The following is a 286,602-nucleotide window of genomic DNA, read 5'->3' as shown; positions in this document are numbered from 1 at the left end:
GAGGGAGAAGGGGGGTGAATTTTCCACTGCCAGGGAAAGAACGGCTAAATCAAATTAATTAGCTTCTTCATCTCCAGGCAGCTACTCAGGCATGCTGTACTGGCAAAGAGAGGGAGAAGGAGAGTGTACACAAGAGAGAGAGTGTAGAGAACTTGGTGGAGGAGTGAAGAGCCTGTTATATGTGCTCGATTCAGGAGAGCTGGGAGGGTGGGGGCAGTGGGGCCTGGGTATTGGTGAGGGAGGAGTGGGGCATAATTCTCATATAATCAGGAGAGGGTTGTTTTGCTGGTGTTCAGCGGCGAGTAGGAAGTAGCTGTGCGTTGACTGTGTGGCGGGCGGGCCTTTAGTGCTGCAATCCGGGTTTATGATACTTCCTGTTCATAAAACGGCATACTTTTTCAGAGCGCTGTCAACACCCCAGCTCTTCCGCAATGCCTCTTTAAATAGCAGGCACACCTCAATTTGACACCGAGAAAAGAGAATGGATGTGAAGAACAGCAAAAGAAAGAGAAAGGGAGTGTGAGGGAGAGCGGGGAGTGACTAAATCAAATCATTCCCCAGTGATAAAAAAAAGAGGACAAACACTATGATAATACCGTTGACATCGGGAGAAAGAGAGCGAGAAAGAAAGAGGCAGATGGTCAGAGGCGGTGGCACCAAGCCAGAGAAAACATAAGAGGCAGAGCAAAAAAACAGAGAGAGAGAGAAAACAGTGGTTGGGGCAAGGGGAGAGTCCGTGCAGCCAGCATCTGGTAGTCTCTACAGCTCAGTATGAGAGAGGGAGGGGGAGGCAGAGAAGAGATGGAGAGAGAATATGGGTGAAGCGAGGTGGTATGGGAGAGAGTGACAGAGGGAGGAAGAACATAAGAGAGAGGGAGAAGAGAGAATAAAGGACAGGGGAGGCGGTGCGGGTGTGAGCCAAGGCAGCAAAAAGGGGGAGAGGTAAATAGAATTAGGGAAAGGGCAGGGCGTGAAGGATAGACAGACCAAGAGAGGGAAGGGGAGATGGCCGGAGTCAGGGGCAGTCCTCTGGGGGAGGATAGGAGGACTCAACCGTGCTGCTTGTGCCAGACTTTGTCGCACCGCACGGAGCCCAGATTAACACTAAACCGATTGTGACGGGAGGTGGGATCAAGTGCAATTAATTTAGCACCTCAGATAGTTCCGGAAAAGAAAGAGACTCTAAAAGCCTTCACACAATGGAACATCACGTGTGTGAATCTCCTCCAAAAGCACTCCGTGCCTCCTGCAAGAAGACAAAGTGTTCCCTCAGACTTGGATCTTTAAATATCAAAGCATCTTAAATTACTAGCATGTTTGCCAGACGACTCAAGAATGACAATAAAAAATGCCTACGTGAGACATTAAGGTTGGATCTGATGGGTGGATGATTAGGGATGTCTAAAAGAGAGCCACTTGGTGACATCAACACAAACAGTAAAGGAGACAGGACATTCCCTGGGCTCCCTGTGAAGGTCTGGGATGCCTTTCAAGAGAACAGCTCGCTTGTTCCGTTTAGATTTGTTAAACAAGCAAGAGCGTGCCTCTTACTAAATGTCATGATCCATTTTATTACGAAACAGCGGGCCAGTGTATATAAACTGAAACGTAATTTGTTTTTATGGAGTTGGAAGATAAACATTTATGCTTGACCAATTAGTCTGTTAGATACTAATATTATCAGAATGGGCTGAATCCAAACATAAATGTATCTTTTGATCATGTGATTAGACACGGGGTGTAATTCAATAATTGCGGATACTGGATTTCCACAAGGCGCCTTCAGAAGTGATTTGCACAGCAACATGTCCTGAATGGAAGGAATTCACAATTGATTAAGAAACCGCAGTCCCATGTTGTGACCCGGTCAGGTGGCCTACTGATGGCAAACCTGGCTGAGAAATCATCAGGCACATGTAACAGGGCTGACTATTTCTAAATCAAGTGCGAATAAACAATGAGTATGATAGAACCACATTTACCTATGGTATTACATAGTATGTCATCTCATGTGTTTAGTTAAGACACTTTGTGCGTACCTTTAAAGTGTGGCAGACAAAGACAAGTATACACACACATAGTAAACCAAGCCCAATAGTTAGTAGTAGGCCTGCACTACAGGTGCATGTGTACCTGGGACATCGGTGGTAAAGGCAGGAATAAAAAGCTACATAATCTAACACTCCATACCCACTTTTTCCTCCGGCTCTTAGCCTACCTTCCGTCGGAGACGTTTAAACAGGGGTCCAGAATCTCAGAGTCAAAATGGAGTCACTTCTATCTCCTCCCCTGCTGTTCCTGGGTCCCTCCCTATCTCTGAACGTCCCTCCCTTCCTCACTGTGCTACAGAGGACTCCCTCGCTTACTCACCCAGCTGTCGCTGGCTCGCACACTGCCAGGCAAACACTGAAAACGAGAACTCCTTCTGGGCAAGGGTAATTTTAAGCCCTTCAATGAATATAACACGCAAAAACAAGCACACTCATGTACGTCACCCATCCCACTGAGGACACTAGTCTCAAATTTGAAGTGTTACACACACCCACAAATGACATACTCACAGATCAGTATTCACATGGTAGATTAGTCACCCTCTCTAGGAAAATAAGTCACAATTTACAACTCAAAGTTACTGAGTGATAAGGTCCATAATCTGGGCCTATGTGGCTCAACATAAAATGTGAACTAAGATAGGCCTATATCATATGATAAAGACAGAATCCATTGACAACTTTAGGACCATGCAAGAGGGGTAGTGCTAATAAACCAACATTAACTGAGTATTTTGGACCAGGTTACCTGTTTTGAATAAGCATTATATACATATACTAAGCTGTTGGCATAATACAGTATATTGGACCAGGTTACCTGTTTTGAATGTAGGCAGCACCAGTAGGAGGCTGAGAGCAAGGCAGGGGACATTTCCGCATATGAACTGTTGTTGCGCAATTTCATTACCAAGCATGCCATTGGCATCATAGACCATAAGGGGGAGCCAAAATACTGATAATGGTTTGTTTGTATAACAGCACAGTGGTATCCTTTTACAGGCCTTCAGAAAGTATTCACAACCCTTTACTTTTTTCCCCACATGTTGTTACAGCCTGAATTTAAAATTGATTAGAGATGTCACTGGCCTACATACAATACCCCATAATGTCAAAGTGGAATTGTTTTATCAACATTTTTTCTCATGAATTAAAAATGAGTATTCAACCCCTTCGTTATGGAACATTCAGGAGTAAAGATGTACTTAACAAGTCACAAAGTAAGTTGCATGGACTCACTGTGTACAATCAGTGTTTAACATGACTACTACCTCATCCTCTGTACCCCACACATTCCACAAAGACCAGAGAAAAAGCAGACATTGAATATCCCTTTGAGCATGGTGAAGTTGTTCATTACACTTATGGTGTATTAATACAGCCAGTCACTACAAAGATACAGGCGTCCTTCCTAAATCGGAGAGCTCAGGGATTTCACCATGAGACCTATTGTGCCTTTAAAACAGCTAGAGTTTAATGGCTGTGATAGGAGAAAACTGAGGATGGATCAACACTGTAGGGGCTCCACAATACTAACCTAATTGACAGAGTGAAAAGGAAGCCGGTACAGAATAAAAACATGCATCCTGTTTGCAACAAGGCACTAAAGTAATACAGCAAAATATGTCAAATCCAATACCACACATTAGTGAGTACCTCCCCATATTTTCAAGCATAGTGGTGGCCACATCATAGTATGGGTATGCTTGTAATCGAAAGGGCTGGGGATTTTTTCAGGATTAAAAAAAAGAAACGGAATGGTGCTAAGCACAGGCAAAATCCTCAACCTTTCAGCAGGACAATAACCTAAAACACAAGGCCAAATATGCCCTGGAGTTGCTTATAAAGGAGACAGGTTATGTTCCAGTGGCCGAGTTAGATTTTCAAATAGATTTGTCAAAACTATGGCAAGACCCGAAAAAGGTTTTCTAGCAATGATCATCAACCAATTTGGCAGAGCATGAAGAACTTTTAATTTTTTTTAAATGGGAAAATGTTGCACAATCCAGGTGTGGAAAGCTTAGACTTACCCAGAAAGACTCACAGCGGACGCAGGGGTGTGAATACTTATGTAAATGAGATGCATTTCAATTTTAATAAAATACCAAACATTTCTAAAAACATGTTATCAATATGGGGTAGTGTGTAAGAGAAAAAAAAAACATTTAAAATATATTTTGAAATCAGGCTGTACATTTTTTTTTTTATCAAAGCACTTGGAAATAATAAGGATACAGCTGATCTGACTACTACAACAGCTTGAGGGTGGGAACTTGACAACTGTCATATACAGAGTCTGCCAAATAAATGAGAGCAAAGTGACATGTTCATGCTGTCAACAGTCAAACACCCTTCAATTCCCAAACACATAAACAGAGTCAATAAGTAACTTTGATTTCTTTATTACTTTAAAACAAAATAGTTACTACAATCATTTCATTTAAATGGCTCAACAAATCGGGGTGTACATTTGCAACTACCATTCTATACTTTAAAAAAGGAGCAGCATACAGAAGAGCCTAGCCACTAAGAAAAGTATTTGCAAATCGGTAATGCAAACTGATTGGTTTATGGACATGCCGTTTAAAAATCAACAGATGCAGTGCAATCAATGTGATCATATATCTGTAACAACTTCCCTGTTAAACCTACTTGCTCTAGTCTTTAAAAAGTCCTCCTGGCTACACACTCATGCAAGAACAAACAAAAAAGTTGTTAAAGGGGGACAACATTCTACAATATGTCACATCAGCTTTTAGGTGTACATTTTTAGTTGAAGACCTCTTGGTCTTGTGGTAATGTTCTGTAGCAAGAGTTTTGTGAACAATGTCTACAGTGGCTGGTCCACTCCTGAGCCAGTCAGTGGCAACAACCACGTCCTTCCATGGTGAAAACACTTCTGGTACCTAGTGACACAGGAAATTCGTGAAACGGAGAAATAGCTCGCTACCTAGTTAGTACAATCCCTGAACCCAATTTAGATGGTACCTGAATATGTAAGCTGTCAACGTTATACAACACATCTACTATTTAAAAGTATATCAAACAACTGGTCTGCTTGAACGCTAACTTTCAGTTTCTCTGGTAGCTAACAGGACTCCATTTTTCTTGCCAACAAGAAGCACAAGCCACAACACCGCCATGTTGAGACGAGATTTCAACGTTGAATGTACAACGTTAAGTTAGTTGGTAGTAGCTAGCAATTAAGACGGGAAACAAAATGGTCCCAAAAAAAACAAAACATTAATTGACATTCAAGTATCAAACAAAATACATGTATAGCAACGATATTGAAAAAAAAAAAAAAAAAAGACGACCAGAGAATGTCATGAGCTGCTAGTTAACTACTCCGTCCGAGAGACAGACAACCAGCAGTGTTTTGACCATGTTGTATAGATTAAAGTTAGCATGCCAACTCTGCTAACTAGCAAGATTACGCAACACGTATAACTTAAGCAATTCGGTAGCCAACTATTGTAACTATATCAAAACTAACAAACTCCATGCCCACCTTTTTCCTATGAATTTACAGACGTAGCTAACATATTTATACAACTGACCAACAGGGTAGCTAGTGACTGGGGTTGGCTAGTTAACGTTACCTGGTCGCTCCGGATGCCATTTTGCTTGCAACTAGCTAGGTATATTAGCTAGATGTTTTCCTATTTAAAAATTAAACACTAAATAGCAAGCCATTGCGTCTCTATTGTACTCGGTGATATTTAAACAAAACCAGCGCTAAAATAGTATAAAACATTTGTTGCTAATTTTCCATCGTTAGTTAGCCTATTCAATCGCGGGTTTTAACAGTGCCTACAAAGGGGTACCGAGGTTAGCTAGGTGGCAACTAACATGAGCTACATCGTGCTAACTACTTAGCCAGGGGTAGGCAACCCTGGTCCTGGAGTGAAAAGGGAAAGTGTGTTGAATTTGGGCAATCGCCGAAATGACCAATTAGTTGGTCAGGTTTGGTGCCTAATTGGAACAAACTCTTGTTTTCTGCGGCACCAAATATTCTAGTACTATGTAGAAATCAGATTTTACATAAGACTTTGGCTTGCCATCTAGACACTTACCGCCAAAGCCAAGCTGGGTCACTTCGTTTTAGACGTGGCCTTCCAATCGCGTCCCTATTTCAGAATATAAATGTACATAACATTAACGAAATTTACTCTAAACACTAGTATTTCAAGCTTTCCCGTTATAATTACGGTAAAGTCTTTCACCGTTAATGTATTAAACACCGCAGGCTTTGTCGGATTTTCCCAGTTGGAATACTTCAAATAACACTGATCACGCCGGCATGGTTTCCACTTGAGACCGAGGATTCTCGCGTAGTCCCGTAAAAAAACAAAATGTTGTTGTAAAGCAATAGTAACTTCGACATCTTCTTAAAAAATAAAGAAAAATAACTAGTTTTAACTGGTTTAAAAATAATAATACTAAGCGAAAAAACACTTGAAATATGTCTTTGATTTCCGAAAGGTCGAGGTAGGCCTCGTGAACGAGCTTCTTTTCCAAGAGTTGTAGCCGATCCAGAGCGAGACGAACGAGACAACACAGATTAAAAAAAAATAAAAAAATTGCTTAGAGAGGAAAAATAAGAATCGGTGAAGTTCGGCAAAAATCGGAAATAAGGCGGGTTTTTCCAACGCCATCGTATCTCTATAGCCATTGGCTAATCTTTGCTTATTAATGTATATTAATGATGTAATTGACCAACCACACTGCATTTTATTGAATATTTAGAGTACCACAACCATATTTACATTGTAGCCCCGCCTCTGCTCTGTTCTGACCAATGGTGAGCATTTCAATCAATGTAGTGCCTGCTTTATGTTTCAATTGGCTAAAGAAGAAAACGTAAGCTACAATTGGTCATGCGTCTTATGAAATGTATTATTCATGTTATGATCTTGTGTAGCCAATTAACGTTTTACTACAAAGATCCATAACCCGCCTCCTGACTGTTCAGCCCCTGCTTCGTAGAGTGTGTCAACCTGTACCAAAGTATCCAGTCTATATAAACACGCGTTGGCTACTTTCAAACTCAGATGCGCGTAGAGCGCACTGGAGTGTAGATCAGAAAAAGGGAAGGGGACAGCTGGTAGCCATAGTGGATAGGAGTAAAACGTAAATAAATAGACTCCAAGGGCAATAACCAACGTGGGTCTTCGTGATATCGCCTTCGGAGACATTCCGGTCACCGTTGGCGGCTTGGCCAGAGTCCTGGTGGCATTTAAAGCTGTTCTTTCTTACAAAAGCGGCGTGCCGAGGGAGGACGCTTCTCTTTGAATAGACAGGATGCACGGACCGCCCTCCGGCGACAGCGCATGCCCATTGCGCCTCATCAAGAGAGTGCAATTCGGCATCATCAGCCCAGATGAGCTTGTAGGTTTTGCTTTGGGGTGGGGGGATTCGTTTACTTTATGAACGTTCTCACATTGATCTTACCTGTACATGATAATACCTAGAATGTATTATGACAATGAAATGGATGTAGCAATTCGTTTGCAGATAGCCTAGCTAGCTAAGCCATGTTGGAGCTTGAGCTAGCAACAGCATGTTGTAGGAAGTTCGACCAACTTTCAGCACACACAGTATTTTTCATCTGAGCTAAGCCATATCATGAATCAAACTCCCTTTTTATATGGAAAGTTCTACATGTAAACAAAGACAACTTTTAGCTACTTTTACTGAACTTGGCTATTTTGCTCTGCTATATTGGTGTTCCCTAAAAGTTAAATGCACAAACATTAGCAAGTCTAGATGTTCCCTCTTGTTATGACCTACTATATATATGTGGGAGCTACATCGTAATAAAAGGTCACGTCAATAAAGTCAAAGTTATGCATGTTTCTTTACTTTGTTTTATTATTAGTTTTGTATAATAGAATACGTTGTTTACACAGTCCTTAATCATTGCATTGTCAATTCCCCGCCTCCAATTGATGTTCATCTAATGAGTTGGTCCTCACACAAGTGATTTGTCAGATAGTACCAATATTGGTTTAGAAATGCAACTGATCGAAGTGTACCACCATGTTTTAATTGAAGTGTAGGTACTGTCATATCTTGATTCAGTTACTGATTTTGTAGCAGTTATTTATTTGAATTAGTTTCCTGAATGTGGCCTGAAAGAGGTTGGTTTGAGAAATATGTAAGCCATTTTCCAATGTTGTCGTAAACTTGTGACAGCTTTATTGTTTTGTGTATGTACTTGGGCTATTCATATTTTGGAACCGGATTTGATGTTGACCATGGATGTGTCACTGTAGAAACGGATGTCGGTCACAGAAGGGGGAATCAAGTACCCCGAGACCACAGAAGGAGGACGTCCTAAACTTGGTGGGCTGATGGACCCCAGACAAGGGGTCATCGAACGATCCGGAAGGTGTCAAACATGTGCAGGTACCCAAAGTTACCAGGCAATCAATTTTCATCTCAATGATAATAAAACACTTGTTTTGAATTTGCTAGTCTTTTTTTTTTAAATTCTCAAACCAAAACAGTTGTGGTTAAGGTTAGGTCACCACTACTGTATTGGAATGTTGTCAACAAAGCATTGTTGTTTTTGCTATTCAGGCAACATGACAGAATGCCCGGGCCACTTCGGCCACATAGAGCTGGCGAAGCCTGTCTTCCACGTGGGTTTCGTCAACAAGATCATGAAGGTCCTCCGATGTGTCTGCTACTCGTGCTCCAAGCTTCTGGTCGACACGGTCAGTAACCCTCCATTCCCAACTCATATCACTACCTACAGTGCAGCTACGCAACCTACAGTGCCTTGCGAAAGTATTCGGCCCCCTTGAACTTTGCGACCTTTTGCCACATTTCAGGCTTCAAACATAAAGATATAAAACTTTTATTTTTTGTGAAGAGTCAACAACAAGTGAGTCACAATCATGAAGTGGAACGACATTTATTGGATATTTCAAACTTTTTTAACAAATCAAAAACGGAAAAATTGGGCGTGCAAAATTATTCAGCCCCCTTAAGTTAATACTTTGTAGCGCCACCTTTTGCTGCGATTACAGCTGTAAGTCGACATTTCGACAAGTCTGACATTTTTTCCCATTCCTCCTTGCAAAACAGCTCGAGCTCAGTGAGGTTGGATGGAGAGCATTTGTGAACAGCAGTTTTCAGTTCTTTCCACAGATTCTCGATTGGATTCAGGTCTGGACTTTGACTTGGCCATTCTAACACCTGGATATGTTTCTTTTTGAACCATTCCATTGTAGATTTAGCTTTGTTTTGGATCATTGTCTTGTTGGAAGACAAATCTCCGTCCCAGTCTCAGGTCTTTTGCAGACTCCATCAGGTTTTCTTCCAGAATGGTCCTGTATTTGGCTCCATCCATCTTCCCATCAATTTTAACCATCTTCCCTGTCCCTGCTGAAGAAAAGCAGGCCCAAACCATGATGCTGCCACCACCATGTTTGACAGTGGGGATGGTGTGTTCAGCTGTGTTGCTTTTACGCCAAACATAACGTTTTGCATTGTTGCCAAAAAGTTCAATTTTGGTTTCATCTGACCAGAGCACCTTCTTCCACATGTTTGGTGTGTCTCCCAGGTGGCTTGTGGCAAACTTTAAACAACACTTTTTATGGATATCTTTAAGAAATGGCTTTCTTCTTGCCACTCTTCCATAAATACCAGATTTGTGCAATATACGACTGATTGTTGTCCTATGGACAGAGTCTCCCACCTCAGATCTCTGCAGTTCATCCAGAGTGATCATGGGCCTCTTGGCTGCATCTCTGATCAGTCTTCTCCTTGTATGAGCTGAAAGTTTAGAGGGACGGCCAGGTCTTGGTAGATTTGCAGTGGTCTGATACTCCTTCAATTTCAATATTATCGCTTGCACAGTGCTCCTTGGGATGTTTAAAGCTTGGGAAATCTTTTTGTATCCAAATCCGGCTTTAAACTTCTTCACAACAGTATCTCGGACCTGCCTGGTGTGTTCCTTGTTCTTCATGATGCTCTCTGCGCTTTTAACAGACCTCTGAGACTATCACAGTGCAGGTGCATTTATACGGAGACTTGATTACACACAAGTGGATTGTATTTATCATCATTAGTCATTTAGGTCAACATTGGATCATTTAGAGATCCTCACTGAACTTCTGGAGAGAGTTTGATGCACTGAAAGTAAAGGGGCTGAATAATTTTGCACGCCCAATTTTTCAGTTTTTGATTTGTTAAAAAAGTTTGAAATATCCAATAAATGTCGTTCCACTTCATGATTGTGTCCCACTTGTTGTTGATTCTTCACAAAAAAATACAGTTTTATATCTTTATGTTTGAAGCCTGAAATGTGGCAAAAGGTTGCAAAGTTCAAGGGGGCCGAATACTTTCGCAAGGCACTGTAAATGTAACATTTACTCATCCGCTCCAGCATTCGATTCTCTTGTGAGGCTAATGGAAATTGACCAGCACTATACCTCTAAACATCTGCGCTGCACAGTATACACACAGAATATATAGCACTACATTAACTCCTGATATGTGTAATTGATTGTCATTTTATGGGTATAAGCACTATTGAATAAATCATGCTAATGATTGCATATTAGTCCTGGGAATTGTGTTACACATATTCCAATGACTTGTTGATTTTATTTATTTTTTTATTTAACCTTTATTTAACTAGGCAAGTCAGTTAAAAACAAATTCTTATTTTCAATGACGGCCTAGGAACAGTGGGTTAACTGCCTTGTTCAGGGCCCTAACAACATATTTTTACCTTGTCAGCTCGGGGATTCGATCTAGCAATCTTTCAGTTACTGGCCCCAACGGTCTAACCACTAGGCTACCTGCTGCCCCATAAATTATGTTATGTTGTGATGTGATGGTCTTTCCTTCCTTCTAGAATAACCCAAAGATCAAAGACATCCTGCAGAAGTCCAAGGGGCAGCCCAGGAAGCGTCTGACCCACGTGTACGACCTGTGTAAAGGCAAGAACATCTGCGAGGGCGGAGAGGAGATGGACAACAAGTTTGGAGTGGACCAGCAGGAGCACGACAGTGAGGACATCACTAAGGAGAAGGTACTTTCACCGGCGATGCTTGTCGACATGTCATTTATAGGCCATCGATACTTAAAACATGCATTTTTTTTTGTTCTCTTTGTCTGCTTCATCTCCCTTAGTCACATGTGTCTGATTCTGTTTCCTCTTGTAACACACACCCTCTCACTCTCTCCCATGCACACACACTCTCTTCCTGACACTCCCAGGGGCACGGTGGCTGTGGGCGCTACCAGCCGCGTATCCGCCGGTCGGGCCTGGAGTTGTACGCTGAGTGGAAGCACGTGAACGAGGACTCGCAGGAGAAGAAGATCCTGCTGAGCCCAGAGCGCGTCTACGAGATCTTCAAGCGTATCTCGGACGAGGAGGATGTCATCCTGGGCTTGGACCCCAAGTTCTCCCGGCCCGAGTGGATGATCGTCACAGTACTCCCCGTGCCACCACTGGCTGTCCGGCCCGCCGTCGTCATGCAGGGCTCTGCTCGTAACCAGGTGGGCCTGGAAAGACTAACTGTTAAAGAGAAAGTTTGAGATTGTTTAGGTTTTTACCTCTGTCGTTTACCTCTGTTTAACCACATCGTATCCTTTTTGTTTCTTTCGCCCAGGACGACTTGACACACAAGCTGGCCGACATCGTCAAGATCAACAACCAGCTGCGGCGGAACGAGCAGAGCGGCGCGGCGGCCCACGTCATCGCCGAGGACGTGAAGCTGCTGCAGTTCCACGTGGCCACCATGGTGGACAATGAACTGCCAGGCCTGCCCAGGGTACGCACGGCTGCAGTGACACTTGGGAGGGCACCAATTGGCACAACATTACTGTACTATTTACCCTTGCCGATGTGTAGTGTTACTATAAAGATTTACTCTTACTGTTTTTGTTTGAATTGAAGACTGTTAAATTAAATTAGAAGTAACACCAAATAAAATTTCCGAATACATTGAAAAATACATTCACAGACTATTGGATGCTTTAAAAGTGTTATTTTGTTAAGCTGATAAGACGGACAACTATTCAACCCAAAGCTGGGTTTATTTAGTTTTCAATGATTACTGATAGTTGTAAAGGATCATCTGTTCTGAATATGCCTGTGCTGATCTCTGACTTAATCTCAACTCCCAGGCGATGCAAAAATCGGGCCGCCCACTTAAATCCCTCAAACAGCGTCTGAAGGGGAAGGAGGGGCGAGTCCGAGGTAACTTGATGGGGAAACGTGTGGACTTCTCCGCCCGAACCGTCATCACCCCCGACCCCAACCTCCAGATCGACCAAGTGGGTGTCCCGCGCTCCATCGCAGCCAACATGACCTTCCCAGAAATCGTCACACCCTTTAACATTGACAGGTACACCCTTTAAAGTTGACAGGCACACCCTGAAACGTTGACAGGCACACCCTGAAACGTTGACGGGCACACCCTGAAACGTTGACGGGCACACCCTGAAACGTTGACGGGCACACCCTGAAACGTTGACGGGCACACCCTGAAACGTTGACGGGCACACCCTGAAACGTTGACGGGAACACCCTGAAACGTTGACGGGCACACCCTGAAACGTTGACATCTACCTATATTTCATTGTGATAAAGTAATTGATTAAACTGACAGAATTGTGTATTGGTTCTAATGCTGGCTGTCCTATATGTCTCCAGGTTACAGGAGTTGGTGCGCAGAGGCAACAGCCAGTACCCCGGAGCCAAATATATCATCCGCGACAACGGGGACAGAATCGACCTGCGGTTTCACCCCAAACCAAGTGACCTTCACCTGCAGATCGGCTACAAGGTAACCCTCAAAAGACCAGATGGTCGTAATTTATCATGTAATGTTTTCTAAGGAATATGATTGACTTGAACTTGATGTAATGCAATGTCACTTTTACAAACTCATTTTTGCCTCCATCAGGTGGAAAGACATATGTGCGACGGTGACATCATCATCTTCAACAGACAGCCCACGCTACATAAAATGTCTATGATGGGGCACAGAGTCCGAATCTTGCCCTGGTCCACCTTTCGAATGAACCTCAGGTACTACTATCAAGTCCTGAATGATCCATTCAAGTCTGTCAGCCAGTTACAGGCCACGCCCAGTTACAGGCCACTCCCAGTAACAGGCCACGCCCAGTTGGGATACCTGAGGAGTTATTGTTTGTTGGTGTAAACACTGACAAGAGTGTTGGTTAGAAAATAGATATAGAAGGTATTGTCATCAAATATAATTTCTCAACTTAAATTTTCTCAAATTGAAAGCAAATGTTAACGCATAAGACACACTACATATCATTGAACATATGACATCAAACAGATCCTGGATGGTGACATTAACCACTTTGGATCCCTCCTCCCTCTTGCTCCACAGTGTAACCACCCCGTACAATGCTGACTTTGACGGGGACGAGATGAACCTGCATCTACCCCAGTCCCTGGAGACGAGAGCTGAGATCCAGGAGCTTGCCATGGTGCCTCGGATGATCGTCACCCCCCAGTCCAACAGGCCCGTCATGGGCATCGTGCAGGATACCCTCACCGCGGTGCGCAAGTTCACCAAGAGGGATGTCTTCCTAGAGCGGGTAAGGAGGGCCGCATTAGGGATCGATCAGCCCAAAGTCAATGTTTGTCGGGAATTTTAGACATCTATACACTGCACTATGTTGTACATGTTAAACAAAAATGGAACACTTGTAAAAGTTGGAGTAAGATTGTTGAAGACCATCACAAAAAACACACACACACACTTCGGAAAAACACTCATCTTCTTACACTCATTCTGGAACATGATCTGTCCCCAAGGGCGATGTGATGAACCTCCTGATGTTCCTGTCCACGTGGGACGGCAAGGTGCCCCAGCCAGCCATCCTGAAGCCCCGGCCACTCTGGACGGGCAAGCAGATCTTCAGCCTCATCATCCCGGGCCACATCAACGCCATCCGAACACACAGCACCCATCCAGACGAGGAGGACAGTGGGCCATACAAACACATCTCCCCTGGGGACACCAAGGTAAAATACTGAACACTCAGCTGGCTAAACACCCTGAGATGCTCATGTGGTAATGAGGATTTGTAGAAAAAAATCCTCTTGTATTGTTAGTGTGTGCAGAATACAGGGTCTTATTTCTGTCATTGTGTACATCCCAGGTGATCGTGGAGAATGGAGAGCTGATCATGGGCATCCTGTGTAAGAAGTCCCTGGGTACCTCTGCTGGCTCCCTGGTCCACATCTGTTTCCTGGAGATGGGCCACGACGTCACCCGCCTCTTCTACTCCAACATCCAGACGGTGGTCAATAACTGGCTGCTCATTGAGGGTAAGGACCTGAGTTGGGCTGGGCTGGGTGGGTACTGGAGGAGGGCATCAGTGGGTGGAATGGTCAGATTAGGAAAAGGCAACTCATTTGAAATCCACTTGAAGTAAACTGGTTCCATTTTGTGTATAAGATAATCTAAATGCAGATATTTTAGTCAATATTACCTCCATTTGTTCTTAATTATCATATACTCTCTCTAGGTGCCTCTATTGGTATTGGTGATTCTATTGCTGACGCAAAGACTTACCTTGACATTCAGAACACCATCAAGAAGGCCAAGCAGGATGTAATAGAGGTAAGTCCCTTCTCTCATCGGGAGCTGTCTTCAAAGTTCCAGAATATTCCTTGAAAAATAATTCCTCTTGTACTCACGATGGGGAAATCCCCTGAAAATTCCTTAGAAAAAATATAGAATGGAGTAGAATAGATGTGATCCCTAGCCAAGCTCCACTCTCTAACTCTGTCACATTTTCTTCCTGCATTTCTCTCCAGGTCATTGAGAAGGCCCACAACAACGAGTTGGAGCCCACCCCTGGTAACACGCTGAGGCAGACCTTTGAGAACCAGGTGAATCGCATCCTGAATGACGCCCGTGACAAAACGGGTTCCTCCGCCCAGAAGTCCCTGTCTGAGTACAACAACTTCAAGTCCATGGTGGTGGCTGGCTCCAAAGGCTCCAAGATTAACATCTCTCAGGTACGCCCAGGGGTCTTTAAAAAACAGGTCTGTGTTCAGAAAGGTGAACATTTTTTGAAACAGGCAGGGACTACTTCAACCTATCCAATAAGAAATGCACATTTTTGTTTCCCATTAAAAATGCTTTAAAATGTTTCACTAGGGTGTGCTCTACCGAGCACGACCCAGGGTTGTTTCAGACATCGATGGGTCACTATGGCACAAAATCATTGGCACTTTATTCCTATATGGATGACGGCAGAAAACGGTCCTCAATTTACACCCACTAACTTCAATTGTCTTCTTTGTCTCACCATCTCTGTCTCTGTGGCCCTCAGGTTATTGCTGTGGTGGGGCAGCAGAATGTGGAGGGTAAACGTATCCCCTTCGGCTTCAAGCACCGCACGCTCCCCCACTTCATCAAGGATGACTACGGCCCTGAGAGCAGAGGCTTCGTGGAGAACTCGTACCTGGCTGGCCTCACGCCCACGGAGTTCTTTTTCCACGCCATGGGAGGCAGAGAGGGGCTTATTGACACGGCCGTGAAGACCGCCGAAACTGGTGAGTGAAGGGGCTGAGGCATGAGAGATGTTAGGGACAGAGACTGGAAGGGGTAGGAGTTCAGGGTTTAAGCTGGTTAGAAGCACTGGTTAATGAAGGGTAAGAAGGGGTGAAGGTTACGACCCCGGCACGATTAGGGAGAGGGGACTACAGACGTGATCGCATAGCTAGTTGACTCGGTGGTTGAAATGCTCTTCGAACCTCTTTCCTCATCTGGTTCCTTCAGGTTACATCCAGCGTCGTCTGATCAAGTCCATGGAGTCTGTGATGGTGAAGTACGACGCCACCGTGAGGAACTCCATCAACCAGGTGGTGCAGCTGCGCTACGGAGAGGACGGCCTGGCCGGAGAGGCTGTGGAGTTCCAGAACATGGCCACGCTCAAACCCTCCAACAAGGCCTTCGAGAAGAAGTGAGTGGTGAAAGGAAGTGGGATTGCCGGGGAGGACAATGACGGCTAGAGTTTTGGGTGTGGTGTAATTCGGCTCACCTACCCCGGTACCAGATTTGTTTGAGCTGTCTTGCCAACGCCTAAGGTCATGGTAACAAGCATAGGAGTTAGCTGTATGGGAAAGACAGATCTGGGACCAGACTGGGGCTCTCACTGAATTCTGTGTTAATGTCATATTGCATCTTAGTCATTCGAGGATAAACTAAGGTTCTTGAACTAGTACAAGTCCTTCTCTTCTCGTAATGATTGACAGTGTAACGACAACCCCAAACACTGGATTTCATATTCTCCACCTCTCCACGACCATCTTATTTATCACATAGACTCTAATGCCAACACTCTTAAGGACAGCAGCTCACTGTCCACAGGCCACACATTCAGGGTCAACTGGCTTAGGGTCTCCCCTCTTATCTCATCCCTCCCTTAACCTCTTCCCCTCTTATCCCGTCCCTCCCTAAACCTCTTCCCCTCTTATCCCGTCCCTCCCTAAACCTCTTCCCCTCTTATCCCGTCCCTCCCTACTAAACCTCTTTCCCTCTTATCCCGTCCCTCCCTAAACCTCTTCCCCTCTTATCCCGTCCCTCCCTAAACTTCTTCCCCTCTTATCCCGTCCCTCCCTAAACCTCTTCCCCTCTTATCCCGTCCCTCCCTACTAAACCTCTTTCCCTCTTATCCCGTCCCTCCCTAAACCTCTTCCCCTCTTATCCCGTCCCTCCCTAAACCTCTTCCCCTCTTATCCCGTCCCTCCCTAAACCTCTTTCCCTCTTATCTCGTCCCTCCCTAAACCTCTTCCCCTCTTATCTTATCCCGTCCCTCCCTAAACCTCTTCCCCTCTTATCTTATCCCGTCCCTCCCTAAACCTCTTCCCCTCTTATCTTATCCCGTCCCTCCCTAAACCTCTTCCCCTCTTATCTTATCTCGTCCCTCCCTAAACCTCTTTCCCTCTTATCTCGTCCCTCCCTAAACCTCTTCCCCTCTTATCTTATCTCGTCCCTCCCTAAACCTCTTCCCCTCTTATCTCGTCCCTCCCTAAACCTCTTCCCCTCTTATCTTATCCCGTCCCTCCCTAAACCTCTTCCCCTCTTATCTTATCTCGTCCCTCCCTAAACCTCCTCCCTTGACCACTAGGTTCAGGTTTGACTGCACCAATGAGCGGGCGCTGCGGCGCACCCTGCAGGAGGACGTTGTGAAGGACGTGATGACCAATGCCCAGGTGCAGAGTGCCCTGGAGAGAGAGTATGAGAAGATGAAGGAGGACAGAGAGATTCTGAGGGCCATCTTCCCCACTGGGGACAGCAAGGTGAGAGGGAGACTGAGACACACGCGCACACAAGCATATGAACACACTTGGGCCTCCCGGGTGGCGCAGTGGTTAAGGGCGCTGTACTGCAGCACCAGCTGTGCCATCAGAGTCCCTAGGTTCGCGCCCAGGCTCTGCCGTAACTGGCCGCGACCGGGAGGTCCGTGGGGCGACGCACAATTGGCCTAGCGTCGTCCGGGTTAGGGAGGGGTTGGCCGGGTTAGGGAGGGGTTGTCTCATCGCACACCAGCGACTCCTGTGGCGGGCCGGGCGCAGTACACGCTAACCAAGGTTGCCAGGTGAACGGTGTTTCCTCCAACATATTGGTGCGGCTGGCATCCGGGTTGGATGCGCGCTGTGTTAAGAAGCAGTGCGGCTGGCTGGGTTGTGTATCGGAGGACGCATGACTTTCAACCTTTGTCTCTCCCGAGCCCGTACGGGAGTTGTAGCGATGAGATAAGATAGTAGCTACTAAACAATTGGATACCACGAAATTGGGGAGAAAATGGGGTAAAAAAAAAAGCATAGAACACACACGTGTTATTTGCGCATCTCCTTATTTGCGCATATCTCCACACATGTACATATCTCCACACACGTACATATGCAACACATGCACAGTCGCTTCCATGTCTTCCCAGGAACTCTCCCACTCCCACATGTCACCACTACAAACATATCCCACTGATTCAGCCCAACTTCTTTAGTATTGTAAAGACCGATGTCCCTGCTCCCCACTAGGTGGTGCTTCCATGCAACCTGGCCAGGATGATCTGGAACGCCCAGAAGATCTTCAGGATCAACCCCCGCACCCCCACAGACCTCAACCCCCTTCGAGTGGTAGAGGGTGGGTACCACAGTCATACACTCTGCATTCACCATAGACCCATATTCTAGACCGTCTAAAGATGTGCCATGTAGTCAGAGCCAGAACACTTCTGTTTCTAACCCAGGGACTGATTCAGACCTGGGACACCAGGCGAGTGCAATTATAACTATAGTTAGAAACACTAAGCAGACCGGTACTGATTAGCCCTGGTGTGTTGTAAAAGGTTGATGCCATTCATTTTCTATGGCCACTTGGATTGTGAATAGGCCTCTGAGCTATCACACCATCACATGAAGTGACCTTGATAGGTGAAAGTTGATCACACCCATTGTCAACCATGTCATTCATTGGAATGATTCACAAATCATGTGGACAAAGTGATTCTAGTCTGGCCTGTGGCCTACCCCCAAGCTGCACTCCTTACAGACATCTTCTGGTGCCCGACCATAGTCCCAACACTATGAAGACTAGGGTGCTGAGAGAGGTGGTGTGATCCTTTACTCAGTACTGCACTACACGGTGTACAGTATTGTGCTTCAAGGGCCCTATTCAGACTTGGAAGTAAGTTGACTTGATATGTACTGAAGTCAGAAAATGTTGGACTTAAGTCCATGTTTTATTAACTTAAATCCACATTAATTCTACGTATCTCAAGCCTGAATTGGGCACCAAGTGCCTCGGTCACAGTAACGTTTGTTGTCATGAAGACAAAGACGTGTTGTGTTTAGAAGACCATAGCACTTGATATGCTACAGTAAGAGGTTACCCGATTCATTTTGTCATCTATCTAGATTTTTAAAAATAAGGACTTGCTGCACTTCGTTCAGTAACTAAGTAAATGTTGTTGACATATCTGCCATCTTGGTACCAAATTTCTCTCGCATAAAGCAATTTTAACTCGGCCACTAAGCCAGGCTAAATAATCCTAAAATAAAATGACACGGTCTGACATTCTAAAACGTCTCCCCGCTCTTTTACACGCCGCAGGTGTCCAGGAGCTGAGTAAGAAGCTGGTGATTGTGAACGGCGAGGACCACCTGAGCAGACAGGCCCAGCAGAACGCCACGCTGCTTTTCAACATCCACCTGCGCTCCACGCTCAGCTCTCGACGCATGACAGACGAGTTCCGACTGAGCACTGAGGCTTACGACTGGCTACTGGGGGAGATCGAGAGCAAGTTCAACCAGTCTATTGTGAGTAGAGCTATACACGCACAGCATGCTGGGAGAGACTGGAAGGGGGAGGGTCAACACCAAAACTGGTTGCTATGAACTAAAGATGTTATTAGATTGAAATGGACCGTGTAAATGGATAGTGTGAAGGAGTAGAAAACCAAGCCTAGAGCTTGATGGGATATTTTTTTATTACACTAATCTAATTAAATCATAATCATTTAATGTAATTACTTCTCTACCTCCCTCTCTGTCCTCTAGGCCCACCCGGGTGAGATGGTGGGGGCGTTAGCAGCCCAGTCGCTGGGAGAACCCGCCACCCAGATGACCCTGAACACCTTCCACTACGCCGGCGTGTCGGCCAAGAACGTCACTCTGGGCGTGCCGCGTCTCAAGGAGTTGATCAACATCTCCAAGCGGCCCAAGACCCCCTCCCTAACCGTGTTCCTGCTGGGCCAGGCGGCCCGCGACGCCGAGAGGGCCAAGGATATCCTCTGTCGGCTGGAACACACCACCCTCAGAAAGGTGAACAGTGGAGAATGTGATGTGGTAGACCACAGTCAACAACTTTAGGCCAACTATCTCCTTTCTTAGGTTGTTCCTTTTCTTTGCTTACTGATTTATACAATTATCAACCTCTCTCTTTCTCTCCTCCTCTCCAGGTGACGGCCAACACAGCCATCTACTACGACCCTAACCCCCAGAGCACGGTGGTGACGGAGGACCAGGAGTGGGTCAACGTCTACTATGAGATGCCCGACTTTGACGTGACTCGCATCTCCCCCTGGCTCCTCCGCATCGAGCTTGACCGCAAACACATGACTGACCGCAAGCTGACCATGGAGCAGATCGCAGAGAAGATCAATGCAGGTGGGGATGAGTGAACACAAGCAAACACCGATTGATGGATCTATAAGGAAGTGTTGTAAGTAAAAGGGACCATATAATCCCTACACAACCTATTGCAAAATGCAACCTTTTTTCTCCCTGAAGGTTTCGGAGATGATCTGAACTGTATCTTCAATGACGACAACGCCGAGAAGCTGGTCTTGCGAATTCGCATCATGAACAGCGACGAGAACAAGTTCCATGAGGATGAGGAAGTGGTGGACAAGATGGACGACGACGTGTTCCTGAGGTGCATCGAGTCCAACATGCTGACGGACATGACACTGCAGGGCATCGAGCAGATCAGCAAGGTCACCGAGGGGTCACGTGCACACACACACACAAAATACACCATAATGTCTGATGTCTTAACTTCACTAGGGCACCATTTTACATCTCAGCCCCTAGTACTCCTCAATTCTTTTGGATGAATCCCGGAACATATTCCAGTCTGTGCTAGTAAAACAGTCCTGTAGCATCCGCGTCATCTGACCACTTCTGTATAGAGCGAGTCACTGGTACTTCCTGCTGTAGTTTTTGGATAAAATTATGGTCAGATTTGCCAAATGGAGGGCGAACTTAAGTTTCTGTGTGTGGAGTAAAGGTGGTCTAGAGTTTTTTTTCCTCTGGTTGCACATCTACCATGGCTGGTAGAAATGAGGTAAAACTGATTTAAGTTTGCCTGCATTAAAGTCCCCGGCCACCAGGAGCGCCACTTCTGGATGAGCATTTTCTTGTTTGCTTATAGGCTTTTGCACTCAACGAGCTGTATAAAGCCATAAGCAGTCAGCATCGTTTGTGGCGGTAAATAGACGGATACAAAAAATATAGATAGTGTGGTCTACCTCGAGACTTACTTAATATTAGACATTGCACACCGGCTGTTATTGACAAATAGACACCCACCCCCACCCCTTGTCTTACCAGACGTACCTCACTTATCTACCTCTTCGCTACCTCTCTTATCCTTTACTACATTACCATCTAATACTCTAAGATACCTACCTCCCTTATCTGTTACTACATTATCACTGACCTAACACACACTGGTTGACCTTAACAATATGGCTGAAACCTATCCAGATCGTTAACCCATCAGCTATTGATCTTCGTCCTGTCTGTCTCCTCTCCCTAGGTGTACATGCACTTGCCCCAGACCGACAACAAGAAGAAGATCATCATTACAGAGGAGGGAGAGTTCAAGGCCCTGCAGGAGTGGATCCTGGAGACAGATGGCGTGGGACTGATGAGGGTCCTCAGTGAGAAGGACGTGGACCCTGTCAGGACCACCTCCAACGATATTGTAGAGATCTTCACGGTACGGATAGATTCCATAGTTACCGATAGCTACGCTAGTTGTGATAGTTACCAATAGCTATGATGGCAACCGATTGCTACGGTAGTTATGGTGTTACGAAACCTATTAACTAACCTGCTAATATTGTAGCACCCGCTAAGACTAGGGGTCGTAGGCCTACCTAGGTACATGGTCTGTAACCAAAATGTGTGCATTAATGTGAGAAATCAGCATTTTTAGGACCGTGTTGGATGCACGTGTGCCCAGGGAGACAACAACCTTCCGTTGTGTCCAGGGCCAGCTCTGTCTTGACTCCTTTGGGTCGGTGAGCTCTAGTGAATTATGTTAGGATGGTGACAGAAACCAATAGATACAGAAAGGAAAACGACAAACAGGCATGCCTAAAAAATCTCACAAAAGGTCTAATGGCCACCAAACTCACAGCTTGCAAGCTGGGACATTGACTCACAATCTTAAATGATAACAAATAAAGTTTTTTTTTAAATTATATATATATATATACAGTGCGGCAAAAAAGTATTTAGTCAGCCACCAGTTGTGCAAGTTCTCCCACTTTAAAATATGAGAGAGGCCTGTAATTTTCATCATAGGTACGCTTCAACTATGACAGACAAAATGAGGGGAAAAAAGAATGGGCCAAAATACCAGCAACAGTGTGTGAAAACCTTGTGAAGACTTACAGAAAACGTTTGACCTCTGTCGTTGCCAACAAAGGGTATATAACAAAGTATTGAGAAACTTTTGTTATTGACTTATACATATTTTGTTATTGACTAATACTTATTTTCCACCATAATTTGCAAATTAATTCATTAAAAATCCTACAATGTGATTTTCTGGATTTTTTTTCCCCATTTTGTCTGTCATAGTTGAAGTGTACCTATGATGAAAATTACAGTCCTCATCTTTTTAAGTGGGAGAACTTGGTGGCTGACTAAATACTTTTTTGCCCCACTGTATATACACACACACACAGTGCCTTCGGAAAGTATTCAGAACCCTTGAATTTTTCCACATTTTGTTAGGTTACAGACTTATTCTAAAATTGATCGTATTGTTTTTTTCCCTCATCAATCTGCATACAATACCCAATAATGACAAAGCAAAAACAGGTTTTAGAAGGGGAAAAAAACAGAAATATCACATTTACATAAGTATTCAGACCTTTTACTCAGGACTTTGTTGAAGCACCTTTGACAGCGATTACAGGTCGGGTCCAAGTCCGTTCTCTGGCTTGGCCACTTCAAGGACATTCAGAGACTTTGCCCAAAGCCACTCCTGCATTGTCTTGGTTGTGTGCTTAGGGTCGTTGTCCTGTTGAAAGTTCACCCCATCTGAGGTCCTGGGTGCTCTGGCGCAGGTTTTCATCAAGGATCTCTGTATTTTGCTCTGTTCATCTTTGCCTCGATCCTGACTAGTCTCCCAGTCCCTGCCACTGAAAAACATCCCCACAGTATGATTCTGCCACCACCATGGTTCACCGTAGGGATGGTGCCAGGTCTCCTCCAGACGTGACACTTGGCATTCAGGCCAAAGAGTTCAATCTTGCTTTCATCATAGCAGATAATCTTGTTTCTCAAGGTCTTTAGGTGCCTTTTGGCAAACTAAGCGGGCTGTCATGTGCCTTGGTCACTCGACCACAAAGGCCTGATTGGTGGAGTGCTGCAGAGATGGTTGTCCTTCTGGAAGGTTCTCGCATCTCAACAGAGGAACTCTAGCGCTCTGTCAGTCACCATTGGGTTCTTGGTCACCGCCCTGACCAAGGCCCTTCTTCCCCGATTGCTCAGTTTGGATGGGCGGCCACCTCTAGGAAGAGTCTTGGTTGTTCCAAATTTCTTCCATTTAAGAATGATGGAGGCCACTGTGTTCTTGGGGACCTTCAATTCTGCAGAACCTTTTTGGTACCCTTCTCTAGATCTGTACCTTGACACAATCCTGTCTCGATGCTCAACGGACAACTCCTTTGACCTAATGGTTTGGTTTTTGCTCTCATAGCAAAGGGTCTGAATACTTATGTAAATAAGGTATTTCTGTTTTAATAAATGAGCAAACATTTAAAAAAATCTCTTTTCACTTTGTCATTATGGTGTATTGTGTGTAGATTGCTGAGGTTTTTAATTTATTTAATACATTTTAGAACAAGGCTCTAACGTAACGAAATGTGGGAAAAGTCTACTGAGTACTCTCCGAAGGCACTGTATATATAATGTTGCTCCACTGCTAAATGTTGCTCCACTGCTAAACCTGAAAAGTACATGAATTGCCACATAGCCCAAACATGTCAGTCAGTATTTTTTGCGATATTCATAACTCATTCCCCTCCTTTCTAGGTACTGGGTATTGAGGCTGTACGTAAGGCGCTGGAGAGGGAGTTGAACCACGTCATCTCCTTTGACGGTTCCTACGTCAACTACCGCCACTTGTCGTTGCTTTGCGACACCATGACGTGCCGCGGTCACCTGATGGCTATCACACGTCATGGCATCAACAGACAGGACACGGGACCTCTCATGAAGTGCTCCTTTGAGGAGACGGTAAGAGTCACGTGAGGGGACAGGGAAAAGTGGAAGGGCGGGGGGAGGATGTTGCAGAGGTATTGGTATAAGTTTGTTTGTTTCATTAGAACATATTTACGACTTGCGTAACAATTCTAGTCACCGTCCTTAATAGTAGGATTACTCAAATGTCCAGTACCTAACCTGGGGGTCCAGGTGTCACTGATTGGCCAGAGATTCCACTCACCTTGTTCCCAAGTTTGGATCGGACCCTAGTGGGAAACAATGAAAATCAGCATTAAGCTACTTTTGACCTCGAGGTCTGGATTTGAGAAAAGGGGGCCTCCTGTTCTTATACTCCCTCCCTGTCCCAGGTGGATGTGCTGATGGAGGCGTCATCCCACGGGGAGAGTGACCCTATGAAGGGTGTGTCTGAGAACATCATGCTGGGCCAGCTGGCCCCCTGCGGGACGGGCTGCTTTGACCTGCTGCTAGATGCTGAGAAGTGCAAATACGGCATGGAGATCCCCACCAACATCCCCGGGATCAGTGTGGCTGGACGTGAGTGGCTACAAATATTCCACACAGTGAATAATAAAATGAAGCAAGAATTGAAATGGAATTGTTCACCCTATGGACATTTTCAATCACCAGATTTACATTTTCGATTGTATGTTGAAATGTATTGGTGTGGACTCAACATAGGAAATGTGTACACGTATGTTCTCAGAATGTCTGTTTGACTTCAAAGTATCCATGCATTTATCAACTCATGTTTATGGATACATCTCAATGAAGATAGATTATAAAGTATGCGCATATGAAATGTGGTCTAAAATGTGTCTTCATTTCCACAGCCACCGGAATGTTCTTTGGCTCGGCGCCTAGCCCCATGAGTGGCATGTCCCCTGCCATGACCCCCTGGAACACTGGAGCCACCCCCGCCTATGGTGCCTGGTCCCCCAGCATTGGTAAGGCTCAACCTGGGTGGACTTTGACAATATCCCGGGGGTACAGCATGGTCCATCCCACCTGACTCTACTGTTCCATTGACTCATGCCCTGACTCTCTACTGTTCCATTGACTCGTGCCCTGACTCTCTCTACTGTTCCGTTGACTCGTGCCCTGACTCTCTACTGTTCCGTTGACTCGTGCCCTGACTCTCTCTACTGTTCCGTTGACTCGTGCCCTGACTCTCTCTACTGTTCCGTTGACTCGTGCCCTGACTCTCTCTACTGTTCCGTTGACTCGTGCCCTGACTCTCTCTACTGTTCCGTTGACTCGTGCCCTGACTCTCTCTACTGTTCCGTTGACTCGTGCCCTGACTCTCTCTACTGTTCCGTTGACTCGTGCCCTGACTCTCTCTACTGTTCCGTTGACTCGTGCCCTGACTCTCTCTACTGTTCCGTTGACTCGTGCCCTGACTCTCTCTACTGTTCCGTTGACTCGTGCCCTGACTCTCTCTACTGTTCCGTTGACTCGTGCCCTGACTCTCTCTACTGTTCCGTTGACTCGTGCCCTGACTCTCTCTACTGTTCCGTTGACTCGTGCCCTGACTCTCTCTACTGTTCTGTTGACTCGTGCCCTGACTCTCTCTACTGTTCCGTTGACTCGTGCCCTGACTCTCTCTACTGTTCCGTTGACTCGTGCCCTGACTCTCTCTACTGTTCCGTTGACTCGTGCCCTGACTCTCTCTACTGTTCCGTTGACTCGTGCCCTGACTCTCTCTACTGTTCCGTTGACTCGTGCCCTGACTCTCTCTACTGTTCCGTTGACTCGTGCCCTGACTCTCTCTACTGTTCCGTTGACTCGTGCCCTGACTCTCTCTACTGTTCCGTTGACTCGTGCCCTGACTCTCTCTACTGTTCCGTTGACTCGTGCCCTGACTCTCTCTACTGTTCCGTTGACTCGTGCCCTGACTCTCTCTACTGTTCCGTTGACTCGTGCCCTGACTCTCTCTACTGTTCCGTTGACTCGTGCCCTGACTCTCTCTACTGTTCCGTTGACTCGTGCCCTGACTCTCTCTACTGTTCCGTTGACTCGTGCCCTGACTCTCTCTACTGTTCCGTTGACTCGTGCCCTGACTCTCTCTACTGTTCCGTTGACTCGTGCCCTGACTCTCTCTACTGTTCCGTTGACTCGTGCCCTGACTCTCTCTACTGTTCCGTTGACTCGTGCCCTGACTCTCTCTACTGTTCCGTTGACTCGTGCCCTGACTCTCTCTACTGTTCCGTTGACTCGTGCCCTGACTCTCTCTACTGTTCCGTTGACTCGTGCCCTGACTCTCTCTACTGTTCCGTTGACTCGTGCCCTGACTCTCTCTAATGTTCCGTTGACTCGTGCCCTGACTCTCTCTACTGTTCCGTTGACTCGTGCCCTGACTCTCTCTACTGTTCCGTTGACTCGTGCCCTGACTCTCTCTACTGTTCCGTTGACTCGTGCCCTGACTCTCTCTACTGTTCCGTTGACTCGTGCCCTGACTCTCTCTACTGTTCCGTTGACTCGTGCCCTGACTCTCTCTACTGTTCCGTTGACTCGTGCCCTGACTCTCTCTACTGTTCCGTTGACTCGTGCCCTGACTCTCTCTACTGTTCCGTTGACTCGTGCCCTGACTCTCTCTACTGTTCCGTTGACTCGTGCCCTGACTCTCTCTACTGTTCCGTTGACTCGTGCCCTGACTCTCTCTACTGTTCCGTTGACTCGTGCCCTGACTCGCTCTACTGTTCCGTTGACTCGTGCCCTGACTCGCTCTACTGTTCCGTTGACTCGTGCCCTGACTCGCTCTACTGTTCCGTTGACTCGTGCCCTGACTCTTTCTGACCTCCAGGTAGCGGGATGACTCCTGGAGCAGCAGGCTTCTCTCCCAGCGCAGCGTCCGACGCCAGTGGCTTCTCTCCGGGCTACTCCCCGGCCTGGTCCCCTACCCCTGGATCTCCTGGGTCCCCGGGGCCAGCCAGCCCCTACATCCCCTCTCCAGGTTGGTCACCATACAAAACAACCAGTTTGGTTTGAAATACCAACTGACACAGGAGTGACTGCATTACCTTTTTCCATGTTATAGGAATAACACTGAAGCTTGATGTTCTGTGTACAAGTTTTCTTTATTTCTCATGTCTCTACATTTCTACTTTTCCAGGAGGTGCGATGTCTCCCAACTACTCGCCCACCTCCCCGGCCTACGAGCCCCGCTCTCCTGGGGGATACACCCCCCAAAGCCCGGGCTACTCCCCAACCTCTCCCTCGTACTCCCCAACCTCCCCCTCGTACTCCCCCACCAGCCCCAACTACAGCCCCACCTCCCCCTCGTACTCCCCAACCTCCCCCTCCTACTCCCCAACCTCCCCCTCATACTCCCCAACCTCCCCTAGTTACTCCCCCACGTCCCCCTCCTACTCCCCAACCTCCCCCTCGTACTCTCCAACCTCCCCTAGTTACTCCCCCACCTCCCCCTCTTACAGCCCTACATCCCCAAGCTACAGCCCTACGTCCCCAAGCTACTCCCCCACCTCGCCTAGCTATTCCCCCACCTCACCCTCCTACTCCCCTACCTCACCCTCCTACTCCCCTACCTCACCCTCCTACTCCCCCACCTCACCCTCCTACTCCCCCACCTCACCCTCTTACTCCCCCACCTCTCCAAGTTACAGCCCCTCTTCACCCAACTACACCCCCACCTCCCCCTCCTACTCCCCCACCTCCCCCTCCTACTCCCCCACCTCCCCAAACTACACCCCCACCAGCCCCAACTACTCCCCGACCTCCCCCTCTTATTCCCCCACCTCCCCGTCCTACTCTCCCTCCAGCCCGCGCTTCACCCCCCAGTCGCCCACCTACACCCCCAGTTCTCCCTCTTACAGCCCCAGCTCGCCCTCCTACTCACCCACCTCACCCAAATACACCCCTACGTCCCCCTCATACTCCCCCAGCTCTCCAGAGTACACCCCCACCTCCCCCAAATACTCCCCCACCTCGCCCAAGTACTCTCCGACCTCTCCCAAATACTCACCCACCTCCCCAACTTACTCACCGACGACGCCCAAGTACAGCCCCACTTCGCCCACCTACTCGCCCACCTCGCCCACCTACACCCCCACCAGCCCCAAGTACTCCCCTACCTCCCCAACATACTCTCCAACCTCACCCAAATACTCTCCCACCTCCCCCACCTACTCACCAACTAGCCCCAAAGGGTCCACCTACAGCCCCCTGTCTCCGGGCTACAGCAACCCCTCGCCCAGCTTCACCCTCACCAGCCCGGCCATCAGCCCAGATGACAGTGACGAGGAGAACAACTGAGGGAGCCAGGAGAAGAGGGGGCTGACTGCCCCAGTCCAAGCTCCTGAGCTGGATAACTGAAGGATCGCCTTTCTGCTGGAGGTGTCGCTGGTTTGGATGGACAAAGAAAAAAACTAAACCCTGGGCATCCCACTTGTGAATTTTATATTTTGGGGACCATTGTACCCCCAGCCTTGTCCAACTTGGGGGGTGGGGGGTCCCTAAAAATATTTCCTACTATTGTATTTGATAGACTTGAACAGTTTAGCCAGGAGAAATGGCTGCCTTTTGAACTAGACGTTTTGTTTCTGTTATTAATTTTCATGCAGGGGGCTGAAGCAGAGTTCTAAGTACCCAGAGGAAAGCAGAGGGGAGGGAGATGTGGTTACCACATTGACAAAAACCTCCCTCCTTTTCACCCCCCTGTTTCCCAGCACCCAGTCTCTCTCTCTGAACTTCACTGTTGGATGTGTAGTTGTAGGGGAGAGTATTGCCAAAAGCCTTGAAAAATCTACCAGTGGATTGTATTTCTCTCCTTAAAAAGCATTTAAAAAGACAGAGTAGAAGAGTTGAGGTGATCTTTATTGCATATTTTACTAAAACGTATCTTTTAGTTTTTCTAAATCTACAGTTGCTGTTTTGGTTGGAAGAAAAAAATTGAGCTAATGTTTCTCATTTTATTTGTCACATGCACCGAATACAACAGGTGTAGTAGACCTTACGGTGAAATGCTTAGTTACTACAATCCCTTAACCCACAATGCAGTTCAAGAGTTAAGAAAATATTTACTAAATAAACTAAAGAAGGCTGGCCAGTGTTGAGGTGAACAGCATAAAATATTACAAATGTGCAGTTCAGAACAGTGGCAGTAGAGTAGTGGAAAGGGTTGCCATGATACTGCAGGTGATAATGAATAGGTGTATTTATTCCTTGCAGCACATAGTCCAGGGCTGAAGACTGCCTAGGACGACAGATGGTCAGGTCATGGATGCAGAAACCCGAAAGGGGGATGGTGACGTATTGTCACCTCTCTATGACATTCCAAATAAACCCCTTTACCCTCACTCCAAAGACAAGCCTGAAAGATGTCAAAAACAGCCACCAGCATCCCTGTGCTCTTTACCATTAGATGAGACTTGTGTACAACAGCAAAAAGCTGATTTTTCCAGCAAACCACTTCTTTCTTAAAATACTGGGAAGTGTGAGGTTTATGAAAGACTTAGAAAGGAATAATGAGATAATATTATTACTATTTGATTCTGTTTGGTTTCAGGAGAGAATGGGACGTTTCTAGGTGGAAGAGGGATACTAGTTGGTCGGTGTTGTTGCTTCTGTCATTGTTTAGGAATGAGTAGCAACCTGCTAATACATTTTAATTATCCAGATTTAGGTTGAAGCGCTCTTATTTGAAATCCCTCCCACCTTTCAATAATGCGTGTTCCATAATTCTAATTAGGAAATGTAAATGAGTTCTCAATACTTTGTTCAATACTCGTTCAATTTATTTAAGAAAGAAAAGAGAAACGTACTACTTGTGTGAATCAGTATAGAGGATAAATTGAGAATCCAATGATTTTTTTTTTACGTTTTTTTTTCTCATTTGCTTCTGACTTGGTAAGAGCTGTTTGCAAAGAGGGTCTGTGTTCAGGTACTTTGGATGAAGGGGCAGGGAACGGAGGGGGGTATGTTCGATTTCTCCCCCTTAAGGTCTCTCTTCCATTCTGTTTCCCAATCGCCCTGTTCAGTTTCTGCCATTCCGGCTCCAATTTGGGCCAAGATGGCCGCCGCGTTCTCGTTCAGTTGTAGAAAGGCAAATTTTGCATGCAGTCCATTCATGAGGCTTCCGCTAAGTGGCTCTACTACAGTTAAGGAAGAGAATTCAATGTTCAGCTTAGTGTTTTCAGTTGCGCTCTTGACCACTGGAGGGCGACATAGGCCCTCAGTTGAGTTGACAAAACTTCTCTAGAAGCGTCAGTTTCAGTTCAGTGATTTTTAACAAAGGAGACCAGCCATTTCGGAGCACTTTTGGCCTCTACATCCCCCTACCCACTACATTAGTGCGTCAGTGAATCCTTGAAATTTATGAAAACCACGGACCAAGCATAGACCAGCTTAACATTCACTTCCGGGTGCTCTTTACACTTTACTAGGCCTAGTTTGATTGATGAAGTGGACAAGTGTTTGATTCTCTTGCCTGTATGACTATGGAACACAGATTGTGTTTCCTCTGGTGTTCCCTCCAAGCAATAGGACAGGCTTTTGATTGGACTAGCTGGCTTTCCCTCCCCCCCTCTTCATCCACAAGTGATACTGATTATTTTCTGAAATCGGTGTTTGTCCTTTTTTCTACCAGTGTATGTACCTGTGATTGGTAATCTTGGCGTGGGTGGGAGGGAAGGGGGTGGAGTACTTTATGGAACTCATCCATGATGGGACTGGTACTCTGATGCAGTCTGAATTTGTCGGGATCTTAATCTGAATCATGGTCGGGAACGTATGCGTTTCAACAGGGGTGATTTTGTATTGACTGGACTGTACCACCTGCATTGGATACAGGTGTTGGCAATACACTGTTGAAATCCATGCAGTTGGTCTCTCCCATCATCGCCTCATGACATGGTGACTTTGTCCACTACCATCATATCCCATTGATTTACCTGTCGTCCAGTCAATTCAAACATACCAGGACTCCTGGGAGTGTGTGTGGGAGTGTGTATGTGTGTGTGTGTGGGAGTGTGTGTGTGTGTGTTGTAGGAGAGACAGAGTTTTCTTGAGTTGGAGAAAAGACTGGACAGGGTGTCTGGGGAAAAGGAAGGATTAAAATTGCCACTGTATTGAAATCAATCCAATATGTCATTCTCTGTATGTTTTGTTTTTTTGACTTGAGAAAAAAATAAAGTTTTACTACAGGTTGTGTGTCTTATTTGTACGAGTTGTCAGCACTACCAGTAAGCTGAGTGATTTAACAAATCCCTTTTATATAAGTGGATATGTGTAAGAGGAAGTAATCCATAGATCTTACCTTCTACTGGGTAAACCTAGAATTTGGGGTTAGGGTGAACGCATTCTGGATCTGAGGTTTTGATCAATAGGCCCCATATGACTATACAATAAAACCGCTATAAGGGGCTATTGGTTTCTTTTTCAGGGCACATCACTATAGATATCATATCTACTGCTATACAAGTCATCTCCTAGTTAACAACCCTGCATGACAGGAGAGCTTGCTTCATTTCCTTACACATCTTCTCCTTGGTTTGTGGTTTAGTGACATAGAGCCAGCTGTCGCCATGGCTACAGATGTTAGGGCCTAGTTCCATTTCAAACATTATCCGCTAACCCTAGCCCCTAAACGTTCCGTGTCAAAAGATCTGGAAAATATGAATAGGTGAAAGGAACATGGTAGACACTCCATTAAGCCTATGAGACGGTTTGGTGGGACAATTGGTTATTGTTTTTTTTTTTTTTTTTAATAAAATAAAATTTGAGATCTGTGAACACAAAGTGTAGGGGCTGAAATGGAACTGGAGCCTAATACTGATTGAATGCCAAAGATTACTATTTTCCAGTCACCTGATATAGTACACTGAATCACACACTTGTCTATTTAGAATGTGGACTTCTCTTTTTCCATCTTGGTTGGTGTATTTGGTCATCAAAATGGGATGTTCCAGGGAAATACTGAGGATGTAGACGGGCCTCAAAATGTGCCAGTTTAGGTTGCCTTGATTAAATCAATACATATCAATATAACAGTCTGAAATATTGACCAAATGAGAGAAACTACAGATGTTCACATTTAGCAGACACCATTGTCTGGACTAACCTTACAAAAAAATGTACTATGTGGAACAAGGTTCAAGTTATGGAGTTTGCTGGACACCACTCCTGAAAATCAGTGCCCCACATAAGTAAAAAATGTAAGTGTTAAGAAATAGTAATGTCAACCCAGCCCACTATCATCATTAAGGAATCCCCAAGGGTCAACGTGTAATTAGGTCCCTGTAGAACCACATAAGAATGTCCTGGCTGGTGATTGTGCAGTGTGTCACTGTGTAGGAGGTCATATCACTATATATTGGGCACTCAGTCAGGTAAGTGTTCCCCATACAAGGTGTGTCTATGGGAGAGGCCATATGAATACTGGTTAGTTTGGTTATGTTGCTATGGTGAAGGAATAGTGGCTGAATCATTAAGATAAACAAATTCTCATGCCACATAGTCAGTCATTCACAACTCTTTCTTATTCTATTCTGCTAATTTTGTCTCACTAATGCCACACTCTCACACCCTGTTCTTACTATTTTCAGCCCTTCTCTCACTTTCTGCTTCCTTAGCTTTTCTCTCTCTCTCATTACTTTTTCTGCAGTTTATTTTTTCTGTAAACCAGGGGGCTGGGCTATGACTGTTTGAGACAGAGACAGGAAGAATGTGTGGTTGAGATTGTTTGTGTGTGTGTGTGTGTGTGTAGACCGTTCCCTTTGCATGACTACATTTCATCTCTCTCTCTCTCTCTCTCCAAAGACGTGTCCTAATCCACTACCTCCTCAACTAAAGTTACAAGGTAAGATCTACGAAATAACTTTTTTCTTCACATTTCACTTGTCTTTTGTCTTTTTCTTTTCTCCCCAACTTGTCCTGAAACAGGATGCATCCATCTTGCGTTCTTTCTTCAAATTAGCTGAGGAATCTGAGGGAACACTGAAACTAGTTACACTTCACTTACCTCCCTTTTCCACCCCTGACTTTAACACCTTCCATCCTCTCTCGATATCTCTATCAATCATATTGTTAGCCATCTCTTCATTCTCCTCTCTGTTTCTCTCTCTCTCTCTCTCTCTGTTTTACAGATTGTTTATGGACTCTGCTCTGCACGTATTCCTTTATCACTTGTTATCTCAATGTAATTATTTCTCCATTGAATTTCATCCCTCGCTATCTACCTCACACACACACACCTTGCACACACCACAGGAGGTTGGTGGCACCTTAATTGGGGAGGATGGGCTCGTGGTAATGACTGGAGCGGAATTGGTGGAATGGTATCAACTACATGGAAACCATGTGTTTGATTCCATTCCATTTGCTCTGTTCCGGACATTATTATTAGCCGTTTTTCTCCTCAGCAGCCTCCACTGGCATGCAGACTCACATATACACACACACACACACACACACACACACACTGTCATTTGGCAAATTGGGCTCCCGAGTGGTGCAGCGGTCTTAGGCACTGCATCTCAGTGCAAGAGGCGTCACTACAGTCACTACACTACAGGGGCGGCAGGTAGCTTAATGGTTAGTGTTGGAGGTTGCTGGATCGAATCTCTAAGTTAACAAGGTAAAAATCTGTTGTTCTGCCCCTGAACAAGGCAGTTAACCCACTGTTCCCCGATTGCTGTCATTATAAATAATAATTTATTCTTAACTCACTTGCCTAGTTAAATAAAGGCAAAAAAATAATCATTACACTCATATCTCCCTATGTCTGTCTGTGTATTGTCACTCCCTCTGATTAAGAACGCATGAATGATCTGATTGGCTCAGTGACCCCAGCACCCTATCTCTGACCCCGTCTCTCTCTTTAACCTGAAGCCAAATGCCCTCTGCTGCCCAGGGCCAAAGGCCTAGCCCAGCAGACACATAATGTTCTGAGAACCATATTGGTGAGAGCGTGGTTGTTCCTATGGTTATTTTGCATACAAACTACCCACAATATTCTGGGAATGGTACAGGATACCCAGATAGCTCATAAAGTTCTAAACGCAGCTAGCACATAATGTTCTGAGAACCATATCTTTCTTAAGTGAGAATTTCAGTACTTCAGTATAACGTTTCCTACAGTTTCTCATATCGTTAAGAAAACTTTCCAGAAAAAACACAAGAAAGCATTAGTATTGTTCAAAGAAGGTTCTACGGATGTTATTTAAAAACATACACATTCTGTTCTCGGCATCAACAAAACTCTCTCTATCCTCTATCTTGTTAAGTGTGTTCACACCTGATCTCAATGGGTGTTTTTTCTTTGCAACAAGGCCTGTTAGAATAGACTAAAATGAACAGCTTGCATGAGTTTAAAAAAACTGGCATGCTAGCTCTATCCTGGTGGTGCAATGGATTGATTCCATGGATAGAGAACAGAAGACCATAGGTTTGAATCCCACTGATGCTATTCCAAAATAAAAATGAATTGTGTTTGCATGATTAATGCCTAAGCGAATGCATTTCTGTGTGTCTTACGAGTGCTTGGAGTACAAAACAGTTCAACTAAGCTAGCAGTGTTATTAAAAGTCACAGTGAAACATTCTAAAAACTTTATTTAATTACCTTCTCAGAGCGTTAATAACACCTCACAGGAAAACTTTAAGAAACCATAGCAAAATGTTCTCAGAACCTCCCTGCAACCTAAATATGTATGTTCCCAGAAGAAACTAAATGTTCACTTCCATTCCCAGAACCTTTAAAAAATGTCCAGTTTTACAGGTCAGGAAGCATATGGCTTTGTTTCCAGAAATAATGGGAAACCAAAAATGTACGTTCCCACAACTTCCAAGGAACCAAATGTGCTAGCTGGGAGGTTCCTGTCTCTTGGGTTACATCCCAATTATCTTACATGGTCTCCTTTGCTTGTAACCTTGTTTATTTTTGTTTATCACTGATCTGGTTGGGAGATGCAATGGAGACTAAGGACCAATCAGATCAGCTCTGAAAAAGATCTGATGTGAAAAGATCTGATGTGATTGGTCAAAAGACCAATTAGTGGAAAAAATATCATAATTGGACTTGTGTATATGCACCCCAATTGTACTGTCCTGTCCTGTCCAATCAATGCTCATGAGAGACATGAGATGAGGAAAGGAGGGTGTTCATTTGTTAGGAACTGTGTACAAATTGCCTGTCGCACCAGTTAGACATCTGTCAGTGTCAAGACTCATCTTCTTTTCCCCTCTCTCATTACTCTGCTCTGGCCCATGGAAAGTGGTTAGGCATTGAAGATGGGGGAGCCAGCCCAGCAGTCATCATTGTCACCGTGGTGTTTAGCGTTTGTCAGGAACCCGACTCTTCCCCCATAGGGCGCCCTTGCCAAGGCTGCTCAGATCACTCTCCGGGCTCACGTTGCCTTCCTCATATAATCTAACCAGGCCAGTTGAGAAGCAACGATACACTCTGCCTCGCCCAGGCCTCCTCTGTCCACTTACAGTCACAAACACTCGAGCAGCCATCAGGCAGAATGGAGCTGGAGTCAGGTGCGGTGCCGGAGCTAGCCGAGGGGATCATGCAGTTAAGTTTCTCTCGTCTTAACCTCCTCTTCACCACGCTGTCTAAGCGTTGTAACCCTAAACCCCACCGCCGGACACCTGCAGCCCTATGTGCAGTGGTTGGTGTCCCATTGGCTATGTGTCCTACATAGGCTAGCATGTGTGTTCAAATATTTACTTTTTCTATCTTTGTATCTATCAATCTTTCTCTGACTGGTTACTTTTACCAGCTTGTTTTTGTTCTGTTTATTGATTACTTGGAGCTGGCCAATACATGTAATCTGTTTTGCTAATTGGAATTAGGGCGCTTCTGTTTTTTTACGAGGGCATGGCCTTGCTGATAGATAGCATGAAGGATAGGCTCTATTTTCACTGGGTTGTTGCTACTTGCATGAACTTCCGTATACCTACATCCTTACCTGTGATGTAGATACATTTTATTTGGGTTAGGTCAATATGTTAAAGTTTTAGTGTGATTGACTCCGCTATAGTAGTATAGGGAAAGAGGTTGTGCTTATGGTATCCTGTGATGTGACTACCTGTAGGTGGGGAAATACCTGAGAAGGTAACGAATTATTCAAGTAAAAGTATTTGGTTTTAAATATACAATACTTCAGTATCAAAAGTAAATGCAATTGTGGAAATATACTTATGTATCAAATGGCACAATTCAATTATTTTAATTTCCTTATAGCCAGGGACACTCCAACACTCAGACATAATTTACAAACAAAACATATGTGCTTAGTGAGTCTGCCAGATCAGAGGCAGTAGGGATGACCATGATTTGGTTATCTTGATAAGTGCTTGAATTGGACTTTTCCTGTCCTACTAAACATTCAAAATGTAACAAGTACTTTTGGGTGTCAGGAAAAACGCTTGGAGTAAAAAGTACATTTTCTTCAGGAATGTAGTGGTAAAGTACATATACCCCCAACAACTACTCAAGTAGTACTTTAGTAAAAAATAATTTTACGTACTTTACACCACTGTGGCTCACCAACACTGAAATACAATCGATCAAGTGTATTTATAAAACCTTTTTTACATCAGCAGTTGTCACAAGTGCTTATACAGAAACTGAGCCTGAAACTCCAGAGAGCAGACAATGCAGATGTAGAAGCATGGTGGCTAGGAGAAACTGTCTGGACACAAGTGAAATGTCTCCTTTTTAAGTAAGCATTTCTGAACCTGGTAACCATGCATTTTAATGCCTTGTGATGAAATATGCAATTGTGAAAGATTGCTATTGAGAAATTGCTCAACTGGATACATTTCATCTAAAGATTGAGGATAGGGAGGAGGACTTCAGCTTGTTGGCACCTCTATCGTTCTCAGTAAGAACCATTGTTAAAGACACAGTGGAGTTTTAAGCTCTAGGTGAGTGTTTGGAGGGAGAGTGTGAGTCAGATTAGCAGTTTCCATAGAAGCTGATCAAACGGCCACAATCTCTGTTAATGGGGGTGAAGCTTTATCTAAAAAAGCTGCAGATTGAAGTTTTATTGTCTGAAGCTACTCCCTGTAGCCATCATCTTGCCTCACAATACAATATGTCGTTGTGCCAATCAAACTTTATCAGTACTGGGTTTTTCACTGGCCCCTGTGAGTGCAAAATTGAAATGAATTGAGTGCATTTTCATTTCTTTGGGGGGAACATTTTACAGAACGTTTCCATTTCAGACAGGCTTCTTTCACGGTTACCCAATACCCAGGCCATTTCCCTTTATGCTGTTATTAGAAGTACATACATTCACATCATTTAGCAGACTTTCTAATCCAGAGCGACTAATGGGAGCAATTAGGGTGAAGTGCCTTTGATATCAACAGTCGGCTCTGGGATTTGAACCAGCCTCCTTTCCATTACTAACCCAACAATCTTGTTTCAAATATTTTTTATTAAACACACACAAGAATGGTGTATAAGGTATACAAGACAGGTATACAATTCTTATCTAAACATAAAAGAGCGTAAAGGAACAACAAGACCCAGAGTCCTGGGTGCAGAACAAATAATACAAAACACGACCTACAGAACAAGGACACGTAGAAAGAAAGAGGGAAGATGTCCCCCCTATCCCCCCCCCCCCGGGTGGCGGGGACAGCACATGCTGCCCAAAGGTAGATTAAAATATTACAATTGTGAGTGCGTTAATAAGTACAAATTCACAGCGCCGACTCGTCCAAGTAGGAGAGGAAAGGCTGCCAGATTTGATCAAATGTTGATAATTTATTGTTCAGAATATATCTAATTCTTTCTAAGTGTACAGTGTTTGCCAATTCACTGAGCCATAATTTGGTAGAGGGCGCTTCCCTCCTCTTCCAAAACAACAAGATTCGTTTTTTTGCCGAGATGAGACCGTACGAGATTAGTTGTTTTTGGGGGTTGGTTAATCCGTTTAGGGACTCAGATACTCCCAGGATTATCAGAAGCGGGTCTGGATCTATTGAAGTCTCCAAAACTTCAGAGAGGATCCCAAAAATTCCACTCCAATAACCATGCAAGCTAGAGCATAGGGCAAAGCAGTGGAGTAGTGTACCCTGCGCAGCCTGACATTTATCACATGTAGGGGATGTCTCAGGAAATATCCTATGCAGTTTAGTTTTGGAATAGTGTAATCTGTGTAATACCTTGAATTGTATGAGACGATGTCTGGAATTAATGGAGCATGTGTGGATATACTCCAAGCTCTCTTCCCAGTCTGCCACCGAGATGTCAGTCCCTAGTTCTTCCTCCCATTTTGCCTTGATGGCATCAGTGGAAGGTGTGCTAACAGATTGAAAAGCATCATATAGACGCGATATCAGTTTATCGGAGGTGGGGCATATTTTTATGCATCCGTCAAACATGGAAGGTTTAGCATTCCCAAATGTTGGGAGGTGTTTTCTAACGTAGTCTAACCCAACAATCTTAACCACCAGGCTACCTGCCACCGATGACAAGTCTTTGCCAGTCTGGCTCCCATTTTGCATGCTGGTTACCTATAGTGTTAGTGTTAGCCTAGTGTTAGGGTTAGCCTAGTGTTAGGGTTAACCTAGTGTTAGGGTTAGCCTAGTGTTAGGGTTAGCCTAGTGTTAGGGTTAGCCTAGTGTTAGGGTTAGCCTAGTGTTAGGGTTAGCCTACAGTGTAATTATAGTGCAGCACCACATGTTCTGTGAGAGTTGGGTGTTCCCTTTGGTGAGTGTCACATAGCTGGCCAAAAGGTTTCCGGAATGAACTAACTCCAAATGTTGTAGTTTTGTTTGTTCTAAATAGTTTATAGGACACTAAAATGTCAGTCTGCATGCCATGTGTGTGTATATACAGTACAGGTGGATCTCAAACCTTTTATTTCATTGTGATCCCCCTTAAAGACTTTTTGTGTTTTTATAGTTGTTCTGTTTTCCATAGACTACTCCATTTCAAGTGTCTAACAGTGCACTCACTACAAGTGTAATACACCACATAGTAGGCAGAACCTGCATGCTTATTGACCCATCTACACCTTACACTTGTTTGTTTGGCGTATAATGTGACAGGATATCCCATTGAATGTGGCTAGACCATAGAAACAATCAACATGGTGCTGTGATTCAGGGGGAATTATTTCTAATGGACAACATCAATACTTCCTGTCAAATGATTCCACCTGCCTTCTGTTTCATAGAAAAACAAATGCCTGGCAAGGGACACTGTGCACCTTCAGTATAGACAAAATCAGCGTTTAAGGCTTGGTGACTTGAGTTTATCAAATGTTTCAACATTGATTTATCTTTGAATGTGACTCATTTATTGAATCCGATTGTTACAGGGAAGTAACATTGACAGAGGTGATCGGAGGAATCATAAGTGATTGTTTTTGTCTGAGTAACATCAGGAATGCTTAAACATGGAGAGGGAGAGAGAACTTAGTTTTCAGTGTCGGCATGTGAGACGTGATAAGACCTGCTCTATAGGCACACCCTCTTTTGTACAATGAATGACTAGTGCATTATGGGTTGGTATGCCTGCTATGGTGTTGTATTACACAACAATGATGTAGCCCCATCTACCCTTATGCACACACTGCACACTGTATATAGACTTTATATTGTGATATTGACCGTACGCTTGTTTAGTCCATGTTTAACTCTGTGTTTGTCGCACTGCTTTGCTTTATCTTGGCCAGGTCGCAGTTGTAAATGAGAACTTTTTGTCAACTAGCCTACCTGGTTAAATAAAGCTGAAATAAAAATAACTTGACCCCTCATTTGGGGTCATCTCCTATTCATTTCTACCTTTTTTTTTTCTTTCCTGTTTCTGAGTTCCTGCAGAAATAGTTATTCATGTCATGACATGATTATGAGTTCTCACCCATCCTCCACTGCCGCTTTCTGTGTGTTTTGTCTGGACTCCAACATGGAAATAAGTATTCTTGCCACGACAAGTAAAAGCAACTTTCTGCCACCTCTAGCGGCAACAACTCCCCATGTCTATTTGTCTCACTCATTTCATAGCAAAGAAATACACCCCCTTCCCCACCCCAAAAAATAAAACACTCTACTTCTTTATTATCTATTGCATCTTAGCCGCTTTCACTGCTCATCCATATATTTTAGACTTATATATTGTGTGTATTAGGTTTTGTTCTGGAATTGTTAGTTACTGCTGCACTGTCGGCTCTAGAAGCATAAGCATTTCGCTACTCGCAATAACACCTGCTAACCATGTATGTGACCAATAACATTTGATTTGACTTACACCCTCGCTCTTCCAACTCTTCCCTCCCCAATCTACCATTTGTTTATCCTCCCCTGACCCGCTCTCCCTCTACCCAGTGCAGAATGCTCCCTATCCAGGCAGCCCCCTCCCCATACTCCTACATCCATCCTCCACTGACCCACTCTCTCCTCTCCTTCTCCCTGTACAGAATGTTCCCCAACATGGCAGCACCCGGACAGTTTGGGCCAGAGACGCAGGAGCCGGGGCTGAAGGTGTGGCGGGTGGAGAAGATGAAGGCGGTGCTGCTGAAGCAAGCTGAGGTTGGAGCCTTCTTCAACGGCGACTCCTACCTGGTGTTGGAGCACAGGGGGGACCAGGGGGCCGACCTACACATGTGGATAGGTGAGATGTAGGAAAATGGATGCATGTTGTGTGTCAAATAAGTAGGGTCAAGAGTTTTACTTGACCAGGGTCTGTATTGACAGAGTAGGAGTACTGATTTAGGATCAAGTTCCTCTGTCTTATTCATTATGATCTAAAAGGCAAGACTGATCCTAGATCAGCACTCCTTCTCTGATAGAGACTCACGTGGCCATGATAAACTTTGTGCCCCACTAAGGTATAAAAAGCTGTAGAACTTTGTAATAGAATGCTCCACCATTTACCTTTATGGAAGTGCAAAACAATGTTTTGATCCATACTGATATTTGCTAGAACTTCATTAGAAACCGCTATAGGAGCCTTTGAGTGTGCTACTCCTCGATCTGTTATTAAATGGGTTGTGGTCATCATGGGGGATGGGGAGGACGGGGATATCTGTGTACATTAGTAAGTGTGTACATGAGTGGAATGAAACTGTCTGTCTCTTGGGATAAGAGTATTTTATTATCATTTATGGATGGTGTTTCCTACACTCTTAGAAAAAGGTTTCAAGAGTTCTTCGGCTGTCCCCATAGGAGAACCCTTTTTTGGTTCCGGGTAAAATCCTTATTGGGTCCCAATTGGTGCAGCGGTGTAAAGCACTTCATCACTACAGACCTAAGTTCAAACCTAGGCTGCGTCTCAGGCGGCTGCAACTGGGACACCCATGAGGCGGGGCATAATTGGCCCAGCATCGTTAGGGGAGGGTTTGGCCAGGCGGGATGTCCTTATCCCATCGCGCTCTAGCGACTCCTTGTGGTGGGGCGGGTGCATGCACGCTCGCTTTGGTCGCAAGTTGTACAGTGTTTACTCCCAACAAATTGGTGCGGCTGGCTTTCGGGTTAAGCAAGTAGTGTGTCAAGAAGCAATGCAGCTTGGCAGGGTTGTGTTTCGGAGGATGCATGGATCTCAACATTCTCCTCTCCTGAGTCCATACGGGAGTTGCAGCGATGGGACAAGACTAACTACCAGATTACGAGGTGCAAAAAAAAACGTTTTGGTTCCAAGTAAAACCCTTTCCCCTGAACTCAAAACAGTTCTACTTGGAACCAAAAGGGTTTTCCTATGGGAACAGCCAAAGTACCCTTTTAGGTTCTAGTTAGAAAATAATTTCCTAAGAGTGTAAGCTTGTATCCAGTATTGGATACAGTATTGGATACACTACTCCCCGCTATGTGTCAGTCACCACTCCCCTACTCCCCGCTATGTGTCCGTCACCACACCTCTACTCCCCGCTATGTGTCAGTCACCACACCCCTACTCCCCGCTATGTGTCAGTCACCACACCCCTACTCCCCGCTATGTGTCCGTCACCACTCCCCTACTCCCCGCTATGTGTCCGTCACCACTCCCCTACTCCCCGCTATGTGTCCGTCACCACACCCCTACTCCCCGCTATGTGTCCGTCACCACTCCCCTACTCCCCGCTATGTGTCCGTCACCACACCCCTACTCCCCGCTATGTGTCCGTCACCACTCCCCTACTCCCCGCTATGTGTCCGTCACCACACCCCTACTCCCCGCTATGTGTCCGTCACCACACCCCTACTCCCTGCTATGTGTCCGTCACCACTCCCCTACTCCCCGCTATGTGTCCGTCACCACACCCCTACTCCCTGCTATGTGTCCGTCACCACACCCCTACTCCCCGCTATGTGTCCGTCACCACTCCCCTACTCCCCGCTATGTGTCCGTCACCACACCCCTACTCCCTGCTATGTGTCCGTCACCACACCCCACCTAAGACTCACACAACTCACCCCTCCCCTCTCTTCCTTTCTCTCCAGGTGAGAAGTCATCTCGCGATGAGCAGGTAGCGTGTGCCATGCTGGCCACCCAGCTGGACAGCTTCCTGGGTGGTGACCCCATCCAGCACCGGCAGGTCCAGGGCTACGAGTCTCCGGCGTTCATGAACCTCTTCCCCAGGGGGGTCAGCTACAAGGTGAGCAGGAGAATAGCCCTGGTTCATACTTACTGACAACACAGGGCCCATCTGTTTAAGAAATGTACTTGCATGGGAATTTGTGCGCAAACTTTTGTTTCTCTTGGACATCAATGTGTGATTTCCTGTAATCCATTAGTTTCCCACATTAGATTTGGGCCCACTGAGTCATGGGTGTGTATCTAAAGTATTAGGATTGAGTCCTCTACGGATAGCTAATGTATTTTTATTTTATTTTTCAAATCCATGATTGATGAAATTACTTTACAAGCACTACTTTTCATGACCTCATCACATGCTTCTGATTTGTCATATCAGTCCACATACAGTGGGGCAAAAAAGTATTTAGTCAGCCACCAATTGTGCAAGTTCTCCCACTTAAAAAGATGAGAGGCCTGTAATTTATCATAGGTACGCTTCAACTATGACAGACAAAATGAGAAGAAAAAAAATCCAGAAAATCACATTGTAGGATTTTTAATGAATTTATTTGCAAATTATGGTGGAAAATAAGTATTTGGTCAATAAACAAAAGTTTATCTCAATACTTTGTTATATACCCTTTGTTGGCAATGACAGAGGTCAAACGTTTTCTGTAAGTCTTCACAAGGTTTTCACACACTGTTGCTGGTATTTTGGCCCATTCCTCCATGCAGATCTCCTCTAGAGCAGTGATGTTTTGGGGCTGTTGCTGGGCAACACGGACTTTCAACTCCCTCCAAAGATTTTCTATGGGGTTGAGATCTGGAGACTGGCTAGGCCACTCCAGGACCTTGAAATGTTTCTTACGAAACCACTCCTTCGTTGCCCGGACGCTGTGTTAGGGATCATTGTCATGCTGAAAGACCCAGCCACGTTTCATCTTCAATGCCCTTGCTGATGGAAGGAGGTTTTCACTCAAAATCTCACGATACATGGCCCCATTCATTCTTTCCTTTACACGGATCAGTCGTTAACTTTTTATTTTTCCTTTTATTCACTCTCTCCCTCAATCACACGTGTAGGAGGGTGGTGTGGAGTCTGGCTTCAGGCGGCCCCAGGGCGGGTCAGGGCCCGTTCACAGGCTGTACCAGATCAAAGGGAAGAAGAACATCCGTGCCAAGGAGGTGGAGCTGAGCTGGGAGAACTTCAACAAGGGAGACTGTTTCATCCTGGACCTGGGAGAGGTGAGCGGGGGGAGGGAGGTGAGAGTGCGTGTTACTAATTCCCTGCGGGAGGCTCTTAGCAGTGAGGGCTTGGAGAACTATATTACATTGCCTTGAATGGCACATTCCTTAATTAGTGATCAGTAAAGTAGGCCTACTAAATCGTACTGTGCATTTGGAAAGTATTCAGACCTTGACTTTTCCCACATTTTGTAACAGCCTTAATCTAAAATTGATTTAATGTTTTTTTTTCGCCCCTCAATATCCCCTCAACACAATATCCCATAATTACAAAGCAAAAACAGGTTTAGAAATTGTTTACAAATGTATACATTTTTTTAAAACAATTACATTTACATAAGTATTCAGACATCTTTACTCTACTGTGCTGAAGGACTTTTGGCAGCGATTACGTGTCTTGGGTAAGACACTACATGCTTGGCACACCTGTATTTGGGGAGTTTCTCCCATTCTCTGCAGAGCCTCTCAAGCTCTGTCAGTTTGGATGGGGAGCATTGCTGCAGAGCTATTTTCCTGTCTCTCCAGAGATGTTCAATTCCGGAATCTGACTGGGCCACTCGGACATTTAGAGACTTTTCCCAAAGCCACTCCTGCAATGCCTTGGCTGTGTGCTTAGGGTTGTTGTCCTGTTGGAAGGTGAACCGTCATCCCAGTCTGAGGTCCGGAGCACTCTGGAGCAGGTTTTCATCAAGGATCTCTGTACTTTGCTCCGTTCATCTTTCCCCCGATCCTGACTAGTCTCCCAGTCCCTCCTGCTGAAAAACATCCCCACAGCATGATTCTGCTACCACAATGCTTCACTGTAGGGATGGTGCCAGGTTTCCTCCAGACATGACGCTTGGCATTCAGGCCAACGAGTTCAATCTTGCTTTCATCAGACTAGAGAATCTTGTTTCTCATGGTCTGAAAGTCCTTTAGGTACTTTTTGGTCAATTCCAAGTGGGCTGTCATGTGTCTTACTGAGTGGCTTCAGTCTGGCCACTCTATCATAAAGGCCTGATTGGTGGAGTGCTGCAGAGATGGTTGTCCTTCTGGAAGGTTCTCCCATCTATACAGAGGATCTCTTGTGCAAATTATACTGTTTTCAGGTATAATATAATCATGATGCTATCAGTTGCTGACGCTATGTTGCTGGGTGGACTTAATGGCTGGACAATGAGGAAATAATATCTGGGTTTTTGCCATTTGTGAGATCATGCTTGACTCACCTGTGTTTTCAGCCTGGGGTAGTTCATCTGTTGGATGAAGTGATCTGCCATTTTCAGGGGGATAATGGTCTCACCATGTCTTACCTCAGTCTGACCCATAGAGGTCTCTGTAAAGTCTCGACACCATAATGTATATTCACTGTATTCCATACAAACCCTGATTTTAAATTAATATTTCATTAGACAAGGCCCTCCCCCCCCCCCCCGATTGCTCAATTTGGCCAGGCGGCCAGCTCTAGGAAGTGTCTTGGTGGTTCCAAACTAATTCCATTTAAGAATGGAATCCACTGTGTTCTTGGACCTTCAATGCTGCAGAATTCTTTTGGTACCCTTCCCCAGATCTGTACCTCGACACAATCCTGAATCGACGCTCTACGGACAATTCCTTCCACCTCGTGGCTTGGTTTTTGCTCTGACATGCACTGTCAACCGGGGGACCTTATATAGACAGGTGTGTGCCTTTTCTAAATCCTGTCCAATCAATTGAATTTACCACAGGTGGACTCCAATCAAGTTGTAAAAACATCAAGGATGATCAATGGAAACAGGATGCAGCTGAGCTCAATTGAGTCTCATAGTAAAGGGTCTGAATAATTATGTAAATAAGGTGTTTCTGTTTTAATATATAAAATGTTCTAAACCTGTTCTCTTTGTCATTATGGGGTATTTAGTGTAGCTCGATGAGGGAAAAACCATGTGTTTAATACATTTTAGAATAAGGCTGTAACGTTAGTTAATGTGGTAAAAGTCGAGGGGTCTGAATACTTTCTGAATGCACTGTATATTATTAACTTCAGATGAGACAATAAAAAAACGTCTTATGTCTTTAGACCATATTTTCCTGGATCGGCTCGCAGGCCAACATGTTTGAGAAGCAGAAGTCGCGTGAGATCGCTAGCCTGATCCGTGACACTGAGAGACATGGCAAAGCACGCATCACTGACGTCAATGAGGGGGAGGAGACACCGGAGATGCTCAAGGTACAATCGCCGGCTTAGTCCTTTAAGCTAAGCAAATGAAAACAGTCAGACCTAATGCACAGGATGCTTCTGAGGGGAGGACAGCACATAATAATTGGCGGAAAGAAGCGAATGGAATGGCAAACGCATGCAAGCTACAGTGTGTGTGATCTATTTGATATCATTCTGCGCCATCCATTGCCATGAGACTCCTCCCCAATTAAGGTGCCAACAACCTCCTGTGACCTTGAGACCTGTCAATCCTGTAATATCTAAGCATATTTAGAGACTTTGTAATCGAGTATAGGAAGGTAATGAGTCGATAGTCATGTTTTGTGATCGGAGGTTGCTGATAGGATTAATGAAGATCTAACTTTTAAAATATATACAAACCAGTGGAGCCTGCAGCGGGGAGAACGGCTGGAATGGAGTGAATGGTATCAAAAACATGGTTTGAATTTGTTTACCACTCCATTCCAGCCATTTATGTTGAGCCATCCTCCCCTCAGCAGCCTCCACTGATAGAAACCTCACCACAATCCATGTTCCACTCTGCCCTGTGATTGACAGGTGCTGGGACCAATGCGAGAGCTGGCAGAGAGCACTCCAGAGGAGGACAGTCGCGCAGACATCTCCAACTCCGCCTCCCTCTACAAGGTAGCTGGACATTACAATTCCGTTGGTAAACAGTTCTCTCCAGAACTGTTCTATTGCATCACATAATTACTGTTGGATCGTTCACCTCAATAACAGAATTTGAGATATTTTGGATTCTAGACTGCACAGCTATACTTTGGAGATCTTTTTTTCCAAGATAATCATAAGATTTTTGGGGGGCAAACTAGTTCACAAAGGAACTAAAAGTCATGGCCTGTGTTGCTGTCTTCCACAGGTGTCCGATGCAACAGGTCAGATGAAACTGACCAATGTCTCGGAAAAGAGCCCATTTGCCAAGGACCTTCTGGTGCGCGACGACTGCTTTATTTTGGATAACGGGGCCAACGGAAAGATCTTTGTTTGGAAAGGTGAGGAAAGCACATGAACCTCGACTAACATTTCTGCTCTGTGAAATGTATCCCTAGAATGTCTGAGATATCCAATGTCTAATGAAATACTAATTTAATCAGGGTTTGTATTGAATAAAGTGAATATACATTATCGTTTCGAGGCCTTACTGAGACCTCTATGGGTTAGACTGAGGTAAAACATGGTGAGGCCATTATCCCACTGATTGACAGGTATGGGAGCAAATGCAGAGGAGAAGAGGGAGGCCCTGAAAATGGCAGATCACTTCATCCAACAGATGAACTACCCCAGGATGAAAACGCAAGTGAGTCAAGCAGGACCTCACAAATGGCAAAAACCCAGACATTATTTCCTCATTGTCCAGGCATTAAGTCCACCCAGCAACATAACGTCAGCAAATGATAGCATCATGATTATATTATACCTGAAAACAGTATAATTTTGCGCGTTTTGAATTCCATTTAGTCAAACCGAATCCCGTGTATGTCTTCTTCCATTGTCACACTGCAATGTCTGTTGTGTAACCACTAACTAGCAGGTCATGAACCCAGTATCATAAATGTTTTATGCATATACAATGGGGTGGTTTATGTGTATGACGCAGTAGATACAGTCATGCCTGGGTAGTCAAATCTCTGTTCTCTCTTACAGGTGGAGATACTACCACAAGGGAGGGAGACAATCATCTTCAAGCAGTTCTTCAAAAACTGGAACTGAACTACAATGGCTCTCAGAAAATGGTCTCAATGACGCCCTCGTAAAATATTATGAAATTGAGACCTGGAAAATGAAACATTTCAATGTTTTGGTCTTCTCAGGAGTGACAGCATCTCAAAGTCAAAAACTAAAAATAAAAAAAAGTGTTTAGTTATATGTACATATTTGTAAGGTACTATACTCATAGAAAACAATTCTTTAGTCATGCTGAGAGCAAAAAAACTCCAGATAATAAGAGCATTTATGATTTCACACCAAATGGAACCCGAAGTCACTACTTCTGCTTCTGACTGGGAAGGAAAACGTGTACTCATTTAAAGCCAAGATGATATTCCACAAATCCTATAAGTTGAATTTGTTTGGTTTAGTCTTTTTTACTTTTTTTTTTTACATTTGTTTAAGAATAACAGGACATATTCTACTAATACATGTAGTAGGCTGCAGATTATGAAAATAAATGGAAACTGAAACAACACGTACAGTGTGGCTTCGTGCTTTGGTTCCTGACAACTTTATGGCATGTCATTGTCTGTGTCCCAAACAGTACCCTATATAGTGCACTACTTTAGACCAGGACCCTAGGGCAGTAGTGCACTAAAAAAGGAATAGGGTACCATTTGGGACACCACAATGACTAAGTTGTAATTACTTGTGTCAATTCTCTCCTGCTTGTTTTCATTACTGAAATAATCAATGTGTTTCACCTTTCACCCGGTGAGATGACGTTGCTTCGGTTGTTACACCTCTTCCCATAGTTCCCTGGATAAACACTTAACAGGTTAAACCTGCCTACACCTAAGGGAACTACCAGTAGACTCAACAGTTTATTTAAGTAACCTTCTGTAAAACATTGGTTGTCAGAGAGCCTATGTTAATGTCATGTTCTAAAGCTGTATCCAATGCCTTCAGAAAGTAATCACACCCTTGACTGTAACACTACAAAATGTGTGTGGGGGGGTGGATTTAATTGTACATTTTGGTCAACGATCTACACAAAATACTGCCCCACCTGGATTGTACCACATTTGCCTTTTATTTTTTTATTTTGTTTATTATTCAAGCTCTGAAGTTGACCATTGCTTGGCTAGAATGGCTAGAATGGCTAGAAAGCCATTTTCAAGCAAAAACTGTAACTAGGCCACTCAGGAACATTCAATCAAGTCTTGGTAAGCAACTGATGTGTTTCAAGTTATTGTCCTGATTTTAATTTTCTTGTGATTTAGCAGACGCTTATCCAGAGCAACTTACAGTAGTGATTGGATATATTTTCATTATTTTTCCTGTACTGGTCCCAAGTGGGGATCAAACCCACAACCCTGGCGTTGCAAGTGCCATGCTCTACCAACTGAGCCACACAGGTGAATCTCCCAGTGTCTGTTGGAAAGAAGACTGATCCAGGTTTTCCTCCAGGATTTTGCGTGTCCTTAGCTGTATTACGTTTCTCCCTCCCGCCAAAACTAGTCCTTGCTGATGACAAGCATACCCATAACGTGATGCATCCACCACTATGCTTGAGAATAAATAGTAATCAGTGATGTGTTGGGTTTTCCCCAAACACAACGCTTTGCATTCTGGAGAAAAAGTTCATTTCTTTGCCACATTTTTTGCAGTATTACTTTAGTGCCTTGTTGCAAACAGGATGCATGTTTTGGAATATTTTTATTCTGTGCAGGCTTCCTTTTCACACCCTGATCTTTGGTTGAATCTGTGCTTGAAATTCATGACTCAATTAAGGGACCTTGCAATTACCTGTATGTGTGGGGTACAGAGATTGGGTAGTCAATCTAAAAAATGTGGGCTGTAACACAGCTAAATGTGGAAACTAAAGGGGTGTGAATACTTTCATAATGACTTTCTTTGACTGGGGACTGAGTTTTTGTCCTGAAGTGGAGGTGACCGTTGGTCTCAGTTGGAACATTGGACTCTGGAGATAATTAGGATAATAATGACCTTAATTCCATTGACGTATGAGCGACACGCACTGCCGCTCTCTCAGATGGATAGATCTCACACACACAGAGCCGCCCGCTGGGTGCTGACGCTGCTGCAGCACCCCCTGGAAAATCGTATTTTTTAAAGATTTCTATTAATTTTTTCATCACAAAGTAGTGCTTTTCCTAGTCCTACCCACGGCTATGCGCTCACACACACACACACACACACACACACACAATTTTCACTTATGGAAAAACATATCCACAAGACCTTGATCAATTTCTGGCCTATTCCTGACACTTCGCCTGGCAACAGTAAAATATTCAGGTGTGTGATGATTGGTCAGTATGATGCGAAGAGCCAAAGCTAATTCTCAACTGTGATCCATATTATTTCAAATGTATTGCCTTTAGGTCTTAGTAACAGTAGGGCAATTATTTAGCAGTTCAGATCAGGAAATGCCAACGTGGCAGTTCTATGATTGTTTATTCAACAGAGAGAGACCCATCATAAAGCAACATTAAACCTTACTCTATCATAGGTAGCTTATAGTTTGCGTCACAATGCGGTACCGATGATGTAAAGATGCGTGTAAGGTCTATTAAATGAATGGCCTGTGATAAGCCTATTAATGTGTGAGCTGGCAGGAGTGTTTGTTTGTGTGGCTCTCCCTCGTTTCTAAGCAACCGTAATACTGTTGCTGAAATGGATGGCTGAATGGAGAAAGCAGCCACATCATGGGAGAATCAAGTATGAGTGTACACAAGATAAGGGACCCTCTTTTCCAATACCAGAATATGACTCAAATCCTAAATGTATATGCCATCACTAAATGAAACTATGTTAGGGATAGAGCAGAGATTCATACAAAATACAATCCTTTAAAACCTCTTGGCGCACAGATCCCTTTGGCGGAATCATTTTCGTCAACATCCGGTGAATTGCAGAGCGCCAAATTCAAATTAAATTACTAAAAATATTACATTTTCATAATCACAAGTGCAATTTACCAAAACACAACTTAACTTGTTAATCCACCTGGCGTGTCAGATTTAAAAAAGGCTTTACGGTGAAAGCAAACCATGCGATTATTTGAGGACAGCTCTCAGCAGACAAAACATTACAAACAGCTAGCAGCAAAGTAGATTGGTCACGAAAGTCAGAAAAGCAATCAAATTAATCGTTTACCTTTGATATTCGTATGTTTGCACTCACGAGACTCCCAGTTACACAACAAATGTTTTGTTTTGTTTGATAAAGATTCTCTTTATATCCAAAAACCTCCATTTGGTTGGTGCGTTTTGTTCAGAAATCCACAGGCTCGTGCGGTCACGAAGGGCAGACGAAAATTCCAAATAGTACCCGTAAAGTTCGTAGAAACATGTCAAACGTTTTTTAGAATCAATCGTCAGGTTGTTTTTACAATAAATAATCGATAATATTTCAACCGGACGGTAGCCTTTTCAATAGAAAAGAGAAAGAAAAGGTCTCGCTCCAGGCGCGGGCGCATGCACACATTTGAGGACACTTACGCGGTGTGATCATTCTCTCCCATTTTTTCAGAATAAAAGCCTGAAACTATGTCTAAAGACTGTTCACACCTTGTGGAAGACATAGGGAAATAAATCTGGTTGATATCCCTTTAAATGGAGGATAAGCTTGCAATGGAAACGTGTAGTTTCAGAAAAACAGCACTTCCTGGATGGATTTTCCTCAGGTTTTCGCCTGCAATATCAGTTCTGCTATACTCAGACAATATTTTGATAGTTTTGGAAACTTTAGAGTGTTTTCTATCCGAATCTGCCAATTATATGCATATTCTATTTTCTGTGCCTGAGAAATAGACAGTTTACTTTGGGCATGTTTTCATCCAAACATCAAAATACTGCCCCCTCAAGAGCCTCAAGAGGTTTTAAATTAGACATGAAAATTGGGATACTGTTCTGTACAGGCATAAGTGTATAGTTGCTAATGATTGATCCACTAAAATAGCATCAAAGATGGTGAATCCGCGTCACATCAACATGTGACCTACGTGACCCCTTATCGCTATAATATCTTGCGCTCTCTCTTTGGTAAAGCCAACAGTGATTGCTAGGAAGGTAGACTGATTATACTTTATATCCTTGCAGAAAAGTCCCCCCCTCCATCTCAGTGCCAAGGACCATAAAAAAGTCCAAAGATCAAACTGCAAGCACTGTAACAAAAACAGCAGACTTGGGAGGGTTTGCTGTACAAACTACCAAGAACACGCACCAGACCGACCTTCCCACATAGGGTAGGATTTTGGTTTCTTTTTCTATTGTATCTTAAATGTGTTATTCTTTGTCATTTGATCTAATATAATGATAAACCCATTGTCATGTTTCGTTTTAATTGTGATAAAGATTATATTTATGATATTTCCTTATCTACTGAAGTTTTTTTTCATAGCTTCAACAATGTCACCTGTCATTGTTTTTAGTTCTGCATTTAGAATTTTGTGTATGTGTATTTCATTTCAATGTATATTCAAAGCTTGGTAGTAGATTTTCAGTTTTAAGTTAAGCATATTTGACATGTGACCGTCGAATTTGCCATTTTGTACAATTCAACGTGGATATGGATAAATAAGTTCAATCTTTGGTGGCCTCAACTGTCATATGGAATATTTTGTAAGGAGTCAATTTATGTTCATGCAGGATTAAGGATGGCAACTTTCGAAATGAAGAGCATTCTGAAGGTGTCGAGTAAGTATTTGTCCCCTTTCCTTACTGAGATATCTATATACATACAGTGGGGAGAACAAGTATTTGATACACTGCCGATTTTTAAGGTTTTCCTACTTACAAAGCATGTAGAGGTCTGTAATTTTTAATCATAGGGGCACTTCAACTGTGAGACGGAATCTAAAACAAAAATCCTGAAAATCATATTATGTATTTATTATTATTATTATTATTATTATTATTATTATTATCATCATATTATTTTAAGTAATTCATTTGGATTTTATTGCATGACATAAGTATTTGATCACCTACTAACCAGAAAGAATTCCGGCTCTCACAGACCTGTTAGTTTTTGTTTAAGAAGCCCTCCTGTTCTCCACTCATTACCTGTATTAACTGCACCTGTTTGAACTCGTTACCTGTATAAAAGACACCTGTCCACAAACTCGAGTGGAGTTTAGACCAAAAAGCTCTATTTGTGTCTCATCAAACCACATGACCTTCTCCCATTCCTCCTCTGGATCATCCAGATGGTCATTGGCAAACTCCAGACGGGCCTGGACATGCTCTGGCTTGAGCAGGGGGACCTTGCGTGCGCTGCAGGATTTTAATCCATGATGGCGTAGTGTGTTACTAATGGTTTTCTTAAAGACTGTGGTCCCAACTCTCTTCAGGTCATTTACCAGGTCCTGCTGTGTAGTTCTTGGCTGATCCCTCACCTTCTTCATGATCATTGATGCCCCACGAGGTGAGATCTTGCATGGAGACCGAGAGTGATTGACCATCATCTTGAACTTTCTAATAATTGCGCCAACAGTTGTTGCCTTCTCACCAAGCTGCTTGACTATTGTCCTGTAGCCCATCCCAGCCTTGTGCAGGTCTACAATTTGATTGACTGATGTCCTTACACAGCTGTCTGGTCTTGGCCATTGTGGAGAGGTTGGAGTCTGTTTGATTGAGTGTGTGGACAGGTGTCTTTTATACAGGTAACGAGTTCAAACGGGTGCAGTTAATACAGGTAATGAGAACAGGAGGGCTTCTTAACGAAAAACTAACAGGTCTGTGAGAGCCGGAATTCTTACTGGTTGGTAGGTGATCAAATACTTATTTCATGCAATAAAATGCAAATTAATTACTTTAAAAAATCATACAATGTGATTTTCAGGATTTTTGTTTTAGATTCCGTCTCTCACAGTTGAAGTGTACCTATGATAACAATTACAGACCTCTACATGCTTTGTAAGTAGGAAAACCTGCAAAATCGGCAGTGTATCAAATACTTGTTCTCCCCACTGTATGTGTATACACACGTGTGTTTATATATGTACATATATATATATATATATATATACACATGTATATACTACCGTTCAAAAGTTTGTGGTCACTTAGAATGTCCTTGTTTTTGAAAGAAGAGGATTTTTTTTGGTCCATTCAAGTAACATCAAATTGATCAGAAAACCAGTGTAGACATTGTTAATGTTGTAAATGACTATTGTAGCTGGAAACGGCAGATGTTTTATGGAATATCTACATAGGCCCATTATCAGCAACCATTACTCCTGTGTTCCAATGGCACGTTGTGTTAGCTAATCCAAGTTTTTCATTTTAAAAGGCTAATTGATTATTAGAAAACCCCTTTGTAAGGATGTTAGCACAGCTGAAAACTGTTGTCCTGATTAAAGAAGCAATAAAACGGTCACTCTTTAGACTAGTTGAGTATCTAGATCATCAGCATTTGTGGGTTCGATTACAGGGTCAAAATGGCCAGAGACAAAGACCTTTGTTCTGAAAATCTAATTCTTGTTCTGAGAAACCAAAGGCTATTCCATGTGAGAAATTGCCAAGAAACTGAAGATCTTGTACAATGCTGTGTACTGCTCCCTTCACATAACAGAACAAACTTGCTCCAACCAGAATAGAAAGAGGAGTAGGAGGCCCGGTGCACAACTGAGCAAAAGGACAAGTACATTAGTGTCTAGTTTGAGAAACAGACACCTCGCAAGTCCTCAACTGGCAGCTTCATTAAATAGTACCCGCAAAACACCAGTCTCGACGTCAACAGTGAAGAGGCGACTCCGGGATGCTGGCCTTCTAGGCTGACTTGCAAAGAAAAAAACATCCCAGACTGTCTGATTAAAAATAAAAGTTTAAGATAGGCAAAAGAACACAGACACTGGACTGAGGAAGATTGGAAAAAAGTGTTCTGCCTAGAAGGCCAGCCACTTCCCTGTTGACGTTGAGACTGGTGTTTTGAGGGTACTATTTAATGAAGCTGCCAGTTGAGCAGTGTTGCCAACTAATTTTCAGGGTAAATTGCTAGAGGCAGGTTGACTTGTTGCTTAAAGTTGCTAAATGACGTTGATGTCATTACGTAGAATACACAATAACGTTACTCAAATATGATTTGACATTTGTTCAGGTACAGACTCCCACTCTTTTCTGTACAATTTTGATTGAGACATATTGATTGTTGTAAGTTCTGTTCAAGATCAAACATTCGTGACCAACTATATTCATTGGGTTTGGCTCATCGAACCGTACCTCTGCTGCTGTCAGCAAACAATGATTTGCAATTTGCTGAAATTGCTGGTCTGCTGCTGCCTGTGCATGAGCTGAGCACCTGCTGCTGACGTCACTCACAATGCACTTTTGCAGCATGGCACGTGTTACTGAGTGTGACAGAGAAAATAGTTTTTGTGTCATTTAGAAGGAAAATGCGTGCATTTTAGCATTTGAGTCACTTTTCAAAAGTTGCTAAAAGTTCAAAATCCATTTTTAAAAGTAGCTAAATTTGTTGCTATGGTGCTGTTTGAAAAAAAAGTTGCCAGGGTAGTCTGAAAAGTTGCTAAATCTAGCAACAAAATTGTTAAATTGGCAACGATTTTCATCTGGAGAAGGGGACCAAAACGCAGCGTGGTAAATGTTCGTCATACTTTTAATTAAAACTGAACACTACACAAAACGAAACAGTTCTGTGTGGGAAAACAATCACCCACAACCAAAATGGGGAAAACAGGCTACCTAAGTATGATTCTCAATCAGAGACAACGATTGACAGCTGCCTCTGATTGAAAACCATACCAGGCCAAACACAGAAATACAACATAGAAAAAAGAACAGACTACCCACCCCAACTCACGCCCTGACCAAACTAACACAAAGACATAATAAAGGAACTAAGGTCAGAACGTGACATCATTTGAGGATGTGTGTGTGTGTATGTGTATATATATATATTTTTTTATGTGACTTTTTTAGTTGACCACAAATCAAGTAATCGTTATTTAGAACTATTTTGAATTGCCTGTCATCCTATTAAACATGACTACATTGGTAGTTATTTATTGTTGTAATATGAATCTAGAATTGATTCCAAACTGGTATTCAGTCTTTATCAGAACACATCACAACCGTCCAATAGTGAGGCAATCATTAAAAACAAGCATAGATCAATGCATTTTAGAACACTACTATCTATCTACTACTTTCTGTGTACTATATAGCACTGCCAGTGTAGGGAAGACCAGAGACTTTTACTCTAAATAACTAGGTCAATTTGACTCCTAATCATTCATACCATTCACAGGTCTGTACATAAAACGGTCGGTTCACAATGTTTTAATCCGAAAATGTTTTAATGCCAGGGGCACTTGAAATTAACTCTGAAATGTATCTGTGTGTCCCCACCCCTCTAATCTCATTTTATCACTGTTTCACCTCCAGAGCTGAAGTTGGAGAGCTCTACCCAGAGTCACTCCATCGGGGCGGTGCGATGGAACCTTCCTGAAGAAGACCTCCAGGCCCACAGCTCAGCCCCTACCAGCCCCTCCAAGAGCTGCGCCCCCTCCACATGCCGCTTACGGGTAAGTTACACACAAACCTCCATCCACTCACAGCATCACATTTGATTTGTTTATTTAACCAGGCAAGTCAGTTAAGAACAAATTCTTATTTACAATGACGGCCTACCCCGGACTACGCTGGGACAATTGAGCGCTGCCCTATGGGACTCCCAATCACAGCCGGTTGTGATACAGCCTGGATTCGAACCAGGGTGTCTGTAGTGATGCCTCCAGCACTGAGACGCAGTGCCTTAGACCACTGCGCCACTCGGGAGCATCCAGTCTATTTAAAAGTCGTTCTATTCATTTGTGTACTCTTCTACCTGTATGTGCTTGTTTGTACTGGTTTTCTACATTTGCCTGCTCATCCTGTATATATGTGTCTCTTGTAGCAACATCGTCGTCAAAACGGCCTGAAGAACCTGCGCAGCCTGCAGGAGTGTGTCCGCTTCATCAACCACTGGAAGGAGCAGGTGGCCGAAGTCTGTAAGGTAAGTAGACCCCTGAGAGGGAAAGAGAGCGAGAAAGAGATTGGGGGACAGGGGAGACATACATTTATAGAAAGAACAAGGGGAGAGGGATGTGGTAAGAGGATGAGGAAACAAAAGCCCCGACAGACCAGGGATGCATATTGATTTCCAACGTTGGTACGATAGTTTTAGCGATATTTTTGGCGATTGTATTAACGATACTATTAGCGGTAGTATTAATTTGACCCATATTTTGTATTGCAAAATGCCTCTGGAATTATGGATTGTGAGGGAAAAGGACAAGTAAATGCACAGGGAAGTTTGATGTGCGATGAAGGAGAAACAGTAGGCCTGGTTTAGTGGGGATGGCGTCAATCATTGGGGAACTATGAGACAGGTGTTTAATGAAGCCTAGATAGTGAATAAGGCCTGTCTGTCGGTCAGGGATTGTTCACAAAAATGATGCAACATTTAATTTAGTGACTTTACAGAGAAAGGAATAAAAAATATATATATATATATATATATATATATATATATATATATATAAGGGGTTTGTTGTCCCCAAGGGGACTTTAGAATTGTCTCTTGAGTAAAACAGGGTGAAATGACCCATTTGGGTTGATCACCATGTTATTATAGCTTGAACACCTGGGTCGACACCTGGGTTGACTGTCCTCTAGTTAGTCAACATGTTGACATTTGGACCGTTTAATACTTAGAAGAAAAAGTATTGATTCTCATAACCAAATTGTTCTTAGCGGGACAAACTTAGCTTGTTTATTACCTTTACATTTGACATGTTAGTCATTTAGCAGACACACTTATCCAGAGTGACTTACAGTTAGTGCATTAATCTTAAGATAGCTAGGTGGGACAACCACATATCACAGGGATATAAAATAAATTATTCCTCAATAAAGTAGCTATCAGCAAAGTCCGAGCTAGAAGGGGAAGGGAGGAAGTCAAGTGCAAGTGTTGGTTCACCGATATTGGATACGCGTTGCTAAGCAAGACAGATGACAGTTAAATGAGGTGATGGGTAAAGAGGGTACTGATACAGGGGTTCTTATCAGCCTTTACAGCTCTGTTAACCCATCCCAATGCCCCGTGGGGCTGAGCTGGAACAAACAGGTTATAGTCAAACTATGTAACTTAGGCAGATACCCCTCCAGGGTGGGAGAGGAGGTTACAGGATTACATGGAGAGTGGATTTTTACAATTGGGCCAGGTGGGGGTTGGAGGTAAGGCGCGGTCGGGAGTGCTGAGCTGGCCTCTGGCGTATAACTGCCAGGTGGGAACAGGGTTACTTAAACGAAAAACACACTCAACCATCCCATTTTGCATTTATTTGATCTAGTTTTGCAACGCATGGCTAGATGTTCGCCTTGTGCCTATTTTCTTTGTGAATCAAGCTACATTACACGCACAATCACATGCTGTACTATCAATGGACAACACAGTATTGCTACGACAATAGTGAGATGGTTGACATGACATAGCTATACATGCTATTGAGAATGTACAGCATGATATTGACCTTGTTGCTGTTTTGTGTTGTTGCAGAGTGGCAGTGATGCAAGGGAAGGCACCAGTAAAGGAGAGACCCCTGAGGAACTGAAAGACCCAAGAACAGAACGCAGTCTGGAGGAGAGCAGGAAACTCATTCTCCTGTGGGCCAATGAGCTCACAAGTGTCGACAAGGAGTTGAAGAAAAGCCCCTGGGTGCAGGAGAGAAGTGGGAAGGTGGAGGAGGAGGAAGAAAACAGGGATGGAGAGGAGGATCCTAACGAGGAAGTGCAGCAGAGGATCATGGAATGGGCCAAGGAGCTGCAGAGCGCCTCAGAGGTGAGAGATCAGGGGTCAAGGATACAAATGTATATAAAGAGTTAAAGGAACACCACTGAGAAAAGAAATGGAGGAAATACGTGTTCCCTAATGATAGTCATTTCTATAAACTAAACAGCCTTGGGCCAGGTGGGGGTTGGAGGTAAGGCTGGGTCGGGAGTGCTGAGCTTGCCTCTGGCGTATGACTGCCAGGTGGGAACAAATCTGCTATTTGCAGATTTTCTAGCAAAAACTGAACACTTATCATAAGGGGTAAAATATCAAAAAAAGTGTCATTTATGTTTTACATTTATTTCACCAGGCAAGTCAGTTAAGAACAAATTCTTATTTACAATGACGGCCTACATCGAACCAGGATGTCTGTAGTCATGCCTCTTGCACTGAAATGTAGTGCCTTAGACCGCTGCACCACTCGGGAGCCCAATAGGAGACCCATAGAGATGACTTGGTAGTAACGTCCACGTGTCTGTGTCTACACAGAGCTGTGGGGTGCAAAGCGATGAGCTCGGCAAGGTTCTGCGTCTGCTGGGCCTGAGGAAGAAGAGACTGGTCAACCTCCTGCCCTTACTGGAGTTCATTACCTGGTCACTGCTAAAGGAGGACTGCAAGGTGAGCTCCAGACACCGACGCACGCAGGCGCACAAACAACAAAAAAGAAGGGGAGAAAAAAGAGGTCAACATTATATATTGGAGAACTAGTTTAATAGTTTATTCATTGAATAGTTTATTAGTGGTCTTCTCATTAAACATAATGTTATGTTATGTTTACAGCGTTTTATTTTCTGAAGTCGTACCCTCACCTGAATCCATTATAATTAGTTAGCAATGTTCCCTCTTAAACATTCACGTTTCTGTTGATTGAGGATCAGCAATACAATTATATAGTCTATACATGCTCAAATATGCATGCCTCCACCAGGTTAAAAACCTAGGTGTTATTTTAGATTCTGTACTAAATTTCGAGTCACACATTAGGAATGTGACCAAAATAGGTTTTTACCACCTGAAGTACATTGCCAAGGTGTGGCCTTTTCTCTCTCAGGCTGAGACAGAGAGACTCATCCATGCTTTTATTACAAGCAGGCTTAAATACTGTGATGCTCTCCTGTCTGATCTACCCAAGAAAGCCATTGGTCAACTACAAAACATACAGAATGCTGCAGCATGGGTACTGACCAAGACCAGACAGAGAGCACACATTACACTGGTTTTAAAATCTCTGACTGGCTGTCTGTGAGTTTTTAGAATTAATTTTACAATTATTCTATTGGTTTTTAAATCAATCTACGATTGTGCACCCCAATACATGTCAGACATGCTTTTAAGTTATGTACCCAGTAGGTCCCTCAGGTCCTCTGGCACTGGCCTTTTAACTATCCCAAAGCCTAGAACCAAGGGTATCAGACCTCAGGATAAGACCCAGATGCAGACAGTTCGAAGTAACACAGGTTTATTACAAAAACAGGGGGCAGACAAACAGGTCAAGGGAAGGTAGAGGTCATTAATCTAGAGCAGTGTCACAAGGTACAGAACGGCAGGCAGGCTCAGGGTCAGGGCAGGCAGAGGTCATTAATCCAGGGCAGTGTCACAATGTACAGAACGGCAGGCAGGGTCAGGGCAGGCAGAGGTCATTAATCCAGGGCAGTGTCACAATGTACAGAACGGCAGGCAGGCTCAGGGTCAGGGCAGGCAGAGGTCATTAATCCAGGGCAGTGTCACAATGTACAGAACGGCAGGCAGGCTCAGGGTCAGGGCAGGCAGAGGTCATTAATCCAGGGCAGTGTCACAATGTACAGAACGTCAGGCAGGATCAGGGTCAGGGCAGGCAGAGGTCATTAATCCAGGGCAGTGTCACAATGTACAGAACGGCAGGCAGGCTCAGGGTCAGGGCAGGCAGAGGCCATTAATCCAGGGCAGTGTCACAATGTACAGAACGGCAGGCAGGCTCAGGGTCAGGGCAGGCAAAATGGTCAAAACTGGGAAAACAAGAAAATGGGGTAAGGTCAAACACTGGTAGGTTTGACGAGACAAGACGAACTGGCAGCAGACAAACAGAAGGCAGGTATAATACACATGGGATAATGGGGCAAATGGGCGACGCCTGGAGGGAGTTGGAAACAAGCACAAAAACAGGTGAAAAATCAGGGTGTGACAGAGGTATGGAGAGGCAGCCTTTAGTTATTATGCCTCCAGCCTCTGGAATAGTCTGCCAGAGAACCCGAGGGGGGCTGGAACTGTGGACAAAGTTAAGAGATCTTAAGACAAAAAAAAACTAAATGACAAATGGAACAACTAAAAACCACATCCTAAGGAAAAGCAAAGCTAAAAATGTTCGTGTCATAAATATTTCCGCTTTTATTTTCATTGTTTATTTATTTTTTTCGGATAAAGACATTCCATGTCTGAAATGCGCTGTATAAATAAAGCTTGGTTTGATTTCTACCCACCTACTTACCTAAAGTGTTATGAAAGCAGCTTACATAACCAGTGATATACCGCTCCACTAATAAAGCTGTAAAATCATAACTGGGTGGGCTACAGAGTGTTAGAGGTGTGCAAATGGTGACAAGGTTTGTGGTGGAAGCATGACACAGATCAATGCTCCACCAGAATCTGTAGGGCTTATCACATAGAACTGATTAGCTACCTACCTGGTCCACAGGAAATCTAGGACTCAACCAATCATAATCTATTTAATCTATGTTTCTGTTTCATAATATTTGCTCAAGGTACTATTTCTTTATTCATAATGGTAGGGAAATGAGGAGCAAAAGTAAAGTTCTTTGGCAAGATCATGATGGATTAGATAAGAGGTACTTTTTTAAATGACATTTAAACCACCATATCAAAGTGTTTGTTTTTTTTCCAATTAAATATCAAATCAAATTTTATTTGTCACATACACATGGTTAGCAGATGTTAGTGCGAGTGTAGCGAAATGCTTGTGATAATCTAGTAATAATATTGGGATATGTTACAATACAAAACATTTTAAATGAACATCACAAGACAGCCATCCCAAAACCAAACTCCATACAGCCCTATCTGTCTCATCACCCATACAGTGAATGATTTGACCGTTGTCTTGTCTAAACTTCACGTCCGTCGGACCTTCGCCTTGTTGTGATAAGGCCCCAGGTCATTTGATATAGTGCACTAAAACATAATGTCGAGAGAACTGCCAGTCTAGCATGTCATTTACGTCCTACTTCTCCTCTGTATCAGCATAGTGTATTCTGTTGGTGTGATCTGCCTTGTTGGTCAGGGTTGACCGGAACATGTATACATTTTAATCTGTTGATCTGGTCTGTGCCACTTTGATCAGTACATTTCAAGTCACAGTAAAAAGGTGAAAATGAAACTCTTAATGCCAATTGTGTTCCTGTGTTCCTATTTTCAGGGTGTTATTGCTCATCTGTGGCTGTCAGCCAAGCAGCGCACCTGGAAGGCAGGCACTGCAAGATACATCCCTAACTCGGTGTGGAACTGGATGGTCAGTGCATCAGGTAACTATCCTCCTATTTGGAAATGTACTTTAATTTAACATATTAATAAAAAAAATAATAAAAAGCACTGAAAATAAGAATGAATAGAATATTCAATATAAAGCATTTTCCAAACATTTTGCCCAAACCTTGAACTACAGCTTACATAATGGTAATAGCTACTAGCATAGAAAAGTAGAATAGAAAACAGATGACGATGTCATTTAAAATTATGAAAGTAAAAAATTGTGCGGCACATTTCAGAAAGCTACCAACTCAACCAACTCTCTCCCCCCTCCTCCCTAAAGCTGACGTGACCCTTGACCCCATGACCAACCACTCATGGCTTCAGCTCTCCGACGACCACCGAAAGGTCCAGGAGGGCATATCCGAGTCCAACCTGCCCTTTAGTCCCCAGCGCTTTGACGCCTGGCCTGGCGTGTTGGGCTGGGAGGGATACGCCTCTGGACGCCACTACTGGGAGGTCGAAATAGCCAACAACGGCTACTGGCGGGTGGGCCTGACCACGGCGGGCGCCAAACGCCACGGCCGCTTCCCCATGAGCCCCCAGGTGGGCTATTGGACCCTGTGGCGCAGCACCCACCAATTCTACGCCTGCACCAAGCCTGAGACGCCTCTGCCCCTGGGTCTGGTGGCCCACCGGATGGGGATCTATCTGGACTATGAGGAAGGACAGATTTCCTTCTACAACGCGGAGACCAAGTCACACATCTATACATTTACAGACACCTTCAAGGAGAAGCTGTACCCAGTGTTTTCCCCTCTGGACGGGCGCACACTCATCACCGTCATCTCGCCGCATAAGGTCTCTACATTTTGAAGACATCAGGTTCCTTTGGTTTGTAGGTTCTCCCCAAACATCAGCTCTGTTAGCTTATTTTCCTTTGACTTTCAATCACTGTCTGATTTGGACATGGAAAACCAAGTGTGTCATCATGTGCGTCTAGGTGCACGTGTGTGTGTGTGTGTGTGTGTGTGTGTGTAATGAGCAGCTTGCTCCAGTAACATTCTGTCTGAACTGCACCGTCTGCAGAAACTTACTTCAACAACTTTCTCCCTCCACGGTTTTCTCCTAAATTATTACTTTCCTTCCTCTCTCTCGCTCTCTCTCACTCACTCTCTCTCTGTCAGCATCAAACTAACTGCCCGTCCAATCAATAACATGAATTAATCAAGGAAGTGTCAAGAAGAAGAGAAAACAATAGGAGAAGCAGTTGACACTGACCATCACAGACTTGGGTTGCGCATGGGCCCCGTTCCCACATCAATCCCTAGCCTTGGCCTAGACACTTCTGGACGGCCCCTTATAGATCTGAAATAACTGAATGGATAGAATCAAAAAGGAAGGAACTTCACACTCTAATAAAAAAGTGTCTGTTAACATGGACATTTGACAAGTTAGATTTAAACATCAAATGTTTGAACAGCCCCACATTTTTATAACCTGTTTGTAAAATACTGTATGTATATAAATTGCATTATGACACTAAAACAGCTAGCTAAATGGAAAATGTACAATGAGGAGAACTAGTTGTTTTAAATCCAGTGGTGTGAAGTACTTAAGTAAATATACTTTAAAGTATTACTTAAGTTGTTTTTTGGGGTATCTGTACTTTACTTTGCTATTTATTTTTGTTGACATTTACTTTTACTTCACTACGTTCATAAATAAAATACTATATTTTTTACTCCAGACATTTTCCCTGACACCCAAAAGTACTCGTTACATTTTGACAGGAATATGGTCCAATTCACACACTTATCAAAAGAACATCCCTGGTCATCCCTACTGCCTCTGATCTGGTGGACTCACTAAGCACAAATGCTTCATTTGTAAATGAATGTCTGAGTGTTGGAGTGTGCCCCCGGCTATCCGTAAATAAAAAATTTAATAAAAATTGTGCTGTCTGATTTGCATAATATAAGGAATTTTAAATTATTAATACTTCAACTTTTCATAGTTAAGTATATTTTAGCAATTCCATGTACTTTTGATACTTAAGTATATTTTAAACCAAATAATTTCAGACTTTAACTCAAGTACTATTTTACTGGGTAACTTTTACCTGAGTCATTTTCTATTAAGGTATCTTTACTTTTACTCAAGTATGACATTTGAGTACTTTTTCCACCACTGTTTAAATCAACCTATATATTACTGTGTATCTGTTTAAATCAACCTATATATTACTGTGTATCTACCTATATAAATATGTATTTCTATATTTATTAACTTTATAATGCACTGGCATAATCTGTAAATACAAAATTGTCACCAAGTACGAATATTTTTGTCTACAAAACATGGATTTATTTGTGTGCATCACATTTCCTCTCTGACTCAAGTAGGGCAGACCCTAATTAGTCGACTGGTCGATTGTTTAGTCATTAGGCTGTTGGTAAACCAAGATTGTTTTAGTCTAGCAGTAACAAATATATTTTTATTTGCGCCCATCTCAGTGAACTAATCCATTGGTTCTCAAACCTGGTCCTGGGACCCAAAGGGGGGCACATTTTTGTTTTTGCCCTAACACTACACAGCTTATTCAAATGATCAACTCAAAAGGCTTTGATGATTTGATTCAGGTGTGTAGGGCTAGGGCAAAAACTAAAATGTGCCCCCTTTTGGGTCCCAGGACCAGGATTGAGAACCACTGATTAATCCATTGCGGAGGCCTAGACTAAAAACCAATTTATGCTTGATCCGAAAATGTGTTCGGAGGCTCCATATGGAGGGTGTGATGCAATTGCGGAGCCTCCAGAGGCAGACATAGGCCACATCGAGCTCCGTGCCACATCGGCACATTTTGCAACAATGCGGAGGGCTCTGTATAGGGCGGTACATCCTGTAGAAAACAAACTCACTTCCTTGACGACAGCTCGGCACTGCTCCGCAAAGCTCAAGAAGTATGAATGAATGCCCTGACTTCTGTTGAGGCCGTATCACCCACCGTAAGTGCTGCATGGCCAATGCAGACCTCGATTGACCATGCCCAGATGCACAATGGACTTCTCTTTCCAGAATGCGCTTTCTCCCGCCAACTTAATTGTGTAAATTGTTTGCGTTTGATTGTAAGTGTATATCAATGACTCATTACATAGAAATTCCTATAATTTCCTGGGAATTTGTTAATGTATTCAATATTATTATTCCAGTCTTCCCGTTTTCATTGTCGGAGTAAGGATGCACATGCATAGAAGTAGGCTTATAGGCTTCCTGGCCTGCGCGCAAATGTATGCATATGAAACCGAGGTAAAGACAGTTTAAGTTGGATATTCGCGCTTTCAAACCACTTGAACCACAGACTCCTAATAAGTGTCATGATGTTGGAAAAATTGCGCACAACATTGCACGTCTTATTTTCACGATTTGGACATAAATTCGCTTTCCAAAGCTAATAAACGTGGAAATGTGAGCAGCATTTTGTATTCCTAGTTGAATTAGTTAGGGAGCATAAACAAAGTACAACTTTTTTACATTCAAATGTCAATAGCTCCTTGATCATGTGACCTACTGACTTCAAACAAGGTCCAGAATGTCCACTAACTACCCTTCTATATTGCACAACCTTTAGTTTGTTAATTTCCATCTCACAAGATTTTACATGAATTTTTCAAAATGTAAAGTTTCAATAGCTCCTTGGTCGTGTGACCTAGTGACTTCAAACAGGTCCAGAATGTCCACTGAGTGGGCTTACATATTGCACACCCTTTAGTTTGTCCATTTTCATCTCACATGGTGTTACATGAATTTCAATGGTCACCCCCAAAGCCAATTCCTACTTTGGCCGCCTTTCCTTCCAGTTCTCTGCTGCCAGTGACTGGAACGAATTGCAGAAATCACTGAAGCTGGAGACTCATATCTCCCTCACTATCTTTAAGCATCAGCAATCAGAGCAGAGCAGAGCACCTGTACGTAGCCCATCTGTAAATAGCCCATCCAACTACCTCATCCACATATTGTTATTTATTTTATTTATATATATTTTTTTCTCCTTTGCACCACAGTATCTCTACTTGCACATTCATCTTCTGCACACCTCACTCCAGTGTTTATTTGCGAAATTGTAATTATTTCACCACTACGGCCTATTTATTGCCTTACCTCCTTAATCTTACTTCATTTGCACACACTGTATATAGACTTTTCTATTGTGTTATTGACTGTACGTTTGTTTACTCCATGTGTAACTCTGTGTTGTTGTTTGTGTCACACTGCTTTGCTTTATCTTGGCCAGGTCACAGTTGTAAATGAGAACTTGTTCTCAACTGGCTCACCTGGTTGAATAAAGGTTAAAATAAAAAATACTGTATATGGGAATGTCTTATGTCTGTCCTACATGTAGTGTTGGTACATGGAATATTCCTCAACTGCATATATCATAAATTGCTATTGCAAATAGAAGTATTATATTCAACTGACATTTTCAGATATTATTTTGACAAACACTTTGGTGCTTACAATTCATTCTCTATTATCATAGATTTGGTGGGCACTGTCATCTGTGATCTTTGTGATAGCACGTACTGATGAAACTGTCACTTAATATTTTTTTCTTAAAGTCTACAAACTATACATTTATTCACTCTGTGATATTGTTAGATCCAAAATGCTACTTTTATTATTGTCCTGTAAATGGTTTAGTGCTTATAATTTAGGCTGTGTGTAGAATGGGGCATAAAGGACATTACCTCTACTAATAAATTACTACTAGATTATAAGGAATATAAGGAAAACAGCATACAAATTTGGCTTGTGTATTAATTTGCCTATAACTAATCAGAATTCCATTATGTTTACATAAAAAAGAGAATACTTCAAAATGAGAAGATCCTTCCATGGAAAAGATGACTGGGTGGACATAAAGTGGAAAGGAGGGTAAATAACTCCCACCATGCAGCAGGACACCTTCAGCTGCGGGGTCTTTGTAATGCAAGTTTGATAGTTATATTTTCAATAATGAATGGTGTCATGACATTGGCCTGTTGGGGGAGGTTTATGACCCCCATAAATACCTTTCCCTTTTCTCTCTCTACTTTATAGAGTTGACTCTTGGAAAACCTTTGTTAACATAGAGTCTGGTAACATCAAAAGGTGGGAAATGGAACCATATTTCGGTAATCCAACCAGTTGAAAACATGCATTGGTACTAAATTAATATGATGTCAGATCAGTTGTTGTCTGAGACATTACTACTAATGATGGTATGACATAAATTGTATCTTGGAAAGTCTACACATTCTAGTTATCAGATTCATATGGAATTGTTGTGCAGTTTAAATGTAATTTTAGCTTCTAAAATGAGATAATTGGTTTGTCATAGAGTAAACTCTGCTCACTCAGAGGCCCCGCCCAAGTGAACAGACATCGGTTGTAAACTATGAAACACGCCCTTCTCTTCACCACTATATAAACCCGTTGACGGAAATTCAATATTCTGTTCCAAGGACGTGGGGACTTGCCGTCCCTGCGTTAAAAGGGCAAGATCACCTACAGAACTAAGCCAACCTCAGCGTGAGCTCTGGTTGAACGACAAGAACCTAAAGAATTTAGAATCAAATTTCAATATGAAGATGCCGATCAACACGCCGAAAGGATGAATTTCGACTATACCAGCCAGAATATAGCATGAGCTTAAAGTATGGCAACTTGGTAGGAACTTTGAACTCTTATTCACTAAAGAAGTGATACCTTCTAGCCGATTGAGTTAGCCGCAAAAACTGTAAACATGGGCTAGGAAAGGACGGACAACGTATCCAGTCTAACACACAACAACGATACTATAATATATCCAGTTTACCACCAGAGACATTCTTCAGGGGACAAGGAAGATCTCTGTTGAGCAACACGGCCTTCCATCTACGACCAACCTATTGAAGCCGCAGCTCAGAGTAAATATCCCTTGCATTTTTTTTCTCCAAATGGGTAGTTATTTAGAATGCATAAGATTCTCTATTTACGATAGCATAGCTTCTCCCTTTGTTACTCAGTCTTCCCGCTCTTTCATTCAAAACCCAAAACCCTTTCTTTGTGTAACCAGCCATCATACAGTGCCTTGCGAAAGTATTCGGCCCCCTTGAACTTTGCGACCTTTTGCCACATTTCAGGCTTCAAACATAAAGATATAAAACTGTATTTTTTTGTGAAGAATCAACAACAAGTGGGACACAATCATGAAGTGGAATGACATTTATTGGATATTTCAAACTTTTTTAACAAATCAAAAACGGAAAAATTGGGCGTGCAAAATTATTCAGCCCCTTTACTTTCAGTGCAGCAAACTCTCTCCAGAAGTTCAGTGAGGATCTCTGAATGATCCAATGTTGACCTAAATGACTAATGATGATAAATACAATCCACCTGTGTGTAATCAAGTCTCTGTATAAATGCACCTGCACTGTAATAGTCTCAGAGGTCGGTTAAAAGCGCAGAGAGCATCATGAAGAACAAGGAACACACCAGGCAGGTCCGAGATACTGTTGTGAAGAAGTTTAAAGCCGGATTTGGATACAAAAAGATTTCCCAAGCTTTAAACATACCAAGGAGCACTGTGCAAGCGATAATATTGAAATGGAAGGAGTATCAGACCACTGCAAATCTACCAAGACCTGGCCGTCCCTCTAAACTTTCAGCTCATACAAGGAGAAGACTGATCAGAGATGCAGCCAAGAGGCCCATGATCACTCTGGATGAACTGCAGAGATCTACAGCTGAGGTGGGAGACTGTCCATAGGACAACAATCAGTCGTATATTGCACAAATCTGGCCTTTATGGAAGAGTGGCAAGAAGAAAGCCATTTCTTAAAGATATCCATAAAAAGTGTCGTTTAAAGTTTGCCACAAGCCACCTGGGAGACACACCAAACATGTGGAAGAAGGTGCTCTGGTCAGATGAAACCAAAATTGAACTTTTTGGCAACAATGCAAAACGTTATGTTTGGCGTAAAAGCAACACAGCTGAACACACCATCCCCACTGTCAAACATGGTGGTGGCAGCATCATGGTTTGGGCCTGCTTTTCTTCAGCAGGGACAGGGAAGATGGTTAAAATTGATGGGAAGATGGATGGAGCCAAATACAGGACCATTCTGGAAGAAAACCTGATGGAGTCTGCAAAAGACCTGAGACTGGGACGGAGATTTGTCTTCCAATAAGACAATGATCCAAAACATAAAGCAAAATCTACAATGGAATGGTTCAAAAATAAACATATCCAGGTGTTAGAATGGCCAAGTCAAAGTCCAGACCTGAATCCAATCGAGAATCTGTGGAAAGAACTGAAAACTGCTGTTCACAAATGCTCTCCATCCAACCTCACTGAGCTCGAGCTGTTTTGCAAGGAGGAATGGGAAAGAATTTCAGTCTCTCGATGTGCAAAACTGATAGAGACATACCCCAAGCGACTTACAGCTGTAATCGCAGCAAAAGGTGGCGCTACATAGTATTAACTTAAAGGGGCTGAATAATTTTGCACTGTTGGATCTGTTGGAAAAGATTAAAGGTCTACAATTTCTGTTTCATTTGTCAATATTAAATTTTTAGTCATTGATTTACTGGCCACCATTACTGTGGTTACATGTTCAGTATATGTATTGACCAGTCTACCTCACTAGCTCACTCTCCATCCCTGCTTTGGATAATTAATAGCATGACTCTCGTACTTTGCCCTTTTCCTTTATGGTTGATATTAACGACGAAAGGAGATATTATGTGTCTCTCTCCTATTGTGTACCACTGTTAAATACCGTGGAGAAAAAAAAAAAAAACAGGGGAAATAAGTACTTAGAACTACCAATTATTAAAGATAAATATTAAAGAAAAGGGGAAACACAACACTGGACTGAACCCCTTAATTGTCAAACTAATATTAATGTACAACAATATAGAAGATACATGACATTTTACTTGCTATATTGTATTTACCTTGCCACCAAGGCCTTTTTTGCCTTTACCTCCCTTCTCACCTCATTTGCTCACATTGTATATAGACTTGTTTATACTTTATTATTGACTGTATGTTTGTTTTACTCCATGTGTAACTCTGTGTTGTTGTATCTGTCGAACTGCTTTGCTTTATCTTGGCCAGGTCGCAATTGTAAATGAGAACTTGTTCTCAACTTGCCTACCTGGTTAAATAAAGGTAAAATAAATAAAATAAAAATAAACAAGAGGTTATGCAATATGGGTGTATATCCTCTGCATGCTTCTGGGGTGTGTAATTGACATGACCAAGGAGCTACTGCAAATTTGAAACTAATTTGAAACTAATGTCAGCGGACATTAGGTCACATGACCAATGAGCTATTGAAATTTTACATTTTGAAAAATGTATGTAAAACCATGTGAGATGAAAATGGAGGTGGGGGTGACCAGTGAAATTCATGTAACACCATGTGAGATGAAAATGGACAAACTAAAGGGTGTGCAATGTGTAGGCCCACTGAGTGGACATTCTGAACCTGGTTTGAAGTCATTAGGTGACATGACCAAGGAGCTATTGAAATTCGAAATGTAGAAATATTCATGTAAAACCATGTGAGATGAAAATGGACAAACTAAAGGGTATGCAATGTGTGTCTATGCCATCGGGTTAGCTACAACCTGTTTTGAAAGTGTCAGGAGTAATGGTTAAAAAGCTATTGAAATTTGAAATGTTTGATTTGTCACGATGTTGATGGTCCCTAACTGCTGTTGGTGGATGTAAGGAAAACTACAGGCAAATATCCAACCTAAAACTGTCTTTACCTTGGTGCATATAAATGTGTCCATTTGGGGGTCTGATTGTGTTTTTGATTGGCTTAATACACCACCGCTAATGACCTGTGGAGCTTCTCAAAGTAATGTTTTCTTCAGCTCAAACAGCAAGCAAACAAAGTCTATTTTTACATCCATTGAAAATTACAACAGTTCCTCAATGCATTAGAAAAACTTTCCAGCTATCTCCCTTTCCATAACAACTCAGCGTGAAAGGGAAACATGTCATGCCCTGATGACAGGAGCTCAAGCAGTAGAACGTTTGAGGTGAGGTTACTCAGCTCCGGTGAGCTCCTGCCAAAGTCAAGCACTGCTTCTTATCCCTTGTGCAAATAGCAATGTTTTTATTTTTTGGCTCTTTGCAGGCTATTTTTGCATATTTGGCAAAGGTTTATAATTTTTATTTAGAATTGGATAAAATGTTGATTAAACACATTGCAATGATTTTGAGATATGAAGACGTTATTATAAATTAAATTAAACTGTTTAATGAAAATGTGCATATAAAAACCATAACTGGCAAGCAGATTGGTAGAAATGGTCAAATAAATTGTCATTCCACATGAGAAAGTTGGCCGACTACACGCGTAGCCTACCACCGGCAACTTCTGGAGAGTAACATCAGAATCTGTGAAAGCCAGCATGAGAACAGTTAAGGTTTTTTCTTCTTTTTATCTATATCTCGTGGCGCACTCTCGATGCATTTGTCTTATTTCATCAAACCGTAAGCTTTAAGCATCAGACAAGCTCAATTAATAAAGTTGATTTTATTCAAACACATAGGGTGTGTCTATATACGGAAAAATACAAGTTTAAAAATGTTCAATAAATTGGTCGAAAGAACTTTCGGTTCAACAATATATTTTTTTAGTCAGGGACAGCCATAGACTCATGTATTTGTCCTTTCGCTTATCTTTATCCAACCATTTATTGACAGTTTATAGTGGTGATGGTCACGGTGCATACCAAGGTCACATTACATGTAGTTACAGTGCCTTGCGAAAGTATTCGGCCCCCTTAAACTTTGCGACCTTTTGCCACATTTCAGGCTTCAAACATAAAGATATAAAACTGTATTTTTTTGTGAAGAATCAACAACAAGTGGGACACAATCATGAAGTGGAACGACATTTATTGGATATTTCAAACTTTTTTAACAAATCAAAACTGAAAAATTGGGCGTGCAAAATTATTCAGCCCCTTTAAGTTAATACTTTGTAGCGCCACCTTTTGCTGCGATTACAGCTGTAAGTCGCTTGGGGTATGTCTATCAGTTTTGCACATCGAGAGACTGAATTTTTTTTCCCATTCCTCCTTGCAAAACAGCTCGAGCTCAGTGAGGTTGGATGGAGAGCATTTGTGAACAGCAGTTTTCAGTTCTTTCCACAGATTCTCGATTGGATTCAGGTCTGGACTTTGACTTGGCCATTCTAACACCTGGATATGTTTATTTTTGAACCATTCCATTGTAGATTTTGCTTTGTTTTGGATCATTGTCTTGTTGGAAGACAAATCTCCGTCCCAGTCTCAGGTCTTTTGCAGACTCCATCAGGTGTTCTTCCAGAATGGTCCTGTATTTGGCTCCATCCATCTTCCCATCAATTTTAACCATCTTCCCTGTCCCTGCTGAAGAAAAGCAGGCCCAAACCATGATGCTGCCACCACCATGTTTGACAGTGGGGATGGTGTGTTCAGCTGTGTTGCTTTTACGCCAAACATAACGTTTTGTATTGTTGCCAAAAAGTTCAATTTTGGTTTCATCTGACCAGAGCACCTTCTTCCACATGTTTGGTGTGTCTCCCAGGTGGCTTGTGGCAAACTTTAAACGACACTTTTTATGGATATCTTTAAGAAATGGCTTTCTTCTTGCCACTCTTCCATAAAGGCCAGATTTGTGCAATATACGACTGATTGTTGTCCTATGGACAGAGTCTCCCACCTCAGCTGTAGATCTCTGCAGTTCATCCAGAGTGATCATGGGCCTCTTGGCTGCATCTCTGATCAGTCTTCTCCTTGTATTTGCTGAAAGTTTAGAGGGACGGCCAGGTCTTGGTAGATTTGCAGTGGTCTGATACTCCTTCCATTTCAATATTATCGCTTGCACAGTGCTCCTTGGGATGTTTAAAGCTTGGGAAATCTTTTTGTATCCAAATCCGGCTTTAAACTTCTTCACAACAGTATCTCGGACCTGCCTGGTGTGTTCCTTGTTCTTCATGATGCTCTCTGCGCTTTTAACGGACCTCTGAGACTATCACAGTGCAGGTGCATTTATACGGAGACTTGATTACACACAGGTGGATTGTATTTATCATCATTAGTCATTTAGGTCAACATTGGATCATTCAGAGATCCTCACTGAACTTCTGGAGAGAGTTTGATGCACTGAAAGTAAAGGGGCTGAATAATTTTGCACGCCCAATTTTTCAGTTTTTGATTTGTTAAAAAAGTTTGAAATATCCAATAAATGTCATTCCACTTCATGATTGTGTCCCACTTGTTGTTGATTCTTCACAAAAAAATACAGTTTTATATCTTTATGTTTGAAGCCTGAAATGTGGCAAAAGGTCGCAAAGTTCAAGGGGGCCGAATACCTTCGCAAGGCACTGTATATATATATATATAATGTATTGATTCCTTCGGGAAGTATTCATACACCTTGACTTATTCCACATTTTGCTAGAGCTTGAATTCAAAATGGATTAAATAGAATTTCTCACCCATTTTTATTTTTATGAATTACAGAAATATCTCATTAACAAAAGTATTCACAACCCCTGAGTCAATACATGTTAGAATTACTTTGGCATCAATTACAGCTGTGAGTCTTTCTGGGTAAGTCTCTAAGAGCTTTGCACACCTAGATTGTACAATATTTACACATTATTCATTTGAAAATTCTTCAAACTCTGTCATGTTGGTTGTCGATCATTGTTAAACGGCAATTTTAGATTACTATAGATTGTTTAGCCGATTTAAATAAAAACTGGAACATTCAATGTCATCTTGGTAAGCAACGTTGGTGTATATTTAGCCTTGTGTTTTGGAGTATTGTGCTGATGAAAGGTGAATGTCTCCCTGTCTCTGTTGGAAAGCAGACTGAACCAGACAGCACAACCTGTGACACAGTGTGAAGGATTACCTGTCCCTTGCCCTCTTCTCCTTTGCTATCCTCCCAACTTTTTTTGGTGTCCTCTCCTATTCTCGTCCTCTATGAAATGGGACAGACACAGATATGTGCACCAGTGTTTAGTACCTTTTGAACAACCCTGTTCAACAAATTAGGTTATGCAAAAACAATTTTTGAAAGCCTTATCTTCTTTGACATATGTATTTGCCAAAAGTGTCTACTATCTAGACTATCTGACTGGACCCTATGCTTAGCCGTTCCAACCTCTTCCTTCTTACAGTCGACTCCCAATCACGGCCTGATGTGATACAGCCTCTTCTCTGCTGTTATGTTTGTGTATCACGTTTATCACATTTCTTCCCGTTTCTTTCCGGTTTTAGACTATTCCCATCACCGCGCATTATGTCAAATACTCTGGAGGTTGCCTTGTCTCTCAAACAGGAGATAGGTGTCAGCAAGCCACAGGCCAGCTTATTCTGAAGGTTCTACCTCGCACTATAGCCGTTTTACTATAGCTGTCCATTACAATAGATACAAAGCTATATTAATAGACAGCTATAGTAATTAACAACTACAACAACTACCTATAGGAAGGACATCAACGGATCTGAGTGGATACAATTACATTTTCAACATTGAGCAACCATACAATAGTAATCCACTGCCCCGCCTAACATGGCCGACCAATTAAATAAAAAATACATGTAAAAAACTATTGTCACATGCTTGCTGGGGGTCCAACATCCAGCAAAGATGTTGAATTGAATAACCAACTTCCAACACATATTCATCCTTAACATCAGGTGCCTTCTTGATCGAGATGCAAAAACCTAGTTTTAACGAAAACACTAGTAAGAAAAAAAAGATATATATACTGTATATAATGCACACCAAGACAGTCAGCTTTTTATTCAGTAATTTGGTCAGAGAAAATACCTTACTAAAATGCATTTGTAAAACATACATCACATCCTGAAAACAAGGAAAACAAGGATAGACAAGAAATTCAAAACACATACATTCTTGGCACACATCCAACTTTTCATTTATCTATTGTTAGAATTTATTATTATCAAAATACAATTCATCTTAATCTTGACTAAGAAATTATATTGAATAGATTGTGATTGTGTGTGGTGTGTGGTGTGTGGTGTGTGTGTGTGTGTGTGTGTGTGTGTGTGTGTGTAATTATGCCCCTCGCCACTCCAGTTCCCAGAACACCTTATCAACCAAAGTTTCATTTTCCATCTTGCTGAACCACTTGCGGAAATGGCTAATCAACTGTAACAAAAAAAGTACAGACATAAAAATACAGAACAAAAACTTGTTTTGTATTCAACGTGTAAGACAATATATTCCTTTTGATTTATTCGGTATGTGATGGAGGAAAACATCTGACTGAACTTCTGTACCTATTTTTCTCTATATTCTCACTAACTACTGTTGCTCATTGCAGCTTTTTACAAAAATATTTTTCGTGCAATTATCCTGCTATGTGGTTGTTTTACCAATTCATTGTATGTGGCTCTGGATAGGAGCAGCTGCTAAAAATGACTACACTATACATGTCATGTGATTGGAGGATGTGGTGATGAATGTAACGTGATTGGAGGATCTGGTGATGAATGTACTGTGATTGGAGGATGTTGTGAGGACCTCACATTTTGCAGGACCTCTGTCCGTGTGCCGCTATCCTCACAGATGGAAGGTTCGCTGGAGGAACACGCCATAGTCATAGTTCGAACTCTCACCGTAGCACCTGGCAGAGAGGGGGGAAGAGAAGGGAAAGAGAGAGCGAGCGAGAGAGAGATCCATGTGAGTTAAGATGTAATGTAAGGGAGTGATGAAGAAAGGTCACCCACAACAAACATTGTCACCGATCATTATGAGATATGTAAGCAAGATATTTCAACAACATGTACATATGTCTGATGTGGTGAGTAATTTACTTGTGGTCTGTGATGTTTGGACGGGCTGGCTTTCCTGGGTTCCCGCCTTCACTCGTACTTCGAAGGTGTAATTGGTCCCAGCATGCAACTCATGAAATGTATAGTTGGTTGCGTGTGTCTCGTACGTCTGCGTATCATTCCAGAATTCAGTTATGTATTTCACCAGGTACATTATTTGTACACCTTGGGATGCCACGGGGGCTTTCCATGACAGGGTGACATGACTCTTATTGAAGGAATTGATTTGGGCTGATTGCGGTGGGAGAGGAACTAAGGGAAGGAGACAGGGAAGAACGATAGAGAGAGGAGTGACTTAAAAGTAGAAGGGAAAATCATACATTTCAAAGTGAAAAACCTCTCAAAGGTCAAAAGCTTTTGAAATTCACATCAGCTGTTGCCCTTTGACACTGTACATTGTAGGAAGAATATTGACTAGATGTCAACAATAAAAAGTCTAAATGTCTTTCTTGTATTTTTATACTACTGCTATGTATCAATATTGATGGAATGTGTTCATCTATTCAAAGAGAGAAAGATTAACTAGTAACTCACGAGTGAAATTTGCAGTGGAAATTGGGTAACTCTTGAGATACCCATTCAGAGTGGTGACTGTCACTAAATATTCAGCTCCTGCCTTTAGCTTGGTGAATGAGAGTTGACTGTTAGTTGTATTCTCTGTTTCCACTTCCTTGTTAGAAGCGTTTAGCTTGAGCTGAACACTGAATGTCTCGTAGTTTCCCTGAGGAGGTGTCCAGGACACTCTGATGGTGTCCTCAGTAATGTCCAGCAGTAAGTTTGTAACTTCACCTGGAGCTATGGGGGAGAAAGGGAAAGAGGGAGAGAAGGATGAATGTGAGACAACAGAAAGATATAAAAGTGACAAATTGAGAATAATAATGGTAGTGTGAAATGATTAGGCTATTGCTATAATAATATTCAGTTATTATACACCATTCACAAAAATACTATCCACCTTACCAATCAACCACCAAATAAATCCACTACCCAATCAACCACCCTCTCAATGAACTAATGCCTCATTATCGTCACTCCGGCAAGAAGTTTCCCCCAGGTACGGGTCTAGGATCAGCTTCGCCTCCCCAACCTTAACCATTAGTGGGGGAAATGCAAAACTGACCCCCGATCAGTGTGTCCAGGGGTAATTTCACCTTACACCATTATCATCTGTCCATACTCACTGGTGCGGCCAATCACTTTGCTGGGTTCTCCCTCAACCGATCCGTCGGGCACCAGTGCCACAACGCTCAGCCAGATCTTGGCACCTGGCGACTGGTTCCCCACCATCAGAGTCGTGTATGTCCGTTCCAGCCTGAATATGTCAACCGTTCTATACTCAAAATAAACAATGGCCTTGTGTCAATCCTGTTCACATGCGTCTTTGTCATACACTGTAGTTCAGAGTCTGTTCTCTGTTCCATAAAGCAGGGTAATGGAGTGTGTTCTATACATTACATTTCTATGTGAATTTGCATGCCATTTTTACATGCATGTTCTGACTGTTCCCATGATGCAACAGTTGGGTCTGTTTATTTATGAAAGAATTAGCAGTAGAAAGTCAAATGGCAAAGCTGGGACCGAGAGACTGAAAAACAGCTTCTATCTCAAGGCCATCAGACTGTTAAACAGCCATAACTAAATCAGAGAGGCTGCTGCCTACATACAGACTTAAATCTTTAGCCACTTTAATAAATGGATCACTAGTCACTTTAATGTTTACATATCTTGCATTACTCATCTAATATATATATATATATTTATTTATACACACTGTATTTTATACCATCTATTGCATCTTGCCTATGCCGCTCTGTCATTGCTCATCAATTTATTTCTGTACTCAGCAAAAAATGAAAGGTCCTTTTTTCCAAGACCCTGTCTTTCAAAAGATAATTCGTAAAAATCCAAATAACTTCACAGATCTTCATTGTAAAGGGTTTAAACTCTGTTTCCCATGCTTGTTCAATGAATCATAAACTATTAATGAACTTCTTGACGCTACCCATCCCGTTAGCGGGATCATTTTCTGAATAGCATAGCGCCACAGTCAAATAATATTACAAAAAAATATTCATATTCATGAAATCACAAGTGCAATATTGCAAAACACAGCTGAGCCTTTTGTTAATCACCTGTCGTCTCAGATTTTGAAATTATGCTTTACAGCAAAAGCAATCCAAGCGTTTGTGTAAGTTTATCGATAGCATAACATAACATTATGTACACTAAGCATTAAGTATCTAGGTCACGAAAATCATAAAAGCAATCAAATGAATCGTTTACTTTTGATGATCTTCGGATGTTTTCACTCACGAGACTCCCAGTTACACAACAAATGTTCCTTTTGTTCCATAAAGATTATTTTTATACCCAAAATAACTCCGTTTGTTTGTTTGTCGCGTTATGTTCAGAAATCCAGAGGAAAGATAGGTCACGACAACGCAGACGTATATTCCAAATAATATCCATAATGTCCACAGAAACATGTCAAACGTTTTTTTATAATCAATCCTCAGGTTGTTTTTAAAATATATATTCGATAATATATCAACCGGGTGTGTAGGTTTTTCAATAACACCGGGAGAAACAATGGCCGCTTTACTCTGTAGCGCAAAACTCACTCTGAAAGCCCCCACCTATCCACTTACGCAATGTGATCTTTCACGCTCATTTTTAAAAATAAAAGCCTGAAACTATGTCTAGACTGTTGACACCTTAGGGAAGCCACAGAAAAATGAATCTGGTTGATATCCCTTTAAATGGAGGATAGGCATGCATAGGAACAGAGAGGTTTCAAAATAAGAGACACTTCCTGATTGGATTTTCCTCAGGTTTTCGCCTGCAATATCAGTTCTGTTATACTCACAGACAATATTTTTTACAGTTTTGGAAACTTTAGAATGTTTTCTATCCTAATCTGACAATATATGCATATTCTAGTTCCTGGTGCTGAGAAATAGGCATTTTCAAATGGGTATGTATTTTAGCCAAAAATGAAAATACTGCCCCCTACACGCATTAATGAACATGCACCTGGGGAACGGTCGTTAAGACACTAACAGCTTACAGACGGTAGGCAATTAAGGTCACAGTTATGAAAACTTAGGACACTAAAGAGGCCTTTCTACTGACTCTGAAAAACACCAAAAGAAAGATGTCCAGGTTCCCTGCTTATCTGTGTGAATGTGCCTTAGGCATACTGCAAGGAGGCATGAGGACTGGAGATGTAGCCAGGGCAATACATTTCAATATCCGTACTGTGAGACGCCTAAGACAGAGCTACAGGGAGACAGGATGGACAGCTGACCGTCCTCGCTGTGGCAGACCACGTGTAACAACACCTGCACAGGATCGGTACATCCGAACATCACACCTGCGAGACAGGTACAGGATCGCAACAACTGCCAGAGTTACTTCAAGAACGCACTATCCCTCCATCAGTGCTCAGACTGTCCATCAATAGGCTGAGAGAAGCTGGACTCAGGTCTTGTAGGCCGGTTGTTAGGCAGGTCCTCACCAGACATCACCGGCAACAACGTCGCCTATGGGCACAAACCCACCGTCACTGGACCAGACAGAACTGGCAAAATGTGCTCTTCACTGACAAGTTGCGGTTTTGTCTCACCAGGGGTGATGGGTCAGATTCGCGTTTATCGTCGAAAGAATGAGCGTTACACCGAGGCCTGTACTCTGGAGCGGGATTGATTTGGAGGTGGCGGGTCCATTATGGTCTGGGGCGATGTGTCACAGCATCATTGGACTGAGCTTGTTGTGCGCGTTAACGTGCTCAATGGACTGAGCTTGTTGCTGTGCGTTACAGGGAAGACTTCCTCCTCCCTCATGTGGTACCCTTCCTGCAGGCTCATCCTGACATGACACTCCAGTATGACAATGCCATCAGCCATACTGCTCGTTCTGTGCGTGATTTCCTGCATGACAGGAATGTCAGTGTTCTGCCAAGGCCAGCGAAGAGCCCCAGATCTCAATCCCATTGAGCACGTCTGGGACCTGTTGGATCGGAGGGTGAGGGCTGGGGCCATTCCCCCCAGAAATGTCCGGGAACTTGCAGGTGCCTTGGTGGAAGAGTGGGGTAACATCTCACAGCAAGAACTGGCAAATCTGTTACTTTTGATTTTGACCCCCCCTTCTTCAGGGACACATTATTCAATTTCTGTTAGTCACATTGTAGAAAAGGCCCATGGAGTTGGTGGAAGAATCATTTAATTCATGGCCACTTGCTCAGCTGGGCTAGGGGCGCTTTAATTAGGTCAGGTGGAAATGTCAGACAGATCTCAACTCCATAAAAGGAGGAAACCGCCATGGCCTGATCTCGCTGCTTTCTCTTCCTTAACTCCATCTGATCCAGAAGTTATGTGCATCCATGAATCCACACTACGCAGTAAATATACCACTTTATGGTTAAAGGAATTCCTGCCTCAGTCTCACCCATTCCTCTGTCACCTGACCCGTGACCACCTGTTCACCTTCACCGTCAGTCATCCTTTCTGTCCAGCTACTCAGATTCCACTAATCTTTCACACGTCTGTGGAACTTGTTTAGTTTATGTCTCAGTTGTTGAATCTTATGTTCATACAAATATTTACATGTGAAGTTTGCTGAAAATAAAACGCAGTCGACATTTCTTGTTTTGCTGAGTTTATGTGTGTATACTTATTATATTCCTTTACTTAGAGTTGTGTGTATTAGGTAGTTGTTGTGGAATTTTTAGATGACATGTTATTTATTGGTGCACTGTCGGGAACTAGAAGCACTAGAAGCATTTTGCTACACGCAATAACATCTGCTAACCATGTGCATGTGACCAAACATTTTATTTGCCGTTTGTTTTGAGCTACGACTTGTTAACGTTCTATAGCGGCCAAAAATACTGGATACAGTTTCTATAGTCTCCTCATTCATTCATTTTATTTAGTTAGCCAGGATACTGCACCCAGTAACAATTGCCACTGTTTTCAAGGGAGTCCTGACTTCCAGTCTATATACTTGATAACATGTCTATAGTAAACAACATACCGTAATTTCCGGACTATAAACCGCTACTTTATTCCCACACTTTGAACCTCGCGGTTTATACAATGACGCGGCTAATTTATGGATTTTTCCCGCTTTCACAAGATTCATGCCGCCAAAAAAACTGAGCACCGTCACATAATGTGACGTAAATCGAGCGCGCTTAAACTTCCCATCATTCTGATTACGGTAGTAATTTTGTCACCCTCATCATGGCAAAGACACTGAGAAATGCATATGATGCAGCTTTCAAGTTGAAGGCGATAAATCTGGCTGTTGGAAAAGGAAATAGAGCTGCTGCATGGGAGCTTGGCCTTAATGAGTCGATGATAAGACGTTGGAAACAGCAGCGTGAGGAACTGACTCAGTGCAAAAAGACAACAAAAGCATTCAGAGGGAAGAAAAGCAGATGGCCCAAAGTATTTGCAGCCACTCATCATCAGTGTAAATCGTGCATTTAAGGTGGCGCTCCTTGTTCAGTGGGAGGCTTGGATGACAAGTGGGGAGAAATCATTCACTAAAACGGGCCGCAGGCGAAGAGCATCTTATGGTCAAGTCTGCCAGTGGGTCCTGACAGCGTGGAGCATTGTCAAAAAATCCACTATCATCAATGTGTTTCGAAAGGCTGGACTGCTGCGTGTTGAAGGGGCAGCATGAGCTCAGCGGGGTATTTGCCTCCGGATGAAAGTGACGAGAGCGACAATGAAAACGACCCAACATCGGATGAAGCAATTCTGAGGTTATTCAACTCCGACACCGAAGGAGATGACTTCAGTGGTTTCAGTGAACAGGAGGAGGAAGATAGTGACCAATGACTTTCTTGGTAGGCTACTGTTTTAATTTTTGTTACAAGCCGTGTTTCGTTAAAGCCTATTTATTTTTGTTACAAGCCGTGTTTCGTTTAAAGGCTGTGTAAAGTTAATTTGTTTCAATGTACCAGTAGGCACCTGCGGTTTATAGACATGTGCAGCTTATTTATGTACAAAATACATATTTTTTAATAATTCAGTGGGTGCGGTTTATATTCAGGTGCGCTTAATAGTCCAGCAATTACGGTACTTGGTAACGTTCTATAGTAGCCCACATACTTGTTAACGTTCTATAGCAGCCTACATACTTGATAACGTTTCTATAGCAGCCTACATACTTGATAACGTTTCTATAGCAGCCTATATACTTGATAACGTTTCTATAGCAGCCTATATACTTGATAACATTTCTATAGCAGCCAAAATACTTGATAACGTTTCTATAGCATTCTACATACTTGATAACGTTTCTATAGCAGCCTACATACTTGATAACGTTTCTATAGCAGCCTATATACTTGATGTTTCTATAGCAGCCTACATACTTGATGTTTCTATAGCAGCCTACATACTTGATAACGTTTCTATAGCAGCCTACATACTTGATAACGTTTCTATAGCAGCCTACATACTTGATAACGTTTCTATAGCAGCCTACATACTTGATAACGTTTCTATAGCAGCCTACATACTTGATAACGTTTCTATAGCAGCCTACATACTTGATAACGTTTCTATAGCAGCCTACACACTTGATAACGTTTCTATAGCAGCCTACATACTTGATGTTTCTATAGCAGCCTACATACTTGATGACGTTTCTATAGCAGCCTACATACCCGTTGTTTCCTTCTCTCCAGGCGTACGCTCTGTACCCAGAGGTGTTACCTGTCGGCGGTTCCCATTGGAATTGGACACTGTCATTAGTAAGAGCCGTCGGCTTTAAGTTTGACACCATTCCTGGTTCTGAAGGGGAAAGGACAGATCAGTGTGTGTGAGCTGCACTGAACATTTTTATTTTATTTAACTTGGCAAGTCAGTTAAGAACAAATTCTTAACTGCAAATATAAATGTATAAAACTGAACTTTTCAAATCAAATTACATTAACTTTCTCAATGGAATGAAATTCAAATGGAACTTGAAACAGAAAGTCTTATTATTTACAGTTTCCCCTATGGAAATGGTCCTCTAGGAAAACAAGTTAAACATTTGCATAGGAAAAACAACAACAGTGCTCTGACTCACTGGTGTAGGAGGGGATATGCAGCCGATCTCCCTCGATGGACTTGTCCTCCACCTCGGCATTGACCTCAAACGTGTAAAGCCCTCCTGGTATCAGGCCTTTGACCAGGGCGCTCTCTGTGCGTGTGGTCATTTTCAGGTCGGGTTCACCCCTCACCTGAATGTTGTACAAGTCATGGTTGCCCTCAGGAGCGAACCAGGTCAGGAAGATGCTTGTTTCTGAGACATTGGCGACATTGAGTTTTTGGATCACGCCAGGCTCTGAGAGAGAATTCATGATCAGTAGTTAGCATAATCGTCATCATTGATATCGATGTCTTCATATTGTTACAGTAATATCATAATAAATATCTACCGGTAAACAAATATATCTGTCTAGGATCTCTACAACTACTAGTATTAGAAGTAGTGGAACAGTAGCAACAACAGCAGCTGTAGTGGCCCTATTCAACATTAACATTTGCTACTAGTGGTATTCCCCATATTCACTGGTGTAGAAGGAGACGTTCTGTGGGTTGAGGTCTCTTCCACACTTAATGGGGAACACCTGGACTCTGTACTGGGTTCCGGCGGTGAGGTTAGAAAGGTCATAGGTCTGGTTCAGACTGCTGTGGTTTAGGGTCAGGTTGTAGTCAGTGGACTTGACCTCCATCCTGTATCCGCTGATGTCACCAGGCCCACGGGTCCAGCTCAGAGTCGCGCTGTGTAGTGTCTTGTTGGTCATGGTGGCATTACCGTAGAAACGGTCTACATACACAGGTGAGATGCGGTTGTTGATTGGGGTGGGTTGGGGTGAGGGGGAAAGAGAAAGAGGGGGAAAGGGGTGCAAGTCAAAGAAAACACATCAATATGTTTATCAGTAAGTTATGCACCCCAAACATCAACATCTCAGTCCACTTCAAGGGAACATCTCAGTAAATTAGAAACATTTGTATTTTTTTAAAAACCACCCCCCTACCTTCATAGCAGATATAAGGAAGAAGCTCTGAGCAGATTTTATCGAACCAAAGTCCAAAACTGAGCATGGCTATGCAAGGCTCCTCAATGTACACGTCTGTCTCAGTTTCATTCGTCCCATTGTTCCCACTAGTCATATTGGTGCCATTGATGCCACCAGTAACTCCAGTAAAGAACGTTGATCCCGTCATGACAGACGTCATCTTTGTCACGGCTGGTGTCTTCGTTGACGATGCAGTCATGTTTACCTTTCCTGTGAAAAGGTCATCTGTAGAGTTACCGAAGTCAGTACCATGGTAGCTACTATTAACAGTAGTTACCGGGGGAACGCTGGTAGAGTTGCTGTTATTGGTGCAGCAACACCCACAGTAATTGGGGCGGATGGAATAGTAGTTGTTAAAGATGTTCACAGGATTCTTGGGCTTGGAGAGTATGGGGCGACCGGGGTACCAGTTCTGGAAGGCGAGGGGGTTTCCGTTGGACCAGCGGGACCAGGGGAAGGAGCCGTTGTTCATGGTTTTGCGGAGGCCGATCCAGTAAGAAGAGGTCAGGTTCTGGGCAAGTTGCTGGATGTTTTCAGGGGTCAGGCTCACCATCTCCTTGTAGCACACCTAATAGGACAAGGATAATATCAGGTTATATTGGGTCAGTACTGGTCCTAGACGGCCACAATGTGTGCCAGCTTCTGTTCCAGTCCAGCAATAATATTTGATAACATCATCATCTAATCATTGTCCTCAATCGAGTCACTGGTTTAACCAGGCGTTTTAAAGCTAGGTTGAGGTTGACAAAAGCCTGCACACATTGGACACTTCTGTTTTACATTGCGTACAAGAAGTCTGTGTGTCCAGGAAAAGTGTCCCATGGGGACAATAAAGATGTTTCCATATTTTAGTGTTCTACCTGGCAGTGTAGCCTGGCCTGTTCCCAAGTGGAGGAGTTGGACTGGAAGAAGTACTGTCTCTCAGCTACACAACACACCACCAACACAGCTGGAAGGAGGGAACGAGGAAGACTTCTGAATATGATTTTGAGTTAACATTCATATACAGCTTACAGTCATTTTCAGTTTCAGTATGATAATCAATGATCCTATTCAGCAAACTTTATAATGCAAGGCTAAAAGTCATGTTAAAATTTGACTGATTTGATTTTTAGCACCTGTGTATCATTCACGGCCATACTCATAATGCATATCAGAATATAAATGCTGATATAGGATTAATTTAGCCTTTTACATCATATTGATTATAATTACATGGACACGGGGGACCTGAGCCTAGATCAGGGGCCATATCAAGTGTCTCAGTGTAGGAGTGCTGATCTAGGATCAGGTTCCCCCTGCCCATATAATCATGTTCATTGTGATCTAGAAGGCAAAACTGTTCCAAAATCAGCACTATTGATTCAAAAGGTAAGTAAACTGACACCACTGTTATTCCATGTCTACAACTGGGTGCCATTAGATTTGTTTGATGGGATGTTTTTGCATGAGTTTGCATATGAGGGAATGCTAGTCCAGGAAGTTTGGGATATATTTTTTCCAAACAGAATATCCATTGTAAATGTCACTTGAACATTTTTTATTAAAAAGAATGAAACAATTCTCACTCTTGCGCCTTTCTTTCTGGTTTAATAACCTGCCAAATACAATATCTGCTTTCCTTGTTAGTTTTGCTTCCCTTGTTGGTAGAACTTACTTAATGATTGTTTGTTTTTTAGACCCTAAAAAGGTTCACCTTTCTGTAGACCTTTAATCAACACATGAAAAACAATACATTTGTGAAACGCAAGACTTGAGCTCACCCCATAATATCAGGTGTTGAATCCTGCCCATCCTTCGACTGGAACGATTCAGACTTCTTTGTTCTGGTCACCGTTTTAGATGTTCACACGGGAATACATTTAAATCAGACAAACAGCTGTTGAAATCCACTAAATGTATCCAAGATGAACTGAAGAGGTTAATCAATATCCCAAAACTTACCAAAAGGAGTGAGAACAAACCAACTGCGGACGCAGCATTTGATCTTTACACCTGTGTAGGCAACGTCTCGCTCTCATTTGAATATGGACACACGGACTGCATTCAGAATGAGAGGATGAGAGAGAAGACTCACAGGGAGTGTCATTGGAGTATTCAGAGTATTATTGGAAAACACATTGATGTGAACAAGTTGAGTCCCCCTAACATGTCAAATTATATTTGATTCCTAGAGCATTTAATATCCCATGCTTATTTGTATGGCTTATTCAAAACTGTCCATGAATGGCTGCAAAAATACATAGCCTCATATAATTAATTTACAAAGACAAGTAGTCACATCAGATTTCAAATATGTGATAACACTGGCAACATTGGGAAGTGGAACTATAAAATAAGTGTGGGGAATAACAGTAGTGTTCTTGATGACAAGCACAGGAATGACCCTATATTGTTGCTCATTGTTAAGAATGACAATTATTCCACTGATCAGACTAAATATAGCAAATATCCCAAAGACAAGATGACAAATCTGCCCCTACACACTAAACTAAATTATGTTTCTATTTATTGTCCACCCTCTAGAATAAAATGTACACTTTTGGGTTCATAACCTGTTTGACTAAATTCTTTTTCATAGTTCCAAATCAGGTCACTGTACCAAACGTCCCTGCTAAAACACTCTGGGTCTGTCACAGCCTAAATGCCAATCACCAAAATCACTTTTGCTAGTGTGGATTAAATATGCTGTCAAAAGGCTGCATTCTGCAATTAGGGGCGGGAGTAACAGCAACCTAATTTTGTTGACAACATTGTACATACGTTTTTTTAAACTCAGTGATAGAACCTTTATCGCCATTAATTTCCACTCTAATCTTGAGGGTTGTTTCTTTAAAACATGCATCCAATCCCCTTGATCCGTAACATAACTTCACCAATTATATGCTTCAATGTTCCGCATTTCACCGTTGTAGCAAGACAGGATAGAGGTTCGCTCGTGATGTTCAATTGCAGTCGCAGATGCTCCGATTTCAAAACGATTTGGAGCACAGTTGAAAAGTTAATGCACTGACTATAATGGACTAATTAGAAGAATAAAAGCAGTACTTTTCAATGCGCGTTAGATAAGGTGTGCAGTGATTAGTGTTTCACGGCCTGAGAGTTGGCAAAAATGTAAAACAGAAACATAGACCTATTTTTGAAATCCTGGCCATTTTTTTCCCCCGCATTCTGTAGGCTACTGCGCATTTTCCATATTTGAGGTTTTGGGTCCAGTGCGGGCTTCAGATTTTCACTTTATCGCATAGTGTGTCGGGTGGTTGCGGATGGATCTTTAGCTACTGCAGGTGGGTGCGGGTGAACAAACCGCTCACCCGCGAATTACTAGTGCTCAGCCCATTTCTGTGCTACTTGTACACCCATGACTCCAACACCATTTAAGTTTGCTGACGATACTATAGTGGTGGGCCTTACCGCAGACGTAACAGCCTACAGGGAGGTGGTCAAGAGTCCTGGCAGAGAGGTGCGAGGAAAACAGCCTCGGTCTCAATGACAGTAAAACCAAGGAGTTGATGGTGGACTACAGGAAACGGGGTGAAGGGGCGACGGGCTGCAGCGGAGAGGTTCAAAGGCTTCAAGTTCCTTGGTGTGCACGTCACAGATGACCGGGTATGGTCCAGTCACACCACCACCGCAGTGTTGAAGGTAACAGCGCCCCTAAAACCTCAGGCGACTGAAGAAGGGTTCTCAAGAAGTCCAACAGCATACAATTTAACATTATTCCACTGCGTGACCAAGACACTACCCACTTTATATTTGTAAATACTAATAGTCCATTATTACTATGAATACTACCTCTTCTATGACTTGTTATTTATAACTTGACTGTTTTTGTCGTCATTAACTGATAATGTCCTGAACTGCTGAGGGAGCTCCCAAAAGCATTTCACAGCACCTTTTATACCTGCAGTAATCTGTATGTGAAGTATAAAATGTGATTCGGAGCCAAAACCACTAATAGATTTCTTGCCACAGGAGGCTGCTGAGGGGAGGATGGCTCATAATAAAGGCTGGAATAGAGGGAATGGTATCAAACACATAGAAACCATGTTTGCCGTTTTCGATACCATTCCAGTCATTACTATGAGCCCGTCCTCCTCAATTAAAGGTGCCACGCCGCCTGTGGTTCTTGCATAACCCACAGTTGTACCACAAAGGTTCTTTTGAAATCAACGACCGCTCGATTACAGATGGTAGTCATCTATCAAATACCAGAAACTATCTCCCTCCCATTTAGGAACTTATCTACTGGATCAACATGGCTCCCACATGCAAACAAAATGGAACTACAAAGAAGAATTTGTTAAATGGATGCGAGAGATACTTGGTTTTGCGTTATTCCTCCACACATGCAAAGCATGCTGGGTCGATATGTAAACATAGCAGTAGGGCTCCAGAGTGTCGCAGTGGTCTAAGGCACTGGATCTCAGTGAAAGAGGCTTCAGTTCCCTACAGTTCCTGGTTTGAATCCAGGCTGTATCACATCCGGCCGTAATTGGGGGTCCCATAGTTAGATAAAGGTTAAATATACTTAGAGAATGGTCTGGGACAGTGAAGTAGGTCAGCTGAAATAATAGAGTACGCAACATTTGGTTCTGGGTTCTGAGATTACGGGTAGTCTCTAGACAACCTTGTCACGCACCCATGTCACCTTGTTCATCCGCAGGGACTTTGTATATTAAAAAAAACTCATAACTCAAAAGACTGCAGGTATTGAGAAAAGACTGAGGATTTAAAGTATTACTTAAGAAATTGCTTTAATTGATTTTAAAAGTTCCCTGAAATGTCTCCTTTCCCACTAAACAAAATAGAGCCTCATGTCTCAGCACCGAATTACATCAAAAAGAGTTTCCATCAGAGAACGATAAATTAAACAAATATACATGTGCTAAGTGTATCATAATCATAGTATCAGACCGCTTCACAAGAGAGAGAACTCAAATGTATTTTTTTTTTAACAATGAAAAAACATTCTAACCAGAGCAACAAGTTAAAAAAAAAGGGGCAAAAGAAGGTTTCAGGGGGAGGGATAACAGCAGTTATGTTCAACAGGTATAAAAATACTAACAGGCAACTGGCCAATTAACTGGTAACAAAGCATCGTGGCTAGGCAGGTCAAGATATGAATACTTGATTTAATTGGTCCAAATCATAAAAGCACAAGCTAAAGTGCTGTTTGGGGGGCAGGTGAGGAGGAGGAAGTCCCAGCAGATGGTTAAGGCAGTGGGAGGAGGGGTCTTAGCTTACCTAGCTAATTCTAAACCAAACCCTAGGCCATACACTTACGCAGTTTGTGTTATACTGAAATTGTTGGACTGGTATCCGAAATATGGTGAAAATCCCAACATGGTACTTGTACTATTTGAGAAGGTCCGGTCACAATTTTCCTAGCTGTTAAAAGCTCCGGATGGACAGTCATTTACCGCCATATAAAAAAAACAATACAATAAAAAATAAAACAACTTTTTACACAGTTTGAACTGTTTTGAAGCTAATTTCCTGCAATTCTACACATTTTGCCATGTCTTGCGTGTTCATATGACAACATTTATTAAAATGTTGGTCCGTCGCTATTGACCCCTTTCTGGGTCCAGCGTATGGCTGTCTAGGTGGAGCTATTACTATCTTGCTAATATCTATCCTTTCAGAAGTGCCTACATGTAGGGACTAGGGTTTGGTATTGGGCATTTAACTTGGGAGTCGCAACTTAATGTTGGTCTGGAATAGACAGGAGAATAAGGACCGACGTGTCCTGGCCTTAGTCCGAGTCGCTCCTGTCTTCCTTTGTAAGCAGCCGCTTTCCGCTCTTCGGGGCCATTGCTTCTTGCTTGAGGATCTTTGCGGAACTAAGAAAGACAAATACAGGACAAACAGAGGGTGAGACTGTTTACCATTGAGAGGAGAACATGTATGTTGCAGGTAATAGATGTGGGTGGGGGTGGGGGGGTAATGCATGTAAATGGTACATGGGGATTTTAGGGAGAAGTTCCTGTCGTCAGGATGGCTGCCGCTGGTAACTTACCCTTTCTTCTTGTATTTCTCCTGCTCAGCGGGAGGAATGTGGTCCATCAGCTCCAGACTGTCATTGATCTTCTTGAGCCACTCATAGTGCTCTCGGCCACGGACCTTAGAGGAGAGAGGGAGGAAGTGAGAGGGGATTTCCCTTGGGCACAACCATGCAGTAGAGATACACAAATTCTCCCTCACAAAAGTGCCTCTGTGTCTGTCAGCTTGTGTGTGTGTCATTCCCTCACCTGCAACAAAAATACATTGTCCTTGTCTTCATCCTCGGTGCTGGAGCCATTCTTGATCTTCTTGCTGGTCCCTGGAGGGGGCAGGGCCTGTTGGGACTCTGAGGAGAGAGGAGACAAGGTCAACAATGACATAGGAGACGAGGGTTGAGACGTGGCCCGAGTCTTACTTCTCTTGGAGCCGTTGGTGGTCTTGGTCCCGTTCAGTTTGTTTGTGTTCTCTTCTTCGGTCTTGCGGTCCCGGCCGGGACAGGCACACACACGGACCTCGAAACAACGGCGACCCAAAACCTGACCCCTAGAAAGGAAGCAAAGGGGTGAAGAATAGTGAAAGTTAGAGGCAATAAACTCACGGGGAGCAAAACACACTAGGGATGTGCATCTTTCACTTCCAAGATGATTCGATATGCATCTAGATACAGTGCATTCGGAAAGTATTAAAACCTTTTTGGGATAGGGGGCAGCATTTTCACTTTTGGATGAATAGCGTGCCCAGAGTGAACTGCCTTCTACTCAGTCCCAGATGCTAATATATGCATATTATTATTAGTATTGGATATAAAACGCTGAAGTTTCTAAAACTGTTTGAATGATGTCTGTGAGTATGGCAGGCGAAAACCTGAGAAAAATCCAACCAGGAAGTGGGACATCTGAGGTTTGTAGTTTTTCAAAGCTTGGCCAACCGAATACAGTGTCTACGGGGTCAAGTTGCACTTCCTAATGCTTCCACTAGATGTCAACCGTCTTTAGAAACTTGTTTCAGGCTTCTGCTATAAAGGAGGGGGGAATGGGAGCTGAATGAGTCATGGGTCTGGGAGAGTGTCTCAGGCTCGTGATGCGCGCTCACGACAGAGTTAACTCTCGTTCCAGTGCTTTTTTTTCAGACAATGGAATTCTCCAGTTGGAACCTTATTGATGATTGATGTTAAAAACATCCTAAAGATTGATTCCATACATCGTTTGACATGGTTCTATGACCTGTAACGTAACTTTTCGAGTTTGTGCCTGGACGTAGTGCTCGTGCCTCATGAAGATGGATTACTGGGCTGAACACGCTAACAAATGGCTATTTGGACATTAATGATGGACTTTATGGAACAAATCAGTCATTTATTGTCAAACTGGGATTCCTGGGAGTGCATTCTGATGAAGATCAAAGGTAAGTGAATATTAATGTTATTTCTAACTTCTGTTGACTCCAACATGGCGGATATTTCTTTGGCTGGATTGGGCTCTGAGCGTCGTTTTTTAGAAATCTGACACAGCGGTTGCATTAAGGAGAAGTCTCTTTAATTCTGTGAATAACACTTGGATATTTTAATCAATGTTTATTATGAGTATTTCTGCAAAATCACCGGATGTTTTGGAATCAAAACATTACTGCATTTAACGCACCAATGTAAACTGAGATTTTTGGATATAAATGTGCACATTATCGAACAAACACACATGTATTGTGTAACATGATGTCCTATGAGTGTCATCTGATCATCAAAGGTTAGTGATTAATTTTATCTATATTTCTGCTTTTTGTGACTCCTATCTTTGGCTGGAAAAATGGCTGTGTTTTTTTGACTTGGCTATCACCTAACAATCATGTTGTGCTTTCGCTGTAAAGCCTTTTTGAAATCAGACACGATGGGTAGATTAACAAGAAGTTTCTTTCATTTGCTGTATTGGACTTGTTAATGTGTGAAAGTTACATTACATTTCACACGCTGCCTTTTCAGCGGAATGTTGTCGAGGGGTTCCACTAGCGGAACGCCTGCCCTAGAAAGACCCCTGGACTTTTTCGACATCGTTACGTTACAGCCTTATTCTAAAATGGATTAAATTGTTTCCCCCCTTTAAGCTACACACAATACCCCATAATGACAAAACAAAAAGTTTATTTTTTAGCAAAAAATTATAACCTGAAATATTACATTTACATAAGTATTCAGACCCTTTACTCAGTACTTTGTTGAAGCACCTTTGGCAGCGATTACAGCCTAGCCCAAGAGTCTTCTTGGGTATGACGCTACAAGCTTGGCACACCTGTTTTGGGGGAGTTCCTCCCATTCTCTGCAGATCTACTCAAGCTCTGTCAGGTTGGATGTGGCGCGTCGCTGCACAGCTATTTTCAGGTTTCTCCAGAGATGCTCGATCAGGTTCAAGTCCTGGCTTTCACTGGGCCACTCAAGGACATTCAGAAACTTGTCCCGAAGCCACTCCTGCGTTGTCTTGGCTGTGTGCTTAGGGTCATTGTCCTGTTGGGAGGTGAGCCTTTGCCCCAGTCTGAGGTCCTGAGTGCTCTGAAGCAGGTTTTCATCAAGGATCCCTCTGTACATTGCGCCATTCAACTTTACCCTCGATCCTGACTAGTCTCCCAGTCCCTGCCGCTGAAAAACATACCCAGAGCATGATGCTCCCACCACCATGCTTCTCCAGACATGACACTTGGCATTCAGGCCAAAGAGTCCTTTAGGTGCCTTTTGGCAAACGCCAACGGGGCTGTCATGTGCCTTTTACGGAGTGGCTTCCGTCTGGCCACTACTAAAGGCCTGTTTAGAGGAGTGCTACAGAGATGGTTGTCCTTCTGGAAGGTTCTCCCATCTCCACAGAGGATCTCAGGTTCTTGTTCACCTCTTTGACCAAGGCCCTTCTCCCCCAATTGCTCAGTTTGGCAGGGCAGCCAGCTCTAGGAAGAGTCTAGGTGGTTCCAAAATTGGAAAATGGAGGTCACTGTGGACCTTCAATGCTGCAGACATTCTTTGTTACCCTTCTCCAGATCTGTGCCTCGACACAATCCTGTCTCTGGAGCTCTACGGACAATTCTATCAACCTCATGGTTTGGTTTTTGCTCTGACATGCACTGTCAACTGTGGGACCTTATATAGACAGGTGTGTGCCTTTCTAAATCATGTCCAATCAATTGAATTTACCAAAGGTGGACTCCAATGAGTTGAAGAAACATCAAGGATGATCAATGGAAACAGGATGCACCTGAGCTCAATTTCGAGTATCATAGCAAAGGTTCTGAATACTTATAAAAAAATAAAACGTATTTACATAAATTAGCAAAACCCTGTTTTCGCTTTGTCATTGTGGGGTATAGTGTGCAGATTGAGTAATTTATTTCATTTAATCCAGTTTAGAATAAGGGTATAATGTAACAATGTGGAAAAAGAAGGGGTCTGAATACTTTCCCAATGCACTGTATACGGGATACAATACATTTTTAGTTTGAAACGATTCAGTGCGATTAGAGAAACGAATCGATGTGATAAGATGCACTAACTTCTGTTGCATAAACATTCACTTTCCATTCTAAATTCAAATCTGCTGCCGATGGAGCTCATGAGCTGGGCCTCTCCGAGTTGGATCTGTTGGAGCAGACTTGTGCGCGTACATGCGTAAATCGTGTTTATGGTTGTCTCTCAAGTTTGGCGTTCAGCTTTTTCGCGCCGGACGCTTTATCTGCTCCACCACGCACCTGTCTGGTAAGGTTGAACGCCTCCTCTCCCACTCAGCCTCCCGACCAAAGCTCTCCCAAGCGGGTGGGCCATCTGCTCCAGTTACCTGCTGCTTGGATCCCACCCGGCGATCTACCCTGGCCTGTCTCCCAGTCTGGTACAGGTACCCCCGCCACACTCCCCCAAGCTTTCGGTTAGCTCCAGCACACACTCACGCCGTAGACTTTGGACTGATCTGAATGTTTACCTAGGCTAATTAACTTGTGAATCTTATGTGAGCTTTATTCAGAAATGCTTTTCATTAACTAGCATCGGTCTACTATTTATTCATCTCAGACTTTTATAGCCTATTGGACTCAGAGCCACGTTATTGTGTTGGGGCGATTGACTTAACTTACAATGTCTAGCCTCAAGACATTTCACTTTTTTATTGTGCCATTTGCTCCATGACTCCTGCACACTTTGTTGAGTATGTGGTTGCTCATTTACCAGAACGTGGATTAGACAATGTTCGTTCCCACCCTCGCGACAAACTTCTTTATTGGTTACATGTACTCTAGGCCTCCCATCCTATTCTAACCCTCTCTCGCTGGCTTTGTATTCATGTTACCTGATGAAATTGCTGTACAATATAATCTTGTTGCCACCTGATGCACATTCAAATGTCATTAAAAATATCAACACTGCAGAGCTCTCCCTGTCCTCTACCGTGCCCTGGAAATGTGCATGAACACACTGGCCCGTCTACGGTTGCTAGTCACAATTCTGATATTTGCTTTGATGATTTCTGCCCTTGTAACAGCCTTGGTTGTCTGCACGTTAACACTAGATGCGTATTACCTGAAATGGATCAATTGAAAGTGTGGGTTCACAGCTCCAATCCAGATATGTTGGTCATTATTGAGACATGGTTAAGAAAGAATGTTCTGATGTTAAACTTCCAGGTTATAACCTTTTTCGGCAAGACAGATCTTCCAAAGATGGGGGAGTGGCCATCTCTACCAAGGATCACCTTCAGTGCTCGGTTGTCTCCAACAGGTCCCCAAACAATTTGATTTACTGGTTTTAAGCATTAAGCTTTCAAATAGCTCTTCGTTGACTGTTGCTGGGTGCTATCGTCCTCCATCAGCACCAGCCTGTACCCTACCTGCCCTAAGCTCTCTCATGGCCCTTTACACCAAGTCTTAATTTGTCCTGCTAGGTGACCTAAACCAGTACATGCCTAAACCACCTGGCCAAGTTAAAACAATGGGACTCCCTAAATCTGATCACCAATCCCACATGGAATGACCCCAAATACCAAGAAAAGTCTACTCTCCTTGACGTTATCCTCACAAATAATCCTGATTGGTATCAGTCTGGTGTTTTCTGTAATGACCTTAAGTGATCAGTGTTTTACAGCTTGTGTTCGTAATGGCTGCTCAGTGAAAACGACCTCTCCGGATTCGTCATAGATGCTTGCTGAAATGCTTTCCTACATGACCTGGCCTCTGTAAATTGGTATAGAATCAGCTTGATCCCCTTTGTTGAAGATGCTTGGAACGCAATTTATTTTGTTGCATCTTTTCAGTGGTATTGTTAACAAGCATGCCCCCATAAAGAAAATTAACAACAGGATCAGACCCTGGTTCGACCGTGATCTGGCAGTGTTACTCCACCTCAAGAACATAATTTGGCGAAAGGTTCTGAAAAAGCGTATGGCTAGGGCCTCCCGGGTGGCGCAGTGGTCTAGGGCACTGCATCGCAGCGCTAGCTGTGCCATCAGAGACTCTGGGTTTGCGCCCAGGCTCTGTCGCAGCCGGCCGTGACCGGGAGGTCCGTGGTGCGATGCACAATTGGCCTAGCGTCGTCCGGGTTAGGGAGGGCTTGACCGGTAGGGATATCCTTGTCTCATCGCGCACCAGCGACTCCTGTGGCGGACCGGAAGCAACTTGTCAATAAACTGACTGGCTTTCTTGATATAGTATTCTTGATATATAGTATTTCTTGATATAGTCTATAGTATTCTCTCTGGTATGCAATCTGGTTTCTGCTCAGGTTATGATTGTGTCACTGCAACCTTAAGGTCCTCAATGTCACCATTGCCTTTGACTAAGCAATGTTGTGCTGCCATCTTAATGGACAAAGCTTTTGATACGGTACACCATTCCAAACTTCTGGGTCGGCTAAGGAGTATTGGTGTCTCCGAGGGGTCTTTGGCCTGGTTTGCTAACTACCTCTCTCAAAGAGTGCAATGTGTAAAGTTAGAAAATCTGCTGTCTCAGCCACTGCCTGTCACCAAGGGAGTACCCCAAGGCTTGATCCTAGGCCCCATGCTCTTCTCAATTTACATCAACAACATAGGTGTTAGGCAGTAGGAAGCGCCCTTGTCCAATTATATGCAGATAGTATTTTACTCAGCTGGCCCCTACACAGATTTTGTGTTGTAGAGAGTTCAAAAAAGCTTTCAGTGTTCAGACAGCTTTCTTTGCCCTTAACATTGTTCTGAACACCTTCAAAACCAAAAAGGTATTGTGGTCGTGTAATAATATTTCACCATTGTCTCAATTTAATGGTATAGACCAGTGGTGGGCAAACTTTTTGGCTCGAGGGCCACATCGGGATGGTCGTATTTTTTGGGGGACCAATTGTTTGTTAAAATCAATTTGCCGGGGCCTCCCGAGTGGTGCAGCGGTTTAAAGGCACTGCATCGCAGCGGTCGTCACTACAGACCCGGGTTCGATCCCAGGCGGTCACACAGCTGGCCGTGACTGGGAGACCCATTGGCCCAGTGTCGTCCAGGTTAGGAGAAGGTTTAGCAGGCGGAGATTTCCTTTTCCCACCACCATCTAGCGACTCCTGTGGCGTACTGGGCGCATGCACGCTGACCAGGTGTATGGTGTTTCCGCCGATACATTGGCGCGGCTGGCTTTCGGGTTAAGCAAGCATTGTGTCAAGAAGCAGTGTGGTTTGGCTGGGTCGTGTTTTGGAGGACACACGGCTCTCGACCTTCGCCTCTCCCGAGTCCGTACTAGAGTTGCAGCAATGAGACAAGACTAACTACCAGTTGGATACCACGAAATGTCTCGCAGGCCGGTTTGAAGTGCCCGGCGGTCCGTACTCCCCCCCCCCCCCCCCCCCCCAGGTTAGACCGTTCGGAAGTTGACAGTTTTACTTCTTCTCCCGTGTCAACCATGCAGTGCGGGTAGCTTAGGCTACTTTTATTCCCGTATAACAATTTAACACCACATTTCATTAAAACAGAACCGAGCAAATTCATTGATTGTCATAACAAAAAAATGCCTAATATTGTGCATGCTATTTTCCAAATATTTGCATGCTGACAGTGACATGCAAATATGGCAGATCAGGAATAGGCCTACTTTTCATTACTCAGTGCTCGTAGCTGCGCACAGTATGCAGCTTTACTAGGCTACTGATATTTCGTGGGGTTGTTCGGCATGCAAAATGATTAGAGATCAATGAGTCAAAACAATTAGATGCTGAAGGCACGGACGCAGTTGTCACAAAATGAGGTATTTTCAGAAGGTAGAAAGTAATTTAGCACATTGTTTTTGTAGGCGATTCTTAACGTTTGAACCAATTTTGTGACAGATGCATGCTAAATTTGGATCGGAGTCCCGCTGACAGACGCACTCATATCTTACATTTTTCAACCGGGGACAGATCATACATCCCTAAAAAAAACACACACATTACGGAAAATGTAACGCAAACTCAGACCCTGATGCGCAATTTCCAAAATAAAAACACAGTGAGAAGGGATATGGAGAGACACTTACTCCTGGGTCTCCAGGGTCAGGATGGTGAGGATGGGCCGTCTGTTCATACCACCCATGCAACTGGAGTTACACATGAAGTTCAGGAGAACAGTAGTCGTTTCAGAGCCCAGCTATACAAACACATATACACAATGGTAAGCTTCACTTGAACGTACATTGACAAATGCAAAATAGACAGATGTCTCAATGAAAGTGTCAAGAGAAATGGCAAATAAAATACCATTGATAAGAATGAATAGAACGGTCTTGGAAGCTCAAATCCAGCCAACTGGTTAAAGCATGGGTCCATAATGGCTTCCTGGTATGGTGATATAATGATTTCCATGATAATGTAGAATGTTAATTCAAATGATACAAACTGACGTGGCTATTGTTTAAATAATTTCATTTGAGTTGATTCAACAAATCGCAGAACAGATTGATGGGGCACACTTCCTGCCTTGCTCATCTGGGTACACTTGCAATGGCCGCCAGTCCACCCATTATGCAATCATTTACTTGAATGGGGAGGACCGTTCTATTAATTCTCTTTCTATATGGTATACCTGAGGAGGCTCATAGGGCAGTAGCACACTTTGACGCTTGGTGTTTCCATCCTCCAGGTATTGAGCCCACTGGCTCCCCTCCACCCTAATCAAGTGACTGCGGTGGACCACGCCTAGATAAAAAAAAAAACAGGAAGTAGACAAGTAGTGAGGGGGAGTCTCCTCTGTTTCTGGGACAATCTTTTACATGAGGTATACCTTCACTCCATCTCTCTGAGACCATGGAGAATATTATGATTAGATTTGCATGGGTTTCATTCCCTCTTTATTCATTTACATGGCTAAATACAAAAACTGAGCCAAAATAAAATCATGCATATTAGACCATTTTTTTCCACTCTAAGGGCAAAATACTTATTATCTTCATCAGTTTTGAATGTTCACCTTAGACTATAAACACACACCCACCTTCATTGTTATCTGAGGCGCTCTGGTGGTGGGGGCAGCGCCGGACGACCTCAGAGACATGCTCAGACTTCTTGTAGATAGCGGTGGCCCTGAGGATGGCTCCTGGCGGGGGATCCATGGCCATCAACACCTCCACAGGGCACGTCTTAGCCAGCTGGCAGTACAGCTTGTTCAGCTGCACAGAATACTGGGAGGGGAGCGAAAACAATGAGCAACCAGTTGTATGTGTCTATAGGAATTTCATTTTGTGAAACAAAGTGGTGAATTGAATTGATAAAAAGTGGAAAAAAATAAGCACTTTGGTGAAGTTATTTCACTTTGGCTATATTTTGTGTGTGTGAGTATTATCCATTTATAAAGTTTACATAAAATACTGAACACTAGCAAATGGTGGGCTTAACACCTACAGGTATAAGATCATAACACATTAACAATTATATTAATATTCGGAAGAAATCGTAAATACCCTGTTTATAACTATACATTTTGACCAAAAGGGCTGCATTTTAACCCTTTCCATAATGGAGCCCTTGTGTGGAACATGCCCTGTCATGTCAGACCCATGCATTACTGCCACCTACCAGCATGCAACTCCTCAGTTCCAATGAATGAGTTGCAGGGGGCGTTAGTTTGAGGGCAGCACACCCTAACTCAAGCCTGATAGACCTATCATAGTACGGTGACATGTGAGTCACTGTGGAAACCTTGCTGCTATTGGCTGTTTTAATCCAAATACTTTTTTCGCCAAAACCTTGAGTTTCAGCAAATCGTCACAATGAACTGGATTCCAGTTGAATGCAACCACAGGGAATTAGAATGAGTGGAATATCTTTCATCTCTGTCGGAGGTAAAGTAACTGCAATTTACTGTAATTAATTCATTGAAATGAGACCATGGTTTAACAAACTGGTTTGAAGCCATTTCACTGTTACTTTTTTGACAATCACAATAGGTACCTTAATCAAAATACTTCAAAATAGATGTTTCCTCCAGAAGAGAAAAGTAATTCTAAAGTTGAGAGATCAATAGAGAGAGAGATATATATATATATAGCATGTGAATATACAGTGAGACAAGGCTTCTTAAAGGGTGGGGCTGGACCCCATGGAAGGCTGTGTTTCATTCCTATAGAGTACCACAGTATGAGTCATAATACCCATAAAGCCTAGCAGTCAAACAAGGAAAGGGTTCCAACCATTTGTCCACCATAAATTGTTCCCACTGGGCAGTGGTTCCCAAACTGTGGGGCTCATTCTAGCTTTAAACTTCCTCTTGAAAATTGCAATAGTAGAATGCACAAGGTGCAATTTCTATATTTGGCAGCGTGCATCATCAGTTTCTCTTGTCATGTTAGTCATTGCATACCTTAGAAAGCAATTTATAACTTGCCAGAAATGTCCAGATCAACTAGTCCATGTCAGCCAAAGTGTTTTTAGGTAGGTTTTGTAGCCCATAGATATTGTAATTTGTGTCACTCAAATATCACATGAATACCCATTAGACATGCCAAAACGTATAGAATTGCTAGAAAATCTGCTTTAAACCTGCTAAATGTTCTCCGCCAACAAGAGGGGAGTGAAAAGTTTTTCATGAACATTGTTAGTGCCCATAGAAATAGACGTCCCCCAATGCTAGGGGCCCTGAGGGAAAAAGTGTGGGAACCCCGGCCATAGGGGATTTTAGAAACACTTAAAATAAGGGCTGTGTTTTGTTTAGACTTACCCTGGTGTGACGTTTTGATCACCACGTAAATCGCTCTAGGACAAGGTGACTTATAATATATTCGCCTGTATTTACCCCTCAAATTAAATTTGCAGCTATTTAGTTGCTAATGTGGCTATCGTAAAGAACTATAAATGCCGTGATGATCTGGATGAGACTGACTTGAGGCAAAGCTAAGAATCTTTGGATTAATTATCTAATGTTAGTTAAGATTTGTAATGATTAAATTGGCTAAATGTCTTTAAAATGTATAATTCTGTGAAGTGTCTTGTGCAAGTTTTAAATGGGGCGGCAGGTAGCCTAGTGGTTAGAGTGTTGGACTAGTAACTGAAAGGTTGCAAGATCAAATCCCTGAGCTGACAAGGTAAAAATCTGTCGTTCTGCCCCTGAACAAGGCATTTAACCCACTGTTCCTAGACCTTCATTGAAAATAAGAATTTGTTCTTAAAGGTAAAAAAAAAAATACATATGTTTTAATGGACACAATACCTGTTAGCAAAGGAGTCAGCTAGAGATGACGTGCAGGAGCTTGCAGGGATTTGTAGTATTCCATCATGTCTACTTTGATGCTAATTAGCATTTTCGAAACAGAATAAATAGAGCCGAATACATTGATTGAAAAAGTCACCTTGTATGAGAGAGATTTACATACTTACACGCCAGGGTAAGCCCACGCAAAACACATCACTTATTTTAAGTGATAAATTACCATATTATCATGAATTATAAACTGGGTGGTCTGAGCATTGGTAAAATATTTTCACTGTTCTAATTACGATAATAACCAGTTTATAAAAGGCAACTCTGGAGTTTGTGGTATATGGCCAATATACCACGGCTAAGGGCTGTAATTCAGGCACTTCTGTTGGGCAGAAGAACAGCCCTTAACCACGGTATATTGGCCATATATACCACACTTCCTCGGGCCTTAACTATACGTGTGTGCATGTATTCAGGCATGAGCATGTGCAGTAAGCCATATGCATGACACTCACAGTGGAAGTGACAGACTTGGCGGTACCCGACTTTTGGAATCGCAGCTGGAAGCCGTGCTTCCCAGGGTAGTCGTTGGTGGAGGGGACTGTGGAGGCGGGGGGAGGCACGCTGTCCAGGTTTGACACAGAGGGCTCCACAACCGGGGGCTCCAGCAGTTCAAACAGGACCTCGTCAAAGACCTTGTGGAGAGTCGCGTCGGGAAGGAGCTGTGAGGGAGGTAAGTGGATGCCATTTATCTACAGAGGAGTAAAGCATTCAAGTTATCAGTTGCTTGTTACATTTCTGTCTGAATAATGAAACAGGAGTGCCCACCATGGAAATCAAATTACCAGAGAAAAAAAAAATGAGCCCATTCTAAAAACGTGTGGCGTCACGAAAATACTTCCTTTACGTCATGAGGTAGACAATAAAACGTACCGAGACATCCAGGTCAGACCAGTTTTCAGTAGCAACCAGTGGAATACTGGGCCCCTGAGGTGTCATACTATAAAAAAGAAATCACCGGATCAGTCATTATTATTATGGCCCTAAAAAGACCTATGCAGAAAAGGTGCTTTAATACATTGAACAATGTCTCTGGGCTTCCACTCACAGAACCACCTCGATCTAGTCTAGAAGTAGCTACCTACCTTGGTAGTCTTAAACATAAGTCTGTGGTCCTAAAAGTTGTTAAAAACTTACTTGCTCTCCCAAATCTGCTGGAAGGAACATTGGCCCAGGGGGGGGCTGAGCTCTTCCATCCTGTATCCGTTCACTTTCTCGACAGTTCACAAGACCGGTTGGGAGGAGAGGATTGGACACAGGGACACAAGGAGGGAGGAAGGCGATAGGATCTAGGAGAGAGAGCACACCCATGTAATTAGTTAAGAAAAAAATCTATACTAGTTTTAGCAGCTACCGGTGTCTTCAAAACAATACATTTATGGAATGAGTGGGGAAAGGGGGACAACAGCTCCCAAGTGGCACTGCAGTCTAAGGCAGTGCATCTCAGTGCTAGAGGGGTCACTACAGACCCTGGTTCGAGTCCAGGCTGTATCACAAACGGCAGTAATTGAGTCCCATTGGGCGGCGCACAATTAGCCCAGTGTCGTCCTGGTTAGGGTTTGGCCAGGGTAGGCCTTCATTGTAAATAGGAAATTGTTCTTAACTGACTTGCTTAGTTAAATAAAAAAAGGCTAGAATGCAGGTAATGACCGACTGGGTTGTGTAGTTAGCTAGACAGCAATGTGAGCAAGTGGTATTAGGCTAATCCTCATCTAAATCTATGATTAACTTGCAACCCACCCTGTACAGAGAGAAATAATAAAGGTGTCTATGTATGCCATGGTTCATTGGACAGAGCCTATGAGGGAAATTAACGTCGTTGTTGTAGGCCAGGGATCATCAACTAGATTTCTACATTTGTATATGATCACATGTATCTCTCTTATGCGTGGGAATACTTGGGAACGTTTTTTTTTTAAGTAAATCACTTGAAGCGGATTTCCTGGGGGTTTTGCAGTCATGTCTGACAATGAGAACTTGGGGACAAAATAAAACCACCTGTGGGCCAAATCCAGTTGGGGAACCTTGTTCTAAGGTAAAGTTAAATGAATACACGGTGAAAATAAGATCTATGGTAAACACAGGCTTAGGATATCTTATTTCTTGTTCTATGAGAACCAGCTAAATAACTTTTTTGTAAATTCTATAGAATTTATGTAATAATAAAAACGGTTTCATAATTCATAAAGATCATGTTAACTGGCATAGACCGCTTTCGGTGTTCCCAAACATTGCCGCACGAGGGAGATGCGCGCAAATTGTTAGATAAAAGTTATTATTATAAATATTATAAATATGAATGTCAGTACCCTGCGGAAAGGCCGCAGTTGTACATGAAACACATTGGTACAGATAAGCGTTTTCAGAATTGACCTTTTTACAAGTATCGACTGAAGGTGGCTCAATCTTGTTTCTGACAAATCGCGCGAGGGTTTGAGCGTTCCTCAGTTATGGCCTAGCATGTCCTAGCTAATTAGCGAGCAGGTTAGACACCCAAAACAGTCTGAAACGTAAGCGATTCGTGATCATCATCCCACTTCCATGTCATATAATACTACAATGTGTAGTGGTTACATTTGTATTAATACAACGAAATACAAGACACACCAAACTTCACCCACCATCTTCCACTAAAATCTGCTAGCTCAGCTGTAAGCTTGACTGGCTTTTTTACTAGAATCTCAAATCAACAACGACCACAAACTTTTCCAGGCAAAATAATTTGCTACGCTGCCTAAAATAAAGTAAACATGGATTTATACCTCGCCTCCCGTTTATGAATCTTTTCTTGCAGCACCTTGGTTCTCTGTCAATGCAATCCGTAGCAGCTATAAAGCAAAATATTTTGTTTCAGTGAAAAGCGTGCATTTCGGGGATTTCCCCAATAACCAGAATAGGGGAGGGGCTGTGCAGAGTTCACAGGCCACCAATCAGAGGCCGCGCCCACCGAGGTGTATGTTTTTAAATGAAATTGCGCGAAATGTTCCAAAAACAAAATATTAAGTGGATACATTTTACATTTTGGTATTGCTAAATTATATTGGCTGAATGCAGGAATGAAAACAAATATTGTGGCGTTTGAGGCACATCATTCATTGCTGGTTATCATGCGTTGTATCATCACATTGAATTGCATAGTTCATGTTTTGTGATAATGTCTGATAATTATGTCTAATTTCTCAGATTATGTGCATGTCCAAAGATTATGAACTCATGCAAAATGATTTCCTTCAAAATAAAAAATAAATATGTAAAAGTTGCATTCATTTAGAAAAGACATGCCTGCTCCTCAAAATGTCCTTATTTCAACTGTTATAACGGCTTAATGTAATTCACCAATATTCAATCTTCCACTCTAGTTAATATGCCTAAATTATGGAATATTGTTGATGATGAGTCGATAGGCTACTAGCATTGATGGCACTAGTAGCCCTGCTATTAAGAGGGATAGCTGACTAGCTGACGTTTGAGTGAATATTCAAGCTGGTTTATTTGTCATGTACACATGATATGAGAATAAGAGCACCTCCTCCCAGCTGCCAACTGCACTGAGGCTAGGAAACAGTGTCACCACCGATAAATCAATAATAATTTAGAATTTCAATAAGCATGTTTCTACGGCTGGCCTTGCTTTCCACCTGGCTACCGCTAACCCGGTCAACAGCCTCGCACCCCCCACAGCAACTTTCCCAAGCCTCCCCCATTTCTCTTTCACCCAAATCCAAATAGCTGATGTTCTGAAAGAGCTGCAAAATCTGGACCCCTATAAATCAGCCGGCTAGACAATCTGGACGCTCTCTTTCTAAAATGATCTGCCAAAATTGTTGCAACCCCTATTACTAGCCTGTTCTCTTTGGTATCGTCTGAGATCCCCAAAGATTGGAAAGCTGCTGCGGTCATCCCCCTCTTCAAAGGGGGAGACACTCTAGACCCAAATTGCTACAGACCTATAACTATCCTACCCTGCCTTTCTAAGGTCTTCGAAAGCCAAGTTAACAAACAGATCACCAACCGTTTCGAATCCCACCGTACCTTCTACCCTATGCAATCTGGTTTCCGAGCTGGTCATGGGTGCGCCTCAGCCACGCTCAAGGTCCTAAACGATATCATAACTGCCATCGATAAGAGACAATACTGTGCAGCTGTATTCATCGACCTGGCCAAGGCTTTCGACTCTGTCAATCACCACATTCTTATTGGCAGACTCAACAGCCTTGGTTTCTCAAATGACTGCCTCGCCTGGTTCACCAAGTACTTTTCAGACAGAGTTCAGTGTGTCAAATTGGAGGGCCTGTTGTCCGGACCTCTGGCAGTCTCTATGGGGGTGCCACAGGGTTCAATTATCGGGCCGACTCTTTTCTCTGTAGACATCAATGATGTCGCTCTTGCTGCTGGTGATTCTCTGATTCACCTCTACGCAGATGACACCATTTTGTATACTTCTGGCCCTTCTTTGGACACTGTGTTAACTAACCTCCAGACGAGCTCAATGCCATACAACTCTCCTTCCGTGGCCTCCAACTGCTCTTAAATGCAAGTAAAACTAAATGCATGCTCTTCAAGCAATCGCTGCCCACACCTGCCCACCCGTCCAGCATCACTACTCTTGACGGTTCTGACTTAGAATATGTGGACAACTACAAATACCTAGGTGTCTGGTTAGACTGTAAACTCTCCTTACAAACTCACATTAAGCATCTCCAATCCAAAATTAAATCTAGAATTGGCTTCCTATTTCGAAAACAAAGCATCCTTCACTCATGCTGCCACACATACCCTCGTAAAATTGACTATGCTACCGATCCTTGACTTCGGCGATGTCATTTACAAAATAGCCTCCGACACTCTACTCAGCAAATTGAATGCAGTCTATCACAGTGCCATCCGTTTTGTCACCAAAGTCCCATATATTACCCACCACTGCGACCTGTATGTTCTCGTTGGCTGGCCCTCGCTTCATATTCGTTGCCAAACCTACTGGCTCCAGGTCTTCAAGTCTTTGCTAGGTAAAGCACCGCCTTATCTCAGCTCACTGGTCACCATAGAAGCACCCACCCGTAGCACGCGCTCCAGCAGGTATATTTCACTGATCATCCCCAAAGCCAACACTTCCTTTGGCTGCCTTTCCTTCCAGTTCTCTGCTGCCAATGACTGGAACTAATTGCAAAATTCACCCATCTGTAAATAGCCCATCCAACTACCTCATCCCCCATACTGTTATTTATTTTACTCCTTTGCACCCCAGTATCTCTACTTGCACACTCATCTTCTGCACATCTATCACTCCAGTGTTTAATTGCTATATTGTAATTAATTTGCCACTATGGCGTATTTATTGCCATACCTCCCTTATCCTACATCATTTGCACACACTGTATATATAGACCTTATCTATTGTATTATTGACTACATGTTTGTTTATTCCATGTGTAACTCTGTGTTGTTGTTTGTGTCACACTGCTTTGCTTTACCTTGGCCAGGTCGCAGTTGTAAATGAGAACTTGTTCTCAACTGGCTTACCTGGTTAAATAAAGGTGAGATAAAACAAATTAAAATAAATATACATGGATGCAGAGTGCAATAAACTGCTTAGCATTCTTTCAGGTTCACCTCTGGAAAATGCAACAACAATAGAAAAGTAAGCTATTAAATACAAAGAGTAGGAAAAACACAAACTTTATGAAGTAAAAATAGAATGATAATTTAGATAAAATATAATACAAGAAGGCACTCAAGCGAATTGACGTTGGATATTTACACATGCATGTGCAGGACCAGGAAATGATATTGATGGTACCAACCAGCAGTAAGAACCTAATCCTGATCATAGTAGTAGGCTACTGTATATAGACATATCTAGGATATAGATACCATGAATGGTGTTAGTAAGGTCACTTCAGAGCAATGCAAACAGATAGAAAATAACTACATTTGAGTTGTACGGTGCACACAAGCACCTAATTCGATCATCACCATATCTAAATGACAAACACATGCTTAACCATTCTGAATGAGACAGCAGTACTAACTGATTAAATAGCAGCGTGTAAAGATATTATAAGAACATAATAAGTACTTACTAAACTTTTATAGTTTTCAGTCTTATAAGTCTTGGCCAAGTTTGCGTGAATGGATTTCAGACAGTTTTATGATTAAGGCATTAATAATACAAGTCGATCTATCATCATATTATTATGGTTTTACACAGTGTACAGTAGTTTACAGGGATGGGACTGCATACTTGAAGTCGGAAGTTTACATACACCTTAGCCAAATACATTTAAACTCAGTTTTTCACAATTCCTGACATTTAATCCTAGTAAAAATTCCATGTCTTAGGTCAGTTAGGATCACCAATTTATTTAAAGAATGTGAAATGTCAGAATAATAGTAGAGAGAATTATTTATTTCAGCTTTTATTTTTTTCATCACATTCTCAATGGGTCAGAAGTTTACATACATTCAATTAGTATTTGGTAGCATTGTCTTTAAATTGTTTAACTTGGGTCAAACGTTTCGGGTAGTCTTCCACAAGCTTCCCACAATAAGTTGGGTGAATTTTGGCCTATTCCTCCTGACAGAGCTGGTGTAACTGAGTCAGGTTTGTAGGCCTCCTTGCTCGCACACGCTTTTTCAGTTCTGCCCACACTTTTTCTGTAGGATTGAGGCCAGGGCTTTGTGATGGCCACTCCAATACCTTGACTTTGTTGTCCTTAAGCCATTTTGGCACAACTTTGGAAGTATGCTTGGGGTCATTGTCCGTTTGGAAGACCCATTTGCAACCAAGCTTTAACTTCTTGAGATGTTGCTTCAATATATCCACACAATTTTCCACCCTCAAGATGCCATCTATTTTGTGAAGTGCACCAGTCCCTCCTGCAGCAAAGCACCACCACAACATGATGCTGCTACCCCCGTGCTTCACGGTTGGGATGGTATTCTTCGGCTTGCAAGCCTCCCCCTTTTTCCTCCAAACATAACGATGGTCATTATGGCCAAACAGTTCTATTTTTGTTTCATCAGATCATAGGACATTTCTCCAAAAAGTACAATCTTTGTCCCCATGTGCAGTTGCAAACTGTAGTCTGGCTTTTCTATGGCTTTTCTATGGCGGTTTTGGAGAAGTGGCTTCTTCCTTGCTGAGTGTCCTTTCAGGTTATGTCGATATAGAACTCGTTTTACTGTGGATATAGATACGTTTGTGCCTGTTTCCTCCAGCATCTTCACAAGGTCCTTTCTTGTTGTTCTGGGATTGATTTGCACTTTTCGGACCAAAGTACGTTCATCTCTAGGAGACAGAACGCGTCTCCTTCCTGAGTGCTATGACGGCTGTGTGGTCCCATGGTGTTTATACTTGCATACTATTGTTTGTACAGATGAACGTGGTGGCTTCGGGTGTTTGGAAATTGATCCCAAGGATGAACCAGACTTGTGGAGGTCTACAATTTTTTTTCTGAGGTCTTGGCTGATTTCCCATGATGTCAAGCAAAGAGGCACTGAGTTTGAAGGTAGGCCATGAAATACATCCACAGGTACACCTCCAATTGACTCAAATGATCTCAATTAGCCTATCAGAGGCTTCTAAAGCCATGACATCATTTTCTGGAATTTTCCAAGCTGTTTAAAGGCACAGTCAACTTAGTGTATGTAAACTTCTGATCCACTGGAATTGTGATGCAGTAAATTATAAGTGAAATAATCTGTCTGTAAACAATTGTTGGAAAAATTACTTGTCATGCACAAAGTAGATGTCGTAACCGACTTGCCAAAACTATAGTTTGTTAACAAAAAAATTGTGGAGTGGTTGAAAAACTAGTTTTAATGACTCCAACCTAAGTGTATGTAAACTTCCGACTTCAACTGTATCTACTTTTTGAAACCAGTCCTACCGTTACACAAGGACAGATACAGGGAACGGGTCCTAGTCGATGAGAATACATTTTTGCTGAGGCGTCTGTTATTTGCAGAAGAGAGGCGGTGATGGGATTTTCAAACAGAGCGGTTGCCAGGTAAAAACATTGCTAAAATAAAATGCCTTCAATATTGTGACTCTGGCTGATTGCTGAACTTTGAAAATATCCCATTGCTAGGAACTGATTTAGGTTATCAGGCTAGTCTACTCTTCACACTAGAGTTTCCTCACCATTAGTGAGCTACCACTGTCTCTGAAAAGAGGTACCTGGAACCAAATAGGGTTCTTCAACGGATTCTCCTATGGGGACAGCTGAAGAACCCTGTAAGGTTCTAGATAGCACGCTTTTTTTTCTAAGAGTGTGTGTTTGCTCTTATGGTTACAGGTCTCAAGGAGTTGGCTATACAAGTCTAACTAGTTATAATCAGTATTTTATTTAGAGTCTAAGTTAAGCATAGATAGACATCCATACTAGTATAGCATGTGCTCCTTTTTTGCCAATAGACACCATTGCGTTCTAAGTCTGAGACTTGTTGAACGCACAATTGGCTATAATGCGACATCCGTTTTCTGTCACACGTCACATTACTGTAAAGTGTTTAAGAACTGGCACTCTGGCCACCCCATTTTGCTAATCACACACACACAGTGCGGGAGCGAGTCATTACAGAGGAACAGTAATCACATCGCCTGACACACAGCAGGTCACCTGTTTGACTGGCGGTGGGGCAGTCACATGGTCCGTGTGCGTCGGTCAGTGTGGCGGTGTGAATTTCCATCAGATAACACTCTCTGATTGGTGTCACTTCCAGTTTTGGAACAACACAACTGACATTTGCACTGTGACTGCCCAAACATTGTATATTTGTTCTGTTTTCATTTCTTAGTTTGGGCCAGTCCTGTTGTTTTTTTTTTAATCTTTGATTGGGACAGTTGGTTCTAACAGGCACCACTGTGTATTATCTGTGTCTGTCCCGGGATACAGGTATGTAGGTCTACATAGACCCACACACTCTTAGAGAGAAAAGGTGCTATTTAGAACATAAAGGTGTTCTTTGGCTGTCCCGATAGAAGAACCCTTTGAAGAACCCTTTTTGGTTCCATGTAGAACCATTTTTTTAAGAGTGCATGTCATGTGGTCTGGAGGTCCTAGGCCACTGTTCTCCTGGTATAGAATTTCTTCCTCATTTAGTGTGGGCCATACACATGACTCACTGGCCTGGGGCCCTGGCTTTGGACGATGGTGTCAGGTTCAGCTCCTCTTTCTCAATCTGTGCCTTAGATTAGAGTATGATAGAGGGGAGGGGGGAAGGGGAAGATGTGAGGAAGGGAAAGTGGGGTGAGATGTGAGCTTGTTCACAGAGGGTGTGGGTGAGTTGGATTGATAGATCTAGTCCAGACATTTTTCCATTGCATTTTTGTCAGGTCCTGCCTTGCCCCTCATAACCCTTACCAAGACACACCTCCCAATTCACACCTGCTAGCTGTCCCCAATTTCCCCAGCCACCCCTACTTCGCCGACCCAAGTGGTACATTCCAAATTTAGGGCCCACTGGTTGCCTCGGAAGGAGTCATATTTTTGTGTGAAATAGGGAAGTGTTTGTGGTGGATGGGGTGAGTTAGCTGTGGTGTACTGGTGGGGAGCGTCACCCTTTTGGCATGTGTTCTAAAATAGCGGAAAGACAGAATGACTGCCAGGGCAATGTAGACAAGCCCATCTGACTATCCAGAAGAAGAGTTGAGTCATAGGTCCAGATTGGTGGTGGTGGACATTGGCTTTCTCCCAAGGTCCAGGCATCCAGCCTTTGCACACCATCCCCTGCAGAGGGATGGGCTACATATCTAAGCATATCATAAATATAGTCCTTTCTATAGATGTACCTTTTTCAGCCACTGCAGGTCTCAATCTAATCAATAAGAGGAAAGTGTCTCTTCACTCAATTATAACCATTCTTAATAATGGTGGTGGAGAAAATCACATGTTAAGTTTGAAGAGGAATTAGTTTAAAAGTAGACCAACTAGTCTACCGCACTTTTTAAAATAATGCTTTTTAACTGAATTTAACAATGGCATGAACCATCACGAATATCTCTTTTGCACATGCTGTTCAGCTTCTATATGTCCAATATACTGTATCTAGGCCACTCATGGAATCTGAAAAGCCCACAGTGCATAGAAGTTACAGTGAGATGGTGGTTATTCTGTATGCTGATGAAGCGCTCCTCTTGACTTCAGCCAATGGTGTATAAGGTCAAGACATGGCTTTCTGCTTCCGTCTCACCCCAAAAGACGACCTCTGTGACAGGCCTGCAAGAGTAGGGGGCGGCTAAAACGCCCTCCCGTCGACCCTCGTTCCCTCCGCACCTTCTCTCCGTCGTTTGAAAATACCAAGAGTTGTGCGCCGGTGTACTGATGTCATTATATACAAACTGGACCCAGACGCTCCACAAACTTCAAAGAGAGGACACGTTAAACATTTAGAACTATCGCCACCTCGTCGGTTTTCACTTTGGTTCCAGTTTTTGTCTTGGGTTTTACTCTTCCTTTCGATTTTTAATACAAGTACCAGGTTTATTGTCCTTATTCCAATTGAGTTTTTTTCACGTGGTGTCCAGTTGGGATAACGCGCGGGGGAGCGGGACACAACTGTCACCGACTGTAATCTGTGTCTCGCGCTGTCAAAGACATGCCGTCTGGGTTTCAGCAACTCGGAGGGGAGGTAATCTAAACAACACTCGTTTTTATAAGAAAATAGTTGATTTGCAATAAGTAAATTGCAATGAAATGTTTTCATGCGCACTAACACTGAGTAGCCTATGATGGATGAAGTATAATTTATTCACTATTGACACTGATTTTCAATAGTCTAGCCCATGTCTCTGCATAATGTGTGATTTAAAATGTATATTGTGTTGTTTAAAACCTTTTTCTACGACTGTAAAAGCATCATTATCAATGTATCTATTCATCAAATTATACATTTATTGTTTATGTTTTATAATCCAAGTTTTAAGCTCTCATTAGGAAAAATAAAAATCGATCACGCACTCTTATCCTAATCTATATATTTCTAAGTATCTCTATCTGTTTATTCTCATCCTCCTCTGAGTGCATGATCGATTTTTTTTCACCTGACAAAATAACTGGTCTGCCAGTGGCATTGAATCCCGCTGGTTGAATCAACGTTGTTTCAATGTAATTTCGCATGTGCATACAATGATGACAATGATGACTCCATCCAAGCAAACGGTCACTAATACCACTGCAGAATCTTGTGATCTATGACGTGGTTCACAACAACATGGTTGACCAAAATAAGGACAGAGCAACCGCTGTTTGTTAGTGTCCGTCAAATATAACAAGATAAGAAAAGACAGTGTTTCTATTGAGAGTGAAATTAAATTTGACATTTTGTGTTATTAGGATAATTATAACAATTGCTATTCATATATTAAACAAAACATAATGTTCTATTTTCTGGAAGATTGACAAAACATAAAGTCAACCTTTATTTTGGACATGAGAGCCCGTAGTTTTATTGGTCCTATATAGTGACCTTGATCAGCAGAGAGAAGAGCATGCTTACTGATCAGGGCTGAGATGAATATGGGTTGGTTGGTAGATCACCCAGTACAACCTGTACCTTGTTCCTTCCCACAGCTGACGCCAACAAGGTTACTGACACTTTAATTCAAAACCATTCTTCTTAGACTTACTAGGATTTCAGCATCTCTTCTTTCTTTTCATGATTGGTGGCACAATAGCAAAAAACACATCACTAAACTGTTATATCAAAATGCCGGTACGTTTAAATTGGTTGCTGATGACAGAATCTGAGACAGTGAGAAACAATATTATCTTGCCTTGACCTCAACTCTGTCCCATTTGTTTCTGTCTTTCCCAATATGTTCTACATATGCAGGCTACAGTTGAAATGTTGTGAAGCACGTTCTGTGAAGTGAAATAGAGCGTGACTCTTGCCTTTAGACTAGAAATGTTTTCTTTGTTGTACGATGTGGGACGCAGACACACACACACACACACACACACACACACACACACACACACACACACACACACACACACACACACACACACACACACACACACACACTTTCCCTTTGTTTTGCTTTATTTTGACAAACACAGCTTATCTGGAGACTCAACACAGCAAGGCTACAGCAACACAGACAGACAGACACACCCTGACACAAACTCAACCAGGTGTATAACACACATTGGGACATTTATTAATGAACCATTTTACCATGTCTCAGAATAGTATAGACCAGAACATAATGCATAGAATATTGTAGAATAGAACTATGTCCTCTGACGGGAACTGCTTGCAGTCTTGTTTAGTTGAAACAAAACAGTAAACACTCCATGTATATGTTTTTATTAATAACATAACATATTGATAACAGTTTTGGAGAAGAAACTGTCAACCCTATCTAGCTATGATAGGATATGAACTAAGTAACGGTGCATTGCAGCCCATGTTTAACTAATGTGAACTCATTGGTATGTTGTGAAGGCTTGTGGAGCCAGTCAGCTTTCTGTGTTGAAGGTAAACAGATGTAAACAGTAGGAAGGCCTGGTCAGTCTCTCCCAGAACCCCTAGCTGTCAGTCACCGTGGCAACAGGTGCCTGTGAGAGGATGGGAACTATAGGCAACTCATCGTTCAGTCACCCAATAACATGATACACAGGAAAGTCCTGGACATGGCTACAAAGATCCTTTCTCATTTAGTACCACAGTTACAGTGGGGCAAAAAAGTATTTAGTCAGCCACCAATTGTGAAATTTCTCCCACTTCAAAATATGAGAGAGACCTGTAATTTTCATCATAGGTACACTTCAACTATGACAGACAAAAAATCCAGAAAATCACATTGTAGGATTTTTTATGAATTTATTTGCAAATTATGGTGGAAAATAAGTATTTGGTCACCTACAAACAAGCAATATTTCTGGCTCTCACAGACCTGTAACTTCTTCTTTAAGAGGCTCATCTGTCCTCCACTCGTTACCTGTATTAATGGCACCTGTTTGAACTTGCTATCAGTATAAAAGACACCTGTCCACAACCTCAAACAGTCACACTCCAAACTCCACTATGGCCAAGACCAAAGAGCTGTCAAAGGACACCAGAAACAAAATTGTAGACCTGCACCAGGCTGGGAAGACTGAATCTGCAATAGGTAAGCAGCTTAGTTTGAAGAAATCAACTGTGGGAGCAATTATTAGGAAATGGAAGACATACAAGACCACTGATAATCTCCCTCAATCTGGGGCTCCACGCAAGATCTCACCCCGTGGGGTCAAAAGGATCACAAGAACGGTGAGCAAAAATCCCAGAACCACACGGGGGGACCTAGTAAATGACCTGCAGAGAGCTGGGACCAAAGTAACAAAGCCTACCATCAGTAACACACTACGCCACCAGGGACTCAAATCCTGTAGTGCCAGACATGTCCCCCTGCTTAAGCCAGTACATGTCCAGGCCCATCTGAAGTTTGCTAGAGAGCATTTGGATGAACCAGAAGAAGATTGGGAGAATGTCATATGGTCAGATCAAACCAAAATATAACTTTTTGGTAAAAACTCAACTCGTCGTGTTTGGAGGACAAAGAATGCTGAGTTGCATCCAAAGAACATCATACCTACTGTGAAGCATGGGGGTGGAAACATCATGCTTTGGGGCTGTTTTTCTGCAAAGGGACCAGGACGAATGATCCGTGTAAAGGAAAGAATGAATGGGGCCATGTATCGTGAGATTTTGAGTGAAAACCTCCTTCCATCAGCAAGGGCATTGAAGATGAAACGTGGCTGGGTCTTTCAGCATGACAAGGATCCCAAACACACCGCCCGTGCAACGAAGGAGTGGCTTCGTAAGAAGCATTTCAAGGTCCTGGAGTGGCCTAGCCAGTCTCCAGATCTCAACCCCATAGAAAATCTTTGGAGGGAGTTGAAAGTCTGTGTTGCCCAGCAACAGCCCCAAAACATCACTGCTCTAGAGGAGATCTGCATGGAGGAATGGGCCAAAATACCAGCAACAGTGTGTGAAAACCTTGTGAAGACTTACAGAAAACATTTGACCTCTGTAATTGCCAACAAAGGGTATATAACAAAGTATTGAGATAAACTTTTGTTTATTGACCAAATACTTATTTTCCACCATAATTTGCAAATAAATTCATAAAAAATCCTACAATGTGATTTTCTGGATTTTTTTTTCTCATTTTGTCTGTCACATTTGAAGTGTACCTATGATGAAAATTATTTTAAGTGGGAGAACTTGCACAATTGGTGGCTGACTAAATACTTTTTTGCCCCACTGTATATATAGTGGATATTAGAGAGGTGTGTCTGGAGGGATGTGGGGTCTGTTTGTGCATGTGTGTGTGTGTGTGTAGTTTTGGCCTTTACTAAGACAGGAGAGTTCCCAAAATATAGAGGCTTGTAAAAAGTCTAGACCATGGTCATCTTACAAATGCAGTTTCGTCATTGTCTGTGTATAGACATGACATTGTCTGTGTATGGACATGACATTGTCTGTGTATGGACATGACATTGTCTGTGCAACAAACCATACCTTTCTAGATGGTCCATCTTCTCCACATCCTTCACACAATCTCTTTGTGAACAACCACACAATTGCATCATGGTGACAGTGAGGTGTTGTGTTCTTGTGTGTGCTCTACAGACGGTGACTGGAACCCTTGCTCTCTCAGTGTTCACCGCTGTATTGGGTTCCTTTCAGTTTGGGTACAACATAGGTGTCATCAACGCTCCTCAGAAGGTAAGACCGACTTGCACTCATCAACCAGAGCTATTGATACAGAGTTCTGCAAATTGGGATTTAGAATTTCCTATAGATGCCATGTTTGCACCAAAAGTGTTATCATGAAACATGGGTCTGCAAACATAGATGCTAGTGCCAGAACCATGGTTCTCAGACGGTTGCATACTTACGTGTAATACACTTCAAAACCAGGTGAGACGGTTCAGCATCGGAATAACTGTTAACCAAGAACTCTTCAATGTGTTGTCTCACATTTCATTTCACACACTGATAGGGGAGTGTGGCTGCAAAACTACCTGAGACAGGTAGTGAGTTGGCATTTACACAGATGTCCCCTTGATTCCACCCAGCTAAGCTAAGTCTCGCCATTTCAACTGATAAAGGGCAGCGACTGAAAACAGCTCTCTGTGCTCTATGAGTGAGTCAAAGAGAGTTGCTGTTTAAGAACCGACCTGGGAATTAATACCTCTAGCATGACCTTTTCTAAAACCGATTATTGTTGATGTTTTCTCTAAGGACCAGGTACACTACATGGCCAAAAGTATGTGGACACCTGCTCGTCGAATGTCTCATTCCAAAATCATGGGCAATAATATGGAGTTTGTCCCCCCTTTGCTGCTATAACAGCCTCCACTCTTCTGGGAAGGCTTTCCACTAGATGTTGGAACACTGAAACGGGGACTTGCTTCAGCCACAAGAGCATTAGTGAGGTTGGGCACTGATGTTGGGCGATTAGGTCCTGGCATCGGCCAAACCCAGACTCATCCGTCAGACTGCCAGATGGTGAAGCGTGATTCATCCCGCCAGAGAACTTGTTTCCACTGCTCCAGAGTCTAATGGCGGTGAGCTTTACACCACTCCAGCCGACGCTTGGCATTGCGCATGGTGATCTTAGGCTTGTGTGCGGCTGCTCGGCCATGAAAACCCATTTCATGAAGCTCCCGATGAACAGTTCTTGTGCTGACGTTGCTTCCAGATGCAGTTTGGAACTTGGTAGTGAGTGTTGCAACCGAGGACAGACAATTTTTACTCGCTACGCCTTTCAGCACTCAGCAGTCCCGTTCTGTGAGTTGACCGGAGCACCCCAAGCAGGGCAGAAATGTGACAAACTGACTTGCTGGGAAGGTGGCATCCTATGATGTTGTCACGTTGAAAGTTACTGAGTTCTCCAGTAAGGCCATTCTACTGCCAGTGTTTTTCTATGGAGATTGCATGGCGGTGTGCTCGATTTTATACACCTGTCAGCAACGGGTGTGTCTGAAATGCCGAATCCACTCATTGTATATATAGTGAATTTGTACACCATAGGTTGACTTCTCCCTTTCACAGTGCAGTACAGTCTATGGGACGGATTCCTGGACACAGATTACGACTAGTCCTGGACTAAAAAACATTCTCAATGGAGTTCTCCATTGAAAGCTATTTTTAGTCCACGACTAAGCCTAATCTGTGACTGGAAAACCAGCCCTATGTGTTTTAAAAGCAACATCCTAATGTTAGTACAAACAATTATGTATTGAAACTTGGTCGATGAGAGAGAGAGAGAGAGAGAGAGAGAGAATAGAGAGAAAGAGATAGAGAGAGAGAATAGAGAGAGAGAGAGAGAGAGAGAGAGAGAGAGAGAGAGAAAGGGGGAATAGAGAGAGAGAGAGAAAGGGGGAATAGAGAGAGAGAGAGCGAGAGAGAGAAAGGGGGAATAGAGAGAGAGAGAGAGAGAGAGAGAAAGGGGGAATAGAGAAAGAGGTAAAGGGGGAATAGAGAGAGTGAGGATGTACTTTTAGAGAATAGGAGATGGATAAAGAGAGAGCGAGGAAGAAATAGATTGGATGCAAGAGGGAAAGATCAGAAAGAGCGAGGGGTGTCCGAGTAATGTCAACACCAGGGGGTGTGTGCACCACATGCTGAATGACGAAACACACAGCGTTGCCAAAAATAGCCACCATGCTCACCTCTCCTCAGCTCTCATCCCCCTTATCCCCCCTCATCATCCCTCACCCCCCCTCACCACTCCTTCCAATCCTCACCCCTCATCATCCCTCAACCCTCATCCCCCTCCTCACCCCTCATCCCCTTCTCACCTCTCATCCTCTCCTCACACCTCATCCCCTCTTCACACCTCATCTCATCCTCTCCTCTCCTCACCTCTCATCCTCTCCTCTCCTCACCCATCATCCCCTTCTCACCCCTCACCCCCTCCTCACCCCTTCTCACCCCCCCTCACCCCTCCACTCCCTCACCCATCTGCAAGCCTTCACAATTCACACATCTATTTACCCCCTCCATTGCCCCCCCCCCCCCCCTCCCCCCCATCTCAGGTATCCTTCACAGCTGAGGGGTGCAATTGGAGGCAGAGGGGTTTAAGGCAGTGATTCTGGTGTCATGGGAAAAAGGGGCTATTTTGGGCTTTGGGGGGGCGACACTCACAAGGTTCGCAGAGGGTTCACGCCGAGACAGAGTCAAGGGCAGATGGTGTCGTGTTCAGAGTAGGACACTACATAGTGCACGTCCAGTACAGCCTCCTGAACCATATAGATATAGTTAGATGCTCTCACTGCTATCTAGACATTCCCTTAGATTCACTATCCTAAAGCCCCCTTCTCGTAAAATGTGTTAGTCGGGGTTGGGTCATGGGGTTTTGATGTGGAAGTGGCATATGTCAGAACATATATCTGCTAATTACTAATATAGAGAATATATTGGAACATATGTCAGCTACCATACATCAAATCCACTGAATGTACCAAACATTAAGTACACCTGCCTAATATTGGCTTTCACCCCCCTTTGCCCTCAGAACAGCCTCAATTTGTCGGGACATGGACTCTACAAGGTGTTGAAAGTGTTCCACAGGGATGCTGGCCCATGTTGACTCCAACGCCTCCCACAGTTGTGTCAAGTTGGCTGGATTTCCTTTGGGTGGTGGACCATTCTTGATACACATGGGAAACCGTTGAGCGTGAAAAACCCAGCAGTGTTGCAGTTCTTGACACAAACCGGTGCGCCTGGCACCTACTACCATACCCCAAAATCTTTAGTCTTGCCCATTCACCCTCTGAATTGCACACATACACAATCCATGTCTCAATTGTCTCAAGGCTTAAAAATCCTTCTTAAACCTGTTTCCATCCCTTCATCTACACTGATTGAAGTGGATTTAACAAATTACATCAATAAGGGATCATAGCTTTCACCTGGATTCACCTGGTCAGTCAATGTTTTTTTGTTTTTTTTTCACCTTTATTTAACTAGGTAGGCTAGTTGAGAACAAGTTCTCATTTGCAACTGCGACCTGGCCAAGATAAAGCATAGCAGTATGAGCAGACAACACAGAGTTACACATGGAGTAAACAATTAACAAGTCAATAACACAGTAGAAAACAAAGGGGGAGTCTATAAACAATGTGTGCAAAAGGCATGAGGAGGTAGGCGAATAATTACAATTTTGCAGATTAACACTGGAGTGATGAATGATCAGATGGTCATGTACGGGTAGAGATATTGGTGTGCAAAAGAGCAGAAAAGTAAATAAATAAAAACAGTATGGGGATGAGGTAGGTGAAAATGGGTGGGCTATTTACCAATAGACTATGTACAGCTGCAGCGATCGGTTAGCTGCTCAGATAGCTGATGTTTGAATTTGGTGAGGGAGATAAAAGTCTCCAACTTCAGCGATTTTTGCAATTCGTTCCAGTCACAGGCAGCAGAGTACTGGAACGAAAGGCGGCCAAATGAGGTGTTGGCTTTAGGGATGATCAGTGAGATACACCTGCTGGAGCGCGTGCTACGGATGGGTGTTGCCATCGTGACCAGTGAGCTGAGATAAGGCGGAGCTTTACCTAGCATGGACTTGTAGATGACCTGGAGCCAGTGGGTCTGGCGACGAATATGTAGCGAGGGCCAGCCGACTAGAGCATACAAGTCGCAGTGGTGGGTGGTATAAGGTGCTTTAGTGACAAAACGGACGGCACTGTGATAGACTGCATCCAGTTTGCTGAGTAGAGTGTTGGAAGCCATTTTGTAGATGACGTCGCCGAAGTCGAGGATCGGTAGGATAGTCAGTTTTACTAGGGTAAGCTTGGCGGCGTGAGTGAAGGAGGCTTTGTTGCGGAATAGAAAGCCGACTCTTGATTTGATTTTCGATTGGAGATGTTTGATATGAGTCTGGAAGGAGAGTTTGCAGTCTAGCCTGACACCTAGGTACTTATAGATGTCCACATATTCTAGGTCGGAACCATCCAGGGTGGTGATGCTAGGCGGGCATGCGGGTGCAGGCAGCGATCGGTTGAAAAGCATGCATTTGGTTTTGCTAGCGTTTAAGAGAGGCCACGGAAGGAGTGTTGTATGGCATTGAAGCTTGTTTGGAGGTTAGATAGCACAGTGTCCAATGACGGGCAGAAAGTATATAGAATGGTGTCGTCTGCGTAGAGGTGGATCAGGGAATCGCCCGCAGCAAGAGCAACATCATTGATGTATACAGAGAAAAGAGTCGGCCCGAGAATTGGAGAGAGCACATTATATCAAATGTAGCATTGTTTCATGCTGCATATATTGCATTGTGGGTATACAGCAGTATCATTCAAGTGTTAGTACCTGTATTTAGATACAGCCAGTGAGTGAGTTAGACAGAGGAACTTACTTGGAGTTAGTGAGTTGTGTTTTAGAGGGGCCTTACAACCGACGTGGCTCCTCTGGTCATGAGTCCCGGTCCCTTGACACTCTTAACTCAGAGTGTCAAAACCTTGACCCCTGTGCCATCTACTGTATTTACCAGGCGAAACCCTCAGGCCCAAAACAACCTTTAGACTGAACTGACATCTATTTGTGTTAAATTACAGTTTAGTCACTTAGCAGACTCTCTTATCCAGAGTGACTTACAGGAGCAATTAGGGTTAAGTGTCTTGTTCAAGGGCACACCAAGATATTTTTTGGGGGTTACTGGCCCAACACTCTTAACTGCTAGGCTACCTGCCTAGGTAAGGGATTAATGAGTAGGAAGTTAGTCATATTGGCAGGCAAGAGGCACAGAGTTTTGGGTTGTGGTTATAGCTGGCCTGCACAGAACAGTTTGTCCTAGTATTCACACAAAGCATATCTCTCTCTGTTCTATTACCAAAGTATTTATCTCAAGGAACAAGTAACACTTTGTGAGGCCTCACATACACTTACTACCTAGATTCAGTATATGTGGCCCATGCCATCCCACTGGGCACAAAATGATTGAATTAACATTGTTTCAAAAGTAATTTGTCAATGTATTGTGACGTGGAATCTATGTAGAAAATACATTGGATTTGTAAAAAAGTAATCAACTTGTTTTGAGGGTAAATTTTAACCACGGGATTATGTCATCATAGTAACAAAATGTCTACGTACATATTTTTAACCTTGTATACAATATGTTGAATTTGTACCTTTAAAACAACATCAGATCTTCAACGTTACAACCATTATCATAAAATAAGCAGCTTAAAGCCTAAATAGGACTAGGGTTTCAAGCTTTGGTTGATTTCAAATGTTATGATATTTTGTTACATTAAATTGTGTTTGGTTGTCAACACAACCAAATATCAACATTTAAAGGAGCTGTATCTTCTGCTTGGATAGTTCCTTCTGTACCACTGACTTAGTCTGGCTTTAATTCCAGTTTGTCTACAAATTAATCATTAATATGTTGGATTCAGGTATCTATCTCAGGAATTGGACTAAGGGCCTCCTGAGTGGTGCAGCGGTCTAAGGCATTGCAGTGCTAGGGGCTTCACTACAGACCCGGGTTCAATCCCAGGCTGTGTCGCAGCCAGCCGTGACTGTGAGACGGTGTACAATTGGCCCAGCGTCATCTGGGTTAGGCTAGGGCTTGGCCGGCAGGGATGTCCTTGTCTCATCGTGACTCCTTGTGGTGGGCTAGGCACATGCACGCTGACTCGGTTGCCAGTTGTACAGTGTTTCCTCTGACACATTGGTGCAGCTGGCTTCAGGGTTAAGTGAGCAGTGTGTCATGAAGCTTGGCAGGGTTGTGTTTTGGAGGACGCATGGCTCTCAACCTTCGCCTCTCCCAAGTCCGTATGGGAGTTGCAGCGATGGGACAAAACTGTAACTACCAATTGGATATCACAAAAAATAATAGGATCAAACTTTATTTACAGTTGGAATTGATTTAGTTGAGATGGATACCTGAATCCAACATATCAATGATTAATTTGTAGACAAACTGAAATTAAAGCCAGACTAAGTCAGTGGTACAGAAGGAACTATCCAAGCAGAAGATACAGCTCCTTCAAATGTTAATATTTGGTTGTGTTGGCAACCAAACACAATTCAGTATCACTTTTGAAATAAATTAACTAATTATAAGTTGGATATACGTCTCCAACTCAACCAAAAATATATGTTCAAGGATGGGATTAAGCCAGTTGCTCTGATGCAACTATCCATGCAATAGATACATCTCCTTTAAATGTTAATATTTGGTTGCCTTGTCAACCAAACACAGTTCAGTATTACTTTTGTAATACAGTAAATCGTGCATGTTCAAGATAGCATGTATAGGTTGTTGCAGGTCTGTGGAGATCTTCACAATGGCTGTAATAACCTACACAGAATCGCAAACTGCAATCCAGGTCATTTGGTTCCGCTGTTCGATGAAACACAATGGAATGTAGGTTGTAATTTCATTGATCAACGTCTCAACCAAATATTATCCACTCTGAAATTATTTTAAAAAATGCAACTAGGCATGTCAGTTAAGAACAAATTCTTATTTACAATGTCGGCCTACCTCCGCCAAACCCCAACGATGCTGTGCCGGTTTATGGGACTCCCAATCACAGCCAGATGTGATTCAGCCTGTATTTGATCCAGGGACTGTAGTGACACCTCTTGCATTGACATGCAATGCCTTAGACCGCTGCGCCACTCGGGAGCCCAAAATGCAGGAATCAAACCAACAACTCTGGTGTTGTAAGGAAGCACAACGCTCCAACCAACTAAAGAAATGTTATCTTTGTTATCTTGACAACATTGTTGTCTTCCTAACTTGGTCCCAGATCAGTTTGTGTCTTACCAACTCCTATGATCACTGTCATGCTGGGACAGCACAAACAGACCTGGGACTAGACTATAGTCTTCCTAAGGAAAAATATTAGCTCTATCAAATGTCTCATATCTCTTCTCCTGCCTGTCCAGATCATTGAAGCGGACTACAACGCTACATGGGTGCATCGGTATGGAGAGCCCATCCCCAGCAGTACCCTCACAACCCTCTGGTCCCTGTCCGTAGCCATCTTCTCTATAGGCGGTATGATCTCCTCCTTCTGTGTGGGCGTCATCTCAGAGTGGCTGGGGAGGTAGGAGAGATGATACACACATGTATGCATGCGGGAGCGGACACACAGACACACACTCACCCACAGAATGCACATATGCACACAAGTACAAGCGCACACACACACAAGCACACACACACACACTTGTAAATATCATAGCACGTGTTTTTTATTTGGCATAGATGTAGATGTTTATTTTGCATAGACAGATGTATTCACTTTCTCACAGACTTAGGGCTAGTATGTACACACATAGACCTACACACTGATCCACCCACGTAATGCATAGTTGTCAGCACTCCTGAGTGTCACAGCGGTCTAAGGCTCTGCATCTCAGTGCTTGAGGCATTATTACAGACACCCTGGTTCAAATCCAGGCTGTATCGTAACCGGCTGTGATTGGGAGTCATATAGGGCAGTGCACAATTGGCCCAGTGTCATCTGGGTTTGGCTGGTGTAGGCCGTCATTGTAAATAAGAATTTGTTCTTAACTGACTTGCCTAGTTAAACCAAGCTGGTTCCGTATAGATAGTGTCAGTCAGTTAGATCCAAAATGGTTCTCCATAGATAGTGGCAGTCAGTTAGATCAAACATGGTTCGCCATAGATAGTGTCAGTCAGTTAGATCCAATGTGGTTCCCTATGGAAAGTGTCAGTCAGTTAGATCCAACATGGTTCCCCATAGATAGTGTCAGTCAGTTAGATCCAACGTGGTTTCCTATGGATAGTGTTAGCAAATCAAACTTGTCACATGCTTTGTAGACTAACAATGAAATGCTTACTTATGGGCCCTTCCCAACAATGCAGTGAGAAATATATAGGAAAAACAGTGGGAGTGACTGTCAGTCAGATCCAACATGGTTCCCTATGGATAGTGGGAGAAAGTGTTACTGGGCAGGGTTGTGTTATTAGGCAGTGGCTCAACTCAGTTTCTTATTGTAACCCAAGCCAAGATTTTATCTGGACACAGACCCAGAGCCCTCTGTGATTGAAAGGAGATCCCGAGTAGAGTGGGAGTAAGAAAGCCGGAGCCGGTCTTTCCCCCTAGACTTAAGTTTCTCATGGTGGGCAAAATTACAGATTGCCCCTTTAAGTCTATCAAAAGTGTGCAAGTTTGAGCATGTGTCCATTTTTTTTATCAGCATGAGTGATAGAAGCCAGACTTTTATTCCATAGGCTGGGATCCGCACTATGCAGCTGTTGCAAGAACACATTTTTTCTGGCTGTCCACTGGTTTCAAAAGCAAAGATTGATAGGCAGCTTAAACTTCTTGAATTCAACCATCAACTATACATTTAGATTTGCGAACAGCCATCCACAACAACCACAATCCATAAATCGCAAATAGCTAAATGAGAGAGCAGCAGTGTGATTCACATCAATGTGCTATGTAGATATCAATACTAAGTGATATCCGTATCGCCGTAGACTACACCACTGCTGTCGTCCTTACCTCCAAGCGTTTATTTAAGTTGGACAGTCATTGGATGCCGACAGCAGTCGCACCATTGGAAGAATTAGCTTGGACTGTAGCCTACAAAAGCCTATTGCTGCTCTTTTCCCACGATCCATCAAACCCATTTGCTGTGTCATCATAGTGGTCTCTGACTTGTGGTCAGACTCGCTCAGGTGGAACAAACTTAAACTCGTGCCTTTTTTCAATTCTGATTTGAATGTCATTGAGAAAAGTATCAAACATCCTTTCTGAATCTAAAAGTAATTCTTGAGGTAATCATCTAGTTTTTCAAAAGAATCTGTAATCTGATTACAATATTTTTGCTTGTAATGTAACAGAATACAGTTTTTTGTAATCCCTTACTTGTACTCCCCAACCCTGCCTGTGACACTTTCTCCTATGACACTTTGTAACATGGATATATCAGCAGAGGCATTATCTCTGTTTTGTGATCTGCCATTAAGAGGCTAAATGGTGGAATTGTCGAAGACCTATTCTTATACTGTCTAACTGCCAGAACACACACTACTCACAAATATCAATTGTATATCTGCAAACCAACAACTAATAACTTGAAATGTACATCGTATTTACTTCTACTATACCAATGATAACTAATATATTTATCTTTATTCTGACAGGAGGAAAGCCATGCTCATTAACAACTTGTTTGCCTTCATCGGAGGAGGTTTGATGGGCATGGCCAAGATCAGCCGGTCCTTCGAGATGATGATTCTGGGACGATTTGTCATCGGTGCATACTGTGGTCAGCACTCATCCTGCAGATTGATTATCTCAGAAATGTGTTTTGATGTGGTTTAATGCTGTTTGAATGGCTTTTCAGTGGTGCAGTTGTAGACAGACTATATTGTTTTCTATGGTTGTAGATGAACAGTACTGACCAGTGAAATAGTTCATCGGAACCACTATCTCTGCTCGGTTTTCTCCACACCTTGACGTACCAGTTTCTGAATCGGAGCCTCATTCTCTTTCTCCCAGGATTGGCATCGGGGCTGGTGCCCATGTATGTGGGTGAGATAGCCCCTACCAGTCTGCGAGGGGCATTGGGCACGCTCCACCAGCTGGCTATCGTCACAGGGATTCTCATGGCACAGGTACAGCTCTCAGACCACACAATATTTTTTTCTCTACAGACCAGAGAATGGTGTTTGTTCTCCACAACACAGCTATCTGAACAAGTATTAAAGTAGTCAACTTCTCTCTCCTTCCTCCTCTCTCTCTCTCTCTCTCTCTCTCTCTCTCTCTCTCTCTCTCTCTCCTTCCTTCCTTCCCCTCTCTCTTTCACTCTCTCTTTCGCTCTCTCTCTCTCTTTCCTCCCTCTCACTCTCTCTCTCTCTCTCTGCTTTCCTTTCCTCTCTCCCTTTCTCCCCCTTCCTACCTTTTCCTTAGGTCCTGGGTCTGGAGTCTTTGCTGGGCAGTGAGGAGTTGTGGCCAGTGCTGGTGGGTGTGACCGTTCTGCCCACTGTCCTGCAGATGGTGCTGCTGCCCTTTTGCCCCGAGAGCCCCCGCTTCCTCTACATCATCCGTTCCCAGGAGCACCACGCCAAGAGCGGTGAGGATCCAATCACGACCATGTACCAGGACACTCTGATGGCCTCTTTTGCTTGTCTCCTTTCTTTGTCTCTTTTTCTTTCTGGATGAACGGAGAGGACCACAAGCAGAACAGGGGCAGGGTTTGAATAACAGGGGGGCTAGGTAATCTGGGCAACCCCAGAACAAGTCAGCCTCCCCCACCACACACACACTCTGAAACCCATCTGAAGTTCTATTCTCAGCCTGATTCTCATTCCCACTCACCCCTAGGCTTGAGGAGGCTGACGGGGAGACAGGAAGTGGGGGATATGCTGGCAGAGATGAAGGAGGAGAAGAGGAGGATGGACATGGAGAGGAAGGTGTCCATCGCAGAGCTCTTCCGCTCCCCCATGTACCGGCAGCCCATCATCATCGCCATCCTACTGCAACTCTCACAACAGCTGTCCGGGGTGAACGCTGTGAGTACTAGAGGAGGGAGGAGAGTGGGGAAGAGTGTGTGTGTGTCTAAGGATCTTTGTAGCCGTGTCTAGGACTTTATTGTGTGATTGGGTGATTGAATGCTGAGTTCCATATAGTTCCCATCATCTCACAGGCACCTGTTGCCACGGTGACTGACAACTAGGGGTTCTGGGAGAGACAGACCAGGCCTTCCTACTGTTTACATCTGTTTACCTTCAACACAGAAAGCTGACTGGCTCCACAAGCCTTCACAACATACCACTAGTTAAACATGGGCTGCAATGCACCGTTACTTAGTTCATATCTTATCATAGCTAGATAGGGTTGACAGATTCTTCTCCAAAAATGTTATCAATATGTTATGTTATTAATACAAACATATACACTGAGTATACCAAACATTAGGACCACCTTCCTAATATTGAGTTGCACCTCAGACCGGCCTCAACTCGTCGGGCCATGGACTTTACAAGGTGTCAGAAGCGTTCCACAGGGATGCTGGCCCATGTTGACTCAAATGCTTCCCACGGTTGTGTCAAGTTGGCTGGATGTCCTTTGGGTGGTGGGCCATTCTTGATACACATGGGAAACTGTTGAGTGTGAAAAACCTAGCAGCGTTGTTGTTCTTGGCATATTCAAACTGGTGCGCCTGGCACATACTACCATACTCCGTTCAACGGCACTTAAATATTTAGTCTCACCCTCTGAATGGCACACATACACAATCAATGCCTCAATTGTCTCAAGGCTTATAAATCCTCCTTTAACCTGTCTCCTCCCCTTTATCTACACGGATTGAAGTGGATTCAACAGGCGACACCAAAAAGGGATCATAGCTTTCAACTGACTACACAAAACATTAGGAACACCTGCTCTTTCCATGACAGACTGACCAGGTGATTCCAGTTGAAAGCTATGATCCCTTTTTGGTGTCGCCTGTTGAATCCACTTCAATCCGTGTAGATAAAGGGGAGGAGGCGGGTTAAAGAAGGAGTTTTAAGGCTTGAGACATGGATTGTGTATGTGTTTACTCTTTTGTTTTATTTGAACTAAACAAGAATGTGCCAAGCAGTACGTGTCAGAGGACATAGTTCTATTCTACAATATTCTATGCATTATTTTCTGGTCTATACTATTCTGAGACATGGTAAAACGGTTCATTAATAAATGTCCCAATGTGTGTTATACACCTGGTTGAGTTTGTGTCAGGGTGTGTCTGTCTGTGTTGCTGTAGCCTTGCTGTATTGAGACTCCAGATAAGCTGTGTTTGTCAAAATAAAGCAAAACAAAGGGAAAGTGTGTGTGTGTGTGTGTGTGTGTGTGTGTGTGTTCAAACTCTTCCACAGTCAATCCTCTTTGGCCATTTTCACAATTTGAATCAATGTTAGAATGGACAATTCCACCGTTACACAAACCATATTGCCTTTCGGCACATATTTGGTCAGTATTACTCAGAAAGCTGGACCACGTTCCTTGACCAACCGTCTTCTATTTCTCTCCTGTCCAGATCTTCTACTACTCCACCAGTATCTTCCAGAAGGCAGGGGTCCAGAGCCCCGTCTACGCCACTATAGGAGCCGGTGTGGTCAACTGTGCCTTCACCGTGGTCTCGGTACGCTTGCAAGGTCCTGTAACCAGGCACCTCCATTACTGTTTAACTCTTCACCTTTATCACTGAACAAAGAAGATAACGTAGTGAGTCGGCCCAACCTAGACTTTCCCCTCCAAATCGGCCAGAGTTGGGTTGCCAGGTCATGATTAGTTTTTTTAATGTTATTGATTGGGTTGAGGGTTGATCTTTGATTTTAAAATGCAAACTTCTCTAGTTAAGCCATCGCTTTTGTGTTTCCATCCTGTAGAAAGCTCCTACATAAAATACAGTCTTTTAGATTGGAGAATTCCTTAGGCAAACGCCAGTTGGAAAATTCAGACCATATCATCTGCAAAGTTTTTCCTCAATTAGAAATGAGCGAGCATGACACGGACCTGTTGTTACTGACCTGGTTGTCACCTTGTTCTTATCCAATCAACAGCTCTTCCTGGTTGAGAGGACTGGTCGCCGGACACTACACATGCTGGGCCTGTCTGGAATGTGCGGCTGCGCCATTGTCATGACAATGGCTCTCGCCCTATTGGTCAGTTCCAAACGAATACCAACAAGCTCATTAATCCATTAACATATTATCATAATGGCAACTTTGGTGGACTGGAATAATGTATCCATAAACATAAAATTACTACACTGAACAAAAATATAAACGCAACATGTAAAGTATTGGCCTTTGTGCTGGGGACAACAACAACACTCTAAAATTTGCAGTTTTGTTTCAACACAATGACACAGGTGTCATGTTTTGAAGGAACGTGCAATTGGCATGCTGACTGCAGGAATGGCCACCAGAGCTTTTGTCAGGGAAATTAATGTTCATTTCTCTACCATCAGCCTCCTCCAACGTCATTTTAGAGAATTTGGCAGTGCGGTCAACCGGCCTCACAATCTCAGACCACGTGTAGTGTTGCGTGGGCAAGCGATTTGCTGATGTCAACGTTGTGAACAGAGTGCCCAATGGTGATGGGGTTATGGTATGGGCAGACATAAGCTACGGACAACAAACACAATCTAATTTTATCGATGGCAATTTGAATGCGACGAGATCCTGAGGCCCATTGTCATGCCATTCATCTGCCGCCATCACCTCATGTTTCAGCATGATAATGCACGGCCCCATGTCGCAAGGATCTGTACACAATTCATGGAAGCTGAAAATGGCCCTGTTCTTTCATGGCCTGCCTACTCATCAGACGTCACCCATTGAACATGTTTGGAATGCTCTGGATTGACGTGTACGACAGCGTGTTCCAATTCCCGACAATACCCAGGAACTTCACACAGCCATTGAAGAGGAGTGGGACAACATTCCACAGGCCCCAATCAACAGCGGATCAACTCTATGCAACGGAGATGTCACACTGCATGTGATAAACGGTGGTCATACCAGATACTGACTGGTTTTCTGATCCATGCTCCTACCTTTTTTTTCCTTATATGAACTGTAACTCAGTAAAATCTTTGAATTTATTGCATGTTGCATTTATATTTTTGTTCAGTATAGAAGGGGCCCCCTATTCAAATGAGGCCATAATGGGTGGTATGACTATTTCTATGCATGTACCACAGGCAGCTGGTGGCACCTTAATTGGGGAGGACTGGCTTATTGTAATGGCTGGAATGTAATGAATGGAATGGTATTGACACATCAAACACATGATTTCCTTGTGTTTGATACCATTCCAGTCATTTATGATCAGTCCTCCGCTCACCAGCCATGTACCTCTGGCTAAACCATCTCCTTTCCCTTGGCAGGACAGTGTTCCCTGGATGAGCTACATCAGCATGCTGGCCATATTTGGCTTCGTGGCCTTCTTCGAGGTGGGCCCCGGGCCCATCCCCTGGTTCTTCGTGGCTGAGCTCTTCTCCCAAGGCCCCAGGCCCGCTGCTATGGCCGTGGCCGGATTCGCCAATTGGACAGCCAACTTCGTTATCGGCTTTGGCTTCCAATATGTTGCTGTAAGTACAGTGGTCACTATGGTGTTTTGGGGGAATTTTGGGATTGTAATATAATGGATATTGATCAGTGAAGTCAATTGGATGGTGTCTGAGTTGAAATGTTGAGTGAATGAATGTCTTAAGATACATCAGTGAACATATTCCCTCCTCTCCCACTCCACAGGAGCTTTGTGGGCCATATGTCTTCCTCATCTTCGCTGCGCTCCTGCTATTCTTCCTCATCTTCACCTTCTTCCGGGTGCCGGAAACACGGGGGAAGACGTTCGACCAGATCTCCAACACCTTCAGCAAACACTCGCCCGCCATGATAGATATGGACCTGGACATGGAGCTGGGCAAACACAGCACAGAGCTGGATTACCTGGGGGAGGAGGGGAGCCTCAACTGAAGGGATCCCATAGGGCAATTGGGGAAGGCGGGCAGAGGAGGCCAGACAGACTGTGGGGTGGTGGGCAAGGGAAGGGGGTAGAGGAAGAGAAATGGTACTGGGGGTGGGCTTGGGCCTCATTCCAAACATCCTTTCACCATTTATCGAGTTGCATCTAGACATATCAAGTAGGGAAGGGGGGGGGGGGGGGGGGGGGGGGGGCGTTGGCATGTGGGTCGAGAGATAGGGAGGTGGAATCTGTTTGGGATGGGGTCCATAGTTGATGCAATAGCTGCCACTGGGAAATTACGCTAGTGAAAAATATTGGCAGAATCGGGGGTTGCAGGAATTGAGTCAAGGAAAAGGTTACACAACATTACTAAGCATTGCACCAACTGAATAGACGCCAGAAAGGGTGAAGGGTCAGTGGGGTGGGAGATTATTACCAGAACAACCCATAATGGGTGATCAGGAACGAGAATGTTTCTGAACCTTGAGGCATTTACCCCGCCCCCAGTGTACATGTACAGATGGGGGTGATTTTATTCTGAGAGACTGCACAGATGTTTGAGGGAAAGAGACTTGGAGAAACTGGTATTTCTGCACTTTATCTACAAATAGATGTTCAGAGATGGTGAGAATCTGGGTGAAATTAGAAAAAACATTACCTTTTTACAAAGCTATGGCGTGTGGCATTGACTGAGGTATTTTCTGATAAAAGTTACAAGTCTCATAGTAGGCTAACCACTCGCAACCCACTTCCGTGTCCCTAAACTTGATTACACAAAATAGTGGACCGTTTTAACATGCGACTCAATGTACAGCCTATAGAGACTCCTTTTACAGAGGAAATCCTGTATTTATACAGTGTGCTGGTTTGCTTAACAGTACAAGGGTCTACAAAATACTCAAACTTCACCCACTCCCATATAGGAGTATCTCTTCTGTTTGAATGGGACAGGGCCCCAAGTGAGCACTACTAGTATTCATTCTACTGGTTTCCAAACGTAGTCCTACATAGTTATGGCAACAGGGCTCTGATACCGTAGCAGCAATCTGCCCCTAAACTGTGACGCATGTGCTGTTAGCGATCTATTATGTACTGTTGAGCGACCGTCTTCATGAAGATTTGTACTGGGAGGACCTGTGGCTTATGTAGTGTGAAAAAAAACATGCAGTGTTGCGATGTGGTTCATGTGACAATTGTCCCCATTTGACAAACATGGGCATGTTGAGGACCCGACATTTCAGCAAGTCATTTCATATCTTACCATCCCAAGAAGTGTCAAAACGCATATATTAAATATACTGCAACTTAAGTCATGTTATAGTTTAGATGAAATGTTGTTATTGGAGCTTGAGTTGAAGAAATTAAATGACCAACTTCAGTTTCATCCCACTAAATGTGATTCAAGACATTTTACATTGTATGGTCACATTACTCAGTACAAAGAAATGCATTGTAGTCTTTGCAAACATGATTTTTATAGACATTCTGATACTGACATTGCACATAATCCCCTCCAAACAAGCACATACAAAACCAAAAAATTACAATTACAATATTTATTTAAACCAGCCTCATGCCTTTATGAGGGGGGGGGCAGCAGCATGTTTTAGAATCTGGGGTGGGGGTCAGGTCCCAGACTACCACTACACTCACACCTGCTTTGCTTTCATGTTATCAAACTTAAATAGAGGCTGGAGCCACTCTAATGCTTGTGCCCATTCTCAGTCAATTAAAGAAGTTGTGGGTTTTGTGGTTTAAATGGGCATCCAAGCAGGTTCACACTTTCTTCTAAAAATGAGTATTTTCTCAATTGTAAACACAGACAACCCACTATATCCCTTCCTCTCCTCCCCTTCTCCCATACGCAGTGTGTAGACAAGTCAGGTGGGTATGTCCTGTTAGATGGGGGACTGCGTCTAACGGTCCATAGGACCTACAGAGCGAGACCAACAGGATGCCAAGAGGAGAGAGCCCGACATTAAAACAAAAACTGAACACAAAATAATGCCACAACTTAAAACTTCCAACCTCAAACAAGCAGTGGGTCCCACAGGATTTGAGTCTTCAATTGGCAACCGAATTACACCTGTAATATAGGTGGGCTTTCATTGAATGCCAGAATGTCCCAAAATTATAAAGGAAACAGGAAAAGCTAAATCCACCTGGTGCTTTCCATCCCATCAAAAGACTTATGTAATTCCTCTAAAAACCCATGTAGAAAAATAACTAATTACTTAAGGAACTAAATGGTCACATACTAGTGACATCAGCTACAATATGGCCTACGATGCGGTTTTGTAGTGCAATGTAGTAGTGCAATAGGCGTAACCCAAACCCCTCCTCCAACCAACCACCGAAAGGTTGCATCAGTTTAGTGTGGAGTCCCACCGCTTGCCTGGGGTCACGTGACACCATCTGCTCAGAGGCGTCATTCTGCCGCCACGGGAACTGTCGTGGCAGGTGCCTGGAAAGGAAGATTTAAGACTTAATTGCCATAATTACCCAAAGAATCTATATTAAAATGAAACTACATATATGAATAATCTACAGTAAGACTTCAACAGCCAAGTTATGACCAGAAGAAAACAGTAGAAATAGAAGTACTGAGAAGACTTTGGGGTGCCTCGTACCTCTGGTGATTTGTGGATGGTTTTGGGGGAGGACTTGGGGGAGGCCTTGACGTCAGCTGGCTTGGAGGTCTGAGCGGTGGTGCTAGGCCCCAAGGCTGGCTTCTCTGTCCCATCCTAAGATATGAACAGAGGGGAAACTTTGTCACGTAACATGTTGTACAGGGGGAGAAATTTCCGGCACAACATTATAGGCAGCACTGAGTGGCTCACTTTAGAGACTGTGTTAGACTCGGAGTTCCTCTGCCTGCGGCGGCTGAACTGTCGGCGGGGTTTCTGGCCGTCTTCATTGGCCTGCTTCCCGTTTGTCTGCTGGGCCTCCACCTCTTTCTGGCCGTCCGCTAACTGGCCTTCCTGCCTCTCGGTGGGGGCGCTGCCATCCTGCTTACCCTCCCCAGGGGGTGGGCGAGGACGGAATGGCCTGAGAAGGTCAGGTGGCGTGGGACAAAGTCAAATGTGGAGTCAAATAGGCCTATGGGCTCAAAAAGATCCATTGACATTAAGATCCTATCCCAAATAAATCTGCCAGCAAAAAGATGCCATGTCACAAGTCTCACCTGCGGTACTGGGGCCTGAACCTGCGCGGTGGTGGCCTCTGCTGGTCGCCTTCCACTGCTCCCTCCTGTTCCCCTGACTCGCCCTGGGGAGAGAACAGACAACACAGCATTAAAGGAGAGAACTGATTACACAACAGATATCCACAGGATGAGGTTCAACCTTCCTCAACCCCATCCCTCCATTTGCAGACATTTAAACTAGAATATTCCTAGTAAATTAAAGTGGAAGGAAGTTGCTGGTAGTAAGTTCCATTGACCATATTACTTTAACCATCTGTTTTTCTCTTCAAATAAGTCAACATGGAGGGAAAGGAACTTTAAACTGTTGGGATGCACCTTTTCCATCCATCTACTCCTCACCTCTCGTCCTTCCCGTCTGGGTCTGCGGGGCCTGCGTCGTCGCGGTGCAGGTCGTTCACCACCATTCTCCCCTCTGCCATTCTCCCCTTCGCCTTCCGAGGTGGGGACAGAGGTGCCGTCACCCTTATCATCGGGCTGAGGGCTGCGAGGGGAGGTGCGGCGGCGGCGGAAGCGACGTTTGTTGGGCGCATAGCGGCTGCCTTTCACAGGAACCCCGCTAGGCCCGGTCACGTTGGCTGCCTCAGAGCCCTGAGAGAGGGAAAGAGCTTGTTGGAGAGACATTTAAGACAATGAAAATGTTATTGAATTCTCAATGTGCAATTCAAACAGTTTTAGTGACATTGAAATTGAAGGGATAGTTCACACAATCAATATTTCCCATTCATTTGACATTTCTCCAAATGTAGAAAGCTGCACACCTTATGGCATAAAACTGAACATAGCTTACAACTAAGTCAGAAGCATGAAAAGGTCTGCCACAATTTGAATTGTGATAACTCTTTAAGGCTTGTTAATTATGGGTGATATAAAATGAAAGCCATCCTTACAGGTTTACCTACCTTGGCGGCCTCGACCACATCAAACTCCACCACCTCCCCATCTCCAACACTGCGAAGGAACTTCCTGGGGTTGTTGTTCTTGATGGCAGTCTAAACAGCAGATGGATTGGGTGATTTGATACAGGGTTGTATTCACTAGGCTCCAAACAGAAGAAAGCAGACTGAAACAGTAAGGGACTACCTGAACTGGTCCAATAGGAAACCCTCCTTTTCAATTGTAGAACAGTGCGCATTAATGAATGTGACCCAGTGGTATTAAGCAGCAGGTGTTCTTCCTGACATGGACTTAATCTTTCTGGGCTTACCTGATGAACAAAGACATCTTCTTTGGTGTCGTTTCTGAGGGGGAAAAAATATCAGTAATGACATCTCCCATCCATGACAAACCATATCCATGTTAAAGTGTCAGATAGCTGTACTACAAGGCGTATGCATTGTAACAAAAGTAATGCCCATTAGTGTACATTTTACTTGCACATCACACAAAATAAATGATTCAGGGGCACCTTCTAGCACATAACATGGTACCTGTTGATAAAGCCATAGCCATTGCGCACGTTGAACCATTTCACCGTGCCTTGGACTGCAGAGGCTGCAAAAACAACGTTTTTTTTACCATTATTTTATTATGGATTCATGCTGGGCTCAAGAGGTATTTTATAGATGAGCCCTGTACACACGCGAAAAGTAAAACCACCATAGAAAACAGTTGTCAGTAAAAAGGCCCTCAGATTTTAGGATAAATACTATTCACAAATATCAAATTCAAGTCAAACCTTTAAGTCACTTAGCCAGGAATGAATAGCATCTGAAGACTTAACTGGAAAATACACTACCATAATGTCTAAAATGTTCTCCCTTATCGCAACTTCTTTTATCAACCAAAGTACTTCAAGCTAGGCTGCAGGATATGGCATTCGCGTCAATCATTAACAATACTTGACTAGAACCCACGGACTAGGGCAAGTGGGACTAGTGCTTCCTGTGAAAACAGTTAAAGTTTCGACATCGTGGTTAGTGCAATACATGAATACGCCCAGTAGTTGCAACTAAAAAGGTAATTTCCACCGCTATTGGAATGTTGAATTGCAACTTCAGTCAAATAATTTGCACTACTGCGCAATGCATTGCTGAAGACATTTTATGAAAGCCAGAACGTGGCAAATAAGTACGGATAAGTGATTATTTTGAGCCGAAGGACTGTCAGCTGGGAAAATCAGACTTCAATCAATGACCTACACCTGTGAACGAATTCCCTCCGCCTTGGAAAACGTAACATCTGATAAAGTGAAGTTAGAGTATTATTTTGACAGCTTTAGCCTACATTCAACCACGTCGATAACTACATTTGTTTTAATTAATAAAACCGAGTGCGTATACAGGTTGGCACATAATACCAACCGCACAAACCAGCGACGGGTCATTTGAAAACAAGTATTTCGTCTGCGCTTCTTAAATAATATGTATCAACATTGCTGTCATAGTCTTAAAGTCGATTTTTAAACCAATTATATGAAATTGTTTAAACCCCAAGTCAGTGCGTAAAATACGGACGTGGAACTCGAGAAATGATACAATCCAAAAACTGCTTAGGTTCAGCATAATTTGACCTGGGTGTGCAAGGTGGGCTACTCCAATTGATTAACATCATCCAAGACCTACAAACTGACAAAACAATGAAGACGTAGCCTACGCACTTTATCTAACCAATTTGTAGCCAGCTGACATCTTTTAAGCATTGATTTGAAACACCTGGCCAATGTTGCTGCCTTGATAAATCCACACATACAACACTAACGAAGTATTCAAACGTTTGTCAAGGAAGGACTCTTCGCCACTAGTAATAATACTTTCTCTACCTATAATTTTTCTCTCCAGCTGTGGCGGTTCTTCCACTGGTGCCGACGATGGGGCGCTCTGCTCTTCTGCGTCGGTCATACTCGCACGGATACAGATTCACAACAATGTCCCCCTCTTGTCTTAACTTAGCTCAGATCACCACCGCAAACTTTTTATCCAGACAACCTCCCGGGATTCCTGATATTAACCGCGCCCTCATTGGCATCGTAATAGCCAATCCAGCAATCTCATAGGCTGTGCAAGGAAGGCAATTGGAAGGGCCAAGGCTGCGAATAATGACAAGTTTGAAAGTGAAAGCAGGTAGGTAGACCGGTGATTGACTGAATGAGGTGTTGTTATGCATGCAACCTCTCAGGACTGTGAACGAGCGGGCATGGCCTATATATAGGATGTACAAATGATTTTGAATGCACATAGCATAGGAAACCATGTGTGTTTAAAACGCAAAGTGGAATTCAGATGGCCTATCTATCATATATGATATAGTCTATATCTTCTTGGTGTGCCCTTCTCCTATAGTATGAGCAATGAACGCATTATATATATTTAATAATAATAATACAACAATAACGCACAAAATAGGCTCTAGCCTAAGGCATACTTAGGCTTAGTTTGCTTGGTTAGTCAATAATGTAGGCTAAATAGCCCTACTTGTCCAGTCTGTTGCTACAGGCCTTAGGCTACTACACAAACTGTCTCTCTGTTTTGGATATTACAGCTCGTGCTGCCGTCAGATATAAATTAAACAGTTGGTCCCGTGCCAAATCAGTCAGCACAAACACCCCAGGCAGACATGGTGATCAAAAGGCCCCAGCCCCTCGTCTTTTCTCAGGCCCATGCCCTGACTCATCCACCTGTCCCAATCCTCCCCATTCCTCCATTTGACCTCAGAGCCTCCACCTGGCCCTTTGGCCCTCCATACATACAGTGCCAGTCAAATGTTTGTACACACCTACTCATTCAAATGTTTTTCTTTATTTGTACTATGTTCTACATTGTAGAATAATAGTGAAGACATCAAAACTATGAAATAACATACATGGTATCATGTAGTAACCAAAAAAGTGTGAAACAAATCAAAATATATTTTAGATTCTTCAAAGTAGCCACCCTTTGCTTTGATGACAGCTTTGCATACTATTGGCATTCTCTCAACCAGCTTCACCTGGAATGCTTTTCCAACAGTCTTGAGGGAGTTCCCACATATGCTGAGCACTTGTTGGCTGCTTTTTCTTCACTCTGGGGTCCAACTATTCCAAACCATCTCAATTGGGTTGAGGTTTGGTGACTGTGGAGGCCAGGTCATCTGATGCAGCACTGCATCACTCTCCTTCTTGGTCAAATAGCCCTTACAAAGCCTGGAGGTGTGTTGGATCATTGTCCTGTTGAAAAACAAATGATAGTCCCACTAAGCGCAAACCAGATGGGATGGCGTATTGCTGCAGAATGCTGTGGTAGCCATGCTGGTTAAGTGTGCCTTGAATTAAAATAAATCACTGACAGTGTCACCAGCAAAGCACCATCACACCTCCTCCTCCATGCTTCACAGTGGGAACCACACATGCTGAGATCATCCGTGCACCTACTCTGTGTCTCACAAGACACGGCGGTTGGAACCAAAAATAGCATATTTGGACAGATTTCAACCTGTCATTGCTTGTGTTTCTTGGCCCAAGCAAGTCACTTCTTCTTATTGGTGTTCTTTATTAGTTGTTTCTTGCAGCAATTTGACCATGAAGGCCTGATTCACAAAGTCTCCTCTGAACAGTTGATATTGAGATGTGTCTGATACTTGAACTCTGTGACGCATTTATTTGGGATGCAATTTATGAGGTTGGTAACTAATGAACTGATCCTCTGCAACAGAGGTAACTCTGGGTCTTCCTTTCCTGTGATGGTCCTCATGAGAGCCAGTTTCATCATAGTGCATGATGTTTTTTGCGACTGCACTTGAAGAAACTTTCAAAGTTCTTGACATCTTCCGAATTGACTGACCATCATGTTTTGAAGTAATGATGGACTGTCGTTGCTCTTTGCTTGTTTGAGCTGTTCTTGCCATAATTTGGACTTGGTCTTTTACCAAGTAGGGCTATCTTCTGTATACCACCCCTACCTTGTCACAATTGGCTCTAACGCATTAAGAACGAAAGAAACTCCACAAATGTACTTTTAACAAGGCACACCTGTTAATTGAAATGCATTCCAGGTGACTACCTCATGAAGCTGGTTGAGAGAATGCCAAGAGTGTGCAAAGCTGTCATCAAGGCAAAGGGTGGCTACTTTGAAGAATCTCAAATATAAAATATATTTAGATTTGATTAACACTTTTTTTGTTACTACATGATTCCATATGTGTTATTTCATAGTTTTGATGTCTTCACTATTATTCTACAATGTAGAAAATGGTCCAAATAAAGAAAAACCCTTGAACGAGTAGGTGTTCTAAAACCGTTGACTGGTACTGTAGGACATGGGATTCATGTTTCACTGGGATAAATTTAACACAGCGGGGACCTGCCAAGTTCTTTGGGGCCATCCACTGGACACTGACTGTGACTGCCACCATGTCAATGCCACCATTGGGGGCAATACCACCATAGGTAGCCTCTCACAAAGTGCAAAGTCTTTTACCAATAATAAGACGCTGTTATTAGGCCTGGGCTACATCAGCAACATATATTCAGCATTAAAACCAGAACCCCCTAAAACCTAAATCTACTTACAAAAAAGGTTGAACATTTTACTATAGTATAATATTGCCTTGAACGTAAAAAAATGTGAAGGGTAAGGGTTCATTCTCTATTGAGGCTTCGGTCAGTATCCAAGTGTGCGTTATTGTTTTATGTGTCGCGTTTACGTTCAATTGCATATGCATAGTAGTATTATGCATAGTATTGACGTCAAACGGAAGGACGCGGATGGTAAACACATGATTCTGCCAGTGTATGTTTGTGTTAAACTGGGGCTCATAGACTCGAATGTTAGACTCAACGTTCATATCGGTTGATAATATTGGCGTCAGACTGCTGAAGGTAAAAGGACCAAGGACAGGGAACGTTTGTGTTATTGTATCGTGTGTAACTTCCTGGTGTTTACAGAACACTGGAGCTGTGAGATAAGGATATCAGTGCCGGTGTTGTGCCGAAAATCTCCCCCCTGCCAGAATTCTCCCCCCATTCGCGTGAACGCGCACACACTCAATTCTTCATTGCTGCGACTTGCTTGCTACTTGAGATGTCTGATCTTAACTCCGTTGTCAGTTTAGCCTACATTTCACTGATCTTAGTAGCAGAAAGCATGTTTATTTGTATCCTTAAAGGCAGCTGTCAATGATTACGTTAGGCTGCGTTTCATTATATTTTAATGGCGGTTTGATTGAGGGGGAGGCACTATTAACGTCTACAGTTTATGGTTTGGCTATTTGTTTCAAGTGTATTAGTCTATAAATAAATATTTTTTGCCAAAATTCGTCATCGCTCCCATGTCTTATTCGACTTAGTAGTTGTTCTGAAATGTTTATTGCTTGCCTACGTTTTACCCCCTCCTCTATGTTTAATATAACACATACATTAATTATTCATCTTGGTTGCCTATGAAGTTTGTTCTATAGAAAGTATTTGACCTTAATGTGTGCCACATGAAATATTCCACTCTAGTGACACAATTAATGAAATTAGAAGGGGGGGGGGGGGGGGGGGGGGGGGGTATTTCAGCAAGACCATTTCACCCCCCCCCCCCTCCCTTCTAATTTCCTTAATTTTGTAACTAGAGTAAACATTTCAGAACAACTACTAGTCGAATAAGACATGGGAGAGATGACACATTTTGGCAAAAAGGTTTATTTATAGACCAATACACAAATAGCCAAACCGAAAACTGCAGATCAAACCGCCATTAAAATCAAATCAAATGCAGCCTAATGTGATCATTGACAGCTGCCTTGAAGGGCACAAATAAAACATGCTTTCTGCTACTAACATCAGTGAAATGTTGGCAAAACTGACAGCGGAGTGAAGAGCAGAAATCTCAACTAGCAAGCAAGTCACAGCAATGAAAAATTGCGTTCACGCGAAGGGGGGGATTCTGTCAGGGGGGAGATTTTCGGCACAACACCTGTTTAGAGAAATCAGTTGTAGGAGTTGAGCATGTACCAATGAATGGCTACATTATAGCTGTTAACATTGATGATGAATATGAGTATGATGCATGAAATGTTAAGGCACACGTGTATGAAAGCATGTACTATGCTGTCCTCGAGCTGTTGTCTACTAATGTAATGTATTGTCCTGTTTCATGTTTTGTGTGGACCCCAGGAACAATAGCTGCTGCTTTAACAGTGGCTAATGGGGATCCTAATAAGATACTAAAATACTAGTTACATGGTGTGTAAAACAGCGCCCATATTGTTATTCCCGAAGATAACAGTCATTAGAATGAATGAGAGGGTCCCCATGCTTAGTACATGCACTCGGTCTTGTTGGCAGGGAAATATGAATCTCTGTTATTTGATGCAGTTGAGGTAAATTTATGTAATTTTCTTCGGGTTCTGAGCTCATTTGGACAAGAGGTTCCATTCCAAGTCTCTCGATATTCCCGTGATTTCGCCCCCCTCCCCTGTTCTAGAATCGAAGGAGAGGGTGACCACGCCTGCGCACTGAGCACCATACTGCCGTGGTTCATTTCATGGGTATTTGGAAAGGCTGTGAGGGAGTGAGTGAGCGAAAGGTGCTAGACTTTAAGGTTCACACTCTTTTTAGGCTGGCGGCTGACCTAAGCGTGCGCCCCCCGACGAGAACGATTTCGACCGTGCGGAGGCTAGTGAAAGCGACTGGAATGAGAGAAGAATAAAGTGAGAGCTGATTTAGGAGTAAAGGAACGACAAGCAGAGGCACCGCGGCGGTAGACACCAGCCAGACAGCCGTTAGCTACCGACGGAGAGAGAGAGAAAAGGAAAAAATTAAAAGGGGGACGGTTTGACATTTGTGTAAAGCGCACAGAGTAACCAAATTGTGGAAACCTTAGTACACCGGGTAAGTTAGCCTACTTATCATAACATGAATATAAAGGGCGTGATCTTGCGTGAGAATAACATTGCATATGCACATGGCTGCTCATAGCTGTCACGTTATTTTCATGCTACATAGCTGGTCACTTGTGAGCATTGTGTGATGATAGCCTAGTAATAAAACAACATTGTATTGTTGGAAAAACCCTCCAGCCAATCATTGTTTCCAGTTTGATAAACAATATGCTGTTAAATTGGCCCTTGCTCACTAATAAAGTTTTCGCTACGTATCATCCCACTACATTTATTTAATCCAAATAACTGGTGGTACGATTTTACGCATAGAAATTGACCCAAATAACTTGGACCGAAACTCATCCTGCAGGTATGCACGCCGTAGCCTTATCATACGCATAAGCGTAATAATTATACTCTAGTAGCCTACATTCCAATTAGCAACGGCGCCTATTCAATGTATCACAATTAAGATATCTCCTTGTGTGCTTAATGTAACAATGTAACACACTGAAATGACCACGCGCTAATGCAGCAATGTTGTACTTGGCTCTCGACTGGAGCGGAGCCCCCAGTTATAGTGGGCCTCAGCCACTGAGCAGTGTTCATGCATGCAGCGACGCCGTCACTGACAGCCCGTTAACGTTTTGTGCGCACTAGGCCGCACTCGGCTCCAACACTGCGGAGCAAGACACGCGTGCTATAAAAAGATGGCAGCGACAGTTTTTCTGTCACACTAATATGTTAAATTAACATATCCTTATTATTAATACGTGTGTTTACGTGAGTCTCTTAATCTCAAAGTGGCCTTGTGTGTGTCAAGCGCCGTCGATAAGATGCTACCAGTATAATCAGTGTCGTTTACCAGGCTATGGCTGCAGACCGAATTAAATCATAGTAGATTACTTGGAATATGGGGCCGGCCATACTTTTGTAGAGTATTCTCTTGAATGGACATTACTTTCCACCTTTATCTTTGCCATTATTCTAATAGCAAGTTGACCTTTGTAATATTCTTGACATTCTAACCGAAATGCAAGACGCACCCGTGCGCTGGGCCTTTCCATGAATCGCGTCCACTCTTCCGCCGCCACATAATCAGTTACACACACTCAGCAAATAATACACCTGCTTGTTTCCATATTTAATTATTTTGAAAATCTTCCTATATTTCTGTCAATGGCGCAAAAATAACAAAGATAAGGCCTATAAATGATTGAGTAAACTGTTATATATTTTTTGTTTATGGTGAGTAAGCTATGGCTGACTGATCCAGGTGCCATATCTCTGTTACTTTATTTAGCTCAGTCTGCTCTTTTTCTCTCTCCTTATGGCAGTGAACCAGCTCTTCATACATTTTGTATTCAATTAATAATGTTGCATTTCTTAAAGTTCTTAAGTAAAATATGTAATTACGTGGCTGGTCATTTGGACAAATTTTAAATTATTATTGAAAATTCACAGAGGGAGACAGTATAGACCTACTGCACACTTCATTACACTGTAGGTAATAATTTTTATTTTGATTACTAATGTGTTTATTGTTAATAATAGGAAGTTTGCAGGAGTACACTCCCTTTGTATACATTTATTCTTTAGCAATGCCTTTTAAATGTCTATTGTACACTTATCAACAAATAGCTCATTTCCAAAGCATAAGCCATAACCAATATGTATTAGAATGGCGTTAGAGGCATGTAGACCACTTGGAGTCATTGGTCTCTGCCCTGAACTGCCCTCCCACAGGACTCCTCCCCCTATGGCAGGATTCCTCTGCCCCCAACCCCAGGACTCCTCCCCCAACCCCTGAACTCCCATCCCCCTCCCCATGACTTCTACCCCAGGACTCCTCAGTATTTGAGTGATGCCATTACCAGTGATGTCATTAACCAGTTCTTAGTCCTCGTTAACCTCTCTCCATATCCCCCTTTGACATCATGGGCTCGGGATCAGGTATGGCAGACGCAGACGTCGACTTCCAGACAGGCGATGCCGGGGCATCCGCCACCTTCCCCCAGCAGTGCTCGGCGCTGCGCAAGAACGGCTTCGTGGTGCTGAAAGGACGACCCTGCAAGATCGTGGAGATGTCCACCTCCAAGACCGGAAAACATGGCCACGCTAAGGTCAGTGGTGTCTGACTGTAACCATTTTGATAGCTCTGGCTAATGAGTGATAATAAAGATGTTGTGTTCCATGCAGACATAATTACATTGATCAGAGTCATGAGAAAGAGTAGCTGTGGCTGTTATCTTGAATTCGGTAAGACTTTCCTCCAGTCAAAAGAAGAAGAAGACTTTCTCACATTTGCAGCGTTATCCTGAACTTCACACTATATGTCTTGTCTACGTGCTGTGTGTCTACGTGCTGTGTGTCTACGTGCTGTGTGTCTACGTGCTGTGTGTCTGCGTGCTGTGTGTCTGCGTGCTGTGTGTCTGCGTGCTGTGTGTCTGCGTGCTGTGTGTCTACGTGCTGTGTGTCTGCGTGCTGTGTGTCTACGTGCTGTGTGTCTACGTGCTGTGTGTCTACGTGCTGTGTGTCTACGTGCTGTGTGTCTGCGTGCTGTGTGTCTGCGTGCTGTGTGTCTGCGTGCTGTGTGTCTGCGTGCTGTGTGTCTACGTGCTGTGTGTCTACGTGCTGTGTGTCTACGTGCTGTGTGTCTACGTGCTGTGTGTCTACGTGCTGTGTGTCTGCGTGCTGTGTGTCTGCGTGCTGTGTGTCTGCGTGCTGTGTGTCTGCGTGCTGTGTGTCTACGTGCTGTGTGTCTACGTGCTGTGTGTCTACGTGCTGTGTGTCTACGTGCTGTGTGTCTGCCAGCTCCATAAACAGTTTTGTGTTTTGTTTTCTTTATGGGCAGGTCCACATGGTTGGTATTGACATCTTCAACGGCAAGAAGTATGAAGATATCTGTCCCTCCACCCACAACATGGACGTCCCCAACATCAAGAGACTGGACTACCAGGTGAAGGGCCAAAGTAGTGAGGAGGACAGAAGGGACGGAGGGAGAGAGGGAGAAGTAGAGAGAAAGAGGTATTGCCAGTTTGAGTGAGATGGCCAGTTACCCAAAACTCACTCTCTAACTGAATGGCCACGTCACTGGTAAAAATCTCATCAAATAATAATGTCCCTTGAGTATTCTGATTCCCTATTTCTAATTCTCCGACTCACGCCCCTGCCTCAAATCAAATCCAATTTCATTTCTCACATGTGGCGAATATAACAGGTGTCGACGTGCCCTTGTTGACGCACACTGGAAGATCTGAGGGGATTGATTAGGTGTCAACAGTATCGTGGAAACTCCCTCTAGTCTATTTACAGGCTAAGTGGAGACATCAGCATTATTCCTGTACCAATCCAGTGGGAAGGTGAGGGAAAGTCCATGAGGGTAGAGGAACGCATCGTAGCATTTGTGCTGATGTAGGTGAAGGTCATTATTTAGTAAAACACTGGGATGGAATACCTTTGAGCTACACCAGCACATGTTCCAAACTTTTTCATGGTCCTTAGAGCTGGATAGGGAACCTCAAGTAGGTAGCTGTTCTTTCTCCTGTGCTCATTTTCATTCTCTTTGGGCTGGGAGACTGTGGGTGGGGGTGACAGTCAGTTGATTGGAGGGCACAAAAGAGCTCAAATTGGTAGACTGGCAGTGCATTGGCATTCACAAAAGGCGCAGAAACTAAAACAAGCCTATTTCATACATTGTCTCTTATCTTTTCTGTCATCATAACACAACCTTATTCTCATCTCTTCTTATCCTTTCCCTCCCTCCCTCCTCACTTCCCCCTGCAGTTGATTGGGATCACGGATGGTTACCTGTCTCTGCTCCAGGACAGTGGTGAGGTGAGAGAGGACCTAAAGATGCCAGAGGGAGACATGGGCAAAGAGATCGAAACCAAGTATGACGCTGGAGAGGAGATTCTGGTCAGTGGTGTTCCCGTTTCCTCTCTTCTTGTTGTTCATGTTCTTGGTTTTTCTTGTTCTTCTATGATTCTCCCTGGAGAGAAAATGACATTGTTTTTTTTTTATTGAACCTTTTGTTAACGAGGCAAGTCAGTTAAGAACAAATTCTTATTTACAATGACGCCCTAAACCGGCCAAACCCGGACGACATATGTCCCTTTTTAGCGTTATGGTTTTGTAAGACAGTGTTTCATAGCTCTAATCAGGTGTGTAGATAGACATATCTGATTCATGTTTTCCTCTCTTCTTCTGATCCATGTACTCAGTGTGTGCTTGGTGGAAATTCCTTACTTATAGGTCGTTATCAATAAAACGTCACAATACTATTTGATTTGTCTGCTGGGGGGCAAGGAGACCTCCGGCTCATCATCACCTCTTGACCACAGTCAGAACTACACATTTCCGATTATTTCACATTTAGCTCTATCATCAGAGTTATACAGAAATCAGTAAAGATCAATTCAACATGTTTTTTCAGATATGTGAGGGTAACCAAATCCATTTGGCATGTAGCTAGCTAGCTAAAGCAAACAACATGTGCCATTTAGCTTGCTTCATCAGAGAGTAGCCTTTTGGGAAAGAGCTTGTCTTCATCCTGGTAAAGTTGTCAGTAGGACGACATCTAGTTTATCTTCTGAAAGTTTGCTTGTTAACTAGCCATATTGACTTGATACAGTCGGAAGTTTACATACGGTTAGGTTGGAGTCATTAAAACTTGTTTTTCAACCACTCCACAAATTTCTTGTTAACAAACTATAGTTTTGGCAAGTCGGTTAGGACATTTACTTTGTGCATGACAAAGGTAATTTTTCCAACAACTGTTTACAGACAGATTATTTAACTTATAACTCACTCAGAATTCCAGTGGGTCAGAAGTTTACATACACTAAGTTGACTGTGCCTTTAAACAGCTTGGAAAATTCTAGAAAATGATGGCTTTAGAAGCTTCTGATACGCGAATTGAAATCATTTGATTCAATTGGAGGTGTACATGTGGATGTATTTCAAGGCCTACCTTCAAACTCAATGCCTCTTTGCTTGACATCATGGGAAAATCAAAAGAAATCAGGAAAAACCAAAAAAAAAAAATTGTAGACCTCCACAAGTCTGGTTCATCCTTGGGATCAATTTCCAAACACCTGAACGTACCACGTTCATCTGTACAAACAATAGTACGCAAGTATAAACACCATGGGACCATGCAGCCGTCATACCGCTCAGGAAGGAGACACGTTCTGTTTCCTAGAGATGAACGTACTTTGGTGCGAAAAGTGCAAATCAATCCCGGAACAACAGCAAAGGACCTTGTGAAGATGCTGGAGGAAACGGGTACAAAAGTATCTATATCCACAGGCTTGCAAGCCGAAGAACACCATCCCAACCGTGAAGCACAGGGGTGGCAGCATCATGTTGTGGGGGTGCTTTGCTGCAGGAGGGACTGGTGCACTTCACAAAATAGATGGCATCATGAGGGAGGAAAACTATGTGGATATATTGAAGCAACATCTCAAGAAATCAGTCAGGAAGTTAAAGCTTGGTCGCAAATGGGTCTTCCAAATGGACAATGACCCCAAGCATACTTCCAAAGTTGTGGCAAAATGGCTTAAGGACAACAAAGTCAAGGTATTGGAGTGGCCATCATAAAGCCCTGACATCAATCCTATTGAAAATGTGTGGGCAGAACCGAAAAAGCATGTGTGAGCAAGGAGACCTGTGAAACTGACTCAGTTACACCAGCTCTGTCAGGAGGAATGGGCCAAATTTAACCCAATTTATTGTGGGAAGCTTGTGGAAGGCTACCCAAAACGTTTGATCCAAGTTAAACAATTTAAAGACAATGCTATCAAATACTAATTGAGTGTATGTAAACTTCTGACCCACTGGGAATGTGATGAAAGAAATAAAAGCTGAAATAAGTTATTCTCTTTACTATTAATCTGTTATTTAACATTCTTAAAATAATGTGGTGATCTTAACTGACCGAATACGGAATTTTTACTAGGATTAAATGTCAGGAATTCTGAAAAACTGAGTTTAAATGTATTTGGCAATGTAAACTTCCGACTTCAACTGTAAGTTATTAGCGAGCTAGCCAATTTGACGTGGCCCATCAATCAATGTAGTATGTCTGTCAGCAGCAATCGTGATTAAACACTATTTAAAAACAATGTTGAAAATGGGATAATGTAGGCTAAGTAGGCCTGTGTTGGTTGGAGAAAAAAGTACATTATTTCTACTAACCAACCACTATGTGTAGCCAACTGTAAAAAGTTTATACCAGCAGCTTGCAAAGTAAACATTATCAGCCATCTGTAACGTGACATCGGCAAATGTTCCCTTCTGCTGCTTGACAGGCAGACCCCACAAAGGATGGGGACTGAACCTAAACCACTCGTACTTGTCAGGTATAGTTCACTTTTTTTTATATCACTCAAATATCCATTTAATGGTGACGAATATTGAGACACATCGTGAGGCTCTACCCTCATGTATCGGAAGTTACATGATCAATGGATGTTTACTGACCATGAAAAGCATGCAGTTATGCCGACTTTTTTCAAATTTATAATTCTGACGATAGAGCGAAATGTGCACAATTGTTTTGCATGGAATAATCTGACATTTGTAGTTCTGACTATGCTCTTCAAGAGGTGATGACATTACTACCAAATAGTTAACATTTCTCTAATAATTCCTTGAAACCGGCACTCGGTTGTCAATGGTTTTAGAGAGGCTGCGGGTTTCCAAGCCCCCTGGAAAACAAATCAAACGCTCTGCAACTGATTGTGATGTTTTATTGGTAACCCATTACAGCTGCTATTGTCACATTGAACCTGTATACTTCTGGGAATCCAATGTCCCTGTCACAAACTGTTCAAAATATCAGAGCACACTGGCTTAGCAGAGCAAACAAATGCCCTCACTTCACAGGTAACAATGAATATTGGCAGCACTAGAGATACATGGAATTCATCAGTAAGACTGTACCATACTCCCAGCAGCTCTCTGCATTCCCAAGTCAACCGGCTGTAAAAGTTGAAGTGTTATGGTTTGGGGGTTACAGTTACCTCAAGTCTCTGGGAAGGGGATGATGTCACAGCCTAACCTAGTTTACTTCCACTACACCTGCAAAGTTGTTCTTCTTATAATAATTTTAAAATCCTTTTTGTTTGTTTCCCAGATCACTGTTCTGTCTGCAATGAACGAGGAGGCTGCAGTTGCCATCAAGGCCATGGCTAAATAAGACACTACAGGTAAACACAGAAGCTTTCTGTATCCCAACCGACCTACCTGTCACCCCTCACCCCATTCATACTCACACTGCCTGTGACAAAAGTGGCTGGAAATGTGCGGTATGTGTGTGTCATGCCATGCACTTTATTTGTATGTTTATTTATCAGCCAAGGCTAGGTACACTCTTTACTTTGCCTAACAACACACTGAAACACTTTGGCTGCTACACATGCTTCTTTATTATTATTTCATTTACTAGGCTGTGCAGTCTTTATGCTGACTACAGCATATGTCTGTTTTGAAAAACATGGGGAAGTAACTGGACTGTATACTGAGGATGTCTTACATGTTAATTACATTAAATCTCTGAAGGGTACCTGTGAAGCAATATGTTACATCAATGGACTTTTCTACCCCTTATGCACTTACTGCTTACTTGTTATTATTCATTTACGGTATTTATGTACAAGCACAATGTGTGTGTGTGTATATATATATATATATATATATATATATATATATATATATATATATATAATCTCTATCTTGTATAAAGAGTTGTTTTTATATAGATTCCCATGCTTGGTGTATTTGTGTGAGTGTAATGGTGTATTTCAGTGGTTTTCTAACTTTTTCAGTGGTGACACAATTTTTTCCCCCCCAAGAATTTCTCAACCCCGGCCCAAATCTAATGACAAAATCAGTTATATTATTTTACATCAACAAATAACCTTAAATTCATTGCATTCGTCTCTTATCAAAATGAAAAGAACCCAATAAATACATTTAGCCCATAAAATTGTTTTTTCAAATGATCTTTCTCAAAAGGTTTGTATATTGTCCCGTGCAATAATCTGTACTCTTAAAGGGATACTTAGGGATTTTGGCAATGAGGCCTTTTATCTACTTTCCCAGAGTCAGATGAACCTGTGTTTACCAGTTTTATGTCTATGCGTGCAATTGCTAACTAGCGTTAGCACAATGACGAAGTGTATGGGTATCTGCTAGCAGGTACCCATAGACTCAGATACCCATAGACTTCCAGTAATTGTGCTGATACTAGTTAGCATTAGCTTGCTAAACTACCTCTAACTTCCTACATAATGTGCACCGACATAAAAATGGTATCGACAAGTTCATCTGACTCTGGGGAAGTAGATTAAAGGGCCTCATTGCCAAAATCCTGAAATCCCTTTAATTAGAAAAATCAAGAGTACCGACCCCCCCCCCCCCCCCCATTCAAGGTTGTTGAATGTGCTGTCGGTTACTGTATTTTGATGTGTGAACGGATCTTTGTGTTTGGAGTGTGTACTGTACCTCAAATAACTTGTGAACTGTTTTGTATTGATGCACACTCAACTACACTGTCCGCTTTTTTTCTTTCTTTTTCATTCACTTCCTCTTGCTCTTTTTCCCCTTTTCTCGTTTTCTACCTATCCTACCCCTGTACTTTCCTTGTCCTCCCCACTCTCTTTCAGGGGTTAACAAGATGCACTGGATCTGAAAAAGGAGGGAATACGGCCATGTCAAAGCTATTCTCTCTTTTTCTTTCTTTTTTTCTTTTTCGTCAACTCTCTCCCTCTGTACTTTCTCGCCCTTCTCTGGGTAAAATTGGAAACTAATTTCAATAAATAATTGGGAACTGCAAACAGTCAAAACATTCTCTCATATATATATATATATATACACACAACATACAAGTCAGTACACACACGGCATACAAGTCAGTACACACACGGCATACAAGTCAGTACACACACGGCATACAAGTCAGTACACACACGGCATACAATTCAGCATTCAAGTCAGTACATACACGGCATACAATTCAGCATTCAAGTCAGTACACACACGGCATACAATTCAGCATTCAAGTCAGTACACACACAGCATACAATTCAGCATTCAAGTCAGCACACACACACACACACACACACACACACACACACACACACAGCATACAAGTCAGCACCAGTAAACACAAACAGCATACAAGTCAGCACCAGTACACACACACACACAGCATACAAGTCAGTACACACACGGCATTCAAGTCAGTACACACACGGCATTCAAGTCAGTACACACACGGCATTCAAGTCAGTACACACACAGCATACAATTCAGCATTCAAGTCAGCACACGCACACACACACAGCATACAAGTCAGCACCAGTAAACACAAACAGCATACAAGTCAGCACCAGTACACACACACACACAGCATACAAGTCAGCACCAGTACACACACACACAGCATACAAGTCAGCACCGGTAAACACACACACACATACACAACATACAAGTCAGCACCAGTACATACGCACAGCATACAAGTCAGCACCAGTAAACGCACCAGTAAACACACACACACACACACACACACACACACACACACACACACACACACACACAGCATACAAGTCAGCACCAGTACACACACACAGCATACGAGTCAGCACCAGTACACACACACACACACACACACACACAGCATACGAGTCAGCACCGGTACCCACACACACACAGCATACAAGTCAGCTCCAGTACATACAAGTCAGCACCAGTAAACACACACATCATACAAGTCAGCACCAGTAAACACACACACAGCATACAATTCAGCACATGTATACACACACACACAGCATACAAGTCAGCACATGTATACACACACACACACAGCATACAAGTCAGCACCTGTACACACACACAGCATACAAGTCAGCACCAGTACACACACACACACAGCATACAAGTCAGCACCAGTAAACACATACACAGCATACAAGTCAGCACCAGTACAGACTAACGGAGAGAGAAGAAATGGAGAAAGAAGTGCTCTCACAAACATGCCGCCTGTAAGGGCGTAGGTAGCTACTGCACCTACAGTCAGGGGAGGGCTGGTGGAAATGTCTCAAATGTATTTTTTGTAAATTCTCTCCTGATTGATCAAGGGCTTCTTCAACTCTAGATTTATGATGAGTGATGTTCTGTTTAGGAGCGCATTCGGCGGGAGCGCTGTGCTCATGTTGCAATAGAAATATAGAACTGGCACCATTTTCAATGTAACAATGGAGACTTGTCAGGTCTATACGTTACTGATTTTCAGAGTGATCCGCCCTTCTGAATGAGCCCCATATGTCCTATTCAACATTGTGTGTATCGTATATCACCTAAACTTGTCTGTTAAAAGATGCCAGGATCAGACCTTTCAGAGTAGGAGTTGAACAAGCGTCACACAGAAGCATTTAGGAGAAAGGAAACACGCATGCCAATTCCAGTGTTTAATTTCAGTCTTTCACAAGTGTCTGATTGAGACCACGTACAGGACCTTTCAGCAAAGAACTTGGCAAAGACCCTTAGAGGCTGCCAACAGAGCAGGTAGCTAGCTAGTAGACACACTGGGTCACCTATAGGGAGAGGCACCATGTAGTTGACCCATTATTACTTTGTACAAACTCATGAGAAAGTTATGGCATGTTTTTTGCTTTATTGTATTCACAAAGAAGTCCAAACTGTGCAGAACGTCTCCCACCCCAAACAAAATTAAAGACAAATTGTTAAATTGTGATTTTTTTATTTGTTTTGGAGGACAGTTTCTGAGGTAATAGATCCAAACACAAAATCAAAAAGTAAAACACTACAGTTTCAGGAGAAGTTTCCAAGAACATTTAGGCCACTAAAACTCCAGTAATACAGCAGTAATAAAATGAACTATACAATAAATATTAAAGTCAAGCCTGTGGGTCTGGGCTTTACAATCAACCATCATAATCCAAGTTTACTATGACATAATTTCAGTCTTCTCGAATCTTGAGTGAGCCAATGAAATCTGAACGATAAGAACTCCCGGGGGAGATAGTTTAGGCAGGTAACCATGGTTACTTGCTGTGGTGATAGAACCTCTGTGAACTCTGGGCATGGGGGAGGAAGGCATGGCGGGGAGCCGTTTGGGGAGAGCTCTGGAAAGGTGCCTGGTGGACGAAACGCCAATTAAAATGTTACCAAGCAATAGTTAAGAACTTTTAAGACAAACCATCCATATTTCAAATGACCAAGTCATCATTTAAATAGAATTTCAGGTGATACATTAAAAAAAAGTATGCCTTCACTATTAAGTTGAATTCATATTAAAGATTCACACTGGTTTGACTATGGCTTTAACTATGAGAGCTTGGACAAAACAAAAGTACAATCACTTTTCAATCTATACTGCAACAATAAGCAAAGCAATCCACTTTTTAAAATTGAAATAACCACTTTCAGATGCACCCATATTTCTGATGGGGTGATAGGTCAACAGTGGGCGGTAACAGTGAGAGGTGGGGATGGGTGGCTAAGAGTTACCTTTGGAGTGGGGATCTGGACAGCCAAGGAGGGGGTGGGCAGCAGGCCAGCAACAGATGCATGGAGGGATTGGGGGTGCATGGGTCTCATAGCACCCTGGAACAACAGGAGTTTAGGGAAACGCAAGGAAAGGACAAGAGGTACAGTTGAAGTCGGAAGTTTACATACACCTTAGCCAAATAATCAGTTTTTCACAATTCCTGACATTTATTCCTAGTAAAAATGCCCTGTCTTAGGTCAGTTAGGATCACCACTTTATTTTAAGAATGTGAAATGTCAGAATAATAGTTGAGAATAATTTATTTAATCACATTCCCAGTGGGTCAGAAGTTTACATACACTCAATTAGTATTTGGTAGCATTGCCTTTAAATTGTTTAACTTGGGTCAAACGTTTTGGGTAGCCTTCCACAAGCTTCCCACAATAAGTTTGGTGAATTTTGGCCCATTCCTCCTGACAGAGCTGATGTAAATGAGTCAGGTTCGTAGACCTCCTTGCTCGCACACGATTTTTCAGTTCTGCCCACACATTTTCTATAGGATTGAGGTCAGGGCTTTGTGATGGCCATTCCAATACCTTGAAGTTGTCCACAACTTTGGAAGTATGCTTGGGGTCATTGTCCATTTGGAAGACCCATTTGCGACCAAGTTTTAACTTCCTGACTGATGCCTTGAGATGTTGCTTCAATATATCCATGTAAATTTCCTCCCTCATGATGATCTATTTTGTGAAGTGCACCAGTCCCTCCTGCAGCAAAGCACCCCCACAACATGATGCTGCCACCCCTGTGTTTCACAGTTGGGATGGGGTTCTTTGGCTTGCAAGCCTCCCCCTTTTCCACCAAACATAACGATGGTCATTATGGCCAAACAGTTCTATTTTTATTTCATCAGACCAGAGGACATTTCTCCAAAAAGTACAATCTTTGTCCCCATGTGCAGTTGCAAACCGTAGTCTGGCTTTTTAATGGTGGTTTTGGAGCAGTAGCTTCTTCCTTGCTGAGTGGCCTTTCAGGTTATGTCGATATAGGACTCGTTTTACTGTGGATATAGATACTTTTGTACCTGTTTCCTCCAGCATATTCACAAGGTCCTTTGCCGTTGTTCTGGGATTGATTTGCACTTTTCGCACCAAAGTACGTTCATCTCTAGGAGACAGAACGCGTGTCTTTCCTGAGTGGTATGACAGCTGCTTGATCCCATGGTGTTTATACTTGCGTACTATTGTTTGTACAGATGAATGTGGTACCTTCAGGTATTTGGAAATTGCTCCCAAGGATGAACCAGACTTGTGGAGGTCTACAATTGTTTTTCTGAGGTCTAGGCTGATTTCTTTTGATTTTCCCATAATGTCAAACAAAGAGGCACTGAGTTTGAAGGTAGGCCTTGAAATACATCCACAGGTATACCCCCAATTGACTAAAATTAGGTCAATTAGCCTAACAGAAGCTTCTAAAGTCATGACATCATTTTCTGGAATTTTCCAAGCCGTTTAAAAGGCACAGTCAACTTAGTGTATGTAAACTTCTGACCCACTGGAATTGTGATAAAGTGAATTATAAGTGAATTAATCTGTCTGTAAACAATTGTTGGAAAAATGATTTGTGTCATGCACAAAGTAGATGTCCTAACTGACTTGCCAAAACTATAGTTTGTTAACAAGAAATATGTGAAGTGGTTGAAAAACGAGTTTAAATGACTCCAACCTAAGTGTATGTAAACTTCCGAATTCAACTGTATAAAGGAGTATCAAGGACAACTCGGGTTTGAATTTGTACAATATGAACTTATATTAAAACAGATTCACAACTAGGTTTAGTGGTTGAATAGAAAACTTAACCTTATAACGTGCATGTCTTGAAAGAGCATCTTCCTCCCAATCTGTCTGACCAGTGGTCTTACCCCGTCAGTGAAGCCAGACTGTTGGTTGGCATGTTCCAACTGCTTCTGAAGGGGTATTCCAGCACCAGGGATGAATCCTTGCTGGGAGGTGAAGTGACTGTGAACAGCGTAGCCAGGCTGTTGAGGAAGGTACTGCATGGCCTGGAACGCAGACGCACCTGGACAGGAGACAGCAAGAGTCAGACTTTGGAAACTAATACTGCAGGATGCTGTCATGATTAGCAATTTTAATTACTACATAGTCCACAATGGAATTTCCTGTCGGAGGCATTAATATTCAGCTTGCACACACATGCTACCTCTGATCTGGGAGCTATTGGCGAAGCTGACGGGTACAGAGGAGCTGGGGGCGTAGCTGGAGGGGTGCTGTGTCTGGGCCACGCTGTAGCTCTCGTGGACTGACTGACTGCCACCGAACTGGCCGTGCTCTGCCAGGCCCGCACTAAATCCAGGCTGGCTCTGGTAGTGGCGGCCCTGTGGGGCGAGGAGAGTGAAACGGTCACTCTATAAGAGGTCACACAGAGCATGGGTTATGTGTCTGTTGTTGACATCACTGACAGTTACTATGTTTCAGTGGGTGTTTTTTTTAACTACAGAGTTAAGGATTTGATTCCAGCTTGGGCCGAATGCTGATGCCTGGAACTCACTTTATTGACACTATTGATGCCAAGATATACAATTGAAGTCGGAAGTTTATATACACCTTAGCCAAATACATTTCAACTCAGTTTTTCACCATTTCTGACATTTAATCCTAGTAAAAATACCCTGTCTTAGGTCAGTTAGGAACACCACTTTATTTTAAGTGAATGTGAAATGTCAGAATAATAGTAGAGAGTGATTTATTTCAGCTTTTATTTATTTCATCACATTCAAGTGGGTCAGAAGTTTACATACACTCAATTAGTATTTGGTAGCATTGCCTTTAAATTGTTTAACTTGGGTCAAATGTTTTGGGTAGCCTTCCACAAGCTTCCCACAATAAGTTGGGTGAATGTTGGCCTATTCCTCCTGACAGAGCTGGTTTAACTGAGTCAGGTTTGTAGGCCTCCTTGCTCGCACACGCTTTTTCAGTTCTGCCCACACATTTTCTGTAGGATTGAAGTCAGGGCTTTGCGGTGGCCACTCTAATACCTTGACTTTGTTGTCCTTAAGTAATTTTGGCACAACTTTGGAAGTATGCTTGGGGTCATTGTCCATTTGAAAGACCCATTTGCAACTAAGCTTTAACTTCCTGACGGATGTCTTGAGATGTTGCTTCAATATATCCACATAATTTTCCATCCTCATGGTGCCATCTATTTTGTGTAGTGCACCAGTCCCTCCTGCAGCAAAGCCCCCCCACAACATGATGCTGCCACCCCCACAACATGATGCTGCCACCCCCGTGCTTCACGGTTGGGACGGTGTTCTTCGGCTTGCAAGCCTCCCCCTTTTTCCTCCAAACATAACGATGGTCATTATGGCCAAACAGTTCTATTTTTGTTTCATCAGACCAGAGGACATTTCGCCAAAAAGTACAATCTTTGTCCCCATGTGCAGTTGCAAACCGTAATCTGGCAATTTTATGGCGGTTGTGGAGCAGTGGCTTCTTCCTTGCTGAGCGGCTTTTCAGGTTATGTCGATATAGGACCCGTTTTCTTGTGGATATAGATACTTTTGTACTTGTTTCCTCCAGCATCTTCACAAGGTCCTTTGCTGTTGTTCTGGGATTGATTTACACTTTTCGCACCAAAGTACGTTCATCTCTAGGAGACAGAACACGTCTCCTTTTTGAGCGATATGACGGCTGCGTGGTCCCATGGTGTCTATACTTGCGTACTACTGTTTGTACAGATGAACGTGGTACCTCCATGGAAATTGCTCCCATGGATGAACCAGACTTGTGGAGGTCTACAATTGTTTTCCTGAGGTCTTGGCTGATTTCTTTTGATTTTCCCATGATGTCAAGCAAGGAGGCCAGAGTTTGAAGGTAGGCCTTGAAATACAGTGCCTTGCGAAAGTATTCGGCCCCCTTGAACTTTGCGACCTTTTGCCACATTTCAGGCTTCAAACATAAAGATATAAAACTGTATTTTTTTGTTAAGAATCAACAACAAGTGGGACACAATCATGAAGTGGAACGACATTTATTGGATATTTCAAACTTTTTTAACAAATCAAAAACTGAAAAATTGGACGTGCAAAATTATTCAGCCCCTTTACTTTCAGTGCAGCAAACTCTCTCCAGAAGTTCAGTGAGGATCTCTGAATGATCCAATGTTGACCTAAATGACTAATGATGATAAATACAATCCACCTGTGTGTAATCAAGTCTCCGTATAAATGCACCTGCACTGTGATAGTCTCAGAGGTCCGTCAAAAGCGCAGAGAGCATCATGAAGAACAAGGAACACACCAGGCAGGTCCGAGATACTGTTGTGAAGAAGTTTAAAGCCGGATTTGGATACAAACAGATTTCCCAAGCTTTAAACATCCCAAGGAGCACTGTGCAAGCGATAATATTGAAATGGAAGGAGTATCAGACCACTGCAAATCTACCAAGACCTGGCCGTCCCTCTAAACTTTCAGCTCATACAAGGAGAAGACTGATCAGAGATGCAGCCAAGAGGCCCATGATCACTCTGGATGAACTGCAGAGATCTACAGCTGAGGTGGGAGACTCTGTCCATAGGACAACAATCAGTCGTATATTGCACAAATCTGGCCTTTATGGAAGAGTGGCAAGAAGAAAGCCATTTCTTAAAGATATCCATAAAAAGTGTTGTTTAAAGTTTGCCACAAGCCACCTGGGAGACACACCAAACATGTGGAAGAAGGTGCTCTGGTCAGATGAAACCAAAATTGAACTTTTTGGCAACAATGCAAAACGTTATGTTTGGCGTAAAAGCAACACAGCTGAACACACCATCCCCACTGTCAAACATGGTGGTGGCAGCATCATGGTTTGGGCCTGCTTTTCTTCAGCAGGGACAGGGAAGATGGTTAAAATTTATGGGAAGATGGATGGAGCCAAATACAGGACCATTCTGGAAGAAAACCTGATGGAGTCTGCAAAAGACCTGAGACTGGGACGGAGATTTGTCTTCCAACAAGACAATGATCCAAAACATAAAGCAAAATCTACAATGGAATGGTTCAATAATAAACATATCCAGGTGTTAGAATGGCCAAGTCAAAGTCCAGACCTGAATCCAATCGAGAATCTGTGGAAAGAACTGAAAACTGCTGTTCACAAATGCTCTCCATCCAACCTCACTGAGCTCGAGCTGTTTTGCAAGGAGGAATGGGAAAAAAATGTCAGTCTCTCAATGTGCAAAACTGATAGAGACATACCCCAAGCGACTTACAGCTGTAATCGCAGCAAAAGATGGCGCTACAAAGTATTAACTTAAGGGGGCTGAATAATTTTGCACGCCCAATTTTTCAGTTTTTGATTTGTTAAAAAAGTTTGAAATATCCAATAAATGTCGTTCCACTTCATGATTGTGTCCCACTTGTTGATTCTTCACAAAAAAATACAGTTTTATATCTTTATGTTTGAAGCCTGAAATGTGGCAAAAGGTCGCAAAGTTCAAGGGGGCCGAATACTTTCGCAAGGCACTGTACATCCTCAGGTACACCTCCAATTGACACAAATTATGTCAATTAGCCTATCAGAAGCTTCTAAAGACATGACATTGTCATGCACAAAGTAGATGTCCTAACCGACTTACCAAAACTATAATTTATTAACAAGAAATTTGTGGAGTGGTTGAAAAACGAGTTTTAATGACTCCAACCTAAGTGTATATAAACTTCCGACTTCAACTAGAATTGAAAAGTTTGCTTGATAAAAAGATGGCCATTACAATAGCGACATCTAGTGGGTAGATGAGACATTACACATACAGAGGGCCACCCAGTTGCGACTCACCGGGATGACAGGTGTTGGAAACAACTGCTTACTGCGCTCCGACATGAGAGCCCCGGGCCTGTTGTGACTGACTGGACTGCCTGATAGAGGTTAGAGAGAACAAAAAAGTGATGAGGGAGTACGGTGTAGTGACCGGCGGGAACCTCAGAAGTAATTTGTGGATAGACTAATTGTGGGCCAGTGCCACATATATTAAATGCATGTGTTCAAAGTAAACAGCTTGTGATAAATACATCTGGAAAATGACCACGTTATTTTGATGTTCATTTAATGTAATTGCTTAGGAGATGACAGTCATGAACACGTGTATAGCTTACCTTGGATGTTGAGGAGATGCTGTCCTGTATGCATGGTTAGACTGGACTGGTAGCTGGCTGACGTCAGTGTTGTGATGTCACTGCAGGAGAGGTAAAAACAGATGAGATATCTGACAGGAGATTTCTAGCAATCAGCAAATCCTTTATATATGGCCTTATTAAAATTTCAGTCCTACTCCAAACTGGGAGGGTTGCATTTCAGTAATCTAATGTGGCTTATTGACCTTATTTCATCAAGGTTCACTAACGTTAAGGAAGCTTGACTATTGAGATGCACCTGAGGAGTCAGAGGCTCCCTTCCTCTCACCTCTGCTCCTTCCTGCGCCTCTTTTCCTCCTCGTGCAGGACCTTCTTCAGCTGGAGGAAGAGCTGATGCTTCTCCTCCTGCAGTCCCTGCAGCTTCTCCCCCATCTTCATCACCTGTGAGGAGGAAAAGGGAATGTAAGAGAGGGTTAAGGTGAGATAGCCCATCCTCTGAAGTTAGTTATCTCCCATCTGTTTGTTATGACGTTCTCTGACCTGTTCTTTCGTCTCCTCCAGTGACATCCTCTCCTCTATCTCTTTTGTTCTCTTTCGCTCTTCTTCCTCCTTCATCTTCTGCTCCATCATCTTGTCCACCTCTTCCTCCTCTAAGATTAGGAAGAAAAGAGACACCAATTACAACAACTTAATTGTGGAATTTGTTCTCTCTTCTTCCTCTTTCATCTTCTGCTCCATCATCTTGTCCACCTCTTCCTTCTCTAAGATTTGGAAGAAAAGAGACACCAATTACAATGACATATTTGTGGGAAAAATCTGGCTTTTTGGTTATGTTTGGGAAGAAATGCAGTAGCCAAGCCAGCCTTGTGATATCTCACCCTGTCTTTTGCGATCTCTTTCTCTCATAATGTGCTTGTGGAGGGCTCTGGCCATGGCGTTGGACAGCTTCGGTCTGTCCTGCAGAGCAGGCATGGTGACAGGAAGTGGAGGGGCCAGCTGAATGCAGCAGAATCAATTGAGAAAATATGGGAAGTAAATATAGTTACAGGCAACAACAGCAAAAGGTGACAATTATTTGCTAGAAACTGACACTTGTTTTTTTTTTATATTTACTTTGTTTTTAATAGAAATAATAAATTGCATGCATTCACCCCCACCTAGCTAACGTTGCATTGCATCTGATCTGGCTATGCTAGCAGCTAGCTAACGTTACATTGTTAATGTTAGATCGATGAAGGGCCAGCAGGCGCGAAGTTGTAAACAGAGAACTTACTTTCGTTGCTTTTCGAGTATTCCAAGATGAAAACTTTTGTCTCCGCTTGGTGTGTGTTTTTTGGTGTGGATTATAAAGCGGAACATTTGTTATGCTATGAAAAACTGTAACTTTGTTTCTATATTATGAATTTCGTGTTCATAAATGAGTTTTTTTCCCCGAACTGATACACTTCCGGTGTGAAAGGACGCTTCCTGTTTTGACGTCAGTGAAGCCCTGGGAGTTGGGGTTTCTATTCAGTACTTCCCAGGGGACCTTGAGAGTAAAAGTAAAGATACCTTAACAGAAAATTACTCAGGTAAAAGTGAAATTCAGCCAGTAAAATACTACTTGAGTAAAAGTCAAAGTATTTGGTTTTAAATATACTTAAGTATCAAAAGTAAATGTAACCGCTAAAATACAGTATACTTACATTGAGTGGCTGCTGCCAACACACTCCAGCCACTTTAATAATGGAAATGGATGGAAATTGATGTAAAAATATATCACTAGCCACTTTAAATAATGCTACTTAATATAATGTTTACATACCCTACATTACTCATCTCATATGTATATGTATATACTGTACTCTATATCATCTACTGCATCTTTATGTAATACATGTATCACTAGCCACTTTAAACTATTCCACTTTGTTTACATACCCTACATTACTCACCTCATATGTATCTGTACTCGATACCATATACTGCATCTTGCCTATGCCGTTCTGTACCATCACTCATTTATATCTTTATGTACATATTCTTTATCCCTTTAAGGTAGTAGTTTTGGAATTGTTAGGTTAGATTACGCGTTGGTTATTACTGCATTGTCGGAACTAGAAGCACAAGCATCTGCTAACCATGTGTATGTGACAAATAACATTTGATTTGATTACTTAATTGAACCAGTTTCCTGTCTTGCTAAGCTGTCCTGTCTTGTGTTTGGGATCATTGTCATGCTGAAAGACCCAGCCACGTTTCATCTTCAATGCCCTTGCTGATGGAAGGAGGTTTTCACTCATATCACAATACATGGCCCCATTCATTCCTTCCTTTATACGGATCAGTCGTCCTGGTCCCTTTGCAGAAAAACAGCCCCAAAGCATGATGTTTCCACCCCCATGCTTCACAGTAGGTATGGTGTTCTTTGGATGCAACTCAGCATTCTTTGTCCTCCAAACATGACCAGTTGAGTTTTTACCAAAAAGTTATATTTTGGTTTCATCTGACCATATGACATTCTCCCAATCTTCTTCTGGATCATCCCAATTCTCTCTAGCAAACTTCAGACGGGCCTGGACATGTACTGGCTTAAGCAGGGAGACACGTATGGCACTGCAGGATTTGAGTCCCTGGCGACGTAGTGTGTTACTGACGGTAGGCTTTGTTACTTTGGTCCCAGCTCTCTGCAGGTCATTCACTAGGTCCCCCCGTGTGGTTCTGGGATTTTTGCTCACCGTTCTTGTGATCATTTTGACCCCACAGGGTGAGATCTTGCGTGGAGCCCCAGATCGAGGGAGATTATCAGTGGTCTTGTATGTCTTCCATTTCCTAATAATTGCTCCCACAGTTGATTTCTTCAAACCAAGCTGCTTACCTATTGCAGATTCAGTCTTCCCAGCCTGGTGCAGGTCTACAATTTTGTTTCTGGTGTCCTTTGACAGCTCTTTGGTCTTGGCCATAGTGGAGTTTGGAGTGTGACTGTTTGAGGTTGTGGACAGATGTTTTTATACTGATAACAAGTTCCAACAGGTGCCATTAATACAGGTAACGAGTGGAGGACAGAGGAGCCTCTTAAAGAAGAAGTTACAGTTCTGTGAGAGCCAGAAATCTTGCTTGTTTGTAGGTGACCAAATACTTATTTTCCACCATAATTTGCAAATAAATTCATAAAAAATCCTACAATGTGATTTTCTGGATTTTTTTCCCTCATTTTGTCTGTCATAGTTGAAGTGTACCTCATCTTTTTAAGTGGGAGAACTTGCACAATTGGTGGCTGACTAAATACTTTTTTGCCCCACTGTATGTGATGGTACACAAGGTTTGAAATGATGTTTAAGTTAAAAATATCTGTTTGGGTAAATTTGCAGTCAACAAATTATTTATAATTATGTTCTGACTTCCTTACCATCCACTCAAGAAAAAGCATTATCCCACGGCTGAATCAAGTCGATGATCCCTGGTATAGATGATTTAGACTCTAATGGTGAATAACTCATTAAAGTCATTTATTTTAATAATGTATATACAGGTTGTTCATAGTAGTCATTTCCATTCCTTCAAGGGGCTCTCCAGTGTTCATTCCTCACAGGCAAGTTCTTCCACACTGATCTAGACAAACCATTTTTGTATGGACCTCTCTTTGTGCACAGGTGCATTGTCATGCTGAAACAGCAAAGGACCTTCCCCAAACTGTTGCCACAAAGTTGGAAGCACAGAATCGTCTAGAATGTCATTGTATGCTGTAGCATTAAGATTTCTCTTTACTGGAACGAAGGGGCCTAGTACGAACCATGAAAAACAGCCCCAGACCATTATTCCCTTACAGTTGGCATTAATCATTGGGACAGATAGCGTTTTCCTAGCATCCACCAAACCCAGATTTGTCTGTCGGACTGCCAGATGGTGATGCGTGATTTATCACTCCAGAGAACGCGTTTCTACTGCTCTAGAGTCCAATTTAATATATATATATTTATATTTAACCTTTATTTAACTAGTTAAGTCAGATCAAATTATTTTTTACAATTACTTCCTACACCGGCTAAACCCAGACGACGCTGGGCCAATTGTGCGCCGCCCTATGGGACTCCCAATCACGGCCGGGTGTGATACAGCCTGGATTTGAACCAGGGCGTCTGTATTGACGCCTCTAGCACTGAGATGCCATGCCTTAGACCTCTGTGCCACTCTGTGCTCTGTGCCACAAGCATGGAAAACTGTTTAAACCCTTTACAATGAATATCAGTGAAGTTATTTGGATTTTTACGAATTATCTTTGTAAGCCAGGGTCCTGAAAAAGGGACATCTCTTTTGTTGCTGAGTTTATTTTCGACATCGTAGAAAAATAAGTTAAGACATCAAAACTACAATGAAATAACACATATGGAATCATGTAGTGGTGGCAGGTAGCCTATTGGTTATAGTGTTGGGCCAGTAACCGAAAGGTTGCTGGATCGAATCCCAGAGCTGACGAGGTAAAAATCTGTCATTCTGCCCCTGAACAAGGCAGTTAATCCACTGTTCCCCGGTAGGCCGTCATTGTAAATAAGAATGTGTTCTTAACTAACCTGCCTAGTTAAAAGGTTAAATTAAAAAATGTAGTAACCAAAAAAGTGTTAAATCACATTTTATATTTGAAATTCTTCAAAGTAACCACCTTGATGACAGCCTTGGATAAACTACCTCAGCACTACTCAATCTTGGGTCAATAGCAAGATTAATACTACTTTGTCTCGTCTTCCCTACACTATGTGATGATGGGATTGGATGTCTCCACAGTGAGTGCAGTCTGTGGTGTAGTGATCAAACGGATTCCATTTTGAAAGCTCAGGTGTAAACAGGAGAATAGCCTAAATAAAGAGAGAAATGTGTGTTCTCCACTTTCAAGATTATGGTTGCGGAAACTTTCCATATGTTCACATACAGTAGAGATATGCAGGACAAGTCAGGCAAAAAAAGACAGTAACGAAAAGACAGGAAACAAAGTTGGCTTTTCAGCACATTTTATCACGAGTGGAGAGTGCCAGTAACAGCTATACCGAGTTCTAACTTTTTTAAAGTAGAACAAAACTTTTAAAAAGTAAAATTGCACTGAGCTTCACAATACTTTTCAGAAATTAAGCCATCTAAAAATTACAAGTACAATAATAAAGAATCAATAGTAATCAAAATAATAGATTTTTTTTAACCACTGAAAGCGGAGACAGGCGGAAGATGGTTTAGTCGGAATTCTATTCTACTCCAGTCAGACGTCAAATACACTACGTCGTCAGAGTATCTTACCTGCGCTAATACATTAGTAAACATGACATTTTTTCATTGCCAAATGGAGCAGAGTTTAACCTATCACGCTACATCCAAAGTTTACACATCTTTATAATGACTGGTAATATGGTCTAATTCTAACACTCATTTCAAAATGGCATCTCTCCTCTATCCGTTTCAGCATGATTAAAGCACTATGAAAACTGGCCATGGGACCATTCAACCGAAATCCCCATCTCGGAGACCCGGAGGCAAATAAAATTCAGACTGTGCGAAGAGTATTAAAGAGGTAAAAATGGATGGATGAGGGGGAGGGAAAGTGCATCTGACGTCTTTGCTCGGGGAACTAGGCTGCTGAGCTGGATATAGCATTTCAATGGAGATAAGGGAGGTTTGGGGGAGAAGACTTGGGTGACGAAGGGGGGAGGGGTTTAGACTTCCGTTTGGCTGTCTCCATAGACACTCTCATCACTGTAGGCAATGTAGAGGAAAAAGTCCTCTTCATGGTGCTCCTGAAAGAGAGCGCAATAAAGAGGTGTTGGTATGAGTTGACAAAACAGAGGGGGGAGGCTTCCCTGAAAGGCATCCCCAATCCAAACGTTGTCACATGCACCAAATACAAGTGTAGACCTTAACGTGAAGTGCTTACTTAACCAACAGTGCAGTTCAAGAAGAGTTTAGAAAATATTTACTAAATAAACTAAAGTAAAAAGTAACACAAAATAATAACCAGGCTATATACAGGGGGTACAGGTACCGAGTCAGTGTGCGGAGGAAAAGCAGCAGAAAAGCATTTGAAGGGAGCGGGGAGGAATCATACCTGGTATAGAAGGCCCATGGTGGCTGAGGTGGGAGGAATGACGTTGTTTACAAAGAAGAACAGGGCGTCCTCGGCCCGCAGGTGGATTCGTTTTCGGATGAGGAAGTAGAACTGGCCCACTGTAGTAGAGAGAAATGAATTGAACTATTAAAGTTCTGAAGAGAGTGGTATAGAAGTGGTACATAACCATAATAACTGGTTACCTACCTGTGAGGTCAGAGGGCACAAGGTATTTCTTCTTGTCCAGATCTCCTATCCTTGCTTTGGGGGCTTTTTCCACAATTACCTACAATTAGAAGGCGAAAAAACAAACATTTAGAATGGCCTTAATATTGTGTGGCTGTGTCCAAAAATAATAATAATTACCTAGACTTTATTACATTCATATCTCTTACATACATTTCCACTTACTGGTAAATTAACTTGGTCACATACGATTGCACTATTCAAGCTTGTTTTCTTCACATTTCGAGGAAAGAGGATCTGATAAAATAAGTCTCAGACCCACTGAAACTCCATCGTGCCAGGTGATTTTCAGAAACCATTATGGCACACTGACATGGGATTATTAAAATGCTTCTGCATTTGGATTCTACTGCTGTGTCAAGCCAGAGATCTGCATATAATGACGAGATATGCATGTCGCCGAACTAACAGGAGTTGTTGTACCAAAAGCAGTAAGGCAAGCGACAAGCTGAGGTCCAAAATAAGCCAATAGGAACACATTGGACAGGCTTTGGGCAGAGGGAACCGCTCGCGGCGCTTCTTCCTCTGGTCAAGCTCGATAAACAAAAAGACGTGGTCAAAAAGGCCAGTTATGCCATCTTAACCTGTGGTTGCGTCACACACAGTGCAAATGTCTATTTTGCTGATGTTTAGCGGACAAGTTGGTTTTCCACACAACCCTCATAGCAAATACCCACAACACAGGATTATTTAGTTGGGGGGCCTGAAATACAACCACGGGATCTATTCAATCTGCAAAACTGAAGCGTTAAGTCCCCGATAGAAATGTAAAAGTAATTTCAGATTGAGCCGACACATGCAGTGTTTACCGGGAACGCAGTCTCCGCTAAAGCAAGAACATTGCCTTCATTTTTACAGCATGATTGAAATGTGAAGTTCAGCGATGCGGATTGAATGAAGACCCAAATCTCCCAGGAAAAAAAAAATTGTATTTCTGCAGATTGTTTACACCAGGGTTTTCCAACCCTGCTCCTGGAGTGCTACCCCCTCTTGGTTTTCACTCCAACCACAGTTATAACTAACCTGATTCAGTTCATTATTAGAATCAGGTGTGCTAGATTAGGGTTGGAGTGAAAACGCACAGGACTGTCACTCTCCAGACACAGGTTTGGATAGCCCAGAGATCAGTGGAGGCTGCTGAGGGGAAGACGGCTCATATTAATGGCCGCAACAGCGCTAATGGAATGACATTAACACATGAAAAATCATAAATCGGTCGACCTCTAGTTTCCAACGCTGATACCGATTATTGGAGGACCAAAAAAAGACGATCCCGGCCAATTTTTTACCATTTATTTGTAATAACGACAATTACAACACTGAAAGAACACTTATTTTAACTTAATATAATACATCAATAAAATCAATTTAGCATCAAATAAATAATGAAACGTTCAATTTGGTTTAAATAATGCAAAAACAAAGTGTTGGAGAAGTAAAAGCGCAATATGTGCCATGTAAGAAAGCTAAAGTTTCAGTTCCTTGCTCAGAACATGAGAACATATGAAAGCTGGTGGTTCCTTTTAACATGGGGCTTCAATATTCCCAGGCAAGAAGTTTTAGGACTATTTATCTCTATACCATTTGTATTTCATAAACTTTTGACTATTGGATGTTCTTATAGGCACTTTAGTATTGCCAGTGTAACAGTATAGCTTCCGTCCCTCTCCTCGCTCCTCCCTGGGCTCGAACCAGGAACACAACGACAACAGCCACCCTCGAAGCAGCGTTACCCATGCAGAGGTAGCGGGGTACGCGCTAATAGCGTTTCAAACGTCACTCGCTAACTAGCTAGCCATTTCACATTGTTTACACGAGCCTAATCTCGGGAGTTGATAGGCTTGAAGTCATAAACAGCGCAATGCTTGACGCACAACGAAGAGCTGCTGGCAAAACGCACGAAAGTGCTGTTTGAATGAATGCGTACGAGCCTGCTGCTGCCGCCTACCACCGCTCAGTCAGACTGCTCTATCAAAATCAGAGTTAGTTATAACATAATAACACACAGAAATACGAGCCTTAGGTCATTAATATGGTCAAATCCGGAAACTATCATCTCGAAAACAAGACGTTTATTCTTTCAGTGAAATACGGAACCGTTACGTATTTTATCTAAGGGGTGGCATACATTAGTCTAAATATTCTTGTTACATTGCACAACCTTCAATGTTATGTCATAATTATGTAAAATTTTGGCAAATTAAGGGGCCCAAACTGTTGCATATACACTTACTCTGCGTGCATTGAACGCAAGAGAAGTGACAAGTTCACCTGGTTAATATTGCCTGCTAACCTGGATTTCTTATAGCTAAATATGCAGGTTTAAAAATATATACTTATGTATTGATTTTAAGAAAGGCATGGATGTTCATGGTTAGGTACACATTGGAGCAACGATACGCATCGCTTCGATTATATGCAACGCAGGACACGCTAGATAAACTAGTAATATCAACCATGTGTAGTTAACTAGTGATTATGATTGATTGATTGTTTTTTATAAGATAAGTTTAATGCTAGCTAGCAACTTACCTTGGCTTACTGCATTCACGTAACAGGCAGTCTCCTCATGGAGTGCAGGCTGGACTAGTTAACTGTAAGGTTGCAAGATTGTATCCCGCGAGCTGACAAGGTGAAAATCTGTCGTTCTACCTCTGAACGAGGCAGTTAACCCACCGTTCCTAGGCCGTAATTGAAATTAAGAATGTGTTCTTAACTGACATGCCTAGTTAAATAAAGATTAAATAAATGTGTAAAAAAAATGTATATATATATATATATGTTTATTATTATTTTTTTTTTTTTTAATTATTTTTTTTATTGGCAAAATCTGTGTCCAAAAAGACAGATTTCCGATTGTTATGAAAACTTGAAATCGGATCTAATTAAAATTGGCCATTCCGATTAATCGGTCGACCTCTAATGGAAACCATGCGTTTGATAACATTCCACTGATTCAGTCGACCAAAAAGTAGACTGTTACAGCTTTAAGCAAACCCTGAAAATTAAGGTTAGGAACCTATTGTCATTTCTGCCTAAGACATTCTTACAAAAGGGTCTATAGATGGCCTAAATGTGAAATAAACAACTGAACTGCTTACTGACACCCGCTCTAGGCTATTTGGGGTAGCTAACATTACACATCAGGGCAGCAGGTAGCCTAATGGTTATAGTGTTGAGCCAGTAACCACAAGGTTGCTAGATCGAATCCCCAAGCTGACAAGGTAAAAATCTGTCCTTCTGTCCCTGAACAAGGCAGTTAAACCCACTGTTCCTCGGCCGTCATTGTAAATACACATTTGTTCTTAACCGACTGGTCTAGTTAAATAAAACATCTTTAAAACAAACACACACACACACCTTAACTCTTACAGCTACCTATTAAGTATTACTTTGGAAGTAAATGACTATTTGTAAGTCATGAGGTCTTGCTTTTTGAAAACAGTCCCAAGCTTGGTAGCTAGTTATTGTTTTAAAGGCACTGTGCAGTGGAAAAACATGATTTCCCTGTTTTATATACATTTCCACACTAGGAGGTTGGAATTGTTATTGTGAAAATAATGATAATGTCCTTTTTAGTGTAAGAGCTGTTTGAAAAGACCACCTGAAATTTGTATGTTTTGGTGGGATGGAGTTTTGGCCTGCCTGGTGACATCACCAGGCGGTGAATTAGTTCGACCAATAATAAAAAGAGTTCCAAACTATCAATAACAGCGTAAAGGACTGCAGAAACCCCTATTCATACATTTTTAAGCTAGAACTCCAGTACATAGGCGGGAACACTAGTATAATAGGTGGCGGTAATGCGTCAATATTGGACACCATCAGCCGATAAACCCCACCAGGGTCTACATTTTACGGCCACTGAGGCAGGTAGATAAAATATCTACCAGCCACTCAGCTGCCCCTTTAAGGGCGGGAGGTTACCGTGGTAACGGGGCCACTCGAGCCCTGTCACACATCTGTGATCTGACTAGGGAGTAAATTCGCTATCAGTTGAAACAGCAGACTCAAACTAACTATGGAAAAACAGAGCTTGTGAACAAAACAATGTATATTGCCAAGAAAAACAACGACAGGGTCTCACTTTGTAAATTAGACCAACTTTTATGCCGGTGCGCAGTGTCTCCAAAAATGAATCAGCACTTCAGTCATCTTACACAGCTCCCCTGCCAGGCAGGGTTGCTGTGCAAGGTGGGACATAGGATTTGTATTTATTTGAGCACTTAGCAGCTATGAAACAAAACATATATACTTTGAAAACAGTGCCAGACTAACGTGCTCATACTTGCCTTTTTATTCGCGAATAATGCTCACACTGTAGAGCCCTGCAAATTGATCACCCGACGAATTTGGCGGGTATGAATTTTATGCCCTGAACCCCACAGAAGAGGCTGGGCGACAACACCTGTGACTAGCTAGCAGTGGTAGACAGTGTACTTCGCCCTTGCCTGCCGGGAACGATTTTCCCGCAGTTCTGTTAACGACAGTGAGGGCGGGTGTTTGGCAGGCCAAGACACTTGATGCTAGCTAGGTAGGACTCCAAGTACACAGCAGGCAGGATAGGTAGCTAGCTAATGACAGCTAGGCCACCGGTAGACAGTGTCGTTTGCCCCCGCCTGTCTGGCACTGTTTTCCCACAGTTCTGTTCACGACGGCAGGTGTTACACCGACAGCGTCATTGCATTGTGGTACACCAGAATTACATTCATTTCCAATTAAACTCTGCGTTTGCCTTGCAGCGGGATTTATCGAACGTATGCGTCAAAATGTATGCTTTGACGGCTTGACAGAAATGGTAACAGGACGTGAATGTTGAACTTCGGTTGCATACATATCCAGATGATGGCGCATACTATTTTGCACAATGAGGCTGTCGGTGTGTTCCAAGCGTTACGCTTTGATCACACCGAGAGAGTTATTGCATTTTGGGACACCAGAATTACATTACATTTCCAATAAAACGCTGCGTTTGCCTTCCAGCGGGATTTATCGAACGTATGCGTCAAACTATGCTTTGACGGCTTGACAGAAATGGTGGCGGAAGGTGAATGTTGATTTTTTTTTGCATACATATCCAGATGCTGCTGCTTACTATTTTTTTCGCAAAACACTGTGGGTGTGATCGAAGCGTTACAAGCCATATCCACCGTCGTAGTACAGATGATGCCCGAGTTGGAATGTGAAGCTAACTGAAGACGCAGAAATGTCCACATGCTGGAACGCCCCTAATTGCAGGTCGCAACCACACGTCACTATTGTTGATAACAGATACGCTTTCCCCTACCAGACAGTCCTAGCAAAATTGTTCTTTGCTTAGAAGTTATTTGACCATTTTAATTGAAAACAATCACACTAGGTACTCAATTGTTACCCAGAAATTTGATAGGGTTACAAAAAAAAAAATCGCCTGCATTGGACCTTCAAACGAACATAGCTACAATTCAATTGTTAGCTGTGTGTAATGAAATAACATAAGTTGACAGCTTGCTATAGCTAGTAAAACAAATTCACATTCAGTGTAGAAACTATGCCTTAAGTCTTTCAACCAAACTGCGTCAACTTGACCGTCAAGTAGGGTGGCTTGCTAGGCCCATTTTAGAAGCAGTTTGTTGTTGCCCAACTAGCCAACGTTAGTTAGTAAGATAGTTCTTTGGCGTCGTTGTGAACATTCACCTAACCAAACATGACATGGGAATATTATTGAACGTCAGTTATGTCGTAATTGGGCTCACTAACATCAAACACTTTTTCTACAAAGTAACCCATATTGAGAAGTAAACCAGCCAGGATACTGTAGCTAGTAGGCTAGCTATCTAGCAAAGAAGGCATCTACTTACGGGTACCCTGTCCGGATACTTCTTTCTTATTTTCTCGCCCTCAGACCGTCTCTTCTCAAATGGGTGCTCTTCTTTGTATTGAAACTTCATTGTCAAACGAATGACAGGCTGTCGGTAGGTATATCTGAGATATCCGACTGGGATTCCTCAAATAGTAATTCGTCGACAACGCTAGCTAGTTGGGCTACTGTTTTGTTCGGGTTCTTTCCTAGTGCGACTGCGGCGGAGGGATACCATAACATACGACGCCAAAGGGAGGTCTGTACAGCACAGCTAAAATGGATTGTGGAAATATGAACGTTGACCGCAAAGAACCACACTGTTTGTGGTTAGGTTGATATTGTTTAGTCATATTCATCAATTAATCGAAATGTAATGATTAACAAATTAGCAGTGGTTTTGTTTCATAGTTGTTGCCCAATTATTATTTTTTTCAATAGTACTACTTTATTTTGTCCAACCGGCTGTGATGAGGCAGTTGCCCTAGTCATATGACCCATCCACTGCAGTTTCCGTGGCGAACAGTCATTGGCAGCAAGCGAATTCAAGACTGCCAAATTAATGTCTGAAATAAATTATTAATTTTGACAGCGCTGGAAGTTAGTTATTGTGGGGCTGTAATAATTCCTCGCAATGTTCCCATAGTTTGTATTCACACTTAAGCTTCAAGGTGGGTGTCATGTAGCAGTTTGCGTGGGCAGTTACACAAGTGGAAGTCATTATATGCTTCAGTCATATGTCAGCTGATGTAGCTGCTGCTATAAAATGGTAACGGTCACAATACCAGTACAAGTAGTCTGATCATAAGATTGAAACGTAAGGTATCCGGGGGGGGGGGGTAATACCAGTTTCATATTCCAATTTGAGCCATTTCTTATATTTTGTACTTGTTTTTAGTTCACTTCTGCTAGCAAATGATCAGCTAGAGTTCACGCACTGTTTTCTTAGGCCCGTCCCTGAATAGAAGGAAAGCATAGACCAGCAGTGTGTTTGCCCTCCAGCAGCCTGCCTGGATAGGAATAGACGTGCCTTGCTACTTCAACAGGTAGCCTTCAAGTCAAGCGGAGGCCACGACTAAGGGGAACGAGAGCAAGCGATGCAGTTATTAATCTTACCACATGAGAGCAGTCAAGTGTCAGAAGACTTGTAATATTTGTGGAACTCATTGAGCAGAATTTCCCGATTACTTATCTGGAATAAAACTGCAATACGAGCAATTTACAACATGTGTTCCTCTTTCCAGCGTAGGTAGTTATGTATATTCACACAAAAGGCATTCTATTGTCAAGAGACAAGCTAACAAAAAAGTATAATCCAGACTTTACTTAAGTATTTTCCAGGGAAAGTGAATTAAAAAGGAGCACCAGGTAAAAGTGGTCGACACTGACAAGTGTTTTATTAGTAACACAGACCTGGGGACTGAACCAAAAAGAAGCAGTCATGACTGGAGCCTTGACAAGATTGAAATGGTTCAAATGGCATTGAAGACAGAGGTGGCGGACAATGGTACCAATACGGTCAAGGGAGCAGGTAAAACATTCAGGTGGCTGGCTGCTCATTCTGCTTCAAATCAGCAGCAGAAAAATGAAAAAAAATAAATCCAGAAATTAAGTGCAAATCTCAAATTGAAATGGTATCAGGCATAAGATTTTCAATAACGGAGATGTCCAGGTCATACGATACATCACAGTAACTGAAAGATGAGAAATTTAAAGAGTAAGGTTCCACCATCCAAATAAGTTTTTTTTAGCCATTCTTTTCTTTCATAACTTCTTTAGTCCATACTTCCATCTTGATGTATCCTACAAGCCTTTTTGGGGGAACACATCCAAGATAGACATGATCATGTCAGTCATTTGATAAAACAAATTAGACTGATTTATAATTCATCCAGAGATCTGTTATGTAGAACGTCTTAATCAGCGGTAACCCCTGACACACAAATGACCTTGATTGACAGGGAGTATATTCCCCCAAAACCCCCCATTCAAAACAAATCATCGTCCATTTTCTCCTGTCTGGTTGCTCTTGACTGTCTTAAGTGAAGTAAAGTCCAGTACCAAGTAGAGAGTGTGTAAAATTACAGGCCATTGCCTGTTGTTTTTGTTGTGCAGAGTCCAGGGTAAGAAGCAAAAGGTGGAAACTTGTCTCGTTCGTTGCCTTGCTGTTCCTTCTCCTTTTGTAACGTCAAAAGTTTAGCAAGACGTACAAATGTGAGCATTCGCCCAACGTACACAAACGCAGCCCCATGCGTACATACACAGAGTCAGTATCAGGAACTGTAAGGCTGAGACTCCATTTTGTTAAAAAAACATACAAATAAAGAAGTGAAAACAAGAAAAAGAAAAGCTGGCTTCCCCCCAGTCGTTTCCTGGCCTTCCAGATCTCGCTCTGTTCATCCCTTGTTTCATGTTATGCTGCGACTCTCCTCTCCTCTGTCCCCTTCTGAGAGGGGTGAGGGGAGAGGTCCACTGCGTGGAAACGGAGGAGCGATGGGAGCCGGCAAGGGGAAGGGGTTTAAAAAGAGGGCTAATCAGCCAAACCCTCCCTGCAGAATAAGCCAATCACCAGAGCCGGTGCTGGTGGAGGTTTCGACTGAGGACGGACCGGACGTCAGCGGTGAACCTAGGAGAGAAGACAGTTGTCAGAGTAATACATTTATCATGCTATTAGGTAAATGGAAAAAACACTACTACAGTGCAGGATGCTCATCCATCAGTCTGAATACATGAAATACTCACCTAAGTGCATCTAGCATAGGCAGCAGGTTAAGGAGTGCTGTGTCACTAGGGTCACTGAACCAGGACTTGATAGGTATTGCATTGTCTAAAAGGCAAATACAGAGATTTGGAAACAAAGGAGAGTACTTCTGAGTGACAAAAGTAGGAGAGTTATGAAATATAATATTTGATAGGTAAAATTATTATTTTTTTTAAATCAGGTGAGTAGGACAAAACTATCTGCGGTTAGAAAATCAACAAAACATTCCTTGTATTACTAAGGTGCGCAGTGTTGTCCCTTCATAGATGCCAACTTACCCTGATTCTCACAAGCCTGTCACAAGACTAATCACACTTTCTATAGGAAACATTTGAATTGTTGTGCGTGGTTTGTTTGCGTAAAACGTGCAAGAGCTGCTTGGCAACCTTCCACCCACACCCAGCAAGCTGAATGCAACTGATTTCACAACCTTTTTAGTTTAAAAACAACTATCTAAGCTCACCTACAAGGATATGCCCTAGAATGATATACAAATGCACCACTGTTCAAAAGTTTGGGGTCACTTTTGAAATGTCCTTGTTTTCCATGAAAACATACATGAAATGAGCTGCAAAACGAATAGAAAAGTCAATATGATGACAAGGTTATAAATAATGATTTTTATTGAGATAATTGCTTTCGTTAAAGAATCCTCCATTTGCAGCAATTTTAGCCTTGCAGACCATTGGCATTCTAGTTGTCAATTTGTTGAGGTAATCTGAAGAGATTTCACCCCATGCTTCCTGAAGCACCTACAAGTTGGATTGGCTTGATGGGCACTTCTTACGTACCACACAGTCAAGCTGCTCCCACAACAGCTCAATAGGGTTGAGATCCAGTGACTGTGCTGGCCACTCCATGAAATACAGAATACCAGCTGACTACTTCTTCCCTAAATCTTTATTGCTTTGGGACACTGTCCTGTTGTAGGAGGAAATTGGCTTCAATTAAGTGACGTCCACAGGGTATGGCGTTGCAAAATGGAGTGACCCTGTACAAATCTCCCACTTTACCACCACCAAAGCACCCCCAGACCATCACATTGCCTCCACCATGCTTGACAGATGGAGTCAAGCACTCCTCCAGCACCTTCTAATTTTTTTCTATGTCTCACAAATGTTCTTCTTTGTGATCCGAACACCTTAAACTTAGATTTGTCTGTCCATAACACTTTTTTTCCCCCTAATCTTCCACTGTCTGTGCTCTTTTGCCCATTTTAATATTTAATTTTTATTGGCCAGTCGGAGATATGGCTTTTTCTCTGCCTAGAAGGCCAACATCCCGGAGTCGCATCTTCACTGTTGACGTTGAGACTGGTGTTTTGCAGGTACTATTTAATGAAGCTGCCAGTTGAGGACTTGAGGTGTCTGTTTCTCAAACTAGACACTAATGTACTTGTCCTCTTGCTCAGTTGTGCACCGAAGTCTCCCACTCCTTTCTATTCTGGTTAGAGACAGCTATTCTGTGAAGGGAGTACAACGGCGTTGTACGAGATCTTCAGTTTCTTGGCAATTTCTAGCATGGAATAGCCTGCATTTTTCAGAACACGAATAGACTGACGAGTTCCAGAAGCAAGTTGTTTGTTTTTGGCCATTTTGAGCCTGTAATCGAACCCACAAATGCTGATGCTCCAGATACTCAACTAGTCTAAAGAAGTTTTATTGATTCTTTAAAATCAGGACAACGGTTTTCAGCTGTGCTAACATAACCCTTTTGCAATTTTCTAATGATCAATTAGTCTTAAAATGATAAACTTGGATTAGCTAACAAAACATGCCATTGAAACACAAGAGTGATGGTTGCTGATAATGGGCCTATGTAGATATTCCATAAAACATCTGCCATTTCCAGCTACAATAGTAATTTACAATTTTAACCATGTCTACACTGTACTTCTGATTAATTTGATGTTATATTAAAATTGACTTAAAAAGTGCTTTTCTTTCAAAAGGACATTTCTAAGTGACCCCAAACTTTTGAACAGGAGCATACAAATGCATAGAATACAGTATATGCCATTTAGCAGGCTCTTTTTAGGAATGACGCCGGAGGAGAAGGCCACCGTTTTATGGTCTCCTAACCAATTGTGCTATTATGTGTTTTTTTTGTACATAATGTTCCTGCAGCCGTATCTTACAGAAGAAAAGAGCCGGATGCCTCGTCCGGACCCGCAGAAGACTAGGAAAGCTGCCATTACCGTCAATATTACTCGCCAACGTGCAATCATTGGACAATAAACTAGACAAGGTACGATCACAAATATCCTACCAACGGGACATCAAAAACTGTAATATCCTATGCTTCACGGAATCGTGGCTGAATGACGACATGGATATTAAGCTAGCAGGATACACCCTGCACCGGCAGGATAGAACAGCACACTTCGGTAAGACGAGGGGGGGCGGTCTGTGCATATTTGTAAACAACAACTGGTGCACGAAATCTAAGGACGTCTCTAGATTTTGCTCGCCTGAAGTAGAGTATATTGTGATAAACTGCAGGCCACTACTCTTGCCTAGAGAGTTCTCAGCTATACTTTTTGTGGCTGTTTGTTTACCACCACAGACAGATGCTGGCACTAAGACCGCACTCAGTCAACTGTATAAGGAAATAAGCAAACAGGAAACCACTCACCCAGAGGCTGCGCTCCTAGTGGCCGGAGACTTTAATGCATGGAAACTTAAATCAGTTCTACCAAATTTCTATCAACATGTTAAATGTGCAACCAGAGGGGGAAAAAAATCTAGATCACCTTTACTCCACACACAGAGACGCGTACAAAGCTCTCCCTCACCCTCCATTTGGTAAATCCGACCACAACTTTATCCTCCCGATTCCTGCGTACAAGCAAAAATTAAAGCAGGACGCACCAATGACCCGGTCTATAAAAAAGTGGTCAGATGAAGCAGATGCTAAACTACAGGACTGTTTTGCTATCAGACTGGAACAAGTTCCGAGATTCTTCCAATGCCATTGAGGAATACATCACATCAGTCACTGGCTTTATCAATAAGTGAATTGAGGACGTCGTCCCCAGTGACTGTACGTACATACCCCAACCAGAAGCCATGGATTACAGGCAACATTCGCACTGAGCTAAAGGGTAGAGCTGCCGCTTTCAAGGTGTGGGACTCTTAACCCAGAAGCTTACAAGAAATTCCGCTATGCTCTGCGACGAACCATCAAACAGGCAAAGCGTCAATACAGGGCTAAGATTGAATCATACTACAATGGCTCCGACGCTCGTCGGATGTGGCAGGGCTTGCAAACTATTACAGACTATAAAGGGAAGCACAGCCGCGAGCTGCCCAGTGACACGAGCCTACCAGACGAGCTAAATCACTTCTATGCTCGCTTCGATGCAAGCAACACTGAGGCATGCATGAGAGCGTCAGCTGTTCCGGACGACTGTGTGATCAGGCTCTCCGTATCCGACGTGAGTAAGACCTTTAAACAGGTCAACATACAAACGGCTGCGTGGCCAGACGGATTACCAGGACGTGTGCTCCGTGCATTTGCTGACCAACTGGCAGGTGTCTTCACTGACATTTTCCTGATTGAGTCTGTAATACCAACATGCTTCAAGCAGACCACCATAGTCCCTGTGCCCAAGAACACAAAGGCAACCTGCCTAAAATGACTACAGACCCGTAGCACTCACGTCCGTAGCCATGAAGTGCTTTGAAAGGCTGGTAATGGTTCACATCAACACCATTATCCCAGAAACCCTAGACCCACTCCAATTTTCATACCGCCCAAACAGATCCACAGATGCAATCTCTATTGCACTCCACACTGCCCTTTCCCAACTGGACAAAAGGAACACCTATGTGAGAATGCTGTTCATTGACTACAGCTCAGCGTTCAACACCATAGTACCCTCAAAGCTCATCACCAAGCTAAGGAACCTGGGACTAAACACCTCCCTCTGCAACTGGATCCTGGACTTCCTGACAGGCTGCCCCCAGGTGGTGAGGGTAGGTAGCAACACATCTGCCACGCTGATCCTCAACACTGGAACTCCCCAGGGATGCATGCTCAGTCCCCTCCTGTACTCCCTGTTCACGCACGACTGCATGGCCAGGCACGACTCCAACACCATCATTAAGTTTGCTGACGACACAACAGTGGTAGGCCTGGACAACGACGAGACAGCCTATTAGGGAGGAGGTCAGAGACCTGGCCGGGTGGTGCCAGAATAACAACCTATCCCTCAATGTAACCAAGACTAAGGAGATGATTGTGGACTACAGGAAAAGGAGCACCGAGCACGTCCCCGTCCTCATCGACGGAGCTGTAGTGGAGCAGGTTAAGAGCTTCAAATTCCTTGGTGTCCACAACAACAAACTAGATTGGTCAAAACACACCAAGACAGTCGTGAAGAGGGCACGACAAAGCCTATTCCCCCTCAGGAAACTAAAAAGATTTGGCATGGGTCCCGGGATCCTCAAAAGGTTCGACAGCTGCAACACCGAGAGCATCGGTTGCATCATCTCAATAGTATTTACCCCCAAGCCATAGTACTCCTGAACAGGTAACCAAATGGTTACCCGGACTGCTACTCTGTTTATCTTATATGCATAGTCACTTTAACTATACATTAATGTACATACTACCTAATTTGGCCTGACCAACCAGTGCTCCCGCACATTGGCTAAACGTGCTATCTGCATTGTGTCCCACCCACTGCCCGCTAACCCCTCTTTTTACACTACTGCTATTCTCTGTTCATCATATATGCAGTCACTTTAACGATACCTACATGTACATACTACCTCAATAAGCCTGACTAACAGGTGTCTGTATATAGCCTTGCTACTCGTCTCTTTTTACTGTTGTTTTATTTATTTACTTACCCACACACACTTTTTTTCTCGCACAATTGGTTAGAGCCTGTAAGTAAGCATTTCACTGTAAGGTGAAACACCTGTTGTATTCGGCGCACGTGACAAATAAACTTGGATTTGATTTTATCCAAAAGAGACTTAGTCATGCATCCATACATTTTATCTATGGGTGGCCCTGGGAATCAAACACACAATCCTGGTGTTGCAAACGCCATGCTCTACCAACTGAGTCATACAGGACCGCCATATGTGTGTGTGTGTCGTCTCACCTGGATGGCTCCGGTAAGCTCCAGGCGAGTTGTCCAGGATGACGATACTAGACAGGTCGTCGTGTACTACTGACAGGTCTTTAATATAGCTACCTAGATCCAACGTACAATGCTGCAGACACAGGGAAAATACACACAGGATGTAAGCAGATTGCAAATACACAATAGAATCAATCAATCTCCATAGAGAGTACATTAGGTCACTATGGATGGACATAAATCAGTTGTGTTTATATGAAAAGGGGAGAGTGATACCTGTCTGTAGTATCTGCGTTTCAGGATGTTCCGGTTGTTGTCCAGCTTGTCTGCCACTGCCGAGCCGTAAATCTCCATACTGGCTGTGAACACTACCAGCTCATACCACTGGCTGACCTGGAGACAGGGGTGACACACACATCCAGGGATACATGTAAGGCTCACACCATAATTTACAGTCAAAGAACTGGCCAAGCAGAACAGAGGTAAACATCATTGACAATAACCACATTTCCATCCACAGTTATGAGAGTTAGTCATCTTGTATAACTAAAAACTTTTTATTTTTTATCACAACAGCTGTGGATGGAAACAGGAAGTTTTGGTACAATTTTTAAATGCTGACAGATCATTTGTTCCTTCTACATGGTGGGATCTTTGTGTCGGTAAAATGAATTGCATGAGAAATGGTGCTGGAAACGCCTTAATGCTCAAAAATATGTGTGTGTATACATACATACACACCAAAGCCAACTACAACAAGGCTGCTGACATAATCCATGATCTCATCAGGAGATTGGAGAACGTAGCACCAGAGGCACCCAAACAACTCATCTGCAATTATATTAAAACGGCTGTACCTTAAACAATTATTAACAATATGTAACCTGCCACACTTGCAATGGAAAACCACGAGAGCTGTTATTTAAGTACCAAGCATGGCTATAAAAGCATACAGCACCATTTGGGGACTCAGATCGCAATTCCATTTTGCTCTCACCTAGCTACAAACAGAACATGTAATCTGAGGAACCTTGTATAAAAAGGTATGTGAAGGACTGGTCCGAAACAAATATGGACATGTTGAAAGGCTGCTTTGGCTTCCATTTGGAAGAAATTCTGTGACACGAACAAAAACATTAAAAGGACTGAACTATTACTGACTACATAGCTACATTGTTGCATTAACTCTGTAATTCTAGTAAAGACCACTAAACATTTTTCCAAAATGCAAAACCCTGGATAACTAAGTAACTAAAACAGTTAATTGACCAAAAGTGAAAAGCAATGTGGACGAAGGACAACTGATGAAATCCATACAGAGAGACATTAAAATAGATAAAAAAATAATAAATTGGATTACAAACTCAAAATGGAAAACACGCCTGAAAATAACAAAGAAAGTGAGGCATGGAAATATCTTAAACAAATGACAACAACCTAGCCAATGAACCTAAATACCTTTTTCCTAGATTTTAAACAACAGACAGGCTTCCTATAAATGACTGATGGTCTAAGCGTGCGGATTATCAGGGAGTGTAAATGGCAACAGTGACATACACAGAATCCTTTTTTCTGGAAAACTGCAACCATTGTGCACATTCCTAAAATGAATAATCCAAAATCCCCGAATGACTTTCGTCTCATCTCCTTGACCTCAGTGATAATCAAATGCTTGGAGAGCACTGTCCTGGGACACATTCTCCAGCACATGGAGAGCCTACTGGACCCATTCCAGTTTGCATGTAAACCAGGCCACAGAGATAAAGATGGACTGCTCTTCCTTCTCCATAAAATCTACATGCACCCAGATAAATGCCAGAACTGTCGATTTTTCATCTGCCTTCTACTTATTACACCTTGATATACTGGTTAAAAAACACGTAAAAAAAATTAAAAAAAACTTGCGCCTCTAATCAACTGGATCCGGTATTTTCACCAGTTGTGTCATAACAGTGAGGTTCAATGTGAATACACCGGACCCACTAACCACCCCAGGGCAGTGTCCTTTCACCGGTTCTGTTCACCCTCTACACCAGCGTCCTTTCACCGGTTCTGTTCACCCTCTACACCAGTGTCCTTTCACCGGTTCTGTTCACCCTCTACACCAGTGTCCTTTCACCGGTTCTGTTCACCCTCTACACCAGTGTCCTTTCACCGGTTCTGTTCACCCTCTACACCAGTGTCCTTTCACCGGTTCTGTTCACCCTCTACACCAGTGTCCTTTCACCGGTTCTGTTCACCCTCTACACCAGCGATGGGCAACTTTTTAGGGACGCAGACAATGTTTATTTTTTATTCTCAGACCCACGAGCCACTGTGCCCCAAATTCCCCACCCCTGCTCTACACCAATGATTGCACCCAAATAACATCAGAATGTGCAACAGTAAAGTACGCAGAAGATACAGCAATCGTTGGTCTAATTAAGGGGTCGAAGGATGACTACAGGACAGAAATAGCACACTCCACCCAATGGTGCAAGGAAAACATTCTTAATGTGAAACCCCCCCCAAGGAAATGACTTTAAAACTATAAAAGATGACTGCGGGCCCATCCACATTGACTCAGAACAAATAGTGTCAGTTGAGCAATACAAATATCTTTGAACTATAATTGACTCAAAACTCTCCTGGAATGCCATCACAGATATACAAAAACAGAAAATGACTATTTCATGAGGAAAATAAGGGTGTTCGGAAATGTACTTGAGTGCCAGAGTGCGCTCAGGCTGTTCGTAAATTCAGAGCGTTTCGCTCTCGGACCATTCAGAGTGCATACTGGACACACTGGCCGAGGAGTAGGGTTGATCCGAGCGTTCTGACCTCACAGTCAGAACCCAAGTTAACTGGCTAAAGTTAGCTAGCTACTTCCAGACACAATTAATAGAACCCCTCAACTGACCATTTTACTCACCCTAGCAGAGCTAGTTAGGCTGTATTCATGTTATCTAGAGCGTTGGCGACTAACTGTGCCAATGACAACAATATGGTTTTTTTTGCCGACGTTCACTGACTCCAGTCATATTCATATTACGTGTTCGTAAATTCATCAGTTATTCTGCACTCTGCACTCAAATGAGAGTGATCTGAAATCGGAGTTGATAGCCAAGGTGAATTTACAAACGCATAACAACCATATTCTACACATCCTTTGCTCAGACATCACTCTCGGTTTCAAAGCCTGGTATATCGCAAATAAAAACCCACTACACAAAATAGTAGTAAAGCTGTAAATTAAATTCATCTCAAGAACATGAAAGCGCTCTTGGAGTGGTGAGGGCAAGACCGCCACCAACCTGACACACCCACTCAACCAGGAGTACCAGCTCCTACCATCAGGCCGCCGACACGGAGTCCATCTTTACAAAACCAACAGAGCCCAGAAATAATTCATTCCCACCAGTATAAATCAACTGAATAAATAACTGCTTGATGCCCCTCCCCCAGAGAATTTACTAACTGAATTACGAACTGTATCCACATGTGTTGTCGTATCCACATTTATGCACCAATTGGTGATGCTGTCCTGTTTGTTGAGACATTTCCAGTAAGGGACACACAAATAATTATTATTACTATAAAACTATCATATCAAGTCACGCGATGACATGTTGTGTGGTCCTCCCACTACGACTCTGGAAACAATGCAGTTTATTAGGCTACATATGAAATAAATTAAGATAAACTTCACAGGGTGGTGAAAGTGCATGGTGATCTTGATGCTCCTTTTCAATAAAATATTGAGGGTCTGATTCTGGTGACATGGTGATCGATGCATGACTGATTTAGCCATAACCTCATTACTAGTCTACCCTCACTATCTGCCAGCTGTTGGCCACGTGTCAACACCAGAGTAGGCACATTTGCTATTTAATGCAACAGTTTGTGACAAAACTATCACTCAAGTTGAAAATGCGATGTAAACACATTGAACATTAAGTTCAGGTATCGAATATATATTTTTTTTAATCAGCTACAAGTCAATTTGGTAGAAACACCACTGGTGGGAAAACGTGCATCATTTCTTTGAGGATTTTAGACTCTTCACATGAAAATCAGTCGCCAATTGGATGGGAACCTAGCTACTGACGTACAAAATAGAACTCATAGTTGACAAAGGACAAAAACTGCTAACTTTTACTCACCACTTCTAAAAAGAAGTCGACGTGCGGCCTTTTATGTACAAAGAATCTGACAGGGTGCTTGTCAATGACTACCTGCAAGAGAGAGGAAACAGACTAGGAGTAATATCATCTTGGGTCAGATGGGTGTACGCGCAGCATGCTTGCCTCTGGACCAGAGGGTCCAGGTTTGGCTACCCCCCCCAATTCTCTACACGCATGCGTTTACCTTGAGGATGAAGTCTGGTGGTGTGCCGGGTCTCACTGTGGGTCTGAGGACCCCGTCGTGGTGAGAGTGGATCAGCGTCTCATCTAGATCCAGCACAAGAATCTTCCTCTTTACTGCATCTGAATACCAAACACACACCTGCTTATTACCTGTTCAATAATATATACCTCACCAACTTAGCCTTGTGGTTAGATTGTCCTCCCCGAGATTGGGGGTTCGCTCCCTGGTCGAATCATACCAAAGACAAAAAAAAAATAGGACCTGATGCCGCTCTGCTTGGCACTCAGCATAAAGAAGATTGGGGGGCAAGTCCCTGTGAGAGACTAGTGTCCTGTCCAGGGGGCGTACTGTACATCAAGCTGCCTGTCGCTACGGAAACAGGAGAGAGGCTTGTGTGCACAATGGGCCGCACTAGCTTGAACATGGCTTAGTTAATACACACACCATGCTAGGTCAAAATCTATAAGACCATAAAATAACATAACAGTAATAGCGATGATTTTACCATCTTACACAAGTGACAAAATGGTTTGTTTGCGCCAATGTGCTCACATATGTTTTGTGAACACAAGCTTCAACAGAAGGTATCCGATATCTGTGATATGTTCAGTGGTGTATTGGGAGGCTATATATGTAGGTATAGGTATATATTTTTTTTTCTCCCAGTGGGCATTGTGTATACACACACACACACATTACTTAATCCCCACTGATGTGTATCACAATAGTATAGTGCAAGTATATACGCCGTATCAATTATATAGCGCAAAAGAGAAATTATACACAAAGTATCCTACACAATCGCAAAGCACGTGAAATATATCCACATGCCCGCAGCACACATCTAGTTTCAGCAGAATATCAGGCAGCAAGAGCATGTAGCTCTCAACTGGTTCTCATTGAGCAGCTCACATCGGTAGCCGGAAGGCTAGGAAAGATGTTTCAATCTATTATATCTACCAGTAAATGCTAATTTAGGCAACAATGGGTATGCAAACCAGTTATTCAATAAGTTTGGTCCTAAATCTTAGTTGAATCTTTGCGATGCGTAATTCGATCATCATGGCAGTTCAAATTTAAATTCAAAATGATTTCCCCAAAAACCTTCCCAATTAAAATGTTGACTGCAAAGTAGGTCTTTGTATCAATCGGGAGGGCATTTGTTTTGCAAACTCTGCCATCACCTGTAGCCTAAATTGTAGGGCTTGCTACATTGTACAGAAACACCGCTAGCAAAACGGTCTCTTGCTAGGTTAGCAATTAAATGAAAGGGCAACTACACCCTCCCAAAATTATATTTGAAATGTTTTTCCCTGGACCTAAAAAAATGGTCTCTGGATGAGAATGACGCATTGTTGTGAACTTAGAAGATCCAATTGTATAAACTTTGGGAAAGCAGAGCTTGTCAACGACTCCCCCCCCCCCCCGCTTCTGATTTTTTTAAGCAAAATTTGAGTATACCCACTTCTCCACATTTGTGAAAGCACAGTCCCCCGTTTTCCTTTATTGAGACAAGCTCTTAAAACAGTAGTATTTGGACCTCCTAGTACCCCGAGAGCACCTGTGTTTCATGCACATACAGTAGGTTGTCTTTGAATATGTATACCATTAGATGCCCATCACTTTGTTGTACTAGCTTCCTTGTACAGATTGTACCAGTTGATTTTTCATTTTTGTTTGTGTGTGTGTTCTGTATTTGTGATAATATTTTCTCACTTTGCTTGTTTGTCTATATTTTTGTTTATACAAAAATAACTGAAAAAGTTACAGCTCTTTCTTTGCAGATCGGTTTACAGGCATTACTAAACAAATTTAGACAAGTGGACTATATACTCACTGAGTCTGTTTCTGGAGATAGGGGACAGGGGTAAAGTGTCATACCGCACTGTCTGGTACTGGATAACCTGAAAGAAAGACAGACCGAAAGAGATTAAACATAGTAAACTCAGCCAATGACAGAGTCCATCTGCGAGCATAAAATGCAAGAATTGAAAACAGAACAGAAGACGACGTTTGGTTACTCTAGTATTGGCCATGTTGCAGGACTAAAAATGTCAAAAACAATCCAAGCTATAGATAACTATTACAAGAGGATGTAACGCATCAAACTCCACTTTACAGTAAAAGCCCTCGTCATTCCATTGTCTGCTACCTATGCTGCTATCCTTGTGTGCATTTGAAAAGTTGTGGTTACACCTGCTGCATTTACTTGTCAGCACTATGTAGTATTGTGGATGCCTACTGGGAATTTGCTTACACCCGTCAGTGCAGATGAGACACCTGTTGGAAAGGATGTGACGAGGGAGCAATATCAGATTATTCACACCCATTTTCTTCACTCCATTCATTCATTCATTCATTCATGGTTCCCTCCTTGCTTCTTTGACAGTTTTCAGACTCAGTGGCCCCAGGGCCCTGTTTTCCATAAGGGCTATATTTAGCTCCCCCAGCTGTCCGCAGCTGTCACTAGAATAGGGGACCAAGTGGAAAAGGGAGACCCGCAGGGTGACTGACTGGGGCCAGGAAAAAAACGTGTTCTGTCCAAAACCATTAGACAGCGCTTCCCTGCCAGGCCCGTTTCATGCCCTGTGGGGCTTGGCACGGCTGACCAGGCCTAGGGATAGCAAGTTCATGAGCAGCTGGTGGAAGCCATGGGGGGAACCCACAGGGGAACCCACAGCCCCACTTTCTGTACCCCCTGGGGTGTTGTCTGTATGCCACCCCCTTAACCCAGGAAACACTCTCCAGCCCTCCAACCTGGAGCAAAAACCTACGGAAGGGTATCTCTCCAGGAACAGGGTCGGAGAGCCCTGGTCTAGACCTACATGGCTACAGCATACCAGGCTCTTTATTGTATGAATGTGCAACCTGCTTCAACCAGACACCTAGGCCCGTCGTCACCTTGGTCATTGGGAGTGGGAAAACCACCGTCGCACCTGTAATATCATCCTCCAGAGAAGTAACATTAAACCACTCGTTCAGGGGAGTAACAGGTTGCTACATTGTGGAATAAATTATTTCCCACCATGTGTTACATGATGTATTACATCAACCCCACACATCATAGAGTATCTCTATCCAAACACTGTGTCTGCAACCCACTGACTAGGCCCTTAGGCTTTCTCGTCAGTGACAATGTATCACTGTTAGGTAATACAGTACAAGCCGTAAACACTGGAGCTTGACTAAACCGTGTGTGTGTGTGAAAGTGAACAGTAGCAGGGTAGTCTTTGTGGCTCAGTAATCCCTCACCCTTTGGCCCTAATGTGGACTACCCTCTTAACCCAGAATCTAAATAAACTGGAACTAATATTACACCATACTCAGACGTAACACCTCCCCGTCCCTCGCTGCAAAACTAAGTCGGAAACTAAATAATTTGATACCGCGGCATTGAGTTTACAGCCTAAAGACAGTATATAATAAACAAACAATATGCATCACCCGACCCGACTGTGCATTACTTGAACAGGTGGAGCCTTGAACACCTCAAAATGTCAAGTTTATATTAGGAGCATCAGTGAACTAGTAGGTGACCAGAGTCTTCTGAGTCAAGTCCATATATCAAAGACTTCTGTCGAACAAGATCCTTTCTTTGTCACCTTAACACTCACATCACACTTCAGTAGTGGGCTACAAAAGTTAACCCACAAACATATGAGCAGCGGCATTCAATTAACAAATGTCAGAATCAGAGGGTTAAGGGTTAGTGTGAGTTCATAGCATAGGTTCTGTCTGTGTTTATATCAATGGTTCCTACAGCCCCACCGGAAGCACATTTCCAGACTATGGATCTGATAAGGCTTGTGCTCTTGGTGAGATGATTGGTTCTAATTTAAGTTGATTGTGTTTTGGGTTTGTGACAGGGTTATGACAGCTGTAACCAAGACATTTGAATATGCAAGTTGCGTGTCTGCCTCAGACTCACCTATCCAATGACGCATGATATAAATATAAAACGCAACATGTAATGGGTTGGTCCCATGTTTCATGAGCTGAAATCAAAGATCCCAGAAATGTTTCATATGCACAAATAACTTCTCTAAAATGTTGTGCACAAATGTGTTTACATCCCTGTTAGTGTACATTTCTCCTTTGCCAAGACAATCAATCCAACTGACAGGTGTGGCATATCAAGAAGCTGATTAAACAGCATGATCATTACACAGGCACACCTTGTGCCGGGGACAATAAAAGGCCACTAAAATGTGCAGTTTTGTCTCACAACGCCACAGATGTACGTCCAACTGGCCTCACAACCGCAGACAACGTGTAACCACGCCAGCCCAGGACCTCCACATCCAGCTTCTTCACCTGCGGGATCGTCTGAGAACAACCACCCAAACAGCTGATGAAACAGTGGGCTTGTAAAGCCTAAGAAATTTTGCACAAACTGTCAGAAACCATCTCAGGGAAGCTCATCTGTATGCTCGTCATCCTCACCAGGGTCTTGATCTGAATGCAGTTTGGGGTTGTAATCGACTTCAGTGGGCAAATGCTTACCTTGGATGGCCACTAGTTGGAGAAGTGTGCACTTCACGGACTAATCCCGGTTTCATCTACCGGTCAGATGGCAGACAGCGTGTGTGGTGCTGTGTGGGCGAGCGGTTTGCTACCGTCAACGTTGTGAACAGAGTGCCCCATGGTGGCAGTGGGGTTATGGTATGGGCAGGCACAAGCTATGTACCATGAATACAACTGCATTTTATCAATTTATTGTAATTTCAATGCATAGAGATACCGTGACCAGATTCTGAGGCCCATTGTCAAGCCCTTCATCCTTTGCCATCACCTCATGTTTCAGCAAGATAATGCCAAGCCCCATGCTTGTACATAATTCCTGGAAGTTGAAAATGTCCCAGTTCTTCCATAGCCTGCATACTCACCAAAATGTCACTCATTGAGCATATTTGGGATGCTCTGGATCGAGTTGTATGACAGTGTTCCAGCACCGGCCAATATCCAGCAACTTCGCACAACCATTGAAGAGGAGTGGGACAACAATCCACAATCAACAGCCTGATGAACTCTATGCAAAGGAGATGTCATGATGAATGAGGCATATGGTGGTCACACCAGAAACAGATTGGTTTTCTGATCCACTCCCCTAACTTTTTTAAAAGGTATATGTGACCAACAGACTCAAACGTATTCCCAGTCGTGAAATCCATAGATTATGGCCTAATGCATTTATTTAAATTGACTGATCTTTGAAATTGTTACATGTTGGGTTTATTTTTGTTGTATAAATCATTGGACCCACTCTCCAGACATAGCAAAAATACCGTGAGAATCGAGGAGTGAGTTGGTTTAACTACTTCACAATAATAATGTCAAAGAAGTGTTTTATACCTAACCCTTGTTCTATCTGTGGTAATGCTTACCGTGCGTAGGTGCTTCCTGAGAATGTATAAGAAGAAGCCCCATATTCTGGACGTTACACCTAGGAAAGTGCGGATGCCAAGTAGACACTGTCGGGTCTTCAGCATGTCGGCGACCACACGGGGAACCCACACAGGAACAGGATATTGAAGGGACTACAAGCCAGCCCTCTCAACAAAGTTGACCAATTTGGTTCGGCCTAGGCTTCGAAGAGTCGAATCGGTATACTTTCGCTACAACCTCTCCAAAACGAACCAAATGCGTCCAAATCAACCAAACTAGACCAAGCAAACGTGTGAGAGCCTCTGCACGCTTGCTGCACAACTCTCATCGATTGGAATGCATTGGCATTGTGTAGCAGAATAATTGTGTTATAAAAACAATAGCTAAAACAGAAGTAGCTAGTTACTCTAGCACGATGACTGCTATCCAATGCCAATCTGGCTAGCTACGGTCAGAATATACCACGCAGCTCGTCTCGCTGACAAGCTAGTAGCTAGCTCGCTCGGTAGGCTGACCACCACCTTGATTGAACCCTTGACTAAAATAACAAAAAACTTTCGGCCATTGCAATTTGAAAGCAGTAATTCGTGCGCGTATTTGCTCCGTGGTATCTGAAGAAAAATAATGATGGAAAACAAACAAACGTCAACATGAAAACTGCTTGCAGTCTATAGCAAATCCGGAATCGAACTGCGAGCCGCCTTGCCGTCACTTCCGCGGGGAGAAAAGTATTCTCAAACCGATTCGAAACTGACGGTTGCGCGCAGCACGTCCCCGTGGAAAGCAGACAAACAAAAAGTGAACGAGCAGTACATTTTTAAGTAATTAAAATCAGGTTCCAGTAGCTATACATACAGTAGAGCAATAATCTCAAGTGTAAGATTTGGTATTGAATATTGTAAAATGTGAAATTTGCGCACTTAAAGATGCAGTGACTACTAGAATATGTGAAATTGCTGTCAAAGATGTAGTAAGTAACCTACTTAGGTGTCAAAATTACACGAAATACTAACGAAATGAAAGCAATTCATGTACATCGCTTAATTGAATATATATATATATAAAACAAATTAAAATGATCATAGTTGACGAGAGATTTTTCTCTTCAGGTTAGAGTTCTGTTGTCAAAGGCTGAGGGTTTATCTCAAGCTTTTTATATTTTTACATCTTAATTAAGAGATTCGTAAATCTATGTGTACCACTCTCGACCAATTATTATTCATTAATATTGGGAAAAATAAGCCAGACAAGGTCAGGAAGGATGTAATTTCCAACAAGATGTATGATGGTGGTATTAATGTTTTAGATTTTACGCTGTTTAACCAGACTACAAAAGTGAACTGGGTTAAAAGGTATCTCAAAAACCTTAGTCTTTTGAATATAATACCACATTTTATTTTCCAGAATATTGTGGGGCTTCATTTTTTACTCCAATGCCCTAATGCTGTGGGTAAACTTCCTGTTAAGTTAGTCAAATTTCATAAACAACCTGTAATGTGCTGGTCCTTGTTATACAAGCACAACTTCTCTCCACACAAATGTTTTATTTACAATAATAGTGATATTAAATATAGAAATAAAATACAAATTCACAATTGGTTTTCCAATAACATCTTCGTGGTTATTCAGCTTATAAATTACAATGGTAATCTTTATACTTACAATGAATGTTTAGCCAAATCTAACTTTATTATGTTGTGTAAGGAATATGACATTTTAATGAAAGTTATTCCCAATTGAATCGTTACAACTGATAGATCGATCATTACATACACTAAGTTACAGTGATAGTGTATAAATTAATGGCATCAATATATTGAATAAGAAATGTAACAACGATTTAGTCAGATAAATTATTAACAGCAAGTTTACCGCTGCTGCAAATTTTCGGTGGGCATCTTCATTTGATATGAAATGGCAGTGTGGGTGGACTAATCTACACACATTTTTGCTAAATTATCAAGTCAGAGAAGTCTCTTACATGATCCTTCAAAGATGTTATCCTTGTAATAGTCTTATTTCTAAATATGTAATTAATGTAGCTTTTGTGAATTGGAAAATTTCATTCTAGAGCATTTATATTGTGATTGTTTACATAGTGAAATGTTTTGTACAAGTATGGAAAATGAAGCCCTTACAGGCTGTGTAAGGGCTATTTGACCAAGAAGGAGAGTGATGGTGCTGCATCAGATGACCTGGCCTACCCAATTACCTGACCTCAACCCAATTGAGATGGTTTGGGATGAGTTGGATTACAGTTGAAGGAAAAGCAGCCAACGAGTGCTCAGTATATGTGGGAACTCCTTCAAGGCTGTTGGAAAAGCATTGCAGGTGAAGCTGATTGTGAGAATGCCAAGAGTGTGCAAAGCTGTCATCAAGGCAAAGGGTGGCTGCTATGAAGAATCTAAAATCTAAAATATATTTTGATTTGTTTAACCCTTTTTTGGTTACTACATGATTCCATATGTGTTATTTCATAGTTTTGATGTCTTCACTATTATTCTACAATGTACAAATAAAGAAAAACCCTTGAATGAGTAGGTGTGTCCAAACATTTGACTGGTACTGTATATACAGTTGAAGTCAGAAGTTTACATACACCTTAGCCAAATACATTTAAACTCAGTTTTTCACAATTCCTGACATTTAATCCAAGTAAAAATTGCCTGTCTTAGGTCAGTTAGGATCACCCCCCCCCCTTGGGTTGTGCCGTGGCGGAGATCTTTGTGGTTTATACTCGGCCTTGTCTCAGGATGGTAAATTGGTGGTTGAAGATATCCCTCTAGTGGTGTGGGGGCTGTGCTTTGGCAAAGTGGGTGGGGTTATGTCCTGCCTGTTTGGCCCTGTCCGGGGGTATCGTCGGATGGGGCCACAGTGTCTCCCGACCCCTCCTGTCTCAGCCTCCAGTATTTATGCTGCAGTAGTTTATGTGTCGGGGGGCTAGGGTCAGTCTGTTATATCTGGAGTATTTATCCTGTCTTATCCGGTGTCTTGTGTGAATTTAAGTATGCTCCATCTAATTCTCTCTCTCTTTCTCTCTTTTTCTTTCTTTCTTTCGGAGGACGTGAGCCCTAGGACCGTGCCTCAGGACTACCTGGCCTGATGACTCTTTGCTGTCCTCAGGCCAGCTGGCCCTGCTGCTGCTCCAGTTTCCACTGTTCTGCCTGCGGTTATGGAACCCTGACCTGTTCACCGGACGTGCTACCTGTCCCAGACCTGCTGTTTTCAACTTTCTAGAGACAGCAGGAGTGGTAGAGATACTCTGAATGATCTGTTATGAAAAGCCAACTGACATTTACTCCTGAGGTGCTGACCTGTTGCACCCTCAACAACCACTGTGGTTATTATTATCTGACCCTGCTGGTCATCTATGAACATTTGAACATCTTGGCCATGTCCTGTTACAATCTCCACCCGGCACAGCCAGAAGAGGACTGGCCACCCCTCATAGCCTGGTTCCTCTCTAGGTTTCTTACTAGGTTCTGGCCTTTCTAGGGAGTTTTTCCTAGCCACCGTGCTTCTACACCTGCATTGCTTGCTGTTTGGAGTTTTAGGCTGGGTTTATGTACAGCACTTTGTGACATCAGCTGATGTAAGAAGGGCTTTATAAATATATTTGATTGAAATTTTATTGATTTTAAGAATGTGAAATGTCAGAATAATAGTAGAGAGATTTATTTCAGCTTTTATTTCTTTCATCACATTCCCAGAAGGTCAGAAGTTTACATACACTCAATTAGTATTTGGTAGCGTTGCCTTTAAATTGTTTAACTTGGGTCAAACGTTTTGGGTAGCCTTCCACAAGCTTCCCACAATAAGTTGGGTGAATTTTGGCCTATTCCTCCTGACAGGGCTAGTGTAACTGAGTCAGGTGTGTAGGCCTCCTTGCTCGCATACGCTTTTTCAGTTCTGCCCACAAATGTTCTATGGGATTGAGGTCAGGGCTTTGTGATGGCCACTCTAATACCTTGACTTTGTTGCCCTTAAGACATTTTGCTATAACTTTGGAAGTATGCTTGGGGTCATTGTCCATTTGGAAGACCCATTTGCGACCAAGGTTTAACTTCCTGACTGATGTCTTGAGATATTGCTTCAATATATCCACATAATTTTCCATCCTCATGATGCTGTCTATTTTGTGAAGTGCACCAGTCCCTCCTGCAGCAAAGCACCCCCACAACATGATGCTGCCACTCCCGTGCTTCATGGTTGGGATGGTGTTCTTCAGCTTGCAAGCCTCTCCCTTTTTCCTCCAAACATAACGATGGTCATTATGTCAAACAGTTCTATTTTTGTTTCATCAGATCAGAGGACATTTCTCCAAAAAGTACGATCTTTGTACCCATGTACAGTTGCAAACTGTAGTCTGGCTTTTCTATGGCGGTTTTGGAGCAGTGGCTTCTTTCAGGTTATGTCGATGTAGGACTCGTTTTACTGTGGAAATAGATACTTTGTACCGGTTTCCTCCAGCATCGTCACAAGATCCTTTGCTGTTGTTCTGGGATTGATTTGCACTTTTCGCACCAAAGTACGTTCATCTCTAGGAGACAGAACGTATCTCCTTCCTGAGCGGTATGACGGCTGCGTGGTCGCATGGTGTTTATACTTGCGTACTATTGTTTGTACAGATTGTGGTACCTTCAGGCGTTTGGAAATTGCTCCCAAGAATGAACCAGACGTGTCGAGGTGTACAATATTTTGATTTCTTTTGATTTTCCCATGATGTCAAGCAAAGAGGCACTGAGTTTGAAGGTAGGCCTTGAAATACATCCACAGGTACACCTCAAATTTACTCAAATCATGTCAATTAGTCTATCAGAAGCTTCTAAAGCCATGACATAATTTTCTGGAATTTTCCAAGCTGTTTAAAGGCACAGTCAACTTAGTGTATGTTAGCTTCTGATCCAATGGAATAGTGATACAGGGAATTATAAGTGAAATAATCTGTCTGTAAACAATTGTTGGAAAAAATTACTTGTGTCATGCACAAAATAGATGTCCTAACCAACTTGCCAAAACTATAGTTTGTTAACAAGAAATTTGTGGAGTGGTTGAAAAACGAGTTTTAAATGACTCCAACATAAGTGTATGTAAACTTCTGACTTCAACTGTATATACTGTATTCTATTCTACTGTATTGTAGTCAATGTCACGCCAACATTGCGCAATCTAATATTTATTTATTTATTATATACATTATTTTAATTTTAGATTTGTGTGTATTGTTATGAATTGTTAGATACTACTGCACTGTTGGAGATAGGAACACAAGCATTTCGCTACACCGACAATGACATCTGCTAAATATTGGTATGTGACCAATACAATTTGATTGGATTTTGAATTTCTTGATTTTATTGGGAAAAAAATTAATTAATAAAAAAAGTTAATGGGATAAAAAAAGTTTCAGTATTTTTAAAATTGATTAATATTATATAACATCCCAAAAGATATAAATACTAAATTATCAAAGAAGTGTGTACAGTATTTTTCAAAATGTAACTTGTCTATAGCGTAATATACTTTATGTGTCTCTCCGGATTCTAAAAATGTGTTTTGGTTATGTGTGATTGGTTTGGGTTGGTGGATCACAACTTTTAAGGGCCAAACAACGCCACCTACTGTACTGGAGTATGTGGCGTGTTACAGCCTACCTACATTAAATTTTCCTCATTAGTCCTGTTCCACTTAGGAAAGTGAAATAGAACCTTAGACACCACTTCCCTCCCCCCACTACACCATGCAAACCCCAACCACGTCCAGCCTCTATAACCCTTTCACACAATCTCTCCCTGTCTACGTCATACAGTCATACACAAAATATCAACACATGCTCCACCGTTTCCTCCACTAAACAGTCATCACACAGATTGGTTTCATGTCTCCCTATTATCCACAACATGGCATTCAAACCTGTGTGCCCAAACCGTAGTCTACTCTCCACAACTTCCTCTGTCCTGTATCCAATACTCCCCACTTCTTCCTTTACTGACCGGTACATATGATAAAATTGCCTCCCCTTACTACTAACATCCCACTCCCTTTACCAAAGATAAAGCCTTTTTGCCTGGATTAAGGACTTCCCGGCGGCCCAGTGGGACCTGAATATCTACCCCCTCTCCTCGCAACACTCTTAGGCACCACATCGGTCTTCTCATTACCCTTCAGAACCCACATGGGCGGGAACCAAGCAAAAGCTTACCACCACTCCCATCCTCTCCAATCCCATTAACAGCAACATCATTTCCACTAACAAATCAAATGCTAAGCAAACAAGTCTCCCATATCCAACCTGCCTGTCTTAAGTGGTTTCACCTCCTCCACCCATCTCACACCTAAAGTCAAGGCCATAAACTCGGCCGCATACACTGACACATAATCAGTTAACCGCTTACATACACTAACATTGAAATCTGGGACATACACCCCTGCCCCCCACCCTACAACTGACTGGATCCTTTGAAGCAATAAATATCCGTAAAACTTTTTTAAACCGATTATCTATATGTCTCACATCCTCACCCCATTCATAACCACATCTACACTTGGTTTTGGAAGCAGCCACAGAGGAACATTGCCCAACACAATTGTCACCCTATCTCTCTCCCAGTCCATAATTCTACCACCTTCTGGCCGATTGTCCACCTGTACACCCTCTGCTTACCCATTCCTTGCTCCCAACATTACCCAGTTGCAGTTACCGCTGGATGTCCTTCTGAACTCCCTTTCAACCTCACCCAGTACACTAACGCAAGTTTGTCCTGCCTTATTCTCAGTGGCAGTTCCCCACTATTCACCTGCAATTATTACCCTGAATAAACATGGTGAAATACACAGATAATCTTTTTTTATTTTACCTTTATTTGACTAGGCAAGTCAGTTTAGAACAAATTCTTATTTACAATGACACCCTACTGGGTTAACTGCCTTGTTCAGGGGCAGAACGATAAATGTTTACTTTGGCAGCTCGGGGATTCAATCCAGCAACCTTTGCATTACTGGCCCAACGCTCTAACCACTAGGCTACCTGCCACTCCAATAAGCATTGTGTTGTTTAATATTGTCATCATTGATGATGACGTAGAAGTCCAGCCAAGCTATTCAAGTTGTATTCATGTATATTAATTGCTGACTATTCCATGCCAGTGATGTTGATTGTTTTTAAGAGTAGACCAGGGCCAAGCTTTTATTGACCATTATTAAGTTGGTATACACTTGCATCGTTGAGGGCCATCACAATAACTCAGTTGCTCCTTTAAAGACCTAAAAGTAGCAACAAACTACAGGAACTATTTTATCATTATTCATAAGTCTATGTGAGTTCATGTGGCTAATGTGTTGGGTCTGACTAGACATGTCCAAAAGTGGCATTAACTGCAAGGAGCTGTGCTCTACATGGCTAGTAGCCTGTCCTCTAGACATCAAGGTCGTCATCAGGATCCTCCTGGTCATAATCATCATTGGCATCAGGCTCGTAAAGGATCCGTCCTGAACCGGTGCCCGGGTGCAGAAGTGCTGACTTCCTGGAAGAAGATAAATGGGGAGAGTTCGATAAAACACCTCAGACAGTAGCAAGACAGCATGGATAGAAAAGGCATGGCAGAAAACAAAATCTCACTTCTCTTTACTGAAGACGAAGGGAAGCGGCAGTTTTTCTTTGGCCTCTCTCTGTGTATCAGACAGGCGCAGGTTAAAGGTCAGGTTGGCTGTCGGATCCACCTGGGGAAAACAAGAGAATAATACAATACCATTGGCTTTTTCCTTATCATTCTCACATTGTGCATGTCAGGAATCAATACAGGTGTGCTACCTCAGATTCGTCTGTATTCATCGGTGTGCTTCCAGGATGACTGCGTTTGCTCTGTATTGTAACTGTCAGGTCCTCATTGATGCTGAATATCTCCTCCTGTTAACAGACACACAACACTTCAATCAGCAGAAAATGGCTAAGACAGTTAAATTCTTCAATTCAAACCAGCAGCACTCCATGCTCCACTGTTCTTACATCTTGCATAAGCTTGCCCGACTTGGTGCGTCTTGTTATTTTGGCGAAGGCCCCTAGTCCTCTGGTCCCTGGGGCCACAGTGATGACTGAGGTAGCCAAGTGGCATATGCTTCCCACAGTGCCTCGCTGATGCAGGTCTGAGTGCAGCAGACCAATTACAGCTCTCACAACTCCACCTAAAGACGAGTGAATAAAGTGGAGCCTGAACTGAACCGGAGCCTGAACTGAACCGGAGCCTAACAATGTCACTGACTTCAATGTACAACATGGCATCAATATAGATGCAATTGGAGAAACTTAGCTAACCTCTTTCTGCAGCGCTGAAATAAAACGGAGCTGGTCAAGTCAGAAAGACAGTGTTTATAAATACCATGACAAACCTTTTTTGAGAGCCTGAAGTTTCTGGCAGATAGCAGCAGGGTCGTGATGCCTCAAAATCCATGACAGAGAGTCAATGACAAGTGTCACTGCTTTGGCCTGAGGTGTTTGTTTGAGAAGAGTGCTGATGTCCTCTAGGGTAAACTGGTGGACCGTAAACGGTGAATTACCGGTCCAGCCGAGAGGGTCAGAGTAGGCATTGTGAAAGTGCAGCCTATATTCAAAGTCGGGGAAAACATGAGCAAGTTAACGCTTGATCTCAAGAAATCTGCTAGTAGTGTTGACTCCCATCTAAAGGGAGTTTCTTATTTGTTTATAGTCACCTCTGTGCAGATGTTCTGTCGAGTCCATCATTGAGTTCCTCTTGACTAACTTCAAACCCCAATACATGGACCACTTCTTCCCTGAAACACAATATATTGGTATGACATTAGCGCACAACAAACTAAATGAATACGAACTAGATAACAGCGGAAACGTTCATGTCACGGGTAAGTTATTTACCGTTTAAGTGCTGTATTGATGCAGCTTTTCAGGAGGTGTCGACCACAGTAATTCACAGAATCTGTCAAAGTAACGCAAAGGCAAAAAAAAAAAAGCAAGTCAGTTAGCTAATGTCTGTGGTTCTGAAAACAATGACGAGTTTACCATCAGCGAGTATATTTACCTTGTATCAAAATGAATCCCCCCGCTTCTGTTCCTTGCAAAACTTCCAACAACATATTAACGTTACAGGCTTCCTAGCTGCCCAGATTGTTAGCTAACGTTGTAGCAAGAGTGTCGGTTATTACGTGTGATTCCTCTTCATCCGCCTTCAAATATTGATGCTGCCCTACAAATCTGACGACAATTCTCATGACAAGCGTTTGTCAGCTGGACATAGATGGAGCACCGAAATTTGCGTTTAGGAGAATAATGAAGTTGTACGATTGTATTCCATGTACAAGACACGCAGCTCGTGCCAGGGAAAACTCAATGCTTGATAAGCATCCGGTTTGTATCCCCTTTCGCGCTTGCGCCTGAGCATGATGCCGTTCTTGTCTATATTTTGGTCATGACATCATTAATGTAGTACATTAAACTTGATTCTTACATGATTTATACAAGCCTGCCTGAAAGATAACCTTGAAATGCGCATAGTCTAACTGACTCAACAACCCAAAATACGTATCTAAGTTAACTCGTTGATACTACTTTATATATACCCCTCTGATGGTCCCTGCAGGGGCCTAATAAAGGTTCTTATGGTAGATGCAGACAATTTATTTTTCTTTGCGCATGTTTTCTGACATTGAAATTGATTCAGTAAGGGTCATTGTTAACTGTCAAAAGTTTAGAATTCTATTTGACCACATTTTCTTGCAGATAATGCTCGGAGAACAGGCATTACAATCTTAGTGAAACGACACTGTGGTCTTACTGAAATTGGATGGTGTGGTGGTTGTATTTGGTGCAATAAACCATTTTTACATGTTTGCTTTACAGACCACTGAGTTAGATACAAATAAACCTCAGGTAGGTGCAATGGCACACGGGTAGTGTCGTTTTAGGGATTTATCGTTCGTCCTCATTAAGAAGAATATACACACATTAAACTACACTACCCAGCAAAGCGCAGAGCTGTCACTGCGTTGTGGCAACCACAAGGGGCTTCTGCAATCAGTTGACATCGCTGATGGCTCGAGGAGGCGCGCAAGGGGCTAGACGTATATTTAGTTAAACTCTTGTCGATTGTTGCTCGTGTTATGGAACAACGTCAACTTCATCTAAAAAATATGTTACCTGAATGCTTTTGTCCTATACAATGGATGCACCTGCTGCAGTTTTTCTCCGGTGACTTAGCTCGTTAGTTAACTAAAGTAGTTTTATTGCCAGGATTATGTATGCAATAGCTGCTGTGACGAAGAAATTAGCAATTAGCTAGCTAGCTATCTTGTTAATCGGGCTAATCGGAATTATTGTTGCATTTTTTTTGTTGGTTAGCCCGGTACCTTGCCGGCTAAGCTATCCAGAAAACAAGCCAAAAAACACCAATAAATTCGCTTGTCTTCGAAGAGTGGTGTTGACTACTCCGTTCTTGGCTAGGGCTTCTCCCGCACAGTCAGTAGTCAAGTCAGGAGAAAAGCACAGACGCTGTTAGCTACCTGGTAGCTACCATCACAGGCCTTGTTGCTGAGGCGACAATGCTTGAAATAATGTCTGAACACCAAGGTACGTTTAAAAGTGTCAGTTCACATAGTACATTTATATTGAGTTCATTGCTAGTTGGCAGACATTCTCGGTTTAGTTAAAAATCCTCCTTCAGTGAAGCAACTGTTGGTTGTTCAATCGCCATGCTAGTTGGCTAGCGAACTAACGCTATCCAACGTTAACATTAACTGGCAGTTTACTAGTTAGCGAAGTTTGTTACATCTCTACTAACAGTCAAGAACGTCAATTAGCTTGCATAGTTATATACACATAGTTATCTTTTTTTATGCATTAACGATAACTATATATATATATATATATGCTACCGTACCTAGTTAGCACATGTTTGTTAACTAACCATGCCATTGGTAGCTAATGGTATGTTAACCGCTGGCTAGCTAACTAGAAGTTTGTGCTAAGCAAATGGAGCCATAATGTCTGTTGCTTTGCCAGCAAGCTAACGTTAACATGTCTTGAATAGCTAACGTTAGTTAGCTAGCAAACAGTGCTCGTTGGTTAACAAGCTACTGTAACTAGTTAGCCAAATGCTGTTAGCTACCTAGCCATGTTAAAAATTCGGGAGGCTCCCCACGCCATCGCAGCCGTGAGCTAATGTTGGCTCACAATGCATGTTTCACGTTTGTTAACGAGCTACTGTTAGCCAACATAGCCAACCATGGATAACTTAAACCGTCTTCACTTTGCGTCACCCGTTAGTAGAAACTACCACGACAACGTTGTTGGCGGTAGCTGGCTAGTTTGTGAGCAGAGAAGGTATTCACTCATTTTTAGACAACTAAACGCTAGCTAGCTAAAAAGGCAATACGTTATTCTTGCTGACTGACGTTGCAGCACGAGGCTAGACATCAACTTAGCTAGTTTGCTACTTTTAGAATAGAAATGCCCCTCAGCTACGTTAGGTTGCAGACTTGGCGTTTTTGAATCATTGCCTGGTTGTTGTTTCATTGCATGCTTCATTGCTAATGTTAGCTAGTTATCGCTATATTCTCTAGAATAGATACATCGCAAGGCCGAACAAAAATAGACCAACAGCAAGCTAGCAGCTAACAATACTTCACTGCCGATGGATTAGTGGAGATAATGAAGTATTTGTTTTTATACGTAATGATTTTGTTTACAAATCTGAACAGATTATAGTATAGTAATATTGTTTTCTTCCACACAGATTCGTTATTGAAGTGCAAAACGGATACTCTGGTAAATAGACTTCTGATGTGACGTTTACTTTAATCCCCCTTCTGACCCTGTTCACAATTTTTGGGGTGTTGTATGCATGACTTATTAGCTTGGTTAATTTGTGTGAATGCCATTGTTTTTATCTCTTTAGCCTCCAGAGAGGAGAAAGAGGACCGTAGAAGACTTTAACAAGTTCTGCAACTTTGTCTTGGCATATGCAGGCTATATCCCCAATCCTAAAGAGGTAGGATAACTAGGCACACCAGGACATCAAGTTACCCCATTATTGATGGTGTGTGTGTCTTTTAATAGGGTTTGAGAACTTACCACATGTTTAAACCACATTTATGACCCTATGCATCAATTATTGTTTGTCCTGTACTGTTTTCTTTATTTTTCTTCTGCTACACCTGTGGCTGTGTAGGAAGGTCCATGGTCACCAGCGTCCTCCAGCTCCCCGCACAGCTCAGGGGCGTCAGGGGAAAGCGGGGGTGGTGGTGAAGGAGGCGGCGGCAGCTCCTTGGGGGCCAGCTGGGGAGACGGCGGCAACGACCTGCACACCATCCACACATTTGTCCGCAAGGCCCGCGCCAACAAGGGCAAGAGTATGCGCCGGATGCACTCCGACAGCTCCCTGCTGGACAAGATGCGCCTGAAAGACTCCCTGTACGACAGCCAGGCAGGCGGCAAGGCAGAGCGCAAGAAGGACAAAAAGCTAAAAAAGTTGTCGATGGGTTCTGCCATTGGCGGCGGGGGTGAAAGCGGGAGTAGCGGCGGAGAGAAGAGGGCCCGTATCAAGCGCAGCAAAAACCCTAAGCAGGCCAAAGCCCTCAAAAAGCTTAAGAGCTCGGCCACCCAAAGTGAGACAGACTCTGAGACGGGCCATGCCCATCCCGGGGAGCGCCTGGTCCGAGATGACCTGACAGGGCACGGGGTCTCCTCACCAGGAATGCAGGGGCTGGCTAAGATTCAGGTGGAGGAGTCCAACCGGGAGGCAGAAATGAGCTCGAGTGAAGGCGAGACCTGGATCGCTGATGAGGACATCATGGTGGAGTCGGGTAAGTCATTTCATACTGACCACGCCGTGGACAAGTTGTAAACGCGAGTGCAGTAATCTCCTCACACAAGGTGCATCACTTCTCTGTCAGTCTATGGCTGCAGTGATGGCTGGTAATATGCTTGGCATGTAATTCATCAATATTAATGCACTGGTCTGTTCTGTGAGTTCTAAACCAGAGGCTCATACCTGGGGTGTGTTCAGCAGGACACAATGTTTTGTATGCTTCAGATTTAAAAAAAAAAAAATACAAAAAAATGTTATGTAGAACAAGCATGCCTCTCTGACGTGTAGAATAAGGATTCATGTCAGGGGAAACATTGTATTTAATGAGAAACAACTTGGTAACGATTGGTACTTTCTGGAGATTGAGTCATCATGTAACCAATAAATAATGAATGGATAATAACAATGTAATTACTCTGTTTTCATGTAGTTTCTAAGTAAATAAGTAATTAGGGGCCCATAAAATAAAACCTCAACCAAAAAAACAGTTGAAGTTCCTCTTCTCTTTGAAAACATTTGCCACTGAACCCAATGCTACTTGTACCACTATGATATGCCCCCTCTTACCTCTTTTTTTTCTCTCCCTCCTTCCTCACACAGGTGACGACTCTTGGGACTTAATCACCTGTTACTGCGGCAAGCCGTTTGCGGGGCGACCCATGATCGAGTGCAACCAGTGCGGCGTGTGGGTCCATCTGTCGTGCGCCAAGATCAAGAAGTCCAATGTCCCTGACATCTTTTACTGCCACAAGTGCAGGGACACTCGACGGTCGGGGCAAAAGAAAGATCCCTAAAGAGAGAGGGGGTGGGAGGGACTATATCCCTCCTATATCCCTTTTCAATCTACCCTATTATCTGTGTTCCACTACAACATCCATGTTCTTTTCTGCGATGCCTGCAGCTGATTGTTAATCCTCACCTGGACAGCAACTGTATCGTTAGTTTTCTAGGTGTTAATTTTTTGACAATCACTCTCCTCACTTATTCATGTAGGTTCTTTGTCACTTTCTGCCTCTGTGAAAACTGGGCTAAAACAGGAAGACATTGGGGGGAGATCTCTTTATCTGTAACATACAAATAGATATGCTTCTCTTGCTCAGTATTCTTACTAAATTGAGATTTTTTCATTGGAATGTTAGACTCCCAAACAGATATCCATCTCCTGGTTTTCATATTAAGGTCATAGCATAAGTTATAAAGAATTATTTATTTAGGACATTGATGGACAACTTTTCTGTCTGTCAACGTTCAAGGAAAAAAGCTAGTATTTTATAATGGTACATTAACTATTGTGAGACCCTCTGCAACCAGTAATCAATGCAATGCGACTGCTACACCATGACACAGGCACAACCCCCTTCTTTCTCTGAAAAGAAAACGGATACTCCTGATTATTTTTGTCCTTAAGTTTCTCTTTTTAGTGTTAGAAGGGCAGCTCTCGTTTTATTTGATTGTTTTTGTAGCTACTTTTTTCTTGTGTAAGCTTTCGATTTGCGATTGTTTATGAATTTCTTTGTCTAATATAACACTCAGTACCTTCTTATCACTGAGTGTTAAGCCGCCCCTATGAGATGTCTCTCATTGGATGTTTTCAGATTCTAACAAATACCAGATCAAATCTGAAATGTTGAATCTATTCCATTGACATATGCAAAGACAGTTGGTGCGACAAGAGTTCACGTTTTAAAAGGCGTGCCCAAACCAAACACCCCTTTGAGGTGTTATTTTTCATTGGAAAGTTCATTTCTTTAGTTTCAGCAACTGCTAAGAGCAGCCCTCATAAACTGAGGGCTGTGCCGTACAGTGTTTTTGATGCAGCCCATATCCAGAAGTATTTATTGATTTATTCGCCCTTTCTGTTTTTTGTCAACAGACATCTGCTACAGCACAGCTTCATAACTTTGAGTTCCCTCAGCATGACAATGGCGTCCTATGACTGCCCTTTTGGTTACGGTTTGACATGGGTACAGCCTTCAAATTCAATCTATAATGCTTGTTTTGTTTTTATTTACATTTTGTGTGTATGTTTTTCATCAAGATACTTCTGGTTTGGAAATATGTCATTGTTGTGAACTGTCGTGGTGGGGAAGTTGGAGAATCGTCGCTTTACCTTGTCGAAGTGGCTCTAACATCTTTTTGCATGAATGGTTGCGAAACGTTTTTTTTTATTTTTCATGTTATTGTTTTTTGGTTAACTTTTCAGAAAATGCTGGTTGACATTGCTCCCTAATCAGAATAGCATACAAATCTCTTCCACTCATGATCTTCTCATTCGAAAAACAAAGTTGACTGTTTGTAGTGTACAGAAAAATCAGTTGATATCGGAGTCGTGGACTCATGGCAGTTTATGTTGGTAGGTTTTACCTGTTTTTGTTGGTGGGAGAGTCATGTTTAGTCCCCAAAAAGCAAATGCACTCTCACCACCATCTTTCCCTTCGATTTTCTGTATATACCCTGTTCTTCGATGACTGTACATATGTGAAAGTGAAAAGAGAGGGGAAAAGAGCCAAGCAAATGCTATATTTTCGGCATCTGATATTGTTTTTCTTTAACTGTAGCTTGAAAAATAAAAAAAAATCTTTTTTGGGGGAGCACCTGTGTTGTATCTTATCTTTCCAATATATGCAAAGTAGATAAATATAATGTAAGGAATGCATTTTATTGAAGTTAGGCACACATAATGTGTTTGTCATTGTACATACTTACAGAACCACTAGAGGGGGATGAGTCCCAAACATCTAAGCAGGTTAGTACACTAGTACAGCATCTTAAATATAAATAAATAGTTGTAACATATTTGTGGGAGTGCATCTTTACAAAACAACCAACTAATTGGATTTGGATTGACTGTAAGACAGTAAAGTTAGTATTGGATGAGACTGAAGGGGTTGGAAGCTGTTATTGTTGCTCCTTCATTCAGCCTTCTGGTTCATCCTGCAAGACAAACAGGTTCACATTCTGGACAAACATCCTAATAAACAGATGGTTAGGCTATCCCTCCTTATTCTGTGCTCTCACCTTTCTGCTACGCTGGTTGGACATAAGGCCGCTTCCAATAGAATCCAGAGGAACTGTTGCCTTCCTCCTGGAGTGACAGGAAGATAAAGATCTTACAAAACTCAGACTGGACTTGTTTCTTTGGTAGCTAAAGTGATGCAAGTACACAGCACTAATATAGCGCTACAACGTTACACTATTACATCAGGGGATACTCCTTGTCTCAACGTTGTTACATCATCACCCACTGCTCCATTCTCTCACCTCTTGTCCTTGGGTTTGCGATGGTGGTGGTTGTGATGATGGACAGAGATGCGTTCCACGGGGGTGGATATGCGTTCCAGAGGGGCGAGGAAGGTGGCAGACTGGAAACGACGTTCTTCCCAATCCCGGGTCATCTCCCCGGCGTCTCCGGGTGGCGAAAGGTTGGTGAGGTCAGAGAGCTCAGACAGGTGTGGAAAGAACTCTTGGTCCAGCCAATTGACGTCCTGTGGACATGGAGGGGGAGGTTATTTTCAGACAAGCAGCATATGACAATGCAGTTCGTATAAAATGACCAATCTGTATTTATTTGAAACCTTGTTATTTTCATTGAAGTAGATGCACCAGTCACACAAAATAGCAACTATCTATGAAAGCAATACAAGAATGGCATCATGGTGTTTCCAAGATGAAGGATATTTTTTGCCACTATCCATGTTTAAACAGTTTAAGAAAATCCATTAAGCATGTGTAACTTCCTTACCCGTTTCTGTCTCAGCATATCAGGCAGCAGGAAGGCAGACAAGTCTCCCAACATCAGGTAAAGTCCCAGGACAGCTAACACACACCTTGAGTAAAGCATCTGTATGGCAGACAGAAAATATTATATTTTAGACATTCATCAGTTTATTAGATGATGATCATCGTTCTTTTGTTGACTTGATGTGTTGTGAAATAGGTAACACAATCCAAATATACTGAAGTAGCTCAAATTCTGAAACCACACAAAAATGTTCTCGTGAAAAAAACGCATGTAAAGATTTTCCACAATGTCAACGAAAGAGTGCAACCAAAGATGTACTCACCTTAAGACTTATCTGTTCTGTGAAGATAGTTGGTGCAAATTATTTAGTTCCTCTGGGTTGTTGGCTTCTGACTTCTCTGCAGACTGCTGGTGTTAAGGGTATTTGTAGGCATGCGGTTGGGGTGGGTTTATATTGGAGTAGGATGAAGGGGGGTGTGTGGGAGACTATGGGACTTCAGACGTGACAATTATATCTCATATATCTCATGCCCGGCCTCGCCATGGCTGAACTTGGGGTCAAAGCTTTTAGGCGGTTCAGGACTTTAGATAATTGCACATACGCGCACCAACATGCACGCATTTGTACACACACGCATGCACACACTCATACACACGCACGCACACACACCACTCCACCACTTCCACCCTCCACCTTCCTCTGGACTAAGGAAGAAAGATGAGGTAATGATTAGGCCATCATTGGGGATGGGATGCTACAGTTCATTGTTTACACTAGTTCCTACTGGTTCAGACTGGTTTGTGCTTATCGAGATAAGATTGGTAAAGATGTCATGTTTTCTTTATATCCTTATCTGCATATCTTATATTTCACATAGGGAAGACATTAGAAAGGACATCTTCATCTTGACATAATACAGTACTCTGAACAACTGTAGGCTATTGGGTTTTCCTGTGTTATCTTTACTATAGGATACTATATGATACTAGTGTTCTGAGGGACATGAATCATCGAGATCTATCAATCACTTGTAGATTTCTCCATCTTAGACTTACACATAAGCCATCACCTGGTCAGTACTTTGAGAAGACAGACGGACAGACAGACAGACACAGTGAGTGATAGCATCAGATCAGATGGATGTCTATGCTGTGTGTGTGGCCAACTGGAAAACCTGACTACCTCGTCTCGCCTAATTTCAGCATTGGATTGCGACCTCCAACCACCCACACACTCTGTCCATACACACAGAGGAGTATGAAACAAAGGGAAGACAGTGAACGAGGGAGGGAAGGACAGAAGGAGATGGAGGAGGGGGGTCTAAGGGCCTTGCATGGAGTGTATGCGTGGTCTGACACACGTTTTCACTTTTCCTCTTTTCCCGCCCATGTCTTAATTATTTCTATTTCGGGGCCACTACAAATAACCTAATGTAGAGCCATGCTGATAGATCTCCATGCAAAAAAATCAACTGACGGGGCTGAATGTGGCCCTGCTAGGCCCGCCCGGGAGTCTGTCAACAGGGGCAGAGACTAGATAGGCAGCACTGATTACCTTAATTATCACAGAGCTATGGAGACACAACTCGTGGTACCGTTGGTCATTACCAGTGTGTGTGTGCGTGTGCGGTCGACTCATTCTAGACTCCTCCACCCAAATGTGTGTGATTGTGTGTGTGTTTAAATGTAAGTATGTGTGTGTGTGGCCAGCATGACGCCCCCCTGCTTCCCCACACCCGGCTGCCCTATAAGTATCCGGGATGACGGTGTGTGCTAAAAATTTAGAACAAGTGCTGATAAATCACAATGCGAAATTGTGGTTTAGGAGTCCTCCCCCTGAATTTTAAAACCGTTTAATAATGTATTTCCTGCAATTCTACTCAGTTTGACATGACTTATTATGCCTCTCTTGAGGAGTATTTTGAGGGGTATATGGACAGGTATTTTGAGGAGTATCTGAATGGGTATTTTGAAAACAGTATAAGTGGAAGAATTAGTGGAAGGCCACCCTCCAAACAGATTTATTTTTGTGATAACAGTTAACTTCCTGCATTTCAAGACGTTTTGCCTTAGGGCAGAGAGAAGAAAATGCAGTTTTGTAATGCTATTCCACACATTTTGTCATGAGTCAGAGAAAATGTTGCCGCTTTAAAGCTAATTTCATGCATTTCTATTTTCTACACATTTTGCCATGGGTCACAGATTTTTTTGTTTCTGTTTTATAGCTCATCTCATACTATTCTTTTCAACATTTTCAATGAGGATAAGAGAAAATGTTGCAGTTTTAAATTAATTTTCCTGCTACCCTTCACATTTCGACATGAGGCTGATAGTTTGAAAGTAATTGTCCAGTGAAAGTCTCACTTTTAAACGTTAATATTCTGTTAATAATGTTGTTGATTCATCCTAAACCAAAATCCTTGCTATTTCCTAATAGAGGATGATGTAATCCTCCTGAGGAGGATGAGCTGGCTAATCAGCGGTCTACTCGCATTAATAGTTTTAATGACTGGTATAAGGCCACACCATTCTGTTGTTGGGGTACACCCACACCCTTCCAACACAGAAAATCTGCTTTTTAACATGCTTAATAAACACATTTGTAAGGAAAACTATGTCATAGATATTGTAATTAATTATAGGTAGTATTTCATAGATATCTGGAAACACTGCACAGTTACTTTAAAGGTTGACGGTTTAAACTGTATAATTGATCAATACACGATCATACCAAGTCATTTCATGCTTAAAACAAAACAAATGGATGAATATGATATGAGTCAACACATACTGGAGGAGTTACTGGCTAGCTATATTCAGCTTAGCTTAGCTAACAAACTAGCTACACCATGACCGGAATGACACGTCAATGAATCACCAAAGGCACACCCCATTTCTATTTGAAAATTGAGAAAGAGGAGGTGATGGACTGTTTTTCGTGCCCAATGTCAACCATTGAAGCTAATTTCCTGCATTTTGACATTGCTTATTAGGTGTTCATAAACTACCTGGGGGCCCCTGTATAAGGGCACAACGCGAGTCCCAGATGTGGACACGGTAGGTAGATGTTTGAGTCTTTGATATTTATTACTAACCAAAAGGGGTAGGCAACAGAATGGTCATGGACAGGCAAAAGGTCAAAACCAGTTCAGAGTCCAGGAGGTACAGAGTGGCGGGCAGGCTCGAGGTCAAGGCAGGCAGAATGGTCAGGCAGGCGGGTACAGAGTCCAGAAACAGGCAAGGGTCAAAACCGGGAGGACTTGCAAAAATAGAATAGAAAAAGCAGGAACACGGGAAAAACACGCTGGTTGACTTGAACATACAAGACGAACTGGCACAGAGAGACAGGAAACACAGGGATAAATACACCGGGGGAAATGAGCGACACCTGGAGGGGGTGGAGACAATCACAAGGACAGGTGAAACAGATCAGGGCGTGACACCCCAACATCCACGGAGACCCCAAACCCCCCAAAATAAATATATATATGTATATATATATATATTTCTACGGTGCCTTAAGTAAGTATTCATACCCCTTCACTTATTCAACATTTTGTTGTTGTACAGCCTGAATTTCAAATTGATTAAATATAAAAACATTTTACCAATCTACACACAATACCCCATAATGACAAAGTGAAAATGTAGCCATTTTTGCAAATGTATTGAAAATGAAATATAGAAACATCTCATTTACATGTGTCAATACATGTTAGAATCACTTTTGGCAACGATTACAGCTGTGAGTCTTTCAAATCAATCAAATCAAATCATATTTGTCACATGCGCCGAATACAAAAGGTGTAGACCTTACTGTGAAATGCTTACTTACAAGCACTTAACCAACAATCCAGTTGCCATACCAGGCGGTGACGCAGCCAGTGAGGATGCTCTCGATGGTGCAGCTGTAGAACTTTTGAAGATCTGAGGACCAATGGCAAATCTTTTCAGTCTCCTGAGGGGAAATGGGCATTGTCGTGCCCTCTTCACAACTGTCTTGATGTGTTTGGACCATGATAATTTGTTGATAATGTGGACACCAAGGAACTTTAAGGGTAAGTCTCTTCTGGGTAAGTCTCTAAGAGCTTTGCATACCTGGATTGTACAATATTTGCACATTATTATTTTTATTTCTAAGATTTTCAAGCCTATTTAAATCAAAACTATAACTAGGCCACTCATCAGGAATGTGAGTGGCCTACGTTCAACGTCGTCTTGGTAAGCAACTCCAGTGTATATTTTCCCTTGTGTTTTAGGTTATTGTCCTGCTGAAAGGTAATTTGTCTCCCAGCGTCTGTTGGAAAGCAGACTGAATCTGGTTTTCCTCTAGGACTTTGCCTGTGCTTAGCTCTATTCTGTTTCTTTTTATCCTAAAAAAACTCCCTAGTCGTTGCAGATGACAAGCATACCATAACATGATGCAGCCACCACCACGCTTGAAAATATGAAGAGTGGTACTCAGTGATGTGTTGTGTTGGATTTTCTCCAAACATAATGCTTTGTATTCAGGACATGAAGTTAATTTATTTGCCACATTTATTGCAGTTTATTTATTTATTTGCATGTTCTGGAATATTTTTCTTCTTTACATTCTTTTCACTAATATTGTGGAGTAACTACAATGTTCTTGATTCATCCTTAGTTTTCTCCTATCACAGCCATTAAACTCTGTAACTGTTTTAAAGTCAACATTGGCCTCATGATGAAATCCCTGAGCGGTTTCCTTTCTTTCCGGCAACTGAGTTATGAAGGACGTCTGTATCTTTGTAGTGACTGGGTGTATTGATACATCATCCAAAGTGTAACTTGGACAGTCGTGAAGAGGGCACGACAAAGCCTATTCCCCCTCAGGAGACTGAAAAGATTTGTCATCGGTCCTCAGATTCTCAAAAGGTTCTACAGCGGCACCATCGAGAGCAACCTGACGTGACCTGACTGGGTACATCAGTCTGACAGCAGTGTCAGAAGAAGGCCCTAAAAATGGTCAAAGACTCCAGCCACCCTAGTAATAGACTGCGGTACCTGAGCGCCATGTCTATGTCCAAATGGCTTCTTTTTGTAACAGTTTTTTTATTGGAATTTCACCATTTTCCCCCATATTAAGAGATACAACAACAGAGACAAAGCAACAAAAAAAACAGCGCTCACTTACACATACCTGCGCATATACACTGCTCAAAAAAATAAAGGGAACACTTAAACAACACAATGTAACTCCAAGTCAATTACACTTCTGTGAAATCAAACTGTCCACTTAGGAAGCAACACTAATTGACAATAAATTTCACATGCTGTTGTGCAAATGGAATAGACAACAGGTGGAAATTATAGGCAATTAGCAAGACACCCCCAATAAAGGAGTGGTTCTGCAGGTGGTGACCACAGACCCCTTCTCAGTTCCTATGCTTCCTGGCTGATGTTTTGGTCACTTTTGAATGCTGGCGGGGCTTTCACTCTAGTGGTAGCAGAGTAGAGTCTACAACCCACACAAGTGGCTCAGGTAGTGCAGCTCATCCAGGATGGGACATCAATACGAGCTGTGGCAAGAAGGTTTGCTGTGTCTGTCAGCGTAGTGTCCAGAGCATGGAGGCTCAGGAGACAGGCCAGTACATCAGGAGACGTGGAGGAGGCCGTAGGAGGGCAACAACCCAGCAGCAGGACCGCTACCTCCGCCTTTGTGCAAGGAGGAGCAGGAGGAGCACTGCCAGAGCCCTGCAAAATGACCTCCAGAAGGCCACAAATGTGCATGTGCCTGCTCAAACGGTCAGAAACAGACTCCATGAGGGTGGTATGAGGGCCCGACATCCACAGGTGGGGGTTGTGCTTACAGCCCAACACGTGCAGGACGTTTGGCATTTGCCAGAGAACACCAAGATTGGCAAATTCGCTACTGGAGCCCTGTGCTCTTCACAGATGAAAGCAGGTTCACACTGAGCACATGTGACAGATGTGACAGAGTCTGTAGACTCCGTGGAGAACATTCTGCTGCCTGCAACATCCTCCAGCATGACCGGTTTGACGGTGGGTCAGTCATGGTGTGGGGTGGCATTTCTTTGGGGGGCCGCACAGCCCTCCATGTGCTCGCCAGAGGTAGCCTGACTGCCATTAGGTACCGAGATGAGATCCTTGGACCCCTTGTGAGACCATATGCTGGTGCGGTTGGCCCTGGGTTCCTCCTAATGCAAGACAATGCTAGACCTCATGTGGCTGGAGTGTGTCAGCAGTTCCTGCAAGAGGAAGGTATTGATGCTATGGACTGGCCCGCCCGTTCCCCAGACCTGAATCCAATGGAGCACATCTGGGACATCATGTCTCACTCCATCCACCAACGCCACGTTGCACCACAGACTGTCCAGGAGTTGGCGGATGCTTTAGTCCAGGTCTGGGAGGAGATCCCTCAGGAGACCATCCGCCACCTCATCAGGAGCATGCCCAGGCGTTGTAGGGAGGTCATACAGGCACGTGGAGGCCACATACTCAGCCTCATTTTGACTTGTTTTAAGGACATTACATCAACGTTGGATCAGCCTTTCCACTTTAATTTTGAGTGTGACTCCAAATCCAGACCTCCATGGGTTGATAAATTAGATTTCCATTTATAATTTATGTGTGATTTTGTTTGCAGCACATTCAACTATGTAAAGAAAAAAATATTTAATAAGAATTTTTAATTAATTCAGATCTAGGATGTGTTATTTTAGTGTTCCCTTTATTTTTTTGAGCAGTGTATATACATACATACATACACACACGCACGCACGCACGCACGCACGCACGCACACACACACACACACACATACATACATACATACATACACATACACCATTTTCCTCTTCCCGCTCGGCGCTTCTCTCACCCCATCCCCATCATTACGTCTCTCAATACATACATTTTAAACAAATTGACAAACAGAAATTAAACAAAAAAGCTCAGTTTAAACCGAGAAGTTAGGTTCCACACATGGACCGTACAGTGTAATTCTGAAATACATAGATCACCACCATTCTAAGAGAAACCTTGCAGCATAATAGCTGATACCTCAGGTTCTAGGTAATTTAGATAAGGTTCCCATACTTTGTAGAACTGATCTGTTTTAGAATGCAATGTACATGTCAGATATTCCAGAGGCACCCATTCAAATAGTATCTTATGCCAATCTTTAATAGAAGGAATCTTATCACTAATCCACTGTAAAATGATGTTTTTCCTCGCTGCAAAGGTAAGGATGTTGTAAAGCCTCCTTTTACCCACAGAAGTAACATGCATACTAGGGAGAACCAACAGTAAAGAAACTGGGTGTCACGTTCTGACTTTAGTTCCTTTGTTTTTGTCTTTGTTTTAGTATGGTCAAGGCGTGGGTTGGGGTGGGCAGTCTATGTTTGTTTTTCTATGTTGGTTTTTGAGTTCGGCCTAGTATGGATCTCAATCAGAGGAAGCTGTCAATTGTTGTCCCTGATTGAGAATCATACTTAGGTAGCCTGGGTTTCACTTTTGAGTGGTGGGTGTTTGTTTTCCGTGTGTGTGTTTGTTTGGCGGTACTGTTTCGGTTTTTGTTCGTTTCACATTTATTGTTTTGTAGTGTTCAATTTATGTCTTTAAATAAACGTTATGGACTCTTACCACGCTGCGCATTGTTCCTCCGATCCTTCTCGCTTCTCCTCCTCAGAAGAGGAGGAGGAATGCCGTTACACTGGGTCCAATTCTAGATCAACCCCTAGGATCTTTTCAATTTCTTGCAGAACACCAGACCAGTATCTTTGTATGTAGGTACATGACCATAAACAATGTGTTACGGTGCCTGTATCAGTTTTGCATTTAAGACACTGAGGAGAAGAGGAAGAGGGGCTAAAAGCATGTCTGCAATTTGGGGATATATGCAATCTGTGTGTTATTCTTAATTGGATTGCTCTAGTACGATTCTAGATAGATATTGTTTTTGCATATCTCCAAATGTCCTCCCACATCTCTTCGTCAATAGTAACAGACAATTCTTTCTCCCACACTTGTTTCACCCTCTGTGTGTTGACAGCAGAAAAGGACCTTAAAGCATCATAAAACAGACTTACAGACATTTTCCTTTGTGGGGGAAAAAAGCATTCTTTCAATGACAGGCATATCAGGGTTACCAATTAAGGTGGTGCTCTTCAGAATATAATGTGTTACTTGTAGGAAGCGGACAAAGTCCTACTTTGGGAGTCGACCATCTGCTCAAATGACAATACAATCTTACCAGCAAATAAGACATTTAGTCTGCGTATGCCCTTATTAAGCCAAAAGTGAAAGCCAGCATCCAGCAATCCTGGACCAAAATCTGGGTTGTTAAGAATTGGGGTAAGAGCAGAGGTTAGTTTTGACCTTTCCCAGGAAGCGTTGAACTGACCTCCATACTTTGAGTGTGTTAAGTGTAATGGGATTATTGCAGTGATCTTCTACAGACTTGAAACTTCTGAAAAATAAAAGATCCCTAGGGGTATTATGAAAAAGAAGTCTCAATGTCTAACTAAACAGAGGAGTCATCGTTTGTGATCCAGTCAGAAACATAACATAGGTGGGCACACCACTGATAGAACCTGATATTGGGCAGATCCAAGCCACCCATAGAACTTGGTAGCTGCAATATTGCCATCTTAAGCCTTGGCTTGCGTTTACTCCATATAAAGGAATTTAGCCATCCATTTACATCTTTTATTTCCTTATTGGAGAGTAATACTGGGATTATTTGGATTGGGTAAAGTAGTCTAGGTAAAATGTTCATTTTCAAGAGGGATATTCTACCCAACCAAGAAATCGGGAGAGAGTTCCAGCGCTCCAGATCCTGTCTTATTGTATCAAACAAGGGAACAAAATTGGCTTTGTACATTTGCTGGAATTTAGGAGTTACAAATATACCCAGTTACATAAAACATGAGGGAGACCATTTAAAAGGGAAGGGGGGAGAGGTATTAGGTACAGAGTGAAGGTTACCAAGTGGCATAGCCTCTGATTTAGTTATGTTAATCTTGTAGCCTGAGAATTCGCTGAATAATTCAATAATATTAATAAGAGATGTAATTGAATTCTCGGGACTAGAGATGAATATCAGGACATAATCAGCATACAAGCTTATTTTATGGTGAACATCACCAATGAGCAGCCCCTGTATAGCAGGTGTTACCCTGATGGCCTCGGCCAGTGGTTCCATAACGAGTGCAAAGAGGAGAGGGGACAAAGGACAGCCCTGTCTGGTACCTCTGTATTTAGATAAGCTTTTTGACCTTAACCCATTAGTAAGAACAGCAGCCTGAGGATCATCATATAAACATTTCACCCATTTTATTAAGTTGTCCCCTAGACCAAATATATTTAGAGCAAAGAATAGGTAAGACCACTCCACACGATCAAATGCTTTCTCAGCATCTAGGGAGAGCACAAGACCACCCGTAGCACTTTGTTGGTAGGCTTGAATTACATTAAGAAGCCGCCTGACATTGTTGCATGACTTACGGCCCTTAATGAAGCCAGTTTGGTCTCCTTTCACAATTAGTGGCAGTGAGTCCTCTACTCTTGTGACTAAAATTTTAGAAAGCCATTTTCTATCCACATTCCGAAGGGAAATTGGTCTGTAGGAGGAACAAGACTCTGGACATTTTCCCTTTTTGAGAATAAGTGAATGTTGGCTTCTCTCAGCGTTTGAGGGAGCTGGTCATTTGAAAATGAGTGGTTAAACATATCACGCAATGGCTCAAGGATCAGGCCATGGAACTCTTTATAGGACTCACTACAAAACCCGTCTGGTCCTGGGGCCTTACCATTTTGCAGATTCTTAATTGCGAACATGATCTCTTCCTCGGTAATAGGGGCATTAAGGAGAGACCTCTGTTCTTCGGAGATAGTAGGGAGCTCAATCTTAGAAAATAAGTTCTCCATTAATTTGGGTGAATCATTTGGCAGTTCTGAGGCATAAAGGTTTGCATAAAATTTCTTAAATGAGTCATTTATAAATGTATTTTCATATAATTGATTGCCATCAGAATCAGTAATAGTGGCAATTGACTGAGAGTCAGCTCTCTTTTTAGCTAGGTATGCCAAGTACTTTCCTGGCTTATCACCATGTTCATATAGCTTTTGCTTGACAAATCTCATTTTCTTTTCAGCGTCCTGTGTTAGGAGAGAGTCCTACGTTGATCTAAGGACTGATATTTAGTAGGGCAGGAGTGGGAGTTTTAATGTAGTCCTTCTCTTTAGTTCCTAATTCACCTTCTAACATTTTTTGCTTTTCACGCTTTTTCCGTCTCTTAGTGGCTGTGTATGACAGAATCAGACCCCTGGCGTACGCTTTACATGTTTCCCAAAAGAGCGAGAGGTTATCTGTTGATTGAGAGTTAATAGAGAAAAATGCTTAAACTCTGTAATAAAATATGATGTGAATGTGTGGTCTTTAAGAATGGTGGTATTCAACCTCCAATGTCTTGACCGATTGAATGCCCCGTTGAGTTTTATGTCCAGGATCACCTCAGCATGATCAGATATGACTATGCTTCCTATCCTAGCGGATAAAACAGACTGCAAAGACATCCTGGGCATAAAAAGGAATCTATTCTAGTCTGACATCCATGAGGTGCAGAGAAAGAAGTGAACTCTCTGTTGGAGGGATGAAAAGTTCTCCAAACATCAGCATACCCCCAGATCATCACAAATAGCTTTAAGTTACTTAGCTTGAGGAGAGAGTGAAGCTATACCGCTGGGAAACTTATCAATAAGGGGGTTCAACAAACAATTAAAATCTCCTCCAACCACTGCAGTGTCTGAGTTTAATTCTGAAAAGTCTAGAAATACCTTAGTGAGGAAATCAGGGGGGTGAGCAGGGAGGAAGTAAATATTCATTATGGAAATGTTCTGCCCTTGTAAAGTACCATTAATTATAACAAAGCGACCAAATTTATATTTCACACAATTCAAGACCTTAAGTGGTAAGTTATTTTTCACAAGAATTGCTACACCTCTACTTCTGGATGTAAATGATGAGAAAAACACTTGACCAAACCCCCCTTGTTGTAATTTCAGATGCTCCTTATCATCCAAATGAGTTTCTTGCAACAGGGCGATATCAATATTTTCTTTTTTCAAAAAAGACAGTACCTTCTTCCTTTTAATGGGGTTATGGCTCCCTCTAATGTTCCATGTACATACATGCAGTCTGTTACCTGCCATTGTGCCTTGACCATTCAATATCCAGACTGAATCCTACTGTAAAAGTGGGGTGGTACCTTTTTCCATGTGTTGAACTCTCCTCTATCTCACCGAGCATAAACAAATGACATGAACCCTGAACTCGAACTATACTAAACCCCAAAATTAAACATGTAAAGATCCAAAATGAGTTTTTCCCACTAGCTAACATGCAGGGGATTTCAACTTTCCAATGTAGACTCTTAAGTCCGCATTGCCACTCAATAGCCTCATCCTTTATATATATGGAAATGAAAATCAATAGAAGAAGATTGAGGGTCTTCCACCTAAAACCAAGCCTGGGCACCAATATAGATTCACACATATCTCAGCCTGGGCTATAGCGGTAGTTACTTTAGCAAGAAAAATAATAAAGATACGAATATTACTGAACAGGGGCATGTGAGAACTCACACCACTGTTTCATGATCAGATTCAAATAAAACTAAAAAGGTTATCCAATGCTGCATCCATGACGCGCTGCTTGTCGGTGAAGTTGTGGAACTTTATAACCACTGGCCGTGGGCGCTGGTTGGGATCGGGTATCGGTGCTTGAGAGCGATGGGCTCGTCCAGCTTCACACGACCAGCCTTAGTGTCCATTTGTCGGTAGCCAGGGATCAATTCCTCAATTTCTTTTACTGTACGTGTCCCTTAAGAATTTTCCGGGAGTCCCACAACACGAATATTGCATCTGCGTCCTCGATTATCCAAGTCGTCAATGTGCTCCACCATTTCGTGCACCTGTTTCTCAAGTACTTTTATCTTGGTGTCCATAGATGTAGTTGAAGTTTCCACTGTAGCAATTCTTCCTTCTGCCTCATCAACACGTTTGACAACCCTCTGTAGTTCAGCTGAATGGCCTGCTATTGCTTCCAAGACCGTTCTTATCTTAACATTGATCACTTTAGTAATGTTATCAGTCATCTTTTGAATCACCAGGTCCATTGAGCCTGGATCCGCAATGGTGTTAGCCTCGCTAACGTTAGCGAGCTCCTCCTGCACATCTACAGGGGATGGTGGTTTTGGTCGAGTTCTTAGTAGTTCTGTTGGGTATGTTGTCAGAGATTTTTGATAAATAGCCGTCAAGACTCATTGTAGGATATCTTATTTAGACAATTCTACCACTTTTTCAAGCTAGGAGATTAATGTAAGAATATAAATTTACGAATGCCACGGGAGCTCGCTGAAACACAGTGTTCTCTCTATGGCGCCATTTTGTCCCCCCCCAAATGGCTTCTTAATAGCTTCTACTTCCAAGCCATAAGACTACTCAACAGCTAAAAGGACTACCCAGACCCCTTGTTTACGCTGCTGCTACTCTCTGTTAATGATCTACTCTCTGTTTATTATCTATGCATAGTCACTTTAACTCTACCTACATGTACATATTACCTCAATTACCTTGACTAACAGGTGCCCCAGTACATTGACGCTGTACCGGCACCTCCCTGGTCTTTGTAGTGGAATCTGTGTTTGAAATTCAATGCTCAGCTATGGGACCTTACAGATAACTGTTGTGTGGGTACAGAGATGAGGTAGTCATTAAACAAATCCTGTTAACCAATGTTATTGCACACACGGTGAATCCATGCAACTCATTATGTGACTTGTTAAGCAAAGATTTACTCCTGAACGTATTTAGGCTTGCCATAACAAAGGCATTGACTACTTATTGACTCAAGACATTTCAGTTTTAATTAATATGTAAACATTGCAAAAAAACGAATTTCACTTTACATGATGGGGTATTGTGCGTAGGCCAGTGACACAACATCTCAATTTAATACATTTTAAATTCAGGCTGTGACAAAACAAAATGTGGAAAAAGTAAAGGGGTGTGAATGTTCTGAATATTAAGGTGGACATGTACCCCCATCCCCCATGGCAATTTTGCCTATGAATCACAGAGTGTGTATGTCTCTGATCTCTCACTGATTAAGAAATTGATGAACAGTTGACAGGATAAAAATATTACTATAGGTCATAAGTCAACTACAGTATCAGGCTGCATACATGCCATGTGGTGTGAATGTTTTTAAAAAAATTTAAAAATCTCTCACTGTCATTTGTAACCTGTTGATCCTGAGACCGTTTCCCCTCAAAATTCAGTCAACTTTAAAAAAATTGGGTGCAGGTTGCTTTGTGTAAAATCAGCCATTGTGGAATGACATAATGCACCATTGGGGCTGATGATTAAATGCAGTTGACGTCGGAAGTTTACATACACCTTAGCCAAATACATTTAAACTCAGTTTTTCACAATTCCTGACATTTAATCCAAGTAAAAATTCCCTGTCTTAGGTCAGTTAGGATCACCACTTTATTTTAAGAATGTGAAATGTCAGAATAACAGTAGAGAGAATGACTTATTTCAGCTTTTATTTCTTTCATCACATTCCCAGTGAGTCAGAAGTTTACATACACTCAATTCTAATTTGGTAGCATTGCCTTTAAATTGTTTAACTTGGGTCAAACGTTTTGGGTAGCCTTCCACAAGATTCCCACAATAAGTTGGGTGAATTTTGGCCCATTCTTCCTGACAGAGCTCGTGTAACTGAGTCAGGTTTGTAGGCCTCCTTGCTCACACTCGCTTTTTCAGTTCTGCCCACTAATTTTCTATGGGATTGAGGTCAGGGCTTTGGGATGGCCACTCTAATACCGTGACTTTGTTGTCCTTAAGCCATTTTGGCACAACTTTGGAAGTATGCTTGGGGTCATTGTCCATTTGGAAGACCTATTTGCGTCCAAGCTTTAACTTCCTGACTGATGTCTTGAGATGTTGCTTCAATATATCCACATAAGGGCACCCGTCCCTCCTGCTGCAAAACACCCCCACAACATGCTGCTGCCACCCCCTTGCTTTACGGTTGGGATGGTGTTCTTCGGCTTGCAAGCGTTCCCCTTTTTCCCCTGAACATAACGATGGTCATTATGGCCAAACAGTTCTATTTTTGTTTCATCAGACCATAGGACATTTCTCCAAAAAGTACACAATCTTTGACCCATATGCAGTTGCAAACCATAGTCTGGATTATTTATGGCTAGTTTGGAGCAGTGGCTTCTTCCTTGCTGAGCGGCCTTTCAGGCTATGTCGATATAGGACTCGTTTTACTGTGGATATAGATACTTTTGTACCTGTTTCCTCCAGAATCTTCACAAGGTCCTTTGCTGTTGTTCTGGGATTGATTTGCACTTTTCACACCAAAGTACTTTCATCTCTCTCACATGGACCATTCCATAAAAATGGAGCTCAATAGGAAAAGCCCTGCCTCCAGCTGTTTGATTATCTATGGATAGTAACTTTACCCCTATCTACATGTACAAATTACCGCAACTAACCTGTACCCTCGCACATTGACTCAGTATCGGTACCCCCTGTATATAGTCTCATTATTGTTATTTTATTGTGTTACTTTAGTTAGTACTTTTGTTTATTTAGTAAATATTTTCTTAATTCTATTTTCTTAAAACAGCATTGTTGGTTAAGGGCTTGTAAGTAAGCATTTCACGGTAAGGTCTACTACACCTGTTGTATTTGGAGCATGTGACAAATAAAAATGTATTTGATTTGATAACATGTTCTATCCACAACAACTATAGCCTATAGCAGGGATCATCAACTAGATTCAGCCACGGGACGATTTCTTCTTGAGCGGATGGTCGGGGGCCAGAACATAATTTCAAATAATTTGTAGACTGAAAATTGACCTTGCCCACATTTTCATATGATCACGTCTCACTATTATGCGTGAAAATACATTTTAGTCACTCAGCAGATGTTCTTATCCAGAGCAACTTACATTAACAATTAGGGTTAAGTGCCTTACTCAAGAGCACAGACTGATTTTTCACCTAGTCGGCTCAGAGATTCAAACCAGCAAGCGTTCAGTTACTGGCCCAGTGGTTACTGGTCCAGCACTCTTAACCACTAGGCTACCTGCCGCCCAGATTTCCTAAATTAAAATCACTTGGAGTTGATTTCCTGGTGGTTTTACAGTTTTTTATGTCCAACAATGAAAATTCTACAGAAAACTTGGGGGGACAAATATAGGCCTACAGGCTAATTCTATTCAACTGATCAGTAGAAGATTTATTAGCCCATAATTGAGTCGACATCGCCCTCTTGTGGATGTTGCTTTTTTGTCAAAGTTGAGAAAATGTTAATGACGTAGTCATGTTTCACTTTACAGTGCTCGTTATCTAGATGTATGTGCGCCTTACAAATGTTCTTGTCTACTGAAAATTGTCGGGTGGTTTACAGGGTCGTTTCTAACAAGTATTATGCTGCGTTCATAACCAAGTGGGAAGTGGTATTTACCAGTTGTGAAGTCGCAAAACCAATTGGATGCATTCAGCGTTTTGAACTTGTTGAGAAATGCTGATTGGCTAATGACCCACGAGCTACGTCAATAATGAACTAAAAGTAAAGATATCATGTTTGTAAACAAATTAGCTCTCAAAAATCATATAAATAGATAGCTTTTAAAAAAGAATGTTTTGTTGCTAATTTTTTTTATTTTTTTTATTTTTTATTTCACCTTTATTTAACCAGGTAGGCAAGTTGAGAACAAGTTCTCATTTACAATTGCGACCTGGCCAAGATAAAGCAAAGCAGTTCGACACATACAACGACACAGAGTTACACATGGAGTAAAACAAACATGCAGTCAATAATACAGTATAAACAAGTCTATATACGATGTGAGCAAATGAGGTGAGATAAGGGAGGTAAAGGCAAAAAGGCCATGGTGGCAAAGTAAATACAAAATGCTGCTATCGAGGTCATTTCATTAGTAGGTGCGTCAAAGGGCAGCATGTGGGTTGGAAGGTCAGCAAGAGGTTGGAGCTCAGTTATGATAGACACGTTTCCCAATATTATAATTACCAGTTGAGGGACATTGAAGTGGATTTTTCTCAGTCATATGTGGTAAAAAGCTTAACACCTTCCCACTTGGTTATGAACGCAGCATTAGCCTATGTTTTCCTCCCCTTTTTCCGCAAACCAGGGCTATGCTAAATTATACTTAAATAATTACTTTGCCACAATGAATACTCTGTAAGAATAAGAATGTATTGAAATCAATTGATACTCTTAAGCTTTTAAAATTTATTTGAACGTAAAAATCCTGTATGTGTTTATCTGTTTATGATGTTTTGTTACATTTTTTTAAGAAGGATGTATAGATTTTAATTAAATATTTGCATTTTTCATTAAAAAAAATATGGAATTGCAATAATAGTAATAATACAAAAGTTTAGTACGAAAATGTTCTCGAACGTTGCAGAAAGAAATACCACAAAACGTTGTCTCCTTTCAATTATGGGTCTTGTGGTAGCACCTAAAGGGGCGGGGTATCGAAAAGAAGACGAATGTAGCCGATAGCAAACAAGATTGGCAAGCAAGTAGGAATTTTCCTACTATTCTAATTGTCCTCAGTTTTTCGGGGAAAGAGCCACCAAACATCGCCTTTTTGGTCATCTGAAAGGTAAGACATTCCTGCAATCTCTCTCCCTTACTTTCACTAATGTAAAGACAACGGACCACGAAGGTTAGAAAAGTTGTTTGGTGTTCAACATGATTGAAAACATTAGGCTACAGCCTTTTCTTCAGTGTTTCTGGAGGTATTGAACAATGGAAAATATAGCCCATTGTACAGTGTTCATATTAGCAATACTAACGATCAACATGCAGCAACAATAGCACAAAGTTCCATCGAAAGTAGTGCTGAGCGATTTATCAAAATGTCTGTTATATTTCAGTTTTAAAAACAACTTATTGACCAACGTCTATTCAACTACTTGAATTCCATTTAAGACTTTTTTTTCTGTGAGCTCAATACGCACATTGCGCAGTTTGTCTAGCGAAAAATCAGGGGTGGATTCAGTACGTTTTTACATTGTGGAACGTTCAAGGAAACGATGCTGTACTGAATAACCAGTTGAACAACGGGGAGGGATTGGGGAACGCTCTTTAAATTGTTTTTTAAAAATATATAAACTAATATCTAAAAGCAAAAGAGGTATAGTCACATGCATACAAACTAGTTACATTGCCAGGAATCCTAAACAAACAAATCATATTCATTACTAATACAAGTTTTAATTGCCTTTGTTTTTCTTTTTAGTTAGTGGTGCCATTGTTTACTCATTTATAAAGTGAAAAGTTAGGTTTTGAATTAGACCATTTGCATTTGTGAATATGAAATTTACCTAGTATTATTAGCAGTTGAATTAAATATGCTATGTCAATTTCTGAAATAAATCATATCAAAACCATTGTAGTACAACCGGTTCTATTTTTTTTGTAACAAAATTCTGTATGTCAATCCAAAACATTCTACTATAAATACAGGCAAAAAACAAAGGCAAAATGGTCTCCTTCTCCATTCCACAGAAATCAGTTATATTCAGCTTGAATCTTTCCAAAACATGTTTCACATGATAAATTCTATGTAACATTAAATTAAACTTCCTTTACTTTGTTACTGATACAATATTTGTTAGCAGTTTTCCATGCATTCCCGCATTGTATATCACCAAGATATTTGACCAAAATAATCTTGCTGAGGGAATTGTATCACAAACAATATTCCTAATCTGTTTATTACTACATTTTCTTTGATGTTAATATTGCCAATGAATATATTTTAATGTAAATCTATGCTACTCACATCAACCACAGAGGAATTTAAAAGAGATACAGCCCCCTGGGGGAACGCTGTCAGCATGGCCACTCTGCTTTTATGCTCGTCACTCATTGCTTCAATCCACACCTTGCCACTTCCACCGAACGGGAGCAAATATACCTCAAGTCTGGAAACAACGTGTCGGTCAGTACAAACTTTTCCGCAACGTAGCAAACGTTCTAGTGAACTGAACACACCTCAGACCAAGCCGGAACTGTGCAATCTAGTAGTAGCGAGTTGTAGCTTCCAACAGGCCAATATTCGTATCTATATAGTTTAGCACAGCAAACGTGGTAATTTAAACCTCTTAAATGTCAAGTCCCCATATTTTTTTATTATTTGTGTTCATTCAATTCAGTCTGGGCTGAGAACGGTAGCCCCCATCTGCAAAAGCATGGTTGGCTATTGATTTGTGCCTTCAAATCTTTGGTATGACTTACTACCATATATGGGCAAACGACTTTATAAGGCCAGGCCAAGCCGATGACCTCATTTCAAGATTGCTGCTACCTACATTCTGTTTACCGTTGTGACGCACAAACAAAATAAACACGGAATATGTTGATATACACTGAAAGCCGGGACTCCACCGATCATGAGTATATCTTATTTGTCTGCCTGTGACCGACCATTATTGATAATCAGCCCCGGGAGTCAAAATGTTTATTTTACACAATGTTTTCAGCTAACATTTTACAAGGTAAGCTTAGATCCGGTCGGTCTTTGCGCTATAGCTACATGGGGGCGTTACATATGAACAAATCTAGCCTATTGCCAATGATATCTGATGCATGACTTATTGGAAGCATAGATTGTCTTTGTGCATCAAAAATATGATGTTGCCTGCTTACGCTCTATATCCCCTGTCTGCCCATCTGGACAAGAGGAATACCTATGTAATAGAGGGCGACAACTTGAAATGGCCCTAATTAAATTGTTCATAACAATCGGTAATCGGCATTTTTGGACACCGATTACACTGCACTCCACGAGGAGACTGCGTGGCAGGTTGTCTACCTGTTATGCGAGTGCAGCAAGGAGCCAAGGTAAGGTGCTAGCTAGCATTAAACGTATCTTATAAAAATAAAAAAAAATACATTTTAACATAATCACTAACAACACATGGTTGATGATATTACTAGTTTATCTAGCTTGTCCTGCTTTGCATATAATCAATGCGGTGCCTGTTCATTTATCATTGAATCACAGCCTACTTCGCCAAACTGGTGATTTAACAAGCGCATTCGTGAAAAAAGCACTGTCGTTGCACCAATGTGTACCTAACCATAAACATCAATGCCTTTCTTAAAATCAATACACAAGCATATATTTTTAAACCTGCATATTTAGTTAATATTGCCTGCTAACATGAATGTCTTTTAACTAGGGAAATTGTGTCACTTCTCTTGAGTTCTGTGCAAGTAGAGCCAGGGTATATGCAGCAGTTTGGGCCGCCTGGCTTGTTGCGAACTAATTTGCCAGAATTATGACATAACATTGAAGGTTGTGCAATATTTAGACTTATGGATGCCACCCGTTAGATAAAATACGTAATGGTTCCGTATTTCACTGAAAGAATGAATGTTTTGTTTTTGAAATGATAGTTTCTGGATTTGACCATATTAATGACCTAAGGCTCGTATTATTATAATTAAGTCTATGATTTGATAGAGCAGTCTGACTGAGCCGTGGTAGGCAGCAGCAGGCTCGTAAGCATTCATTCAAACAGCACTATCAACTCCCGAGATTAGGCTGGCAATACTAAAGTACCTATTAGAACATCCAATAGTCAAAGGTATATGAAATACAAATGGTATAGAGAGAAATAGTCCTATAACTACAACCTAAAACTTCTTACCTGGGAATATTGAAGATTCATGTTAAAAGGAACCACCAGCTTTCATATGTTCTCATGTTCTGAGCAAGGAACTTAAACGTTAGCTTTCTTACATGGCACATATTGCACTTTTACTTTTTTCTCCAACACTTTGTTTTTGCATTATTTAAACCAGGGATTGCAAATATGTAATAGCACTGGGATTGTCTAATTTACAGACATATGCCACTTTGGAGAGGTTTTGGGAGACTTGGAAATGTCCCATGACCTCACCTGACACCACTTACTAAAACATCTGCCCATTTCTAGTTGTTAGGTCTATCATCCCATTTTTTAAAATATTGTTCACATGTTGTGGAAGCCATCTGATGCGTTTCCAGCGCTAGTCATCAATAATTCACTTATAGCTTGTCGATGAAAGATGACTTTCAAAATAAAAAATAAATGTTAGTGTGTACTTGATCTTGTGTGTTCTGAATTGTATATCCTATCTTCTGATCATTTCCTCATCTCCCAGATGTCACCTTTCCAAATCTACCATGTTTTTGCATTCAGAAAGTATCCAGACCCCTTCACTTTTTTCACATTTTATGTTAAAGCCTTACTCTAAAATGGATTAAATTACATTTTTTCCCCCTCAATCTACAAACAATACCCCATAATGAGAAAGTGAAAACAGTATTCAGACCCTTTGCTATGAGACTCAATTGAGCTCCGGTGCGTCCTGTTTCCATTGATCATCCTTGAAGTTTCTACAACTTGATTGGAGTCCACCTGTGGTAAATTTAATTGATTGGACATTATTTGGAAAGGCACACAACTGTCTATATAAGGTCCCACAGTTGACAGTGCATGTCAGAGCAAAAATCAAGCCATGAGGTCGACGGAATTGTCCGTAGAGCTCTGAGACAGGATTAGGTCGAGGCACAGATTTGGGGAAGGCTACCCAAGAACAGTGGCCTCCATTCTTAAATGGAAGAAGTTTGGAACCACCAAAACTCTCTTCCTAGAGCTGGCCGAACTGAGAGATCGGGGGAGAATGGCCTTTATCAGTGACGTGACCAAGAACCCGATGGGCACTCTGCCACAGCTCTAGAGTTTCTCTGGGGAGATGTGAGAACCTTCCAGAAGGACAACCATCTCTGCAGCACTCCACCAATCAAGCCTTTATGATAGTTGCCCACGGGAGCAACTCCTCTGTAATATATACATGACAGCCCGCTTGGAGTTTGCCAAATAGCTCCTAAAGGATACTGACCTGAGAAACAAGATTCTCTGGTCTGATGAAAGATTGAACTCTGGCCTGAATGCCAAGTGTCACATCATGAGGAAACCTGGCAACATCCCTACGGGGAAGCATGGTGATGGCAGCATCATGCTGTGGGGATGTTTTTTCAGCAGCAGGGACTGGGAGTTTAGTCAGGATTGAGGGGAAAGATGAATGGAGTGAAGTACAGATCCTTAATCAAAACCTGTTCCAGACAGTTCACCTTCAAACAGGACAACGACCCTAAGCACACAGCCAAGACAACGCAGGAGTGGCTTCGGGACAAAGCTCTGTGTCCTTGAGTGGCCCAGATTTGAACCCGATCGAAAATGCACAGTAGAAAATGGTTGATCTCTGACTCATCACACCTATCCTCCAGTGGAGACTTGATGGGAGGAGCAATAGGAGGACAGGCTCATTCCAATGGCTGGAATGGAATAAATGGAACATAGTCAAATGTGGTTTCCATGTTTGATACCATTCCAGCCATTATAATGAGTCCGTCCTCTTATTGCTCCTCCCACCAGCCTCTGCTGATATCCCCTATACACCTTGAAGCCTCAAAGAAAGACTTAGTGTGTGTGTACTGTGTATCATCAACCATGTTGCCCAACCACATGCTTTTTGAACATTGTGGCAAATTCACTTATGTATGTTTAGGATTCTATGTTCGAGAATATTAGAGGAGAAAGTTCCCTTTTTTTAATAGCGGCCTTGTTGTGAATAGATTGTCTAGAACAGTGGACATGTTTTAGTGTCATTCACCCCCCCCTCATTTTCTCTTTGTCTCATAGCGATCCCGGTAGTGGACAACAGAGAAGTCTGCCTGCTTTCCCCTTTGCGTCCAGTAACTAAGTCATCATGTCAGCCCCAGGTAATGTTTTCTTCTCTACGTCTCTGTTGCTTTAGATATAATACTGGGTTGTTGTGATGTCCTCATAAATTGCGTCTTTGCATATCTTTTTGCATGTGTTCATATTGTTAATGTGATTCTGTTTGCCACCACTAACTCGTGAGTGTGACTTTTGTTTGTTTGTCTCCTGAATAAATGGATAACTTCACCTACTCCACATTCCTCGAGCCCGCCACTGAAACCTTATCCTCCCCAAAAGTGTTCAAATAGAGAGGATGTTTGAAATGGGTCACACTTTCAAAGAATCCCCCCCCCACACATGTCTTTAATAAATTAAAATGTTGATACATTTTAAATACGTAATGACTAATGTTCTTTGCATGCCCCGAAAATATTCCCATTTTGTATTTTTCCATTCGGTTGTTTACAAAAGGAAAACGTGCTAACATCTATGCTATGGACCTTCCCATTCTTGTTGTAGGTGTGTCTGTAATCTGGGGGAAATTTCTCAGTAAAAAGCTAGTTAACTTGGTCTGTGTTCCTTCCTTGGAGGTAGTGATTGGTATACTATTCAGTGGGTTGCTCTGCTCACATCTTTTATTTTTCAGATGCTGGTTAAAAAAGGCCAATTCAATGTAAAATGACACCTGCACTGTGATTCATACAACCCCCAAATGATGTCTTCCTATAAAGGGAGATATTTGTCACAGGCACTACTTTTTAAGAGGGCTTCTCCTACCAGGTTGCAGCCAGGAAACAAGACACTCCATTACTGTCTGACTGGCTGCGTTCTTCCATTTACCAGTCAAATGACTAGCAAAATACATTAGGGACTCATGTTAGGAGCCTTTGTTTGTCTTTACCCTGACCGTCCCTCAATAACTTGTTTAACCACTGTTGAGTCAGGGTACTGGCCTGCTAACAGACAGACATTTTTGGCCTGGGAACTGAGGTTAACTTATGTGTGGTGAGTTTGATCGTAAATAAGGAAATACGCTTGTCTGTAATAGTCTGCTTTTAACATGCCCAGTCAGATTTCAATTAGATTTTTACATCTCCTAATGCTCTAATGACAGTATAGTGTTCATGAACCTTGAGGTAATACAAAAGTTGTGTTGAGAGAGGTATATAAAAACAAATATACCTCCTTCCACTGTGTGTCTGGGTGGGTGTGGGCAGCAGTTCACACCAACCCATAAACACATGGATGTTGGTTCACTGAGGTGTCAACACAGACGTGGTGTGTATTTATGAAACCACTGATGGGCAGGAACTGTTCTCGTAACTGTCAAACATGTCTTCTAGATATTATAAACAAACTACTTTAGTACATTAGTTATACACCTTAACAAGCAACTGTTTTTCTTAACTTTACAAACCAGAAACCGGTTTTATCTGACCGACATGGTGGCTGAAAGCTTGCTCCGACAGGACTGTTTTTGATGGTGTTTTTAACACTCTTTTTGCATGGGTTATATTTATGATTACAGTTTTACTTCCCACCATTGCAGTCAGACAGATTTGAATGTGTTATTTTCCTGTAGCCATACTGAATGTCTTGTCTGTATAGCAGTCCAGCCACTGCCTGATGAGAATAGTAAGCAGTGCTAGAGATGCTTTTACTGGAATTAGATTCTGAGCAGGAGGAGAGCAGGCCTACTGCTGATTCTTGGCAACAAATCCCTAATTTTCCTGTTGCACCATAGTGTAATACCCCACCCCCCCAGGATTTGTATAATGTTATTTCAAAGTATTCGAGATAAGAATTTGAAACCAGAGCTTGGCGTATAAAAGGCTGACTATGTTGATGTGAACTGTGTGTGACGATTATTGGGATAATCATGTGGCGACTGAGTTTGCTGGATACAATACTTTTGTTCCTTGCAGTTTTCCATTGAAGCGGGTGTGGTGTTGGGAATCCATTTTGTGTCTAACAATACGGCCCACTTTTGTTAAGCAAAAGAGTCATTTATTTTATGTAGAATCTCCAATGCACTTCATGAGCCACCAGTTCTCTCACCCCACATACTTGCGTCTATAACTCCACATTCATGTTTAGCTTTTTATTTATATGAATATATTGTCAACATGAAAATATTTGTATTTCCTCCTATAGGTTACCCATCCCCTCACCAAGGTCCTGGAAGTTACTCCATGACCCCTTACCCTGTTCCTCAGGTGGGGTATGGTGACCCTAACCAAGCTCCACCACCGGTTGGCTTCCATATGGGCTACAACCACCAACAACCCCAGCCAGGCCACCCAGTTATGTACCAGCCTGGACCAGTAGGCCAGGGCCCAGGTCCTATGCCCATGCCTGAATATGGTGCACCTCAGATGGGTCCTAGCCCAGGCTATGGTGGTCCCATGCCCGGGCCCGAATACGGTGCTCCTAACTCAGGGCCTCATGCAGCCATCTCCCCAGCCCCTGCAGGAGTTGTGCCAGTCGGCGTTCCACCTGGTCTGGAGTACCTAACACAGGTAGGTTAGGCTGGGGAGTAGTGACATAACAGGTTGTCAAATCCACTGATTTCACCAACATCATCTGTTGTCACAGTGTACATGCTGGGGTTTGTTTTCTTCCATTCTCTCTTTCCATATCTATCGCTCTCTCTCTTCTGTGTTTCCCATGTTTCAGATTGACCAGATCCTTATACACCAAAAAGTGGAGTTGCTGGAAGGTGAGCTTGCTAGTCTTCTCTTAGTATAGAGAGATCAGGACAAACTGTGTTCATTTTAAACTCGCCTCTCTCACCATCCCCCTCCCCACTTCTCCCTCTGTTTTCCTCTCCTCAGCGTTCATCGGCTTTGAGACCAACAACCAGTACGAGATCAAGAACAGCCTGGGTCAGAAGATCTACAAGGCCAAAGAGAAGAACGACTGCTGCACGCGCAACTGCTGCGGCGCCCTGCGCAGCTTCGACATGAAGATCAAGGACAACATGGACCGTGAGGTCATCCGCCTCATACGACCCTTCCGCTGTGCCTCTTGCTGGTGCCCCTGCTGCCTGCAGGAGGTATGTTGGCGTGCTGAACACTGACACATTACAGTACTTTGACTATATAAACAGGACCCCAACCATGGGGGAGAGAAAAAATAAAAATAAAAAATATATATATACATATACAGTGAGGGGAAAAAGTATTTGATCCCTTGCTGATTTTGTACGTTTGCACACTGACAAAGAAATTATCAGTCTATCATTTTAATGGTAGGTTTATTTGAACAATGTGAGACAGAATAACAACAAAAGAATCCAGAAAAACGCATGTCAAAAATTTTATAAATTGATTGGCATTTTAATTAGGGAAATAAGTATTTGACCGCTCTGCAAAACATTACTTAGTACTTGGTGGCAAAACCCTTGTTGGCATTCAGAGGTCAGACTTTTCTTGTAGTTGGCCAACAGGTTTGCACACATCTCAGGAGGGATTTTGTCCCACTCCTTTTTGCAGATCTTCTCCAAGTCATTAAGGTTTCGAGGCTGACGTTTGGGAACTCGAACCTTCAGCTCCCACCATAGATTTATGGGATTAAGGTCTGGAGACTGGCTAGGCCACTCCAGGACCTTAATGTGCTTCTTCTTGAGCCACTCCTTTTATGCCTTGGCCGTGTGTTGGGTCATTGTCATGCTGGAATACCCATCCACGACCCATTATCAATGTCCTGGCTGAGGGAAGGTTCTCACCCAAGATTTGACGGTACATGGCCCTGTCTGATACGGTGAAGATGTCCTGTTCCCTTAGCAGAAAAACACCCCCAAAGCATAATGTTTCCACCTCCATGTTTGATGGTGTTCTTGGGGTCATAGGCAGCATTCCTCCTCCTCCAAACACGGTGAGTTGAGTTGATGCCAAAGAGCTCCATTTGTCTCATTTGACCACAACACTTTCACCCAGTTGTCCTCTGAATCATTCAGATGTTCATTGGAAAACTTCAGACGGGCATGTATATGTGCTTTCTTGAGCCGGGGGACCTTGCGGGCGCTGCAGGATTTCAGTCCTTCACGGCGTAGTGTGTTACCAATTGTTTTCTTGGTGACTATGGTCCCAGCTGCCTTGAGATCATTGACAAGATCCTCCCGTGTAGTTCTGGGCTGATTCCTCAACGTTCTCATGATCATTGCAACTCCACGAGGTGAGATCTTGCATGGAGCCCCAGGCCGAGGGAGATTGACAGTTCTTTTGTGTTTTTTCCATTTGCGAATAATCTCACCAACGGTTGTCACCTTCTCACCAAGCTGCTTGGCGATGGTTTTGTAGCCCATTCCAGCCTTGTGTAGGTCTACAATCTTGTCCCTGATATCCTTGGAGAGCTCTTTGGTCTTGGCCATGGTAGAGAGTTTGGAATCTGATTGATTGCTTCTGTGGTCTTTTACAGGTGTATATACTCCCTTTAAGAGTTTATACTCCCTTTAAGAGTGTGCTCCTAATCTCAGCTCGTTACCTGTTTAAAATACACCTGGGAGCCAGAAATCTTTCTGATTGAGAGGGGGTCAAATACTTATTTCCCTCATTAAAATCCAAATCAATTTATAACATTTTTGACATGTGTTTTTCTGTATTTTTGCTGTTCTATCTCTCACTGTTCAAATAAACCTACCATTAAAATTATAGACTAATCACTTTGTCAGTGGGCAAATGTACAAAATCAGCAGGGGATCAAATACTTTTTTCCCTCACTGTGTATGTGTGTGTGTGTATATATATATATACACACACACACAAAAAATAATCATTATGTTGAGTCTTAATATATTGGTTTTTTTACCTTCAGGTTAGCATTGTACATACAACTTTGCTAAAAAAAAGTGGTAATAAAAGCATGCAAACTATTGGACTGGAAGCCATTTTGGATTGTCCTAACGTCTCCCCAGTCCCTGTGCTTTGTAAAGACTCATGAATGACACTGAATGGTCCTTTGTCAGTCCAAACCCTCTTGACTGTCTTGATCTGGTGCCATCACTTTATCTTTTAAGCTCTCTGTTGAATCCCATTGCTGGCACGCTAACTACAGTACATTCCTATGAGATGTCAACGTCCCTTCTGACTGCAATTTCACACTTTAATTCAGCATCTATGGAGACATAGCTTGTTACCATGTGAAGCATGGTACCTTTGTCTTTGCAATGGTTGCTAAGCCAATAGAATACACCAATGCACTTCTCAAATCAGTGCCATATTTCATGTCGACGCAATCTTTGCAGTAACCAAAGCACCTGCTATTTCAAGCCACAATGTAAGGACCGAAGCCTGATTTTTGTTGTTTTTTAAAAATAATTGTATTTTTATTTTTAAATAAAAAGTATTTTTAAGCACGTTCAAATATCTTTAGTTTTCGATGCGTGTGTCCCTCAGCTCGAGGTCCAAGCCCCGCCTGGCACTACCATAGGCTATGTGTCCCAGGACTGGAACCCCTGTGTGCCCAAGTTCTCCATCAAGGGTGCCAACAAGGAGACCGTGATGAAGCTGGAGGGACCCTGCTTCGCCTGCAACTGCTGCGGGGATGTCAACTTTGAGGTGAGGGGTCATAAACCTGGGGGTTAAACCACTTCATGTCATCCAATGGAGGCACTTGGGAGTTAAGCTTCCATCGGGTTGACTATTTTTCTCCACCAAATATAAATCCACCTTGACATCTCTTGTAGACCAGAAAAGATTGTTGCTTATCAGGCAAGGTGGAAAAATTAGTATCGTATTAAAGTCTACACCCATCTAATCCTTTAGCTGACGGGGAAAGATGGAGGCAAGCCCATCGGCCGCATCAGTAAGCAGTGGAGTGGCCTGCTAAAGGAGGTCTTCACTGACACAGACAACTTTGGCATCCAGTTCCCCCTGGACATGGACGTCAAGATGAAGGCCGTGCTCATGGGCGCCTGCTTCCTCATTGTGAGTCCACCTGTTTAAATAAAGATGTATTCGATTCAAATGTAGATTTTTCTAATCACAGAACTTGATGAGTAAGGCCTATCACTGAGCTAATAAGATGTGCAGTTGTTGGAGGAAATTTCGTTGACATTTTCTTTCCTCTATTTCGCTTCATAGGATTTCATGTTCTTCGAGAAGGTTGGCGACATGAACCAGCGCAACACAGTCTTCTCGTAACAAAGGAAAAAGGAGGGAAAGACCGAGCGCTTGATTCAATGCACTCTGTTTTTCAGTTCCTGTTCGGAACCCACTTTTTTTCAGATTCCGGATGAAACTCCTTCCTTATTCCAAAGCTTAGATGAAGCTGCCATTCCATGCCAGTCCCAGAACGCTTTGTGTGAAACAGCATGAGACCTTATCTGACGATGAGCTTTCCTTTGCGTCAAAATTGCCTTTCTGGACTGTTTCTATCCGTCCAAATGTAAGAATCAGGAAGTTTTTTTTTCTCTCTCTTTGTTATCTATATGTGTGGGTTTCAGTACAGTATAGATGGAAAAGTACCAGTTTTTTATATCAACCTAAATTGACATGCTTAAGATAACCACCTGAATACCATAATGTTTAAGTAGAAATATTACTCTACATTTTGCGATTTCTGTTTTGCATTGATATATTTAGCATCAACATGTCATTCATAAACCAAATATATATGTTAATACATGTCCATCTTTCTAAACTTGAAGCAGCCATCAAATGTATTACTGTAGTGATCTAGGTAATTTCATGATTTAGTGTAGTACTTCTAAACAGATTGTAGAATTTGCATGGACAATACTATAGTAACTATACCAGCTATGGTGTTATTAGCTCCTGTATCATATTTTGTAAGACGATCATGCACATAACCATACAAAGTATACTTATGCGCTATGGTGAAAACTAGTCGTTTGAAAGACTGGGACACTACCAGTAGTGGGAGAAGGCTCATTTTGACTAGGAATGCTTGCGCTAAATGTGTAGGAAAATGAGAGAAACATATCTGCAGCTATGTATTCTAAAGTGCTCTTTCTCTAGCCTTGTCTCATACAGTATGTGTAACTATGTTGTCATGCCACACAAGAGTTGGCTATAGCACATGCAGTAGGGGTCAACGAGGCTCCTCTTTCCCTGCCTCTTTTCTCTTGGCTTGTCTCCCTGACTTTGTGCACTGTTTGCGGTGTGCATGATCTTTTCTGTTGCTATGGAGACTGTCACTCCTTTTTCGTCTCTAGAGATGAAATCTGTGCCAGTAGAAACTGAAAGGAAGAGGGCGTGGTGAGAGGGGGAAACCGGAAAAAGAGATGTGGGTAGTTAGAAGGAAATAGTGGGTGGGAGAGAACATTACTGAACATTGAGGTCAGGCGGTTAGCTTCTTAACAGCCTGGAAAATAAGAGTCAGGGAAACGCTTTACTTTCCTGTGTAACCATGCTATTATATTAGTGAGATGATGCCTTACCAATTGTGTTGGGAAGTATACTGTACTCACCCGGCATAGATCCTTAATGGTTGTTTAACAGATTTGAATGTCTGTTTCAATGTTCACTTGCATACTACTTAAAATGCATGGCCAATACATTAATTCATTATAAGTAGTATTCTAGTATGGACATTGGTACGTTACCATGTGATTGGGAGGAGTATATTAACAGATCAGTGGAACTGTGGCGCAAATGTTGCGAAGAGCAGTCGTCCTTGGAACAAAGCATTGGAACAAAGCGTTAAGTCTTTAACCTTTATTTCACTTATGGGTGTGTCTCAAGTTACCATAGAGATGGATAGAGGACTCTTGTGCCCCAAAGCCTGTTTTAGCATAGGCAGTGCCACTGACTTTCACCAGTTGAAGTAGTTAATGGGGTGGGACTTCCTATGGGTTAAGGAAGGATCACATAATTCCATCTGGGTCATCAGGAGGGATCAGCCAGTTAATTATACTCGTGAGAAAACATTCCACAGCTGCAGGTGACAGTAAATTGCAAATATTGGCTTTATACCTGTTTAAACACATTCCAGGTTGCAGTACCCTTTCAGTTTGTTTACCAACTCATAGAAGGAGTAGACAGACATTTGATTGCTTTAAAGAGTGACTGCCTTTTTAAGAAGCAAGGAATACCTTTGAAAACAGCATCCATATGAGTAAGTTATTCTAGTGCCAAAATTGACTACAAAGTGTAAATAGGATTATTTTGGTGATAAAGTCAGGAACAACGGGTAAATGAATGTTGGGATTTGATGATGTCCATTTGCCCACTAACATGGGGTGAACAGCTTCATTGATTGCTCTCTATCCAATAAGCATAGACAGTGAGACAGACCTGTCCAGCAGCTCTGACTTAAAGTAAGACGACACGTATCATATTTTACTTGCGAAATACTGAATCGGTCAGGAAACACACCTCCAAGACTCTTTAATGGAGATGCCCATGCGCTCACAGATGCCATATCACAAATGCCAGAATGGGGCAGATGCAAAGAAGAGTCCTCTATCAGTCTCTATGGTCTAAATGGATATCGTGTCCCTCAATGGGGTGGGGCTGTGGTTCACAAAAGTGCCTTCACATCCCAACTATCTTCACTGTCAAAATGTCCAAATTGTTTCCCTATTGTAATGTACTACTTTGGGCTAAATTGGGAGTAGGGAGCTATTTTGGACACAAGTATCTGTCGATGACTTCTCCAAAGCCACTATCATGAAGCATTGAAATAGTGTCATATTGCTGTGTTTCAATTTAATATAGGCTATACTTTATAAAATGTGAGATTGTATTATTGCCATTACTGTGCTCTGTATGCGATAGCTTAATGTTCTGTTTGTGTAAGCATGACCCCTATCAAGGAAATAGCCAATGGATGTGTTTCTAGTGCATTTTCTATGTTTAATGATTGTAAAATGCAATCCTTAAAAATAACCTCTGTGATCTCCATCTTGCTAGCTATTATTTTGTATTTTATTCAAGTGGATAGGGTAGTGAAATATGAAGTGATGTAGTTCTATGTCAAATTGGCGTTTTACGTACAGACGTGTTGAGGTGAACATTTGAAAATCGTGGGAGGCAACCCGGATGTCTAGAGGCTGCATTGTTTGTGGATAGTGCTTGGGGTTTGCATTAGGCAAATATGTCAAACATTTAAATGCTTTGGGGCAAGTGGAGATGTTTTGTACCATTTTTGTTTCTGAACATTTTCCTGGGAAACTTTTCCAAATGTTTTTTTTTTTTTTTTTTTTTTAATTTTTTACATACAAAAAACCCTCACTCCATTGTTTGTCAAAATAAATGGCAAATTGATTAAGAAAACCAATCTTGTTCTGAGGCAGAAACTAATGTGATTGGGAGATTGGTTACTTTCATGCAAGCAATCTCCACCTGGAGGATTTACAGTATACTGCAACTAATTAAACCTCCACCTCAGCCTTTTTTTTTTTTTTTCACTTGACATTTAGAGGTAGTTTCCAGAGTCGACATCTACAGCATTAAACCTTGAATGCCATCTCAGCATTGTTGACAAAAGCCTGGCTCTGGTGTTTCACCTTTCATCAAGGAAGTTGTGTGTTCTGCTTCTGACCAGGAAGAAATGTGTGAAGGAATAAGTGGCACAGGTGTAAGGAGCTTGCCTCTGAATCCTGATGTGGGTTAGATCCCAGGCTCGGCACTTGAGTTGACTTTGCGGGGGCTGGAAGACTAATGGGGGTTCCCCGATAACCACTGCTTTGGCATTGCATGGGAGAAACCCCAGGATTTAACCCCCCCCCTACTTGTTGTACCCTTCAGCCATCTTTGTAGCCATGGCTCACTGACCAGGAGTCCATGTTGTCCACATAACCTTGCTCCAGTGCCGGGTTCGAACCTACAGCCCCATGCTTACGGGTCGAGATCCTTACACCAGAGCCAACAGACTCCTTCACACATCTTACACTTTTCTTTGTAAATTTGACAATTGCAGTAGTCTATAAAGGACAAGGATCAAACCCATAACCTCTTGGATGGAAGGCAGGGAGCTACAGACTCCTTAACATTTTTGATTTGACATTTCTATGTTTGACATCAACAGTTGCAGAAGAGATAAGATTGAACCAATAACCTTTTTAGGTTACAAGCGAGGGACCAAACCCCAGAGCTACTGCCTCCACATAAATTGTACTCATTTTCATGTGTGAGACATCAACAGTTGCAGAAACATTGACTAAAGCAAAAGGTGAGGTTTGAACCCAAAACCTCTTGGTTGAAAGGCAGGGAGACAAGCCATGAGCCAGTCAGTGCCTTCTTCATACAAGTTGCACATCTGTTTGTAGCTCTAAAATTGACACATAGAAATAAATGGACTACATGAAAGAGTGACTGCCTTTAAGAAGCAAGGAATACCTTTGAAAACAGCATCCATATGAATCAGGTTATTCTAGTGCCAAAATTGACTACAAAGTGTAAACATTATTATTTTGGTCATAAAGTCAAGTCTCGTCTAAAACTGAGTTTGGAACATCTGTGCATCACAAGAGGTAAATGGGTTGGAATTTGATGATGTTCATTTGCCCACTAACATGGGGTGAACAGCTGTGGTGATTGCTCTCTATCCAATAGCATAGACAGTGAGACAGACCTGCCCAGCAGCTCCGACTTTAAGACAACACGTTGCATATTTTACTTCCGAAATACTGCACCAAACACCTTAGATGTAAAATTGTGCAAAAACATCAAAAATAATTAGAAAGCAACGTAGAATAAAGCAACGGCAAGGTTTAAACCCATAACCTTTTTTTAAGGAAAGGGTAGGAGCTAGGGAAGGAGACTAGGGGAAATAATGGAATTGGGCCCATGACTTTAAAAAATGTTGGGTGGAGACTGGTGAAAGAGAGAAGAAAAGCCTGTAAGGCAGGATACATTTTTCCAATTAGTAACACATGTCATTTATTTAACAGGGCTTCATAAACACTGCTCTCCACCCCACCCTCAGTGGCCTAGCTCTCTCTGGCACTCACAAAACCTAGGCTGGGATTCAATCCATTCGCAGGTTATAGACATTGCGGTTTTGAAAGGATAATCCTATTACCGGTAAACACTGCATATGTTGGCTCAGTCAGCAATTGCCTTTAAAGCTAGAGATGTTTTTTGTTGTTGTATGGGCTGCTATACAATCCACCATAAAAGCTGCAATGCCTAGAACTTGACATATTGAATCTCGGCACTAGTGTAAAACTACAGGTCACACTGAACGAAAGATCCCAAACTGCTCTATTTACCACAAAGAATAATTGTTTGACCTAATACAAAAAACGTTCCCCAAATTGTACACAAAGCAGGGTAGGAAACCTTGTTCCTGGAGTGCTGCAGGTACAGCAGGATCGTCATAATTACATGTACAGTAGGCACCACACTGAGCTAATTGATCAGTTCAGTGATTGCCTAAATTCAACACACCTGGTCTTCCATGTCAGTTAAAACAAAAACATGAACTGATGCAGCACTCCAGGACCAGGGTTGCCTAACCCTGGCAGAGCCAACTTCATACTCACCCCATGAACAAATAAATGACACTAGGAATACACGAGACAGATGCCCCGATCACAAACAGACTTGGGTTCAAACACTTTGTGTAGGCATTCATCTATGTGAACGTGACACCCCAAGTTCTAATATTAAATACAACGGTTCATACATGTGCAGTTGTCTATATTTTAGGCCGAGTATAAAAAAAAAAGGGTATTTTATTTATGTTCCTTGCGTTCACGGTTAAATGCTGCATGTTTCGGCTCAATGGGAAATTGTCTTGCGGTTTCAAAGCATGATCAATTCGTTTATTGTGATTGTCAATCTCAATTACACAGAGTCGTGCTTGATTTTAAAGAGATCCTGGTCACCAGGTTGACGGTTCAAACCTCAAACACAAAATACTAGTGGCAAAGTGCCAGGGGGGCCTGAAAGGAGTAAGGCAGGTTCACAACATAAGGGAGGTGTTCTCATTACTCCCCCCCCTTGCTGGAAGCATGCTGAAGTACAGTTTAACATAAGGTCATCTCCCTCCATAGTAGTGCTGGATTCTCCAGCCCCATGTAACATCCTTCTGCTCTAGTTTTATAGACAGCATAATGGGAAGCTCACAACCAGAGGTCAATTAGGAAGTCAAGGCAGTGAGAAATGCCAAACACTTCCTGCGAAAGGAAATTACATCACACTGTGTATTCTCTTGATTCTACGACATCCCAGCTCTAATTATTTGTAAAATTGAGGGGCATGAGCCACATGTACACCACTAGCTCATGCACATTTTGTATCAACAATTTATTCAACAAATATAATCAATGCTAATACAATATATACAAATTCATCATGATACAACTATTTTTGAGAACAGAGAGGATGTGGCAGTTCGTCACAAAAAAATACGTTTAACAGAACTGTAAAAAAAAGGATAAAGGACTGTAACGTCTTTATGGTTCACTCCATATATATTCAATTCCTTTTTTATCCTCCTCCCATCCATTTCATTCCTAAAATTCCTTGTCAGTTCCTCTTAAACGTTGTAAAGCTTTATTGTCTGTTGTTTCCAGTATCCCTCCACCTCTCATACTCCTCCTCGTCTCGCCATGGCAACAGGGGGTGTCCCTCTCTCTCCATCCTTCCTCTTCCTCTCTCCTCCTCCAGTCCTGTCCTCCCGTACCATTCTGAACAGGTAGCGACTGGCCAGCTGTAGATTCCACTGGTAGCGGGACAGGATCATGACGCAGTCGTCACGAGAACACAGGCTCAGAGAGTACAGCTGCTCCATCTGAGAGAGAAGGAGAGAGAGAGAAGTGAGGTTGGGGCATCATATTTAGTATTAATTACATAAACACTGATCCAAATACTTAATTTTAGTATTCTTAGTTAACTATGTTGGTCAATGGAGAATACATTTTAAGTATATGTAAATAAAATATGCATTATTTCGGAATTATTACATAAGAATTATAAGAGAAATTCTGTCTTACCTTGAGTTGTTGCTGGGCCCTAACAGGGTTCCACTCATTGCGGCGAAGTGCATTACGAACCTCCTCATTGGTTACTCCATGCACCGCCTCCATGACCTGACCAATCAGAATATCTTAGTAAGTTAGACTAATTAAAGAGCCTGAACTGTCTAACACCTCAAGAACTAAAGACCCTACATCAATTCCATACCTGTGCTATGACGGCTTCCCTGGTGCGTTGCACTTGAGGCGGGTACCTCTCCCTCTCTCGTTCCCTCACCACCCTCTCCTTTTCTTGATCCCTCTCCTTGTCCCCATAGTTATCCAGTGTTGGTGTTGACCGTGCCATGTGGGCCATCTTGCCCAGATTGCTTCCTCCCATGGTCTGCGGTGGTTGGGGCTGAGGCTGGGCTGGATGTAGCATCTGCTGCTGTGGATGTGTTGGAGGCTGTGGAGGCCATGAGGTGCCTGGGGCTGGATTTGCAGTAGGCCTTTGATCTCGGCTCACCACCTGGGGGATCTTGAAGTTTTTGAGGTTGGGTGGGGGCGGGCGAGCCGGGGGGTTGATGCTGGCCTCGCTGAACCTACGGATGTCCTGCTGCATCCCCACGCTCTGGGCCCCCATGGCAGGGACGGGTCCACGACGGGGGTCCACCCTGACCCCTACTACCGTCTGAGTCCAGCTCTGGGGATCGCTCAGGACAGACTCCAGACTCCTGGTCATACCTGGGGACAAAAGGATAGTTATATTAAACATATTTATTGTGTACAAAAGATGTACAGTATACAGCATGTTGGGGGTGGTTATCCCTAGTTGGTATCGAACTTCCGACCCTTTGCTCTCAATGCTAGTAGAACATGGATAACATGTTCGTATCAGCCATATGTTGATCAAAGAGCTCTGCTTGACGTCGTTACCTGACATTTTCTGTAAGTTGGAGCCCTCTTCCTCGCGATCTCTGTTTGCTGGGCCGCTCCTCCAGTTTACGCTCCTGAAAAACGTCAGATAACAAAACACAGGTAAACACACTCTCCAAACACACACTGGTCACAGAGCACAAAACTTTGAAAAGTGAGTCAAGTAAAGAGTTTTTTTTGTCTTAAAGCGGCAGTGTTGTATTTTGAGACGGGCTTGAATACGTTGCCAATATGCATTGGGTAGCATAATTGTATGGGAATAATGATGCAATTTCAAAGTGGATTCTTGCATCAAACAACATTTTCAGTCACCTCTTAGTCTGAAGGACAAGTGGATAAACAGGTTCACTCTTTTGGGATAGGGGGCAGCATTTTCACTTTTGGATGAATAGCGTGCCCAGAGTGAACTGCCTCCTACTCTGTCCCAGATGCTAATATATGCATATTATTATTAGTATTGGATAGAAAACACTCTGACGTTTCTAAAACTGTTTGAATGATGTCTGTGAGTATAACAGAACTCATATGGCAGGCAAAAACTTGAGAAAAATCCAACCAGGAAGTGAGACATCTGAGGTTTGTAGTTTTTCAAAGGTTGGCCTACCGAATACACATTGAGATATGGACAAAGTTGCACTTCCTAGGGATTCCACTAGATGTCAACCATATTTAGAAACTTGAATGAGGATTCTACTATAAAGGAGGGGCTCATGAGACCTCTTTGAGTCAGTGGTCTGGCAGAGTGCCTTGGTCTCATGACGCGCGCTCCCGACAGAGTTAACTCTCGTTCCACTCCTCTCTTTGGATGGAAAAATGGCTGTGTTTTTTTGACTTGGCTATGACCTAACATAAATCATATGTTGTGCTTTCGCTGTAAAGCATTTTTTTTAATCGGACACGATGGGTAGATTAACAAGATGTTTATCTTTCATTTGCTGTATTGAACTTGTTAATGTGTGAAAGTTACATGTTTCCAAAAAATATTTTTGAATTTTGCGCGCTGCCTTTTCAGCGGAATGTTGTGGAGGGGTTCCGCTAGCGGAATGCTTGCCCTAGAAAAGTTAATGTCAAGCCCTGCATGTTTTTTTTTTCCAAAAGTCTCTGTAGGCCTACAGTTTGCGCTCAGCAGACCTGACATTTCTTCAGTGATGAAAACATTTAAAGGGAACATTGGTCATGGGATGTATACTCAAAGGTTCAAAGTCATACTACATTTATCATATAGCCATGGGTTGAGTAGGTTGTTACACTACCTCATGGTGGAATGTTTACAAAAGAAAAGTGCTGAATACTAAGTGGAAGGTGGTTAATTCACCAGCTAAGACCCTCCTGCAGGCAGTTTCTAACTTAACCAACTCATCATTGTCAAACATTGCAAGAAAACAACGCTGTTGAATGCAGGAACCAAGGTTAGCATACAGCATGATTAAGTCCCAGCAGCAAAACATTATCCAAGCCTTATCGAAACCGAATTAAAACTTGACTGACTCATCGAGGCGCTCCGGGGTGCCCCAGCTACGGTCAGGGTGGGTGTCTCCATGCCCTGTGTGCTGCAGACTGCCCTTCAGAGGGGGAGAGATGAGGCTGGAGGCAGGAGGACCAGGGGCAGCGGGAGGACCAGGGGCAGCGGGAGGAGCAGGAGTGCTGCTGGGGGCAGCCAGGCTCGGTGGGAACCAGCCCACCGTCAGGGTCCTCTGGTTCTGACCCTTCCACTCACACAGCTCCAGACTACAGGGGAAGAATCACATTAAGAAACCAGTGACCATTGTACAATTTCAACCAGTGAGTTATAACCGTTTATACTGACTTATAGACTTAACTAAAAATATAAACTGCTTATAAGTCCTTAACAACCCTCTTGACATGTTTACATAAGACTCTGCATAATGTAGTGTTAGCCAAGTTAAGAAAAGCAGACAGAGCGTGGAGTAATTGTAAGATTTTTGTGATAAAGAATTTGATAATACCCCCCCTCTCAAGAATTACCACAAGGGGGCAAGAATGTGAGGATCAGGGTTAACCATCAAATCAGGGTTGGAATGCGGTTCATGAGTGGAGCTCTTTGAAGGAGCAGGTTTAACAAATTATTCCATCTTGTGTCCATAAATGTTCTCTTTCTTCCTATCCCTCACTCACCCATGGTCTATGACGGTCACTAGGTCGTTGGATAGCAGAGTGAGTTTCCTAGATTCCGCAAAGTCCCTCACAGCACGCACCTCTATAGGCTGAGCCTAGATAGAGGGAGGAGGGGAAAACTATTTAAGCACGTCTCCAAGTGAAAATGGCCTGTATTCTTGTCACTGCCGACATGCTTAAAAAAGTAAACATGTTAAGGAACAACTGGATTAGAGCAGAGATCACCAAACTCAGTCCTGCCCCCCCCCCCCCCCTCCCCCTCAGTCCTGCACGTTTTGGTGAGTATAATGTAACTGTATACAGTGCATAACAAATGTACATAGAAATGTGTAGTCTGTTACCTCTGCCACCAGAGTGGTGAGCTGGGAGAAGGTGGGTCGGTCGGATGGGGTACAGGCCCAACACTTTCTCATCACAGAGTAGAGTTCCTGAGGACAGTCAGGGGGTCTCTCCATACGTTCTCCCTCCCTCTCCACCCTCCACAGGATCTGAGAAGAAAAAAGAAGAGAGGAACGTTTAATGACAAAGACATATTCAATATCTCTGTATTGCAATTTTTGTGGTCACACACACACAATACTGAACATTTTTTTTGCTAAAAAGGGCTCAAATATTTCAGAAGTCGTACAGATGCTTGGAGCCTTGAGTCGTTGTGAGTCATGGTTTATCTTAAAAGTGTACAAAACTGTCTCCATACTCAATTTCAAAACTTTTTCTACACATACCTGTCTGCCAGATAACCCCAGCCAAGGCTCGTCACAATAGGTGAACATCTCCCAGAGGAGGACCCCAAACATCCACACATCAGAGGAATGGGTGAAGGAGCCCAAACGCAGACTCTCTGGGGCACACCTGGAGGGCGCAAGAGAGAGATGGAATTACTACAAACTGACAATCATCCAGCAAAGAAAATTCCACAGTAGTGATATCTCCACATCAGCTTCCATTAGGTTACACTGCTAAACAATCAATGACTTGCAAATAACATTTCCCCCCACACACTCCTTGATGTTTCCTCCTCAGCTCACCAGGCAAAGGGGATGCGTCTGTGGGCTGTCATCATGTAGTGGTCCTTCTCCTGACTCAGGACCCTCATCAGCCCAAAGTCCCCGATCTTCACCATCTCCCTGGATGCCAGGAGAACGTTCCGGGCAGCCAGATCCCTGTGAATGAACCTGGAGGAGATATAACACAGGCACACTTTACCAGCCAAAACCACAAATGATACTGGGTTTTCATTGGTAAGAAGTGTCTTCATCCACCTCTGGTCAAATTTGATTGGCTTTCAGGAAATGTATTACGTTGGTCAGAGGAATTGTTTACATTTAGGGTTACGGTGAGGGTTACAGTAAAGTTAGTGGTTAAAATGGCATATGTGGTTGTAGCAAAGATTTTTATAACTAAACCAAGATAGACCACAGCCCGTCATTCCAAATGGGAACAAACGAGTCATAGTGGGCAGAACAAGCAAGGAGTTGGGCAGAGCCAAGCGCAAGCTAGCGAGATCCTACTGCATAATTCGGGCAAACATTTGCATATTTCCATTAGGGAATGCCTACCCTGAAGTGTGTGTGTGCAATAACTCAATTTGCCTTTGCACTCCTTATAAAACAACGCTATTTTTTACAACTTTGACAAAGTGTAAAGTCTACAAAACTTAGTCCACACTGTTTGTAACCGATTCTAGTTTTGGGAACAGAAAACGGTATTGAGATCAAATGTATTAGCAGAATGTCGGCCAAAATCTCTCGTTCCATCTTCTTCCACTGCCCGCCACTAGGCTTCCTCTCACTACCATATGTGGCAGTGAGTGGAAACACCAAGCGAATGCTTCACATTTATACATCCAGTGAAATATCGGTCTCATTGTTCTATCTGTGGTTGTAGTCTGTAGAGTGGGACTGTTTTGTGTCTCACCTGCGACCCTCCAGGTACTCCATGCCTGCTGCTATCTGGGTGGCGAAGAGCCAGAGGCGTGCCAGGGGGTACTCGTACTGACGAGAGCGCAGCGTGTCATACAGGGATCCCAGACATGCCACCTCTGTCACCTGGGGGAAAGATAATACGGTTTTAAAGGGACTTCTTTGCTCTGAGGATTTTACTTTCCCCCCTCAAATTCCCTAAGTGAATTCTTTGAAAAACATAACATCTGAATGACCACTGAAAGTTTATTTGAATTTGAATGGCTGTATTTGAATAACCAAACTTCCGATTAGAATATTAGCCTATTGGGCCCAGGAATTAAAGGAGACGGGATTTCAATGTAGTAATATAGAAATAATAAATATGTTTTATACTCCATCTTTCAGAGGTTGGAAAGAATATGGCAGTCTCACCATCTTCAGGGGCTGTGTGAGCACCACTCCGTAGAGGCGGATGATGTTGGGGTGGTCTAGAGACTGCATGGTGGTCACCTCCTGGAGGAAGTCTGTCAGCGTGTCCGTCTGTCTGGACAGGCTGCTCCTTAGAGTCTTCACCGCAACTGGCAGCTGTCACGGCAACAGAAAGGAGAAGGATGGATGAGTTAGGTGTACTGATTAATAACATTTGGAATAGATAATGCAATTTCTATTGATCGGGAATATACTGTAATGCAATTTCTATTGATCTTTAAGATATCTTGCCCCGTGTGTCTTCCAAACAGGCAACCTAGCTCTGGCTTTTCACTAGTACTGCTGCATATCTACATTCATAACATTGGACTTGGTGAGTAAAATAAGGGAAATAGTGTCCCACTAGAAACACTCACCACTCTCCCAGTGGGGGTCTGCCACTCTCCCCTCTTCACCACACCGAAGGAGCCCATGCCCAGCTTCTCCCCTAGAGATAGTTCACTGTCCTGAATCAGACAGGTGAGTGCCCGCCCTCCTGTCTCCTGGCCCTGCCCCATACTGCCCCATTGGTCACCGCCCTCCGGACCACGGCCACTGAAGACCTGAGAGAAAAAAATATATATATATTAAAAAAAATAGAAAATGTTTTACAATCATCAAAGAAATACATTGTGGGAGGTGGTGTACATGTCTTACCTTGGTGATCCATGACTTTGGTCTCATGGTGATCTTGTACCGTTTCACAGCATCCCATAATCTTCTCTGTCCTACATGTCAACAAATAACCATAGATCATAAAACAAACTAGATCAACAGCACTTACAACTCAATTCTACCGTAACCCACTAATCTACTGGTAGTGCCAACATGGAGGATAGTTTGCTTGTGGCTAGATGGTATACTGCTATGGTAAAAAATAATAACAATAATCAAGTTCATGTTACTTAGAATTTTTGTATTTTAGCTAATACTAACCCTTTTCCTAACCTTAACCCAATTCCCCTAACCTGCTGCGTTAATTATCCTAACCTGCTGCGTTAATTATCCTAACCTGCTGCGTTAATTATCCTAACCTGCTGCGTTAATTATCCTAACCTGCTGCGTTAATTATCCTAACCTGCTGCGTTAATTATCCTAACCTGCTGCCTAAATTGCTACGAAAAGTCACTTTAATCCGTAACTGTATACCATCTGGTCAAAACAGCAAAACTCTGATACGAATCATTTGGAGGCAACTGCGTCGAGCACTGACCTGGTTTGCTGATGCCGATCTGCTCGAGGTCAGACTCCTTGACATAGTTGAAGTGTTCTATGCGGGTGATGTTGAGGCCGTCCCGGACGCGCAGGTAGAACCTCTCCAACTGGACCTCGGCCAGGAGGTGGTACAGCCACTGAGTGTCCTGGTCCATCAGCATGACCCTACAGGGCACCACAGCACTAGTGGGGTCAAAGAGGATGGAGGGGAAGAGTCATGTAAAGGTGCTGTTTCCGTCGGCCTTGTCAGTGGTGCTGGCTGGAATTGCGTGGAGTACCGGAATTAGTCTATATTGCTACCATCATGCTACCCAAAGTTAAATGTAATGGAGTGGACAGTATTTCGCGATCACAGGTGCGAGACCGTTCAAAATCAACAAAAATATATCTACAAGCAATTGTTACAGCAACAAGAAACTAGCTTCAAGAACTTTTTCCAAATACTAGTTAACTCAACTAACAAAAGAATGGACGATCTGACCAGAGGTCCAGGACCTTCAGAACAGTTTGCAGTTCTCCCAGGGAGAGGTGAGTGTCCTGAAAGAGACATTCCGCAAGATGGAAAAAAACTAAGTCCTCTCGAGATGACATCAGCACTGTGTGTGAATCATGAGACATGGATGGATTCTGAGGAGAATTATCACAAAAAACTGCAGATGGATAATAGGAAGATTGAGGTGGAGCCACACCCACAGGTCTGGAACACCTGTAACCAGCCCAGGTGACAGACCCAGGCTGATAGTCGTCAAGTTCCTAAGGTTCAAGAACAAGACGGCTGTTCTGGAGAGAGCTAAGCAATTGAGAGGAACCGACATCTTCCTCAACGAGGACTCCTCTAAAGCTGTGCGCCAGAGGTGGAAATAACTCATCCTAGCTATGAAAGCTACCAGAGAGCGTGGGGACACAAGCTCATTGTCCACCCTCCCTCCCTAAAGCCTGGGAGGAATGAGAGAGCCAAGCTTCAGGGTCAGTAGCTTCAGCCTAACATCCCACAGACCTGATAAACAATGTATTTATTACATTTTACCATATTAGAGTGCCTTCAGAAAGTATTCATACCCCTTGACTTATTCCACAGTAAATTAATTTTAGATTCTCACCCATCTACACACAATACCACATATTGACGAAGTGAAAACATGTTCCGAATGTTAGCTAATTTACTGATGATATCTCATGTACATACACTATCAAAAGTTTTATAACACCTACTCATCCAAGGGTTTTTCTTTATTTTTCCTACATTGTAGAATATTCTTAGCAATGATTTAGGAATCCTTGTGAGTAAGTATTAGCTAGGTTGCCACTTGTTGTTCACCTATTGAACTTCAGTTCATTCAAATAAATAGCTAGCCAGCTACTTAACCCTGTGGTCCAAAGCTAACGTTATAAGCAGCCAGCTAGCTTCATCATTTTGCACTATTGGTTAGAGCCCGTAAGTAGCATTTCACTGTAAGGTTGTATTCCTGTTGTGTTCTGCGCACGTGACAAATAAACTTTGATTTGATTTAGTGAGGCTCGAACGGGCCGGGTTGTGTGTTGCGAAGCTAGACACAATAAGGATTAGGCACAATAGTGGAATTTGCGGGTTGCCTTCAAATTAAAAGTATGTAATTGACAGTGATGCAAATGAATACAAATATAATTATGCCAGACTTTTATTTTGAAGGCTAACCGCAAGTTCACTATTGTGGTTCATCCTTATTGTGCCTAGCTTCACATAGATGGGTCCGACCACCATTAATCAGATAAGAACTGTCTTATAAATTAGGGCTATTTTAGATGACACCTAGCTATATAGTTAGCTAGTTAACTACAGCTACTGAAACAGATTATGTTGTGTTATTTGCAAAGACCCAAACGGCGTTCCAAAGAAATCCTGGTTGAGAATGAAACGACTGAACAAATGAACAACAAAAATGGGTGCATCAGTGTTTTGTTACTTGTGTTTTGTGCAGACACCAGAAAGAGTAGCTGCTGCTTATGAAAAAACTAACGGAGATCCAAATAATGTATCAGGATGGTCCGGTTCCATTAGTAGAACAATATATCCTTCTTTTGTCAAAGTCGTTTCTGATCTAACTAGAATGGGTAGGTAAGTACGCAAGGGTATAGCTTTCCCCAGTCCAGTCAGTGATCACCTTAAGGGAGTTAAGGGAGGATGCATTGCAAGCCAATTCCAAGATACAGCGTAAACACTGCCTTGTTGCTAATTCCCAGCAGCTTCACCATTTGAATAGTATGCATAATTGAATTGGGAATTCACAGATTTTGTTCAGTGGAGGAACATCAGAGAAAGTCAAAGAGCTGTAACCAAAGGAGACAGTACCTTTTCTGAGCCTCAATTCAATAACGAGCCAGCCTGTTTTACCGTAATTATGTTCAAAGTTCACATACCAGCCTCTTCTGGTCGCTATGGACACCCATAACAAGAATTCATCAATAAAAGTCCAGAGTTAATGCGCTGTCTAACACAAGAGGGAGCAGAGTGTGACAGCTTTCAGTACCAGCCAAACACTTAACAGACCTTTGTTTTGTATCAAATAAACACCATAAAACAACCCTAATGAGAAAAAAATGTTTTACCTGGCACCAAAGTCAGTGTCAGCTGAATCAAGTTTGTTATATCACATTTGTTGGGGGAAATCCTATCACCCCTGTTCACATGGACAAAGAACCAGTTACAGAAACAGAGAGGAAAGGCGACGATTGAGGAGAAGAATTAACCAATGGAGGATGGGAAGAGAGGGTGGGACAGGAAACAAAGAGAGGAAAGTGTGTTAGAATAAGAATAAGCAATTGGGTGCTAATAGAATACGCCAGTGGGTGTTAATCACTTAGTTTCAAAATACATTTGCTCACTGTTTACTGCTACCACATATAAAGCTAATCATACCGCAACATTGGTGCCCATCCTTCGGTTCTTAAATCAAGTGACGTATTTTTGTCCAGCTCCTACATCAACTTTGAAATAGTTTTTTTTTTTGCAATCTCAAAGCAAGCAAGCCCACACACACGTCTGTTGCTCAGAGACTACTGGAAGTGCATGTTCTTCTCTGTCTTGATCTCAAATTTTGCAATTCACAAAGAGGCGCAACCTGTGACGCCAAGCTGTAATTTCCAACAACTACTCAACGTCTATCTAACTACACACGTCATTTCATGTCCATGTCTGCGTGTGGACTTCCGCGTCAGGGAATTGCCGCTATAAAACAATCACAGAGAAGGGTGTGAATCAGAGGCCTACATTCTTGTGTCAACTATTCTGGGAAACCCAAACCAGTTCTCACATCAACTGTCTGACATATCAGATATCTAGAAGAAAAAGAAACGCACACCTATTAAGACAAGGTGCTGGCTAGCGGAATAGAAACTTGAAAATAAAAGAGAGCCGCACACTCTAGGAGCTCAGATGCAAAAATGTAATACCAACATTTCGACAGCCAAGCTGTCTTCATCAGGGTGTAATCACAAACACTGCGGGATGACTTGTTTATATAGTGTCAAAAGACACAGGTGTCTGTAATCATGGCCAAGAGTGGCCTAATATCATTGGTTAATAATCAAATATTAAAATGTCATACAAAGAACAGCATACAAACAACAAATGGATAGCATACGATCATAGATTCATTTGACTACACAAGTTTACAAACAACCACAATGGCAAAGTCACAATAATCACAAGAATGGATTAAGATCAAAGTCTACGTTGAGACCGAAGGGCGCAAGCGTCTTTAAATTAAAGATCTTAAGCCATTCTTGTGATTATTGTGACTTTGCCATTGTAATTTTGCCATCCCGCAGTGTTTGTGATTATACCCTTATGAAGACAGCTTGGCTGTCGAAACGTTGGTATTACATTTTTGCATCTGAGCTCCTAGAGTGTGCGGCTCTCTTTTATTGACATATCAGATATAACATGTGTGTATGTCTATGTCATAGCTGATGATGGGTACCTGATGTGGGTGCAGACTGTAGCTTGGTTAACAGATGAAGGCCATATCCATTTTGTATTTCCACAGAAAGACCGACAGAAACACATTGATGCAGACAGACGCAAGAAGGGGCTAGCCCGGACAAGCACTATTCCTGTCAAAAGAGATTCCCAAGGACAACTCCCAAACCCACACCCAACTATTTCACGAAAGTCACAATCATGTGCCAAGTCTGCAGTAAAAACATGCGAGCAACCAATCACGGGTCGTTTCTCAAGCATGCCATTGCTTTGAGGTTATTCAGATTTATGTACACAGGAATGCATCTTTAACCCACTCAGTTACCGGATAATGAATGTTATAAGAAGGAGGTAGCTATAGGGTTGTTTGGGCCTATTTGCTCTGTCCATGAAGCATTTGGGAGGCTTTGTTTACAATTGAGGCTACGTCTTTTGGTGCCGATTGGGTGAGTGCACTCGATCAATTAAAGACCAACTAATGGGGTAACCAGTAACATAAGCATTTCGCTGCACCTGCCATAAAACCTGCAAATCTGTGTACGCTACCAATAAACCTTGATTTGAGAACTGTAGTCTGAAAAACCTACTGGACACATGATCCCTGGTAAGCTGGGATTCTAACAAAGAGAGAGTTTGACAAAGCTTCCCGATAACATCTCCTCGTAGAGAAGGGCTCTTTTAACAGAATGCTCGGTCTGATTCATAACAACCAGAACTGTCACCAATCTACATCAGTCAACAAAGGGAGTGCCTTCAAGCAATCTCTGGGAGTGCCTTCATGCAATCCCAATGAAGTAGCCTGGAAGTTGAGTAATTATTTCAGAGAGAAAGATATATAGATATATAGATATATACACAATCCTGGATACACACTAACCTCTCTTAGCAGTGACATAACTATTTGCCTATGACCCTTGTTAAATAAGTCTTTTCCAAACTCGGTCCTGTGGACCCCAAAGGGTGCAAGTTTTAGTGTTTGCCCTAGCATTATACAGCGGATTCAATTAATCAAATCTTAATGCTGAGTTGACTATTTCAACCAGCTCTGTAGGTCTAGGGCAAAAACCAAAACATGCACCCTTTGGTTTGGGAAACGCTGCCATTGTCAAACTGTGTTAATCCTCAGTTGAGCTTGCTGGTGTATGGTCAGCATTAAAATTATCATCCATGATGACTTTCGAAAAAATTGTTTAGAACAAAAATGTGAAAATATGCTTTGATTTATCTGGTTTATACGCATTGGAGTTTACAGACAAATGCGTTTCTCTAAATCAAATGCTTGATTCATTCTTGCCTATCAAAATGTCATTGCCATTTTTCTCAACAGAGTTAAAAGTAACTCTGCAACATTTGTTACCCTGGAGTTGATAGTAAATCAAGGTATAGGCCTATGAATTACTGAACGCCACTAACTGTAACGTTAGTTGTGGGACGCCATTGTTTAGCTTTTCAGAATAAATACTGCCAATATACTGTATTGACTGGTGGGGTAAATTGATGCCAAAGGCTAGTTCAACAAAGATGAGTGGTAAATACTTACCGTCAACAAAATGACCGAAAGTCTACTGGTGCCACGATCTTGCTTATTTATGAACCCAGCTTTCGGTTATGCGCGACAACAACAAAATAACTGATTCCAAATAGGATCGGTAGACCTAGAGATAATCCACATCACATGCCATACTGTTTTTCTTCATTTCGTCAACAAATTATCATTATTTTTATTTTCTTAGTGTTGTCGGTTGTTTTATTTCATCGCAAAATATCTGAGAATCCTCACTTAAACTGGTGTGTTTCGCTCTACCTGTCCACAGTGCTCTCTCTGCCTCTTCCTCATAGTTTCACACCACCCCTTTTCAACGTCCACCTGTGCTACACTTGCCCAGCCACCCGCCTACACATCACCTTTTTTTTTTACAATAATGTATGACGTAAGTTATTTAACAATAATATATTACACATAATAATGTTGCGCAATCACACCAAAACTACTACAATTATATAGGCATTTGCGTAATTATCATATATTCTCATGGCTCTTTTGAACAACTTGAACGCGCATTATGCATCAATTATAAATTAAGATAAATATGTTATATCATGTATGTTGTATCCTGTGTTCTCCTTTGCCTAAAACGTTAGTGATTCAACCTCCCTTTTATTTATATTTTCATGTGTGGACAAAGGGCCCTGAATGTGGACATTGTAAATTCTAAAGATTAAGTTGAAAAGCAGGTGACCATAGCATAAAGTGAATCATATCGCTGTTATATTCCATCAATAACAGCCTCAGGGTATTTCTCTCCATTGATATTTTGCTTGTTTTGTTTGAATGATGTCAAAACTTGCCAGCAGCAATGACTCAAGTACTGTAGAGAAACTATACTCTTTCTCTCTCCCTCCCTCTTTACTGTGCATGTCTGCTCCTACCAAGCCAGTCTGACTAGATTTTTTGGCCTCCTATTTGAATGTGCACCCAGGCAGCAACAAAGTGGAGTGCCCCCTGCATGCACTTCCTTGTACTAGTGGTATGGTACACACAACACAATAGAAAGGGAATGACGCTCAATTTAAAGGACAATCAAGAGTGGCGCTCAAAGAGTCTATTCTCATTTAAAAAACAGTGGAAACCGGTTCTCTTTCATGACATTATCACATGGATATAAAATGACCGAAAGGGCTTCAGAGTGGCACAGCGGTCTAAGGTATTGCATCACAGTGCTAGAGGTGTCACTACAGACCCTGGTTTGATCCTGGGCTGTATCACAACTGGCCGTGATCAGGAGTCCCATAGGCCACACAATTGGCCCAGCGTTGTCCGCGTTAGGGTTTGGCCGGTGTAGGCCCATCATTGTAAATAAGAATTTGTTCTTAACTGACTTGCATAGTTAAATAAATAATATATATATATATATATATATATATACTGTAGATGTGAATGTATGATTATGTATCAATAATGACTCATGTAAAAATCATTGTTATTGTGAAAAGAGATCATTGCTATATCAGATATTTTGTATTGGTTTTGTAGCAGTGACTCATTGCTCAATTAACATTAATTTACCAAGTGGATTGAGAAATATAACGACCTAATGATACCAGGTTGCGATGTGATATTCCGTTTCTAGAGAGCATGAGTATGTGGGAATAGTGGTGGCCATCATTTTGTCTTTAAACGTATCTGTCACAGGGTTCAGAATGCAAATTCTTGAGCAAAAGGTTCTTAGTGTCAACTTACAGCATGGGAAGCTCGTACTTTATGATGTGTGTGTGACCTGGAGGCTTGTGACATTTTTCTGTAGCCTTTTCTCACCTGACAACTGGGACCAGGATCCACCTCAGATGCTCCACAGATGAAAGGGGAAACTTTTTAGGGGTAAATTATCATAATCTTTAGATGCTCTTTGTTTCACAGGAAGCATGTTCATGGTGCTGTAACAGTAATGTGAGGGAAGTTGTCAGAATTTGCATCAGACCTTCTACCCCTGAAGTGTTTATCAAAACATTAAGCAGGTGATCAGTGAGCAGAGTGTTTGGAAATCAGCATAAAAAGGAAAAAGAGTGAAGGGTATTAAGATTATTCATTGGTGTGAGGTCAAACTTGTGATAATTTTTTTTGCATCCTGATTTCACATTTTCTGCATATAAAATAATGTACAATTGGATGGTACTAGACAGCAGCACCAGTACAGGGTCGTTCAAGATGTTGAGATTAAAAATACAACAGCACTCTCTGCTGTTGGTTTTTCAAACGGCGCTCTTTTCTTCTGAGTCGCGCTTTCATGGCGTCATCAACCCGCGACAAAATCCCTTTGAAAATATAAGTCGCCGGAAGTGTTATTTTTTGTTATTACGTTTGCAATGTATAATGTTTCAGTGCTATGCAATTTGCTATTATATCTAAACCATGTTGAAACTAAGTTTACAGACAAATGTAATACTCTTCCGGGAGGATTTTGGTCTGGCGTTAATGTTTAGATAAATAAACCACACGTTGTGAACAAATGTCTTTGTGGACGTCATGGATGTGATACGTCAGAGTCCAAGGATGTTCTTTCTTTAGTGAATAGTTGTATTGAACTTGAATATGACAAGCAGAGACTGGTATTTTTCTGTGAGGACATTCATTCCTAAAGTAAACTTATGGAACAACAGTACATAAAGACATACTCAAAAGTAAAGACATGCTAATGACAATAAGCTGCTTATCATTGAGTTCTGGCTGACTTTACAGCATGTGCACAACAACAGTCGGATGTGTGAAATGTTGTGTGTTACTTTTTAAAAATCTTTACATTTTCAGACTTTGAATCTCAAAGAGTAAAGTAAGCTTCATACCAGTTGAGGAGAGTGCGGAAGGTACTGCGTTTCGAAGGAAGAACATCTATCAGATACACCTTCTGCCTGAGAACAATGATGAATGGTGAGTCTTTCCATGTTATGATGTTTAATCTCAATGTCAGCTTCTTCGCCTAGCCTTCCATCAACCCAGTCATGCATGGACACATTGGACAGTGTCTACATTGATTTGCTCTGTAACACCTCCTGTAGCAGTGGTTTGTTGTTGTTGAAGTTGTTTTCATGTTAATGTCCCAACATACTGTAATATCTGTCTTTGTTTAAGTTTGGCCTGAAGTAACAGACCCTGAGAAGTTTGTCTTTGAAGATATTGCCTTTGCTACATATCTTTTGATAGGCCTCCTCAGTATATGGACAGAATGCTAATATGTGTGAAATAACAGCTCTTATGACAATAACGCAATGCACAGGTCCTATGGGGCGAGGAGCTAGCAGAGAAGGGTCTGACGGTCAAACAGTCCTTTGTGGATCTTGGTTATGGAAATGGTCTATGTATGATAAACACTACACTAGGTTGCCAGAACACAGTTACATAAAAAACAACCTGACATGCCCTGGTGCTGAATAATAACACCTGGACACCTGTGGAAAACTGACCTTTGTTTCTGATATTTTTTAGTTCACAAATGTCCACTGGACGCTTAATCAATGACACGGTGTAGCTGGTGTGTTGCAAGAAGCTTTAGGCTGCGTCCCATATGGCACTGTATTCCCTTTATAGTGCACTACATTTGACAAGGGCCCGCAAATGAACGACAAACAAAAAACATTGATTTCAAAGTTTTCTTACATAAACATTTGTTTTACTCGAGAGAGAGCGAGAGAGAGAGAGAGAGAGAGAGAGAGAGAGAGAGAGAGAGAGAGAGAGAGAGAGAGAGAGAGAGAGAGAGAGAGAGAGAGAGAGAGAGAGAGAGAGAGAGAGAGAGAGAGAGAGAGAGAGAGAGAGAGAGAGAGAGAGAGAGAGAGAGAGAGAGAGAGAGAGAGAGAGAGAGAGAGAGAGAGAGAGAGAGAGAGAGAGAGAGAGCCCCGGCCCGCCACAAGGAGTCGCTAGAGCGCGATGAGCCATCAGTCACACCTGGAATTCATTACCACCTTGATTACTTATCATTTATCTAGCGCTCTGTTCTGTCAGTCGTCAGGTAGTATTGTTTATATTTCCTTGTTTTATTTGTTTCTTGTTTTATAATGTTCGTTATTATTAAGCTCACTGCACTTGTTTCCTGACTCCCTGCGTCTACATTCATTTTAATAATTCATAAACAAACTTGATATCAGTAAAAACACTAACTAATTGATAGATCTACATTTTACTTGTTACTTCTGTGAACTTTCATTATCCTCCCTCAAGAGGGAGAGAAATGACAATATCTTTAAAGATAAGTGGATTTTTGATGATGGAATTTCAAAGCACAAGGCAATGTTTCATAAAGGCCAAAAAATTCTGCTAAACTAAATGTGTTTATTAGTTGGCAGGGGTCTTTACTTCATTATGGTTTGCTGTATTTTTAATACCTTTTAAGACTTTCTGGTAGATGTTGTGAAAGACCCCTTTTCCATCTGCTTGACAAGAAATCAGTCTTAGCTTATTCAGAATTTGTTGTTGAAAAATGTATATATATACCTTAATAAATAAAATGTTTACTCTTAGCTTTCATTTGACATGCTCCTATGAACTTCACATGTTGGTGCTCATGGCTTGGAATTGACCATAGTGCACTATATACGGAATAGGGTGCCATTTGGGATGCGGACTTAATCCGCGCCAATTTCATGCCAGTGTTCTATTCAATCAGTGATGTGATTTAACGTCTAATCAAAACGCTGGATAGCCGTGATTGAAATGACACACTGGGGGTAGGTGAATAGTGTCTTTGTGTACCCAACGTTCAGTTCTGCCCGCTGATGAAGTGATTAGGGACTGACTGACCGTCATACCTGCTTGTGTTTCAGCACCCTGGAAAGGGCATCGATGTGAGGAAACAGAAGATCTGGAATATGTACGGCCCATGAACCTATCTAGAGGTGAGGAAGGGCTAAATGAAACACTGTTTTATTCAGCTTTGATCAGTTAGCGCTTGTCACTTTAGAGGGTGTATATCCTGCATGAGCCTCATAATACCCTTTAATAGACCCCAAGATCAACTTCATTTTGAGGGCTTTGTGGATATTTGGAATTCCCATTTTTTCTTCTTTTAAGAAACCAAAACTATTGCACTATTTAAAATATTTGTGAATACCAAATTAATTCAGATGATGTGTACAGTAGGTATTATAGGTATTAATATATTAACTATTTCGTTCAGCTTTTCAAATGAAGTCACATGTAGCCTGAGTCTAAACCTCCATAGACACACATGGAATTGCACGTGGGGTTGCAGGGAGCCAGTGCTCTGCTGTGCTTTACTTTTCCCCTGCCGCACCCCTTCAATGTTTCATCTGAAGACATGCTGCTCTCTTTCCCTTTACTGTAACCAACATCCTCACCCACTGAGCAACAACCGTCACCGGAAGGTGAAAAGTAGTTGAAATTTAGTCAGTCTGCCCTAGCCTTGATTTCAACATCTACAGATCCAATTTTTTGGTCCGGTCTGGACCAGCCTTGATTTCAATTAGGGCCCAGGGCATTAATATAACATCGATATAGCACCCTAGTTTCTACATAGTGCACTACTTTTGATCAGACCCCTACGGGCCCTATGGGGCCCTGTGCAAAAGTAGTGCGCTACAAAGGGAATACCGGGCCATTTGGGACATAACCTGAGAGAAAAGGGAGTTGTGCTAAATTAGGGCCTCAAAAAAGAACTTGTTCTCTCAGACATTTCATCTCAGGTGTCAGACAGTCAGAGCTGTGAAGTCAATTAAATTCAGTCCAACATGCTGTCATGAGAGAATTTTGCCACCTCAGTTCCCCAGTGTCGTATAAATGACAATCTCATCTTCTCTCTTTGGCATACGGGAGTGCAGTTCACCTTAGGTTCCCCCGTGTTGTTGTTGTTTTTTACATCATTATAGTTATATAGACTACAGTCGCGAGGATAGCCCATGTGTTTATTATATCAGACCCAGAAGTCTGGACAGTGGGCACCCCATTGTGATTTCCCTGCTGTGGAAAAGCTATTACCCTCTTACCAACCAATGACAGCACAATACCAGTCAATCAATCACCAAGGGCCCTCCACTCTAGATTATCAACTTCAAAACTGTTCTGTTGATTTTGTATAAGTGTTTAACATGGCCTACTTAGCCTACATAGAGATTATTGTTACAGTACTGCACCACATTATGCAACATATTCAAGACACTCAACCTTTGTTTTGTTTGCAGCTAGGGATAGTATGCCAAGGTACGTGTGAACAGTGGGCAGCTGGCAGCAGGTTGGCATTTATTGTCAGGAATCTTGCCCTGGGGGAAGCTCTGCAAAGTGGTCACTAGCTGGCACAGGCACAAATTCATAAAATCGGATTTTAAACCTAACCTTAACCACATTGCCAACCCTAACCTTTATGATATAGACAATTTTGACTTTGCAGCTGACCCATCTAGCAGAAATGGCTCAGTTCTGCCTCCAGGGCAAGATTCAGGACAAACGTCATCCTGCAGGATCCCAGGGCCTTAATATCAAATCGCATTTTATTTGTCACATGCGCCGAAAAGAACAGGTAGACCTTACAGGGAAATGCTTATTTATAAGCCCTTAACCAACGATGCAGTTCAAGAAATAGAGTTAAGAAAATATTTACTAAATAAACTAAAGTAAAACATTAAATGTAACACAATAAAATAACAATAACGTGGCTATAAACAGGGGTACTGAGTCAATGTGTGGGGGTACAGGTTAGTCCAGGTAATTTGTACATGTAGGTAGGGGTGAAACAAAGGGGGGGGGGGGTTGGTCAATGTAAATAGTCTGGGTTTCCATTTGATTAATTTTTCAGCAGTCTTATGGCTGGGGGATAGAAGATGTTAAGGAGCCTTTTGGACCTAGACTTGGTGCTCCGGTATCACTTGCCATGTGGTAACAGAGAGAACAGTCTATGACTTGGGTGACTGGAGTCTTTGACCATTTTTTGGGCATTCCTCTGACACCACCTAGTATATAGGTCCTGGATGGCAGGAAGCTTGGCCCCAGTGATGTAATATAATATCACTACAGCGTTTACAGCTGTCCGTTAGAGATGAATGGGATAACTGGGGCTATTGACAATGTGAAATTAGTCTGGACCTGGACTGGCCTCCTAGACTGTTATTAATGGATTGTCCATAGACTCTGTGTTTGTGTACTGATGTGAGCATAAGGTTGATTGCACATTAACATTTTTTTAGTGACTAAGAGGAAACGGAGATACTGTATTTGTTTGTTGTTGCATCTGTTTTAGCCAATATACTAAAACAGTGAATCCTAAGCAGAGCTGAAATCTAAAAATACAATGCTAAAATGTCACAATACGGGTAAAAATGTAGGTACAAAACCTTTCATCCGACCATACAGTGTTTGTACACAATTAGTATGCTAGTCGACTAGAATGAATTACACAGTATGATTGTGGAAATTATTGCATCTTATGGTTCTTGTGTTTCTTTCAAACTTGCATGAGGCAATTGTTTAGCTTGTTTAGCTAGGGACTCGCTGTACCTTTCACTAAAGGCTTGGGGTTCTGTCAGGATCTGCACCCTGTCTGGTGGTCTTATCCTCGGTGATATATTATGATGGGTGTCTAGACTAGAACATGGTGATGGGATAGGATGTGTCTAGACTAGAACATGGTGATGGGATAGGATGTGTCTAGACTAGAACATGGTGATGGGATATGATGGTGTCTGGACTAGAACATGGTGATGGGATATGATGGTGTCTGGACTAGAACATGGTGATGGGATATGATGGTGTCTGGACTAGAACATGGTGATGGGATATGATGGTGTCTGGACTAGAACATGGTGATGGGATATGATGGTGTCTGGACTAGAACATGAAGTGGTCTCCAACTCCTGAACGGGGTTTCCTTGTTGTCATTTTATCTAGTTTCCCTAGTTCACAGGTTTAGGCTAAAATCATTTATTTACTTGTTTACTTTTGTTGTGTTGTATAAGACCAGTTATTTAATTAGGCCCTACATGGCAATAGGCACAACATGTTGGTTTAAATTAAATACAAAATAAATTGAATTTGTAACCTCATCTGACTCATTATTTCAGATCACCCTTCCTTATACCCACCCTGACACTAAATGAGCTGGGATAACAATATCAAGATGTTATCCTCCTTCAATATTAAAAGTTGGCAACAGAGTTCTTTAGCGACAGAGAGCGGCTGGGTGTGTCACAAGTCATTTGTCATTTAAAAAAATGAATGATTCAAAAATCTAATTACGGTCGTTGGCGGTGCGTCTCTCTGATCTAAAGAAGCCTCTTGTGCTTTTGGGTGTGGGTTCTATTCCAGGAAATGGCAATCACTCCCAGTGATGGCTTCTTATTCCTGGACACAGACTGGCTGATTGGAAACTACTCGGAGGAGCTCTTGCCGTGGATCCCCGTTATAGCAGCCAGGCAAGTCATCAGCAGACACAATTTGGCTTAGCCGCATCAAGTGGCAGCTGATCTATTGAATTTGAAATCATGTTACTTTCATGAGTTGGGTTGGTTTGGGGAGAGGGGGATTGGAGGTGTGTTGATGTGTGAAGGGACTTGTTTGATGCGGTGGCCATCTGATGGCGATGTTGAGCTTGGCTCTTGAAGTTAGTCTCTGAAAGCTCCCAACAGTACTTAACGATGCCTCATAGCTCCATAGGCTTTAAATTGTCCTCATTTTTCTTACATCCAACTTTGAGTAAGTTGTGCCTAATTCAGTTGTTCCTACAGTATGTTCTCACCTCTATGATGTCTGCTACCTCTGCTTGGCCAGGGTTCTCTAAGACTAAACCAGGGAAATAAAGAATAGTTTTGATGTCATTTCTGTCACTTTCCTCACCTTAGGTCATCCTTCTCCGGCCGGTACATTGTTCTGCCGTTTCTTTGACTTCTATGGGAAGTACCAGCGGAGACAGTTTCAGAAGTCCCAGTATAAGGAATACATTGACTTCATCTCTGAGATCAGCACAGCCTGTGGCTTCAACACAGAGGAGGACTGCCTGAGAATCCCCTCCACAAAGCGGATATCCTAATGGAGCGGCAGGTAGCCTAGTGGTTAGAGCGTTGGGCTAGTAAACGAAAGGTTGCTGGATCGAATCCCAGAGATGATAAGATAAAAATCTATCGTTCTGCCCCTGAACAAGGCAGTTAACCCACTCTTCCCTGGTAGGCTGTCATTGTGAATAAGAATGTGTTGTTAACTGACTTGCCTAGTTAAATAAAGGTTCAATTTAAAAAAATAACACCCACACTTGAACACATGGTTCCGTGTGGCTCAGTTGGTAGAGCATGATGCTTGCAACGTCAGGGTTCAATTCCCATTGGGAAAAGTACAAAAATGTATGCACTCACTACTGTTAGTCGCTCTGGATAAGAGCATCTCCTAAAACACCAAAAATACAAAAATAACAATAAAAAAATACAAATTTAAAAAACACAGAAAATGCTAACATAAGCCAGTCACATTGTTTTAATCTAACCCCTTACTCTGCAGGTGTGTCTGGTAGACTTGGTGCTACCAGTCAAGGAGCTACCAGCTGTCAGACGAGTGGAGAGCCAAGTATATACAGGGTCGTCAGACCTGGTCCGGGGTCACAGTACAAGGGTCAAACGTCGAGGGGGAAGCTGAGACTGACAGGTCCCATGGGAACAACTGGGGAGCTGGGTTCCAGCCCCGAGAGAGGATTGAGACTGTGGAATTGCGCCGCCCTCCCCCGGGATTTTGTAGATGCCCCAGCCCCAGTATAGTCTTACGTGTGGCCAACACTCTGCTTGGTCGACCGACAAGGGCGGGGATGTCCCTGATGCCTGGAGCACTGGAGGTAAGGGAATGGGACTTAATAACTAAACTGTCAATCAAATCACAAGGTAATCTCTCCTTCAAAACATTGAGCTGTCATTGAGGTCATATTAGGTTTAGGAATAAATAACAAAAAGTACATATCTGCTCTGTGGTTCATTACTATAATGAAGTATATTGGGTTTATGTACACTACATGGTGTATAGTTGACTCGGTGGAATTCAGGAATGTTAAGGTCATGATAGGTCCCTTATGTCCTTCTCGCCCCCCCACCAAGGCCCCTGGTGGTGCAGTGCGACCCTGCTTTGAACCCTGGAAGTGTTTCATCCACTGCCAGCTACATCCTGTGTACGACACACACCGCCCCCATCTCTCCTTTATCAACCCCTCCAGATTCTCCCCTCCCCTCATCCTACACACACACACACACACACCTTCACCCGAGGTACGTTAGATGAGATAAGGAGATGAAGTGTACTCTGATTAAAACAGAAGAATCTCTTTCAGGACTGGAATTAGAGAGACAGACAAAGCTAGAGTCGGGAGGGAATGAAAAGGGAGGGGGTGAAAAAGAGGATGGAGAGACAGAGCGCCTGTAACCCGGGATGGAGATGAATAATGCATTCTGATCCATCTTTTATGGATGACTCTGTATTTGTGTTCTCCTATGGTGCTGCTCTGAAAATAGGGAGGGTAAGGGGTGGAGGGGGGGGGGGGGGGGGGGGGGGGGTGGAGGGGGGGGGGGGGGCTGGGACACTGACAGCAACTAGCCCGCGAATTTCACTGTCTCTCTCTCAATAGATGTGACAATCAATGGACAAGCTAAACAATTGCCTCATGCAAGTTTGAAAGAAACACAAGAACCATAAGATGCAATAATTTCCACAATCATACTGTGTAATTCATTCTTCTAGTCGACTAGCATACTAATTGTGTACAAACACTGTATGGTCGGATGAAAGGTTTTGTACCTACATTTTTACCGGTATTGTGACATTTTTGTATTGTATTTTTAGAGGGCAGTAATGCTTAGTATTCACTGTTTTAGTATACGGGCTAAAACAGACAACAAACAAAAACAGTATCTCTGTTTCCTCTTAGTCACTAAATAAATGTTAACGTGCAATCATCCTTGTGCTCACAGCAGTGCACAAACACAGTATCTATGGACAATCCATTAATAACAGTCTAGGAGGCCAGGCCAGGTCCAGACTAATTCCACATTGTCAATAGCCCCAGTTATCCCATTCATCTCAATTAGCAGTGTAGGCTATGGTCTCAAAAGGGCAGCTGTAAACGTTGTAATGATGTTATAGTAGGGTCCTGGGCCCCCGCAGGTTGAAGTTTGTCCTGAATCTTGCCCTGGAGGCAGAACTGAGCCATTTCAACTAGATGGGCCAGCTACAAAGTCAAAATTGTCAATATCATAAAGGTTAGGGTTGGCAATGTGTTTAGGGTTAAGGTTAGGTTTAAAATCCGATTTTATGAATTTGTGCCTGTGCCAGCTAGTGACCACTTTGCAGAGCTTCCTTCAGTTTGCAGAGCTTCCTTCCTTCCTGACAATAAATGCCAACCTGCTGCCAGCTGCCCACTGTTCACACGTACCTTGGCATACTATCCCTAGCTGCAAACAAAACAAAGGTTGAGTGTCATGAATATGTTGCATAATGTGGTGCGGTACTGTAACAATAATCTCTATGTAGGCTAAATAGGCCATGTTTAACACTTTTATACAAAATCAACAGAACAGTTTTGAAGTTGATAATCTAGAGTGGAGGGTCCTTGGTGATTGATTGACAGGTATTGTGCTGTCATTTGATGTCACTGATGTTCTGAAAGAGCTGCAAAATCTGGACACCTACAAATCAGCCGGGCTAGACATCTGGACCCTTTCTTTCTAAAATGATCTGCCGAAATTGTTGCAACCCCTATTACTAGCCTGTTCAACCTCTCTTTCGTGTCGTCTGAGATTCCCAAAGATTGGAAAGCAGCTGCGGTCATCCCCCTCTTCAAAGGGGGACTCTTGACCCAAACTGCTACAGACCTATATCTATCCTACCCTGCCTTTCTACGGTCTTCGAAAGCCAAGTTAACAAACAGATCACCGGCCATTTTGAATCCCACCGCACCTTCTCCCCTGTGCAATCTGGTTTCAGAGCTGGTCAGAGCACCTCAGTCACGCTCAAGGTCCTAAACGATATCTTAACCGCTATCGATAAGAAACAATACTGTGCAGCCGTATTCATTGACCTGGCCAAGGCTTTCGACTCTGTCAATCACCACATCCTCATCGGCAGACTCAACAGCCTTGGTTTCTCAAATGATTGCCTCGCCTGGTTCACCAACTACTTCTCTGATAGAGTTCAGTGTGTCAAATCGGAGGGCCTGTTGTCCGGGCGTCTGGCAGTCTATGGGGGTGCCACAGTGTTCAATTCTTGGGCCGACTCTCTTCTCTGTATACATCAATGATGTCGCTCTTGCTGCTGGTGAGTCTCTGATCCACCTCTACACAGATGACACCATTCTGTATACTTCTGGCCCTTCTTTGGACACTGTGTTAACAACCCTCCAGACGAGCTTCAATGCCATACAACTCTCCTTCTGTGGCTTCCAACTGCTCTTAAATACAAGTAAAACTAAATGCATGCTCTTCAACAGATCGCTGCCTGCACCTGCCCGCCCGTCCAGCATCACTACTCTGGACGGTTCTGATATGTGGACAACTACAAATATCTAGGTGTCTGGTTAGACTGTAAACTCTCCTTACAGACTCACATCAAACATCTCCAATCCAAAGTTTACTCTAGAATTGGCTTCCTATTTCGCAACAAAGTATCCCTCACTCATGCTGCCAAACATACCCTCCTAAAACTGACCATCCTACCGATCCTCGACTTCGGCGATGTCATTTACAAAATAGCCTCCAATACTCAACTCAATAAATTGGATGCAGTCTATCACAATGCCAACTGTTTTGTCACCAAAGCCCCATATACTACCCACCACTGCGACCTGTATGCTCTCGTTGGCTGGCCCTCGCTTCATTCCTGTCGCCAAACCCACTGGCTCCAGGTCATCTACAAGACCCTGCTAGGTAAAGTCCCCCCTTATCTCAGCTCGCTGGTCACCATAGCAGCACCCACCTGTAGCATGCGCTCCAGCAGGTATATCTCTCTGGTCACCCCCAAAACCAATTCTTCCTTTGGCCGCCTCTCCTTCCAGTTCTCTGCTGCCAATGACTGGAACGAACTACAAAAATCTTTGAAACTGGAAACACATCTCCCTCACTAGCTTTAAGCACCAGCTGTCAGAGCAGCTCACAGATTACTGCACCTGTACATAGACCATCTATAATTTAGCCCAAACAACTCCCTCTTCCCCTACTGTATTTATTTTGCTCCTTTGCACCCCATTATTTATATTTCTACTTCGCACATTCTTCCACTGCAAATCTACCATTCCAGTGTTTTACTTGCTATATTCGCCACCGTGGCCTTTTTCTGCCTTTACCTCCCTTATCTCACCTCATTTGCTCACATCGCATATAAACTTATTTTTCTACTGTATGTTTGTTTTACTCCATGTGTAACTCTGTGTTGTTGTATATGTCAAACTGCTTTGGTTTATCTTGGCCAGGTCGTAATTGTAAATGAGAACTAGTTCTCAACTTCCCTACCTGGTTAAATAAAAAAGGTTGGTAAGAGGGTAATAGCTGTTCCACAGCAGGGAAATCACAATGGGGTGCCCACTGTCCAGACTTCTGGGTCTGATATAATAAACACATGGGCTATCCTCGCGACTGTAGTCTATATAACTATAATGATGTAAAAAACAACAACAACACGGGGGAACCTAAGGTGAACTGCACTCCCGTATGCCAAAGAGAAGATGAGATTGTCATTTATACGAACCAAAGGTCAAAACAGATTGAATTCTCCATGTAGAAGGGAAAGTAAAGCCAGAAATACCTTAATCTCCATGAAATGGAACTTAAAGGTTGGCTAGCCGCTCTGCTGCGAACTCCACTGGGAATTCATATCTTGGCTTACACATATTGTGGAAACACAAAAATAGTTTTTGGCCATGCATACCCATTATCTAAGGCAGCCTGGGGAATGGGTTAATTTTAATACCTCCCTCTCTCCTAACTCGTTGGTATCTGAAATGACGCTGGGGAACTTAGGTGGTGAAATGTTCTCTTATGACAGCATGTTGGACTTAGTTTAATTGACTTCACAGCTCTGACTGGCTTGACACCTGAGAGAACAAGTTCTTTTTTGAGGCTCTAATTTAGCACAACTCCCTTACCTCTCAGGCTGTGTCCCAAATGGCACTGTATTCCCTTTGTAGTGCACTACTTTTGACCAGGGCCCCATTTTTGGCTTTGGTCAAAAGTAGTGCACTATGTAGGAAATAGGGTGCCATTTGGGACGCATGCTGTGCCATCCCAAAAGTCTCTTCAGTCACTCTTACATTTCATCCTTCTCCTACTACTCCATTCTTGAACCCTGAACCACCACCTTCTCATTTTTTATTCCAAATGCACTCTCTCACTCTCTCCTCTTCAGGCAGTCTGTCAGGGAGAGAGGTGTTGGAGTAGGAAACTCTACAGGTCTTAAAGAAGGAGTGTGGAGGTCTGTACACCTGCTCAAGAACAACCACCAGGTCTTCAGCGGTACGTGCAGTACAAACTCAGCATCCAGACTAGTGTTGAAAAATGATGACAACTTTCCCAGGAATTTCAGTAGTCCCGGTTGGAAGACTGGAATCGGGTATGAATACGCAGGAAATCCAGAATCTTCCCACCAAAATGTCAGGAAAACCTGAGAGTTTTGGGAATGTTACTATAATGTTTTTACCTTAATCCAGACATTATCTCAACAAAGCTCTGAACTCCATATTTGGCTATAACCAGAGATGATATAGATCCAGTTTTAACCAGAGATGATATAGATCCAGCTCTAACCAGAGATGATACAGATCCAGTTCCAACCAGAGATGATCCAGTTCCAACCAGAGATGATACAGATCCAGTTCCAACCAGAGATGATACAGATCCAGTTCCAACCAGAGATGATACAGATCCAGTTCCAACCAGAGATGATACAGATCCAGTTCCAACCAGAGATGATACAGATCCAGTTCCAACCAGAGATGATACAGATCCAGTTCCAACCAGAGATGATACAGATCCAGTTCCAACCAGAGATGATACAGATCCAGTTCCAACCAGAGATGATACAGATCCAGTTCCAACCAGAGATGATACAGTGGGGCAAAAATAAAAGACACCCTATAAAAGACACCTGTCCATAACCACAAACAGTCACACTCCAAACTCCATTATGGCCAAGACCAAAGAGCTGTCAAAGGACACCAGAAACAAAATTGTAGACCTGCACCAGGCTGGGAAGACTGAATCTGCAATAGGTAAGCAGCTTGGTTTGAAGAAATCAACTGTGGGAGCAATTATTAGGAAATGGAAGGCATACAAGACCACTGATAATCTCCCTCGATCTGGGGCTCCACGCAAGATCTCACCCCGTGGGGTCAAAATGATCACAAGAACGGTGAGCAAAAATCCCAGAACCACACGGGGGGACCTAGTGAATGACCTGCAGAGAGCTGGGACCAAAGTAACAAAGCCTACCATTGGTAACACACTACGCCGCCAGGGACTCAAATCCTGCAGTGCCAGACGTGTCCCCCTGCTTAAGCCAGTACATGTCCAGGCCCGTCTGAAGTTTGCTAGAGAGTATTTGGATGATCCAGAAGAAGATTGGGAGAATGTCATATGGTCAGATGAAACCAAAATATAACTTTTTGGTAAAAACTCAACTTGTCGTGTTTGGAGGACAAAGAATGCATCCAAAGAACACCATACCTACTGTGAAGCATGGGGGTGGAAACATCCTGCTTTGGCGCTGTTTTTCTGCAAAGGGACCAGGACGACTGATCCGTGTAAATGAAAGAATGAATGGGGCCATGTATCGTGAGATTTTGAGTGAAAACCTCCTTCCATCAGCAAGGGCATTGAAGATGAAACGTGGCTGAGTCTTTCAGCATGACAATGATCCCAAACACACCGCCCAGGCAACAAAGGAGTGGCTTCGTAAGAAGCATTTCAAGGTCCTGGAGTGGCCTAGCCAGTCTCCAGATCTCAACCCCATAGAAAATCTTTGGAGGGAGTTGAAAGTCCGTGTTGCCCAGCAACAGCCCCAAAACATCACTGCTCTAGAGGAGATCTGCATGGAGGAATGGGCCAAAATACCAGCAACAGTGTGTGAAAACCTTATGAAGACTTACAGAAAATGTTTGACCTCTGTCATTGCCAACAAAGGGTATATAACAAAGTATTGAGAAACTTTTGTTATTGACCAAATACTTATTTTCCACCATAATTTGCAAAAAAATCATTAAAAATCCTACAATGTGATTTTCTGGATTTTTTTCTTCTCATTTTGTCTGTCATAGTTTAAGTGTACCTATGATGACAATTACAGGCCTCATCTTTTTAAGTGGGAGAACTTGCACAATTGGTGGCTGACTAAACACTTTTTTGCCCCACTGTATGGATCCAGTTCAATGTAGTGATCTGGTAAGTATCCCATTTTGGCACCAAACATCATGTGAAAATAACATTATTATTTGCATTCTTACATGAAGGTTCATTATCTTGGAATGTTTGTGAACATGATGACTATTTAGTTTGCTGCACTCTATATCAATGGTTCTGGTACTGGGTCTAACTGCATGAATCATACTGAAGCAATTCAGGGATTATTGGAATGTCACATATTCAGATAAGAATGCTTGAAAAAGTAGATGGAATCTTCCCCACTCTCAGCTTGAAGGAATTTTCATTTGGCAGTCTCTCAAAGCTTGCCTAAATTCTTGAAACTGGTCTAGACCTATTAGTAATATAAAAAGGTTTGTATTAAACCCCCCTCTCTCTCTTCCAGTAAAGGCGGTATGTTCCATATCCGGAACTGGCGGGTACAGACCCAGAATGCTGAAAGGTACCAGGGCTGATGCTAAACTGAAGCCCCTACTCTCTGGTGTCCTGAAAATCCGGGCCTGCTGGTTCCATGCCCCTCACCCCAACGGATGCCCCCTGCCGGCCGAGGAGTGTGACTTTGCCCGTTGAGCCGACGACCATCAACCTTCCACCAGACTACTCAAGAAAATGAAGAACTCAAATTAAACGCACGATTCAGTTTAGACCGTTGCTTTATTTTTATTTGACTTGTTTTTATGATATGACAGCTTGTTACACAAAAGATATGACAGCTTGTTACACAAAAGAAAAGGGGCTAGGCTTGAGTGAAAGAGCGGGAAGACTGAGGAACAAAGGGCGAAGCTGTGCTATCGTAAATACAGTATCTTATGCATTCTAAATTACCGCCCATTTGGAAAAGGAAAATGCAATAAATATTTACTCTGAGCTGCACTTCGGTAGGTTGGTGTTAGATGGAAGGCCGTGTTGTCCAACCGAGTCCTTTGTTCTTTTGAAGAATGTCTCTGCTGGTAAATTGAATACGTTGTAACGTCGTTGTGTGGTAGGCGGGATACTCTGTCTGTTCCTTCCTAACCCTCGTTTGCAGCTGCTGTTGCCAACTCAACGGCTAGGAGGTATCACCTCTGTAGTGAATAAGAGTTCAAAGTTCATACCATTTGCAACCAAAGCTCACGCTGATGTTGGCTTCATTCTGTAGTTATTATCTGAACCATTCTGACATCGGATCGTCTTCCTCACGTCCTCGGAACAGAATTGTTATATTGTCGTCAAGGGCTTATATAGGAAGGGAGAGGAGGGCTTGTTTGAGAAGTTTTATAGCCCATGTCCCTTAACAGTGGCAGGCCACTGATTGAGCAGCCCTATCTTATGAAAACCCAAATCTCACATTTTAGAAGCTAAAATCACATTTCATCCCATCACAAATAATTTCATATTCAAACATTTAAAATGAACAACAATTCCATGTGAATCTGATAACTCTGATGTGTGGACTTTCCAATGTAGAGTTTGTCATCTTATCATTGATGACAATTTCTCAGATGACAACCGAACTGACATCATATTCATTAAGTGCCACCGCATATGTTCCATTGGTCGGATTACCAGAATATAGTTCATTTCCCCCCACCTTCTGATGTTCTCAGAATCTCTATGTTAACCAAGGGTTTTGCAAATGTAACATCAGTAGGGTAGAGAGAGGAAAAGGGGGGGAAGAGGTATTTATGACTCATAAACCTAACCCCCCAGGCCAACGTCATGACAGGGACCACCATGGTGTCAGGAGATGTCTACTGCCATCCAGGACCTCTACACCAGGTGGTATCAGAGGAAGGCCCTAAAAATGGTCAAAGACCCCAGCCACCCCAGTCAAAGACTGTTCTCTCTACTATCGCATGGCAAGCGGTACCGGAGTGCCAAGTCTAGGACAAAAAGGCTTCTCAATAGTTTTTACCCCCAAGCCATAAGACTCCTGAACAGGTAACCCCCCCCCAACCCCTCTTTTACGCTGCTGCTACTCTGTTTAACATATATGCATAGTCACTTGATCTATACATTAATGTAAATACTACCTCAATTGGGCCGACCAACCAGTGCTCCCGCACATTGGCTAACCGGGCTATCTGCATTGTGTCCCGCCAACCCCTCTTTTACTCTACTGCTACTCTGTTCATCATGTATGCATAGTAACTTTAACCATATCTACATGAACATACTACCTCAATCAGCCTGACTAACCGGTGTCTGCATATAGCCTCGCTACTGTATATAGCCTGTTTTTTTATTGTTGTTTTATTTCTTTACTTACCAATTGTTCACCTAATACTGTTTTTGCACTATTGGTTAGAGCCTGTAAGTAAGCATTTCACTGTATGGTCTACACTTGTTGTATTCGGCGCACATGACAAATAAACTTTGCTTTGATTTGATCGCAGTCTCTCCACAGACACCTGTACCTGTACCTGTATGTCAGTTGTGTTCAAAAAATTATTCTGCACATCTGTGGATTTGTAGGTCAGCCTGAGTGCTAGTCTCTTTTCTACTTAGCTATCGTTGGGTCAGCTAGCGCCTTGTACCTGTGACTGCATTACAGCCTTGCTGAAATCACATTGAAATGACATTATATTTGTCACATGCGCCGAATACAACAGATGTAGACCTTACTGTGCAATACTTACTTACATGTCTTTAACCAACAACGCGGTTTTAAGAAAATAGAATAAACTAAAGTAAAAAAGAAAAAGAAACACAATAACAATAATGAGGCTATATTCAGGGGGCACCAGTACCCCTTCTGATATTATAGTTTAATAAACAATTTTTGTGTGAATATTTCTATTGGGATTGGGTATTTAGCATGAATGCAACCACACAAGCACTACATCTACTTGACTTTCCAATGGAGGACACATCTATTATCAATCTATGTGAAGCCTGCCACCTTATTTTCCCAGCCATAGTTATCGAGAGCGTGCAGAGCTCAGATTTGTTCTATTCACTCTCTTCCTGATCTGAAGGTGATGTTCAAAGGGACAGCCTGCTGGATAACCTTGCTGAGGCCTGTTGCTGTCTCTGAATAGTAACAAAGATATATATGATTCTGCTTATAGGGGAATAATAGGATGAAGTTGTTCCTAGAGGGCCTATAGACACTGATGTAATGTCCGTTTTGTAGTCGCCACAGGAGACAAGATAGGACCAAACAACACTGAAAGCCAATGGTGTCTGTTGATGAAGACACCCTCTAGCTGAGCATGAAGAAACAACGGTGGACAAAACCTGATGATTGTGACCCAGTGAGCTTCTCCATGTAGGTGAAGGAGCCCTCAGGAGAATGACCTTCCTGGAAGGACCGGGGGAGAGAATCATGCTGAATTACACTACTATAGACATGATGGACATTGAATTGGCCCTGGGGGCGGATGTGTGAAAGCTTGTAGTACTCATGAATGATGACTGTTTCCAGTTGTACACTGATGGGTGGGCTTTAATGACCTGAGCAAGCTACTACACCACAGCATCTCCACCTCTACCCCTTCTTATTTTCCTCACTTCCTCCATACACCTGAGAGAAATCAATTAATTAAGAGCCCTGCCTGCATTGCAGGTCTGCCAAGATCCAAACAGCCCATCAACCCGCTGCCTCACCCTGGCGAGGCGCGTGACGTGTCCGGGAAGTGCCACACAGACCCCCCACCCTCCCGTTTTTGCTCTCTCAGTGACCCATTGACCCCATGGCCTTCCCGACCTTCTGACCGGCACAACTAAGATTGATTGGCGCTCCCTCGACGAGTTGATGCCCCAGTGGTGTGTAAACAAACAAAGCATACAAGCCTGGCTTAAAAGAATGCATCACCACGCCAACCACAACAATAGCAGCAAATGAGCCATTGCCAAGCCTCCTTTTGTGTGTGTGTGTGTGTGTGTGTGTGTGTGTGTGTGTGTGTGTGTGTGTGTGTGTGTGTGTGTGTGTGTGTGTGTGTGTGTGTGTGTGTGTGTGTGTGTGTGTGTGTGTGTGTGTGTGTGTGTGAGAGAGAGAGAGAGAGAGAGAGAGAGAGAGAGAGGAAGCCCAGAGACTCAGTCTCTGCATCTGAGAAGAAAGAGAGAGAATGATGTAAAAAATAAAAAGAACGAAGAGAGAAAAAATTGGCGCTTAGGCCTGAATGTAGGTCAGGGAGAAGTGGCCATATTCTCTCAAAGAAAGATCACAAATGACTTTCACCTTCATGTGTTATTCATTATGTTGCACACACAAATGTCTCTTGTTCATAGGGGCATAAACTGTCAAACCGCATCAACATCTATACTTTTTCTATGATTGCTATTTGGAGGATAGCAAGCAACCAGTTAGTTTCAGTTCATGTTGTTTTCTCAAAATGGATGAAAGTGGTTTTGTCTGCAGTGTATATATATATTTTTTCAAGTGGTACATAGTAAATCATGTGGTATTTAAGACAAGTTCCCCTCAATGTAGCTGAAAGTTCAACATTTATTTAACTCCCTACGTCGATTCACTGTTCATCCCAACACGTGTACTTGTAGGCTACAGTATCATGTGTGTGTTGTGTACTGTGGAGGAGGGAGTCTTAAGTTTCTCCAGCTGGAGAAGGTCTCTCTCTCTGGCTGGGCCGCTCAGACAGTTGGAACGCACAGCGATCCCATGTGGTCAGACTGAGGGTCATTGGCACCGAGCGGTTCACTAAACGGTGAACATCACACTCCAAAAAGACCCCAAGATTTACGGCTGGGTTGTTGTGGGGGAATGTTTTTATTACTGAAGGGTTTGGCTCGTGAGTGAAATGAATGTCGTTCACACAAGTAAACCATCCTCAAAAAGTAACAGAAAATCCATAAATCCCAACTGTAAAAAGATCACTAAAATATTTAGTCTACTGTTGCTTGACAGGCCTTAAATTGGCCTGTCATCAGCATAAAAATAGCCACTTTTCCTAAAACAGAGCTAATTCTAATTTCTACATTTTTTTTCTTTAGAAAGAGTGTAGAATTCATATTTTCATCCCTTCATAATGAGACTAGCCACAGTTTATGCAACAGCAGTAATACACCTAGTAAATATTGAATGTGAAACATGAGTCTAATGGCTTACTGTATAGGCTAACTCCACACTGGATATCCAGGGTCAGATCCAAACCAACAAGATAACAATACAAAATGTCAATTAGTCATTATTTAATGAGGAAGTGGAGCAGTATAAACATGATTATCCATTTTGTGTGGTAAAGATACACGAGAGATAGAGGTCGAGGTCGAGAAAAGTTCAGACAACAGACGTTGTTATACAATGCCTGTTTGCATTGCAGCTGGACTGGTAATGTTTACACCCTTGTGGGTCCCAGTGAAGGGTTTGTAGGGTCTACTAGGCCCAGTTCCGAAACCTTGAGGAAGGAAGGATGCATTTTAATAGCATTTGAACATGGCCCTAGTTCCTCCTGTTACACATTAAATATAGTGCCTTAGGGAACTATTCAGACCCTTTACTTTTCCCACATTTTGTTACATTACAGCCTTATTCTAAAATGTATTAAATAAAACATATTCCTCAGCAATCTACACACAATACCCCATAATGACAAAGCAAAAATGGTTTAGACATTTTAGCAAATGTATTAAAAATAAAGTATTCAGACCCTTTGCTATGAGTCTCGAAATCGAGCTCAGGTTCATCCTGTTTCCATTGAGCACCCTTGAGATGTTTCTACAACTTTGAGTCCACCTGTGGTATATTCAATTGATTAGACAAGTTTTGGAAAGGCAGACACCTGACTATATAAAGGTCCCACAGTTGAGAGTGCATGTCAGAGCAAAAACCAAGCCACGAGGTCGAAGGAATTGTCTGTCGAGCTCTGAGACAGGATTGTGTCAAGGCACAGATCTGGGGAAGGGTACCGAAAAATGGCTTCAGCATTGAATGTCCCCAAGAACAGAGTGGCCTCCATCCTTCTTAAATGGAAGCCAAACTGAGCAATCGGGGGAGAACGGCCTTGGTCAGGAAGGTGACCAAGAACCCGATGGTCTCTCTGACAGAGTGGAGATGGGAGAAACTTCCTCTGTTGAGATGGGAGAAACTTTCAGAAGGACAACCATCTCTGCAGCACTCGACCAATCAGGCCTTTGTGGTAGATGGCCAGATGGAAGCCACTGCTCAGTAAAAGGCACATGACAGCCCTCTTGGAGTTTGCCAAAAGGCACTTTAAGCCTCTTAGACCATGAGAAAGAAGATTCACTGGTCTGATGAAACCAAGATTGAACTCTTTGGCCTGAATGCCAAGCGCAATGTCTGAAGGAAACCTGGCATCATCCCTACGGGGAATCATGGTGGTAGCAGAATCATGATGTGGGGGGATGTTTTTCAGGGACTGGGAGACAAGTCAGTATTGAGACAAAGATGAACGGAGCCAAGTACAGAGAGATCCTTGATAAAAACCCGCTCCAGAGGGCTCAGGACCTCAGACTGGGGTGAAGGTTCACCTTCCAATAGGACAACGACCCTAAGCACACGGCCAAGACAACGCAAGAGTGGCTTCGGGACAAGTATCTGAAAGCCCTTGAGTGGGCCAGCAAGAGCACGGACTGAACCCGATTGAACATCTCTGGAGACACCTGCAAATATGTAGCTGTGTAGCAACACTCCCAATCCAACCTGACAGAGCTTAAGATGATCTGCAGAGAAGAATGGGAGAAACTCCCCAAATAGAAGTGTGCCAAGCTTGTAGCGTCATACCCAAGAAGACTCGATGCTGTATTCGCTGCCAAAGGTGCTTCAACAAAGTACTGAGTAAAGGGTCTAAATACTTATGTAAATGTGATATTTCAGTTTATTTTTTGTTGTACATGCTTTTGTTTTGTCATTATTGACTATTGTGTGTAGATTGTTGATGGGAATTTTTTTATTTTTTATCCATTTTAGAATAAGGCTGTAATGTAACAAAATGTGGAAAAAGTCAAGAGGTCTGAATACTTTCCGAAGGCACTGTATATGCAAATGTTTTTATTCATTTGAAACAGACTGTATGTACATCCTAAATGGATAATTAGTAATTGTGCAACAATATAAGAGCCTGTTTCTTTAATTCCTCAGTAAATGTATCACTATACCCTAACTATACTGAACAAAAATATAAAGTCAACATGTAAAGTGTTGGTCCCATGTTTCATGAACTGAAATAAAAGATCCCAGAAATGTTCCTTAAGCACAAAAAGTAGATTTCTCTCAAATTGTGAGCACAAATTGGTTTACATACCTGTCAGTGAGCATTTCTCGTTTGCCAAGATAATGCATCCACCTGACAGGTGTGGCATATCAACAAGCTGATTAAACTACATGATCATTACACAGGTCCACCTTGTGCTGGGGACAATAAAAGGTCACTCTAAAATGTGCAGTTTTGTCACACAACACAATGCCACAGATGTCTCAAGTTTTGATGGAACGTGCAATTGGCATGCTGACTGCACAAATATCCAACAAAGCTGTTGCTAGATAATTTAATGTTAATTGCTCTACCATAAGCCGCCACCAATGTCGTTTTATAGAATTCGTCAGTACGTCCAACCAACCTCACAACCGCAGACCACGTGTAACCACGCCAGCCCAGGACCTCCACATCTGGCTTCTTCACCTGCGGGATCGTCTGAGACCAACCTGGACAGCTGATGAAAGTGGGGAGTATTTCTGTCTGTAATAAAAGCCCTTTTGTGGAGAAAAAAAATCATTCTGATTGGCTGGGCCTGGGTCCCCAGTAGGTGGGCCTATGCCCTCCCAGGCTCAATGTTAAAACAGCCAGCTTCAGTCAGCTGATTCTAGCCATTCTTTATGGTTAGTTCTAGTCTCCTATTCAGAGGACACCAACTTTTGTTAGTGTCTTATTGGTCAATACCTATCACCACATTCAGCCTATCAGCAGCCTCGATTCCCGTGACTTCAGTTTCATTTGATCTATGACCAAAGCACGCCGTTTGGTCAGACACGTGTTAACCCAATCCTGATGAGCACTTCCACAGTTTCCCTTCTGCTGAACAGTTTCCCTTCCTCCTTTGGACTGGATCTCTGTATGTCTGATGTTTAATTGTGCTTGCATCTAAACGTAAGTGAGAGATCTGTGTCATGTTATGTGGAGCTAAGTTTTGTGATTTATTGTGTGTAATTACCATGTGTTGAGCTTGTTAGCTAGCTCGCGCTCCAGCTAGCGTAGCACCATGGTTAGCATTTTGCATTGGAATGCATGAGCATTTTAGCATGACTGTTAGCGATTAGTGGTTTGTTAGCATTGTCCATTTATGGTGCTAGGCTATTTCCTATTCTATACAGTCGAAGTTGGAAGTTTACATACACTTAGGTTGGAGTCATTAAAACATATTTTTCAACCACTCCACAAATGTATTTTGGCAAGTCGGTTAGGACATCTACTTTGTGCATGACACAAGTAATTTTTCCAACAATTAATTACAGACAGATTATTTCACTTATAGTTCACTGTATCACAATTCCAGTGGGTCAGAGGTTTACATACACGAAGTTGACTGTGCCTTTTAACAGCTTGGAAAATTCCAGAAAAGGATGTCATGGCTTTAGAAATTTCTGTTAGGCTAATTGACATGATTTGAGTCAATTGGAGATGTACCTGTGGATGTATTTCAAGGCCTACCTTCAAACTCAGTGCCTCTTTGCTTGACATCATGGGGAAATCAAAAGTAATCAGCCAAGACCTCAGAAAGAAAATTGTAGACCTCCACAAGTCGGATTCATCCTTGGGAGCAATTTCCAAATGCCTGAAGGCACCACATTCATCTGTACAAACAATAGTACACAAGTATAAACACCATGGGACCAAGCAGCCGTCATACTGCTCAGGAAAGAGACTAGTTTGGTCTCCTAGAGATGAACGTACTTTGGTGCGAAAAGTGCAAATCAATCCCAGAGCAACAGCAAAGAACCTTGTGAAGATGCTGGAGGAAACGGGTACAAAATATCTACATCCACAGTAAAACGAGTCCTATATCGACATAACCTGAAATGGCGCTCAGCAAGGAAGAAGCCACTGCTCCAAAACAGCCATAAAAATGCCAGACTACGGTTTGCAACTGCACATGGGGACAAAGATCGTACTTTGGAAAAATGTCCTCTGGTCTGATGAAACAAAAACAGAACTGTTTGGCCATCATTATGTTTGGAAGAAAACGGGGAGGCTTGCCGAAGAATACCATACCAACCGTGAAGCACGGGGGTGGCAGCATCATGCTGTGGGTGTGCTTTGCTGCAGAAGGGGACTGGTGCACTTCACAAAATAGATTGCATCATGAGGAGGGAAAATTATGTGGATATATTGACGCAACATCTCAAGACATCAGTCAGGAAGTTAAAGCTTGGTCATACAGTGCCTTGCGAAAGTATTCGGCCCCCTTGAACTTTGCGACCTTTTGCCACATTTCAGGCTTCAAACATAAAGATATAAAACTGTATTTTTTTGTGAAGAATCAACAACAAGTGGGACACAATCATGAATTGGAACGACATTTATTGGATATTTAAAACTTTTTTAACAAATCAAAAACTGAAAAATTCGGCGTGCAAAATTATTCAGCCCCCTTAAGTTAATACTTTGTAGCGCCATCTTTTGCTGCGATTACAGCTGTAAGTCGCTTGGGGTATGTCTCTATCAGTTTTGCACATCGAGAGACTGACATTTTTTCCCATTCCTCCTTGCAAAACAGCTCGAGCTCAGTGAGGTTGGATGGAGAGCATTTGTGAACAGCAGTTTTCAGTTCTTTCCACAGATTCTCGATTGGATTCAGGTCTGGACTTTGAATTGGCCATTCTAATACCTGGATATGTTTATTTTTGAACCATTCCATTGTAGATTTTGCTTTATGTTTTGGATCATTGCCTTGTTGGAAGACAAATCTCCGTCCCAGTCTCAGGTCTTTTGCAGACTCCATCAGGTTTTCTTCCAGAATGGTCCTGTATTTGGCTCCATCCATCTTCCCATCAATTTTAACCATCTTCCCTGTCCCTGCTGAAGAAAAGCAGGCCCAAACCATGATGCTGCCACCACCATGTTTGACAGTGGGGATGGTGTGTTCAGGGTGATGAGCTGTGTTGCTTTTACGCCAAACATAACGTCTTGCATTGTTGCCAAAAAGTTCAATTTTGGTTTCATCTGACCAGAGCACCTTCTTCCACATGTTTGGTGTGTCTCCCAGGTGGCTTGTGGCAAACTTTAAACGACACATTTTATGGATATCTTTAAGAAATGGCTTTCTTCTTGCCACTCTTCCATAAAGGCCAGATTTGTGCAATATACGACTGATTGTTTTCCTATGGACAGAGTCTCCCACCTCAGCTGTAGATCTCTGCAGTTCATCCAGAGTGATCATGGGCCTCTTGGCTGCATCTCTGATCAGTCTTCTCCTTGTATTTGCTGAAAGTTTAGAGGGACGGCCAGGTCTCTGTAGATTTGCAGTGGTCTGATACTCCTTCCATTTCAATAGTATCGCTTGCACAGTGCTCCTTGGGATGTTTAAAGCTTGGGAAATCTTTTTGTATCCAAATCCGGCTTTAAACTTCTTCACAACAGTATCTCGGACCTGCCTGGTGTGTTCCTTGTTCTTCATGATGCTCTCTGCGCTTTTAACGGACCTCTGAGACTATCACAGTGCAGGTGCATTTATACGGAGACTTGATTACACACAGGTGGATTGTATTTATCATCATTAGTCATTTAGGTCAACATTGGATCATTCAGAGATCCTCACTGAACTTCTGGAGAGAGTTTGCTGCACTGAAAGTAAAGGGGCTGAATAATTTTGCACGCCCAATTTTTCAGTTTTTGATTTGTTAAAAAAGTTTGAAATATCCAATAAATGTCGTTCCACTTCATGATTGTGTCCTACTTGTTGTTGATTCTTCACAAAAAAATACAGTTTTATATCTTTATGTTTGAAGCCTGAAATGTGGCAAAAGGTCGGAAAGTTCAAGGGGGCCGAATACTTTCGCAAGGCACTGTAAATGGGTCTTCCAAATGGACAATGACCCCAAGCATGCTTCCAAAGCTGTGGCAAAATGGCTTAAGGACAACAAAGTCAAGGTATTGGCCTGGTCATCGCAAAGCCCTTTTAAAAAAAATGTTTCACCTTTATTTAACCAGGTAGGCTAGTTGAGAACAAGTTCTCATTTACAACTGCGACCTGGCCAAGATAAAGCAAAGCAGTAGAGTGTGCAAATGAGGCAAGATAAGGGAGATAAGGCAATAAATAGGCCATAGTGGCGAAATAATTACAATTTAGCAATTTAACACTGGAGTGATAGATGTGCAGAAGATGAATATGCAAGTAGAGATACTGGGGTGCAAAGGAGCAACAACAAAAAAATCACAGTATTTTTATGAGGCAGTTGAATGGGCTATTTACAGATGGGCTATGTACAGGTGCAGTGATCTGTGAGCTGCTCTGACAGCTGGAGCTTAAAGTTAGTGAGGGAGATATGGGTCTCCAGCATCAGTGATTTTTGCAATTCGTTCCAGTCATTGGCAGCAGAGAACTGGAAGGAAAAGATGCCAAAGGAGGAATTGGCTTTGGGGGTGACCAGTGAAATATACAGTGCCTTGCGAAAGTATTCGGCCCCCTTGAACTTTGCGACCTTTTGCCACATTTCAGGCTTAAAACATAAAGATATAAAACTGTATTTTTTTGTGAAGAATCAACAACAAGTGGGACACAATCATGAAGTGGAACGACATTTATTGGATATTTCAAACTGTTTTAACAAATCAAAAACTGAAAAATTGGGCGTGCAAAATTATTCTCATTTATCTGAACCATGAGTGGTCAGATGTGTGTGCGATGTGTGAATGTGGACATCTTCTTTCATTAAACTTCCCCTAACCTGGACATCCGCCTTATCCTTGTTCTGACTGGACATTCTGTAGTGGTTGCTACCGGCCTTAAACCAGCACCTAATAATTCTTATTACATTCATGGTCCTTCGATTTTCTACAACCCTGCCCCTATTTTTCAGCCAGCCATGTGAAATCCATAGATTAGGGCTTCATTTATTTATTTCAATTGACTGATTTCCTTATATCAAATCAAAATCAAATAAAATGTTATTTTCACATGCGCCGAATACAAAAGGCATTTCACCTTACAGTGAAATGGATACTTACAAGCCCTTAACCAACAATGCAGTTTTAAGAAAATACCACAAAAAAAGAGAGAAGAATAACAAATAATTAAAGAGCAGCAGTAAATTACAATAGCGGGGCTATATACAGGGGGTTCCGGTACAGAGTTAATGTGTGGGGGCACCGGTGTCGAGGTAATTGAGGTAATATGTACATGTAGGTAGAGTTATTAAAGTGACTATGCATAGATAATAACAGAGAGTAGCAGCAGCGTAGAAGGGAGGGGGGGGGGGGCAATGCAAATAGTCTGGGTAGCCATTTGATTAGCTGTTCAGGAGTCTTATGGTTTGGAGAAAGAAGCTGTTTATGGCTTGGAGGTAGACGTTGTTAAGAAGTCTCTTGGACCTAAACTCGGCTCTCCGGTACCGTTGCCGTGAACCTTTTTTGTGGGATACACATAAGGCAATTCTAGGTCTTGTAGCATATTTTGGTTAAACTATCCCCAATTCAATGGAATTGCAACCCTCTGCATGCACAGTGCATTCTTCCATCACATGTGCTCTCAAGATCTTGCACACTAATGAGATGCTATTGAGCCCACACTACTACCCTGTCTGAGCCAAGGACTACATGCTCTCTGGTAAATTTTGATTACAGTATTGGGTGGGGTGAATATATTTTATACGACATACATTATTTTTTTTGTAACTAGTAAATAGGAGCCTACAGTAAAGTGTGTTTAAATCATTTCTAACTTGTTAACAATTTCTGCTAGTTAGTTTTAACTACCATGTGGGTTTTAGCTTGCTTGAGCCTGCTAACTGAGGAGTGTTAATTCACTTGTTTCCATACATGTTTCATTTTAAAACATTTATCTTACAAAGGAGTTGTTTAATCTAACTGCTTAACTATTTATCTGTACATGGAATTGTATATAATTAGTTTTTAACTCATTTTTTTCTAGTCTTTACAGGAAAATGCCATGGGCACTATCTGATGTGTGGAGACACTGTAGCTAATGTAAAAGGAAAAGCTGAAAATGATGAATCAGACACCTTATCGATAGCAGCAGCTCATGGTCCTCCTGGAATCAGATGTTTTTTTGACTCAAAGAAGAAACGTAGTCAGAGAAATTCTGATGAATGTCTTGCTCGAGCTGTGTATGCAACTGGTTCACCTCTGATGCTCACAGGCAATGTGTTTTGGAAGAGATTTCTGAATGTTCTTCGCCCAGCGTACACCACTCCAACCAGACATGCTTTATCTACAAATTTGCTGGATGCAGAGTTTAACAGAGTTCAAGTGAAGGTCAAGCAAATCATAGAGAAAGCAAACTGTATTGCGATCATCTCTGATGGGTGGTCGAATGTTCGTGGGCAAGGAATAATTAACTACATCTCCACTCCTCAACCAGTATTCTACATGAGCACAAACACAAGGGACAACAGACACACCGGTCTCTACATTGCAGATGAGCTGAAGGCAGTCATCAATGACCTTGGACCACAGAAGGTATTTGCACTGGTGACAGACAATGCTGTGAACATGAAGGCTGCTTGGTCTAAAGTGGAGGAGTCCTACCCTCACATCACACCCATTGACCGTGCTGCTCATGCATTGAATCTGCTCCTCAAGGATATTATGGCACTGAAAATAATGGATACACTCTACAAGAGAGCCAAGGAAATGCGTAGGTATGTGAAGGGTCATCAAGTAATAGCAACAATCTACCTCACCAAGCAAAGTGAGAAGAATAAGAGCACCACATTGAAGTTGCCCAGCAACACCCATTGGGGAGGTGTTGTCATCATGTTTGACAGACTTCTGGAGGGGAAGGATTCTCTACAAGAAATGCCCATATCACAGTCTGCCGAAATGCACAGCCCCATCAAGAGGATCCTCCTGGATGACGTATTTTGGGAGAAAGTGATAAGCAGCCTGTAACCTATCCTAGCCATTGCACAGTGCCCCCCCCCCCCTCTCCCTTAGGAGAGAGAGAGAGAGAGACTGTACAGAGTTATGCTGAGAGACACTCCTCCTTTCGATCCCGTCCTTTATGTTAATTGATGTCATCAAAACATTGTGCCTCCGGCTCTGTGCTATGTTTAGAATAGAAACCGTCAAAGTGGGACTGCATCATGTCATTAGTACAGTATGCTACAGACACACTTTTTCTTCTCCATCTGTTCATGTTTGTGAGAATAACACCTCAAGTTTAGCCTGGTTGACAGTCTTTTAGTGCTATCATGCCAACTCCTTTTCACTCATGATGCCAAACATGTTTGGCTTGACAATGGGCAATGAAGTTGGCAAGCGCACAAGCAGATCTGGCGCTAAGCTACCTCAAGATGGTTTGCTTCTCAAATGAGAACCAGCACCGGTAAGGAACACTGTTCACATAGAGGAAGTAGTGTTATCTACGGAATACCTAGATGCATATATGTTACATTATGAGGAAACACTGGACTGAAAAACACAACTAGCCCTAAAGGGTAAAGAGAAAGCTACAGTGCCTTGCGAAAGTATTCGGCCCCCTTGAACTTTGCGACCTTTTGCCACATTTCAGGCTTCAAACATAAAGATATAAAACTGTATTTTTTTGTGAAGAATCAACAACAAGTGGGACACAATCATGAAGTGGAACGACATTTATTGGATATTTCAAACTTTTTTAACAAATCAAAAACTGAAAAATTGGGCGTGCAAAATTATTCAGCCCCCTTAAGTTAATACTTTGTAGCGCCACCTTTTGCTGCGATTACAGCTGTAAGTCGCTTGGGGTATTTCTCTATCAGTTTTGCACATCGAGAGACTGACATTTTTTCCCATTCCTCCTTGCAAAACAGCTCGAGCTCAGTGAGGTTGGATGGAGAGCATTTGTGAACAGCAGTTTTCAGTTCTTTCCACAAATTCTCGATTGGATTCAGGTCTGGACTTTGACTTGGCCATTCTAACACCTGGTTATGTTTATTTTTGAACCATTCCATTGTAGATTTTGCTTTATGTTTTGGATCATTGTCTTGTTGGAAGACAAATCTCCGTCCCAGTCTCAGGTCTTTCTTCCAGAATGGTCCTGTATTTGGCTCCATCCATCTACCCATCAATTTTAACCATCTTCCCTGTCCCTGCTGAAGAAAAGCAGGCCCAAACCATGATGCTGCCACCACCATGTTTGACAGTGGGGGTGGTGTGTTCAGCTGTGTTGCTTTTACGCCAAACATAACGTTTTGCATTGTTGCCAAAAAGTTCAATTTTGGTTTCATCTGACCAGAGCACCTTCTTCCACATGTCTCCCAGGTGTGTCTCCCAGGTGGCTTGTGGCAAACTTTAAACGACACATTTTATGGATATCTTTAAGAAATGGCTTTCTTCTTGCCACTCTTCCATAAAGGCCAGATTTGTGCAATATACGACTGATTGTTGTCCTATGGACAGAGTCTCCCACCTCAGCTGTAGATCTCTGCAGTTCATCCAGAGTGATCATGGGCCTCTTGGCTGCGTCTCTGATCAGTCTTCTCCTTGTATGAGCTGAAAGTTTAGAGGGACGGCCAGGTCTTGGTAGATTTGCAGTGGTCTGATACTCCTTCCATTTCAATATTATCGCTTGCACAGTGCTCCTTGGGATGTTTAAAGCTTGGGAAATCTTTTTGTATCCAAATCCGGCTTTAAACTTCTTCACAACAGTATCTCGGACCTGCCTGGTGTGTCCCTTGTTCTTCATGATGCTCTCTGCGCTTTTGACGGACCTCTGAGACTATCACAGTGCAGGTGCATTTATACGGAGACTTGATTACACACAGGTGGATTGTATTTATCATCATTAGTCATTTAGGTCAACATTGGATCATTCAGAGATCCTCACTGAACTTCTGGAGAGAGTTTGCTGCACTGAAAGTAAAGGGGCTGAATAATTTTGCACGCCCAATTTTTCAGTTTTTGATTTGTTAAAAAAGTTTGAAATATCCAATAAATGTCGTTCCACTTCATGATTGTGTCCCACTTGTTGTTGATTCTTCACAAAAAAATACAGTTTTATATCTTTATGTTTGAAGCCTGAAATGTGGCAAAAGGTCGCAAAGTTCAAGGGGGCCAAATACTTTCGCAAGGCACTGTATCTTTAAGGGATGAAATTGTTAAATGACTGTCTATTGTTGAGAACGCCCTTGAGGCTCTACAAGATGTGAAAAATATTGCTAGGCTAACATTCTTCCTATTGGAGTTTCCTTCCTTCAGTATATACAGTGCCTTAAAAATGTATTCACACCCCTTGACTTATTCCACATTTAGTTGTGTGACAGACCACATTTTTTATTGATTAAATTGAGAATTTGTGTCCCTGGCCTACACACAATACCCCATAATGTCAAAGTGCAATTATGTTTTTTGAAATTTCTACAAATAAATAAAAAATTAAAATCTGAAATGTCTTGAGTCAATAAGTATTCAACCCCTTTGTTTTGACAAGCCTAAATAAGTTCAGGAGTAAATATGTGCTTAGCAAGTCACATTAAAACTTGCATGGACTCACTCTATGTGCAATAATAGTGGTTCATATTTTTTGAATGACTACTACCTCATCTCTGTACCCCACACATACATTTATTGTTTAAAACTTCTTAAGGCTAGGGGGCAGTATTCGGAAGATCGGATGACTGACGTGCCCAAAGTAAACTGCCTGTTAGTCAGGCCCAGAAGCTAGGATATGCATGTAGCATATATATATTGGTAGCATTGGATAGAAAACACTGAAGTTTCTAAAACTGTTAAAATAATGTCTGAGTATAACAGAACTGATATGGCAGGCAAAAACCTGAGGAGAATCCATCCGGAATTGTTTTAAAAAACATTTTTTTTAAGGACTTTATCGAACAAAACGACCATTTGTTGTGTAGCTGCGACCCTGGGGATTGCAAATAGAGGAAGATCTTCACAGGTAAGTGATTTATTTTATCGCTATTTCTGACTTTTGTGATGCCTCTGGTGGTATCGAAAATGTTTTTAATGCTGGTGTATGCGGGGTGCTGTCCTCAGATAATCGCATGGTATGCTTTTGCCGTAAAGCCTTTTCTGACAAAGAGGCTGGATTAACAAGAAGTTAAGCTTTTAAATGATGATGACACTTGTATTTTCATGAATGTTTAATATTCCGATTTTTGTATTTTGAATTTCGCGCTCTGCAATTTCACCGGATGTTGTCCAGTTGGGGCGCTAGCGTCCCACCTAGCCCAAAGAGGTTTTACATCTCTCAGTCAAGCAGTGAATTTCAAACACAGATTCAACCACAAAGACCAAGGAGGTTGTCCAATGCCTTGCAAAGAAGGGTAAATACAATTTAAAAAGCAGACATTGAGTATCCCTTTGAGCATGGTGAAGTTATTAATTACAGTTTGGATGGTGTATCAATATACCCAGTCACTAAAAAGATGCAGGAGTCCTTCCTAACTCAGTTTCCAGAGAGGAAGAAAACCGCTCAGGCATTTCACCATGAGGCCAATGGTGATTTTAAAACAGTTACACATTTTAATGGCTGTGATAGGAGAAAACTGAGGATGGTTCAACAACATTGTAGTTGCTCCACAATACTAACCTAAATGACAGAGTGAAAAGAATGAAGCCTGTACATAATACAAACATTCCAAAACATGCATCCTGTTTGCAATAAGGTACTAAAGTAAAACTGTAAAAGATGTGGCAATGAAATTAGCTTTAAGTTCTGAATACACAGCATTGTGTTGGATTTTCCCCAAACATAACACATCACTGAGTACCACTGTTCATATTTTCAAGCATGGTGGTGGCTGCATCATGTAATGTGTATGCTTTTCATCGACAAGGACTAGGGAGTTTTTTTTAGAATGAAAAGAAACAGAATAGAGCTAAGCATAGGCAAAATCCTAGAGGAAAACCAGGTTGAGTTTGCTTTCCAAAATACACTGGGAGACAAAGTTACCTTTCAGCAGGACAATAACCTAAAACACAAGGCCAAATATACATTAGAGTTGCTTACGAAGATGACATTGAATGTTCCTGAATGGCCTAGTTACAGTTTGGACTTAAATTGTTTTGAAAATCTATGACAAGACTTGAAAATGGTTGTCTAGCGATGATGAAATATTGTACAATCCAGGTGTGCAAAGCTCTTAGAGACTTACCCAGAAATACTCACAGCAGTAATCAATGCCAAAGGGGATTTTAACATTTTAACATTATTGACTTAGGGGTGTGAATACTTATGTACATTAGATATTTCTGTATTTCACTTTCAATAAATG

The 286,602-nt window shown here is 42.5% G+C and overlaps 16 protein-coding genes and 2 long non-coding RNA genes across 32 annotated transcripts; 8 read left to right on the top strand and 10 right to left on the bottom strand.

The window, feature by feature from the left end:
* Nucleotides 1–4,434: 4,434 nt before the first annotated feature.
* Nucleotides 4,435–6,752, bottom strand: LOC110500685. Its single transcript, XR_002470145.2, has 3 exons — nt 6,275–6,752; nt 6,125–6,178; nt 4,435–4,954 (listed from the first exon to the last, which is right to left on the bottom strand). It is a non-coding gene; the product is annotated as an uncharacterized LOC110500685 (long non-coding RNA).
* A 335-nt stretch (nt 6,753–7,087) lies between these two features.
* On the top strand, nt 7,088–31,254 carry LOC110500684 (DNA-directed RNA polymerase II subunit RPB1). The gene is made up of 28 exons (XM_036958134.1): nt 7,088–7,439; nt 8,327–8,459; nt 8,634–8,770; nt 10,921–11,097; nt 11,286–11,567; nt 11,681–11,842; nt 12,198–12,418; nt 12,727–12,859; nt 12,980–13,104; nt 13,436–13,646; nt 13,867–14,076; nt 14,214–14,382; nt 14,583–14,677; nt 14,875–15,078; nt 15,396–15,618; nt 15,845–16,028; nt 17,196–17,367; nt 18,109–18,214; nt 19,184–19,389; nt 19,630–19,893; nt 20,031–20,238; nt 20,362–20,567; nt 21,392–21,574; nt 23,905–24,108; nt 24,444–24,630; nt 24,927–25,040; nt 26,897–27,046; nt 27,206–31,254. Exons 1-28 carry the CDS (start codon nt 7,353–7,355, stop codon nt 28,363–28,365), a joined length of 5,913 nt encoding a protein of 1,970 aa, XP_036814029.1. The 5' UTR covers nt 7,088–7,352; the 3' UTR covers nt 28,366–31,254.
* Nucleotides 31,255–32,759: 1,505 nt separating this feature from the next.
* On the top strand, nt 32,760–48,194 carry LOC110500683 (macrophage-capping protein). 2 transcript variants are annotated; one of them, XM_036958133.1, is made up of 9 exons: nt 32,760–32,908; nt 40,490–40,683; nt 42,489–42,643; nt 43,648–43,809; nt 45,848–45,997; nt 46,547–46,633; nt 46,869–47,001; nt 47,215–47,306; nt 47,654–48,194. In XM_036958133.1, exons 2-9 carry the CDS (start codon nt 40,491–40,493, stop codon nt 47,717–47,719), a joined length of 1,038 nt encoding a protein of 345 aa, XP_036814028.1. In that variant the 5' UTR covers nt 32,760–32,908; nt 40,490; the 3' UTR covers nt 47,720–48,194. The 2 variants fall into 2 exon arrangements, with proteins under 2 accessions (XP_036814028.1, XP_036814027.1); XM_036958132.1 differs by lacking the exon at nt 32,760–32,908 and adding an exon at nt 35,280–35,625.
* A 3,660-nt stretch (nt 48,195–51,854) lies between these two features.
* Nucleotides 51,855–63,714, top strand: LOC110500682 (nuclear factor 7, brain). 2 transcript variants are annotated; one of them, XM_021578181.2, is made up of 8 exons: nt 51,855–51,932; nt 52,336–52,383; nt 56,092–56,231; nt 56,603–56,701; nt 58,247–58,528; nt 59,009–59,137; nt 61,929–62,034; nt 62,322–63,714. In XM_021578181.2, the coding sequence occupies exons 2-8, from the start codon at nt 52,344–52,346 to the stop codon at nt 62,852–62,854; spliced, it is 1,329 nt and encodes a 442-aa protein (XP_021433856.2). In that variant the 5' UTR covers nt 51,855–51,932; nt 52,336–52,343; the 3' UTR covers nt 62,855–63,714. The 2 variants fall into 2 exon arrangements, with proteins under 2 accessions (XP_021433856.2, XP_036814026.1); XM_036958131.1 differs by lacking the exons at nt 51,855–51,932; nt 52,336–52,383 and adding an exon at nt 53,040–53,113.
* An 11,096-nt stretch (nt 63,715–74,810) lies between these two features.
* Nucleotides 74,811–87,647, bottom strand: LOC110500679 (receptor-type tyrosine-protein phosphatase eta). 2 transcript variants are annotated; one of them, XM_036958129.1, is made up of 13 exons: nt 87,381–87,647; nt 85,911–86,006; nt 85,730–85,792; nt 84,827–84,915; nt 83,925–84,534; nt 83,456–83,713; nt 82,970–83,227; nt 82,563–82,689; nt 77,065–77,213; nt 76,418–76,678; nt 75,866–76,135; nt 75,578–75,675; nt 74,811–75,197 (listed from the first exon to the last, which is right to left on the bottom strand). In XM_036958129.1, exons 3-13 carry the CDS (start codon nt 85,758–85,760, stop codon nt 75,105–75,107), a joined length of 2,244 nt encoding a protein of 747 aa, XP_036814024.1. In that variant the 5' UTR covers nt 85,761–85,792; nt 85,911–86,006; nt 87,381–87,647; the 3' UTR covers nt 74,811–75,104. The 2 variants fall into 2 exon arrangements, with proteins under 2 accessions (XP_036814024.1, XP_036814025.1); XM_036958130.1 differs by lacking the exon at nt 87,381–87,647 and having other exon boundaries at nt 85,911–87,336.
* A 1,054-nt stretch (nt 87,648–88,701) lies between these two features.
* On the bottom strand, nt 88,702–103,588 carry LOC110500680 (cellular tumor antigen p53-like). Of its 4 annotated transcripts, none has more exons than XM_021578179.2 (11): nt 103,432–103,588; nt 101,807–101,958; nt 101,543–101,609; nt 101,125–101,361; nt 98,408–98,594; nt 98,000–98,112; nt 97,455–97,564; nt 90,388–90,515; nt 90,221–90,318; nt 89,989–90,092; nt 88,702–89,812 (listed from the first exon to the last, which is right to left on the bottom strand). In XM_021578179.2, the coding sequence occupies exons 2-11, from the start codon at nt 101,863–101,865 to the stop codon at nt 89,725–89,727; spliced, it is 1,191 nt and encodes a 396-aa protein (XP_021433854.2). In that variant the 5' UTR covers nt 101,866–101,958; nt 103,432–103,588; the 3' UTR covers nt 88,702–89,724. The 4 variants fall into 4 exon arrangements, with proteins under 4 accessions (XP_021433854.2, XP_021433855.2, XP_021433852.2 ...); XM_021578180.2 differs by having other exon boundaries at nt 101,125–101,331; XM_021578177.2 differs by having other exon boundaries at nt 90,221–90,515.
* Nucleotides 103,589–111,268: 7,680 nt separating this feature from the next.
* On the top strand, nt 111,269–131,434 carry LOC110500678 (solute carrier family 2, facilitated glucose transporter member 4). Its single transcript, XM_021578174.2, has 11 exons — nt 111,269–111,301; nt 115,292–115,387; nt 122,573–122,733; nt 124,809–124,933; nt 125,167–125,282; nt 125,578–125,740; nt 125,992–126,179; nt 127,688–127,792; nt 128,214–128,315; nt 129,545–129,748; nt 129,912–131,434. The coding sequence occupies exons 1-11, from the start codon at nt 111,269–111,271 to the stop codon at nt 130,134–130,136; spliced, it is 1,518 nt and encodes a 505-aa protein (XP_021433849.2). The 3' UTR covers nt 130,137–131,434.
* A 9-nt stretch (nt 131,435–131,443) lies between these two features.
* LOC110500677 (Y-box-binding protein 2-A) lies at nt 131,444–136,315 on the bottom strand. Of its 2 annotated transcripts, none has more exons than XM_021578172.2 (9): nt 136,089–136,315; nt 134,758–134,821; nt 134,535–134,568; nt 134,218–134,319; nt 133,670–133,918; nt 133,310–133,392; nt 132,966–133,173; nt 132,756–132,869; nt 131,444–132,589 (listed from the first exon to the last, which is right to left on the bottom strand). In XM_021578172.2, the coding sequence occupies exons 1-9, from the start codon at nt 136,165–136,167 to the stop codon at nt 132,554–132,556; spliced, it is 969 nt and encodes a 322-aa protein (XP_021433847.2). In that variant the 5' UTR covers nt 136,168–136,315; the 3' UTR covers nt 131,444–132,553. The 2 variants fall into 2 exon arrangements, with proteins under 2 accessions (XP_021433847.2, XP_021433848.2); XM_021578173.2 differs by having other exon boundaries at nt 134,230–134,319; nt 136,089–136,306.
* A 4,423-nt stretch (nt 136,316–140,738) lies between these two features.
* LOC110500676 (eukaryotic translation initiation factor 5A-1) lies at nt 140,739–150,556 on the top strand. Its single transcript, XM_036958128.1, has 6 exons — nt 140,739–141,119; nt 143,063–143,232; nt 143,964–144,068; nt 144,896–145,027; nt 148,248–148,320; nt 149,779–150,556. Exons 2-5 carry the CDS (start codon nt 143,065–143,067, stop codon nt 148,308–148,310), a joined length of 468 nt encoding a protein of 155 aa, XP_036814023.1. The 5' UTR covers nt 140,739–141,119; nt 143,063–143,064; the 3' UTR covers nt 148,311–148,320; nt 149,779–150,556.
* Nucleotides 150,557–151,860: 1,304 nt separating this feature from the next.
* On the bottom strand, nt 151,861–160,351 carry LOC110500675 (G protein pathway suppressor 2). Of its 4 annotated transcripts, none has more exons than XR_005038631.1 (10): nt 160,037–160,351; nt 159,642–159,759; nt 159,304–159,413; nt 159,092–159,204; nt 158,785–158,864; nt 158,468–158,547; nt 154,844–155,055; nt 154,552–154,709; nt 152,651–152,746; nt 151,861–152,277 (listed from the first exon to the last, which is right to left on the bottom strand). XR_005038631.1 is itself a non-coding variant. In XM_021578167.2 (10 exons), exons 2-10 carry the CDS (start codon nt 159,733–159,735, stop codon nt 152,185–152,187), a joined length of 1,029 nt encoding a protein of 342 aa, XP_021433842.1. In that variant the 5' UTR covers nt 159,736–159,759; nt 160,037–160,339; the 3' UTR covers nt 151,861–152,184. The 4 variants fall into 4 exon arrangements, 3 of the variants coding, with proteins under 3 accessions (XP_021433842.1, XP_021433844.1, XP_021433843.1); XM_021578167.2 differs by having other exon boundaries at nt 154,851–155,055; nt 160,037–160,339; XM_021578169.2 differs by having other exon boundaries at nt 154,851–155,055; nt 159,304–159,524; nt 160,037–160,338.
* A 3,382-nt stretch (nt 160,352–163,733) lies between these two features.
* Nucleotides 163,734–171,133, bottom strand: gbrap (Gamma-aminobutyric acid receptor-associated protein). Its single transcript, NM_001165091.1, is given in 4 exon segments — nt 163,734–164,522; nt 164,831–164,949; nt 165,038–165,116; nt 170,917–171,133. Coding segments are annotated over 4 exon segments (369 nt in total). The 5' UTR covers nt 171,007–171,133; the 3' UTR covers nt 163,734–164,441.
* Nucleotides 171,134–172,284: 1,151 nt separating this feature from the next.
* LOC110500674 (CTD nuclear envelope phosphatase 1A) lies at nt 172,285–189,269 on the bottom strand. Of its 2 annotated transcripts, XM_021578165.2 has the most exons (9): nt 188,503–189,269; nt 188,005–188,147; nt 184,956–185,022; nt 183,119–183,237; nt 182,914–182,985; nt 179,048–179,164; nt 178,793–178,904; nt 173,658–173,742; nt 172,285–173,541 (listed from the first exon to the last, which is right to left on the bottom strand). In XM_021578165.2, exons 1-9 carry the CDS (start codon nt 188,543–188,545, stop codon nt 173,481–173,483), a joined length of 819 nt encoding a protein of 272 aa, XP_021433840.1. In that variant the 5' UTR covers nt 188,546–189,269; the 3' UTR covers nt 172,285–173,480. The 2 variants fall into 2 exon arrangements, with proteins under 2 accessions (XP_021433840.1, XP_021433841.1); XM_021578166.2 differs by lacking the exon at nt 188,005–188,147 and having other exon boundaries at nt 188,503–189,268.
* A 6,154-nt stretch (nt 189,270–195,423) lies between these two features.
* On the bottom strand, nt 195,424–197,901 carry elp5 (elongator acetyltransferase complex subunit 5). The gene is made up of 8 exons (XM_021578164.2): nt 197,554–197,901; nt 197,391–197,451; nt 197,210–197,290; nt 196,889–197,100; nt 196,509–196,684; nt 196,314–196,409; nt 196,122–196,222; nt 195,424–196,026 (listed from the first exon to the last, which is right to left on the bottom strand). Exons 1-8 carry the CDS (start codon nt 197,606–197,608, stop codon nt 195,918–195,920), a joined length of 891 nt encoding a protein of 296 aa, XP_021433839.2. The 5' UTR covers nt 197,609–197,901; the 3' UTR covers nt 195,424–195,917.
* A 627-nt stretch (nt 197,902–198,528) lies between these two features.
* LOC110500671 (PHD finger protein 23B) lies at nt 198,529–203,927 on the top strand. Its single transcript, XM_021578162.2, has 5 exons — nt 198,529–199,097; nt 200,263–200,294; nt 200,425–200,517; nt 200,698–201,331; nt 201,937–203,927. The coding sequence occupies exons 1-5, from the start codon at nt 199,070–199,072 to the stop codon at nt 202,128–202,130; spliced, it is 981 nt and encodes a 326-aa protein (XP_021433837.1). The 5' UTR covers nt 198,529–199,069; the 3' UTR covers nt 202,131–203,927.
* A 49-nt stretch (nt 203,928–203,976) lies between these two features.
* LOC110500672 lies at nt 203,977–205,631 on the bottom strand. The gene is made up of 5 exons (XM_021578163.2): nt 205,401–205,631; nt 205,079–205,177; nt 204,598–204,821; nt 204,355–204,421; nt 203,977–204,270 (listed from the first exon to the last, which is right to left on the bottom strand). The coding sequence occupies exons 2-5, from the start codon at nt 205,175–205,177 to the stop codon at nt 204,253–204,255; spliced, it is 408 nt and encodes a 135-aa protein (XP_021433838.1). The 5' UTR covers nt 205,401–205,631; the 3' UTR covers nt 203,977–204,252.
* Nucleotides 205,632–221,619: 15,988 nt separating this feature from the next.
* LOC110500670 (phospholipid scramblase 2) lies at nt 221,620–236,255 on the top strand. The gene is made up of 8 exons (XM_021578160.2): nt 221,620–221,778; nt 226,877–226,956; nt 229,052–229,416; nt 229,574–229,616; nt 229,732–229,952; nt 232,294–232,455; nt 232,663–232,824; nt 232,981–236,255. Exons 2-8 carry the CDS (start codon nt 226,944–226,946, stop codon nt 233,038–233,040), a joined length of 1,026 nt encoding a protein of 341 aa, XP_021433835.1. The 5' UTR covers nt 221,620–221,778; nt 226,877–226,943; the 3' UTR covers nt 233,041–236,255.
* A 1,463-nt stretch (nt 236,256–237,718) lies between these two features.
* On the bottom strand, nt 237,719–252,245 carry LOC110500669 (activated CDC42 kinase 1). 3 transcript variants are annotated; one of them, XM_021578158.2, is made up of 15 exons: nt 251,923–252,245; nt 246,423–246,607; nt 245,867–245,937; nt 245,587–245,772; nt 245,174–245,326; nt 244,755–244,885; nt 243,866–244,012; nt 243,563–243,689; nt 243,179–243,325; nt 242,838–242,932; nt 242,190–242,429; nt 240,702–240,775; nt 239,995–240,509; nt 239,805–239,900; nt 237,719–239,602 (listed from the first exon to the last, which is right to left on the bottom strand). In XM_021578158.2, exons 2-15 carry the CDS (start codon nt 246,583–246,585, stop codon nt 239,399–239,401), a joined length of 2,349 nt encoding a protein of 782 aa, XP_021433833.1. In that variant the 5' UTR covers nt 246,586–246,607; nt 251,923–252,245; the 3' UTR covers nt 237,719–239,398. The 3 variants fall into 3 exon arrangements, with proteins under 3 accessions (XP_021433833.1, XP_036814022.1, XP_021433834.1); XM_036958127.1 differs by lacking the exon at nt 251,923–252,245 and adding an exon at nt 249,321–249,469; XM_021578159.2 differs by lacking the exon at nt 251,923–252,245 and adding an exon at nt 249,011–249,031.
* A 1,959-nt stretch (nt 252,246–254,204) lies between these two features.
* LOC110500668 lies at nt 254,205–269,022 on the top strand. 2 transcript variants are annotated; one of them, XR_005038630.1, is made up of 8 exons: nt 254,205–254,561; nt 254,689–254,808; nt 255,155–255,236; nt 256,695–256,766; nt 260,185–260,916; nt 261,367–261,694; nt 266,242–266,348; nt 268,636–269,022. It is a non-coding gene; the product is annotated as an uncharacterized LOC110500668 (long non-coding RNA). The 2 variants fall into 2 exon arrangements; XR_002470144.2 differs by lacking the exon at nt 266,242–266,348.
* Nucleotides 269,023–286,602: the final 17,580 nt, after the last annotated feature.

Source organism: Oncorhynchus mykiss, chromosome 21 (assembly GCF_013265735.2).
Source record: "Oncorhynchus mykiss isolate Arlee chromosome 21, USDA_OmykA_1.1, whole genome shotgun sequence".
In the NCBI taxonomy this organism is placed as follows: Eukaryota; Metazoa; Chordata; class Actinopteri; order Salmoniformes; family Salmonidae; genus Oncorhynchus; species Oncorhynchus mykiss.
The sequence above is the reverse complement of the archived record's forward strand: the minus strand, read 5'-3'. Positions and strand labels throughout refer to the sequence as shown.

Excerpts from the sequence above, each read along its gene's own strand:
- LOC110500676 (XM_036958128.1), top strand. The coding sequence starts at position 143,065 with ATGGCAGACGCAGACGTCGACTTCCAGACAGGCGATGCCGGGGCATCC. Across the intron at positions 143,233-143,963 it reads GAAAACATGGCCACGCTAAG|GTCCACATGGTTGGTATTGA; the intron begins GTCAGTGGTGTC and ends CTTTATGGGCAG. Across the intron at positions 144,069-144,895 it reads TCAAGAGACTGGACTACCAG|TTGATTGGGATCACGGATGG; the intron begins GTGAAGGGCCAA and ends TTCCCCCTGCAG.
- LOC110500679 (XM_036958129.1), bottom strand. The coding sequence starts at position 85,760 with ATGGGCAGGATTCAACACCTGATATTATGGG. Across the intron at positions 84,535-84,826 it reads AGGCCAGGCTACACTGCCAG|GTGTGCTACAAGGAGATGGT; the intron begins GTAGAACACTAA and ends TTGTCCTATTAG. Across the intron at positions 75,676-75,865 it reads CCAAACATCACAGACCACAA|GTGCTACGGTGAGAGTTCGA; the intron begins GTAAATTACTCA and ends CCTCTCTGCCAG.
- LOC110500678 (XM_021578174.2), top strand. The coding sequence starts at position 111,269 with ATGCCGTCTGGGTTTCAGCAACTCGGAGGGGAG. Across the intron at positions 126,180-127,687 it reads AGCTGTCCGGGGTGAACGCT|ATCTTCTACTACTCCACCAG; the intron begins GTGAGTACTAGA and ends TCTCCTGTCCAG. Across the intron at positions 129,749-129,911 it reads TTGGCTTCCAATATGTTGCT|GAGCTTTGTGGGCCATATGT; the intron begins GTAAGTACAGTG and ends CCCACTCCACAG.
- elp5 (XM_021578164.2), bottom strand. The coding sequence starts at position 197,608 with ATGTTGTTGGAAGTTTTGCAAGGAACAGAAGCGGGGGGATTCATTTTG. Across the intron at positions 197,291-197,390 it reads ATCAATACAGCACTTAAACG|GGAAGAAGTGGTCCATGTAT; the intron begins GTAAATAACTTA and ends ATTGTGTTTCAG. Across the intron at positions 196,685-196,888 it reads ACTTCAGGCTCTCAAAAAAG|GTGGAGTTGTGAGAGCTGTA; the intron begins GTTTGTCATGGT and ends ACTCGTCTTTAG.
- LOC110500669 (XM_036958127.1), bottom strand. Across the intron at positions 244,013-244,754 it reads GAGTACCTGGAGGGTCGCAG|GTTCATTCACAGGGATCTGG; the intron begins GTGAGACACAAA and ends TATCTCCTCCAG. Across the intron at positions 242,430-242,837 it reads GTGACCGTCATAGACCATGG|TCTGGAGCTGTGTGAGTGGA; the intron begins GTGAGTGAGGGA and ends CTTCCCCTGTAG.
- LOC110500684 (XM_036958134.1), top strand. The coding sequence starts at position 7,353 with ATGCACGGACCGCCCTCCGGCGACAGCGCATGCCCATTGCGCCTCATC. Across the intron at positions 11,568-11,680 it reads AGGGCTCTGCTCGTAACCAG|GACGACTTGACACACAAGCT; the intron begins GTGGGCCTGGAA and ends TCTTTCGCCCAG. Across the intron at positions 17,368-18,108 it reads TCCCCACTGGGGACAGCAAG|GTGGTGCTTCCATGCAACCT; the intron begins GTGAGAGGGAGA and ends GCTCCCCACTAG.
- LOC110500671 (XM_021578162.2), top strand. The coding sequence starts at position 199,070 with ATGCTTGAAATAATGTCTGAACACCAAG. Across the intron at positions 199,098-200,262 it reads AATAATGTCTGAACACCAAG|ATTCGTTATTGAAGTGCAAA; the intron begins GTACGTTTAAAA and ends TCTTCCACACAG. Across the intron at positions 201,332-201,936 it reads GGACATCATGGTGGAGTCGG|GTGACGACTCTTGGGACTTA; the intron begins GTAAGTCATTTC and ends TTCCTCACACAG.
- LOC110500677 (XM_021578172.2), bottom strand. The coding sequence starts at position 136,167 with ATGACCGACGCAGAAGAGCAGAGCGCCCCATCGTCGGCACCAGTGGAA. Across the intron at positions 134,569-134,757 it reads GGCTATGGCTTTATCAACAG|AAACGACACCAAAGAAGATG; the intron begins GTACCATGTTAT and ends TTTCCCCCTCAG. Across the intron at positions 132,870-132,965 it reads AGTCTAACACAGTCTCTAAA|GATGGGACAGAGAAGCCAGC; the intron begins GTGAGCCACTCA and ends TTCATATCTTAG.
- LOC110500675 (XM_021578167.2), bottom strand. The coding sequence starts at position 159,735 with ATGCCTGCTCTGCAGGACAGACCGAAGCTGTCCAACGCCATGGCCAGA. Across the intron at positions 159,205-159,303 it reads TGGAGGAGACGAAAGAACAG|GTGATGAAGATGGGGGAGAA; the intron begins GTCAGAGAACGT and ends TCCTCCTCACAG. Across the intron at positions 152,747-154,551 it reads AGTCTGGCTTCACTGACGGG|GGTGCTATGAGACCCATGCA; the intron begins GTAAGACCACTG and ends CTGTTGTTCCAG.
- LOC110500682 (XM_021578181.2), top strand. The coding sequence starts at position 52,344 with ATGGCAACTTTCGAAATGAAGAGCATTCTGAAGGTGTCGA. Across the intron at positions 52,384-56,091 it reads GAGCATTCTGAAGGTGTCGA|AGCTGAAGTTGGAGAGCTCT; the intron begins GTAAGTATTTGT and ends TTTCACCTCCAG. Across the intron at positions 59,138-61,928 it reads TGCTAAAGGAGGACTGCAAG|GGTGTTATTGCTCATCTGTG; the intron begins GTGAGCTCCAGA and ends TCCTATTTTCAG.
- LOC110500670 (XM_021578160.2), top strand. Across the intron at positions 232,456-232,662 it reads GCGGGGATGTCAACTTTGAG|CTGACGGGGAAAGATGGAGG; the intron begins GTGAGGGGTCAT and ends CTAATCCTTTAG. Across the intron at positions 232,825-232,980 it reads TGGGCGCCTGCTTCCTCATT|GATTTCATGTTCTTCGAGAA; the intron begins GTGAGTCCACCT and ends TTCGCTTCATAG.
- LOC110500680 (XM_021578177.2), bottom strand. The coding sequence starts at position 101,865 with ATGGAAGAGCTCAGCCCCCCCCTGGGCCAATGTTCCTTCCAGCAGATT. Across the intron at positions 98,113-98,407 it reads CGCCTCAGATAACAATGAAG|GCGTGGTCCACCGCAGTCAC; the intron begins GTGGGTGTGTGT and ends TTTTTTATCTAG. Across the intron at positions 90,093-90,220 it reads ACAATGTATTTTTGTTGCAG|GTCCGTGGCCGAGAGCACTA; the intron begins GTGAGGGAATGA and ends CTCTCCTCTAAG.
- LOC110500672 (XM_021578163.2), bottom strand. The coding sequence starts at position 205,177 with ATGCTTTACTCAAGGTGTGTGTTAGCTGTCCTGGGACTTTACCTGATG. Across the intron at positions 204,822-205,078 it reads ATATGCTGAGACAGAAACGG|GACGTCAATTGGCTGGACCA; the intron begins GTAAGGAAGTTA and ends CCATGTCCACAG. Across the intron at positions 204,422-204,597 it reads CGCAAACCCAAGGACAAGAG|GAGGAAGGCAACAGTTCCTC; the intron begins GTGAGAGAATGG and ends CTGTCACTCCAG.
- LOC110500683 (XM_036958132.1), top strand. The coding sequence starts at position 35,576 with ATGGAGCTGGAGTCAGGTGCGGTGCCGGAGCTAGCCGAGGGGATCATG. Across the intron at positions 35,626-40,489 it reads CTAGCCGAGGGGATCATGCA|AATGTTCCCCAACATGGCAG; the intron begins GTTAAGTTTCTC and ends CTCCCTGTACAG. Across the intron at positions 47,002-47,214 it reads AAAGATCTTTGTTTGGAAAG|GTATGGGAGCAAATGCAGAG; the intron begins GTGAGGAAAGCA and ends ACTGATTGACAG.
- LOC110500674 (XM_021578165.2), bottom strand. The coding sequence starts at position 188,545 with ATGGGGCTTCTTCTTATACATTCTCAGGAAGCACCTACGCACG. Across the intron at positions 185,023-188,004 it reads GCTCAATGAGTGACATTTTG|GTTATCCAGTACCAGACAGT; the intron begins GTGAGTATGCAG and ends TCTTTCTTTCAG. Across the intron at positions 173,743-178,792 it reads AGCTTACCGGAGCCATCCAG|ACAATGCAATACCTATCAAG; the intron begins GTGAGACGACAC and ends TTTGCCTTTTAG.